This window comes from Peromyscus leucopus, chromosome 7, assembly GCF_004664715.2.
Source record: "Peromyscus leucopus breed LL Stock chromosome 7, UCI_PerLeu_2.1, whole genome shotgun sequence".
NCBI lineage: Eukaryota > Metazoa > Chordata > Mammalia > Rodentia > Cricetidae > Peromyscus > Peromyscus leucopus.
Window position 1 is genome coordinate 32,460,447 of NC_051069.1, and position 253,784 is coordinate 32,714,230.

Consider the following 253,784-nt stretch of genomic DNA (forward strand, 5'->3'; position numbering starts at 1 on the left):
TATTCACTTATTCGTAGCAACCTATTGCAAATGAAATAGTCTATCTCAATTAATGAGAGAAGTGAACTGAAATTGTTTATTTGTATATTTTAAATCTCTCACCAGAGCATATTTTTTCTTAAAAACAAAAAAAAAAATCAAGAAATTTTTGTCCCATGTCTGGTCATCTTAGAGAGGCATATAAGAGGTGGTTGAAAGTGGTGCTGGCAAAACCGGATGTGGACATATAAAAGAATGCTAATAGATCCATATCTATCACCCTGAATACAACCCAAGTCCAAATGAATAAAAGACTTCAACATAAATCCAGCTACACTGAACCTGATAGAAGAGAAAGTGGGAAATAGCCCTGAATGTGTTGGCACAGGAGACAACTTCCTGAACAGAACACCAATAGCACAGACACTAAGTTCAACAATTAATAAATGGGACCTCATGAAACTGAAAAGTTTCTGTAAGGCAAAGGACACCATCAATAGGACAAAACAGCAGCCTACAGAATGGGAAAAGATCTTCATCAACCATCACATCTGACAGAGGGCTGATTTCCAAAATATATAAAGAACTCAAGAAATTAGACATCAAAAACCCAAATAATCCTATTAAAAATGGGATACAGATCTAAACAGAGAATTCTCAACAGAAGAATCTCAAAGAGCTGAGAAACAAAGAATTGTTCAACATCCTTAGCCATCAGGGAAATGCAAATTAAAATGACTGAGATTCCATCTTTTACCTGTCAGCATGGTTAAGATCAGAAACACAAGTGACAATTCATGCTGGAGAGGATGTGGAGCAAGGGGAACACTCCTCCATTGCTGGTAGGAGTGCAAACTTGTACAGCCACTTTGGAAACCAATATGGAGGTTTCTCAGAAAATTGGGAATCAATGTACCTCAGGACCCAGCTATGCCACTCTCGGGCATAGACCCAAAGGATGCTCAATCATACCACAAGAACACTTGCTCAACTATGTTCATAGAAGCCTTATTCATAATAGCCAGAACCTGGAATCAACCTAGATGTCCCTCAACCAAAGAATGGATAATGAAAATGTCCGTTTACACAATGAAGTATTACTCAGCTGTTCAAATCAATGACATCAGGAAATTTGCAGGCAAATGAATAGAACTAGAAAAAAATCCTGAATAAGGTAATCCAGATCCAGAAAGACGGGCATGGTATGTACTCACTCATAAGTGGATATTAATTATAAAGTAAAGGATAATCATGCTACAATCCACAAACCCAGAGAAGCTAGGCAGCAGGGGGGACACTCGAATCTCCCTGGGAAGGAAAAATGAAGAGATTTTGTGGGTGGACTGAGGGCCAGGGGGGATGGAAATACGAGAGATCAGGTAGGGATAGGTATGGGGGACGGTACTGGAAGAGACAACTGGAAAGGGGGCGTTTTCATGTTAGGTAGAAACCTTGTAGAAGGGAAACTCTGACGCCTAACAATAGCAGACATCTAACCTGAACTGGCCATCTCCTGTGACCAGGCAAGACTACCAGTGGCGGGAGTGGGACCCCAACCCAGCCACAGAACCTTCGACCTACAGTCTGTCCGGCCTATGGGATGTGCCACGATAAGAGGTGGCACAGAGATTGTGGGAGTGGCCAACAGTGGCTGGTCCAACCTGAGACCCATGCCACAAGAGTGAGCCCACCCTTGACACTGCCTAGAGTGCCAAGACCCGGAAGCTGGATGGCCCAGAGACCTAGGATAGAACCAAACACAACTCGAGAAAAAAAGTCAATGTGACGATGCCTAATGATATTCTGCTATATTCATAGATTGGTGACGACCCCAGTTGTCATCAGAGAGGCTTCACCCAGAAACTAGTGGGAACAGATGCAGAGACCCACTGCCACACATTGGACCAAGCTCAGGGAATCCTACTGAAGAGAGGGAGGAAGGATTGTACGAGCCACAGGGGTCAAGGACATCACAAGGAAACCCACAGATAAACTAGGGGCTCATAGGGGCTCCCAGAGACTGAACGGACAACCAGGGAGCCTGCATGGGACTGACGTAGGCACTCAGAACATGTGTGACAGTTGTGTAGCTTGGTCTTCTTGTGGGACTCCTAACAGTGGGAACAGGGGCTGTCTCCGACTCTTTTACTAGCTTTTGGGACTCAGTTCCACATACTGGTTGCCTTAATATATGGGAGGTGCTTCGTCTTACTGCAACTTGATATGCCATGTTTTGTCACTATCCATGGGAGGCCTGCCCTTTTCTGAAGAGAAACCGGAGAAGTGGATGGGGGGGGGGGGAGAGGGGAGGGACTGAGAGGAGAGGAGGGAGAGGACACTGTGATATAAAATAAATAAACAAACAAATATTAAAAGAGTTGGTTGAATGTGGGGAGAGATGGAAGGAGGGGTGAATGGATGGGTAGATTAGTAAGTAGATGGAAGGACAGATAAACAGATGAATGTGCAGATTTCAAAAGCCAATGAATGAAGTGATATATCCCCCTAACAACCACTAGAAACTGTTGTCCAAGTTGTAAATACAAAATATCCAAGAAGGTCAGGCAAAAGTGACCTAGCTATAATTTGTCTAATAAACTAGAAAAGAAAAATAAAGATGACCTCACTAGACAGGGACATTTTCACCTTCGCTACCCTCTGTCTTCCCCCAAGCCTCAGTCAGCTGACTTACCATCACTACCCACTTGTGGCGGGGCAGGGTTTGCCATGAGGCCCTCACTTACACCTCTCCACAATGGAGCTGACACCTGTGGTCCCCGAGATGTTCCCCCAGGAGGTGTGTGAGGGGCAGCTAACTAAGAGGGCGCTCGGAGTGGGTGGAGGAATTGGCCCCATGTAAGGTCACAGAGCTACAGCCTCCTCCCTTCAAAAGCCTGCCTGTGCTTTAGAACCTACAGGAAACTGTCAAAGAAGGTTCGGCGCAGTCAACATGTGGTGGGGCGTTCTCAGCTTGCTGTCCTGGGTCCCGTTGCAAGGTAAGGACTTAGAGTGAAGGGGTGTTTTGGTTTGTGTTTTTCTTCTTTTGCTCGGCTGACTTAACATTTTCGCCAAACCTACCTGTCAGTCAACTGTGTTCATGGAGACTACTATGGAAGACAACCCAGGTCATTTTGCTAATACTGCTCTAGCTGAATCAATGTACACACCCAGTTACTGTGCCCATTCTGTCTCCTGTTAACTGTTCTTCAGGGTACAGGGATAGTATGGCATGCATCTGTGGATCTGTTATGGTGAAATGTAACCAGCTGCCTAGTCAAAACTTCCTTGTGTATAAGTCTTTGTCAAATATTTTAATTTCTCTAAAATTCAGTTTTTGCCTCTTTAGATGAAGATGTTAAGAAAAGTTTGAACTGTCAAACTCCGCATTATAAGAAAATTCTGAATGCAAAAACTTTTGGGAAGTGGCAAGGCTTAATTCTACTCAATTCTAATGTCCTTCAGAGATAATACTATCCTAGTGAAAACTGGTTCGTTTTCAACATATATTTGTTTTTAATTCTATGTGGATGAGAGCTGTGCCTGCCCGAGTCTGTGTAACATGTGCATGCAGTGTCCAGGGGCCCAGAAGGGCAAGGTGGATCTCCTGGAACTGGAGTTACAGATGGCCTTGAGCTGCCATGTGAGAGCTGACAGTGAACCCAAGTCCTCTGCCAGAGCAGCAGGTGCTCTGAACCGCTGAACCACCTCTCCAGCTCCGAAAGCCACTTACTTTATAGAGATCGGTTACATTTTTACTATCATTTGGTTTTTGAAGCCTAATTCTACCATAGCATTATGAACATTAGAGAAAGATGCCGTGACCTTTTTAGCTTAGGTCAAGCTAGTCCTACCCCAGAGTTGGGGAAAGGGTGAGGGATCATTTACTGGTATCACAGGTCTCTGATGGCCCTTGCGTCAGATGTATGGGGAGGGACCATGTACAGAGAGCCACTGCTCAACTTCATTGTTTTGGTTGCTTCCCAATAGTGACTCTCCTGCTCTGTTCCAGGAAACATGCCTATCCCTCTCATTTGCATTCATTTAGAACGGTAACTGAAGGATGCTATTTTGCAGGGGGCCGGAGCGGGGGCAGAGGGGGGGGCAACATTTTTTTTTTTACATAGTTTTTCAATTCCCTGATCTGTGTATTTCAATTAGTGCCTTCCTTTCCGTTCCCTGTACCCTGAGGCACTTAACAAGGATTCTGTTTTGGTAATGAACGACATTAGTTTCTTCGGTAAGTGGCTTAAAGAACAGCTAATGCATTCTGAAAGGGTACATTTAGACAGCCAAATTTAGTATGATTTCAATTATTCCAAGGTCTAAAGCCTTCAGCTGACCTTAACTTTTCCAGGCTTCAAACTTTTCCCACATTAAAAAAAAAAAATACACCATAGAAATATTTTTTTAAACAAACAGCAAAAACAGGAGTCATAACTTAAACCTAATCTGAACATGGCAGTAGATGCATATCTGTAATATCAGCATTTGAGGCAGGAGGATCACCATGAGTTTAAGATCAATCTAGGCTATGTAGTGGATATCAGTAATTGCAATGCAACATGGCAAGACCCTGTCTCAAAAAAATAAGAAAACAAAAAGATAAGCTTAAGATAAGTCTGCCAGGCCATGCAACCCGTATGTGCACATGTAGCCTACTGAGGCCAGAGGCATCGGATTTCCCAGGAGCTGGAGTTACAGATGTTTGCAAACCACCCAATGTGTGTGCTGGGAATCGAGCTAGGGTCCTCTGCAAGAGCAGTATTCTCTTAACTGCCCAGCCATCTCTCCAGCCCTGATGTGGATGAAGAACTCAGGGCTTATTCTGACTTAGACATTCTGAAAGATTCAATACTGAAAGAACCCAAACTCAAAATCCCCCCACCCAGACGACACAGACCCTCAGTGGGATTTGAACCACCACTGGTCACTCTAACCTAAACCTGCTCAGGCTCCTCAGAGCCCCATGTGAGCAGAAGCTGGCCATGCTGCTTCTTGTCAGCATCAGCTTTGACACAGCTGCAAATTGTCAGCTGATTTTAGCAAATTAGGCAGTAGGAAAATCACTGTGGTGGCTTCTAAGGCTGCCAGAGATTTGCAGACAAAAGAATTTCAAGATCTTGGAGCCTACCCCTCCTTTCAAGGCTCCTGGAATGAATAATCTCTAGGGTGGATAAAACTTAAAGGAGAATGAGTCTGTGTTTTGTTTGTTTGTTTGTTGTTTTTCCAAATTCTCCTCTCACTTATACTGTGGCCAAGGAAAAGGTCAAACCCAGCCAAGTTTCTACCCTTTTTTCTAGCTTCAGGAAGGGCTCCTGCAAACTGAAGAATTCCTTTGTTCCCTTGAGTCAAGCCAGCCTCTTTATGAGGGTCTGGAAGATGATTTGATTTTGACAAGTCTAATTGATTTTCACAGCTGCAGTTTCTCTGCCTTGTCTATCTAAAAATAATACAAATCTCTCTTTGTAATGATTTTCACTGAAGCACATTTCTGCCTAACTTGCCATAAGAGCCAGAGAAACAGGACTCCAATCTGAGAACTCACTCACTATGTTTTTAGCTTTCATTCAGTTCAAGTCTCTATCATTTGATGTCACAATTGTGGAGAGAAATTAGAGTTCTGTTAACATATTTGTCTCTGAAGATTTATATTTGTCCCTTTCGCCCATTAATTCAACTAATATCTAAAAACCTAACTTTGTTCTGGTCCCTGGGAGTGTATAGTGAATGGATGGCACACTGCCTCCACTTCTAGCCATTTGTAATCCATTATCAGAGATAGACCTGTGACCACACAGTGTAAAGGAATGCACTAAGTGTAAAACCGCTCAAAGCCTTTGAGTATGTTTAGAAGAGAGATCCAGTCAGTTGGAAGGAAAGAGGTAAAGGCCTGTTTTCAAGTTTGTTTTTCTTTTTATATGTATTGGGTGGTACGTATGTGTGTGAACATGTGTGTGCACATGTGTGGAAACCCAAGTTTGATATTGAAAGTCTTCCTTGATAACTCTCCACTTATTCATTTTGAGGCAAGGTCTCCCACTTTCTCATTTTGAGGCAGGGTCTCTCCATCAAACCTAGAGCTTGCCAATATGGCTGCTCTCACTAGCCAACTTGGTCCAGAGATCCTGTCTCTGTCTCCTGAGTGTGGGAATAGCGAAGGAGCCACCAGCCCCTCCAAGTATTCATGTTCTAGGGATCAAACTCCCATCTTCTTGCTTGCTCAGCACAAGCTTTTAGCACTGAGCAGTCACCAAAGCCTTCTACTTAGAAGTTTTGACAAAAGTTGGGACTTATGAGTTGAGTCTCCCTAAGGAGGGTCTTGGAGGAGATAAGCAAGGCTCTGCGTAGGCCATGAGAACAGCTGGGCAAAAGTGGCTTTTCAGCCTGGATCTTCCAGGACCCAACAAGTGTCCCTTCACCTGGAATATCTGGGAGGAGCATCATCAAGTGAGACATGAGGAGGAGAACGTGAGGAAAATCATCAGGAATTTTAGCCTGATGCCGACATACAAAGGCAGCCATAGGAAACACTTTTAAGTATTCCTTATTTCTCTTTAAAAATTATATGTATGTGGGATGTGGGGGTAGGTGGGTGGAGTATCAGTAAAGGACAGAAACGTCAGATTCTCCTGGAGCTGGAGTTATAGACAGCTGTGAACTGCTGGATGTGGGTACTAGGAACTGAACTCAAGTTCTCGGCAAGAGTAGTTCATGCTCTTTCTTACTTAATTATTTTATTTTAAGAATATGAGTGTTTTGTCTGCATATATGCCTGTGCCCCCATATGCATGCCTCATGCCCTCAGAAGCCAAAGAGGACATTGGATCCCTTGGAACTAGAGTTACAGACAGTTGTGAGCCACCGTGGGTGCTGGGAATTAAACTCTCCTCCGGAAGAACAGCAAATGCTCCTAACCGCTGAGCCATCTCTCCAGCCCCAGGAACTATTTTAAGTGAAGGAAAAGCATAATGTCTTCTAAACGTCAGTCTGAAAGCTAATGGGTGATGAATTAGAGGCAAGGACAGCTAGAAGACAATTGTCGGAATGGTCCAGCAAGAAGCAATGGGAGCCCCAGCCAAGGCCACAGCCGCAGTGGGAAAAGGAAGGCTGGGTTGATTCAATCAGTGCTTGGGGGAAATGAGAGTCTGGTGTGCTTGTCGAATGTCTGGGTGCCGTGGCTGGTGACCACATTAACTAAGTAAGGAGGCACTGGGGTGGAGCCTATGGCATGTCTGTATTAGTTATGAGAGCACCAGAGACGCAGGGAACGGGACGGGTCGCAGATTTCAATTGCGCATGCTGAGTTTGGGACCCCGCAACAGACTTGCTCTGCTTTGATTTTGAATTTATTACATACAACGATTGGGCATAAGTCAATGTTTTAAAAAGAATATTTTATTGTTTTTTTCAGTCCCTCTGATGACCTATAGAAAGACCCTCCACAGAAACTCTCCCCTGGACTTGGGAAGGGCCAAGGGTTCTTAGGAAGGCACTGGCTTCCCCTGTGTGTGCGCTTCTGGGCGTGACTACCACTCACCCTTTGCTTGAAAGTTAGTTACATGTGCTTTGATGAGATACCATCCACCGACAGTAACATTAGTTTATTTTTGTGGGTGGTGTGTGTGTGTGTGTGTGTGTGTGTGTGTGAGAGAGAGAGAGAGAGAGAGAGAGAGAGAGAGAGAGAGAGAGAGAGTGTGTATTCGAGCATGTGTGCATATGTGTGTGCATGTGTATGTGTGTGTACACTTGTGTATGCTGGTGCACACATACACATCAGCAGAGCACACCGGATACCCTCCTCTAATGTTCTCCCCCTCACTCCCTTGAGACAGTGTCTCCATTAAGCCTAAGCCCACTGTTTCTGCCAGCCTGGCCTTAGCTACCACCAGGGATCTGCCTGTCTCTGAGCCCCCAACACCTGGGTTACAAGCACACACAAACCACACAGGCATGCCTGGCTTTTCTTTTTATGTGGGTGCTAGGGACTTGAACTCAGGTCCGCATGCTTGCAGAGCATATGTTCTTACCCACTGAGGCATCGTCTTCCACGTCCAGGACCGTTAGTTTACCTGTGGGAGGGAAGAGAAGATGAAGAGTCAAATCCCATTTCTACACAGTCATGCGTGGTGGAGCACTGGCAAGTCTATCATGTCTCTACAGCAGACCGCATACACTGTGGCCCCACAAGATCACCACGCGGTTTGAGTGTGCAGCGAGCCACACTCTCCAAGTCTGTGTAAACACGAAGTACACTTGATGAAGGGGGGAAAGGAGGGCCTGTGAGGCGGCTCAGCGGGTTGTGGGACATGGTGCCAAGACGTCTGACCTGGTTGGCATCCAAGAGGTCCACATGGTGAAAGGAGAGCAGCAGTTCCTACAAGGTGTTTCCTGACCTCCGCATGTGCGCTATGATGCACTCACTCACGTCCTTACATAAACACACGCAGAGAGGGAAATGAACAAGTATGTATGTAGTTAGACAGACAGACAGACAGATGGATAGATAGGTGATAGATAGATAGGTGATAGATAGAGGATAGATAGATGATAGATGATAGATGGATGGATGGATAGATAAGATAGATAGATAGATAGATAGATAGATAGATAGATAGATAGATAGATAGATAGATGTAATAATTTGTTTAGAGGACAAGAAAAGAAGAAAAAAGTCAGTACCATGGGATCAACCATCAACACTGTAAAAATAAGTATACTTCACGGTATTTGCACAGTGATGAAATCTCCTAACCACACAGTCCATAAGGAAAGGCTCAAAGTGTGGCCTTGTAACACATGGCCATTAGTGGCTGCATGCATCCGGTCACTGAGATAACCAAGCCCAGAAGACAGTCCGCCCCTCAGTCAACACAGCCTGGGGCTGAAGGAGGTGGTAAGACATGACAGCCATCCATCGCTGAGCTCCCCCTAGGACTGATCTACAGATGAGAATGTTGCAGGCCGGACAGGGAGAAGTAGGAAGCTGGCACAGGACATGGAGGGCATGAGAAAAGTTAAGAGTGGGTGAGAATGCTGTCAGTGTGTCGTTAGCACTGACGGGGAGGAAGTGGTAAGCAAAAAACAAGAACCCACACCTCGTTGCTCTGACGACAGGTGAAAGTTGGACTGCAAACTTAGGTGAAAGAAAGTGAAAAGACGGCTGAAATTCCCATTCAGGATCCACCGGCAGGAAGAGGACCGTGGATGTCTTCTCCTCGGAAGGCCGCTCCCTCTGGACGGCATCCTCCTCTCGCGCCCTTTGACAGAGCTTAGGCACCCCGAGTCATCGTTCAAGTATTCTTTTAAGCAAAGCTGGGTGGGCCTGTGGCTTCACAGGGGACTAGTCTTCCTTTCTACACCAACTTCCTGCTGCAGGATCCAACGCGGGGCCAAAATAAGAGCAGTAAAAGCAAAGCAAGGACTGGTGTCTCGGCCGAGCTCGGCACCTCAATCGTAGACCTTCCGGTCTGCATCTCAGGTCTCAATAAACGTGACGGGTCTGACCCGGCAGCCCCACACGTTAAGATTTCAGCCGCAAGAGCTGCTGCTGCTGATCTCAGGGTGAATAATACCTTCGCCTGTGCTAAAAAGCCACGGTACAGTGTATCACAATCTGACGACATTGAAAGAGTCTACCGACTCTGTTCAATTCATGAGCAGGAGATTATGTCCCCTGAGGAAACCCAAGCAGCGTTCTGGCTACAGGCCTCATTGCTTAGTTCTGAAAACGCGGATGTCTCGATTGGTTACTTAGTTACTTAGTAACCGAAGCTGAGGCCTGTGGCATGCTACGCACATACTCTACCACTGGAGCTGTGTCCCCAGCTCCACAAATCTGTGTGTTTGTGTGTACATATTTAAATAGGTGTGTACACATATGTGTGGGCGTGTGTGTACATGGGTGTGGAAGCCAGAGGTAAACATTGAGTGTATTCAACATCATTCTCTACTTTTTTCTTTTCTTTTTCTTTTTCTTTCTTTCTTTTTTTTTTTTTAAGAGAGAGAGAGGGTGTCTCTTTGAACCTGGAGCTCATCTATCCCACTAGGCTAGCTGGCCAGCAAGTCCCAGGGGTCCACCTGTCCCCACCTCCACTGGGATATTGCAGATGAATACTCTGTGCTTGTTATATATATTTTAGTGGATGCTGGGGTCCAAGCTCAGCCCCAGGACTGCATGGCAAGCACTTTACATCTAAGCCATTCCTCAGCCTCACAATGACCCATCGTTCTTTCTCCACTAAAACCAACTATTTTCTCATGAAAATAAATGTGAACACAAGACAAAAGTGCTGGGTTATTATTGCTATAGCCTACATGGAAATTAAGGACTGGAGATGGAATGCACACAAAATAGCTGCACTCCTGAGTTCCCAGGACGATCCAAAGCATTTTTCCTGATCTTTAAAATTCTTTCGAGGATGCTGGGTATGGTGGCTCATGTCTGTAATCCCAACACTTGGGAGGCTGGGACAGGAGATCAGGAGCTCGGTGCCAGAGTGGGTTACAGAGTGAGTTCAGAGGCAGTCGGTGTCCCCTTGGGTTATTTAGTGAGTTCAAGGTCGGTCTGGGCTACATGAGACATTGTTTCAAAAAAGATTCTTTTTTACAATGTATCACTAGGAAATAAACTATCCCACCTTTTTTTTTTTTTTTTCACTTTTAGATTGCAGATAGGGCTGTAAAGCATTTGCTGTTGATAATTTATAAGCACGGTGTTCTTCCGGTTGGATAGTTTTGAAACCCTCCTGGGTAAGAATTATATTATACCAAGGAAAAAACAGTTTAGTTTAAAACTTGAAGCAATAATGCATCATGATGAATGTGCCGACTGAGTAAAAACCAGTTTACTCTTCCTTTATTTTCTTTCTGGAACAATACATTTGTCACTGCTTAGAGTCAGTTCATTATTCTCCGTGATTCAGGGAAATTAGACCCTTACATTTGCTAGAGAAAGTCCCTCTGTGGTGGAAGCTATCTGGGGTGGATCTATATATTCCCAGTGACCAACAGCCCTAACAAGTCACTAGAGCATCCCAGAGCGTGTGTGTGTGTGTGTGTGTGTGTGTGTGTGTGTGTGTGTGTGTGTGTACACACTCCAGGGCATGTGCGTGTGATGGGGATTCAACCCCGGGGCTTCTCCATTGCTAAGAAGCCCTTCCCACTGAGCAGCACCAGGGATCATAGACAGCTGATGTAATACTTAAACTTGCAGATGACCCATTTTATAAACTGAGGCTATCAATGCTGTTTTCTGGGGGTTCATCACTCTGACAGGCCTATGTAGTGACAGACGTCCGCACCCTGAGTACAGATTCCAGTCCTGGGACCTCTGTGGCCTTGAGCCTCATGGATTTACTCATCTGTAAAGTGAGCAACAGATCTTTCCTTTGGGGCTGGAGCAAGGGCTTTTGCGGCCAGGGCACTTGCTACCGGGTTTGACAACCTTAGTTCCATCGTGGGACTCGCTGGGCAGAGGCGCGAGCTGAGTGATTGGGTCTGTCCTCTGGCCACCACATGTCATGCACACATGCATGCTCCCTGACCTTCCCCATCTCCCCTTCCTCAGCAGCCTCGCTGACCGTGGAAACCATCACAGTGGAGGAAGGCCAGACACTCACCCTGAAATGTGCAACTTCTCTGACACAGGATGCCTCTCTCCAGTGGCTGGCCCCTTCCGGCTTTACCATTTTTTTTAATCAGCATCCTGGTAAGTGGGGTGAGGGGAGGGAAAAAAAATTGATAAACCTCAACCTAAGGGATTTCCAGCTGGGGCAGATCAGTGGCACAAAGGCCCACATGAGTCACCCAAAGGGTGGGCTCAGCCCACCCACTGCAACACGTGACTCACACCCCTGAAGCCTGTCCTTTGACACAGCGCGGCTTTTGGGGGGACAGGAAGTTTGAAGTGGAAACCCCATCAGAAAGGTTGTTAAAGGGGGCGCAAACTTACAAAGCACCTCTCCACGGCTGTATCTCTCACCCCCACATCACTTTTTGACTCTCAATGGCCGGGAAACACCCACAGCAAAGCCATAGGTAGGCAGCAGGCTGCCTTGGTGGACCTTCCTGTGAGGCTGACGCACGACCTCGTGTCTGGAGTCAGCAGCGAAGTCACATTACCAAGCACAAGTCTGCCCCTGTCGGACTTAACACCAAGATCTCCAGGCACTGGAAACTGATGGAATGCCCTTTAGTCAGAAGGACGGTCACGCCTTTCTCATGTCACACATGAGGTGTGTGCTGCCTGCTTGAGAGAGAAAGGGACAAACTTCACGAGTCGCTTGGACCTTAGACGGGAATGTACCAAAGACTCTTTATAAGGAGACCGTTTGATATCTCTAATACCCCTAGCTGTCAAGTACTCGAGAAAATCAGAGTCAGCAAAGTTCCATTTATGTTCATAAATAGAGCCACTGAAAAATAGATATGCTTTGTCAATACTGCTTAATTGATACATTAAATATAAAGTAGCCAAATAGATTGCTTTACCAGCTGTTAACAGTGGAGTCCAATAGACGACTCAGTAGATACAAGTTGAGAAAAGTGGTGGAGAAATGAACTGAGTAGGAATAGTTCTGTTAAACGAAGTTTTTTTTTGTTTTTTTCCTGTTTGTTTTTCTTTGGAAGAAGGGGCAGTGAGACATTCTGGAGTGCTCTGCAGTAAAACCCCTTAATCCAAACCAAGATCCTCCAGGCAGAGTCATCTTGCCCTCTGGTTGGCATTTGGCAGTGACTGAGAACTTGATGGGGTTGTTACAAGTACGAGTGGGGGTCCTGGGCTCTGGAATCTGGAAGGTAGAGGCCAGGCATGCACTAACCACCCACCCTTCACCGTGCAGCCCGCCACAACAAAGAACTCTTGACTCCAAGGTCAACAGAGATGAGACCGAAAACCCAGAGAGTTAGCTCAGGAGGCATCAGGTCCCAAGAGGCCCAGCCATCCTTCTGAAAGACGAATGTTCCCTTGGGCGGTGATCCAAGGTTAACTCTGTTTATACTGTGCACTTAGTTAAGCACTGTTAACAGATTAAAGAGCAAATCAACAAAATCGCTCTTTTCAGAGCCTCTGCTTTGCCCAGGGAGCTTTGGCCTTACATGAAATTCCCAGGTCGGTATGTAAAATCAAATCAAGAGGAACCCTCCATGTTATTAGAACTTTGCAAGCTTGCTCTTTTTGTACTATTGGCCAATCCTTGGAAGGACTAAGGATGGAAATCCACAGGAATCTTCAAATTGTAATGAACATTTTTAAAATAAAATTTGAAGGCACTTGGCTGGCGTATTTATCTTCCATGGCTGACATTTGTTGTGACGAGGCAAACCACACAAACATCGGGTTCAAGAAGCAAACTATGGCCGGGCACCGTTCATTAAAACCATGGAAGTCGGGTGCGGTGGCACAGCCCTTTAATCCCAGCCCCGGGGAGGCAGAGGCAGGCGCTCCTGTGAGTGAGCTTTCCTCCTAACAACGTCTTTTCCCTCTTTCACAGCTTTAAAAAGTTCCAAATACCAGCTTCTCCACCACTCGGCCACAGAGCTCTCCATCCGGGTGCCCAATGTAACGCTGCAGGATGAAGGCGTGTATAAGTGCTTACATTATGAAAGTTCCGTGAGGATGAAGAAGCAAGTGAGGGTGATTGTGTTAGGTATGTTCCCAGCAGGGAAACTCTCCCTGGGCGTGATATAGTGATGAGCAAAATGCACCATTTTATTTATTCATTTTTTTAATCTCAAAAATTCATCTGAGGCTGGGCAGTGGCAGTTCACATCTTTAATCCCAGCAATCAGGAAGCAGAGGCAGGAGGATCTCTGTGAGTTCGAGGCCAGCCTGGTCTATAGAGTGAATTCCAGGACAGCCAGGGCTACACCCGAGAAACCCTGTCTTGGAAAACAAACAAACAGATAAACAAAACTTATCTGAGGAGGGGCATGTGCCATGGGCTCATGCACAGAGGGCAGAGGACCTTCTGAAGGATCGGCCTTTCCTTCCAGCACACAGATCTTGGGGACGGAACTCAGGTTGTTGGGCTTGCTGGCGTGTACCTCCACCTGCTGAGTCACCTCCCCCAGGCCACTCTACAATGAATCTCTTATAAGATTTATTTTATTTTTAATTATGTGTCTGTGTGGGGATAAAGTGTGGTTGCCCAAACAGGCCAGAAGATAGTGTCAGGTTCCCCTGGAGCTGTCAGGTGATTGTGAGTCACCCAAACACAGGTCCTGGGCAAGAACAATACTCCTTCCTATGCACTGAGCCATCCCTCCAGCTCCACAACTTGATATTTTAGTTTTAAAATTTTTTTCCTGTAATAAGGAATTACCACTGTACTCACCTTCTGAAAGCAGAGGACTTGAGTCCGCAGCCAGACTGTTAGTTCCTTGAAGGGTCTCTCATTGCCCTTTTCGTGGTGCCAACAAGTAATACACCTCAACCCCCCAACCCCCCCCACCCCCGAGTCATTCCGTTCCTTCCCAAAGTCTGGATGAATTCAACATATATGTACAAGTGTGGTTCCCCATGAAAGAAAAAAGCAAAAGTAGAACTGGAAAAAGGAAGACGTCTGTAGCTAGAGTTTTCCTGCCTTGCCCACAGTCAGGACAAATCTTTGTCACCCGCCAGTCCCACAGCCGCTCAGACCCAACCAAGTAAACACAGAGACTTATTTTGCTTACAAACTGTATGGCCGTGGCAGGCTTCTTGCTAACTGTTCTTATATCTTAAATTAAGCCATTTCCATAAATCTATACCTTGCCACGTGGCTCATGGCTTACCGGCATCTTTACATGCTGTTTGTCCTGGCGGCGGCTGGCAGTGACTCCTTCTGCCTTCCTGTTCTTTCTTTTCTCCTCTCTGTTAGTCCTACCTATACTTCCTGCCTAGCCACTGGCCAATCAGTATTTTATTTATTGGCCAATCAGAGCAACACATTTGCCATACAGAACATCCCACAGCAGAAGTCAGTTCAGCTGAAAATGATTTCCAGGACAGAAGTACAAAGAGAAAAGACCAGTGGGTTCTTGATAATGGAAATGTTCTTTTGATGTGAGGAAGGGGCATGAGAAATTTACCTTGCCCCTGATTTGCATAAACTTACAAACATTTAGAGCTAAAAGGCCAACTCCTCTGCATCACAGCTGACATATCAAGAAGCTGTAGGGCTTGTCCGTTTCTACAGCCAGCTGGTGACACAAGTTGGATCTCTCCCTAGTGTGCTAGCAACCAAGCTTGTTGTAGCATCCCATCACATTCAGACTGCTGTTCGAATGATGTCTTTTTGAGAATCCTCAGGAACTAGTCACATGCTCAGAAACAAACATTCTGACCTCAGCCGGCTTGGTTCTTTGAAAGCATAACACGATAGGATTCTGGGAAAAGTTCAACAAGAAATGTGGCCAGTAATTAGATAACTATCCCTATAGCAGCCCCTAAGATTCATAGGTGATGTGCTTTGACAACATATGCAGACCAGGTGGATGGAAATCCTGTCATTCAGGAGAGTGCTTGTCATGTAAGCCTGACAAACTGGTTTAGGATGCCCACTACCCACATAAAAGCTGGGCACAGGCCACCTTTAACTCCAGCACGGATGAAGGGACGGGTACATCCCTGCAGCCCATTAGCCAGCCAGTCTAGCTGCATCCATGAGCTCCAGACCCAGTGGCAGACAGTGATTGAAGAATACTCCTGACATCTACCTCTGGCCTCTACAAACCTGTACATACTTCTACATACCTGTGCCCACATGCATGCCTACAACTAGTTCAGCACAGAAAAATTAATTTTCTTCCAGTGACTCCTTTCAAGCCGACTGTGGAAGCTTTGGTTCTCAGAAGGCAGAACGGTGAAAAACATGTTGTTCTGAAATGCTCCACAGAGAGGAGCAAGCCCCCTCCGCAAATCACCTGGCTGCTGGGGCGTGATATGGAGATCTATGGTAAGTAGGGGAGAGAAAGGTTTCTTTGTTTTCTTTCTTGCTTAAATTTCCAAAAGCTTTTTAAATGTTATGGCGCCCTCTGGTGGCCAGAGGTGCCCAAAGACACCAGTCAATACATCAGTTTGGCTCCAGAGAAATTAGCATTATAACAATCCATATTTTGTCTAGTGTTGGCTAACCTCAAATCACGAGCTTTTTTAAATCAGAGTAGAGAGATAAAGTGAGTTATCTATAATACTTCTTAAAAACTGACAAAATTCCCCAAATTAAGTGGCATAACATGGAGCATAAGCTTTTTTCACAGTCGTAAAATTGGAAACCTGTCGTTATGTGTACACATGATATTCAGCTTACCAAGTGGCTGTGTCCCAAGAAACCCCACTGCACGTTAAAAATCTCTTCATGAAAATCTTAATGCTTCAATTCACCAAACATCAAACAACCTCATCAACCTCAGACATACTTTGAGCACTCACATTATCCTACCACTCAGCAAAATCATGTATTACAAAGCACATTTCATAAAGAAATTTCCGAGCTGTGCGTGTATTTTATTCAATTCTGTGCTGAAGGCAATTAAAACACAGAACAATTGCCTGTATCTACGAGTGTGCCTGTGTGTGCTTTTGTACGTTTTAAGCTTGAGAAATCCTAAGCTGAGGCATCCTAAGTCAGGGAGTGTCTGTGATTAAACACACAAAGCCTTCCTTATATGTGGATACTGCATTGCACATACAGAGACCGATGAAAAGATAACAAGAGGCCGGTGTTATGGTTCATATAGGCAACCCCAGCACATGGAAGGGGGGGGCAAGAGTTGAGGCAAGCCTGAGCTACAGAGTGAGTCTTTAATACTGTAAGACTGTCTTTAATACTGTAAGAATGAAGAACCTACCTTTGTTTTAAGCAGGACAGCTATGATCTTGGGGGGAACACATAGTGATGGCCGACATTTTAGTAGATGCTGCCTTTGCTGACTGTCCAATCATCTGCCCCCAAGAGCTTCAAGGGACTGTGCATTCTCAAGAAAGCTGAGGGCTAAGCGGGGTTCTAGGTAGAAAAGGCTTGAGACTCAGCTCTGTCTTCCAGTCCAGCACAATCCACTTCATCATCAAACTCCTTCATCAATGTCACCTTCGTGCTCTTGGGTTTTGTGCTTTCTGACAGTGAGTTGCCTTTCTTGTGTAACCCCGTAAGCTTTGCTCTTTTCTCCCCGGTACAAAGGGGAGGAACTTCCCCACTCTCCTTTACCCATGGCAGGCTGTGTGTCTTGCTGCTTGTCTTCCTGCCCACGCCCAATCCACACAAGGCAGCTGTCTGAGGGTTAGACTGAGGTTCCGCTTGCCGTGCGAACCATCCAGTAGAGTTCCGCAGCAGCAACCTTTCCCGTCTCTTCACCTTGTTGCGTAGGCGGACTCCACCATGAGTTTGAAACTGATGGGAAAACCTGTAACACCACCAGCACGCTCATAGTCCACTCGTACGGCAAAAACTCAACAGTGCACTGCATTATCCGACACAGGGGCCTGCAAGGAAGGAAGCTGGTTGCCCCCTTCCGGTTTGAAGACCTGGGTAAGAAGAATGGTTCTGTTTAGATGTCTTTAATCTAGCTTAACATGGCTCTGGTGTCCTAGTGTGCTTCCATGTTGCTATGCTAAAACATTGACCCAAAACAATTTAAAGGAGGGAAGGATTTATTTCACCTTACAGCTCTCAGGTCACAGTCTATCATGGAGAGAACTCAGGGCAGGCATGCAAGGCAGGAACCAGGAGGCAGGAACTGAAGCAGAGGCCATGGAGGAATGCTGCTTTCTGATTTGCTCCTCATGGCTTAATCAGCCTGCTTTCTTATAGAACCCAGGACCACCTGCCAAGGAGTGGTGCTGCTCATCCTTTAGTAAACCTTCCCACATCAACTATCTATCAAGACAATGCCCCACAGACAGGCCTGCAGGCCAATCTGATAGAAGAAATTCTTCAATTAATGTTCCCTCTTCCCAAGTGTATCAAGTTGACAACCAATATTAGCCACCATAGCCACCTATTGATGATCTAGAACCATTCCAGATCTCCAGAAAATGTTCAAAGTGGGTCATTAGTGTCAGCAACTAGTGGCTTCTGTTTGCTTATTATCTTTTTCCTTTGATGAGCCGCAGAGATAGTACAAACATTTTGTTCACCCAATCGATTAAAAAAAAAAAAACTTACTAGCTGAGAATGCTTTAAAGAGCATTTACAAGTAAGCATTCTGAGACCTCTCATCTACACTATCTTCTGGGTGGGGTGCAGGGAACATAAGAATTGTCCTAGGAATGTGTCACATCGAGGAATACGCAATGTTTCTAGAGAACGGAGTAAGAAGAAGGATTAAATTCTCTGGAGACTGATTTGCTTCATCTGACAGCAAAGGAGGAACGTTTGGTTCCCATCAATAGTGTGGGAGTGGACTTTTACAGAATTGAGCCCCAGCTCCTAAACATCTTTAATGTAATCACCTTCCACACTTGTGTGTGTGTGTGTGTGTGTGTTCGCACGCCCGCGTGTGGGAGTGGGAGTGTGTGAATGGTCTGCTGGTTCAGGTGTGGATGAATGTCTGTGTAGCCAGAGGCTGACATGTCTTCCTCAGTCACTGTCTACCCTGACTTTTTGAGACAGTCGCTCACTGAACCTGGGGTCACTGGTGTGAGAATGGCTGTCCAGTGAGCCACATGGATCCACCTGTCTCTGTCTCAGTGGGCAGGGAGCACCGGCTGGTGCTCTTCTGGCTGGTACCTGGGTGCTGGGGATGCTAACTCAGGTCCCCACACTCTGCAGCAGGCAGGTGACCAGCCGAGTCATCTCCCAGTCCACCTTTCACACTCCTGAGAATCACAAAGAGCTTCTATATATTCAAATTGTCTCTGTTAATATTTACCTATTAGTAGTTAAAACTGAGAAATTTAAAATACATGGTTAAGTCATTTGAAAATAATAAGTCTACTATATGTTAACAAACATTTCCATAACAAGGCATAGTTTTGTGGAAAAAATAACCATGTTACAAACACATGTGAGAAAATGACTACTTCTTTATTTTTTTAAATATCCCCAATGTCTGGCTTAATAGAAAACAATATGGTCCTCAACAGTTTCTGCATTCAGTTATTTCTACCAAGTATTCTTGCTTGAAATAAGTATATAATAATTAAGCAAGAGAATCAACAGACATGTAAGGCCAGTCTTGTCTACATGGCAAATTCCAAGCCAACTAAAGCTGTTATATAGCAAGACTGTCTCAAAAAACAAACAAAACTGCATCACCATGGGTAAAGGGAACTTCTGGAATATAGTTTCTCTAATGATTTTTCTGTAATTTTTTTTGCCTTCCCCAAAGGTTCTACCCACAATTCATGTTTTTTACATCTGTTTAAAAATTACATATGCTTAATTATGAAAATAAAAATTTTAAACCACAGTAAATTCTTTGATTCAATGAACACTGAGAAGCAGCCATAAATTTCAGGAGACAATACCCATCTGTCACATATCTTAGTTGATAGGCACAGTTACATGATGATACACTTACATTCTTCCTGGATGCCAGCCTTTCTATTGACTGATGAAAATGATCTAAGCTGACTCTCTGGAAATATCCACCATCATTTATGTTATGCAACAGCATTTAGTGAGCATCTCACTTAGTAAACAGACATTGTACTGAACACCATATGTGAATGGAGTTATTACTGCACACACACATGCATGCACACACACACAAGAGGTAAAAGCTAGCAACTGTATTTCACACATATGGGAGAATATTCAGTGCTGGCTAAATTAAGCGTCTTGCCCATGTCACTGAAGAATATGCTGATAATAGCATTGAGATTCAGCTCAGTCTGCACCTGGAGAAATGGGTCAATGATGTGGAAGTATATTTCCTATGGAAACAGGAAAATATCCATATGCAAATAGACAGACAGAGGAACAGATAGACATGTGTGTGCAGAAGGACACAGCAAATGCCCTTTGCCTGCTACTGCCAAATGTCCTTACACACAGGGGTCCCAGCATGCTGGACTGTCAGCCAGGTCACCTAGCAGATGGGCAAGCAGCGTGGTGCGGATTCAAAACACAGAGTCGGGGCTCCGGGTTTCGGCACAAGCCCCAGAAGTGGGTAGCAGCCTGTCTCTGCTCTGCTCTCCTGGCTCTGTGACCCTGAGCAAAATGTGGCTAAAGCTCATCTCCATGGTTTCCGAATTTTGTTTTTCCCCCTTTTTAGTTGCAGATCAAGAAACAGCTTCAGATGCTCCGGAGCAGGGCTCTCACTCGTCTCAAGGCCCCCAGCAGCCCACGAGTACGGGTGAGTCTCAAAAACCACTGAAACCTTAGGAAAAAACGCCTGGTGGGAGATGCACGTTTTTAATTCCGCATTTAAAGGATGGTTTTAAATGTTGTGTATGTGTGTGGAGTGTATATGTGTGCACACGTGGGTGCACTCACTCACACATACGTGTGTGGAAACCAGAAGTGGATGTAAGAATTTCTTTCTTTGATGACTCCTCCTGCCTGTTTCTGAATGATTGGTTGATTTTTGAAACAATTTCAGTTAGACTGGCTGGTCGGTAAGCCCGTCGGAATCCTCCTGTCTCTACCTCCCGGGGCTGGGGTTACAGGCTTGTGCCGCTGTGCCTGTTTTCTGTGAGTTATGGGAAACAGAACTCGAGCTCCCATGCCTGCACGGTGAACACTTGACCGACTAAACCACCTTCCTAGCCCTTTATTTTGATTTTTCAGAAGACTGCATAGACCCCTTCCAACCGGCTGCAGTCTTGTGGTCCTGGGATAAAGTCAGGTCAAGAATTCCTATTTCATGAGCTTTTTGTCACAGGGCCTTATGAGCTCAGGGATATTGGGCCCAAGGCACCTAAGTATACACACCACACACACACACACACACACACACACACACACACACACAAACACACACTCACGCACATATGACTGTGACATGTGAATTTTCTCCTCGATAAAGACAGAGCTGAAGTCACTTAGGAGACTTGCTCTTGGTTTTCTATGTCCAGCATCACAAACATAATGATTTCCCACCCGCAGAGAGATAAGGAGTGGGAGGTGGGGACAGGAGAACTGTGACCAACAGTGAGCCCGCTCACCTCTGAAGCACATCTGTCCATTACTTGGTTATCGAGAACACAGGTCATTTTTGACAGGATGGAGCTATAAGAAGAATTTAGGAAGTCTTGTATTTTAGATAATGAATTAACTAGTTAACTTGGGGAAAAATATCATGCATTTCATTTAACTTTATGCAGCACTGTATCTGCCAATAGTGGGTACTCGGAAAATGCATAATAAGTGGACATGTGAATGAATGAATGAATGAATGAATGAATGAATGAACGAACTAGTGAGTGAGTTTATTGGTGTCTTGAGCAAGATGCTTGGCCTCTCTCAGGAAGGTGAGCATTCCTGCATGTTCTCTATAATAATTCCATCTGGTAAGGTAACTGTCTTGGATCATTACCATGTTCATAGTTTTCAGTATCGGATCACATTTTTTTTAAAAACGCTGTGTCCTGAATAATATTGAAAAGTAAATGTTTGGGGATTTTAAACACTGAAAAATACAATATGTACTGTACAGATTATTTTTTTGAAGAGTGGTGGAAATTGAAAACGTTATGAAGTGGGACAACCACATCCTTGCTTTAATAATCCAATATTTTTAAACGTGTTTAGAATCTGGTTGTTTTTAAATTGCCTGGCACCACTACTGAGCAACTCAATTTTCTGCTCTGCATTTTCATATACAACCTAGGATTTAAGAGACATGGTCTCTAAAATTCTTCTCAGCTTTCAATTTCTGCAGTTTTATTACCGTTAATAATACCTGTTTGGAGAGCAGGAGGCTCCATTCCCCTCGGGGCCACAGAGTGGCGCTGTGCAACGGGCTGATAAAAAGACTGCAGCCGGGGAAGGGGGAGTTGAAGCATTAACAACAAAACTCCAGAGAAGCTCTTACTGTTCCAGTTCTTCTATGAAAGCCTCACGCTTCAACCTGTTTCTAGAAGAGGGGCGTCTAGACTTCAGACTGACAGCTGAGACTCTAAGCGTACAAAAAGCTTTGGGCTGTGCATTTCTACCCACGTTTCTCTCCAGAAAGCCCGGAGGCTCTGCCAGGCCCTCTTTGTTCAATGGTTGTCTTGAAGCCTCCTAAGGGCCTCCTCCCTAATCGTTCTCTCTCAGGAAGGAAGCACGAAATAATGACCTTGGTTTAGGTTCCCCAGTCAGAAACCCAACTGGGAATTTCCTGGTTGACTCCCCTACTCAACGGCTTCAGGACTAGGCCCTTCACTAACGGCTAAAGCCTGTCCTCTGAGAGCTGAGGAGAGGTACCACACACCACACGCACTATAGCCTGGTACATATAAGTGTCCAATAAAGGGTCGCCTTTACAAGTAAGACAAAGGGAGGCTGGCATTTTGTGACTGTTTTTGCGAGAAACTGGTACTTTTAAAGCAAAATAAGACAGACACAGAAAGACAAAGGCTGTGTGTTCTTTTTCATGTGTGAGAGCTAAAAATGTTGACCTAAAAGTAAAAGCAAATGGAACTGTGATTATTATTAATTGGAACTCAGAAGGGGAGGGGTGGGGGAAGAAAAGAGGGGGAGGAGGTTGGATGAGTGCCAGCAGGTGGCTGGAGACAGGGAGTCAGTTCCGGTGTTCTGCTGCATGGTAGGGTGACCGTAGTTCAGAACAGCCTGTCACAGGGGCTAGCGGAATGGCCCTGTGGGTAAAGCGCTTTCTGCCCACGCATGAGGACCCGAGTTCAGATCCCTAGTAGCCATAGAAAGCCCTGCAGCCTACATTAATCTCAGCACTGGAGAGGCAGAGATGGGCATTTCCTCAGGGCTCACTGACCAGCTAGTCTAGTAGGTTCAGTGAGAGAGAACCTGTCTCAGAAAATTAAGACGGAGGCCAGGCATAGTGGCACAGGCCTTTAAATCCAGTACTCGGGAGGCAGAAGCAGAAAGGTCTCTGTGAGTTTAAGGCCAGCCTGGTCTCCCAGCCAGGGCTATGTAAAGAGACTCTGGGAAGAGGGGGGGAGGGGAGAGGGGGGAGGGAGAGGGAGAGAGAGGAAGATGACCCAAATCAAGGTCTGTTTATCAAGGAGCCACAGCAAGGACCTGCCTGGTATAGCAAAGAGAGAGCAAGAAGGGCCAGGCCACTTCCTTAAAATGAACTCTGTCTGCACTGGAGACATGACTCAGTGGTTAAAAGCACTGGCTGCTGTTCTGGAGGAACCAGGTTCGATTCCCAGAACTCACATAGTTACTCACAACCATATGTAAATCCAGGGGATCTGATGCCCTCTCCTGGCCTTCTTGGGTCCTTGGCATCACTGTGGTGCACAGACATACAGACAGACAAAATACCCATTCATATAAAATAAGTACATTTTTAAAAGAACTTGTTCTCCATAATAGTATCAGTCCTTTCCTGTGGGTAGAACCTTCTAGACCTAAACTCCTCTTACAGGCCCACATGCCCATACCATCACATGGCAAATAAATGTCCGCATGAGGTTTAGAGGGACAGTGGAGCCAGAGCAGTTATAGGGTGAGTCACATATATGTGATCTGTGTATATATCATGTCTTACTTCCACCTTAGTCTCAATGATGGGAAATTCCAGTATACAAGAGATTGACGAGGAAGAGGAAGAACATGTCACTCAAGACCCTGACTTGGCCACTGGTGAGTGTCACCCACTGCACTTAGAACTGATGTTTGGTCCTCTGCCCTCCTGGCTGTGTGTCCAGTGGTCTTCTCCATTCCTTATTTCCTGTGACATGTCTACCCTTATGACATGTCAATCACTCCCTTGCCCCGTCCTTAGTTGTCTCTTGACTTCCTCGTCCTCCTGGTGCTGGCATTTTTGCTAACCACTGCATCTCTACCTCAGCTAACTAACTCTACTTCTTCTGAGTTCTTTTTCTTTTTAAAGGATTTCTTTTGAATGGGCACGAGTGTCTGCCTGCATGGTTGTATGTGTATGACATGTGTGCCTGGTGCCCACAGAGGCTAGAGGAGGACACTGGAGCCCCCGAAACTGAAGTTACCCATAGTTGCAGGTCATCATGTGGGTACTGGGAGTCAAACCCAGGTCCTCCAGAAGAGCAGCCGGTGTTGTTAACGGCTAAGCCAGTCTCCGGTCCCTTTTCTTGAATTCCTAAATGTGGATGCTCTTGATTTCATTGCTCCACCTTGTCTCTGTTTAAATTTTGGTATTTGGGGGTTAAACCCAAGATTTCACACATGCTAGGCAAGCTTTGACCACTGGGCTAAAGTCCCTGGCCAGCTTTCCTTAGTCCATAGAAAGTTCACTCATTCCTGAGCTGTTTCCTGCTACCTAAACGTGGAAGGATTCCATATTTCTACTTACAGAATGTTCTTCATCAGTTTCAATTCCATTCCGTGTTCCCTTTTTCTTTAAAGTTTATTACATAGTTATTGTTTGTTTACTTAGGTGTTTACTTAGTCTGTTTATTAATTGTTTGTGGTGGGAGGGGGGAATGCCACCCATGTGGAGGTCAGAGGACAACTTTTTTTTTTTTTAAGATTTATTTATTTATTATGTATACAGTATTCTGTCTGCATGTGTCCCTGCAGGCCAGAAGAGGGCACCAGATCTCATTACAAGTGGTTGTGAGCCACCATGTGGTTGCTGGGAATTGAACTCAGGACCTCTGGAAGAGCAGTCGGTGCTCTTAACCACTGAGCCATCTCTCCAGCCTCAGCGGACAACTTTACGGAGTTGGTTCTTCCCTTCCGCTGTGTAGGTCCCAGGACTCAAACTCGGGTCATCAGGCTTGGCAGCAAGCGCCCTTACCTGCTGAGCCATCCCACCAGCTCGTTCGTTCTATGTTTTCCTCGTCTTTAGTCAAATGTCTTCTCTCCGAAGCTCAACATTGCTAACCGTCCAAGTAGCATCCTTCTTCACAAAACAGCTTGTGGTTCAAAGCATTGTGTATCCCAACCCTTTGTTTCTCTGTAGATACAGAAGTAGATGCATGCACACGTGGACACACATGTAGCCACCGATGACTCATGAGTTCTCTTCCAGGTGTTTTGTCTGTGATCATATTACTCCCTTGATATAGGCCCTCTTCATCTTGTGGCTTCAGCTCTTCCTCCTCTAGTCCAGGCTTGGCACCATAGAAACACATCCTTGTGCCCTGCACACCTGTGTATTGAACTTTTCTGGCTTCCCGTAGTCTACAACATACCAAACAAGCTCTTCATCTGCATAAGGTGCACTCTGCTACCTATTTCTGCAGCCCTGCTTCTAGAAAGCCCCTGAGAGATGCATGATGCTCTGAAGGCATCATCCTGCCTCAACACCCCTGCCCTGTCTATCCTTATTACCCCACAGCAGAAGAGGCTTCATCTTAGCGGTCTTACTTCTCTCCCAAGACTGATGTCTACAGAAAGTTTCCCTGAGGCAAGGAACCTCGGTGTCCCCACTCGTCTCTGAATTCCTAGACACATTATTCTATAAATACACATGGCTCTGGAAGTTAGCATATCTTACTTTTGTTTGCCTTTTTAATGTATTTATTTATATAAAAATGATCCCCTAAAGCATAAGGATTATGTCCTAGGCAGATTCAAGTACTGTAGTCTCCACATAGCCACCATTCCTTAATTCTGGGCTTGCTGGCTGAGGAGAAGGACATTTGGCAAACGTCCCACTAGTTAGAAGGACTTTTAAAAGCTCATCAAGTGTATCTCCTTATGCCTTCACAAGGGACACGTTTAGTCTAGCCCAGGAACATGGCATCTTGCTTTATTCAGATAGTTTTTTCCAAACCCCTTAGTTCTCCTGTGTTCCTGGGCTACAATGTGCAGAGCGAGCATTCCTCACAGCCACTTAAAATTCCCATACTAGAATTTAGTCAATATTCTTGTGTGCTTTCTCTAGAAACAAAAAAAGAATGAGATATCTATGTCATCTCACACACACACACACACACACACACACACACACACACACAACTTTTCAAGTGATCCATGAGATTGATGTGTCTCTATTGCTCTTATGCTTGTTTTCAGAGTATGACTTCTGGGGTAAATTTGGCCCATCTCCTGCGCTGAGCTGTCTTTTGGTCCAAACTGCACTGAAGAAGTGCAGTATATATTCCTTGTCCTGGATGCATTCCCCTTTGCTGTGAGAAAACATTCTCACAAAAGCAGCTTAAGGGAGAAGGGATTTATTCAGCTTACAGCTCCAGGTTGCAGTCTGTAATTGTGGGGAAGTCAAGGCAGGCACCTGAACCAGCTTGTCTCACTCATAATTAGGAGCACAGTGAGAATGAATGAGCACATTCCTATTCCTCAGCTTACTTTCTTTACTTTTATACAGTCCAGAACCCAGCCCAGGGAAAGGTGCCATCCATAATGTGCTGGGTCATCCTAGTCAATTGATGTAATCAAGACTATTTCCCGGGCTGGAGAGATGGCTCAGAGGTTAAGAGCACTGCTTGTTCTTCCAGAGGTCCTGAGTTCAATTCCCAGCAACCACATGGTGGCTCACAACCATCTGTAATGAGATCTGTTGCCCTCTTCTGGTCTGTGGGTATACATGCACACAGAACACTGTATACATAATAAAATAAATAAATCTTAAAAAAAAAAAAAAAAAAAAGACTATCTCCCACAGACCAACATACCAACATGATCTAGACACTCCCTCATTGAGATGGTCTGTTTGCAGATGATTCTATATTGTGCCAAGCTGAGAATTAAAATTAAGCACCACAGTGCCAGGTGGTAGTGGCACACACCTTTAATCTTAGCACTCAGGAGGCAGAGGCAGGTAGATCTCTGTGAATTCAAGGCCAGCCTGGTCTACAGAGCTAGTTCTAGGACAGCCAGAGCTACACAAAGAAACCTTGTCTCAAAAAAAAAAACCCATAAAATAAAATAATTAGGCATCACATCCAAGTGTTGTGCTACATACCTTTAAGCCCAGCACTAGGGAGGTAGAGACAGGTGGGTCCCTGTGGGTTTGAGGCCAGCCTGGATTACATAGCAAGTTCCAGGCTGGCCAGGGCTACATAATGAGACTTCATCTCAAAAAAAGAAAAAAGTAGAGAAAGAAAGACAGATGAAGACTAACCATCACATTCCACAATAACTGAAACCAGAAAGAAAGCCACAAAACCAAATTACCAAATTGCCTAATACCCTGCCATTGTCCTCACAGAAGCCAGCGCTCAGTACATAGGCCTGGAGAAGAGGAAGAGTGGTATCCTGCTGCTCATCCTGGTGTCCTTCCTCATTTTCATCCTCTTCATCATTGTTCAGCTCTTCATCATGAAGCTCCGTAAAGCACACATGATATGGAAGAAGGGTGAGTGGGCAGAGAACCCAGTGAGGTCCCTCAGAGCCCGACGGCTAGCTGGAGAAAAGGGAGAGCCTGTCAATCAACGCTCCTCTCTTAGCTGCTGTGCAAGCTGACCAGTAAGAGTGTCGCTCATTTGCTTTCTAGCAAACGTAGGCTATGGATCTCCAGGGAGCATGCTCAAAGAGAGAGAAGCTAAAGTAGCTATCGGAGTTGGGGCTGAACTGTAGATGCTCTTGTTGATAAAACACTGAGCCGATTCATCTGTTCACTCAGCGAGCCTTCACTGAGTGCCCACTGCAGGCCAGGGACCGTTCCCAGTGCTGGGGCCATGTGAGTCTACAGGACAGGAGATCCCTGGTCTCCTTATGTTCTAGTTATGGATAAAGGTCATGTTCTAGTTATGGATAAATGTCTGATGCCTTTTATATTTTACGAGAATGCGCTGAGTTCCACTCATCAATAAGACATCAGCCATTTTCCCCAAGTATCCTAATGAAAGAGTTACCATTACACCAAAACAATAACAATCATAATACTGTAGAAATAAATCAAAATAAAAGTATCTAGTATAGAAGAGCCCTATTAAAATGCATATACTCAACACATAACAGAGCTTGACAGGGCCTTAGAAGTTATTCAGAATAATTCCATAAATGTATGTAGGATTAAAGCCCCTCTTCATGAGGGTGTGAAGACTGTAAAAGCTGACGAATGGAGAGGAGCGCCATGAAATGCTGTCTTTCTGCATGTGCCATGGCTATTGGCATCATGAACACACAGCACTTGTATAGGAGCTGCAAACACACAAAAAGACATGATGATGGGGGACTAGCTGGGGGAAATATGGCGGTCAGCAGGACTAGGAAGAAGCATGAGAAAGGGTAAAGGGGTAAATACGATCACAATACATTATACACAAACCAAAACCTTAAAAACTAACTTCAAAGAAACTCTCTCTTCAGTGTCAACTCATTGTCTAGCCTGCGCCGTCCATTGCAGCAGCCACAAGATGACTGTCTAGCCCCTGACATGTCCTGAGTCTCTACCAAGATGGGCTATAAAGATAAACTACCCAATTTTGAAAAATCAATCCACACACTCACACTCGAACATAATATGGTATTTGAGGTATACCAGCTAACTAAAATGTATTGTGAAATCCTCCCCCTTTTTTGACTCTATCTGCTAGAGTATTTTAAGTAACTTGGATTATAGTGCTGCTGAACAAAGCTGATCTAGTCACATACGGCCCAAGGCCTCTGGTGACAGAAAATTCTTTATACCAACTCAAGATGCTGCATCTTTGAATATCTCTGCCTTAAAAGCAGCACTCTTGAAAGCTTAGTATGAGCTTATCTAGACAGATGATGTAACAACTCATTATGGATAGACCCAAAGGGGTGACTAAGAGAGGGTAATGAGGGGAAGATGAATAGCATGTGCTTTCTTCCATATGCAGAAAATACATCTGACATGAACGCAGAAGGAGGTGTAGAGAGAAACAGTGGAAGGGAAAGAGATCTGAGGGGTTATGGAGTGATGGTGGGAGGTAAACATGAGAAGACTACAACGATACATATATATCTTAGTTACTTTTCTATTGCTCTGAAGAGCTACCATGGCCAAGGCAACTTATAGAAGGAAGCATTTAACTGGGGACTTGCTTACAGGATCAAAGTGTGAGTCCATTATCATAGTGGGGCGTGTGGCATGCAGGCCAGCACAGTGCTGGAGAAGTAGCTGAGAGTTCTACATCCTGATTTGCAGGTAGAGACAGAGAGACTGGGCCTGGTGTGAGCTTTTGATGCCTCAAAGCCCACACCCAGTAACACCTCCCCCAACAAGGACATCCTAATGCTTCTCAAATAGGCCCATGCCCTGATGACTAAGCATTCAAGTATATGCACTTATGCAGGTCATTCTTATTCAAACACCACAATAATGCATGAAAATGTCATAATGAAAGCCCAACATTTTGTATGGTAACTAAATCAAGTAAAAGATAATTTGACTATAACATATATATATATATACATATATACATATATATATGCCCAGAGACAGGGTCTGACATTTCCTTTGTGCAGTAGGTAAATGACAGTCTCCCATTAAGGACTGGCCACCATCATTCTGTTAGGGCTGTTGCAGCTGTTCCTTTCTGAAGGACGATGCTTGCTTCTATTCTGCTGTCATTTGACCTCATCACCTGCGGTGCCCCTAGGAACCCTGAACACGCTCTAAGAGGGCATACTGAGCTAACGAATGCACGAGGCACGAGAAATCATGACAGTTCAACAGGTGGCCAGGCTGTCGCCTTCTTCGAGCATCCATTTCTTACGATGTCTGCAATGTCAGAAATTAGTAATGCAATTCTCTTTTCTTACAGAAAGTGAAATTTCAGAGCAAACTCTAGAAAGTTACAGGTCAAGATCCAACAATGAGGAAACATCTTCCCAAGAGAATAAGAGCCAGAGTAAGTCAAAGTGCGGCCTGACGCTAGAACAGCGAGGTTCATCCGGGAGTCGCCTAGGGAAAGTGGGGAGGGGATAGAATCGAAGTTTGATTTGACATGACAGATTTTCACTTGATTTATAGTACTTAAGGAAGTTCATCTTTCAAAATTAAATGGTAGTTAAACTCATGTAGTAGAAAGTCCTCAACTTTAGGAAGGCCGGCTCTGACTTCGTTGTCGCCCTCAGGGGCCCTGTGTGGCCTGAGCTGCTGCACAGCATCCTACACAAACCCTCGGTCAGTGTGAAGCCCTTTCCACCCCACCCTACGCTTATTCTGTTAGTCAGTACACAACCAAGTTCATTCTGCATCCTGGAAGTCTGTCACGGAGCCTGGCACACATGGAGTGTCTGGGAAATTTTCATTGACCAAATGAACTCAAGGCTTAATTAATCCAAAGAGAAATATTTGGGGTCTTTTGGATGACTTCATTGCAATACTTTAAGCAAAATAATGGTGGAAAAGACCCTTAAAGGGGAAGGAGAATGTCTGGGTGTGGGTGGGTGGATGGGAGTATGGGTCTGCACATGCACACATGTGTATTCTTGATTTTTTTAAAAAAAAAAAATCTAGTAGGCAGAAGCCAGACAGATCAATAGCACAGCAGGAATTTTATACCTGCTCCCTGCCGTATGTCCTCCATGCAAATTTATTTATTCTACCTGCCAAGTGTTTAGAGAAATGTACTGAGCTTTGCTGCTTGGTCCTGTCTGTTTGATCGAGAGTTTTTGTGAGAGCTGGTCTCTTAAAACACCTGTGCCTTTTTGTTTCGGTTTGACCCTCCAAGGTGTGACATTGAGAGAACAGGCTTTTGTAGGGCAAGAGACACAGTGGCCAGATGATGGGGAAGTGTGAGGAAACAACCCGCCGGCTAGTGGACTGTGAAACACGGGTGACTGGCATTGGAACTGGTGTGATTTGTGTGGATGCCTGTGGTGTTTTTCCTGGGCTAGAGGAAGGTAAAACAGCTGAGGAGAATTGTGAGCTTTAGCAGAGAAAGGAAAGCACTCACCCTAGGTGCTGAACGAGCAAGCGTCCTCACGGTTTGGTTTTAAAAAAATGGTCTTCTAGAGGTCCGTCAATCCAATCAGGTTGACATTCAAATCCGTAGCACTGTTCTCCATGCCTCCATGCCTCAAACCCAATGCTACAGCTCTATTGTTTTATGCTTTCCAAAAGATCAGTCTGGGGCCAGCTCCAGCCCTAGGCTTGGAGAGTTCTGCCCCAACCTAATTTTTCCCCACAAGCCTTGTTATTTTCTAGTGTGTGATTTTGCTGAAGGCAATGTATCACTTTCTGCAGTTGATAGGTAGCAAAATGTCTATGCATTTTATTTCAGGTTGATTAGCATATTGTTTATGTAGTGTAAGTTTTTTTTTAAATTAAGGCACAACTATTTATTTAGAACATTTACATATGCCAATACAATGATTGTAGGTTGGGTTTATAACTAAAACATGGCCTCCCAAGAGCTCCAAATGAGTGAGTGCAATGCTGTTCAAAATCATCTTTAATGTGTTTTTCTTTCAGCTTCACAGTCCAAGCGTTGTATGAACTACATCACTCGGTTATACTCAGGAGCCAAAACAATGAGGAAGGAGAATGCGCAGCATTGGAAACTAGGAGGCAAGAACAGTCGTGTCCCAGAGAGTATTGTTTAAGTGTTCCCTGCCACAGAAGACAGGATTTCAGGGCAGCTGGATAAGGCCCTGGAAAGGAGCATAAGCACTGTGGCATGAAAAAAATGTCCATTGAGTACAATTCAGGACAGTGTCCACTGAGCCAGGGCAGCCACATGACGACCAAGCCATGGACAAAAAGCTCCTCATTGAAAGAAAAACATCGAAAGAACCTATTATGACTGACACTACTTCAGAGCTGGAGAACTCTACTAAGTCTTTTGGATCGGGGTCAGTATGACCAGCGCACATCTGACCTCAAAGGGAGCAGTAGGCAGCAGTTTTTAGACATGGGGCTGGTATCAGAGCTGTTTAAATTGGTTTAAAATCTTTCCTTCCGGTCAAGAAGAACTTAAGGATGCGAAGCACCCAAAGAAGACCTGAGATACCAGAAGCCCGCATTCAAGACAGGCTCTCGGAAGGTGCCACATGGGCAACGGGGTGGGGGGATGGGATGTCACATCATGTGATGGACATGAAGACCCAGACATCTACACACAACTCTCAACACAAGGACTGAACTCAACTGCCAGTTTCTTAGGTTGACTTGCTATCCATGTGCACCAACCTGGCAGACAATTTTTTTTAACCTGATTACATCATAACAAAAGCATGTACAGAAAAAAACCATGGGTTTAATTGACAGATTGTTAAACTCATAGTGGTATTGGAACTTCTTTAATAAAGACCAGAGTGAGTCTTTCTGGAGGTTGTTGTGCTTCTCGATTCTCTGTAAAAATTATTAATAACTCTCCTTTTTAAAAAAATCAGTTTAGAGGACATAGCAAACTCTGGTGCTCTCTGAGGCATTTCTCTTTATTTGGATGTGAGAAAACCAATTTGAAAGTATCACATGCACACAAACATGCGTACACACACCTATATCACAAGTGCGTTATCACAAGGAGCAACTCCTCCTGGTTCTATGCCTCCTGTGATCATGTTTTCACTTAACATGTAGAATATTCTAGCAAAGTGTAAAGGCAGCACAGAGGACCTTCCTCACCTCTCTAAGAGTGAATGGACCTGATGCTCATCAACCCTTACACCCTCTGTGTACCCCAAAAAAGGCAATCACCTAAGTCAGGAAAGCAGCATGGCTGTCTTTCCACTCGTGGTCCTTGGATGCTGTCATTGTTTGGATGAAAATGGCCTCCATAGACTCACATGTTTGAATGCTAGGTCCCCAGTTAGTAGAAATGTTTGGGAAGGATTAGGAGATGTAGCCTTGTTGGATATTTGTCACTGGGAATGGCTTTGAGGTTTCAAAACCCCACATGAGGCCCAGTCTCACTCTGTCTACAGCCTGCAGATCAAGATGTAAAGCTCTTAACTACTGCTCCAGGACCATGCCTGTCTGCTTCCCGCCATGATGATAATGGACTAACCCTCTAAAACTGTAAGCCAGCCCTCGATTAAAGGCTTTCTTTTTCCAAGAGTGGCCTTGGCCATAATGTCTCTTCACAGCAAAGGAACAGTGACTAAGGCAGACACCATTCAAGCCTTCCCAATTGCCCTAACTGTCCTGAGGGCCCCAATTAGATTTTCACTCCATCTTCACTTCTGTTTATTTGAAATTATTTATCTGTCTGGTTTTTCTTTTCATGGCCTGGGTGTCTGCAGCACAGGTAGTTATTTTATAGAGCAGTCCTCAGCTGAGTGTTGTTCAATGTTTTTTTTATATCGGGTTCAAGTTACACTTTTATTGGACTCTCAAGGGAGCCATTGAGTTTTATTTTCTTGTGTATTATCTATCCCACTTGATTTCTACTGCTTGATTCCACTTGATTGATTCACATGGTACTTCTGGAGTTCTTCAATGCAAACCTACTCTCTTCTTTAAGTATTTTATGGGGAATTGCTTCAAAACTATGCTAATGTTGTCTTCCTCATTAGACTTTAAAGCTGTTCACTTATTTTCTTAGATCTCCCCTTTCTTAGACTCTGATCTCCCGTGTTATTCAGTGGGTTGTTATCTGTGACTACCAAACTGACCCACTGCTAATTTCACAGTCAAACTGTGGACAGCGGCTTCTGCATCCTCCCGGCAGACAGGCATCCATCTTCAGGCACACAGTTCGCTTTCTGATACTAGACATTCAAACTCTCCCTGTGCCATCCCTGAGATCAGCAATTCTCTAAGAATTCCTAGTCCTGTTAGTGGATAGGAAATAGCACAGGGAACAGGAAAAAAGGAAGCTGAGACCAGCTGCCCCTCAGAAATGAGCTTTCTTAGGAGAGAGAGCCTTGCAAACAATTGGGGCCAGGTTTGGGCCTTGGGGTAGGGGAACATTCAAAAGGATAGCTTAAAGAGAAGATGGCCTGGGAGGGGGGGGGGGCGCTGAAAGAAGGAGGGAGTGTGCCTTTGGATAAATCACTTGAACAAACAGGATACCTACTTTTTATGCTTCGAAGGGACTGGTGTCGTTATTTTATATATATGCATATATGAATATATATTTGGTCTGACACAGTCTACATGACAAGGAGTTAGGTACTGGTTACCACCACACATTTATCTTGCAGCTTTGAGGGGGATGGGCTGCAAGGCCACAGTGTAGAACCATCTTTTAACTCTGCCCCAGAGAGGCATGGCCTGATTTGGAGGAGCTAGAGAGAGCTTTCAAAGAGAGTCTACAATCTAACAATGGGGGTGGCATTTAGAAGCCAGGATTTGTGATAGCTGTCATCATTGCTTTTGAGGTAATCATCACTGTCAGGTCCTCTCAATGGACAGAACTTTGGACTATTTAAGCAGGTGTGTGTGTGTGTGTGTGTGTGTGTGTGTGTGTGTGTGTGTGTGTGTGTTGGTGTATATTTATGTTTGTCTATTGAAACCATGAATTTATTCTAGAATCTCTCTTTCTGTATTCATAATTCCCTCCTCTGAGAGATGAATTTTTTGTAACCCTAATGCATTTGCCAATTTGATCAATTTCCTGTGTGGCGGTCATCTCCCAGTTCTGCCACTGCCCACTGTCCTTAGGATGTCCTTCTCCTGCAAAGGCTCCAACTCTAATTTCTGCACTTCTGCCCTCACTTCCTCCATGTGGAGTCTCTGCTCACTATCTGTAGTAGGACAGACCCATAGGGTCGAGGAAATTGACTCAGACCAGTTGCCAAGGCATGCACATAACGTACTTCCTTATGAGCCAATCAGGAACCTGCCTGAGGGCCTAGCAACAGGCGCTATCAGAGTTCCTGATCCTGCCCAGCCAATGAGGGACAATATCGCAATGCCACCAGATTGTGACACAGACTGGGTGCTGGGAGGAGGGTATAGAAGGCCTTCCCCATTATTAAATAAATGAGTTTGTTGTTTGCCTTCAACTGACTCCTGGTGTCTGTGCCATTGATGCTGTACCTTCTTACCCCCTCCCCCAAGGGAGCCGTTAGGATCCAGCAACAACTAAGTTTGGGCTCTAACACCTCGCACCATGTGGCCCCTCTATGTGGAACTATTTGGCATGCACAGGTACACACATACACATTGCTATATGGCGTCCTTTTCACCCATTCAAGTTGACATTGTGGGCAAGAGAGTAGCTCTCTCTGGGGCACTGCCTCCTCCCTAGGATGGGCCTCCCAAACCCTCTCTGGACCTCCACATATTGCTACTCACACTCCCATGATGCCTGCTTTGTCTTCAGGATGGAACTGTTTGGGAAGAGCATGGGGATAGGAGGTTGATGGGAGTGAGTCAAGAATCCTGTTTTCCAAGGGAGTTTCAACGTGCAGAGGCTTCTAGATCCGGCATATCGTTCATAGTTTTGTAGCATCTCTGTGTCAGTCATTCATCAAGACACCAGTGGTTTGAAAACAATGCAGAAGGAAGCACTCTTACCCCAGAGGTGGTTCCTGTCATGGTCAATTAAAGGTATGTGGCCCTCTTTGAGTCCATGTTTGCAGCTAATCTTCCCCTGTGACCGCTTCACTTCTCCAGATCCATTATCAGGAACCAAGTGAATGTGCCAACGATTCAGCAACCTGCAGAGTGGAGGAAATCCCCTGAGTGGATATCCTAAGATGGGGACCCCCAGTTCATTCCCAGTGACCGGTGTCAGGAGACTTGGGGTAGGGTTTTGGAATCAGTATTTTGTGACGACTCCACTGCAACCTGGCAGGGGAACTGTGGAGGAGCACAAAGGAGACATTTTCAAAGCAGAGATGAACTGTCAGCACCATGGCTGAGGTGATCACAGCATCCTAATCATCACTTTAAAGCATTCATGCCAAGACTGCGTAAACTAAGGGTAGCACCTAGATGCCAGTCCAAGCCTATCTGGCCTCAGGACCATGCCCTCTTTATTGCTGTAGTAAGATGACTTTTGGGGGACATTTAAAATGGAATGAGATGTTGGGAGCTGTGTTCAGTATCTTTCATTTGCCCTAGGAGGCTGATGATTTGGGCTCCATCCTTGGTAACCCTTTCCATCTCTCTGGAGATAATGTGAAGTACCAACAGGTAAGCAGAGAGCACCAGGTGTCCAGGGTTGGTGGGACTGAGCACATTGTTCCACTAGAAGTTGCCTCTCTGCTCGGGTGTTTTGTTTCTCTGGAGCTGGAATCTACCTGCTTTTTCCTTCACATTAACGTGGGCACTGGAGGATCCTGTGCAACCTTTATTTCCCCTAAAGCTTTGAATTTAGTTCATTAAATCCTTATATAATCCAATTTGAGTGTATCACCCACGTGTTACAGAGAAACTTACCAATAAAATAGTTATATTTATAGATTTCTCACATCCCAGTAATTCCTGGTCTAGTTTTACAGATAGAGTATTCAAATTAGGAAGGAATTTATATCAAGCATTAAAATGTATGTTGAGGAAAACTAATGTCCTAGAAATATTAGCAGAAGTTTTGTGGGGGAAAGAAAATGTTCCTGGGGTGGTGAGATGGTTTGGCAGGTAAATGCTGCAAGTCCTGAAGATCTGATTTCAATGTCTGGGACCCACATGGTGGAAAGAGAGAACGGATCCTTGAAAGTTGTCTTCTGACCTCCACAAGTGTGCCATGGCACACTCATCCATGTGCATACACACGGAAAAAAATGAATAAATAAATGGAATTATTTTTTAAAAAGAAGTTTCCTGGGGTCATATAAGTTTGAGAACTATCGAACATTATAACTTCAACATACAGGATCCAAAAGTTGTCACAAAGGATTCTGTGTAGCTTGATTTGAATACAGTTTCGTTCAGATGGACCTTACCCACGAACAGTGACCCTTGGTGCCTATGGGGGACAGTTTCAGGACCTCCCTGCTACCATCTCCCCAAACACCAAAATCTGAATATTTTCAGGTCCCTTTGTATAAAACAGTGTGATATTCATTTATACACTACATACATCCTTCTGAAAATGAAAATCACTTCCAGATTGGGAATGATACTTAGTGCAATGTAAATGATACATGGATAGCAATTGCAGTCTATTGTTTTGGAAATAATGACAAGAACTGTACTTGCCCAGTGCAGAACAACCTGTTTTGATACCTAAGATTTGTTGCATCCATGGATGTAGATATTACAACATTATTGTTGCAATAATAAATATTACAATAAATGCAATAACTTAGAATAGCACTAGCCAATGAGACATGAGTGAGTTCTTGATAGGTTTCTAGAAAAGGTTTTTGTTTGTTTATTTACATATTTTGAGACAGGATCTTGCCATGTGGCCCAAGATGTCCTCAAATGTACAAACCTCCTATCTCATGCCTGGTACAGAAAAGACTTTAAAAAGATAAAAGGAGACCTTCATAATCAAAGCATCCTTCTCTGAAAATGTAACTACAAATGAAGTCTGGAGCCACCATTAATCCTTCATGGGACAGGCTCTTGTGCCAAGGAGAGGGAAAACGTGTGTCCTTGCTGGTCTTGAGTTGCTGTGTCAGAACTATTGTGGACTGGAAAGCCGACGGTTATTCAAGCCGGACAAGCTGGAGCTAAGGTTACCTTCACCTCCCAAAAGGGGCAGTTTGACATCCTAGAGCAGGCTGTTTTGTGCCCAGTCATTATCCTGGAAAACACGGATCCAGTGTTGTTTACTGACGGAAGTACAGTGACCCAGACACAGTCAAGCAGCTACCAAAGATGCCACTAGTGGGTAAAACAGCTGAGATCAGGGCCTTAGCCTCTGGGCTGCTGAAGGGCCCAAGGCAAGACCCTGCCTTTTCCCCACACAAAAAGCAGTTTCATGCTCTTGTCCTCTTGTTCATAGCGAGATGGAGCCAGAGAAGAATGGGCAGAGCCTGCTCCATGCTGCCTTCTAGGAAGTGAGTCAAAAGAATGCTTATCATGCCAGCCCCGCTACAGTAAATAAATAAATAAATAAATAAATAAATAAATAAATAAATACCCTGGCTCCAGGCATCACCCACACTACCTGTCATTAGGTGGAAATAGAGAAAATGACAACCACCCAACAGTCTGAGCACCCTGAACTCACAAGGCTCCCTGCAGATGAAGAAGGTGGTTTGAACTGCTGACCGTTAATGAGCCCACTAATTTAGCCCAACAACATAATCTGCCATCACTCCCTCCTGGCTGAAGTCATGGTAATTTGCTATATTCATAAGGGGGTTTGATCTAGATGAAACGCGGTTGTATTTTTTTTTTAAGCCATCCTGAACCTTCTGAGGGAGAAGTAGCCCTCTGCCTTCCTGTAATGCACTCATGAGCGGGTCTGTCATCACGGTTGAAATATGTTAATTCCCCCCCACACGCACACCTTGTCTCCTCTGCTCCTTGTTTTCAGATACAAGTAAACCTAGACCCAGGAAGCAAAAATGTCTTGTAGTCTCCCCAAATGTATCACACAATTTTTGGTTTTGGTTTTGGTTTTTAAAGCCATCCTACTTAATTTCAAAAAAAAAAAAAAAAAAAAAGCCTAAATTTGAGGAAGCAACTGTATTAATATTTAAAGAGAGAAAATACTTTTGCTGGGATGTTTTGGGCTCCATGAAACAATAGGTCTTTTTTTTTTTTTTTTTTTTTTTTTTTTCATTAACATAGGAAAGCTTAGGTCTGGAGAGATGGCTCAGCAGTTAGGGACACATGTTGCTCCCACAGAGGACTGGATTTCAGTTGCCAGCACCTACATCCAAGAACTCACAACCACCTGTAACTCCCATTCCAGGGGGATGTGCTGTCTCTTTCCTCCTCAGGTACCTGCAGTCACAATCACACACACACACACACACACACACACACACACACACACACACACACACGATGACCAGGTGATGTGAAGGAGAGAGGTGGCCAGGCCGAAGGAGGAAAAGGAACTGACATTCCTTCACTTTCTTCCTGGTTCCTCCAAGTCCCCTTGGCAGACTCTTTCATCCCCCAGAGCTCAGTGGGCTTCAGTAGCAGCATCTGAGTCCCCAGAGCCAGCTCTGTTAGTCTTTCCTCACGCCCGTCAGAGGCCTGGATCCTGGCCCCAAGTGGCCCTGCTCCGGATAATGAGTTCAGGTTCATCCCTGGGCTTCCCTAGCCATAAAGGTCAGAGCTACTTTCTGGGATCACAATACCCATGAGAAGTGTGTCCCCTTTCCAACTCTTTATAACATAATTTCATATCAAATTATCTCCATTAAAACAGCTGACGTGCTCTGTTGTGTGTGCCTGTTATTCCAACCTGTAATTACACCAGAGCAAACGCAGGACAGCTGCTGTAGAGGAGGGAGGAGGACCAGACTCCGGGAGTTCTATGCTGAGAAGGTGGCATGTCTCTGCCAGGAGCCGTTGGATCACAACACTTGTGAATCACACAAGGTCCCTGGATTGCAGAAAGCCAGAAGAAATGTTCTCCAGAGGGTGGAGAAAACAGTTGAAGGGCCTCAGCAATGATTCATACTGACTAGTGACTGAGAAACCAGAAGGCTGTGAGTGGTCCTCTCTTGATTCCTCAGAACACCACACCCAGGGAGCTGCTACAAAGAGGAATGCTTTTGTGTGGGTTTCCTCTGCACGTCTGAAGTTGCTGTCCTGATAATTCACGCAATAAACGGGATAGACTAACACAAATGTTTCAGGTAACTCATTTTTATTTGGTCAGTGAACACTGGGGTCTTACTGTGCATGTATAGGAAAGGTTCCTGCTGTCAAAAGAAAGTGAAAACATAATCATCTACAATAAGAATCAGATTGAAACGTGGTAAAACTAGTAGTAAGGTTATTTCCGAATCCCTGTTTCCTATTATTAGTCACACAACTGGTCTGTAAACATTCTTGCCTCTTGAAGGCACTTATTCAGACCCACTTGTGTCTTTAATGTGAATATAATTTCTAGCATTTCCTTTCTTCATCTTTGAAAAAATTTTGACAGTAAGCACTCTACACACCATAAATCTCTCTCTCTCTCTCTCTCTCTCTCTCTCTCTCTCTCTCTCTCTCTCTCTCTCTCTCTCTTTCTCCTCCTTCCCTCCCTCCCTCCTTCCCTCCCTCCCTCTCTCCTCAGAGACAGGGTTTCCCTGGGTAGCCCTGACTGTCCTGGGACTCACTCTGGTAAACCAGGTTGGCCTCCAACTCAGAGATCCACCTGCCTCTGCCTCCTGAGTGCTGGGATTAAAGGCGTGTGCTGCTGCCGCCGCCGCCGCCGCCGCCGCCGCCGCCGCTGCCGCCACCACCACCGCCACCACCCAGCATAAATGCAAGTCTTAAAGAAGTATTTGCAATGGACATCAATGCCAGCCACTAAAGTTAGGAAATATAATCTCAAGGGCACTCTGAGCTGATCAGGTTCCTAACTTCACGTAAATTCCTACTTGGGCCTTATTTATTTATTTGTTTGTTTATTATTTATTTGTTTGTTTAAAGTTGTTGCCGTTGCTGTGTGTGCACCTACAAACCCAGCAAAGTTTGATTTAGGTGGTCTTTGATGTTATGTCCCCATAACTCTCCAGTTTGGATGCTGTATGAGGTACTTTGATCATAGCTGTGACTAAATGGTCATTATTTTGGCTTATGGTTCCAGCACGTCAAGGTGGAGAAGGCATGGCCTATCTAAGGGGCGGACATGTCACACACACTTTACATCCTGGGGTAAATGGAAAGCAGAGAACTCAGCAATAGGCTGTAATCCTCAAAGGCCAGCCCCAGTGACCCACCTCCACCGATCAGACCCCCCAACCACAAGCACACCACCAGCAGCCAGGAACCAGGAGTTCAAACCCATGAACCCGAGTGGGACGTTTCGGATTTAAGCTGTCACAGATGCCTAAAAAACGCATGCTTCCTTCAGGTGAATGTCTAAAGGTGAGGTTGCTGGCAACTACGGTGTGCCTGCATATCTCAGATGATGCCAAACGTTTTCCCAAAGTGCTAGCTACCCAGTTCACACTCTTGAGAGTCCTTCATCCATAAGATTCCCTGGACCCTTGGAACTGGTGTGTTTATCTGGCTGTTCCTTTGGGTGTTCAGGCTTTTTGAGGCTCTCACACTCCTTATTCTCCAGCCACTCCCTCTGACTGTCGTTATTCCCAGGGGGCATCACCAACGCGTGGCCAACTTTTCACCTTAAGATGCCTGAGTGGTGAGTGTGCTGTCCTGGGTGGCTTTAATTTCCCCTCTTCTGAATATTAGTGAATGAAGTTCCTTTCCGATGAAGGTCAAATGCTTATTGGCCTCTCTCCTTCCCTCCCGCCTCTCTTCTCTTCTTACCTCCCCTCTCCAGTCACTAACTGGGTTCCTTTCTCCCTGGTGTGTGGGTCTTGCCTACCCCAGCAGCACCATTGAGGCAGGGCTCTTGCCCTCCCTGCTTTTCCTCCTAACCAGGGTCGGGGCGGCTGGACCTGAGCATCCGGAGCCGGGGGTTCCCCGCGCCGCGGGGCAGCAGGAGCGCCGGGCCCCGAGGCCCGGAGCGAGCGAGCGGCGCGATGTTGGCCCCGGTCTCCAGGCAGCGGCGGGCAGGCGGGCGGGGCGGGAGCCGCAGCGGGAGCCGGGGCTGCGGAGGTTGCGGGGCCCGGGGCGCGGCCGCCCAGCAGCGCCGGCAGGTGACGGGCGGTTCCCGGCGGGTGGGAAGGGGCCGCGCGGGGCGGGCTGTACCGAGAACTCCGGGGCGGGCGCGAGGGAGCCGCAGAGCCTGTGGTCCTGGAGGGAGGACCGCGCCCAGGCAGCACCGCGACCCCCCAGGCCGGGCAGCCCGATCCCCAGCCCCCTGTCCGGGCCTCCTACCCGCCACCTCCGAACCTTCAAACGCCCGCTGCAGCCGGTCCTGACCCTTAGAAAGAGGCAACGGCGCGGAAACCCCTGAGATTCCCCATGGGACAGCACCCAGCCTGTTCCAAACAGGGCGACTTTGATCCCCTGTTCATCTTAAGCGGGCCTCCTTGTCCCCCTGCCCTAGCGGATGTGTCCCCAAGTAGTGGCCGAGACAGAAGGCCTTCACGAGATCCCCGAGAGATGCTGGTTTCTTAGTCCCTAGACACTAGGGACTATGTCAAGCCGTTCTTGTTTACTAAGAAGTGGATTGTCGGTCAGGAATGGCAGAGGCCCAACCGTTTTTGTTTTGTTTTGTTTTCACCGTGTTTTGGTTTGGGTTTTTTGGTATGGGTTGTTACTACGCAGTTATTCTTGAAATGTAGCCACTCAGTACATTTATTCGAGGGGTCAGCTCTCTTTATGTAATATTTTCTCTCTCTCTCTCTCTCTCTCTCTCTCTCTCTCTCTCTCTCTCTCTCTCTCTCTCTCTCTCTCTCTCTCTCTCTTTCTCTCTCCCTCTCTCTCTCCCTCCCTCCCTCCCTCCCTCCCTCCCTCCCTCCCTCCCTCCCTCGCTCAGGCCTCCAGAGAAAACCCAATTTGGGGGATATTTCACTCTGCTCTTTCATGTTCTTCCCAAATCTTACCACTCTGTCAACAACTAAATTATTATCATATATGGCCATTACTTATTTATTACTACCAAGAAACCCTGGGTTCTCATTTAAGAAAAGACAGAATGAAGGGTCTGTATTATTGTATGAAAAACAATATGAAATGAACTGTGACTTTTTTTTTTCTTGATGGAGTTATAGATTAAACTCTGGGTGTCATTCATGTTCTATCAGTGAGCTATACCCCCTAGCCCTGACTTTTTAAGCTTGTTTTTCAAGATTTCAAATACAGTGACTTTTTAAACAATCAAAACTGGTGTTTATAGGGACTTAGATTTTAAATGTTTTCATGCTCACTGCTTTCTAAAAGATATCCTGAAAAGCAAATGGTATTAAAATATGGCAGAATGTAGCCGGGCGTGGTGGCGCACGCCTTTAATCCCAGCACTTGGGAGGCAGAGGCAGGCGGATCTCTGTGAGTTCGAGGCCAGCCTGGGCTACCAAGTGAGCTCCAGGAAAGGCGCAAAGCTACACAGGGAAACCCTGTCTCGAAAAAACAACAAAAAAAAAAAATATGGCAGAATGTGATCTTACATATTAAATAAGAGACTGCAGGCAAACTAATCTAAAATTGGGCAATGATGTATTAGTCTACCAAGAAGAACCGTGGCGTTAAACAGAGAATCATTGCATGTTTGTTTAAGTATGAACACTACCTTTTGTCTGTTGTGTTTGTCAAGGTGCTTTCATCCAAGGACCGGACTGAGTCCTTGGAAACCCTAGCAACAAGGTCAATATAATAGTAATTCAAGGAACAGAAATCAGGTCAAGGTAATTAATTAAAAATTGGGTTTGCCAAAAGAACATGAGCAAGCCAGTCAAAACAAATTTGAGCATAGCTCCAATGGTAAAGGTTTCTGACTCTTTCTCTCTCTCTCTCTCTCTCTCTCTCACACACACACACACACACACACACACACACACACAGCGTGAAGGCAGTGAGAGAAGATAAACCAAAAGAGAAACACTGGGTAGAGATGAAAGGAAATCCAACCCCAACCATCATCTCCCAAGCCTGTGTGAACTCAAAGCATTTTTCTGTAAACCGTCTCATGGGTCACTATTGTAGCCCTTGGAGACAGTGAGGGTTCACTTGGAATCACACTCTTAAGGAAGTTAGAAGGGACGGACAGACTGCACTATCTCCTAGCTGTAATGTTATGTAGGCCAGTCTCCTACCTACCCAGCTTTGCTCAAGGACAGCATCTATTCCAGGTAGGTGGATGTCCAGCCTGTGTTGTGAGTCACTCACTGACAGGATTCACAAACCTTTTGTTGAACAGTTTGGATTTGCTGTTGTTTGTTTGTTTGTTTGTTTTTAGATAGGGTCTCATGCAGCCCAAGCTGGCCTCCCTCCATCGCCTGACCTTCCTCCTCCCCTCTCCAAAGTGCTTAGCCTACCAGCATGCACCAACACACCTTGTTTATTGAACATTTTTAACCATTATTATTACATTGTTGTTGTTGTTTAATACTGAGCTGAGATTGATCTCCATGTAATGGCCACGAAATTATACACTCCTCTCTAGCAGCATCCTGGGTAGCAAAAGCCTTTTCTAAATGATGGAGCCAGCTGATAATGGTCTAGGAATGAAGCACTCTGTGTATTACAGTTCTGGTTGGGGAAATCATGCTTTTCTCTCCTTTAGTCTCTAAATGGTAAACCCTAAACCTGTTTGAGAGCATCTATGGCTGCTACTGAACAGGATGTACACACACACACACACACACACACACACACACACTTGCCCTGGGCATTTGAAATAAAGCCACCAAAAGCACTGCTCACAATTAACCATTTGGCTTTGTTCCGGCTTGTTTGTAAGAAGCCCTTGGAAGCTGGAAACAGAACCTGCTTTCAAGCAGCCATTTGATTTCCTCAATAAAACCTCATTCGATTACTCAGGCCGCTCATGGGCCCTAAATCAGATGTGTTTCTGCAGAGAGAAAAACAATCATTTTTCCAATAAGCCTTCCTTGCTCACACTCTCAAAAGGGTGCATTCAAAAGCCTGCAGATAATATAACAAGGTTCTCTTGCTCATTGACATTTTTGACAAACATTGCCATTATGATTTCAGTAGCTGCCGAGTAACATAAATATAATTTTTAAGCAATGCTTTTGACAGCCGCAATTATAAATGTTAGCTAACTGCTTCTGTTAACAAGTGCGTTCCCGTTCATGTTTCTGTTTTTCAGGATGAGTAAATATAAACCAGTTCCCAAGCTCTCCAGTCAGTCTCCTGTCCATCATACCAACCTGAGGACCCAGCCTTCAGGCAGAGCCTTTAAGAAAGAAGACTTAAGTCAGATTTCAAAAGACTCCTTAGAATCAGATTCGGAAAGCCTCCCCCAAGACATTAAGGCCCAGTCCAAAGTTGAGGACCAAATCCAGGACAAAAATATGGAACCTGACAGCTTAGAAGAGGACAGCCCTGACCAGGAAAGCCTGAGTGAGCCAGAAGAGGAAGTGAACAGAAAGGCAGCCCACAGGGCCAACAAGGAAGACCCGGGAGCCGGTGGTGTGAATCACAGGTGAGGAACTGACTGGCCTGTGAAAGGAGTCATGTTCATTAATCTCTGGTACCTTGCCAGGTGAGAAAGGATGGGCTGTCTTAGTGAGCAATGTGAAGAAGCAGGTCTCCAAGCAACCAAGGGCAGCATGGCTCATTGGTTTCACCACCTCCTCCCCCACCTCCTCTTCCTCCTCCTTCTCCTCTTCCTCTTCCTCCTCTTTTTTTTTTCCCCAAGACAGGGTTTCTCTGTGTAATAGTCCTGACTGTCCTGGAACTCTAATAATGTCCTGCTAGTAATGATTATTACAACAGTATCAATACTGTAGAAATTTTTAAAGAGCGTTTTCACGTGGCTCTGCACTGTCATTGTGTAGGGAAGGGACTGTGGTTCCTACATTAAAGTTGGGGGAAATGAGGCGAACAGAGAAGAAATAATTTGTCTAAGCTCATTGTGATTTGAAGGCACGTTTTTTTCTTTTGTTATTAATGCCATGTTTCACTGTTTTTGTTTGTTTTCTGGGTCTGTGGACCAGACTCAGAGCCTTGGGCAGAGTAGGCAAGCACTGTGCCACCCAGCCAGACCCACACCGGTCAGCTTTTTGACGGTGAAAAATATTTATCGTTAAAAAAAAAAAAAAAAAACACAGGGAAAAGATGACACATACGACCCTTAATGCTATATTTACACTAGATTATTTTAGAGTCATAATCATAAATATCATTCATTCATTTCCTTGCTGGGGCCAGAGAGAAGATTCAATGATAAAGAATCCAAACTGCCTTTAGAGTTCAGTTCCCACCACCCACAACAGCACCTCACTGCTGCCTAGAACTCTAGCTCCAGAGGCTCTGACACCTCTGGCCTCCGAAGATGCCTGCATTTAACTGCACATTCCTGTACGCAGATTCACAGAGACACAGGCGTCTAAAAAAGAAAAAAAAAAATAGTTGCCTTCTATCCTTTTCCTATCCTTTCTCTGTCTTCCTCCTCGGAAGTGATCAAAACTATGCTGATGTGGCTGCACATCCTTTTTATCACCTCTTTACTTGTTCATTGCCTTCATGGGCGCCTAAGTTGGTGAGGATAGACATATACATCTCTAGTCTCCTCGGTCAACGGTGTGTCTTTGGCATTTTCCTGCTGTGCTTTGGTTAATCTTATAAGTAAGGTGGGTTGTATGGAAGTACAGCTTACCCACTTCCTAAGTTACTTCTCTCACTGCTGAGATCAAACACTTGATAAGAAGCACCTTACGGAATGAAGAGTTGGTTTCGGCTTACATTTCCAGGGATGCAGTCCATCATGGCAGGAAGTCACTGTAGCAGGAGCTTGAGGCCGCTGGTCTCATAGCATCTACGGTCGGGAAGCTGGCAGGGGGGTGGGGGTGGGCTGCTGTTCAGCTCCTCCTCCTTTTTATTTGTCCATCGGTTAGGATGGGTCTCCTCATGTCAGTTAACTTAGGAAGCCCTCGCAACTGCACTTGATTCTGGCTCCCTACTTGATTCTACTTCCTGCCAAGCTGACAACCGACATTAACCATCACATCTACTAATGAATAGATTTAGGTTGCTCCAATTCTTATTTCACACGAGTGTCTTTGTGCATCCTTCTGTGGCTTGCTGGATACGTGAACTCCGTTAGGGTATATGTATGCAGAAATGCAATCATAGAATCTTAGGAGAAGGAATATGTGCCCACAGTGTCTGTGGTTGCCCAGACATCTTAAACCTCTGCACTCTGAGAGGGTATAACATTCTCCTTTTGGTAAATTTTAATTGCTTGTCCCTCCTCATGGCTTATATTAAAGAAGATCAATTTAGGTATAGTCTTCAATGACTGACTCATTTCATTGAACAAAATAACATATTTTTCTATACTTGTAATTATGAACTTGCCTTATGCTACACACCAGTCCAGTGTCTAGAGATTGCTACAGTATGATTATCTAAGACCATGGGTAGACACCAGAATTCTGGGTGATTTGTTTTTATAATCAATGTTTTAACTGTCATAGCTCAGAGACAGATTAGCTACAGAGGCTGAAGGAACAAAGGAAGGCACTGATTAAGTGTAATAACAGTTAACATGTATAGAACTTCTCTCATGGACCACATACTTTACATATGTTACCTCGTCTAATCCTGTGGAGTCCCAGAAGGTAAATACTGTAGTCAGCCCATCTTGAAGGTTGTCAGGAAGGCTTCTGAATGTTGCCTTGATGCCCACGCATTGTACCTAGTGAGTACTTGAGCAGAACACTCAGGCAGTCTGATTTGGTGCTCTATGTTTTTATCCTGGCTCTGATATGGGAGATCTGGCGTCTTCATGATAGGAAATGGTAATAGTTTTACTTATAGAAATAAGGACATCAGGGCGGGCGCATGGCCTTTAATTCCAGCACTCAGGAGGCAGAGCCAGGTTGATCTCTGTTAGTTCGAGGCCAGCCTGGTCTACAGATCAAGATCCAGGACAGGCACCAAAACTACACAGAGAAATACTGTCTCAAAAAACCAAAAAAAAAAAAATGAGGACATCAAAAAGGAATTCCTTGCTGTTGTTTCTCATGCTTTTTTAAAAAAATGTGTATGAGTGTTTTGCCTGCATGTGTGTATGTACACCAATGTGTGCAGTGTCTACAGAGTCCAGAAGAGGATGTCAGCTCCCCTGGACTGGAGTTGGAGATGGTTGTGAGCTGCCATGTGGGTGCTGGGACTCTTATCTGGGTCCTCTGGAAAATCAGCAAGTGCTCTTAACCACTGTGGCATCTCTCCAGCCCCAAGTGTTCTTCTTCTGCGGTGTACAGTTTCCTTGCCTGACTTCTAAGGTGAGGAAATCAAGACAAGAGTCCACCGAATGCCCTCACCTCCACTGGTTCTTCTTTTTGTACCATGCTTAGCAGGTGCCAGACTTTAATTTAACCTTGTTTAAACTTCCCAGGAATAATTTGATTACTACAGAAGCCATCTTAAAATAAAGGTTATACTTCCAAAAAGTCAAAAGTATGGTTAGATTCCTCTTCTGGTTCAGAGGTTCTTAGATAATTCTGTTTTCCTCTGTTTGCCCTGCCTTGGTAATGTTCAGTGATAGACTATAAACCGCAGGGCAGGGACAGAATGGACTCCATTTAGTACCTGTTAGAATGTAGTGCTCCATTGACTGGATGAAAAAGGACCAGTTCCACACTACAAAGGAAAACAGAACTGAAGGATTTGTCTAAATAATGTCTCAAAAATGTGATTCAAGTGTGGTTGGGTATCGATCCTCTCTCTGCTTCATATTAGTTATATGGTTCTTTCGTCGGTGGTCTGTCACTCAAATCTAAGTAGTTATGAGCCATGATACAAATAAATTGATCTTGGGTTTCAACATAAAATTGAAGCAGGCTTTCATTTCTGCAAGGTAGATGGCATTCTGGGGATTGTAGTTCAAAAAAAATTAGCCCAGGCCTGGCCTTAAACCAAGACAAACCTTTCTTCCTGCTTTTATAAGCAATAGTTTTAAAAGCTGCCTGACAAATCACTTAGCCCCACACTTAGGTTTTGATGTGACTAGAACATCCAGAAGTCAAAGCCACAGTTCAGGGTCTATGGATTAGAGAAAACCCTTTACTTAATGGAAATTGGAGCAGCATCGACAGGAGTGAATGAATCAAGAGTGGAGAGAGGATCATCGTGTGGTAATCCTTAAGCCCCACTCCAGAATGAGCCTCATGACACACAGCACTCACGAAGAAGAAGATCAATGTAATGCCCAGGGCGTCAGAAATACCCTCTTTAGTTGGAAGCCTTCTAAAGTCTGGTGCATTAAAAAAAAGAAAGGAAGGAAGGAAGAAAGAAAGAAAGTCAGAAAGCCACCATCCAGTCCCAAGCATATGTGCGTAATACCGTCTTGTTTGTAGGAGTATTTATATAATTCTTTCCATTGGAGAGCTACTTGTTTCCTATGTTACTTCCTTTATCTTAGTTGGAGCCTCTAGATAGGCTTAATTTAATTTTATAAACTTAGTCCTTAATATGGTGCTAGGGAGTGAACTCGGGACTGGACACATGGGAGCCCCTACCTTGGGTGTTACCATTACTTTTGCCGATAAGACACCGAAGCTCTTGGGCATGTGCGGAGCCCGTAAGCTTCTCGATGACTCAGCTCAAGGCTCTCACTGTGAACATGTAATCATGGGTCTAAGTGTCTTACCATCAAGTGTTTACGTAGCACCAAGCCTGGTGACCTGAGTTTGATCCCTGAGACCCATAGAGGAGAAGGAAAGAACCGACCCCACACGTTGTTCTCTGACCTCCACATGTGCAGTGGTGTGCACCCCAACACACATAAAACGAATAAGTCAATGTAGTAAATGAAATATGCAATCATGGATTCCACTTTACTAACTAACTAGTGAAACGTTGACCATAGGACTGTTGAGATGGGTCAGCAGGTAAAGACACCTGCTACCAAGCCTGAGGACCTAAGTTTGACTCCTCTGGACCCACATGGGGGAAGGAGAGGACCAACTCACACAAGTTGTCCTCTGACCTCCACACCTGCACTGATTGGCATGTGCTCATGCACACACAAAGATAATAGTAATAGAAGATAGAACCATGTCAGGATGGACTAAACTGAAGCCAGAGTAAATGTGCATGTGGAATTATACATTTTTATAAAGCAACAAAGTTGTCTAAAGGATATTGAGTCCTCTGAATAAGTTGGCATTTACTGTGTTTCTCCTTGAACAATGAGGTCAGTGATCACAGTAGCCTCTATTTTTTTCTGTCTGAATGTATGCCTGCATGCCAGAAGAGGCATCAGATCTCATTAAAGATGGTTGTAAGCCACCATGTGATTTCTGGGAATTGAACTCGGGACCCCTGGAAGAATAGCCTGTGTTCTTAACCTTCTGAGCCATCCCTCCAGCCCTTAGCTTCTACTCTTAAGCAATTGCCCTGGGACACAGCCATGTGTACATTAGAGTGCTCAGTGGTAGTTTCCTCTCATATCACCTGGAAACCACAGTAACTGTACACAAGGGGTTGTGTCCTGACTAAGAATGCACTGTAGGTAAGTATTAACGGGAGGCAGGTAGCACGGTGGGCCATTACCAGTTCAGTTAAGCATTCAAGAACTGTTGGAAAAGGGTGGGGGACTGACTTGGCAATAATCAAATTTTTTAAAACTGTGTTATAGGATACACCCCCATGTAGCAGGAATCTTAAAAGTACTTATTAATAAAATCAAGCCCGAGGCCAGTTATTGGGGTCCATGCTGGTAGATCAGAGAGACAGAACAAGCCACAGCTATCTCACCTCGCCGGATCCTCAGCTGGTTTTGTCTCCTCAGACTGGAGGCCTCTGAGTCCTCATCCGGAATGGGTCTCAGCTGAATTACTGCTCAAAAGCCTGAATGCTTAACCAGCCCAAATCCTCTAGTTTCTGGTCCTCATGTCTTATATATCTTTTTGCTACCACCACTCCCTGGGATTAAAGGCTGGCTTTCTGGGATTAAAGGCGTGTGTCACCAAGCTTGGCTGTTTCCAATGTGGCCTTGAACTCACAGAGATCCAGAAGGATTTCTATCTCTGGAATGCTAGGATTAAAGGTGTGAGTGCCACCATTTTCTAGCCTTTGTATTTAGTGGCTGTCTGTTCTCTGACCCCAGATAAATTTATTAGAGTACACAATATTTTGGGGAACACAATACCACCACACCCCCACACACACACACACTTGGGTGCTTTAAAGTATGTTGCTCCTAGTAATAATCCAAGAATCAGGAAAAGTTTTGGATGATGAACGTTAGGGCTTGAAGAGGAGTGTTGAAGAGTCAAAACAAACAGAGTGGATAAAGAAAGCCTTAGTGAGGATCAAATACCTCGAGTTTCCATTCCTCCCAAATTTCTCCAGCTCTTTTCCTTCCTTTTTTTCCTTCCAGCTGTTTTCTAGAATTTGGGAAATATTTAAGCTGAGACTAGACTCATGTCCCTTATAAGGGTTGTGGGGTTTCTGTTTGTTTGTTTCCTTCATCAGTTGGGAACACAAGAAAAACATTTAAGACTGGTTCTAATGTTCTAGGATTATGAAGACCATTCCAGAAAGTTATGGGAATTACCTTTCATTCCTGCTCCTTTCTAATGTCATTCATCTATGTTAACAGCTGTTTCTGTTGACAGGAAAACCTTCCATTTAAGGCCGTTGGTTGGCCAATCTCTTTAAATGTATTATCCTGTATACCATGTTCTAGGAGTCCTAAATAATTTGGAGTGGGGGGAACAGCAGCTGAAGCCTTAGTTATTTCAAACCATGTGGGGAATAGTTATATCAGAGTGGTGGTTTTTTTGTTGTAGGTATTAGCTGTTTCTGCTTTACATTCATTCACGGGCTCACTAACTTCTTGGTTAAACCCTCAGAGCAGGCGTGGGGCTATCATGACAGGCGGACTGTCATGGAGGAAGTAAGGAGTGTGGGGGAGCATGGATTATGTCTATTAAAGGCCAAGCTCCTGCCAGAAATGCTAAAGCTGCAGAGACTCATGGGGACTCTCCATTATTGTGCCCCAGAGATATCTGCTAGTTCCTTACTTGTTTATTTCAAAACTGGGGTATGTTTTTGTGCTCAAGTAAGTAAACAACCAGTTTAAAAAAAAAAAAAAAAAAAAAAAAACCTAGGCCGGGCGGTGGTGGCGGCGGCGGCGCATGCCTTTAATCCCAGCACTCGGGAGGCAGAGCCAGGCGGATCTCTGTGAGTTCGAGGCCAGCCTGGGCTACCAAGTGAGTTCCAGGAAAGGCGCAAAGCTACACAGAGAAACCCTGTCTCAAAAAAACAAAAAACAAAACAAAACAAAAAACCTAGAAAGTACAATTTATTACCCACAATCCTGTGAGTTTATGGAGAATATTATAGCAAGTTACTAAGGGGATAGATCAATTTATGATCTACTTCCATTTCCTCACAAGTTGAAAAATATAGAAAACTTTGATTGGTATAGTTTTCAACCTCCTTTCTTTAAAATAATAATAATAATAATAATAATTTATTTGTGTGGGGGAAAACACGTATCATGCTGCAGTTACAAAAATCAAAAGACAACTTTTGGGGTGGGTCACGTAAGTCAGGAGGATAGAATGCCTTTTTTGTGGATCCATCTGGTCATTTGAGGCAGAGTTTCACTGTGTAGCTTAGGCTGGGCTTGAACTCATGGAAGTCCTTCCTAAGTGCTGAGATTCCCACTGTGAGTCATCAAACCCAGTTTAATACATTTTTAGTTCTAGTTTTTATAATCTTGTTAGTATCATATTTAAATGCAATGATTTTCCCACTACTTACTAGCTTTGAGACATTTCACACAATAAGCCCACCTAACTCATACAGTGATAGATTCTTAGAACTTTTAGAGTCTGGAAGTTCAGCCAGGTTTCCTGTTATACAAAAGGAGGAGCCATGACTTAGAGAACTAAAGAGACTTGCTCAAGCTTACACCATTGGTCAGTCAGTGACAGACCCTGGTCACAGGGTGTCTTAGTTACGTTTCCATTGCTGAGAAGAGACATTGTGACTGAGGGAACTTATTGAAAAAAATCACTTAATTGGGGTTTTCCTTACAGTTTCTGAGGTTGAGTCCATGGTCATCCTGGTAGGAAGCGTGATGTCAGGCAGGCTTGGCATTGGAGCAGTAGCTGAGAGTTTACATCGGATCCACAACTTTGTAGCAGAAAGAGGCTAAACCTAGCATGAGCATTTGCAACCTCAAACCCCACCTCTTTCAGCAAGGCTACACTTCCTAATCTTTCCCAAAGCAGTTCCACCAATTAGGGACTAAGCATACAAATATATGAGCCTACAGTGGCCATGACCATCCAAACCACCACACAGGGGTAAGACCTATCCAGTGTTTCCCCCCTGTTGTCAAATGTAAATTTTAATACCATTAATCTGATATTTAAAATGTAAAATGTGTGCTGTCTAAAGGCGGTATGAATACCCCAAGGTCTTAAAAGTTAAAGCCTTGGGCTAGGGATGTGGTTCAGTTGCTAGAGTGCTTGCCTAGCATGCATAAAGCCCTGGGTTCAATCCCCAGCCCTGAAGAAACTGGCCATGGTGGTGTATATTGTAATCCCAGGACTAAGGAGTGTGAGTCAGAATGGTCCAAAGTTCATTCTGAGCTAATTAGAAATTCAAGGCTAGACACCTATCTCAAAAGAAAAATCTCTACTCTTAACCATTGTTTTGGTGAGTAAAAGGAACACTCAAACTTTCCATAGAAAATGTCCACAAGTCATGTCATAAACTCTCACTTGGAGAGAGAAAATGTAGCTCCAAATGCTGTGCCACAATTACCAGAAATTTTGAGGAGCCCCATCTTACTCGTGAAAAAGGAGGAAGAGGAAGAAGAGGAGGAGGAAGGGGAGGAGGAAAAGGAATAGGAAGAAGAAGGAAGAGGAAGAAGAATAAGATGAAGAAGAGAAAGAAGAGGAAGAGGAAGGAGGAGTAGGAGGAAGAAGAAGGAAGAAGAGAAAGAAGAGGAAGAGGAAGGAGAGTAGGAGGAGGAAGAATGAAGAAGAAGAAGAAGAAGAAGAAGAAGAAGAAGAAGAAGAAGAAGAAGAACAAGAACAAGAACAAGAACAAGAACAACAAGAACAACAAGAACAACAAGAACAAGAACAAGAAGAAGGAAGAAGGGGAAGGGGCTGGAGAGATAGCTCCACAATTAAGAACACTTACTGCTCTTGCGAGGACCTGGAGTTTGGTTTCCAGAACACACATGGTGCCTCACACGCCTCTGTAACTCCAGTTCCAAGGGATCTTACGCCCTCTTCTGGCCTCCTTAGGCATTGATGCAAGTGGTACATACACATACATACACCCATACACATGAAATAAAAAAATAAAAATTAATAAGAGGAAAAGGCTGCATCTTTTTGAGTTAGGCATAGAGGTTCAGGAAGCAACTACAGAGCAAAGGGAGAGAGCTTCAGAGAGAACGTTAAAAAAAAAAAAAAAAAAAAAAGCCCAAAGTACCCAAAGTACCAGAGAAAGAATATTTATGCTCTGGCCACCATGTAAAAGAAATAAATAGAAAAAAGGAAAGGGGGAAATATACCTTTCTGAGTCACAACCTCAACTTTTAAGACTTTTGGGTATTTAGGTTTTCTTTAGACAATATATATTTTACATTTTAAATATCAGATTAATGGTATTGGAATTTATATTTAACATCATGGGAAAATCAATAGGCCCACTTAACAGAGCCTCGTGGCAGGCCTGTAGTTACTGCATGAAAACCAAGTTTTCTGGGAAGGAAAGGTACATTATCTCATTAAAGGGATAATTATTCTTTTTAACATGGCATTAAGGGAATCCACCTTCCTGAGGGGTTGCTCCTTAGCCAGATGACTGATTGACTCAACTGCATTGACTCTTAAGTTTTGAGTAGCTTGGAATGTTAGGTTCATACCCAGACTAGAGGTAGACTCCATTGACCAGGAGAAACTTTTCCTTAACAGGATTCAGCAGAAGGCTGGTCAAGACCACTATAACAATACGGCGTTTCTTGGGACGGTGTAGCCTTCGTCCTGCTTCACTGTCGTCTCAGTAGAGTGAAGTGCTAGGATTGTACATTGAGATCACTAGCACGTGCTGCTTAGATCATTTATTTCCCCTTTATTCCCAGGTCCACCTTGAGTTGAAATTGGTCCTAGCAATAACTTGGGACAAATGTCTGGTTGTAACAATCACAAATGCGTTGTTGAAGCCCAGTGTGGTGGAGCCCACCTTTAATCTCAGCACTTGGGAGACAGAGGCAGGTGGATGGATCTCTGTGAGTTTGAGGCCAGCCTGGTCTACAGAGTGAGTTCTAGGATGACAGCCAAGGCTGTGTGGAGAAGCCCTGCCAAAAAATCAAATAAACAAACAAATAAACAAAAAACAGCAACAAAAGAACACAAGTCTGTTGTTGAAAAAGAAAGGGATTTGGGTCAAAATTATCTAAATAATGTAATTGCTGTAAGCAAAGTTCATTAAATAACAATTAGCCCCCTTCACTTGAGTGTGTTTTATAGGCAGGCTTTACTTTCAGTTCATTGAGCTATTATTTTTTTTCTATTAAAATGTTTAATTATTTAAGTAAAATAAATGCCTCCATTAAATGAAAATTTATGGGTTACAAATAATCTCCACAAAGCGTGTCTGTGGAAACACTTTATTTCATACCTGCAAAAGTGACTTTTTAATCTTTTAGATTTATTGCATTTTATTTCCTTAAATGCCATCGATGAGAAGAGCAAGATGAGGCAGAACTTAGGAATCTCAGAAACAATGGTGTTTTGTGGCTCCTTTAAAAAACACCACAAACTCTACACTTAAACAAAAATTGAATTTGCTGCTCGTGTGCATAAAAGATTTAATGGCATATAAATTGGGAATAATTATTCTGTTTCAAAGGATTAAATGAAACCTAAATCAGTAATAACATGTGCAGTTTCAATCTAACTGCCTGCTTAACATAGAGTGGTAAATAAGTAACAGCTAACTGACGTGGGCTTCGCTTTTATTCCGCTCCTCAACAGGCAAAATGGCCAGTTATTGAATATTTTATTGTGAGTGCAAAGGATGTTAATTGAACTAGAAACATGCTCTAATTTTAGTAATTTTTTGATTGAATACAAACTGAGTATGAGGCTCTTCATTAAATGGAGATTTGATTTTATTTTGTTTGAAGTTATCACAGCACGGACTCAAACAGGGTCCATTAAAGGCAGCAAAGACCCCACTGAACACACATGAGATGCCCCTCCCCACTCCCTCGCCTCTCTGCATCCGTTTCTAACCCAGGCCTCTGAAGAGGAGCCCCGACATCTGTTGTCTGAAGGGTAACAAAAGAGTTGTGTTCTCATTGTCTGTGTGACCTTCCTGTCGGATGAGGAGGGGAAGAGGTGCATGTTTTGTGTGCAGATGATTGCCCGTGAAAGAGCACTTCACACTCATTTTGTCCCTGTGTGTTGACCCAGACTGCAAAACACAATTGGGCTTCTTACCACACGAGCTCGGTACAATGGGCTCCTTTAGTATCATGTTCTGTTTCAACAATTCGATTTATTTCTGGGAAGCGTTACAGTTTTCCATGCACATGATTTTGAAAAAAAAAAAAAAAGCCTCCATTAGTTTCAACATGTCTTCCATTTGAAACGGTGAAGGGGGTGTTTGGAGACAGCCATTGCCGGTGTAGATGGCACTGAGTCATTAAAGCTTCCGTGGGAACCATGGTAGTTTTGGTTTTATTTCTGTATAATACATGCTTCCCTTCTGACAACTGGTTCAGAAACATGTTTCTCGGCAGCTCATCTCTTCTTGTTAACTCCCAGCCCCTTTCATGTCGTCTAGTTTCTGCTTAAAACATCGAGCTCTGTAGGCGTGATGCTCTTCCAAGCTGCCATTTCTTAAAGAAAGGCAATCTGTCAGGGCCTCGGAGTTACTGGTTCTCTGAAAGGTACAAAACAATTTAATTTTCTTACTTGTATCTCTCTTATCAAGTTTTAGTGGTTGTTAAAATAGTTCATCATGTGGATTCACGATATTTCTTAATCCCATTTCCTAAATTATGGTTCAGACATTTCCCACAGAACCTAAGTTGTGACTAAAAACTGGATTTTTTTTTTTTTTAATGAGTGTTATATCTTTCAGGCCACTAGGGCACCATTTAGAGCCTCTTAAAATATCTTAAGCCCTGGGGGGAAGAAGGATCCCTTGAGCTCCATCAGGAGGAAGCATAGTACACAACAACTGTGTTATGTCCTGGAGACCGAGTGCAGTTGGCAGTGAGCAAAACCCGGCAGCAGAGCTCATTGCGGTATTCTCCGGGCTACTGTTTCCTCCGTCCTTACTCTGTGCCAGGCACTGAGTTAAAGAGTCTTTCACAGAGTATTCAGTGGCATCAGAAGTTGAGGGCAGGCAGTTCTTTCTGTCCTAGAGCTGCGGTCCTTGTGCACTCCCCTGGAGCATCTCCCAGAGCCAGAAAACTCCACGTCGTTGTGCAGAGAAAGAAGGCAGCGTGCACGTGTAGGTGGCTGTCACTGATGCTGGTTCAGTGCTGTGAGCAGTCGGAGTGAGGCTCCGGTGTTTCCGATGTGATCGCCGGTGTAAAAAGAGGGGAATGCCTTCCCTCCAAACATCAGAGGCCCTTGTGTTATCTTTCCATGATTGTGATGAGATGCTAGAAACAGACCCCTTAAAAAGAGGCCCACTCTCTGGGCCCACTCTTCCATGGCATTCGACCCTGTTTCTTGAGGCCTGTGCCAATATCGAGGCAGGAGCTCCTGGGAGAGGAGGTCTGTTCACCCCGCTGGAGCCCAAGAAACAGAGAACCATTCTTAGTTCCAGCAGCCCAAAGGGTGTGGCTCCAGTAACTTAGTTTTCCCAGCAGGCCCGGTCTCCTAAAGGTTCAATCACTTCTTAGTGCTGTCACAAGCTGGAGAACAAACCTTCAACACATGGGCCTCTCTGGGGAATTTAAAATCCTAACTATAGCAACTACCTTAAAAAAAAAAAAAAAAAAAAAAAAAAAAAAAAAAAAACCACCAGCTCTACCAGTAAGTGATTTATCTAAGGCTCACAGGATGACAAGGTTAGAGTGGGTTTTGAGATATTATTGAACAATTGAATATGGATCTCCTGGAACTGGAGTTACTGGTGGTTATGAGCCATCCTGTGGGTCCTGGGAACCGAACACCAGGTCCTCTGTAAGAGCAACAAGTGCTCTTAGCCACTGGCTCATCCCTCCAGCCCAGTGATGCCTCATCTGATCACCAAGAAGACCGTTCTAAATGTCTTCAAAATAATGTGTGTGTAAGGCTGACCTGAAGCTCATCCCTTTGGCTGTCCTTAATTGATTACCAGTCTCTCTATAATTAAGCACTCAGATAATTTAGCTAAGCCCAAACTCTTCCAGACTTATGAGGTCCTTGCAGATCTGACCTCTGGTGAACCTTGTGCTCTGAGTCCCAACCTTCCTCCTCTCCACCTCCCCTTATCGGCAAAGCATCTGCTCTTGAGAAGCAAGGCTCCTCTCCCCTCCCCTCCTCTGTCCTGCTGTTCTCTCAGCCTGGTGCACATTTCCTCGGCCTTAGGTTGAGGCCATGACTTCCTACCCAAAGCTCTCCCCAACCTCCTGAGAAACAAGCAAGTTCCCTCCTGAATCCAGGTGGCCCTGTGGTCCCCCCAGAGCAGGCATCCCTCTGAAGTGTTAGTTGTTGGGTTTCTTTGTTTCCTCAAGACTGTGCTACCTAACCAGTGTATCTCCCCAGCTGAGAAAGTGCTCAGGAAACACTTGTCAAACCAGAGAGTGAACTAGTGAATAAAAAAATAGAGCTGAGTTTTTCCTTCCAGTAAACCAGGGATACGGGAATACAGCTTTTGTTTGTTTGTTTGAAGTTGGATTTGCTTGAAGATAATAATTGAGCTTTCTTCTCCATGTAAACAACTGCAGTTGAACCTTAGGTCACTTAGTAGAAGATAAACCCTAAAATCATCCACTAATTTGTCCCAGTGAAAGAAGCGTCTTCATGTTCAGATTTTAATTATGTTGCTACTTTTTAAAATAAATATCAACTGCTGTAATTGTGTTGGAATATTTATGGAGATCATCCAGTTATTCTAGAAGCATTTAACTTGTATGCCCTAGAGCACTACCCTGTACTAAGGCAGAGATTTGGGCAGGAAGGCACACCGAAGTCCCTGCTGCCCAGGACCTGAGTTAGGCGAGACTAGCATCAGAGTGAAAAGTGAATGAGCGCATGGGTGGAGCACAGAGCACTGTAAGATACACAGCTTCCGGCTGAACTTTAGTCAGCTGTGAGAAGTGGAAGAAATTCCACAGCCCCGTTTGAGACAAACTACCTTGAATATGAAAGGTGAAAGGCACGGTGTCCAATACGGAAGTTTGTAGGACAGACAACCCACAGGAGGAGGCACCTACCCATCACGGCCCTGAAGACCAGCCATCCTGTGGTGTCGTTGAGGGAGAAACAGTGAAGTCTCATTTCCTGACAGATGGATCGTTCTCCCTCTGGAGTTTGGCTGAGGAGGAGCCCATCTAGGGAAAGGAAAAGCTGCCTGCATCCCGAGGTTTTCCACCTTCTTAGGACAGCTGGAAAACTCGCAGTGACATTTTAGTAAAGCCGGCGAGTGTCGGCTTCTTGTCCAGTTTTTGCTTTACATTGAATCAAAGAAATCTAGGTCCACATGAAGATGGGTAAATTAGCATTTTAGAGACCATTAGTTTGTTTACCCAGCATAAAATTATGTCCTCTGTAAACGGGAATATCAAATAGCATAAAAAGCTGGGTGATTTACATTTTCTTTTTGATTAGAGGATTGCATCCACTGTCCTCAGCAAGGAAAAAAATCTCTCCCATTTAGCTTCTGAAGATCAAAGAGGCCATTAAATATGCCATATTACCAGCTTTCTTCATTTTTTTTTTCTTTTTCGGTTAAGACTAGAGGGCTACTTTACAAATTGAGACTGTCTCGGGCAGGAGGGAGGGCTTTATTTGGGGTCTAGTTAACTTCCCTCAGACAGGACCATGTGCTTAACCTTAATTGAGACTGTCCTAGAACTTGAGGCTCATGCTGACCTGTTCCCTGAGGCTCCTGAGCATGGCCCTGACAACCAAGACACCGTGAGCCACAGTCTGAGTCTAAGCCTTGTGGGGTTTTCTGTGGAACATTTGATAAAACTCTATGGGTAAGAGGAAGGGAAAATCAAAATTCTTGAAAAGAAAGATGAGCCTGTGTAGATATTCGATTGGGATTAAAAAACCTGGCTTTCATCCCAAGAGGAGACATTCAAGGCAACATTAGGTACTTCCTTTCCTAGAAAGAAATAACCAAATATGCCTACAACCAGCTAAGGCATGAATTGCTACATTTCCCCCTTCTTCCTTTTCCTCCCCCTGGCCCCTCTCTCTTCCTTCCTTTTTGAGACAGGGTTTCATGTAGCCAGGGTTGACCTTCAATGCGCCTTTTAGTCAAGGACGACCTTGAACTTCCGAGTCGCCCACCACCTCCCTAGTGCTGGGACCCAAGGGTGTGCCACCATGCCTACTGCTGGGGCTAGAACATTCGGCAGCACTCTGTCAACTGAGCTACGAGCCTCGCCGGCCTGTGTGAACTGTACTTTTATCTTCAGCAGGAGTCACACCAGATCCTCGTTGGTATGCGTTAAGTAATAGGACTCTTGGAACCATAGAGACATGCTGGTTTAACGCTGCGGACGTTTCAATTTCGTCGGTTTTCTGGCTTTTAGAATGTAGTCAGTGTCCATTTTTACTACAGATTTCCGTGAACTTGGGGAGTTAGACCTTCTCTGTGGTTCTAATCTGAGTCTTCGATGCACCTCCACCATCTAGATAGTGAAAAGGAAATCAGCGGACAGAATCGGAGATTGAGTTTGAATAAAATGATGAAGTGAATAGAATAGAGTTTATTTTACTATTATTTTTGTGTGTGTGAACTTTTTAGTGGGTCTGTCTCAGTTGGGGACTGTCCCTTTAGGGGGAACCCCTGGGGATTTACCTTAATTCAGGACTTCTCATTTCTTTTCTGCTTTGGACAGCCATCATCATGTAGAAGACAAATATTCAGACCTCCGATATGATCCCAACTGGAAGAATAAGAAGGAGGAGGAGCCGCCATTGCCTGGGTCTGCCAATAGCTCTTCAGAAAGCCTGCCTCTGGCTCCACTCTACCCTTCCAGAGAGCCGTCCATGGGACTCTCAGCAGGGAAAGGCCAAGAGAAGAGGAGTCCTCAGAGTGAAGCCTCCTTGCTCGGAAGTGAGTTCCTAAGCCCAAACTATGAGCGTGGCACCCGTCAAAACGAGTCCTTTTCAGAACTAAGCGACAGTGACCAGGGGGAGAAGTCCAGCGACCTCTCTCAGTACCTGAAGAGCTCAAGTTCACACAACGAAGTGTTCCTGCCAGGATCGCGGGGGCCCCGGAGAAGGAAGTCCAAACAGTATTTTGTGGAAAAAAACAAGCTGACTCTGGGATTGCCTACTCCTAAAACAGACTCTTACCTTCAACTTCACAATAAAAAAAGAGGAGAGACTCGCCTCGAACAGGTGCGTAGCCGCCACTTGAGCGTCCCTTCTGAGTTGCCCTGGGATTTGCCTTTGTCTGAAATGGCTTGGACGTCTCTTCCTTCTGGGTGATGATGCCATAGTAACCACTTGCCTGGGTAGAGCCAATGCTTCCGTACTAGTGCATACTGTCCTCTGCTGCTGCCTCCACTTCCCCCTGTGTGTGTGTGTGTGTGTGTGTGTGTGTGTGTGTGTGTGTGTGTGGTGTATGGGTGTGGGTGTACATATGTATGTATGTGGTTGTAAGTGAGGTCAGCTTGTGGGAATCACTTCTTTTCTCCTTGCGGATCCTGAGGATCCACCTCAGATCACCAGGCTTGGTGGTAAGTGCCTTTACCAGCTGCGCCACCTTGCTAGCCCAGAGGCTCCTTATAGAATGAACCTTAGGACCCTCTAAGTCCTTAAGGGCAAACTAAAACACGCCTGTGGTTTACAGGGCTGTAACTGCTACCATCAATTGCTCTCTCTAAAATGTCTCCATTCAAAGACCCATGAAAGTTTCTAAATGTTTATTTTATGTGTACTTGTGATTTGCCTGCATGTATGTCTGTACCCCACGTGTGTGCCTTGGAATGTATTCCTTCTGTGTGTTCCAATAGATGGAATGCAGGGCTGAGCTTTTAATTCCCTGCGTTGCCTGTCTTTGTTCTCACCTTAACATTGGTTGCAACCTTGCAAAGTGACCCAGCACATTGGAAGTAGTAACGAGGCGCATTCACCCCAAGAACCACAGCTCACATAAGAAATGATTCTGCACCCAGATTCCATGTAGGTGCTGGGTGCTGGGTGCTGGGTCCTGAGCAAGGGTTGCATTGGGGGTGGGGAGGTTGTGAAGCAGAGCACAGCATGGAAGATTTTTCTTTTTATTTATTTAAATGACTCTTTATCTTACCCGTTCCCATTGATAATCACTGCACTGCCCCCCCCCCCACTGTCCTGTACAAGCAGTATGAAATGACTGTGGCTTGGACTCTGCATATGTAAAATGAGAAAGACGATGAATGCCCTCTTTCCCTCATCTGGTCATTTTGAGGAGAAGTTATTTTCCGAATGATGGGCCTGTGGGTAGCCAGGCACACCTGTAGTCTCATCACTCAAAACCCTGAGGCTGGAGGATGACAAGTATGAGGCTAGCCTGGACTATGTAACAAGACCTTGTCTGAAACACACACTCACACAAACACCTTCACACACCACATATACATATGCACATACACATTCACATACACAAGAAGAAGAAAAATACCATTACAAAATAGCTTTATTTCCTGGACACAAATAAGAACCCCTTCAGCTCACCTCCTAGTGAATGTAGATCCTGTAGACTCAAGTAAAGAGCTTGGCTCATCAGCAATTCAATGCCCCTAATGGAGAACAGCTTGGAATTCATCACCTATGAAGGTGGAGTCCCTTTCAAGGATTAGGTATTGACATCTTTACCTTTGTAACGAGCAATAAAACACAGGAATGGGTACAGAACATTTAACTCAACATTTTTTGACTGTTTGAAATATAAACATACTTTTTGTTTCATGAAACTTAAGTGAAATTTCAAGTTTCACTTGACTGCTGACTTAAACATCCAAATGAATTCAAGAATGAAAATGTCTAGTGCTGGTCATCTCTCCCAGCCTCGGATAATACTTGTCATTGCCGGATTGTTTTCTGTTTTGAGTCGGGGTCTTGCTCTGTAGCTCAGGCTGCTCCTGGCTGGCCTCAAATTGGAGGCCATCTCCGCCTCACGGCACTCATCCTGCCTCAGCCTCTTGAGCACTAGGACTGCATCCAGCTCTTTCCGCTACGTTCTAAAGGGTTCCTAGACAAGCTCGTCCTGGAACAGGCAATGGCGAGGCCAAAAGAAAGAATTCTACTCCCAATACAAGAGGAAAACAGATTTACCATGAACTTTGTGGCTGACTCCTTAGCTGCTAATTTCGGTAGTGGTTACAAGTTATCGTGGCAATCAATCACAGGGTTTGGCGGTCGGCGTTCTCATAGCCTGGTCTTTCTTTTTGCTTTGTCACAGAGGAAACCTTGAATTCATAGATTTTCTGTCTCTGAGCTCTTGACTTGCTGTTTGAAGGAGATGTTGTTTGTCCATCCATGCTATGGGTTCAAATATCTTAATGCTAAAAAAATCCAAGATGGATGTTTTCCTTCTTATTCTTTTTAAAAGGGTAGAGAGGTGTTTAATATAGCAGTGTCATGATGATATCTGTCATTTGTTTTATTGAATATATTCAGTAATATAGAAATTTGTGTGTTCTTTCTAACTGTTACATATAAGCATGTGACAGTTTCTTCCACTGATACATGGTTGATTTTCTTTCTTTGTTCTTTTTTTTTTTTTTTTTTTTGTCTAGTTTTGGTTTTTGAGACACAGTGTAGTATAGCCCATGCTGTCCTGAACTCCAGGTAGCTGAAGATGGCCTTGAACTTCTGATCCTGCTTGTTTGGGTGGTTGTATTTTTAATAAAAGTTAAAAAGCTAATTACTGCCAGGCGACGGTGGCTCACGCCTTTAGTCCCAGCACTGGGAGGTAGAGTCAGGCGGATCTCTGTGAATTTGAGGTCAGCCTGGTCTACAGAGCGAGATCCAGGGTAGGCACCAAAGTTACACAGAGAAAACCTGTCTCAAAAAAAAAAAAAAACCTGATTACTAAGTTTATAATAAGTGATCATAATAAAGAAAGCTATGGAAAATAAGAGTTAATGCTGGGTCTGGAAAGAGGGAAATGGCTCAGTGGTAAGAGTATATGCCTTGCAAGCTTGAGGACCTGAGTTCAAATCCCCAAGACACCTATAAAAAGCCTGGCATGGCTATTTGCTCCTGTGACCCCAGCATGCGGAACAGTAAGAACAGACAGGTCCCAAGAGCTCACTGAAGGCCGACCAGCTTAGAGAAGACAGCAAGCTCTAGTTCAAGGAGAGACCCCGTCTCAAGGCAATCACAAGGAGAATAGCACAGAAAACCACTTTTCTTTTTTACTTTTTATTGATTCTTTGTGAATTTCATATCATGAACCCCAATCCCATTCATCTCCCCATCCCCTCGCTCCACCCTCTGCCCTTGCAACCTCTCCCACAAAAAACAAAATTTAAAAGTCAAACAAGCAAACAAAAGAAAATTCAACCAACCAACCAAATAAACAAACAAACAAAAAACAAATAAGAAAAATCTAGGCATGGAAGCTGTAGTGTGACCCAGGAGTCACACAGCATACCCTTTGGTCCATACATCTTTACTTGTAAGTGTTCATTGCAGTGAGTCGCTGGTCTGGTTCAAGGCCTCTGACACACTTCAGTTATGTTCTGGTACACACCCCCACCTGCACAACACACACATAAGCAATGAACGGTGAAGCCCTGCTGGATGTTATATTTCAAGGCTTCAAGTAATAGGACAATATTTAATACATATATAGACAGAAAAACTGAACACAATAGAATGAGAAGTCTAGAAATAGAACCTAATTGTATGTGATGTATTGTGTGGTACAATAAGAAATGCTGCACTGTTCAAAAGAGCAGCCTGGGCCAGCTCAAGGGAAACAGTAAACTGGATTAATAACACCCATCATACAAAATAAACTCTAAATAGGTCAAATGTTTAATTATTAAAATTAAAAATTAATAATTTTTCTAATTATTAAAATTAGAAAAAAAACATAGTCAGATCCTCTTAAGACTCCGAAATATTTAAAAATCTAGATTACCTAAGAGATTAGTAATTTGGCTGTGTATGTATTAAAAACATCTATCAGAGAAAACTATAAACAATGTGAAAATATGAGAAACGAACTAGGAGAAAGTATCCCTGATTCCTACCACAGGTAAAACTCTGTATCTAATAGGTAAAGACATCCTCCTCCTTGTCAATAAGAGGGAGGCTGAGATCACTGGAGGAAGGTATCAAAAAGCTTCAGGATGGGCAAGTCCCAGAGACGTTAACACACCGTGGCTCCTGAGCACTTGTGAACATGCTCAGATCTGTCTCTATAAGAGAAGAGCAAATTAATACTACATTGAGATTCATTTCCACCTATAATTAATACGTATTTTCACCTGTTGATGAAAATGTACAGTAATGCCAGCAAGAGAAGAAATCAGCATAACCAGAATAAAGGCCAATTTATGTCTCTGTAAAATACAATTACCCTGCCCGAGAAACCAGAACATAATGTCTAAACGCAGCCACGGTTGCTTGGCTCTGCCCTGTGCTAGCTGTGTGACCTTGTGCGAGCTATTAAACCTCTTTGTGCCACACAGCTTTCTGGTCTATGGAGGAGATAATAACAGCATTTTCCTCGTAGGGTTGTTAAGACTATCAAATGGTGTACGGAGCAGGCTTAGATGACAGCCTGAGTCACAGTAAGTGCTGCATATAATTTTGTAATTAGTATTTTTATTTGGCCCCACATGCTCCACTCCTGGGAATTTGTCCTAGATAGATGTGTGCTGTCTTGAAAAAGCAACTGCGTGCGCGATGATTCATTTCAGCCTTGTTTGTGACATCAAAAGATCAGAAGGCACCCGAACAGCCATCATTTTGGAGGGGAGAGTTAAGGAAGTTATGGTAGATCTGCACGGTAGAGCACACTGTGATGGTTTAAGAAACAAAGACTCACTCTGAACTGCTTTGGTCAGTTTAAGAGGAGTTATCAGTAAGAGAAATTCAAGGAGTGAAACATGCAGAGATAGTAAAAAAACAAAAAAAGAGGAATAAAAATACGTATCAAGTTGGTGTGTTGCACACACCTGTACTCTTTGCACATGGGAAAGTTGAGGCAGGAAGACTGCAAGTTTTAGGTCTAGACAAGGCTATATAGTGAGACACTGTGGAAGCCTGCATAAGTGGTTGCTAGAAAAGAGTGGGGCGTGGGCATAGATGTCTACCTTGTGCCCTCTTGTGCCTGTGGGCTTTTCTTTCTTTCTCTTTCTCATGCTGTCTGTTTTGAGACAAGGTCTCTCACCATAGCCCTAGCTGGCCTGGAACTCATATAGATCTGCCTGTCTTGGCCTCTGGAGGACTAGAGTTAAAGTCACTGGCCACCACACCTGGCTGTGTCTATTGTTTTTGAACCATACTTAATATAACGTAATTGTTCCAACTTTAAAAAAAAACTAAATGGGAAAAATATCAACAAATATGGATCAGGGTAGGCCAGGGCAGTGGATCGGTTGATAAAGTGCTTGCCTAGCATGCACAAAACCCTGGCACCATGTTGACCAGGCATGGTCGCACACGCTCATCATCCTAGCACATGGAAGGTGGAGGCGGGAGTATCAGAAGTTCAAGGTCATTGTTAGCTACATAGCAACTGGATGCCAACCCGGGATGTATATGATCCTATCCCAGAAAAGGGGTTGTGGGGTAAGGGTCATTTACAATATCAACTTCGTAATTACCCTGATTAAGTTCTCTCCTTGCAGCTGCATACAGTCACCTAAGTTGTTTTCTTTTCTTTCTTTTCTTTCTTTCTTTCTTTCTTTCTTTCTTTCTTTCTTTCTTTCTTTCTTTCTTTCTTTCTTTTTCTTCCTTCCTTCCTTCTTTCTTTCTTCCTTCCTTCCTTCCTTTCTTTCTTCCTTCCTTCCTTTTTTATAACTTCAGTTTTCCCGTAGAATTGTTGATTACACATTACCACACTCTTTCCTTCCTTCCTTTCTTTTTGGTTTTTTGAGACAGGGTTTCTCTATATTGCAGCCCTGGCTGTTCTGGAACTCCACCTATAGACCAGACTGGCCTCGAACTCGGAGATCCCCAGATGAGTGTTGGGATTAAAGGCATGTGCACACCCTTTCAACAAGGACTCAAGCACAAGATGTGTGATGCCAGGAACTGACAGGAAAAGCAGCACACACTAGAGGGCACCTGAGCATCACCATCTGGCCGTGCTCTGCTGGTGACCACTGGCTCTTATTCAGCTCATTAGCATCTGAGTCAAATTTATGACCTACCATTAAAGGAAATGGTGTTCTGAAATGAACTGCCCTTCTATCTTGATTTCAACAGACTTTGAAGATGAAGATGAGGTCTAGCCTGAGTTCAGAAGAGCTGTAAGTGCCTTATCAGTGTGATTTGGCCCTTTCCTATTAATATCTTGAAAAGAAATTACAGGTATTTTACAATTGTAAATACAGAAGGGTTATTCAATTGTCTGCAGTCATCAGAACCATGTAAAGCCATCAACAGAAGCCACTGCCCAGATCTGGGGACCAACCTCGGGCCAAGCAGTCAGCGAGTGTTTACTGAGCATCAGCTGTGCCCTAGGTTCTCTCTCTGTACGAGGGAAGCAGCAGAAAATAAGGCATGGAGAGCCCCCGCCTGTCCAGGGGCCTGCTTTCCATCCGTGTGGCAGACAAAACCCGGGTAACATCTCCCAGAAAACCAAACAAGCTGTATTTACTGTGGAGGCATCATTCGAGCTGAGCCCCGAAGGGATGAAAGACAAACAGAAGGGAAATCCGGAAAGAGTGTTGACTAGTCCTGCCTTGGTAGTAGGATCCTCACATGAGAAAAAAGATGATCTAGAGGAAGAAAGAGAAATTAAATACTGGTTAGAAAGTCAGAGAATCCTGAATCTAAGCACAGTGCTTGCCATGTGTTTGAACAAGTGGGTCCTGGAAACCTTATCTTGTTTACACATGGGGTCAAGTTCCGGGTTGGAATACTATTTGAACGCTTTATACAAAGCTCTTGATATACGACAGACCAGCAATAACGGGGAGCTATTAGAGCTGGGGAGATGGTTCAGACAGCAAGCACAAGGAGCCGAGTTTGATCCCCAGAACCCCTGTGTGTAGGGGGAGGAGGGGTGTACTGGTCATGATAGTGTGTGCTGGAAAGGGGGAGATAGGTCCTTTGGCTCATTGGTCAGCCAGCTTAGCTTAATTGGTGACCCCCAGGTCATTGAGAGACCCTGTCTTTAAAAAAAAAAAAAAAGTGGATAAAGCCTGAGAAAAGACACACCCAAGGTTATTCTCTCTACATTCAGACCTGCACTCACATGTGCACAAATGTGGATACGTGCATGCACGTGCACATTTCTTTCGCCATACAAAAAAAAAAGGAAACCACTTAGGGAATGGGCCCTTCTAAATGGTCTTCCCCCATCCCAAGCGACAGTGGCCAGAAGTAAGGAGATAGACTCGCATAAAGACACAGCAGGGCATGCCCGGTGTGCCTGAGTATGACATGACGTCGTCGTCTATGGTGTTGCTCCTTAAACGCCATCTACAAAGGGATCCGTCGGAGTCAGAAGTTTTGCTGTTGGTGGTGGCGTGACAAAATGCCTGAGAGAAACTCAGCTCGGGGAAGAAAGGTTCATAGGAAACCGAGGTTTCTGTCCATCGTGGTGGGCAGGGTGTGGCAGAAGCTCACTTTCTGCTGGCCAGGAAGGGGGTATGCCCCCCACTCATTCTACCCAGACAACCAGCCTGTGGGATCAAGACACCCATACTCAGGCTAAGTGTGTCACACTTAGTTGATTCTCTCCTGAATATCGCCAGCCAATCAGACTCCGCAGTGGATTACAGAACTCTTCCATTTCTATTGCATTTATTTGTTTGTTTACTAGACATGGTCATGTCACCGCATCACGTGGAGGTCAGAGAACAACCTGGGGGGCTTGATTCTCTCCTACCGTGTGGGTCTCAGGAAAAGAACCCAGGTTGTCGGGCTTGGCCACAAGCGCCTTTCCCCCTGAGCCATCTGGCTAGCCTGTGAACCTTGAGATCTTATACCCACCTAACTGGCACTTCCTTTAATAACTGCTTTGAATGCCTGAGCTTTGGGTTAAGATAAGGAACTTACAAATAACTTTGGGTCATGTACACCATATTTGGTGCTTTGATTTTAAATTATAATTTTGTGTTATAATCCTTTCAACATTTCCCCTCCTCAAAGCTGACCTCTCTAGAAGTCTGCTTGGCTACAGTTCGGATTATTTCCCTATTATCTTTTTGTTTGTTTGTTTTTGTTTGGGATTTCACTGTATAGACCAGGCTAGCCTCCAATTTAGAGATCCACCTGCCTCTGCCTCCCAAGTGCTGGGCTTTAAGGTGCGCATCACCGCTGCTGGCCACTATAATCTTGAAGATAAAATTCAGACTCTAGGGGTATGAAAAGCCCTGGCTGACCTGGCCCCTCCTGTCCCTTGGTCTCTTGGTCCCTGGCACACAGAAAGCAATAACTAAATATTTACTGAAGAAATGTAATTTTGTTTTGTTTTGTTTTGTTTTGTTTTGTTTTGTTTTGTTTGTTTGACAGGGTTTCTCTGTGTTAACAAAACTGGCTGTCCTGGAACTCACTTTGTAGACTAGGCAGGTCTCGAACTCACATATCTGCCTGCCTCTGCCTCCCAAGTGCTGGCATTAAAGGCGTGCACTGCCACCCTGTGAAGAAATGTAATTTTAAAATACTTTCTTTTTGTCCGAACTTGGGGAGAAAGGTGGGGAGGAAAGGAGAGAATTAGGTGCCTATCAAGTTAATGTAATTTGAAGCCAAAAGGTGTGACTTGGGGCCCTTTTATTTTTGCCATGTTTATTTTTTTTTCATTTTGTGTGGTTTTGTGTGTGTATATGTAGGTGCATGCATGCACGTGATGGAGCATACGGTGCGGAGGTCAAAGGGCAACTTTCGGGAGTCAATTCTCTCCTACCTGTGGGTTCTGGGAATAGAACTCAGATCACCGGTTTGGCGGCAAGCACCTGTAGCCCACTAGGCCACCCTGCTGGCCTAAGCCCATCTACTTCTACAGCCATTTGTTGCCTTTGGTGAATCACAAAAGCATGCTGAGCCTTGTTTTCCTGGTTTAGTGAGGTTACAAATGTGTGCTTTCTGGGACGGGGCTGTAGCTCCGTTAGCTGAGTGCTTACTAGAATATACAAAGCACAGGTTCTGATCCCCCCAGTGCTGGATAAACCCAGCGTGGGGTGCACACTTGTCACTCCAGCACGTGGGAGACAGAAGCAGTCAAGAGTTCAAGGCTGTCCTCAGCTACACTGAGATCTCATGTCCAGCCTGGGCTACATGAGACTCTGTCTCAAAAGTACCAAGGTTTGCTTTCTTCTGCAGATTCAGGATCATTGGCATGTTCAAGTGACATTCTCTATGTGGAAGTTCTGAGTGTCACATAGGCCTGTGTGATGTATTTATTATTGAATGCCTGGTTTGAATTTAGCTTACTTGTGATGAGACCACTACCCAGCCACGACTTGCTCTCCTTCTCCACGGCCTTGAATTAAAAGGAGCTTTGAGTTGTCTGTCAGATTTAGTTTTATCTTTAAGTCACAATCACCTTTTTATAACTGTATTTGGTTGGAAACATGGACTCCTCTCTTACAGAATGTTCCAGTCTAGTGCTGCTTCTGAGATCTGGCTCCATAGCACACTTGCAGAAATTATTCTTCTACCCAGCTGGGACTCCAGGGCTGTTCATGGATTGATTGATAGATTTTCTGATTTTGTCCTGTACCAACACAAGAGCACTTACTTACAACTACGGAATTCCAATTGAACTTTATAGTTTTTTCGATATGAGACATTTCCGAGGCAGCCTTCTGACGGGCACTGCTCAGCACGGCAGAGTGACACTTGATTAAATCCATGTGACTGAAGAGGGACCCATGCAGAAGAAAACGTCCCACGTAGCTCATACACGCCCTTTTGAAAACTGGAAATTTAACACAATTAATCATTTTTAAGGATCAGTCTCCTCTAAGCGTTTAAAGACGTACCCACCACTTTGGATAATTCTGTGCTGTCTTACACAGGGTATATTGCAGCAATATGAATCAAAGTCAGAAGCCAGGTGAATGACATTTTTGTCCTTTGTAGTAAATGACCCAGGCTGCCATGAATCTGTAGTCATGTCAGGCCACTGTCTGTGTGCCCCCTCCTGACATCTTACGGAATGGGGGTGGGGAGGGCAGGAGACAGGTAAACAGCTAGAACTTACTAGAAACTGGTCCACAGACTGAGAATCACAAATCCTGAGCCCCAAATCTGAAATGCCCCCAAGTCCAAAACTTCTGAGCCGCCATCGCAGGGCCATGGGTAGAAAATTCTACACCGTTCTCTTATGGTGAGAAAAGGATAAAAGAGGAAAGAAAGGGGGGAGGGAGGGAGGGAAGGAGGAGAAAGAGGTAGAGATTTATTGTGTGTATAGGAAGGTGGACAGCAAGCATATTACATAGGAATAAGGGAGAGATGGAGTAGAGCAGATATCAAGAGCTCTGTCCCGCTGCAGGGAAATCGCAGTTTAAACCAGGTCGTACAGCAGCGTCTCTCTGAGGATATGGAGGCCGTGAGAAAACACACCACACAAATATTTGGGGAAGATGATTCCTAGGAGAGGGGATAACAATGAGAAGCTGAGGGACTGAAGGACCAGTGGCCCTGGGCACAGTAAGCAAGAGCAGGATGGAAGATGAGGCCCCGGCTCCCACCGCCATTGTGTTGGCTGCTCAGGGCCTGGATTTGATAGAAACCACAAACATGCCTGGCTGATTAAGTAGATTTAACTGCCCATCGATCGATCTCCATGCTGGACCCTTCTCAGACACTGCAGTCTGATGAGTTCAAGAGCCTTTATTAAATGGTGCGATGTTTGTGTGAACCCCATGCATATCCTCAGGTGCACTCTCAGACGGCTTTAGCTTCTGCTGACATCTCACAGTTATGCCGATAGCCGTTGCACCATATTATTCTGGGAGTGATGGGGATGGGGTTGGTGCTCAGTACTGGTGCAGTACTGGTTTGGTTTGGTTTGGTTTGTTGTTTGGTTTTGGTTTTTTCTTCACAATACTGGGGACTGACTTGGGGCCTAATGCATGCCAGGGAGTACTCTACAACTGAGCCATGCCCCGGGCCCTGACGGAACCCATGGCTATGGAATCGTGTAAACAGAGAGATGATCATATCCATTCTGAGGGATGGGAGAGCTCAGGTACAGCATGGGTTGAATTCATCATCTAGCTGTATTTGTTGAACATCTGTATGCCAGGCACATTGAGAGCCACTAGGAGGTACAATCACACAGTGCTCTGTTCCGTACAGCACAGCAGCCCTGCACACAGCCCCTCCGTTCTGCCATCATGGAACTTCAGGAAAGAAGGCTGTGCTGACTAGTTTTATGTCAACTCGACACAAGCTAGAGTCATCTGAAAGAAGGGGACCTTGACTGAGAAAATGCCTCCTTAAGATCCAGCTGTAGGGCATTTTCTTAATGATTGAGGGGGAGGGCCCAGCCCATTGTGAGTGGGATGACCCCTGGACCAATGGTCCTGGGTTCTATAAGAAAGCAGGCTGAGCAAGCCATGGGGAGCAAACCAGTAAGCAGCAGCCCATCATGGCCTCTGTATCAGCTCCTGCCTCCGGGATCCTGCCCTGTTTGAGTTCCTGCTCTGACTTCCCTCAAGCGATGGAGTGTTACCTGGAAGTGTAAACAAAATGAACCCCTTCCTCCCCAGGATGCCTTTGGCCACGGTGTTCATCACAGCAATGGCAACCCTGACTAAGACAAAGCAGGAAGAAACACAAGCCACAGGGTGGTGCTTGTTAGGAACGGGAAAATACAAAGTGTGTCTACGGCTGCTTCCTTTGGGAATCAGGGAAGACTTCATGGAGAAAGTTACATTTGCACCAAGACTCTAAATAGGACGGACCAGGCCTGTAATCCCAGCTACTCCAGAAGCTGAGGCAAGAGGGTGGTGAGTCCAAAGCTAAACTGGTTAACTTCATGAGACTCTGTCTCAAAAACAAACAAACAAAAAAAAAAAAACAAAAACAAAAAAAAAAAACTTTAAGGATAAGGATCTAGCTTCCTAGCATGCAAAAGGCCATAGGTTCAATCCTCAATAAAATAAGTAAATATGGATAATGACGTGAAGTGTAGTTTCTAAGCAGAGAACAACCTTCACACAGGCCCAGAGGCAACTGTCCATGTAAACATCAGTGTTAGGAACACAGCAAGAATCCCAGGATGAAGAAGTGGCTGGGAGCCCCAGGTATAGGCCTTGCCTGCTCGTAAAAATTAAAGGCAACAGAAAAGTAAGGAAGTGTTTTTAAGTAGGAGGCAATGATCACTTGGGGAATCTTAACAGCTCCAGAATCTTCTACTGAAAAGGGACGTGTGTGTGTGTGTGTGTGTGTGTGTGTGTGTGTGTGTGTGTGTACATATGTGTCCACAGGACTCAGCATCAAGTCCGTATTGAGCATACATGTTCTCGGGTGTTCAATAGGAATGGAGACAGGCTGGAGTCCAAATGTTTCTCGTGTGTTGTCTCTAACAGCTGAAAGCACAAAACCCCTTGATAATTCAAGCAGCCAGGCTGAGTGTCAGCGAAGCCGCCTCCCAGTAGTAGAATCTGAATCAGTCTGTTTTCGAGGGCTGTGGGGACAGCCCAGGGCAAAATGTGCCAGGAATACAATAGGAATAAATGCTTCCTAGCACTCATTAGCCAAATCAAAGAAACCCTCGCCACACCCAGTGATTGTGCCAAAGTGGGAGTGTAAGTAGCTGATATATCTGAACCATGATGAGACATATAAAAAAAAAAATCTGACCCAGGGCTGGCAAGATGGCTCAGCAGGCAAAGCTGCCCACAGCCAAGCCTGTCAACATGATTTGATACCCAGGGCCTACATGTCGTCCTCAAGTTGTTCTCGGACCTCCACACATGCACCATGGCATGCACATCACACATGCGTGCATGCAGACATACATGCACACACACACATACATACATACATACATACATACATACATACATACATACATACAATACATATTTATTTAATCTGACACTTTGGCTTATTTAATTTGGCCGTGTGGCTAGTTGCCAGTGCATTACCACTAGGCGTGGGCATAACAAAGCCTTCTCAGCCAATGTGAAGCTCGCCGTGGAAGAGAACACCCAGACAGTCGAAAAGGCAGGATATAAGGGGAAACACGGGCACAGCCCGCAGTGATTACAGTCTAATGCGAGCGTGTTTACGAAGCGTGTGCGTTATGTAGATCTGCTGTGTCACACGGCTCTGGGTGAAGCCTGGGCTCTGCTTTTCTGCAGCACTGGCACCGCCTGATTCTCTAAGAACCGGGTGTGTTTCTTTGAGAGAGGAACAGCAGCGCGTAGTCTAGCTCAGCTGTACTCAATCTGAGTTGCTTTCCTCCCTACAAACCCTCACTTCAAAGCAAGGAACATAATGTACAATTTTTTAATGGCTCTAGACCCAGGCACTCAGACTCTCTGCTCTGCGTCTTACCTCAGTGTAAACACCTAATCAAGATTGCCTGCGCTCCAACAATAGCAGCCAAATGCAATTTGAGAACCACAAGCCTTTGAAGTCCTCCCTGCAAAGGCCGGTTTTCTAGTCTGGGATAATGACATGCCATGATTGCTGTCTTTGTTGTATCTTTTCAGTACAGAAGCAATTATAGGCCCCAATTTAACAGAATAGACATTACACAGCTTACGATGCTCAAAATGCAATTTCATTTGATCATTTTCTCGATTTGATTGGTATTAATAGAATGGCTCACAAAAAAAAGAAAGAAAGAAAAAGGAAAAATAGCTGGCAGAGGTTGTGTCCCACTCCACTTTCAAAGAGCTAATGTAGAAGTATGTTTTACCTGCCCAGCAAGCTCACTGGGGTGATGCAGCCAAGCTCCACCAAAACAGTGTGCACAAGAAACAGTGTGTGTCCTCCGCTCCCGGCAGAGGAAGCCACCAAGGCTCTATCAGTAATATGTAAAGTTTTTGACAGAACTATGTAAGCATGGCTGTCGATGGAAAATTAATGTCGCGGATGATAAACCCCATTATCTAATGCACACCCTATAGTTCTCCTTGCATTTGCAAAAGCTGGAGAATCTGCATCCTGCTGGCCATCTCTCCTATTCCCTCCAGGAGACATTTTCGGCCCCTTTGAGATTAAGAGAGCATCCTTGCCTGCTCGGTCAGCCTAATTAGAATTTTTCCCTCTCTTGAACTGTGTTTCTCATTCAGAACAGAGTTGGATTTTCCTTTAAACAAGTTGTGTTTCTGTTTAACATCATAGTAATAAGAGATATACAGTAGTCAGGCATGGACACACATGCCCAGAATCCCAGTGCTCAGGAGACTGAGGCAGCAGGATGAAAGCCAGCCTGGACTAGGACATAGCAAGACTCTGTCTCAATGAATGAATAAATGAATGAATGAACAACACAACTTTTGAAATGATGCCAGTGATGGTTGTGAAACCTCATATTTTGTAATTCAGGGTGCTTCTGGGAGCAGTTGTGAGAGGGGAGCCCTGATATAAATTCGGGAAGTGGCTCTTGGCCCTCATTGAGCATTCTAAACTTCAGACAACAGGTGTGCTTAGAAAGTACTTTCCCACTGTGCAGCGGTGGTGCACGCCTTTAATCCCAGCACTTGGGAGGCAGAGCCAGGCAGATCTCTGTAAGTTAGAGACCAGCCTGGTCTACAGATCGAGATCCAGGACGGGCATCAGAACTACACAGAGAAACCCTGTCTTGGAAAAAAAAATCCCTTCTAAGCCATCTTGCCAGTCCCTGATCAATTTTCAATTATTTGAGCTTCCATATTGCCTACATTCCTTTCCGAGAGAGAGAGAGAGAGAGAGAGAGAGAGAGAGAGAGAGAGAGAGAGAGAGAGTATATATATAATTTCATGGACTTACTAGGGACAGATGAGGTTATACTCGAGCTAAAAGAAACGCTGTTCCTTCTTGAGCTACAGATGACATACTGAGTGGAAAAGATTGAGATTGTCATCATTATCAAATATTTCCTTAGCACATAATAGTCAACAAATACATTTCCTTCTTAGTATTGAACACTAGACCCCACTGGTAAACATGAGCAGCAGAGGGAGAATTTGAACTCCAGCCTGTCAGACCGGTTCCCTGTGATCCTTTATTCTTGCATGTGACCACCCCGCACTCCACAACCCACCACAGGCAATTTAACAAGACAAGTGCAAAACCCTCAAGATACATTAAAAAACGGGTTGCATCCGCTCAGAAGGGGAGAGACTCGACGTTTTATAGGTGGGGGGGGGGGGGGAGATGGCAGCCACCGGAGCACAACCAGAGCCACGAGTCACAGTCAGAATGGTGAGGAACCCTGAGACAGAAACGTTAAAAAGAGCGTACAGGAGGGACTTCCGAGTCGGTTGGTACCAGTATGGATGTGCCGTCTAAAAAGAGGGGGGTCACTTAATCTGTATTACTCCAAACAGCAGACGGATAGACAGTGTGAGAAAACTGTTTCTGTTCCTGTAAGAGATTTCTGACATGGAGGCTACTGGGTGATGGACACTCTGCTCATCATGCATGAAACAGGTCCTTTTTTCCTCCTCTTTAACCCGTGGAAGATGTTTAGAGAGTGACTAGCAGAAATGGCCGGTCAGGAGTTGCAGGCAGACTGGATGAGTGTCTATTAGAGTCGGCATGGATGTCCTGGAGCTTGAAATGGCTTGTTTCCAGGTTCTCTCTCTACAATGAGATGGGAGATTTCTGCAGGACATCTAACAACTACCTTTCTGTATAGCCCAGAGACATGTTTCTCGATAGGAAACAAATAATCAGGGGAGGGTTGTTATTTTTGCATAGCTGTGATCCAAATACTTGAGAAAACAGATCAGAAAGGAAGATCTATTTGGGCACGGTTGCAGAGGTTCATTCTGTAGTTCATTGGTTTCCGCTGATCCTGGATTGATGGTGAGGCCGACTGTTACAGCCACCGCATATGGAGGAAAATGCTATCTACATTGGGTAATCAGGAAGCAGACCCAATGTGGCTTTCAAAAGGCACACCCCCAGTAGTTTGTGTTCTCCAACTAGGACTCACCTCCTAAAGTATCCGCCACCTCCCACCATCTCCTCATCCTCCTGCCTCAGCTTCCCAGGCAGGGAATGACCGGTGTGCACCACTGCACCTGCCTGTTAAAAGGGGCCTCGTCAGATAATTTTGCTCAACTGTGTGGGCACGTTTAAGGTAGGCTAGGCTAAGCTGTGGGGTTCAGATGGTTAGGTATATGTCCTGGTTAGGGTTTAGGTTGCTATGGTAAAGTACCATGACCAAAAGCAACGTGGGGAGGAAAGAGTTTAATTCATCTTTCAACTCTGAGGTCACACTCCATCACTGAGGAAAGTCAGGGCAGGAATTCAAAGCAGGAACCTGGAGGCAGGAACTGAAGCAGAGGCCACAATATAATCCTGCTTACTGGCTTGCTCAATTTGCTTTCTTATACAACCCAGGACCATCGGCCCAGTAGTGGCCCTCCCACATCAATCATCAATCAATCAATCAATCAAGAAAATGCCCCACAGGCCAATCTGGTGGGGACATTTTCTCAATTGAGGTTCCCTCTTTCCAAAAGAACCTAGCTTGTATAGAGTTGAAAAATAAAGCTAGTCAGCACAGTGAATTAAATGCATTTATTTTTAATTTATGATGGGTTTATCAGGACAAATTCCTCATTGTAAGTAAAGGGTATGGTATCATCACATTTCCGTTGATGGGATCAACTGGTACTTTCAGTATCCTGTTGGAATAACTATCCTAAAGGTGAGTCTCCTGACCAGGCATGGACCGCTAAACCAGGAGTACTGGGACCTCGAAGCACCCATTCCCTCTTCACCCCTGCATGAGAGAACACTTTCTTTCCATCTTCCTTGAGAGCAATCCAGGTCCCTCTAATGATTTTTACCTCGGATTTTCCCAAAAAATCTCGGTGTTGCAGGCTTGGTCCCCACCTGATGGTGCCGTCAGGAGATAGCAGAAATCTTAGGAGCCAGGGACTAGTTGGAGCGAGTGGATCATATGGCTGTGCCCTCGCAGAGTATACTAAGATACCAGCCCCTTCCTCCGTGTCTCCAGCTTCCGGGCTCCTGTAAGGTAAACCAGCTGTGGCATCCTATACCCCCCACCATGATATTCTATCTCACCCCAGACCCCAAAACAACAGGCTAAGTACCGTGGGCGGAACCTTCGGTAACCATGCATGGAAATAAATGCTTCCTCCTTGACATGGCTTGTCTTGTATTTTTTTTTTATCACACTGATGAAAGGCTGACTGACAGAAGTGCCTGAGAACCAAAACAATGGACCCTTGAAATAAACCAAACATGCATCCTGTCTTGGCAGGACCGCTCTCTAGAGTACGCAGACTCGAACCCCCACGGCTGTAGGACCGAAATGAACCCACTTAGGAGGCAGTATGTGTCACTTACTGTGCTCTGTGCTTTTATACCCTTAGATCTCCTACCCCATCAGAGACGCTGGCAAGATGGCTGTCCAGAACGACAAGGAGGTGGAAAACGCTTCCATGGATCCTGAGGACAAATGGCATCAGAGAGCGGAACAACTCAAGGTCGTCTGCTGGATTGTGTGTGGAGTGTGCTTCAAGTGATGCTGCTAGATATAAGTCATGTTTGTCCCTGGGTTCCTGTTACTTGGGTCTGTTTTCTGCCTAGAATACTTACCTACCAGGCTAAGATGAAGACCGCCTTCTGCCAAGGAGTGCCGTAGCTTGCATGCTTGCTCTGCCAGCAACCCTGCCTGCTTCTTAAAAGGTCCCCTGTCCCAGAACACCTTCATGTCACGCTCCAAGCATACAGAGACAAAAATCTCTCACCAAAGGAAGGGATGAGGGATGTGCAGGGGAGAAACGGTATGTTCCCTCTGGGAGCCAGTAGCTACCCAGTAGACTCAGGTGACGCCATCCCTAAAGCTGATGGAATCCCTCAGAGCCTCACCGAGCCTCGTTTCCAGAACGTTCAAGCTTGCCAACTGGTAACTTAGTATGATGGCATCCTTCTTGTCCGTGGACACTCGTAAGTGATTTGGAGGCAGGGGTAATTGTCGCACTATTTCTAGAAGAAATAGGAAAATAATTAGGATCCCATCTCTTCCTGAGTCTGTCCATGGAATTATATGGAGCCATTCTTGGATCAGGTTCCACCCCTGTTTGAAAGAGCATGGTGTCATGCCTTTAATTCCAGCGTTCTGGCACTCAGAGACAAAGGCAGGCAGATCTCTGTTAGTCCGAGGTCAACCTGGTGTACATGGCAAGTACCACAAAGTGAGACCTTGTTTCAAGGGTGGGGGGAGGGAGAGGCGAGCCTTTTGAAAATGCCAGTTAAAGTCACACATGAAGCAACTATAAAGTTTAAAACATAAAAGTCCATCCAAGCATCAGAGAAGTTAGGGAAGACAGCCATCCTAAACTCTCTCTTGTCCTCACCAGGTCTCTTGGCTGCTGATAGAATTTGAAATAAGTAAATTAATAAATAGTCACTCACCTAGAGCTTCCTGAAAGCCCATGTCAGGGAGGCCACATCAAAAAGCAGAAAAGGTGGGGACTGAAGTGTCTCCTGGCAGTGGGGTGTGGAGGACAGGATCCAGGACTCAACCTGAGAGTCTTGGTGTAATCATGAAGTTTGTGTCAGATTCTTGGGCCTACTTAAGATCTTTACTTCCTGCATAAACCTTCTCTGTGGACCTTTCCTCAGATTGTATTGTCCTGCAGCATTCTGTGCTCTCCCGTGGGTCTTCACGGGTGTCTTAAGTCCCATTTCTTTGGTGTGCCCAAACTGAGTGAGTGAGGAAGTCAGTCCCTGGCCACATGACCCCTCCAGGTGTCCTAGGGTGAAATGAGGTCTTCCCAGATCCAAAACAAAACCGCCAAAGGTGACAGCGTGAGAAGCCACGTGGCTTTACTAATCATGGTCAAGCCCCTGTGGTCAGCCCCTTTGCCCACCTTTCTAAGGAGCTACACATTTGGTCCGGTCAACACCAGCAGCAGATCTGTATTGCTTCTGTTTGTCTGACCTGACTTCTTCCTTGCTGACAACGAGGGACTTAGCTAATAATTCATGCCAGATGTTTCTTTTTTTTTGTTTTGTTTTGTTTTGTTTTTTGTTTTTGTTTTTGTTTTTGTTTTTCGAGACAGGGTTTCTCTGCGTAGCTTTGCGCCTTTCCTGGAGCTCACTTGGTAGCCCAGGCTGGCCTCGAACTCACAGAGATCCACCTGGCTCTGCCTCCCAAGTGCTGGGGATTAAAGGCATGCGCCACCACTGCCCGGCCAGATGTTTCTTAATAATATTAGAAAAAATGTGAAACCTAAGCTCACATTTTGTTTATTTTTTTTAATGAATTGATTTTTTTTAAAGTTTTCTTTTCACTTTACATACCAATCCCAGTTGCCCCCACTCCCCTTCTCCCACACCTCCCACCTCCCCCCATCCCACCCCCTCCACTCCTCAGGGAGGGTAAGGCCTCCCTTGGGGTGTCAACCAAGTCTGGCATACTAAGTTGAGGCCCGGGTCAGGCCCCTCCTCCCCGTGTCAAGGCTGAACAAGGTACCCACCCTAGGGAATGTGTTCCAAAAAGTCATTTCATGCTGAAATCCTAGACTTGAGTTGAAGAGAGGGAGGAGGCATCACGGGAGCAAGTGAGGTCAAGATCATGATGGGGAAAACCACAGAGACAGCTGACCTCAGCTGATGGGAGCTCACGGACTCTGGCCTGTCAGCTGGGGAACATGCATGGGACCAAACTAGGCCCTCTGAATGTGAGCGGACAGTTATGTGGCTAGATCTTTTCAGGGAGCCCCTGGCAGTGGGACCAGGACATATTCCGGGTGCATGAAATGGCTATTTGGAACACGTTTTATTTTTAACAAACACAGAAGATAAACAGAATAGTACAGTGGAAAGTTCTTTGGGCCAGTGGTGATCTTGGAACCTAGGTACAACTCCCAGGACCCCAGGGCCCAATCGGGACAGCTAAAAGCAACAGTGGCCTCTATGTTAGAAGAGATGAGCAGCTGGTTGGAGTAAGAGTGTGCATCCTGCTTTTTGCTTATGACACATGAGCCACAAGCCAGAAGCAGCCAGAGAGCGCCTCTCACAGAGCTCGAATGATTGGCACAGCATAGGTGGACACTGGTGACTAAGGATGGCTCTCACTATAACACTCCCATCTCACCTTCGGGCACTGAGATTTCCCAGCACTGACACTCCACATGTGACATGAAAACCTACTGCCATTAAGCCGTTAGTCTGAGTGCATGGAGGGTATTCCAATTGCCTGCGTGGGTAACAAAAGAATCCTAGTGAGAACAGAATGAAATCGCGGATTTCCGCTCTGATGGAGATTAAACAGCCTCTGATGGAGAGAATGGCTTTGTATATTAACTTCAGGGAACTTCAGGGTCTCACCACCTGAAGAGTGACACCTGATGCCTCAATTGTAGGGTAATAAATCTCCAGCCAGCAGCAGATCTCGAGTAGGCTACTTGGGCGGTGAGAAGAATCATATCAAGCCCATAAATGTCTTCCTTTCTGAGGACTGAGATGCCATCTCCGGGCACTTATGTCTATGTGAATGGAGGATTTAACTCTTGAGACAATTCAAGCTTGGTGAAATGATGAGTCTTTGGCCTTTGTTGACAAAGCACCCCATGATGAGGGCTGTTGTGATCTGAATCAGCAGCAGCAAAGGTAACAACATGGCTGGAATTAAGTGGTAACCGGAACTTCAGACGTAGGCCCCCAGAAAAGGAATTTCTCCTGGAGTTGTTCTTTTCCCTTTTGAAGGGAATAAAGAGAGGAAACTGGGGAAATATAAGTCAGGTGACAGCAGAAAGTCTCTAGTTAGTCCTTTATTCCCCCAGAGAGTGAAAAACTGAGCAAATGTTGAAAAGAAAGCTATGATTGGTCGGTGTAAGTTAGGGTTTATAGATCAGGGCAAAGAGAGGCTTGTTTGACCTTAACTAACACAATGACAGCATGAAAAGAGCCATTACATTTCAGAAACACACCTGTTAGTTTATAAAATAGCAACTGCTGGGCCAGCAAGATGGCTGGCTCAGCAAGCGAAGATGTTTGCCACCAAGCCTAACAATATGAGTTCTATCCCCAGGACCCACACAGTGGAAGGTGAGAGTTGACCCCTGCATGTTGTCCTTGGATGTCACAAATGCACTATGGCATGTGTGCGGCCACATGACCATGCGTGCACGTGCACACAAATTAATACATGTAATGAAAAGCTTGAACAAATTTGTGGAGGACCACTAGAGAGAAGAATGGACCTGGGGCCATGTATTGAGTCTTTTTGCTCATGCTTTGCCCATGCAACTCAGTAGACCACGTGGAAGGGAACATTTTTCTGACCTGGATGCATAAGGAAAGGTGTTTGCTTGTTTGTGATTTTTGTCAGGTTTTCAAGGTCGGAGAGAACTGCTGGTGAAGACTGAAAATTTATAAGAGCCAATGAGAGCCTGGTCCATCCTCAAAAGGCTCAAATTCCCAAGAAAGCATGCTACATTTCAAATAGAAGTCATTCTTTATTTAATCAATCTGCTATTACAAGTGAGGCTGTATATTACTGTTGAACACTTAATAACCCTGTAAATTTAACATCCTAGTGTGGTTTTATTCAAAACGGGGACCATGTTTATTATTTGGGAACATGCAGAGGCTCCTATTGTCAGCCTTCCAGGTTGTATCAGGGAAGTGAAATAAAACATAAAACCATATCATCATGATTCAATCTTCCTTCCCAACCAACTAAGACAAATCTGAACAAGAAAAGGCATGCTCTGTCCTCTTCGGCTGTTTTCACCGGCCTCCAGTGGGCTGCCTAATGGTTGCATTTTTCAATTAACATTGCATAGATATGGGTCATGAAGGGTTCTTTTTGACATGTGTGTCCTGAAAGGGACAAAGACGTTGCAGTTATATAACACATCGATGCACATGGTCATCTTACTGTTTCAATAAGCAGTTAATCATTCTTTCCAAAAGCCTCTTAACCCTGCTCATTTTCCACAAAGTAATGAGTGCTCCATTCCTCGGGAAATACTCTTAAATGGCTGCACAGCACAATATAGTTACACAGTGTATCTATTGTCCTGGGAGTACATTTTGTTGTTACTGGACTTAGAAAAGCATGGAGATGATTCTGAGATTGAAATCCCTGTCCCCAGATGTTTGATTGCCTAAGTGCAGGCTATATTAAGCAACAGAAAGCAAAACAACCCTTGTGGTTTCACGGACGCCCGATCACTGCTCGGGCTCGCTCATAATCCTCCGAATAAGATCTAATTTGTTTCATCTGGCAAGGAGGTCATTTCCAGCCGCTGACCTGTGCGAGTACGCTGAGCTGATGGTCTGAACTGTTCCTCACGTTGAATTTGGACTTGCTTGGCACAGGCAGACCTCTGGTGTCCTCTGCATGGGGTTTTCTAACTACTGAGTTAACATAGGCCTGCACCTGTTGACGTAGATGTATACTCTTCCTCTGCATCTCTTTGGAGGTAACGCTTTTCTTTCTCCCATTCCCAATTTTGTGACACCTTCCCACATGGCTTGCCAGTCAGAGACCTAACACAGAGGCTGTTTGAAGCTTTCAAGCTCTTTCTGGGCTCACAATCTAACATTTCCTCGACCGCTCGCCACCTAATCGCCTGCAATTAGGAAATCTGTACTCTCTCCTTTTCAGCCCATGCCCACTTTCCTAGAAGCTTCAACTCCCATTAAAACAAAAAAAGAATTAGTTGAAAATTTATGAAAAGTACTCATCTTTTAATTTTGCCTTAACTATAATATCTTTTTTAGAATTACCAAGAACATTTGTCTCAATATGAAGACAGAAAATCAGGCAATGTCCCAAGAGGTCACTCTTCCAATGCAGCCAATGGGCCACAACCTTCCAGAAGAACAGGCAAGGCCAGGGTTCAGAAACAGAAGAAACACCAGAATAGCCTGAAATCTCTTGGGACCAAAGAGCTCCTTTTCAGTCAAAAAAGCCAGAATTACCCTGTCCAACAAGCACAAAACCAAAGGCAGCCTATGGATGCCTCAGCAAAGCATGGGATGGCCACATATATGAACTCTTCTAACACTGACTTACAGGACTCCAGAACACTCACCCACAATCCCAAAGTCACCTCTGACATGTTCGTTCCACCCAAGCAGGCTTTCGACAGAGTACTGTATAAAAACTCTGTCTTGGGGCTGAATACTAATAAAAAAAGAGGGCATAAACATGAAGAAGAAAAAAGTTCTTTGTATAAGCAGCAGCCCATCTACATGCTTTCTGATATGGATCTGCAAGACGTCAATGAACTTTCTCACAGACACACGTCCCTGAGCCAGAAAGGCCCTCCGTCTGGTTATGACATGAACACACACAGGTCAACGAAGATCAAGAAGCCATCCAAACAACCGCAGGCAGAGACAAAATACAAGAACATAGAGATGCTATGGTGAGAACTCTCTCTTTTAATTTCAAAAAATATATTTTTCTTAATGTGAATGTACATGTGGTTTTGTGTGTGTGCATGTATAATGTTGGTGTGTGTGTGTGTGTGTGTGTGTGTGTATATATATATATATATATATATATATATATATATATATATATATATATATTAGCTTATAGACATGCATGTAAGCAAAACATCCAGACACATAAAAAGGGCTGGGTGTGGTGGCTCATGACTCAGGAGGCAGAGGTAGGCAGATTTCTATGAGTTCAAGTCCAGTTTGGTCTACATAGCAGGTTCCAGGCCAGTAAAAGCTGTATAGTAAGACCCATCGTAAAATAAATTTAAAAAAATAAATAAAACTTAAATTTAAAAGATAGAGTAACTATCTCTGGCAAGAGAAATCAAGGTTATTTTTCATTCTTTCTTTAGAGTTAGAATTGTTCAAGTTCCATACCATGTAGATGCATTACTTCTATAAGAAAGAAAAGGCTAGTTTTTAAAGTCACTTCAAGAGACCATCCCTGATGCTCCTTTACAAAACGTGCTTTCTGGACACCTGACATGTGATGACTTTGATGCTGAAGTGCACAGAAGGTATGTGCAGTGTGACACAGAGTGCCTTCCATGAGCTTGTTTTCCAGGCAGGATGGAGAGGCAACTTTACATATAAATCAGTAGGGAGACAGGTGCGCTGTCAGATGGCCCGGGATACACACTTAGTAAGGGTCTGAGTCGTCCACTTCCTGCAGTGACAGCGACAGCACCTTTGTTGTCTTTTCTCTGGCTCTAGGGGGCTGATTTCCACCCTTTTGTAATTGTAACTAATATTTAAGTTGGGTGTGGTTGTGTGTCCCCCTGTACTCTTACTACACAGCAAGCTAAGGAAGAAAGATACTGAATTCAAGGGCAGCCTAGGACTGCATAGCAACAACCTGACTCCAAACAGGCACACCATGCAAACCTAATGTCTAGAGTTCCATCTCCAAACATTATCCCCTGACCTCCACACATGCACTGTAACACATGTATATGTCATCCTTTACACAGGCATATACTCTCACAACATGCACACACATGTGCACTTGTGCACACACACAGCCACATGCACAAACACAATAATAAAAATAAATAATCTTTAGTTTTTAGTGGACAGATATAGAAAATTTCTTCCTGTTAGTATTTTCCCTTGCAAAGGACTTTTGTTATAAGTGAGTTTGTAATTTTATCAAATATGTCTCACCAATCCTATAATGTGATGAAATATACCCATAGGCTTTCTACTGTGATGCCATCCTTTCATCCCCAAAATTAACCCAACTTGTCATATTGGACTTTTGTTTTTGTGGTGCTGTTGAAGGAACCCAGAGACTTGCACATTTTAGGCAGGGACTCTACCACACGCCCTGCCCCCCAGACTGGATTTTTAAAAGATTGCTCCGTTGTCTTTGTTTAGGATTTAATGACATTCATATACATGAAGGAAGACAGGCAGTTGTGTTATCAATATGCTATCAAACTAGGTGTGGTGACACAGGTCCTAACTCTGGGAGACAGAGGCAGAAAAATCAGTTCAAGTTCTTGTCAAGGTCAGGAGTTCAGTTATGTTTTGCGTTCCTGGTCAGTCCGGGAAGGCGGGGGGGGGGGGGGGGGATATGAGGAGGGACGACCTGAGCACCCTGGAAGAGTGTCGGCTTTGTGAATAAGTTGAAGACTTGGCTCTCTTCGACTTTTTTTTATCCTCTGGTCCAGTTTACAGGCAATCAGAATTACATGTGACACAAAAGGTCAATGGAATTTTTCCGTGAAACTGTTTGGATCAAGGTTGTTTTGTCTGGCCTTGTTTTTGTTATTGTCTGTGAGCAGATTTGAAGCCCCTACTCATTGTTATAATGACTTTTAGTCTTCACAGTGTTCCTGTTTCACCTTTGGTCAGTCTGACAAATTGCATTTTCTAGAAAAAAAGTAGCACTTGTGTGAAGATGTACTACATTAAAGTTTTCATTTCATTTGTTCACATTATTTGAAATCTTTTCTATCTGTAGTCATGTCCTTATTTTCTTTTCTGTTATTACCTTTTCTCCTTTTGAGTGGCTAGGGGGACAGAATTTTACTGTGTCATCCTGGCTAGAGCCTAACAGTCAGCGTGTTACCCAGGCTGTCCCCAAAGTCACGGCAATCCTCCTAGCTCGACTTCCCAAGTGCTGGGATTTGCAGGCCTGCACCATCATACCAGGCTGACATTTCTCAACAATTTTTCTGATTGTTCCAGAGACCTGCTGCACAGTTGTTCTGAGGAAGGACACTCTTGGTCTTTCTCCTGACTGGATTTCTATCTTTCTTTCTTTCTTTCCAGAATCTCACTTTCCTTATTTTGCTGAACTCAGCCTCTAGTATTTTTGTTTGAACAAGAAATGTGATGGCAGAGGACAGGTGTCTCCCTGTGGGGTCTTGCATGTGCTCTCTTCATGACAGGACCTGTCCTACCAGGATGGAGCTAAGGATGCCCCTTGACTCCATCCTACCTAAGGATGCCCCTTGACTCCATCCCTCAGACAATTTCCCTTTGCCCTTCTCCATCCCTCCTGGTCTCCCATACTTCCCCCTCTCATTCTACTAGAGAGCTCCGTCTGCTGCCTAGAAGCTAAGCATTCTGGGACTCGCACCACTGACACTGTTTTTATTCTGCCCGTCTGAGTGACAGCTGACGGAGTCGTGCAGAATTCTAAGTCAGAAACCACTTACCCTCAGAGTCATCTTCTTGCTCCCAGCATGACTTCTGCACAATATGAAGCCACCTGATTCCAGCTCCCTCGCACATGGCTGTTCATGTTCTCTCCAGGAGCTGTAAGATCACTGTTTCTATAGATTGTGCCAGCTCCTTTGAACCTGGAGACTTGCCTCCTTCTGTTCTGGGAAAAACACAGAAGGGTCTCATGGGCCGTCTCTTCCCATCCTCTCCATCATCTGTCCACGCTTTCCAGTAGCATGCCTTACTTACTCCTTCCGGGGCTGCTCTGGATGGCGCCGTGTGGGTCCTGACTTCCACTCTTCCTGTTCTGGTGCGTCTCAGGGTATATCTTTGCTGCTGTGGCTATCTTCTGACACGCCTCTTTCCAGGAAAACAGCATCGTTCCTTCCTGACATCCTACATTCTCAACAAGGTACATGGCTGTGAGAGCATTTTGTTTTGTTTTTTGTTTTTCGAGACAGGGTTTCTCTGTGTAGCTTTGGCGCCTTTCCTGGAACTCACTCTGTAGCCCAGGCTGGCCTGGAACTCACAGAGATCTGCCTGCTTCTGCCTCCCGAATGCTGAGATTAAAGGCGTGCACCACCATAGCCCAGGACACTTTTCCTTTTTTTTTTTTTTTTTTTTTTTTCTTCTTCCATATTTTTGGGTATTTTGCCTGTATGCATATATGTGCACCAAATGTATGCAATGATCTCAGAGGCCAGAAGAGGGCATCAGATTCCCTGAAACTGGAAGTATATACAGTTGTGAGCTGCCAGGTGAGTGCTGGGAATTGAACCTGGGTCATCTGAAAGAGCAGCTAGTGCTCTTAACCTCAGAGCCACCTCTCCAGAGCCCTGCACTTTTTAAGTGAGAGCCTTTTTGACAGTTTTTAAGCTTTTAAATTTCCTTAGTTTCTCTTTCCTCTGGGTTTTGGTTGGTGCTGGTGGAATTCTCTCTCTCTCTCTCTCTCTCTCTCTCTCTCTCTCTCTCTCTCTCTCTCTCTCTTCCCCCTGCTCTGCATCTGCATCAGGGCTGCTCTTGCTTGTCTGACAATCTGAAAATCACATTGTATCGGGAGCTGAGTGACAGGCCCATTGACATCAGGTTGCTGGGGGGGTGATCAGTGGGGGCCACTTGACGGAAGGCTCCTCCTGCCAGGTCTCTGTCTTTTTCTTGGGGGAGGGGGGTCCGGTTAATTTCTGTCCCTGATACCTCACAGATACAAGAGTATTTTTATTTCTTCAGAAATGCACGTCTCCAAGGTGTGGAGCTTCAGAAAAGGCAGTTGCCTCCCTCCCGGCGTGGAGAAGAAAACCCCAAGACTTGCTTGCTGGCCCGTTTGAGCCGGGCATGCGCTCCACCACACATGTCACGTTCCCAGCCTACCAGCACTAACTCTTAAACCTCAAGTCCTTTGCCCCAAAGTCCCACGAAGAAAGCCACATCTTCAACTAATCCAGAACCTGCTTTGCCTTTCATTGCTTTTTGTTTCCATCCCCAGAGATTCCCAGATTCTCTGACACATTCATCTACGTATTTAAAGACCGCTTCCTTAATTTAATCCATCATTTCCAGCTGTTGGGAAATGGGAAGGTCGTTGGGTTTCAGAATGGTATTTGGGGTTTTATAGTTGTTAGCTTGCTTGCTTATTAGCCTGTGCTTCAAGCACTAACTGAGAGTTCTTAGCAAGCCTCATCTGTTGGGGGCTGGCAGGCTGGCTCAGCCGGTAAGAGTCGAATACTATTACAGAGGACCCAAGTTTGGTTCCCTGCACTCACATAAGATGTCTGTCACTCCGGGTGTCAGGATCTGACACCCCCTTTGGAACTCCAAGGACACCTGTGCACACATGTACACACAGAGAGAGAGACACATAAATAAATAAATATTTTTGAGAGGGGGTTAGAATGTCCCAAGGAAAAAGAGGAGGATTTGAAGATGAGAAATCGATACATTCGTGAACCGATAAATGGTTCCTAAAGACGTCTACACAGAAAGCGGTGTTAGGGAGTCAAGTTTTATTGAAAACACGTGTGTTTTCTCCAAAGGAAATTCCACTCTTCCTCAGACATGGAACGCATGAATGCCTCTCCAGACTCCCGGCTCGCCCAGATCATGGAACAGCACCAGCAAGCCTTGGTGCAGCTGGCGGAAGTGCAGCCCAGAGAGGGCTCCTTGTCCAGCACCACACTCCCGCCCATCCTGTCCAGGGTAGAGAGCGAATCCCGACTGGATGCAGAGAGAAGCCGCCGACACCAGATGAAGATGGCCCGCAGTAATTCGGAAGGCTACCTGCTTCAGCTGGAAAGAGGGAGAAGACACAGGAAGCACAGCAGGACGAAGGTGATAAGAGCGTGGCCGGTTAGCCTAGTCACTTTGTAATTTTGATGACAGAGATGGGCCTGGAGTGGGGCTGGTCATTATTTAGCCTCTCCCACAGCAAACTGGTCCAGGAACTAGGAACTCTCCCCTCCATCCCTCCCTATTCCCTGACTCCCTCTCCCTATCTTTCCAGAAGTTTCTGTTGTCGAGGATGCCTACTCCCGCTTTCTTTTCAGGTCATCTCAGGGAAGAGTATACACTGCAGAAGGCAATAATAATTCTGCTTTTACCCTCAATTCAATCCCCGCTTTCCTTCACCTCAGTCCCTCTCCTAAGCTGAGACTCACACCTTCATATCTGGAAAGAGAGAGTAGGGCTGTGTGAGGGAGAGCCATGTTGCCAGAGCTCCCTCGCCATCCATCACCGGTTCCCCGGCACCAGAAGATCCCTCTTGGTGTACATCTTACCTCAGCTTCTATAGGAAGTACCCGGGCCAACCAGTGGACTGAGCTGCTCTCCAGAATGGCAGCAGGTCTTTACTGAGTTCTTCATCTAGACATTGGGTCACCATGGCGAGTATTTTTTGTGCAATTCAGTCTCTCCATGTCTTGCTTTAAACGCAACTTTTTACATTCTCAGGAAGATCACTTGGTCCCAGCGTGAAATAATGTGCTTTTGTTTTTCATTACTATAATAAGATACCCAAGGCAAGTTATGTTATGAAGAAGTTTATTTAGCTCATGGTTCTGAGGCACGGAGAGTGTTGCTGTTAGCTTCCACTGTAAATAAGAAGGCCTGAGTTCCGGGAATCACAGGTCGCTTCTTCCCCCAGAGAAACATGATTACATGGCAGTTGGGTGCTAACGTAGTGCCTATATCACTTCCAAGTGTTTCTCAGATAAGTCAACACTTATAGACCAGACTGGGAAGCAAGCATCCTATGTATCGTTTCCATGGGGACATACCATCAGCCTTAGCAACCAACACTTCCTGTCAACATGGAAAATGTCCGCTTACTCCAGAGCTCATAGATTACCAGGGCCTAAGAATTGGACAAACACAGCTTCTCAGAAGAGAACTTTCCTGTAGTTGAAAAACAAAAGCTTTTGAACTGGGTTCTTAACTGCAGGGTTGAGAGGAAGCTGGTGGATTCAGTCATTCCAAAGTCCTTGGTCCAGTCCCATCTCCTTGTGTCTCTGGGACTCGAGGGGTGCTGCTCACTGGCTTGCTCCTCAAGGCTTGCTCAGCTTGCTTTCTCTTGGAACCCAGGACCACCAGCCCAGGACCGGCCCCACCCCTAGTGGGCTGGGCCCTCCCACATCCATCGCGAATTACGGAAACGCCCTACAGTCTTGCCTACAGATCCATCTTATGGAGGCGCCGTTCTCAACTGAGGAGTTACTGACTTACCCCAGTCCCTGATTCTGCATAGAAACAATCAGAATTATTCTTTCTTCCTATTTTTTAGGTGTGGTATGATATTAAATGAAATCATGTAATAACCTCAGCTTATTCCCTAGCAAAGATTATACATCAATTAAATGTCATTTCTCTTTCTTTCCTTTTCACAAATTGAATTCATGTTGTGCTGAGAAAGGATAGAGGCAAATGTCCCGGTGACAATACATAGCACCACAATCTGAGGTGGTGGGAAGGTGGGGACACCTTCCTGCCCCTGCCCGCCCCTTCCCAATTTCTCATCCATTTTCTCAGCCCAGTACCTTCCATCTACATCCGACAAGCACACCAGAGCACCCTTTGTCTTTAAGCCGTTCCAGAAGCTGAAGTCACTAGAACTGAGTGATTTGTATAGGACAGCAGGTAGTCCGGGCTCCAGACATAGGGAGTCATTATCCATGTCACGCCTATTTGCTGGCCAAGTCAAACCTCTTGGTTTCCAAGGGAATCACCCCGAATCATGGTAAAAATTTTGAGGATTTGTAAAGATAATAGGCCTGGGGGCCCCCTTCCTCTTCTGGCGGTGCCGTTGAGAGTGATTTCAGAATACAAGGCATTGTCCACGTCATTAAATCCAGGCTTAAGACTAAGAAATTAGCACAGCACAAGGACGCCAAACTATCAAGATATACTTCTGCTGTCTCCAGCCGCCACTTTCCTGAGTACAGGCTCAGTAAAGAGTTCTCTGGCAGATGAGGGTTGAGCTTGTATAATTAACTGGTGTTTGTTGTCACAGACAATCTGGGGCTTGCTGCTTGGCTGCCCCTAAAAAGAGGTTTATTTGGATTAAGTTTAGTGACCACAGAGCACATATCCTTTGCCCGCTGCTCCCCGGCATCCAAGGCATTGTTTTTCTCTTGTTTTTCAGTAACTTTCTCAGTCTTATACATCTGAGGAATTTTCTAGAGACTAGGTCTTCAGTGTAGTCTCCTTACCCCCAGCAGGGTATAACATTTCAGAATTGAAACAAGCCCTCAAAGATCAGCCAATATAATTTCAATTCAGGTGTACTCTTTATACAGTGACAGTCACACACCTTGCTAGAGAGAATGATGAATGATTAGTAGAAACCTTGCCCCCAGGAAACTCCAGTGTTTGAGGGGCCAAGGCCAGTAGGTGTCAGTGGGTATGTGAATTTTTTTGTTTGTTTGTTTTGTTTTTGGGTTTGGGGATTTTTTTTTTTAAAACAGGCTCTCACTCATTCTGCAGCCCAAGTTGACCTCTAACTCATGGTGGTCCTCCTGTCTCCTACCATATGCTAGGATTACAGGTATAAACCACAAAGCCTGGGTTCATGTGAGCCTTACACAAAGACAAGTAGTGCATGTGCTTAGGATTTGTCTAGACCATGCCTCTATATTCCAATGTTCGATCCCTGTGTTCAGAGACTTAATAAGATTGTCAGGTCTGATGTCTTATAGCTATCATTACCATCCATCATCGTCATCATCATCACCACCACCATCACTGTTTTGACATTGTGCTGCTTTTTCAGTCTTTAAAAAAACCAAGAAAGGGTAAATGAAAATAACATCTAAGGATTGTTTGACTGTAAAAGACTATTGAAGAAGCATTAAGTAGCTTAGCTGCCTAGGGCTAGAGGTGTGGGGACTGGACAAGGACAGTGAGGATTAACAGGTACTGGAGTTCTGTTTTGTTTTTTTGTTGTTTTTTTTTCAGAGTGATGAAAATGTTGTACAATTGGATTGGGCAATGCTTACACAATTCGGTGACTATCCTAAAAACCACTGAATTGGACAGCTTTACATGAGTGAATTTTGTGGTATGAGCATTGCATCTCAACAATGCTGTTAAGACTTTAGATGGAGAGAGATCAAACAGAATTACAGCGCTGAGCTCCTCCTCATTACTTGCGCCAAACTTAAGCAGATCCAGGATTCTCACCGCCAGTCACCCGGAACAAACTCCCCTAGGAGCCACCTCCATCCCCTGGGAAATGTCGTGGTGCTCATCCTGTAAAGGGATCAGCAGCCATGGGGTTGGCCCATTTGGACCACATGCTCTCTCTCTCTCCTTGTCTATATGGAATGCTAGACCCTTGGCTCTGATTTTTTTTTTTTTTTTACAATAACCTTGATGCTTGCTAAAGTTGCTAGCAAGGAGAGTGGCTGAAGATCAACACACAATTATCCATGCTTCCTGGCATGTCCTTTGTGAATTGGTGGCATGATTAAAAGTTAAGCTGCACCAGGGCTAAGGATGAGGCTTCTACCCACTGATCATTTCTTTCTCATCGTCTTCGGGCAAATTGGATTTATGGCTTGGATACGAGTGGTGGTTTATTTATTTGACTTCGTTTTTCTTTTAACCTTTTTTTGTCTTTTTTTTTTTTTTTTTTTTTTTGCTTTGGCAAATGGACCATAATTTAGTGATTGCAAAAACATGACACAGAGGGCACCTTTGAGAAGAATGGATAAGTTGTCTACGTTCACTCAACTATTAAAAATGACTCAAGTTGTGAGAGTGTGATAATACCCCACCTTGTAACCAAGGTTTGTGACGGGGGCCATCTTATTGTTCAGTGGGAGCAGAGATGCTAATTGGTGGCCTTAAATGTCCATTAGATCTCAATAGTCATACTTCCACCAATTTATCTCCAAAAATAATCAAACTAGCATACAGTGTTTACCTCTGTGAATCTTCAATGGACAACATTTAGAGTAATACAACATTTAATGACACTAAATGATAGAATATTTGTCTAAAATTCACATTTTTGAAATCCACTTGATGTCAGAAAAGTAAAGTGAAATACCAAAAAAAATTAAAATATTTGTAGTATATGAATACTTTTATAAACATATGAAGAAGGGCCAGCAAGGTGGCTCAGTAGATAAAGGTACTTGCTGCACAAGCCTAATGATGTGCACACACAAATAAATACTTTTAAATAAAAAATCTTTAGTATTAAAAAACAAACAGGAGTATGAACAAGCCAAACATCACCACACAAGTGGCATGTGCCTGTAATCCCAACACTGGGCTGAAGAATTGCAAGGACAGCCACGGTTACATAGCCAGACCCAGCCCTCCCCCCAACAAAAAAAAAAAAAATGTAAAAACATATGATGGACAGGAAGCAGACACGAGCAGATGTAATGCTGTTATCTTGGTAATGACTGTTTTCCTAAAGATATATTATTTTGGAATATCCTTCGATGAGCAATAATTGCCCTGTCCATTTTAATGTTATTTTTAATGATTTCAGACTAAAGACTTCCTTAAAAAGAATCTTAGCTTCTCTCTATTTTTCAACTTAGACCCACTGAGGGAGCTTTGACCATAAATGTTTAACATCATAATGGGGCCAGCTCTGTTTACAGAGCCTTTAATCCTTGAAGTGCAGAAGTGTTGCACCTGCGTGGCACTTTATTTTGCTCCTTCTGAACAGCGACACTGAAGCCCTGGAGTGTTAGGAATATTGCCTTCCACAGCGGTGACAGGCTGACCAGCAAGTTCAAAACCATGGGTTCATTCTTCTTTCATACAATTAACCCAGGGGTAGGCAGTTGCTACCACTGGGGTTTCCACGGCTCCGAACATCAGAACCAAGAATCGTCTGATTCTCCTGTTTCCCCCCTGCCTGAGGGAGCGCGGCTCCAGCTGCAGGAGCCCATCCACTCTGGGGGTGGGGATAGAACATAAAAAGCGAGAGGGCAGTTGCCACGCCAACCCGAATAAAAAGACGTAACTGCTACCCACCAAACTCAATTATAGCTTACCAGCCAGAGCTCTGTGGTGGGGAGGTTGGGGGGAAAGAATGGGTCCCCACATTCGTGGGTTCTAGAAACAGTGTACCTCTACTGAATGCAACAGACTTTTTTCCAAGTCGTTGTGACAGCAGAGTGACTGTCTGAGTAGTGCTTACATCACGCCAGGTATAAACAATCCAGAGATGACGACAGCATGTGGGCCATGTGCAGGTTATAGGCTGATACTGCTCCTTATATAAGGGCCTTGAGCATCTAGACTGGTATCCACAGGATGTCCTGGAACCAAATGCCCACAGATGATAAAGGACAACTAGCTGTAGTGGACAGGGGGCTTCTACAGTGGGAGGGGTCAAGGGAAAAGCCAGGGCAGCACCCTCCGGTAGCAACCGTGTTGGGATGGTTGGTACAGTGGGTGCACAGCTCATTCTTAGGGCCATGGACGTACACGAAGTGATTCTAACTAATCTGACAAAATGTTTTCATTCATCTGATGATCATTGCCAAGCTGTACCTCATAAAAGGCTCAGCAGATATATGGCCCATCAGGATGGCATGATGGCTCAGTGGTTAAGAGCACTTGCTGCTCTTACAGAGGACCCAGGTTTGGTTCCCAGCACCCACATGATGGCTCACAACCATCTGTATCTCCAGCTCTTGGAGCTCCAATACCCTTTTCTGACTACTTCAAACACTGCACACGTGTTGTATGCATACCTACATGTAAAACAACCATACACACACCAAAAAAATCTAAAAAATTAGTTTTAAAAGGTATATGGCCTATATTAGAACTTAACATAATTAATAGGAACTTTAAAATATATGCACACACATACACAAAATTATTCTGAAAACTCTTGGAAAGCCTACTTACACCTCTTAACAGTTTTGGTTGTATTCTTGTGAATTTTTGTCTAAATGGTGGCATCAGTTTATACCAGTGTAAGATTTCAAAGCCATTATGACTTGCCAATCTTGTTATCAGTGTGGCCTGTAATCATTTCGTTTTAATCTTTGATGATTTTACACATAAAAACTCTCTGTCATTGTTTAGAGTGTGTCCACACTTTCCAGACATCAGCACATGAGTGCTTCCAGTATGTATATGAGCTCTCTCTACACAGAGAACTGGAATTCATTGTTCCTCAAATAAGACAATGGATTATTTATTATCAAATTAGTAATGTTTTACTATATAGATTTGTTTGTTTGTTTTTAACCATTCAGTTTTGTGTTATATTTGGAGTCTGAGTCTCAGTGGTTATTCTGAAAAAGATTAATTTTACAATCCAGTAAGCTCTTTAAAAGCAAGCCACAATCATTTTATTTGTTTGTTTGTTTGTTTGTTTTTGGTTTTCGAGACAGCGTTTCTCTGTGTATCACTGGAACTCAAACTCACTCACTAGAGCAGGCTGGCCTCGGCTCACAGATGCATCTGCTCTGCTCCTCCACCCCATCCCCCAACCCCAGTGTTAGGATTAATTGAGAGTGATATACAGTTAGGTAGTATCACGCAGGTGACACCCCTCATTTTTTCCACTCTAAGCACAAACTTAACTTTGCCCTAACATAGTTACCGCTATTGTTCTGGTTAGTTTTTGACAATCTGACACAGCCCTACACATCTGGGAAGAGGAACATTGGTTGAGAAAGCTGCTTCTGTCAGACTGCCTGTAGGCAAGTCATGGGGCGTTTTCTTGATGGCTAGATGATGAGGGAGGAGCCAGCTTACTGTGGGTGGTGCTCCCCTGGGCGGATGGTCCTGGGGCATAGAAGAAAACAACTGAACAAGCCCTGAAGAGTGAATCGGTAAGTAGCTAAGTAGCGTTCCTCCATGGCTTTGCCTCAGTTCCTGCCTGACTTCCCTTAGTGATGCAGTGTGGAAATAAGATGAAACAACCCCTTTCCTCCCCAGGTTGCTTTTGGTCATGGTGTTTTATCATGACAGTAGAAACCCCTAAGACAAGTCACTGAAACCATTCCTTTGGTGGTGTCTCTCTTATCCTTTCTAGAAAGTGGAACTAAACTCGTTGAGGAGTTGAAAGAGGAAAGGATTTGGTTCCCCCACAAGGGCAAATGGCCAGTCCAAGCTCCGGTTTTTGTGTGGAAAGCAGCAGTTTCGGCTCTATCTGGGCTAGCCTCAGGTCACAGCCTCACTCTGAGGCCCTGTCTGCTCAGGTGTGTGATGCTAGAGTTACAATGTCAAATTCTAGGTGCCCTTCAATTTTTCCAAAATCACACTAACAGAACTCAATGAATGTCTCAGTGGGTCTTGCCGAGGCCCAAATGCTTTGAGTATTGTGAATGAACAAGAGTTGTTTTCCATCCCTAAAACTATCTACTATTCCAACAACGAGCTGTGAAATTTTCAAGTTGCAGTCACATGGCTTGTCTTGTGAATGTCTTGGAAGGCAGTACTCACCCCACTGGACAGGGACTTTCTGAAGCAGTGTGTTTTCACCGCCATTTGTGAGGAGTCATTTGGTTTTGGAAACCGCTCGACTGGACATCATGGTAACTGCTGCCTGGGGAGGAGAGGTGTATTACATATGCTTCAGTTAAAAATGTTTACCAAAGAGCAAACTACCACCTTGAAATTGCTTATCTTTTCGGAATTTCAATTCCTTTTATCACAGAAGTGAAAAGGTCAAAACACATACAACTACAAATACCAAATAGACAATGACAGGTAACTCCCATGAAGCCGGCACCCTTGCCGAGAAATGCGCTCCTTCCCCCACCTTCTGCCAGGGCTTCTGGCCTTCACTGTCCTTCTTCCCTATGCTCGTGACTTCTTGGAGGAGACACTGATCCCTAAAAGAAACGGTTTCTGTGGTTGTATTTCCAGAGTTCCAAGGTGAAAGGTTATCAGAAAAAGGAAGTGAAGCTTGGAGGCCTGGGACCTGACTTGGAGTCCGTCAGAGACAAAGTAAGTGGCGTGTGGCATTTTCAGACTTGGTGCCCTCTACCTGTCCTTAGCAATAGGGGGTAAAGATGCATCCCAGCACCAAACCCCTCAGAAGGAGCCGTGCTGACACAACAGAGACCCAGATGTTCCTGCTACAAAATAAAAAACCATTGTCAGCCTCTGTTATTTTATGCACTGCCCTTCAGTTAGATCTGAAAGCCTCCCCCCAGAAGAGTGGGCGCGTGAATGTGGAAAGGGATGCATGTGCTATGTGGCTCTTGGTCTCCCTGATAGAGTTGTCTTGATAACTTTGAAGTGGCCACAGAGAAGACACTTAGGATGCGAGTTCCCCAACCCCTAAGAAGTGCATCCACTTTATTCTCTTTCCTCTAGTGAAAGGAGATCTTCATGTAATGTGTTTGAACTGCAGTTGCACTCAGGCATAAAAAGAGTAGAGTTCAAAGTTGGAAGCAAAAATGAAAATAAATTGGGTAAATGCAACAAAGAAGAGGCTGAATAGGATTTAGCCTCTGTTAAGAGGACACTGGTAGCTCCGCTCCACTCACGGCGGATTCTCCAGGGAAACATTAACCAGTTCACTGCCGCCACCTTATGCAAGCCACCCCGCCCCCCAGCTGCCCACCTCGGTAAGACCAGTGTCACCGGGAGAATTAGCAGAGATTAGCTCACTATACTCCATTTCTCCGAGCAGATGCAAAAATTAATACAGCAAAAAGAATACGCGAAGCAAGTTCAGGAATACAACACGAAGACACTGTCCCTCCTGTCCAAACCACAGGCAGCAAAAACTGAGAGGAAATCAGTGCTCTCTCGGCAGAAGGTAAAAAGCTCGTGTGGGGCATTCACTGCTTCAGTCGGAATTAAAGGATACTTTGGTCACCACCTAACCTCAAAAGATGTGTTTGGAGTCAGGCATGGTGGCGCGCGCCTTTAATCCCAGCACTGGGGAGGCAGAGGCAGGTGGATTTCTGTGAGTTCAAGGCCAGCCTGGTCTAGAAAGCAAGTTCCAGGACAGCTAGGGCTGTTAACACAGAGAAACCCTATCTGGTGTGGGGGTGGGGGGTTGGAGTTTGGAACATAGGAGACGTATAGTAACCACCATTTCTGCACTTATATGTTATCCACAAATACACACACACACACACACACACACACACACACACACACACACTACTGTTAGGTCAGTATGTTGTCTTGGTTTTGTCACATGTCAAAATAGCAAAGTGATTTCTCATCAGGAGTTAGCCGTCTGGGTTAACTATTGATTTCATCCTTTATAATTAAACAACTTTCGAGGAAATTAGCATGCTCTTGTTGTTCATGCAAAATAAATAAATAAATAAATCCCTCATTGTTTCTTTTAAGTTCATTTCTCTGTGCTTTTCCAGAGAGAGTGTATGGGTTCCTCTGGTGGGGGGAAAAAAAGATTTAAAGCAATGCAGAATGTCTGCCCTCTCAGGCGTCATCATCTATCGAAGAGTCAGGATGGGAGTGAAATGTGTACTGTGGAGACACACTGCACCCTGCCTCAGCTCATCCGTTCGGTCCTACACAGCCATGGGGACTCCTTGCAGGAGGAACGTGCTCTCCTTTGGTGTCCTTAGGAACCTGTGCCGTGTGCTCTCTCTCACCAACCGTCACATTTATTCCTCCTCAGACCTTGACAACTCCATTTTCTTCCCTGAGTGTCCACGGCACCATTTCCTTCTCTCTCCAACCCATCACATTTTCATGCAGCTGTTCACGGTGACAGATTTGTTGAGAATTCCCATACCTTTCTCTTACATGTGTTCAGAACATGAACATTTCATGTTTTGGTGTTCCCCCACCCCCACCCCCACCCCCACCCCCACCCCCCTCTCTGATACTTGAAAATACTGTCCATTCCCATTTCGGCTGTCAATAAATTCTTATTAAAATACAAAGGTTGGGGCTGGAGAGGTGGCCCAGTGGTTAAGAGCACTCACTGTTTTTACAGAGGACCCAGGTTCAGTTCCTAACACCCATGTGGTGGCTCACAACTGTCTGCAACTCCAGTTCCAGAGGACCCTCTTCTGACCTCTGAGGGCTCCAGGCATGTACATGGTACATAGACATTTATGCAAGCAAAGTACTCATACACGTAAATCTAGCAACAGAAGCTTAAAAATGAAGAACCAGTGCAAGTCATGTTTAATTCTCTCTCTCTCTCTCTCTCTCTCTCTCTCTCTCTCTCTCTCTCTCTCTCCCTCATTCACTCACTCCCTTTGCTCCTCCCCATCTCTCCTTCCATCCTAACAGAACCAAGGGCCATGTACACGTAGGTAAAAGCTCTGTCACTGAACAGCATCCCAGCATCCCTAGCCCAACTGGCCTCATTTTTATCATAACTTAACCTTTAAAATTTGGCATCAATTTTAAAAAAAAGCCCTACATGTTCAACATCTATCTTCTATAGATACACTTAAAAATATCCACTTTTCTTTCCAAGAACAAGGGGATGTCATGAATAAAGGTGAGTTTTCGTCACCTACAGTGATGGGACTTCATTCTCCGAGTCCTTCAGTCCGCTCTGGGCAGAAAGGCTTGTTAGAAGTTTGGTTTTAGCAAGACTCTCAGAGAGCTGGCCAAATAAACACATGAGAAATCTGTTTGCAAACACTTAAAAGAATCTGTCACAGTAAAAGCATCTGAGTAACCTAACAGCTATCTACACCCAGCTCCTCTTCGCTCCACAGCATGCTGTCCAGTGGCTAACTTGTTTTGTTTAAACTACGCATTGCAATGTGTGATCTGCATCCTTCCATTCGATCGTCATTTCTGCCCACAGTAGAGTGATCTCCATCTCTCTCATAAAGCTCTCCTAAGACTAACTTCCCACTTTAAATGACATTTTTTTCTTTCTCTGCCCTCAGGCTTTGGAATACGCTAAGACCATCCCCAAACCCAAACCACCAAATCTGACTGACCAAGCAGCAAAGAAGAATAAGAAGTCGAGGAAGGGTGAGGGAGAAGGAAGCTTACCGGAAATCTCCCTGCTGGAGATCCTGCAGAGCAGGCACGAGAGGGAAAAGCAGGCCGTGGCCGCTTTCAAAGTCCTTCACATCGTCTAGACGGCATTTGGTGGGGGTCAAAGCTGCCATGAAAGGGACGTGGAGAACAGAAACCAAACAATTCCATCTATGCTGCGTGGTAACCTGGCACTGTCGCCTGCCCCCTCCCCTCATCTGCGCCGTGTAGAAGTTAGAGTGGGGCCCAGTCAGACACCGGACATCTTGAACCTTCTGGATATAAAAATACATATTTTTATTTATTTTCAAACCTGTTAGAATTGGGGCTAATAGAGAGCTAGACAATAAAGCCACTGCTTTATATTGGATCTTCTGGTTTGTTGAACTACCTCTGCCCTTCTTCCACAGAGTGTACAGACTTCAGGTTTTCCTAACTTGAGTTTGGCTGACCTGGCCACTGAGGTAACATGTCCAAAGTAATACTTCAGCTTTCAAATTTCAAAAAAGTCTGTTACATAAAGTGGAAAATTTAAAGCTATGTCTAGATGTGCATATTGAAATGAGGGGGGACGGGGAGTCCTAATTTCAACCTAACAGAACACTAAGACATTAGTCACAGATCCTGCACGTCCAGGGAAACCCACCTCAGATCACTTGATGGTCAAAGCCATCGACTCCACAGCTATGAATTTACTGGGCATCTTTTCATTATTGTGGCTCTCTTCAAATACTATCAATGCATGCACTTTGGAGTCTGCTCTGAGCCTGAATAGTCATACTCTTTTTTTATTTTTCTCTTTTGAAGCATTATCAAGAGCTCCAATCTTAAAATGACTAAAGAGCCAGCAGTGGCCACATGTGTCTGTAATCTCAGCACTTGGGAAGTTGAGGCAGGGAGGGTGGGGGTGTGTTTCAAGTTGGAGGCTAGCCTGATCTAAACAGTGAGAGTCTGTCTCAAAAGAGCAAGAACACACTTACCAAAGGACTAACATTTACCTCCTTCCAGGACATTGCGTCCTTCCTTGAGTATGTCCAGAAATGAGTCATTTTCACCATCTAAGGCGAATCTATGCGTGTGGTATAAGGATTCGCTTTAGATTCACGTTCGTGTGGTATGTGTGCTGCATATGTCATGATAGGAACAAAAGCTGCCCACAAGAAACCGCCTCTCAGAGCTGAAAGCAGAGTCGATGGTAGGGAAATTCATTTCCTGGTGGGCAGAGGATGTTGTTAGGAGTTTCAAATCCTCCCACCACCTCCACACTTCAGGAGCCAATGCTGAGCCGAAGCAGGCGAAATGAGTTGGCAGACCACAAACACTATTTCCTCCCAAGGCCAAGCTTTACCCAGCCAGCACGTAAGACCCTGGGGGGGGGGGGGTCTCAACCTGTGGGTCACAACTCTTTTCCATAGGGGTCGCATATCAGATATTTACATTACGATTCATAACAGTAGCAAAACTACAGTTACAAAGTAGCAACAAAACGAATATTATGGTTGGGGGTCGCCACAGCATGAGGAACCGTATTAAAGGGTCACAGAATTAGGAAGGCTGAGAACCGCTGCCTTGGATATCAAAATTCTTTATTCAGGGCCAAATGGCATCTAAAATACTTCAGTCAAATAAAATCGTTGCTGAAAGTTTGGGGTTGAAGTCAAAGAATGAATCCTATGGACCTTCCTGTGGCCTCAAGGTTAAGGTTCAGTGGAATGTCACTAGGCTACCACGGTCCAGGTACAGTGAAGGACAAACGCTTTGTACCCTCTTCTTTAAGTAGCACAATATTGATTTCATAAACCTAAGTGATTAATTTTATAGCATTTGCTTCAGAAACAAAAAAAAAAAATAGAAAAAAGAACCTGCCTATTGGGAGTCAGCCACATGGACCAACCCATATCAATATCAGCATGGCATCAAAGTCTTCTATTAGAACCATATGGAGGGCTGGCAAGAGGCTCCACAGGTAAAGGTGAGTGCCACACAAGCCAGGCAACCAGAGTTCAACCCCTGAAGCCCATGGTGGAAGCAGAAAACTGACCCCTGAATGTAATCCTCTGCCACATGAGCACTGTGACATTAACGCGTATGCACTCGAGTACATGCAGACACACACACAGACACACACACAGACACACACACACACACACACACACACACACACACTGAAAATATTACCACCTAGGGAATCCTTGAATTTTGACAAAACAAGGCAGTTGATTACCAGAATGAAAGAATAGAAGCAAGGAAGAAAGGAAGGAGATTTAGACTTGAGTGATATCATGAGGGAGACAGGAAGGAGCTGGGGAGGATGCATTTGACCAAATGCTATATGAGTCATTGAAAGGCATAGGATAATTCTGCCCGGTCTCTGTGAACTAGTACAGATAAAGGCCCCTTAAGCCATGCCTTCTCTTTAGTACAGCATCCTTTTGACAGTGCTGCTTCTAAAGTTTCAACAAGAGCATCCTCTTACATGGAGCCTTTTTTTTTTTTTTTTTACAAGTAGCTGAATTTAATGACAGCTGTCTTCTTGATATTGTTTTGTGTAGTAAGGAGTCTCTTGGGACTTATCCAGAAACTAAGTCAAGAAAAGACAATATTGAGGAACAAAATAAAAGGTAATCCCAGGAAAGGCAATGATGCCTAATGGGTCCAATTGGGGCTTATTATTGGTTAATGAATCATTGTCAAAACATCACAGCAAGCATGAGCGTGCACAGTCTCATTGACAGTGAGAAAATGACTCTTCATCCCAACAGTTATTAACTGGGAGTTGTTTGAAAACACGTCCAGTGATTATAACAACACCGGAGCTAATTGAGAACCCTGAGTCGACAGCAAACAGCCTACAATAGCAGGCTCGGTCAGCTCAGACGGGGTTTCTTTCCTAATTACTTCTTGAAAAATAGCAGGGAAGAAAATTGAATTTGGGTGACAGCCTGCAGATATCAAGCTTAACTAAATCTCCCTGTTATTGGTACATACGTGTATATCATACATATAATCATGACATGTATATCACGATATATATTATTGTGACACTAGAAGCAGCATTTGAAAACAGAAATTTCTCAAGGAAACATTATGGTTGCTGTCCCCAGCGTGGTCTTTATAAGAATGCTGATACCTAACATTCATTTCAGCCAAACTCTCAAGTATTCATAGGCCTAGAGCATCTCATCCCTAAGGCTCAGTACATTTTCATAGCTCCTATTCCCAATGGGCAGGAACAGACAGAAGTACACAAATGCCCCATCTGCCTCTTTGGTTATTTTCCCAGGAAGGAAAGGATTGAAGACTGTAGCAACCAAGTGAAGCCTCTGCTTTGGGGCAGATCTGATTGCTCTGCAATGCTCACTCACTACATCAGTGATTCTAAGAAATTGTCTAGAATGTCAAACAAAACAACACTATTTCTATACTATTAAGGGAAAATTAAGGTGAAACATGCTGTCTTTGTTGGGGTTTCTATTGCTGTGAAGAGACAACCATGACCACAGCAACTCTTTATAAAGGAAAACACTTCATTGGGGCTGGCTTACAGTTTCAGAGGTTTGGTCCATTATCTTCATGGCGGGAAGCATGGCGCCATGCAGACAGACAGGGTACTGGAGAGGAGCTGAGAATTCTACATCTTGATCCACAGGCAGCAGGAAGAGACTGTGTGCCACACTGGGCATAGCTTGAGCATATGAGACCTCAAAGCCCGCCTCCACAGTGACACACTTCCTGCAACAAGGCCACACCTACTCCAACAAGGCCACAACTCCTAATGGTGCCACTCCCTATGGGCCAAGCATTCAAACACACGAGTCTTTGGAGGCCATTCCTATTCAAACCACCACATACACACTCTTAGAAAAGTTACATTTAGGGCCAGGGGGGGATGGCTCAGTCCTAAAGTGAGGGTCTGGGTTTGGATCCCCAATACCACATACCTCTAACCCTAGCACTGTAGGGATGGGAGAGGTGGAAAATGGCAGAGCCAGGGAACTCAGTGGTCAGCTCTTGACCTTCACACACACACACACACACACACACACACACACACACACACACACACACAGAAGCACACTCAAAGTTTAGTTTATTCTGCTTTTCAAATATACTGAGAAGTCACTCGGCATGGCTGAAAGCCAGTGGTATTCAGAACTGTCCCCTCGCCCACAGCTTCCACACTGATATAGTGTCCATTTCTACCCAGTGGCTTCCTTTAGCAACAGCATACATCCTTCTCATAACGGGACTGGGAGAACATAAATACCAATTTCTCAAGCAAACAGCTTTTAATGGCAGACTTTCCATCTATTCATCTCACCCCCTAAATCATGCCACTGTCTGAAACATCCTCATAGTTCAACTGTGGATGACTTGATTTTGTTCAGTAGAACAACCGGACAGTCATAGCTTCCCAAAATATTATAAAAACAATACATTGCAAAAATCTACTAAGATGTAGGTATTTTTCAGCTCTATCCAGAGATGCAGTGCTCTTTAGAAAATATGAAGAGAGGAAAATTTGGAAGGCAGGTTTATGTCTCCTGTTGCCTCTCCATTACCTTCTTATTTCCCCTTTGCAAACCTGGGTCACATAAGTAATTAATTTTCAATAAGCTGGGTAAATGGTCTTGGCTATTATATCACTCTAATAGGTTGAGGGGACGAGAGCAATGTGAGATGTCTAGGCAAATTCATTTAGCAAGGCCTTGACATTTCTCCTAAGACTTCACACATACTTTTTTACTGGATTGTCAGTTCGCAGAGGCCGGCCGTGATCATGGGACTCGTAGCCTGCTTTACAGTCAGTTCCTTGTTGTTGTAGGTCCAAGCTTTGTGTAAATCTGTCTCCACATGCATGCTCACACGCAAGAGGCCAGAGTAAGACATTGGGTGTCTTTCTCTGTTGCTTTTCACTTTATTGAGACAGGGCCTCATTTTGGCTAAGTGGCCTAGCCAGTGAGCTCTCGGGAGCTGCTCTCAGGAGCCGCCTGTTTCCACTCCCAAATGTGGGTGCTGGAGACTTGAACTCAGGTCCTCATGCCTGCCGAGCAAGTGCTCTTAGCCACAGAGCCATCTCCCTGGCCGTGGATCCCAAGCTTGCATCCATACTGCCAATGTGACAGTACAAAAAAACAAAATCATCTCTTGAAAAACTACACAGAGAAAAGCAGAGACTATTCTGAATAAACTCAGCGAAGAGTTCTACAGTGAATAATTTGGGCTCCACTTTTTCCCTTTATGGCAAATTCTCTCCCCCTTGAATATTTCACTACCGTCTTTGACACCCAAGCAGAGATCCAAATGAGCGTCCTAAAGCTCGGCAGGCCCCACCTCCCGTCCCCATTCTTTCCGTCACCTGGCAGTGAGGTCCACCCCCGTTTTCCCTGCACCCACACAATGGCGACACTTTGAAGTGGAGCAGATGAGGTCCCTAAATTTGTTGTCCCTACTTAAAATTGATAATCTCCTATGTTACAAACCTCAAGCACCTATTTTTAATGAAAGCTTTAGATGAATATCAAAGAACTATTTAGCCGTGTCTAATATTTTAATTAGATTATAGTCTCAATTTAACCCATTAAATCTCCTTTGATGATCCCCATATTTAGTGTTTAGCCTCAGATGCACGAGGTAATGAATACTGGACCTTTTGATTTAATGAGAATTTCGGCTCTTCCAGCCTGCACCTCTTTTTTGTGTACCTTTTATTTTGCCGGCTATAGAATTCAGTTAATTGAAGGGGTCTCTCACCATCACACATTAAGGAGTATAAATTAGCATCCCCATTCTGGCTGAAAAATGCAGACGGACAGTTCTGCTTTGATCTGAGGATTGAGCTGAAGAAGGCAGCAGCCCCCTGAAAATGAGCTGATGGCCTTGTTATCAGAGCCAAATACAGATGCGTCCATGTGTCACAGAACACTTAATGTCTTAATTGGTCACCTTCCAATTCTGCCTGTCCTGTTCATCTCATTCTCCTGAGAGCCTGCATGTGCAAGTGTGTCTGTCTGTCTGCATCTCTGTCTGGCCTTCTCTTTTTTTCTCCCGTTTCGCCCCTCTCTTCACTCGGTTACATACCTAGATTTGAAATTAATCTCAGTTCAAGGAAAAGGCAACACAGCCACCCCTCAGAATCCGAGGGGAATCTGATCCAGGACTCCCTACAGATATGAAAACTCTGTGCCTGGTCAAGCCCTTGATTAAAATGGCTTGGTATTTGCATGCAACTTCTCTATATCCTCTCACGTCCTTTCAGTCAGCTCCAAGTTACTTAGGACACCTACAATGCAAATGCTATGGAAATGTCTGTTTGGGGAATGGAGACAGGGAAATAGAGACTTCACGTGTTCACACAGAAAAATAGATCTTTCCAAATACTCTCAGTTGGTGGCTGGAGCCACAGACTCCATCATCCAAATGCAGAGAACCAACTGTAGCAAAAATGCCTTCCCTTAAAATAATTTTTCAAGCATTTACTTATTTTGTGTGTGTGTGTATGTGTATGAGTCTGTTCTTTCCTTCCACCATGTGAAACCTGGGCTTGGAACTTAGTTCATCAGGCTTGGCCACGAGCGCCCTTACCCATTGAGCTATGTTGCTGGCCCATGCCTTGTCATCTCTACAAACATCTGGAGCTATTCAGAGCCTTCCACAGACACAATGCTTAGGTTCTGTGTTCTCATCCTCATCTATCCCATGTCATGGGGGTGCTGCTGGGAGATGTCTTTCTGTACGCTGTGAATATATGTTGTTCCCATTGGTTAATAAATAAGCTGCTTTGGCCTATGGCAAGGCATCTTAGAGGCAGGCAGGAAATCCAAAGAGAAAGACAGGAAAGAGAGGCAGAGTCTGGGTAGACACCAACCTACCACCCAATGAGCAATATGCCAACAGACTGGTAATGCCACAGCTATGTGGCAAAACATAGATTAATAGAAATGGGTTAATTTAAGATGACAGAGCTAGCTATCAAGAATCTTAAGCCATTGGCCATACAGTTTGTAATTAATATAAACCTCTGAGTGATTATTTTATAAGCTCTTTAGGACCATGGAGCTGGGCGGGACCAAAGAAAACTTTCGACTACAGTGTGCATCTCTTACTATAATCTCAGAAGGGCTATTCTGTGTTTTCTTCCTCCTACACAAAAGAGGGAATACACTGAATAAAACTATGTTTTTACTAAACATAATAAAGTTAAATACTTTGGGCCCTGTATATACTTATTCTTGATGACAAATTTATCTCCCATCTTAATTTTCTACTTTATCTTGGCCATCTAGAGGATTGTCAAAATCATCTTGATGAGCCTGGCTAGCCTATTCCCATCCTGATATTGGGCTGTGATGTCTTTCCCCACACACCCCCCAGCTTTAAATCTACTCTAGTGATAAAGTGATTCCCGCCCACCCACCCCCAAGGTCAACAAATTCTTTTCAACCTTGAGAAATAAAAATAAAGGATCAATTCAATTCCAACAGCAAGCCAAATAAAACTAAAAAAAAATGTCAAATTTCAGATGATGAAACTTTTGGGTTTTTTTTTTTTTTGTTTTTTTTTTTTTTTTTTTTTGTTTTTCGAGACAGGGTTTCTCTATGTAGCTTTGTGCCTTTCCTGGAACTCACTCGGTAGCCCAGGCTGGCCTCGAACTCACAGAGATGCAGCCTGCCTCTGCCTCCCGAGTGCTGGGATTAAAGGCGTGCAACACCACCGCCCTGTTTTTGTTCTTTTTGTTTTTGGTTTTTTTTGTTCAGATGATGAAACTTTTGGATAAATATGGTAGACTGAAAACACACACAAAAAAAATCTGGTTTCATTTTCAAGATGAATCATAGGGAATAATTGAGTGACACTCTTCCTAGGGAAATGTGAACAAATCTTCCACTTATCCCAAATGAGAAACCAACAACAAGCTGGGTGGTGGTGGTACACACCTTTAATCCCAGCACTCAGGAGGCAGAGGCAGGTGGATCTCTGTGAATTCAAGGCCAGCCTGGTCTACAGAGTGAGTTCAATGACAGTCAGGGCTGTTACACAGAGAAACCTTGTCTCTAAAAAGAAAAAAAAAAAAGCCAACAACAGATCAAAGTACAGATACTCCCAAAGTCAGATTTGGGTAAGCCAATAAATTTTATTAGATACAGAATACAGAAGCAGAAATTACTTAAAGACAGCTGCATCACCAAAGCCCACCCCCACATAGGTGACATCTCACAAAGCTGGGACCCTGGAGCATACTGTACAGCCTACAGTCAGCTCAACAGGTTTTAGGGTGTCCTTTCCTGGTAGCACAGTTGGTCTGAGCCTTTTCCAGGCAGCGCAGCTGGGCTTTGTTTCTTCTGGGCAGTTCACTGCTTATCTTGTCTTTGCTTCCTCCAGGGTGCTTAGTCTGAACTTCATCCAAATCGCACAGCTTGTCCAAGAGTGATTTTTCAGCTGTTTTGACAGCTTCTATACATGCTTGGAGAGGGAGGAGCCTAGTGAGGCTGCTCAGTTTCAGGGACTTTCTGAGGTTATCCTGAGATGTTTATGTCTTCAGGAGCTTCCCTGCAAGATGAAATGTTTCACCTCCTCATTAGACTCTGGAGTTGTTTCATCATCTTGATAATGAGCTTCCCTCCAAGATGGAAGGTTTTAATTTCAGAGGAAACTTACACAACAGTAGCTCGCAAAAGGCCCAAGGAGGAGTGACAGTAGTAATGAAACTTTGGAAGCTGGAAAAACAGATGAGTGCCACACTTCAGAAAAGCCGACAAACTCCAAAAGTAGTTGACTCTAAGCTAGCACGGAGAAAAGCCTTAAGTCACTCTGACTCACCTCAGTAAACAGCAAAGATGCTCAAGAGCTGACGGTGTCAGTCATGTCCAGGATAAGGGTTGAGGAGCTGGAGAGATGGCTCAGGGACTGAGAGTAGTCGCTGCTCTTGCAAGGACTTGGGTTTGGTTCTCAGCACCCACATAGCAGCTCATAGACATCCATGACTCCTGTTCCAGGGATCCCAATGCCCTCTCCCGGCCTTCAGGGGCACCGTGTGCATGTGGTGCACATGTATACATCAGGCAAAACACTCATACATATAAACTAAAAGACTAATGTTTTAAAAGAATAATAAGCTAGAAGGAGGAGGAGTAGAGATGAGGAGGTAAGTGAGGCATGGATAAAAATGTGTTCAAAAGCAGCTAGACCTGTGTCATTCTCCATTCTCCATGCAGCTGAGCAACGGCTTTCTCCAGCCCCAGGAATAGATGGTCACCTTCTGATGAGGGAGTGAGGAACAATTGGCTCTGGTGAGACGACACATGCTGTGTAAGCAGGAGGCATGGGCACGCAGCTCAGAGGCAGCTGGTCCCCTCTCACCTGGCGCTCAGAGTCATCTCACACGGAAGAGTTTAGAAAAGTCTTCTCTAGGGAATCTGACTAGCTGACAAGAAAAGCCCTGGGGCTGTAGCTGGATGGCAGAGCAATCCCCTAACATACTGAAGGCCATAGGTTGAATCCATAGCACTGAGTGGGGGAAAGGAAACTCTTAGCTCCGGGTTGCTTTGACCAAGCTTTCATGGGCCAGGAATGTATCTTAGTTGGTGGAATGACTGCCAACATGCACAAGGATCTTAATTCTCTCTCCAGAACCACACAGTCGGCATGTGGTACGTGCCTATAACAGCACCACAGAGGTAGAAGCAAGAGAATCAGAAGTTCAAGTTCATCCTCAGCAACCTGCCCTGCTTAGGCTACACAAGACTCTTTCATCAAGTAAATAAGTAAATTTAAAAGGGGAAAGACCTAAAAATCCTGGCCTCAGAGGTTCTTCAACTGCCCATGATAAAGCTCTCAGCTCCACAACCATGTACTCTAAAGTTCTCATCAAGTTGCTCATCCTTTATTTTAAATAGGGTGAGAATACTGGAAATCCCTAGCATCTGAGCATATTACAACAGGACACCTGGGGAACCAGGGACCATATGAGTTAGAGACAGGACAGCATGGCAGCAGAAATCAACTCACACATAAGGTTAGAAAATAACAGAAAGGGGTTTCCCCAGAAAGCAGAGTGAAAATGGAAAGGGATAGAAATAAAGCAAAGAGATAAAGAAATGTAGAGATTGAATCTAGCAGGTAAGAATCCAAAGCACGGATGTTCTATAACGTTCTATAAGGAACAAATAGAAAAAAGGAGAGGGGCGGGGCGGTGGTGGCGCACACCTTTAATCCCCAGTACTTGGGAGGCAGAGCCAGGTGGATCTCTGTGAGTTCGAGGCCAACCTGGTCTACAGAGCGAGATCTAGATAGGCACCAAAACTACACAGAGAAGCCTTGTCCCAGAAAGAAAAAGAAAGAGAGAGAGAGAGAGAGAGAGAGAGAGAGAGAGAGAGAGAGAGAGAGAGAGAGAGAGAGAAAGAAAAAGAAAAAGAAAAAGAAAAAATGAGAAGGCCACCAAAGGAACAACTGGAGAAAACTGCTTCTAACTGAAAGATCAAATAACTTTTCCAACTCACAGTGCCTTCTGGATGTGCAAAAGAGTGGATGAAAACAGAACCAAAACACGATGCAGAGCTGAATTCCGGTACTGGCTGCAAGGAGAAGACCTTGCTGGCTTCCAGAATGCGTGCAGCTGCAGTCGAGAAGGAACGTGGGTTTGGAGTAACAATGGCCATTGGCAGCTGAGCCAGTCAGTGGAGTCCAGCATTCAGAATTACTCAGAAATACTCATAAATTATTTCTACCTGGAAGTGCCAATAACCATGAGACTAGAATGATTTCAGTCCTTTTACCCATCAGGCACCAGTTCTCAGAAAACACAGTAGATTGGTTTCCCAGAGCAAGAGATGTTAGCTCCGTGGTGGAGCTCTTGACTGAAGTTGGAGCCTCAGTCCCGAGTGCAAAACAAAACCCAAACAAGAGAGGGCAAAGCAAGAAAGAAGATAGTGTGAGAAAGAAGAACAGAAGGGAATAGAAGGGATTTCCGGGGTGACAGAGAAGGGAGTTGCTTTGACACTGAACATGGAGTGGACTCCATCAGAAGAGGCTGTGAGAGAGATTTTTCAGGGAAATGAGATGTTAGAAATATGAGTACTTCAGGAGTGGGAGACAGACAGACAGAGCTTAAGAGCCAAGGAGTCACAAGTCCATTAAGAGTTTTAAAACAATGAGGTAATTCAATCAAAGGAAAAAATAAGCCCTCCAGAGAAGCTATTGGCTAGCCGTCATAACTGGCATATGTATATCACCATAATGATGTAACTGACGTTACATTATTATTATTATTATTATTATTATTATTATTATTATTGAGAAGAGAAATGGAGAGAGTATGCATGTGACAGAGGCAGGGAAGAAGGAACACTATTTCCATCTTTCCTGGTCTAAAGTTCTAGGAAATTCTTAAACCAAAAAATACCAAAAAGCAAGAATTCAGTGAAATCCCTTAGAAACACAGAGACGCCCTAAAATCAACAGTGCCAGATGGGAGATGTCTAGTTATCTCTGTAGTAAAGAAAATGGAAGGGGTTGGTCAGTGAGCTGACTCAGGCAGTAAAGGTGCTTACTGCCAAGCCTGATAACCTATGTTCAACCCCAAGAACCCACGTGGTGGAAAGAGAGTACCAACTCCCATAAATTACCTTTTGACCTCCACACTCATGCTATGGTGTGGATGGCATATACACACAAACATGCATGCATACACACAGTACACAAGTAAAATATAATTTTGAAAATTTTTAAAAAATGAGGAAGAAGATGGGGCAGCTCTTCTTCTTCTCTTTTAAATAAAATCCTTATAGAACTATTTGATTCTTTAAACAATGCACGTGTGCAAATAATAAAAGACAATTCTTTAAAATCTGAAATAAAGCACTTAGGAATTTAAAGTAAATGCAAAAATGTAAAAGCAGAGCTGGTATGACGTATTGGGTTTTCATTCCTTTGGTTTTGCTTTAAGCTTATAAATTCCCATTTGAAGTCTGAAGTCAAGCCCTGAGGTGGCCGAGAAAGGACTAGCTGAGCAGCCAGGTGTACAGCTCAACTGGTAGAGAGCGTGTCTGGTGCGCATGAAGCCTCTGGTTCAGTCTCCAGCACGGCATACACTGGGTGTGGGAGTGCACGCCAGCCACCCCAGCACTGAGGAGGTAGAGGCAGGAGGACCACCAGTTCAAAGCCATCTTCAACTATATAGCAAGTTCATGGTCAGCCTGGGCTGTATAAAATCTTGTCTCCTCAAAAATGCTATGGGGCTGGAGAGATGGCTCAGTGGTTAAGAGTTCATACGGACCTTACAGAGGACCCAAGTTTGGTTCCCAGCACCCATGTTAGATGGGTCACAATTGCTTGTAATTCTAGCTCCAGAAGATTTCACACCCTCTTCCGGACTCTGCAAGCACCTGCCGTTAGATGTGCATATAACCACATATATGTATATAATTTAAAAAATAATAAAATAAACCTTTAAAAAGATAAAATAGCCAGTGGGCTATTCTTTGGCTTGCATTGGCGTAAATTACTGGAAAGGACACTCCATTATCTTATTAACTATAATGTGGATTCTAGAGAGACAACGAATACTGGAAATTCAGTTGCTCCCCAAGGAGTATATTCATCAACATTTTAATTAATTTTTAAAACAAATCCTTCTAAAACTTTCACCATGTGTGTTCATGTTCTTTTACCTTAAAATGTATTATTTTATGTATTCGGGGTCAGGGGGTGGTAGCACAAACCATGGTGGACATGTGGATGTCAGAGGACAACTTTGGGGAATTGTTTCTCTCCTTCCTCCTTTATGTGAATTCCTGAGATGGAACACAGGTCTTCAGCCTTGTGTGGCACACACTTGACCTACAGAACAATCTTTCTGGCCCCCACAAATTGGTCTCATCACTTCCTCCATCCACATTTTTCTTTGATTTGATTTTTGAGATACAGTTTTGTGTCGCCCAGACTGGCCTCTTACTCACTATGTCAAGCCCAAGATGAACTTGAATTCCTTTCCAATCTTCTGGTTTCTACCCCCAAGTTCTAGGATCACAAATATGGGCCATTATGCCCAGTTTTGTTTCTCCTTTTAGAGAGGGTTGTTTTGTGTTTGTGCTCCAAGGAGATGGACACCTTAAAGATACAGCTGGAACGTAATGTCCGGCTTTCCCTTGGTAAGTTGAAGACTATATTCATTATCACTTTAAAAGGTCCTTATGAATTTGAACCACCCTCTCTCTGTTCCCTGTCAGTCACCAAATCAGGTAACTAAAACCTTAGAGCAGAATGGGGCAGGGCTAGAGAAAGGGGAAAAAGGCATGATGTCAGCAAGCCCTTTTCAATGGAGCCTTCCAGGCTATGTTTCTTTCGTGGAATACAAGTCTTCACCTAGCATAAAAAAAAAAAAGTAGGACAAAGTGTGATGGATCCACACACACAGCTCCTTTGAGACATTCTAACCCCTTTGTAATGAAATGGCGAAGCTCAAATGGCTGCTTAATGTGAATCATACGAATGGTTGAGATCCTATATAGTCTGATGTCAGGGACTTCCTAACTGATAGGTTCTGACCTATGTAGTCGTCTGTCATGTTCTTCCAGCTGAGACCTCATAGTAGGTCCTTGCAAAGTTCTCACCTCACTCTGTTCACCATTCTTAACTCATTTGTGGGGCACATCCAGCCAATGGCTATGATGCCTACTCAGCTCCATCTGTGACTCTCCAATACCACAGAGAGAGCACGAGAGAAAGAGATAACTGCAAACGAAATCACAGAGGCTAGGTTATCTGGTGCATCCTCTAGAAACGCTAAGGGGTAAGAGGGGAGGAGTAACAACCAAAAAATACAAGGGTCCTGGGGCATGGGATGCAAGCTTGTGATCCTAGCACTTGGGCGGGGCCGGCAAAGGAGGACCATGAGCTCAAGGCCAGCCTGATCTACAGAGTGAGACTTGACTTCAAATGAAAAACAAACACAAGACACTGGAGGGAACATAGAAGAGCCATTTTGAATGTTCAGCTCACGCGTCAACATTTACTAGAATTTTCTCTGACCAACTAGATATATTAACTCTGCAACTCCCCAAACTAACGAGCTTTGTGACACTGAGCTTGTCTCTCTGTGCCTGGGATGACTGACTCATCATAACTAGAAGATTAGGTGAAGGAGTTTGTTCGTTTGTTTGTTTTACAAGGGAAGGTGTAAGTACGAGAACCTACTCATCCTGTCAGATGCAGGAGTGTCTTCTGAAACAGCCCAGCAGGCAGTTGCCCCACCTTGTCTTAATGAACAGAGTGTGAAGGAACTTGGAACCTCCTAGGAAAATTCATTCCAGGTTCAGATTGCTCTTGGCCAGGAGAGTTGCCAAAAGTCGACCTAAGATGTTATTAGACAATTGGCAGCTACCACTTCTTATTCATTCTTACATCTGAAACTGCTACAAAAATCCTCTCCTCCCCGTGCTACGGTACCCACAGAGCTGCTGTCACCTACCATAGCAACCCGAATTGCTTGGGAGATGGCACCAGAAGCAGCTTCTACTCTTAATCCCGCCACTTTGTCTTTGTGATCATCTGGGACTTGATTTCTCCCATGTAGTCAGTGTCAAAGGAAGGGCTTGGGAGTTATTAGATGTGTCTTCTAACAGGGATCGTTTCTTCCTGAGAGACACTTTGTCCTTAACTTAGTAAAATGACCCCTTGTTTTCATTTACTTTCTAGAATGAAGTGTTAGAACTTGATGAATTAAAATCCATACTCTCCTTCTCTGCCCTGTTTTAAGTCTTCTAATTGCTGTGGGTCTATTTATTTAAATTAGGATGCGTGAACTGAAGTCTTCATGAAATGTCAGACCATCTAAACAATGGGAAACCTGCGGTTCCTTTCCTCTAGAAAGAAGACAGGATGTCAGAGCTTAATAATGAAGAACCACATAAGGGCTGGAGACGGAGTTCAGTGGTGGTACACTGCCTAAAATGCATGAGGCTCTGGGTTCTGTTCCCAGGAGGAGGGGCAGGAGGAGGTATCTAATGCAGCCTTGCGTAGGTAGAGAAGCCCACACTGGAAAGTGCCCTGGACTTGCCTTGCAACCTCTGTCTAAACCTTCCTAATGAGAAGGTGCTTAGTATAGAGACAGCCTCATCCTTACATGACAGAGTACATCGACCCTACAGTTGCAGCTACCACCAGCTAGCTCCTTCTCCACCCCTCCCCAAAGCTTCCCTCTGACTAGCCAAAGGGCTGACGGTCCTTTATTTGTGTTTTACACACCAGTAAGTATTTGGGCTCCTGCACACTATGGACATTTTAGCTTGTCAATATTCTCTTTGAAGTTTGATGGCAAAAACATGTAAAATAAGCATAGTGTTTAAGTATTTCAATTAATTCATTATTTTGTAGATTGAGCCAAATTCAGGAAGACCCAGGGATCTCCCTACTTCAACTGAATGTGTTTACTGCATAGTTCTCTGGGCTCCAGGAAGCCCTGTTTAGTGTGCCTCTCCACATTGTTGCCTCTCAGAGACCCAATCCACTCTCTCATGTCATGCATGCAGATTAAGTATTTCTTAGAATGACAGTCAGCAACACTAAGCTGAGAAATAGTACTGAAAATCTCTCTCAGAAGCTCTGAAATTAAGTCCTTCAGGAGCAGTCTTGGGGACAAACATGGGTTGGGGAGATCCCATTTGGGGATTAGATGGGAAATTATTTGCCTTCCTCGGCTACTCAAAGATGTTTCTGTCTCTTCAAAATTGGATCTATATGTCTTTCTATAATATAACGAACATAGTTTTGTGGGATCTTTACTAACAAGAGGGACTGAGTTGAGACAAAAACCTGAGCCATTCAGACAAAATACTTTGTCAGCCCATTGAGGCTTTGATCAGTTTCGAAGGTCAAAAGCAAAAATTGCTGCCATTCAATTGAGACTAAATTGTGTCTGTCTTTTAATATCACTGATCTGAAGAAAAGAAGGACTGGGGGAAGGGGGAGAGGAGAGGAGAGGAGAGGAGAGGAGAGGAGAGGAGAGGAGAGGAGAGGAGAGGAGAGGAGAGGAGAGGAGAGGAGAAAAGCTGTGAGGACTTTGCTATCACTTTATTTACCACAATTCCAGGGCTGGGGTGGGGTCGGTGAGAAAACTGTGCCTTGCTCTGGTTGCATTCAGAGCTCTTCCCCTCCCAGCATTCCAGTAGTAAAAATCAGGGTGACTGGAAGTGGCATCTCTCTAAACAGGCAATGCTCCTGAATCAGACTCCAGTTCCTGGGGCTCCAGACTCACTGTGCCCCAATCTGGAAGAGCTATTTTTAAGCTGGAAGCTTTTCTGTTTACCTGCTTCTTCAAGACAGAAGCTCGAGAAGTGCCCTCACTCTGATCCCCATGGAGTAAGTCCTGGCATTTGCTGAAGGCAGAAAAGATAAATGCCTAGTGCTTTTGAGTTTGTGTTCACCATCTAATTTAATCTCTCTCTCTCTCTCTCTCTCTCTCTCTCTCTCTCTCTCTCAACACACAGTATTTTTTACTTACTTTAAGCAGCTGTTGTCCACAGGACTAGAAAAACTTGAGTTTTTTTCCCCTTGGCTTTTGGCTCCATGCTCTTATGTGAGATATCTTTCTTTTATTATCAAATCACACTCCTCTAGCTCAAGGGTTTGTTTGTTGGTTTGGTTGGTTTGGTTGGTTGGTTTTTGTTTGGGGATGTGTGTGTGTGTGTGTGTGTGTGTGTGTGTGTGTGTGTGTGTGACTGTAAAGCATTTTCTGTAAACTACTTCTTTTAAATGGTTCTGTGAGGCTGGAGATACGGTGTGGAAGTAGAGGGTTTGCCTGGAGACACTCCGGCTTTGAAAAAATATGGTCATTATCTGAACAGAGGAGGAGAAATCTGAGCCTGAATTTGCATCATTAGCCACAACTACACAAACTAAAGAAATGAGGAGGATGTTCTTATAAAGCCACAGGGGCAAATTGCAAGCCAAGGCATTGTTACCAGAAAGTAAAGAAACAATGGGGAAGAGCGTACAAAAAGAAGGGAACCGAGTCAAATGATCTGCGTCCATCCAGCTGTTAGCTCGCCCAGTTCCTGGATACATTCAACTTTGTGGAGCCTCAGTTTGCTGACCTATGGTTCACAGCCCCCTTGACTGACCACAGAGCAGGCTTCACAATGCCGGTGTTTTAAGTGGTGGCTTTGCGTCCTCGGTGATGCAGACTGGGTAAAGCTCCCTTTCTGCCAGTTGTTTTTGAAGCATCGCTACATTTGTTACACCGCGTAAACTCAGAACTTTCACCTGGAGGAGTCTTGAAAATTCATCCCCTCGTTGGGGAAAAAAAAAAAGAAGAAGAAGATTAAATACACCCAAAACTCACACCACTGCAGTCTCTGTAATTATTTATCTCTGCTCCCGAGGGTGAGGAATGCACCTGCCACGTTCACGCCTCTCCAGTTTTCCTAGGCTCGCTGATCTAAAGACAACCAATAAGCCCAGGGAGGCCCGAAACCGAAGTCTCCTCCCTCACCGCTGCTATGTCCGTTAAGTGTCTTCACATAGTTCATTAGCATAGTTTCACATTCCAAATACCAAAAGGCGCCCGTCCCCTCAGCGTTTTGCAGAGACAAGATACCATTTGCGGTGACCTTTTTCACCTGGATGAGATTCATTAATCTCCATTAGTCAGGTGATTGAAAACAGAAAAGTCGGGGTCGAGGAGACGGAAAGTGTTCAGTAAAGGTCATTAGCCAAGTTCATTGCTACCGGGGATAAGAAACTGGGAAAAGAGAGGTGACTGCTAGCAGCGGAACGGGACAACGAACGATTCCCGGAACCTAAGCTCCTTCCCAATTTGCCCCGCAAGCCCTTTATTATCTAGAGAGACCGCAGACCTAGTAAGAGAAAAGAAGACCTTCCAGGGGCAATGGAGAGGAGTGGCAGCGGCGAGCGATAGCTTCAATGCCCCACCCCAAACAAGTGCGCATCCACAACACCTTTTGCCTTAATTCCGAAGGCTGTACTGTAGCCTTGCCAAAACACTGCACGAAGTGAGCGCGTCCACAAACAACCCGAAGACAACACTTTTAAAATCTCAGTAGCCTTTGGGACATGAAAGGGTTGCGGGACAAGAGTGCAACAAGTTCCGGAAGCAGAAATTGCGCTGTGGATTTTCTCTGTCCATGGGTCTGTGGAGAGGGACGTTGTGGGGGCCACGAGCGCCGCAAGCGCCCGGGATACCGAGCGCACCGATGACCACTGGGACCCCAGAGGATGGAAGCGCAGTCCGTAGAAGGGGGTCGCCTAGGGATTTGAGTTAGAAATGTGGGATCCGGGTAGGGGTGTGAGCAGAAATAGTGAAAAGCCACCGACAACCCTGCCAGGACACAGAAGGTTTAGAGGGTCCAGCGTGGCTCTCCCTGGATCCCCGCATGGCCCCAGCCACCTGGTCCCTTCATCTGCAGTCAACTGTACTGCTTAAGGGAAAGCTACGGTCCGGGTGGAGAGGCGGCGGGTACAGGGCGACAGAACTAGGGGACGAGTGGCTGAGAAAGGAGGATGGAGGGGCTCTGCATTGGCAGCGGGGAAGAAAGCTCCGTCGAATTGTAGAACCGCGAGCCCAGGTGCCAGTTTGGGCTGCGACACTGGGCAGGTCCCGGGCGCTGACGACGCCGAGCGAGCGCGGGAACCAGCGATCACACTGGTGATCCCGGACGGGGACAGGATGCGGACAGGGAGAAGGCTGGGGGCGAGTCGCGGGCGCCTGCGGATTGATGAATGGACTGCGTCTGTCTTTCTTCCAGCCCGGGCGACTGGAGCAGAGTCTAGAGTCTCAGCGAGTCTTTCTGCCCGGGAAGGACCACGGCTGGCCCCGCGAGCTCCTCGCCCGGGTCTCCCTCCCCAGCCCGACCACTCAGAGCACGTGCGGCCCTGAGCTGAGCTCGCCTTCGTCCCCAATGTCCACCTCATCCTCCGGCTCCGTAAGCACGAAGGCGCCGGCGGGCAGACTCAGCCGAGCGTCGGCCACCGCGGCCTCGGGGGCCCGGGGGCTGCCCTCCGGGCTCTCAGGCCCGTCTGCGGCTTTGGGTTCGTCTTGAGTTTTCCTCAGCTGCTTTTTATGCTTCATCCGCCGGTTCTGGAACCACGTTTTCACCTGGTTGAGGGGAGACAAACAAAATCACGTCACTCCTCAGACAAATGGAGCTAAGAACTGAGCGAGTGGCGGGGGTTTAAGGGAAAAGGCTCTCTGTCTACCGAGTTGAATTCGGTCCTGACGCTATGGTCGCTTTTGGGAAAGCCACGCATTATCGTTTTAGGCTGAATGAAAACTTAAGGCTTCCAAGAGAGAGTGCACCAGAATAGTGATGAGGATCAATGGTATGGACAGTAATTTGCTGGATGGATAGGGTCTCCTTTACACTCCATTTATGACCCTGTGACGGAATCAACTAAATCCGGGGCCCAACAGGACTCGTGGGCCTGGAAGACAAGAATGAATTCAAGTGACTGGTTTTTCTCGGAGAGAATATTAGTCTCAGCTCCGAATGGCTGGTGATTTCACAGCAAGATCCTGAGAAGGAATAAAGGAAGGTTTTGGGGCGGGTGGTGGTGGTGAAGGAATAGGACCAAAGATGAAAAGTAGAGGGGAAGCTTGTACTACAGTGTGAGCAAGCCCTGGGATACCCATGAAGATTTGCTGCTGGGAACGGTACTCACTGAAATAAGTACACGGGGGCACTGAAGAGGGGTCAACGGAGCATGGAGGGGTGGTGTAAACCCGTAATCCACACACGGAGGCTGAAGCGGGAAGACGAGGTTTGGGGGCCAGCCTGGACTACGCGATAAAACCCTCTCCAAAACAAAAAAACCGTTTAAGCTTCTCCAGAAACAAAAGCCCCCTAAATCAGCTTGTCACCCGCTTGGTCGGAAGAAAAATAGAAATAACCACTAACTTGGAGGTGACAACCGAATCACTCGCCCCCCCCCCCCCCGTAGAGGCGGGTAGATAAATCTAATGTGAAAATTGGGTATAAATTCTGCCGGGTCTTGGGGGTAACCTCGAAGGAGAGGGGAGAGGTTCATTTTTACTCGACGTTTCTGGCACTGTTCAGAGCTGAGGGGAGAAAAGCAGGGCGCAGGATCCGGGGTCTCCTGCCCACCTGAGTCTCGGAGAGGCTGAGGGCTGTGGCCAGCTCCACGCGCTCTGGTGTCGACAGGTAGCGCTGGATTTCGAACCTCTTCTCCAGGCCGGAGAGCTGCGAGTCAGAAAACACCGTGCGAGCTTTGCGGCGGCGGCAGTGCTTTCCGGGCAGCTCGGCGTGCTGCGGGTGCGGGAACAGCGCCGGGACCGGCACCCCTACAGAGACGAGAGCAGTCTGACTGACGGAACCCGCCTCCCCAGGAAGCGCCCTTCAGCCTCCCAGCTCCACTCCACTCCGTTGCCCAGCCTTCCCGAACACCTGTCCCGTACTTGCTCCAAAGCTCCTGGATCCCATCTCCCAAGAACCCTAAGACAGTGGAGAGGGGGATCGCAAAAATAGCGCTTGGAGATCCCTCCCAAAAGGCCATCACAAAATACAAATACTAAGCAGTAAGTAAAACAGAAAAGAAAAATAGAGCAAAGATCCAGAGGACTTTAAAAAAAAAAAATCATCTTCCTGGAGACTTCCTCAGAGCGCACTTCCTGTGCGGTTGTGCGGCTTGGCGAAGTTTTCTTGCAAAAGTCGGAGGGTACTGGAGCTGTCCACCCACATCCATCCAGACCTTCACAACCCCCAGGGCTAGATAGGACTTTGCCTTCTTGACTCTGAAAAGCACCTTTCCTGGATCGTCCTCACCCTTCCAGCAACCAAACAAAACAGCGCAAAAGGATGCTTATCCAAAGAAACTGTGGTGCTCTCCTCGGACATTTCCTTGTCAGTGGCAGGGGCGCCCTGGAGACCCTGTTCTGTAGTCTGATCCTAAGCTTTTCCCTCCGACTCCAAGCCCCGCGGATCAGGAGAGCTGAAGCGCCTTTTTCTGGTGATCCGGGGAGGATGCTTCCATTTTGCCACTCTCTCAGCTTTACTCAGTGTTTGGAGTTAGACGCTCCAAACCTACAGGCCTCGGACACCAGTGCCTACCAATCCCCGGGGAAGAAAAACAAAAATCAAGCTGTTTTAGCACCACGGATTTGGGGCAATACCAGCCCTGGGAGAAGTGTTCATCCTCAGCCGCGTGGTGAAACCAGAAGCAAAGCGGGCCTCCACGGGAACCTCAGAATCTTCTCTCTAAGCTAGCGCTTGAGAATGGGTTTTAACTATCATACACTTTCAACCTTTTTTTTTTTTCTAGATTCCAGCGTCCATATTTCATACGTTGCCTGCTACCTTTCCTCGGCTCCTGCTGGAACCAATTTACTATGGTGCTCAGCATGGAGATTAGAAGACTTTTTCTATTCTGGCTGGAACGAAAATGCTAGAGGAGAAAGTGCGCGTGTAGCCTGAGCGAAACAAGCAAACAAAACCCAAACCGACATATTTCCCAGCATCTCCAGGCCCAGTCTTACTTTGTCAGTCCCCACTCCCTGCCAAATGATCCATCTGAAATACTTTAGCAACTGATTCCAGCAACTGGGCCGGAAGAAAGAAGAAGCCGAGCAGGCTGACCATGAATTAAACGTCGAACATTGGAAGTGAAGAAGGTTCGAGAACAGTAGCTCTCTTCTGTTCTGAACCCTTCCTGCCAACCTGAATCTCCTTTTCTCCCTCACTTCCATGTCCTCTGCAGAATCGGCAAATGTTCCTGACCCGACCTAGCTGAAGAGAGCTGGCCAAATGAAGCCTTTTCAGTTTCTGCACTGCAAAGTTCAGGGCAATTCTGTGGTACAAGAATGACTGAGGACCTCCTTCTGAGATGGAAGAAGCTAAGGGGGCGAGGGGGGGCATTGAGATATGAACAAAGTGGCCTGGAAGCGTAGAGTAAGACTGAGCACTGGCCCACCAGGAATATGATCACATCCATCCACTCCAGCTGCCTCTGGCCAGACACAATCCCCATCCCGTTATAAAAACTGTGAAGTAACCACGAATTGTTCCACTCAGTTGGCATGCCACAGGGAAGCTCTCCTCTCAGCCATGTCCCCAACCTTCTACTGTTACCGAAGGAGGGAGGCCACCCAGCCAAATTTAGTCTCCCTCCACATCTGGTCTCTGGCAGGGGGTGGGGGCTGTGCTAAAACAAAACAAAACAAATAAACAAAACCCAGCCCACCCTCTCTCTCCCCACTCCTAGAGGCTTTTGCTACTTACCCGAGGTGGTCAGGAAATAAGGATGATGGTGGTCCCCCTTATGCAGAGGGTGATGGGCATGAGGGGTGAGGAGGGTGGGTGTGGGCATAAGGGGGTAGCCATAGTCTAGCAAAGGCACCCTAGAGGCCAGAGAGCTTGCAAAATGGTCAGGGGCCACCTCCCTCAGCGGCTTGGGCTTGTGTAGCAGAATGTCCTCTATGAAGAACGACGTGGGCCTCTGAGAAGATGCCGGGTGGAGAGGGGAGGTGAAGTTGAGATTCATCTTGCAGAGCGTCTGTCACAGGGTTTGGGCCAGGACAAAGTGTCGACGGACGGCAGACAGCCTCGCAGCTGGCCTAGCCGAAAGAAAGCCCGCACCTGCTCCTGATCGCCTAGGCTCAGATTTCGGCTGCTCTAGCGACCCGGGCTATCCCGGCGCTTGTCTTCTTGCCTCTCCAGCGCCAGGGTAGGTTGGTTCTCTGTGTTGGAGAATTGGCAGCTTGGAGAGGGGAGCCGGGAGAACCAATAGCGAGGCTGCGGAGGCAGAGAGGAGGGTGGGGTGGGCTCGGGGCGGGGCGGGGCGGGGATCTGTCCGCGGTGCTGAATGAGCCTGGCCAAGCAGGGAGCGCTGAGCCCAATGGGTTCGGTTCCTAGCAGGCTTCTCCACCCCAATTTCTGCCCCTCCCGGAGCTGCAAGAGGTGTTGTGTTCTGTCTCTTAAAAAGACTGAAAATGAATTTTTTTTTAGCCGTTGTTTAGCAAACCAGAATGCCAAAAGAGTCCCGATAGCGTAGGAATAAAGCACTTACTCAAGCCCGTTTTGGTTTTTAAAGAGTTTCAGTCATCGGTAACAAAGAGGAGGAAAGTGAAGAAATAAAGATGCAGACCATCTGCTACATCAAGTGGCTAGAGTTAGATTAAATTGACAGGAAGGATGACTGAATTATTGAGGGAGTAAAGATGACGGTGGAAGATGCTTTACCTGGAATTTAGGGAGTGGACAGAGGGGGTCTATGTCTATCACCCAAATGACTTGGTCATTTTAAATCTGTCCACAGACACCGTTGCTGTGACCCTCCATCCTGCCGCTCCTCACTTCAGTCATATGGTGGTTTGTTTTTGTTTTTGTTGGTGACGGTGGTTCTTTTTTTTTTTTTCTACACCACCAGCTCCAGCCACAGTCTTCACCCATCACTGCATTAGATTTTATCCCATCTCTTTCCCCTGCCTCTTTCCTTACTCTTCTTTCCAGTCTTTCCCCCCACCCTGTTTGTCTTTTTCTAATCTGTCACATTTATTTCCCTGGAGTCAATTTGCTAAAATTAAGGTGATCATCGACAGCACAGCAGGAGTAATTTGGGCTCGCATCTCTGAAAATTGCTCTAATTATTGATGTTAAACTCGGGGAAATTAAAAGAAGCCACTTCTCTTCCATCTCCCAATTTTTAAGCTCTAATTTGTTGATATCTAGTCGTCATCACAATTCCAATCACTACTGCTAATAGCAAAAGTGTCTTAACAGAGACTGAGTCCTTGCAACCCATGCTATGAGATAATTAGAGGAGGTGCTGGGAAGTCAAGTGTTAATCCTTGGGCACTGCAGCAGGATTTCCATCTGATCTAGCAGGTAGAACAAATTAATTACCAGAATCAATTAGGCCCCAAACTTCAGTGCTCTAGGAAGTGGAAGTGTCCTATTCCACATGGACACACGGGTAAGCAGATAGGAGAGGAAGCAGAGGGAGAGAGTATGGGGGGGAGACAGCGAAATGAGATCTTGGTAAATCAATCAGGCATGTAAATGAAGTCAGAACTGTCTCTCTTTGTCTGAGAGGTGACTTGTGTTTTGAAGTTTGTAATAGTAGGAAGAGAAGGCGGGAGAGGAGGTGACCACCGAAAGAAGACAGTAGACTTCAGAGAAGTTCTCTAACCTTTTGTCCTGGCCAAGTCATCATTTATGGCACTGAGGGAGATAAAGGTGATGGTCCACACAATGGAAGTCCACCCATCTCTACTCTCGGTGTGAATGTATCAAATGGGTATCAGTCATCCAAACATAGCAAATGGATATCAATCTAGTCTATCTCCAAACACAAGGCTGGCAGGCTATTGTGGGGAGGGAGCCTTACAACCAGACTTCCCTGGATGTCAGTCAGCCTAGGTTCAGATCCTCACCAGACTTCCGGGGGACGGACTTTCCAGCTTCCTTGAGTCAGGGACTAACTTGTGCCACAGAAACAGAAAAGACTGAATGTCACTTGGGGGACAGGGTTAGTAGGAAAGTCCTTGAGTGCCAGTCATTGAGCGGTGACACAGAGAACTCTTCCTTAAACAAACACATCTCCGAGTGATGGAGGAATCCGGGGTCGGGGAAGGGGGGAGAAGGAGTGGTAGATTGCCTTCCCGGTCCTTTGGTATCAGACAGCCTTTATACCCTGACATCGATGCTGTATTCTCCGCTCAGGCTCAGGCTTCTCTCCCGAGGCAGAAACTGGTGATGGGGGTGGGGGGTGGCGGAGGCTCACGCCCAGGCTAGCCGAAAGCATAGCTGCCCATGGAGAGAGACTGAAAGGCGGTTTCCTCGGTAATCCGGGCCGTCCAGTCTCTGCCTCTTTAGGTCGCTATAGGACCTAAGAAGTTAGAGCCGAAGGAGGAAACACGGACGCTGGGAAAGGTGCAAAACCTGGAGCACTGGCGTCTTTCCCTTCCCGATCGGCGCTGCTAGCGAACAATACTAGGAGGCTGGATGATTTCCAGCCGCCAAGACCAAAGCAGACCCTTGGATACTCTTAGGTATCCTCGGTGCCGCCACCATCCTTATCCACGACAGAGACCCCTTCTCTTCTGGTCCCAGACACATCGCAGCCAGGGACCTTGTGGGGCCTGAGACCAGTGCACCAACGGGAGGGAAGCGCGAGTGCGGACTGTATGCGGATGCTTGGTCCTCAAAGGGTTTCTGATCTCGTCCTGGCCTCAGGTTCCAGGCCGGGCTATGTCCCAGATCCTAGAGGAAATTCTGAGGCAAGGAATGCCATAAAGTTTCTCCCATTGGCCGGGACTCCTTGAGCAGAACCCCTGCGAAAACGCTTGAGTGACCAAAACCAGTTCTGGCCCAGTCCTACAAGGGCTCTGGGGTGAATGCCAGGCACACGGTGTCCAGCCCCTCCAGGTCTCAGTCCTAGTTTGTTCTAAGGGAGTGGGTATTGCAATCGGCAGCCCGATTACACACGCATCGCTCTCTACCTTCCAACTCCACCTCTCCCAGGCTTGGGACAACCTAAGTAACCAAGTCAGTGTTAGATTTTAGATAGGGGTAAAGATTATGAGCTGCAGGGAAACAATTTCCTTTTAAAACAACAACAAAACCCAAAAAGACAGATGTGTCATTGTCTAGCTTAACCCCGAAGCCTAGAACAGTGCCCGTCAATAATATAGTGTGACCCACATAGACCATTTTCAATTCCACCCGTCAAATTTTAAAACCAGGCCAGGTGGCGCCTGCCTTTAAGACTTTAATCCGAGCACTAGGGAAGCAAAGGCAGGCAGTGAGTTTGAGACTAGCCTGGTCTACATAGCAGAGTTCCAGGACAGCCAGGGCTACACAGAGAAATCCCGTACCAAAAGAATTTTTTTAAATAAAAATTAAAACAAATATTTGTATACTATATTTAATCCCAATATACCCCAGATATTATTAGTCAACATATGATCAATATAAATATTATTTGCATCCTTTTTCATACTATGTTTCTTGTTTGTTTTCTAGGCAGGGTTTCATGTAGTCTAGATAGGTTCTGAAGTCAACATGCAGGCAAGAATAACCTTGAACTCTTGATCCTCACCTGCTCTGGGATTACAGGTCCCAGGCAAGGCTTCCCACTAAACTGAAGTGTCTATTTTGCATTTACTGCACATCTCAATCCACACTAGCTCTTTCAAGCGCTCTGTAGCCACGCTAGGTTTGAGGTTACCGTACTGTACAGCAGCCCTGTAGTTCACCACCGCCCTCTCTTTTACTTCCTCCAAATGTAGGCAGACAGACACACAAGAAAAATAAAAAGCAGTTGCTGCAACCAACCTAGCAGATTCTCAAGGCTTGCCCTTTCATTCACCGCTATGCTTAATTATTAAGAATTCACAGAACATCTATTCTACAAGGCTCCTTTCTCCAAGCCTTGGTAAGTTTCATAAATGCATCCATGTTACATTTTATTTTATCTTATTCTCACTCACTTGGTCAAAAAAAAAAAAATCTGTCCCTCAGAACCAGAAAGCTGTAGCTGTAAGGCTGACACAAATCCAGATCCTATATGCTGCCCAGAATAAAAGAATACAGCAACAGTAATAATAAAGATCAAATGATCCTCTCTCTCCCCATCTAGGATTCAATGACATTCTTGCTTGGGTTTTAGCTGGAGAATCATTCATTTAAAGAGAGAAAAGACATGCTTTGCAGGGGATAGATAATTAAACAGGCCCTCTCTCTTTCATGTCAGCCTCAGCTAAAACTGCCATCTGAGGTGGGACTTAGTTTCCCAAAAAGATGGCCCTATTGATGATCAAAGGAAGGACTGGTTCCATTAGCCAAGTTGCCTTCAAAATAAAGGAGACATGTATTTTAGCAGGATCTGAGTAACACACTTTACTCATAACAGTTTGTATTATATTGCTGGTTGTCCGCTTCAGCCTACCTTCTATCTGGGTACTTTATTTTAAGCACTACCAAAGTGGATGACATGTCTACAAAAAGAACAGGACTCGCTGGATGCTTCTAGCAAATGCATCTTCAAAACAAATGCTTTTGTACAGGAAATTAGGATGTGAACCCTCATGAGAAACACATTCAAAGATGTGAGATTGAAAACCCGGCATTTCTAATGTGTCAAGGACAGAATCCATCCAGTTTGCTCATTTGGATCTTCCATTTCTAAGATCTTCCATTTCTCTCCTGAAGTTCCCAATGCTGTCTTTGGCTATCTCAAATTAAAACGTATTTCATGTTCTTTTAGGAAGGGGAACTTGGAAGAGAGAATTCAGTTTCAAATGTGAAAGAGTCGATGCCATTTCTCAAATCCCTGAAAAATACACAGTAGAATAAAAATGGCCTTTAATCTACCTCTTACCAGTAGCTCTACATTCCTCCACCAGATTTTGAAAGAGTGCCCAAATATACTACCATGGGGGGAGGGGCATGGTGGATAAGGTAAAAAAGCCAGGCGATGGTGGAGCATGCCTTTAATTCCAGTACTTGGGAGGCAGAGGCAGGAAGATCTCTGAGTTCAAGGACAGCCTTGTCTACAGAACGAGTTCCAGGACTGTCAGGACTACACAGGACTACCCTGTCTCGAAAGACAAAAGAAACACAAACTAACAAAAAGCCTTTTCTCTATACCCTTTTATGCAGGCATGATCGTGCAGGTCTTAGGAGGTGGTGACAGAAGATTGGTACTTCTGAGATAGCCAGATGAGCTGGAGACCAGCCTGGGTTTAATGAGACCCTGTCTCAAAAATACAACCGAGTTCGGCAAACGGCTTTCACAACACAAACTGCTAATCATATTACTAAGTTACATAGGTCTTATTTTTTTTTAAAGGAGTTAGTTATCTTTAATTATGCATGTGTTCGTGTGTAGGTACTGTCTACCAGTACCTGTGGCTGCCAGAGGTGTCAGATCCTCCTGGGCTAGTTACACGCAGTTGTGAACCATGCTATGTGGGTGTTGGGAACAAAACTGGCCCTCCGCAAGAATACTTTGTGCTCTTAATGCTAAGCCATCTCTCTAGCCCAAAGATACTCACTTCTTATTTATTTGGGTTTGTATAAAAATATATTTATATGTGTGTTTATTTTCATAGTTGGTAAGCTTCTGGCATTATGAGTTGTCAGACCCTTTCAAATTCTGTTATTAGGAACAGAGATGAGCTTGTGAACATTTCCCAAAAGAAATTCATGCCTAGAGGTAGATATTCGGTACATTTTTTTTTATTAAATTGCTTAGTTGTTATACACTGTTCATAAAGCCAAGTTGATTTAAATCCTTTAACTCTTGCTGATACTAGATAAAGAAAGGAAATACAGGTCTTATCACTCTAGAGGGATAATATTGAATTTGTTTTCCAATGACCACAAAGATATATAGTCCTAAACAGAAGGGGAAATATTGGAAAAGCGTTGTTCAATAAAATTAAAGTACAGCCAGGAATGGTGGCACACGCCTTTAATCCCAGGACTCTGGAGGTAGAAGCAAGTGAATCTCCATGAGTTCAAGGCCAGCCTGGTCTACATAGTGAATTCCAAGACAGCCAGAGCTACTTAGAGAGACCCTGTCTCAAAATTAACCCATCAATCAATAGATAGATAAATACAGTTAAAACAAGGAAGGGCATTCTGTGTGAGACATAAAAAAATTAGAAGCCATTAAAAAAACAGTAAGACAAGCTGTGCTGATTTTTTTAGATTCTACATAGCAAAAATAATCTTAAGCAACATAAAAAAAAAAAAGGTAAACCACAAACAGGAAGAAAGTACTTGTGATTCATTTGTAATCAGAGTGCTTTACTATGTGTAAATTCCTGTAAGTTGTAGGAAGATACAGGCTGTGTTGTTTTTGAAACAGGGGTCCCTCTATGTATCCCATGCAGGCTTTGAACTTACTCTGATGCCAAGACTGGCCTCAAACTCTCAGTTCCCATGCTGAGATTACTAGTATGTGCCACCACACCTGGCTCAAGAGTATAATTTTTTATTATTGATTATGTGTGTATATGTATGTACGTGTGAGTAGAGGTATTTAAAAGACTGGAATATGACATCAGATTCCCTGGAGTTATAGTGACTGTGAACCTCCAGACATGGGAACTGAACTCAGGTCCTCTGGAAGAGGAGTATGTACTCTTAAACTCTAAGCCATATCTACAGCCAACGAGTATAATTTTAAAATGGAAAAAGGAGTTGGGCAGTGGTGGCACATGCCTTTAATCCTAGCACTCGGGAAGCAGAGACAGGTGGATCTCTGTGAGTTCGAGGCCAACCTGGTCTACAGAGTGAGGTGCAGGACAGCCAGGACTGTGTCACAGAGAACCCCTGTCTCGAAAAACCAAAAATAAAAATAAATAAATAAATAAAATGGAAAAAACGATAAAAAGAAACAGGATATATGCACACACACATACACACACACATACACTAAACATTTGAAAAGATGCAAACAGAAATATTAGCCAATCATGCTGGCACACTCTTATAATCCCAGCATTCAAGAGGCTGAGACAGCTAAATTATGAATTTGATGCTACCCTGAGATACTTAGTAAGACTCTACCTCAAAAAGAAAGGAAAATTTTAAAATGAAATTAAAAATAAAATAATAAAGTCAGTTTGATGACAATAAGAAAAATCTTCCGCCTACCTTTTTTTTTTTTTTTTTTGGTTTTGTTTTTTCGAGACAGAGTTTCTCTGTGTAGCTTTGCGTCTTTCCTGGAATTCACTTGGTAGCCCAGGCTGGCCTTGAACTCACAGAGATCCGCCTGGCTCTGCCTCCCGAGTGCTGGGATTAAAGGCGTGCGCTACCACCGCCCGACTCCGCCTACCTTTTAAAAAAAACATACACTTATTTTGTGGGGAGGAGACAAGCAACATGGCTCTCTTGTGGCAGTGAAATGACATCTTTCAAGAGCCAGGTTCCTTCTTTCACCATATAGATTCCAGGGGTGGAACTCTGGGGGTCGGGTGTGAAGGCAAGTGCCTCTATGCTGGCCCACAACTAACAAATCCCCAAAATCAAAATCAACTAAAGAATTCTGTGGATGGATCGTGGGAAATGCTTGTTCTCCCACATTCATGCAAGGATTATAAACTCTTCGATGAAGAACAACTTGATCAAAATTATCAGTTCCCTGCGGGCTACAAACCATGGCTAAATACAGGAACTCAAATGAAGGGAACCTTGAGATACATGGCTAAGTGAAAAAAGCTGACGACCAGATATGAACTTCTGTTTTCAAGGAGAGGAGGAAGAGAAAACAAACTTAATTACCTATGCTTGTATCACTTGGAGAGATGCATAAGACACTCCCATTAGTGGCCTCTAGGGACCAACCTAGGCTCTGGGAACTTAGTGAGGATTGAGTGTTTCCCCTCTGCCCCTTTTGGATGTTTTAAGTATAAAGCATAAAAAACATTAAAATTTCAAAAGTAAAAACACAGGGAAAAAAAGGATCATTTTACTTTAATGTAAATAACCAAATCATCTTATATTACGATTTTCATTTTATCTATGCAAATTATTGGTCCCAAATTAGGACATAATGATGTTTAACTAAACATATTCCTTAGTAAGGAATATGTAAGCAGCTCTTGCTTTCATATACATTAGCCATGATTTCAGAGAGCTAACACATCCCTGCCCTCAAACACATATAAATAAAGATAATATCATCTGAAGGAATGTGTTAACAAGAGTTTTTCAACAGGCATGGTGGTAAAATCCCAGCCCTTGAGAGATAGAGGTAAGAAGATCAGAAGTTCAAAGTCATCTTCAGTTGCATAGTGAGTTCCAGGCCAGCCTGGGATATATGAAACACTATGTCAAAAAAAAACAAAAAAAAATCTTTTTACTATCCCAATAATAGCTCTTTGGGTAACTTTAGGATGAGTTTCTTCCATTTATATTATTCAACATATATCTGTTCTGCATAACTTTTATTATTTTATGGATAATGAAACATGGGAATCTCTTAGGAACAGTTGTAAGGTCAAGATCACATGGCTAGTGTATCTAGTCAGTTTCAGGGACTTCCTTTTCCTTACTTTCTGAGCTTTCCCGATTGGTGGAATATCTCAGAGGAAACTGCTACACCACAACCTGTTGTAGGAAGTATTTTGTGATGTGAATGTGTAAAGCTTTAAAAGACTGTCTGGAAATAGGAAACCTAGTGAATGCCAAGGACAATTGCTTCCTCCAGGCATCTGGTGCTTTCATGCTCCCTCACTAATCCAGGCTACAATGTAACACAATTAATTTAGTTTCACATTTCAAGGAATGGAAGATCAGTGAGGGGCCTTCCAAGGCCTCCAGCTAGTTGGTGGCAGAAGAGGATTCAAACACAGGCTTATACAAGTCCAAAGATCGAGCTCTTTCCATCAAATCACGTTTTTGTTTATATTAAGAAATAAATTTCTGTTCTTGCTTTATGCTTTGTTTTGAAATTTTGTTTAAATTATATGTCAAGCACAATGCATGTGGAGAATGGAGCTGAGCCTATAAGGACTGGGAGGCTCTGGAATATTTCAGTGGGGTTGGTTCCAGCTCACAGGAGTCATATAAACAGATGCTCACAGGTGGGGTGGAACACGGTTTGCTAGCAGGATACGGAGAACAGCAAAATCACAGCAAATACTTCCGGAAGTATCTGAAGTATGTCTGGGTATCTGAAGATCACCAGAGGCAGATCTTGAGGAAAAATACATACCTCTGGGGACAAAGAAGGCGATTCGAGTGGATCTGCACCCTCACACAGTGACACTCTGAGGAGCTGCATCTCAAGCTAGAGAGATGACTCAGCAGTTAAGGGTGCTACGGCTCTATCAGAGAAAGGGGCTTTGGATCCTAGCACACACACACATAGACACAGACACGAACACACACACACACGCACGCGCGCGTGCACACACACACACGCACACCAGAGAGAGAGAGAAAGAGAAATAAAGATATATATATATATATATATATATATATATATATATATATATATATTTGGTTTTGCGAGACAGGGTTTCTCTGTGTAGCTTTGCGCCTTTCCTGGAACTCACTTGGTAGCCCAGACTGGCCTCGAACTCACAGAGATCCGCCTGCCTCTGCCTCCCGAGTGCTGGGACTAAAGGCGTGCGCCACCACCGCCCGGCATAAAGCAATATTTTTAAAAGGTTTAATTGTATCTCATTTCTATGTACAGAAAGAATTAGAAGAAAGAAATTGGTAAATCCACACATTTAAATTTTGGTGTTTCCAAATGTAAGTCCCTTCAGTTAGTAGCCAACTAACCACTCATTTGTAAAAAAAAAAAAAAAAAAAGTCCCCTTTGCTTTGGAATCATTTTTTGGTCTGTCTCTCCAATCCCTTCTTCACTGGCCTGAAGGTTGATTCAAAATGTAAATCTTATTATATCAGTTAATGCTGAAAATCCTGTTAGCATGTTGTGTATATTTGTCAACAAAACAATAACATTTGATAATTTCTCAATGCTAAACTCTAAGATACCTCATTATCTCTCATCTTTAATTTTTTTAAATTTATTTATTATGTATACAGTATTCTGTTTGCAGGCCAGAATAGGGTACCAGATCTCATTACAGATGGTTGTGAGCCAACATGTGGTTGCTGGGAATTGAACTTAGGACCTTTGGAAGAATAGCCAGTGCTCTTAACCGCTGAGCTATCTCTCCAGCCCTTCGTCTTTAATTTTTTAAAGATTTATTTTTATTGATGTTCAGTACATGCTTTTGTGAGTTTATATGCATCATGTGTGTGAAAGTACCCACAAAAGCCAGAGAGTGTCAGATCTCCTGACACTGGAGTTACGGGCATTTGTGGGCTGCCTGATGTAGATGCTGGGAACTGAACCCAGGTCCTCTGGAAAAGCAGTAAGCACTCTTAACTGCTGAGTCATTTCTCCAGCCCCATTCTCTCTCTTTAAGTGTTAATGCATACTATACTTCTACCAGGAACATTTATTTATTTTTCTACCAACTCTCACTCGGTCCATACAGTTCTCAGATAACACATCAATCCCCCCCCCCCCGAAAAGTTATTTAATGTTAGAGTCTTTTCTTGATGCTCCCGAGAGTTAGGTACCCTTTCTGGGCTACCACACACGTCTGACATATGTTTTTTATGTATTGTAACTGCCTCTTTGTCTCCCTCTCTAGTCTGGAAACTCCAAATAAGGAAGGCCAATTATTGGGATACAACACATCCCAAGCATCAGGTGTGTGGTGTTACACACAGTCGGGGCTCAGTGAATGCAGAGTAATTACTGAATTAGTAAGTGAATAAGTAAATGCATCAATGAAACATCACCCTGGGAGATATTACTGTGCTTGAGGGGGAAATGGACATGCTAATCCTAGGTAGTAATGGAGTTTGATGATGGTGGAATGGCTTGCTATCAGGTAAGAACATGTGGGGAGGGTGGTTGCTATGACAACCTTATTAAATATCATTGGTCTATAGTGCCCAGGGAAGGTCCAGATGCAAGTGGGTTTACATCTACATGCTTGGAGCTAGAGAGATGGCTCAGAAATTAGGAGCACCGGCTGCTCTTCCAAGAGGACCTGGGTTTGATTCCTAGCACCCACATGGCAGCTCACACTCTAACTCTAGTTCCAGGAGATTTAGTGCCCTCTTCTGGCCTCCTCAGGCATTTCCAGCCACATATGTAAATACACACATACAGATAAATAAATAATAAAGTACATCTTAAAAACAGTGTATCTGCAGGTTCCAACTATTTGGTGTGTGTATCTTAGAATGCCAAGATTAGTAAACTCTTGGAGCCTTGGAAATGTCTCTCTTTGGTAGTCTTTGTAGTACAAATAGATTCCACAGGAAGTCACACTGAAAAACAGTAAGAAAGCAGAACCTTGAAACCAGAGTCTCTACATCTAGTGGAGAGTTAGCTTTCCCTGACTCCCAGAGGTAGGGGACCCTGTCAGAGACACATCAGTCACGGCCAGATAGCAGTACTTCTCATCGTGCTGATTGTGAAAATCCAGCCACTTAAATCCTATGTATTCACTTACCTCCACCAATACTTAGAGTGTCACTGTGTACCTTGCACCACCAGGTACTACAGAAAGCTCTAACCCAAGCTCCTGGAACATTTTATGATTGGGACTGTAAAACGGGAAAGCTGAAGTTTACATCAACAGATCACTTACAATTAAATAGAAAGTCTAACCTTCTGCTAGCCATTCAAGCCAAAGATCAAGCTTGGCATCACTAAGACTGAGAAAATCAGGCTCTGTGTACTCAGTTAGGGTGTTAACTGATGTGCCTATAAAGTATTTGCACCAAAGCTAGGTGTGGTGGTACCCATCTATCATCCCAGTACTCCCGGTACTAAAGAGAAAAGTGACTTCAAGGCCATCCTGGACTACATACTCCTCAGAAACCAGAAGATCCCCATCTTAGAACAAAATAAAAAGGTATTTGGATTGAAATGTTTACTCTTAATTAAACTAGGGCTATACCTAAGTTCAAGTTATTATAGAACACACAAAGGACAGAAAACAAGGTAAACTATACTGCATGGAAGCAGCCTGACAGATTCAGGAGATGCAATACCACACTGGGGAATTCCTGCAATCCTTCAGTCAGGAATGAGGAAAACAGAAATATAGTGAGGACCAGCGACTTAAGAGCTGAGATCAAGGGTGACAAGATGGCTCAGTGGGTAAAGGTGCTTGCCACCAAGGCTGAAGACCTGAGTTTGATCTTAGGGTGGGGGAGAACCAACTCCTGTAAGCTGTCCCATTGACACAGACACAGACACAGACACAGACACAGACACACACACACACACACACACACACACACACACACACACACACCAAAAAAAAGTAATAATAACAAGATTAAAAGTCATTTTAAAAAAAGAGCGAGAGAAAGTCACACACTAGTGGTCCTTAAATTGGACCCTGCTTTGAACCAACTAACCAACAACAAAGGATGCTTTTAAGAATAGGAAACTTTTGTTTATTTGTTTGTTTGTTTTATGTTTTGTTTTTTGAGACAGGGTTTCACTGTGTAGCCCTGGTTATCCTGGAACTCACTCTTGGAACGAACCCACTGGCCTCGAACTCAGAGATCCTCCTTCCTAGGATTAAAGGCATGTTCTACCACCACCCAGCTGAGCTTGAGACTCTTAATTTCAGGGGCATAGGTTCAAGGCCCACACTGGCCACTGGAGAGAATCTGAGCCCATATTTGCATGACTTTAATCCCTGCCCTCAGGAGTCAGAGGCAGGCAGATCTCTGTGAGTTGGAGGCCAGCTTGGTCTGCATAGAGAGTTCCAGGCCAGCTAAGGCTACAATAAACAAAGAAAGAACACAGAAGGGGCAGGCTAGAGGTCTAGCACAGTAGTGGGTGTAGTACAGATTGTGCCTGGTTTGAATGAGACCCTGGGCTCAACCCACAGCAGTATGGGGAGAAAGGAGGGAAGGAGAGGAGAAGGGAGAGGAAGGAGAGAGGCCGGCAGACAGACAGACATGCACACACAGACAGAGACAAACAGGGAGAGCTTCTTAAATAGGGGTGGAACTTCACCATGTCTGAATGTAAATAAGCCTCTGGACAGAAGATTGATAACTATAACATTCTGATTTGAAAATAATATTCAATCACAAAAGTTAAACAATGGTGGACGTTAGTACATATTCAGCATGCAGTACTCAGAAAATGCCACAGACCAAAACCTTTCTAGGAGTCTTGAGTTTAAAAAAAAAAAAAAAAAAAAAAAAAGATTTCTTGACAGGACGTAGGCAAGGAGTACTTCTTGGAGGAGGTGGGCGGTGGATGAATGTGCACTAGCCAAGCCTGGGGGCGGGGGTCACTGAGGAAGGGTCAGGGTGTTGTCGTCCTAAAAGCACAGGCCTCCCCACTCCCCAGCCCCACCCGTGAGCTGTCCAAGAGGCCCCAGCGAATCTAGCCCTCAGAGATTCTGGACCCCATCGCCTAAGATGTCTTTGGAAGTCCTCTTGCTGTTGGTGTAGTGAGGGAAGCCCAGCGCCTGACCTCCTCGCTGTTCAGGGCTGTAAGCTCCTAGACGAATAATCAAAGCTAATTACAAACACAAAGAGATGCTCATTTACAAAGAAATGACCTTGGTTACTTGTTGCACCAGCCGGAGGTCAACTGAGTCCAACCCAATTAGTACTTTTCCCGGGAGGTTGCGGAGACCTCCTCTAGGACCCCAGGCGCCTAGCTAAGCGACTAGGCTTCCAGCCGGTCTAAACCACCCAGAAAGAAGCCTCTGACAGCACACGGCCTGGTTTGATCTCAAGCTTAGTGATGACCGGCTTCTCCCACAAATTCAGCGAGTCCACATCAAAATACGTAAATAAATAAATAAAGAAAAGAAAAAAAAAAAGCCGAATGGCTGATGTGGCCATTTATACGCTCTGACTAATGCGGCCCCTGATTTCCCTTCCAAATTAAATGCGTTTCGCTTAGTACATTTTCAACAGACGTTGCTCATCTGCTGGATTAATGAGTTTGCTGTGAAAGCTACTTCGGTAGCAATTCGAAACAAAAGCGCCTTAACGCGAGTGCGGCTCTGCGTCCCCGGCCCTCTCCATCCCTCCCTCTCCCTCCCCAGGGCAAATGCACCGTTGTTGCCAGGATGGGGAAGCTGCAGTCGGCCGAGGGTTCTCTTCTGTGTCACTACACTACATTAGGAATAAAACCTTCCACTTAAACACTTAAATGAAAACATCGAGAAACTAATTTACTATTTGCAATCACATGATTTAAGCCGGAGCTGCCTTAATTTCCTTCCATTTTGCTTCATATTCAATGTGCGCGTTCGCTAGATTGGTCTATGAAAAGGCTGTCTCCGAATCGCAACACTTAAGACCTCTTTCATTTTCTTTTTGATTAAATAATTGAAATTCCTGTCAGGGCCTGCACTTTACTGCCGCACAGATTTGGTGTGTGAGGATAAAGACCCCCCCCCCCTTATTTATGTGTTTATTTATTTATTTACTGTCCGTATCTTAAAAGCTAGTGGGCTTTAGTTCAGTGAGGGCTGGGGAAAATGGACGGAAGCTATTCACCCATTTCACGGGAATCTCCTGTGCCCATTAAGTGATTGTTTGAGACAAATTAAGAAAAGCACGGCCTCTCATTTAGCCACCCCCATTCATCTGGAAGCTTCTACCTGCTGGAAGGAGTCCAGCTACTCCACTGCCAATACCAGCCATTAGGAAAACAAAACGGAGATCTCCACAGGCGCACGTGCGTGCACAGACACAAAACACACACACACCTATCAAGTAAGCCGAAGAAAGCTTCGGGTACCGAAGCGGCTAGCCGTGGAAGGTTGTTTATCCTGTTTGATGAATCTCGGGCCAGAAACGCCCGCCCGGGTGAACCTCCAGCCCATTGCTGCCATATGCTCTAAGTCCCTTGGAGTTGAGGCCAGAGGATCCTTAAGGAGGATGGAGGAGGGGCCCTGGCTCAGGGGAGGAGCTAAGCTTCCGATTCTGCAGCCCCACCCAACATCTAGGGAGAGAGGGGGGGAGGGAGAGCGAGCGAGCGAGAGAGAGAGAGAGAGAGAGAGAGAGAGAGAGAGAGAGAGAGAGAGAGAGAGAGAGAGAGAACAAGTGTGGTGTGTGTGTGGAGGTCAGAGGAAAACTTCAGGTATTGGTCCCACTTTCTACTTTGCTCCATACACCGGGCTAGTGAATTGTCCTTTGAGCTCCTCAGGGTTCTGCATCTCGGCTCCCTGTAAGGAGCACTGGGATGCCAGACACCTGTGCTACAGATTCGGCTTTTATGCAAGTTCTGAGAGTTTGAACTCAAGTTCTCAAGCCTGTACAGCAAGACTTCTTAGATAGATAGAGGAGCCATCTATCTCCTCAGCCCAGATGGACATTTCTTTTAAAGCAGCAGCAGCAGCAGCAGCAGCAGCAGCAGCAGCAGCAGCAGCAGGTATTTATGTGGCTCTGCCTTTTGACACGGGCTTCTGTGATGCCCGTGCAGTCTCAGAGTGAGTCTCTGTATTTAAACACAAGGGGCACATCCTAATTTAAGAGGCTGGCCATCCAACACCCTAGGATATACACCCTAGCTCTCCCTAGCTGTGTGGTTCGGGGTATGTTATCCCCTCGGAACCTCCTCTGTGAAATGGAGACATAAATAAATGGCTCCTCCTTCCCCAAAGGACGGCTGAGAGCTTTACATGAGACAATACACAGAAATAGTCGGTGTAGCATCTGATACGGGGAAATTGTTGAATGGAAATCACAACACTACTATGTGTACACACATCTTTACATGTTCTCAGTCTCTCAAATAGTGTATCCACAGAAGATGGTCTCTTCCACAATCTTCCCACTTTAAAAAAAAATACAGAGAGGGAAGGAGGGAGGAAGAGAGAGAGAACCCAATCTCACACAAATAATTCAACTGCAGAACACAGCCTTGAAGGACCTCTAGCCCAATCTCCACCCATCTGAAACACCTAACTCACTTGAATGTCTTTCCTATAGGAGGTCTCAGTTTACTTCCACACAGCCTCAACTGGTGATTCCCGTTCTGACACTGGTGTCTTCTAGAATGCCACACTTATCAGAGAGAAGCTTTGTCAATATTAAAACCAATGCCAACCACTCAAGGCCAGGCATGGCACTGCATACCTGTAATCTCAGCACTGGGAAGCTGGGATAGTTTAGTGAATTTGGAACCAGCCTAGGCTACATGGCAAGACCTTGTCTGAGAAACAAAGGCAAAAGCAAAAACAGGAAACGGAAACATTCTGCCACCTTCTCTAAGTGTTCTTTTGCTTCAAATGCATATTCTCAAATCTTGCACCATTATTCCTAACATTATTTTTAGTCCCTTGTGAATCTATATAGTTTAAAATCATGTTTCCCTTGAATTGAGCCTAATAGTCCAAGTATGGTGTGAACAATGCCAGATAGAAACACATATTGTATTTTCTCACTGATTATTCACTCCAACATTTACAGACTGATAGACCCCAGACCCAGGGTACTACCTTCTCGAGGGGGCGCCCCAAGAACCCAGACTCTGATCCAGTTGATGCAACAGCAAGAGGCGTTTATTAATGCGGCTGTACAGTTAGGCAGGCTCAGCTCCAGAGAGCAAGAGTCGCATCTTACTGTAGACACATGGGTGCTTTTAAAGGAAAAAAAAAAAACCACAAAAGCCATAAGGTTACAATTCCCATACAATTTCGTTTCACAAGATCATGGTCTGATCACAGAGTGGGTACAGTCACATCCGTATGTACATTTTCCTGAAACCTCAAGGCGGGGTATCAAGGCGGGAGTGGAGTTTACACACAGGTCACAGTAGTCCTTCCTGGAACACTTGCAACTATCCCAGTCACAGTTGAGCACATCTCTTAACAGAAATCTTTTTACCTTGTTACAGGGGTGATTGAGTAATGATTGAGTCAGGTGGCCCTTGGAACTAGTTTTCTTTTTAGTTCCTTATTTCCTGGAGCTTGGGGGTGTAAGCCTGAAGGGTTAGGGTCTTTCAAGACAAGAGAAACTGCCAAACATATACACCATACACACTGAAAAGCATGATAATTCTATGCAAAAGATTAACTCTCAACTATGCATGTTGGAGGTGACCCGTGACAAGCCTGAGTTCCCCTTCCAGCCATGCTTCCCAGAATTCCTGTTTCATATGCAGTCACTATCGGTGGGAATTGGGAACACCATTTCATTTTTTAACCCTAACCTAAAGAATAAAAGGAGGGCCAGTGAGATGGTCCAGCAACAAAAAGTGTTTGCAGAGAAAGCCTGATGGGCCCCCGTTTGATCCTCAGAACACACACAAGGTTGAAACTGTGGAGCTCCATCTAGTGCTCCTGCTTCTCCAGCCTGGCTCTCCCTCTCCTTCCCTCTCACAATAGAATCTTGCCATGTTTGAGACATTCTCTTTCCTTTCCCAAGTCTGGTGGGCAATTCTGAACATACGAGACAGTCACCATGCACACCTGTTACATGATTTGTGCTGAGGATTTGGGAAAAGGTGACCAAGACCCCCAATAGCTAGGGGAAAGGTGAATGAGGTCACTCCTGTCGGGGCTTTGGAGACTCTGTGCTTCTGGCCTCTTGTGTTCTGAACCGCAATGACTCGAGCTTGGCCAATGAATACATCCATGCATGAACAGTCGAGGAGATGGGGTTTGGCTCTATAGCTGTTTCTGCCTTTCTAGGTGACCTCTTAGACCACTCTTTAAACTCACCCGTGAGGTATGGGGAAAGTCGTCAATGCAAAGTCATGTGGAACCAAGAGACGAAGAGCTGTCCCCATCAGTCTGCTCAGGCTGCCCCATGGTGCACAGTGAATCCTAATTTATTTCTTACCTGAGCCTTGAACCCTGCTCTGAGGAGACTCCAGCACCCCCTCACATTTCGTTCTAGCTTCCTTCCATCTGCCACAGTTTCAATGCTTTATCCCTAGAAGCAGACAAGTGAGCTGGAGCTCCTGTTCCCAGACAATGGGTTCTGTACCAGTGTTGACACATGGCAAAGTGGAAAACCTAAATGAATACAATGTGGTCAACAGGAACATTCCTTCAAACTTTGTCTTCTGTACCAGACAAGGTTACATCATGTAGCCCTGGCTGGCCTGGAACTCAGTATGTAGGCCAGGCTAGCCTTGAACTCACAGAGAGAGGTCAGACTGCCTCTGCCTCTTGAGTGCTGCGACTAAAGCCATGTGCCCCCATACCAAACTAGACTTTTATTCTAATGGCAGGACACTGTGAGCTCTAAGAAGGCAAGGACTTGGACATCCTTGTTCTCTGTTTTATCACAACCCCCAGAAGACACATGTACGTATAGGCAATTCATAAATACATGTGGAATGAATAAGGAAATAAACTGTACCCTTTCTGGTTTCTACTATTAAAATAGCCTTTTTCAATAAACTGATAATAATAATAATAATATTTTTGAGAATATTTTTATTGGAAAACATCTAAGTAAATAATCATTTTTGAAGATTTGTTGATCTGTAATGCCTGCATTTAGAAACCTCTAGACTAGATTTTTTTTTTAAGTCTTTTGAGACAGAATTTCTCTGTGTAGCTTTGGAACCTGTCCTGGAACTTACTCTGTAGATTAGGCAGGCCTCAAACTCACAGAGATCCACCTGCCTCATGCGCCACCACCGCCCAGCCCTAGACTAGATAATTTATCGATGGCCACTTAGTCTGTAATCCCTCAGACACTGAGGATAAAATACTTGAAAGATCTTTAGAAACCATGACAGGTGTCTCCCGCTGAGGTTTGCATGACTTTGATTGAGATTATGGAAAACAGCTAAGTCTAATGGCACAGCCTGACATCCTAGCACTCAAGAGCTGAGGCAGGAGCATTGTGAATTCCAGACCATTGTGTCTCACACCTTCTGACCAGTCCCATTACTAAATTCTCTTGACAGACAGTTGTACCCTCCCATCTCCAGCTGAGATAGGGACAGGCTCCTTATCTCTCCATCTACAGCTTCGTCACCAAATAAATACTACGAGGAAAGAGACATTAACCCAGCCACACACAAACCTCAACAATTCTGTAAAACCCTTAGATAGCCAGTTTTGTGGCTTATGAAGATGAAGCTCTCTGTGTACCGGTTCCAGTTCTCAGGGCTGCTGACATTTCAGGGTGGGCTATTCTTTTTCTTTTCCATTTTATGTAGATGAGTGTTTTGCCTGCAAGTATATCTGTGCACCTTTACTTTCTGGTGCCTGGTGTCTTCAAAGACCAGGAAAAGAGCATCAGAACCCTGGGAACTGGAGTTACAGATGTTTGTGAGCTGCTATGTGGGTGCTGGGAATTGAACTCTGGTCCTCTGGAAGAGCAGCCAGTAAGTACTCTTAACCACTAAGTCATCTCTCAGGTCCCTGGGCCATTCTTTGTTGCAGAGGCTGCCTTCAGTATTGCAAGAAGTTTGGGCAGCATCTATGACTTCTACCCACCAGATGCTAGTAGCGCCCTCACACATGTGGGCAGTTTCTGGAAGGGTGATGAGGGTGTGCACAGATCTCTGCAGTTGACAACTATTCCTATGAGCACTTTGCAAGCCATGTTCACTCCCCTGGGTTCGGATAACATCTCAACAGAACCAGACAGCCACATCTCTGTAAGCCTCTTCAAACAGGACCAGGAAAAATTTATACTAAGGGCACTGGTGTAGAAGGTTTAGGCTGCTGGACATGCTCAAAGTTTCCTCTTCATTCATGAAAGTGCCTTGTCAATATGTCTGTTCAATATACCATGAACAACATTCTATTGGCCAGAAAAAAAAAAAAAAAAAAAAAAACTTCTAACATTAATTGTGAATTGCTGTGGATATTGCTCTATATAAATAAAACACTGGGGCTGGAGAGATGGCTTAGAGGTTAAGAGCACCGACTGCTCTTCCAGAGGTCCTGAGTTCAATTCCCAGCACCCACATGGTGGCTCACAACCATCTGTAATGAGATCTGGCACCCTCTTCTGTATACATAATAAATAAATAAATCTTTAAAAAAAATAAATAAATAAATAAATAAATAAATAAATAAAACACTGATGGCCAGTGACCAGGCAGGAAGTAGGTTGCCAGGCAGGAAGTAGGTGGGACAAGGAGAGAGGAGAATTCTGGGAAGTGAAAGGCTGAGGCAGAGTCACTGCCAGCTGCCGCCATGACAAGCACTATGTGAAGACTCCAGTAAGCCACCAGCCACATGGCAAGGTATAGATTTATGGAAGTGGATTAATTTAAGATATAAGAACAGTTAGCAAGAAGCCTGCCACGGCCATACAGTTTGTAAGCAATATAAGTCTCTGTGTTTACTTGGTTGGGTCTGAGCGGCTGTGGGACTGGCGGGTGACAAAGACTTGTCCTGACTGTGGGCCAGGCAGGAAAACTCTAGCTACAGTGAATATTAATAAAAACTCTGTGATAAAAGAAAATAAAGATCGCTGGGTGGTGGTGGCGCACGCCTATTAACCCCAGCACTCGGGAGGCAGAGCCAGGTGGATCTCTGTGAGTTCGAGGCCAGCCTGGGCTACCAAGTGAGTTCCAGGAAAGGTGCAAAGCTACACAGAGAAACCCTGTCTCGAAAAACCCAAAATAAATAAAGAAAGAAAGAAAGAAAAGAAAAGAAAAGAAAAAGAAAAAATAAATAAAAAGAAAACAAAGATCAACAAAGACTGCGCTAAGTGCAGTCATCAGCCACTTCAAGGATAATGCACTTTTGACCAGAGATATTCAAATGTTAACTGACCAGCCCTGAGGTGTGAAATGTATAGCACACTCTTCATACAGAGACAACTGTAAATTGAGACAACACAAACCAGACAAGGTAGTATATGATTTTAATCTCAGGACTCATGAGTTTGAGCAGGTTGAACAGGAGGTTGGCCAATCTGAAATCAGTCTGAACCATACAGTATGTTCCAAGTCAGCTTAGGCTGAATAGTTAGACACTGTTTTAGAAATAAATAACTACTTGGGTGTGGTGGTGCACAGCTATAATCCCAGCACTTGAGAAATAAAAGCAGGAGGATCATCAGCTAGGAGATCAAAGTCATCTTCAGCTAGTTTGAGGCTAGCTTGAGCTACATAAGACCTTGACTCAAAATAAATAGATTAAAGTTGAAGAAAGAAAGAAGGAAGGGAGGGAGAAAGGGAGACAGAGACACAGAGAGAGAGACAGAGAGAAAGAAAGAAAGAAAGACAGAAAGAGAGAGAAAGAGAGAAAGAAAGAAAGAAAGAAAGAAAGAAAGAAAGAAAGAAAGAAAGAAAGAAAGAAAGAAAGAAAGAAAGAAAGAAAGAAAGAAGGAAAGAAAGAAAGAAAGAGGGAAAGAAAGAGGGAAAGAAAAAGGGAAAGAAAGAAAGAGAAAGGCAACCCAATAGCTTGAAGGACAGCAACTTAGGCATTCCAGATGTTGGTGCTGCTGTTATTATTTTAGCAGTATTATTGATTCATTAAATCCCCAAGGCTGAAATCCACGGCCCCACATCCAACAGTTTGTTTATGAGCGGCTGGGAGAAGAAGGCAAGTCCCTCCATGGGGACCCTTGCACTCAGACTGTTCTTGCATGCGATTTGCTGCCCGATTTTAATGAAAACCAATGTCCCCAGCCACTTTTCCCAACTGGCAGTGAGGCTGGCGTGCAGCAGGAGTCAGCTCAAGAGTCCATGTTGGGGGTGAGTTACATGACTGCCAACCAGAGTTTGTTCCCCAGCAAGTTTGTGTGTATAAGAATGCACAAGTTGCAATTAATTCCCAGCGAAGGCGCTGCTCGAGTTAATTAGAAATGCAAAGTGTGAGTCTAAATGTTATGAGATTATAAAATGGCTTAATAATGGGAACAATGAGATTGAAGCATATGCATTCTGGCCATGTAAATATTTCCTAACAGTGCCAATCTGATTTCATTTGCCTAATCACGCCATTGATATGCAGCCGCAAGCCTGCAAATAGAAAGGCTGAATTGCAACAGATCACCCTTCTAATGTCATAATTATTAATCTTGGAGGGAAATGGAGCTGATATAGTCTGATGTAGGCTGCTGGGCCCCTTGAATTGAAATGGGGATAGCGGTGCTGAGGAAGGAGGAGGAAGGTGATACACCGGCCCCAACATCCCTACTCAGCTTGCTGACCAGTACTTAGGTAATTAGGAAACTCAACAAATCAAAGTGATGAGAATTCTGGGGAGAAGCTGGGCATCAATTCCCCAGTCCTCAGCAACACACACACACACACACACACACACACACACACACACACGCACGCACGCACGCGCGCGTGCACACACATGTGGAGTAAAAGAAAGAGAGAAAGAACTTTCTGTGGCACTAAGGACATCCAAGACAAATGAATGGGGATGGAGCTGAGCAGGGCAGATATGACTTCTCTTTGCTTCCTCTACTTTGTCGGTGTGCTCCATAGTTTGAGCACACAAAACCTCACTCCCAACTGAACCAGTGGACCAAATTCCCTCCATTGTGAACTCACTAGCCTGTGAATGTCTCGTCTCTTCATTTGTAATATAAAGGATACCTAATCAGGATATTATCTGTACTTCCCATGGCAGCATGCATGGTGAGTGTGTGTGTGTGTGTGTGTGTGTGTGTGTGTGTGTGTGTGTGTGTGTTACAGCACATGTATGTAGGTCAAAGGACAACCTCAGCTCTCAGCTTTTTCTCCTTCCACTTTGTCTGACGCAGCGTTCTTTGCTATCTGACACTGAGTACGCCGCCCACCGGGGCCAACCCCCCCTCCCCTCACCCCTGCCCTGAGCTCCTGAGGAGTGGCTTGTCTCCACCTCCATCCCACCACAGGTGTGCAGTACTGTATCTTGTTTTGCACAGCTTCTGAGGAATGGAGTCCTCATGCTTACAGTACCTGGGGAGTCATCACCCCAGTCCCCTCCCCCACGGCATTTAGCAAGGGGCTCTAAGTGTGGCTTGCAGATCCTACTGCTACAGGCCAGATCTCTAGGTGCTGCAGTGAGGATCCAGCTGCCAGACAGGGTATGATGAAGGCATGGGTTTAAGTCCTGAACTTGCATTTAGCTGTGTGACTGTGGGTCAGTCACCTGACCAACTGTGGGCAAGTCACCTGACCCCGGTGAGCCTCCACCTTCCCATTTACAGTCCAGTCTGGGATTTGTGATCCCTGCCTTAGAGTTTTGTTGTAGAGGGTTATTTAAGACAAAAAAAAAAAAAAAAGTGAAGTCACTTGTTTCAAAGGATCTCGAGCCATCAGAAAGCCCTTCATAAAATATCAAATGCTATGTGATCATTTAAAATGCGAAATCTCAGCCCCAAGTTGCTCTGCTCCAAGCAGTCTCTCTCTAGCCAAAGAAGTTGTTACCTGTCAACAAATGCTGCAAGAATTTCTAAGGCCCAGCAGGCTGGCTGAATACACCCACAGGCCTGCCCAGTGTCTGCTGGCTCAGCCTAGGTAGGTGGAAGACACCCATAGGGCTGCCCAGTGTTTCCACACATCAGGCAGGCAGGCGCCATTAGGATGAGTGGGGAAATGGGTGAGAAAGAGAAGAGAAGCAGTTCATGTGCTATGGAGAGAGGCAGAAATGAGGGATCAAAGGTGGTGAGAAACAAGCTGATGTGGGTGGCCTGAGCTCCCACCTGGGGCCATGGTGACGTCGGGGCCTAGGCTGGTGCCTAGGGCTAAGTCTGGGTCCATGACCCTACCACAGCCAGGGTCTATGTGGATGTCCATGGCTCCTGTTACCACTGAAGGCCATGCAGATGCCCAGGAACTGGGCTCCACCTGAGGCCATGGTGACGTCTAAAAGCCATGCTGCCACTGTGCCATGCTGATCTGAGTGTCCTGCAATGCCACCAAGGGCCACGGTGCCATCTGGGCCTGGGCTGCTGCCCGGGGCCATGTCTGGGTCCGGGGTCCTATAGTAGGGGTTTGTGCTGATGTCCGTGGCCCCTGTTGCCACCAAAAGCCACACGGATGCCCAGGGTCTGGACCGCCACCCATGGCCATGCTGGTGTCTGGGAGTGTGGGATGTCAATCCAGTCACACCCTTCCCTGAGGTGGGCAGTCCCAGTGGAGGCCCAGGCTAACCAACTCAGCTCCCACCCAGGCCCACATCCAGGGCTTTGACGGAGATGACTAGGAGAAAGACAGAGACACAGAATCGCTTTGGGAGGGCCCTGAATCAATACCCAGTTGCCCAGAACTTTATTTAAAAGGGCTTTTTATAATATGCCAAGAGAAGAGGCATAAGACCTCCCCGTTGCAAGATCAAAGCACATCATACAACCAAGTGTAGACCCTTCCAAACACGCCCCTGGCCAAATCATTCTATTATGCTGCTCTGCTAGGTAAAGCAAACTCAGATTCTCTGACCCTGAGTAAGGTCTCACTAGGAAGCCTCTGTGGGTCTCCACACTCTCAGACCTCATTCAGGGAAAAATCCTTGAAGCTGGGGAGGCTAGAAAGTCTCTGGGGTGAGAGGTCTCGTGTGCTTTACTTGGCCTTCTGGGCTTGGGACTCAGGCCTTTTCTCTAACAGCCTTCGGCGTTTCAGTCATGTACTCATCCTGAGTCTTTGAGGCAGAGCTCCCAAAGGGCAGCTTCTTGTCACTCGGCACCTCACCACTGCAGCTAGGTCCCAGTCTGTATTATCAGGACCCTCCTCCAGGACACATATCCCAGCAGATAACTGGTAGACCACAGAGAAGGCAGCTCTGGGAATTGTCAGTTTTTCTACAGCATCAGCAGCTGGATTGAATGAGGCAGTTGACTTAGCTCTCTAAGTACAGCCAAGGGGCCGCAGAAGTGAGTTGCAATCCACTGATGCTTGGTATCCATGAGAAATTGGTTCCTGGATGCCCTGCACACACAACATCCAAGATGGTTTACATGTGTGCTGTTTGCCTGCTTGTTTTGAAGCAGGCTCTCATTTTTATAGACAAAGCTGGCCTGACATTCACTATCTAGCCTAGGCTGGCCCTCTAACTTATAGTCCTTCTGAGTGCTGGGATGGCATGAAATTATCTCTAGATGGCTTACAATGCCTAACACAATGTAAATGCTAAGCAAGTGGGTCTGTTGTATTGTATTGCTGAAAGTACAATGACAAGACTTGAAACCAGAAAGGAGACCATGAGGTAGGGGGAAAGAGTTGAGGAAGGAAGGAAGAAATAGAGTATGCAACATGAAAGAAGGCAAAAGGCCACTGGAAGTGGAGAGGTACAGGGAATGGGGTAGAGAGAAGAGGAGGGTGAGAATCAAGAAAACCAAATTATGCTTGAAAATGCCATAATGATCCCTAACATCTTGCATGCTAATTAGAATTTTTGTTTATATGTTTTTGTTTTTCGAAACAGGGTTTCTCTGTGTTAACAGCCCTGGCTGTCCTGGAACTGACTCTGTAGCCCAGGCTGGCTTCTTACTCACAGAGATCCTCCTGCCTCTGCCTCCCGAGTGCTGGGATTAAAGGCGTGCACCACCGCCACTCGGCTAGAACTGTTTTTGTTTTTGTTTTTTTAATTTTTAAATAAACCAAGGTTGGAAAGGTGGCTGAACCAGTAAAGGCCCTTGCCACCAAGCCTGACCGCCTGAGTTGGACACCTGAGACCTGCAAAGACAGAGGCAGCTCCCACAAGCTGTCCTCAGACCTCCGCGTGTATACTAACCATGTCATGTGCACTCCCACGGTGGAGTAGTATACACAGGCACACACACAAACATGGGGGGCCGGGGGGCGGGGAGAGAAATTAAAAAATTAAATAGTGATGTGGGGAAAAAACAAAACATTCAAACACATTTAGTATTTATACAAGTGCGATTTTTTTTTCAAGTATTTTTCAATATGATCATTTTGGATATAACTCAGTGGTAACATGCTTACCTAGCATGCATCAGATTTTGGGGTTCTGGGCTAGCAAAATGGCACTTGCTGTGTCAGCCCAATGACCCAAGTTCAATTCCTGAATCCCCATGATAGAAGCATTGACTCCTAAAAGTTGTCCTCTGACCTCCACATGCCCCGGTACCACCCATCACACACACACACACACACACACACACACACACACACACACACACACACACACACGAGAAGAAACAAGACCCCAGGTTTCATCCTAAGCACTGCTGAGAAAAATTAAATATTTTCTGTCTGACTGGGCTGGATCTGTGGACAGGACCTGCCTGTTCAGCACAGTGGTTATGAGTGCAGAGGCTGAAGCGGGAAGGTCAGGGCCTCAGTCTTGGCTTTCTTTCTGTTCGTTATCTTGGGCAAGTCCTTAGCCTTTTAGGGCCACTGTTCCTTGTTTTCAAATAGAACTAAATGGAACTAATGCTAGCCCCTAGCTTGGACCACTGTGGTGATTAGGTTAGCCCACATAAATCATAGCATACTCAATCAAGTAAAAACTATTTTTTTACATGCAAATCAGTGTCTCAGATGTATGGATGTGGCTCCTACATCTCTCTGTCTCTCTCTGTCTCTGTCTCTGTCTCTGTCTCTGTCTCTCTCTCTCTCTCTCTCACACACACACACACACACACACACACACACACACACACACACACACCCCGGTTCCTTTGGCATCCCCTATAGCCTTGCTCTGGGCTGGAGACAAAGGAAGGAGCCTGTGGGGCTCTGGTGAGCAAATGGTAACAGGTTGGACCCAATTAGGACGAGATCCCTGGAACAGATGTTGCTTGTATGCAGAGGAGGGGATGAAAGAATTGGTTCCAGAGGCTTGGGACCTGCTTGTAGAAGATGCTAATTGATTTCTTGCTGACAATTTTTTACCCTTAAATGAACAAGAAAGAGGGTATCACTGAGGCTCATGTGTTTCACGCGCTAATGCGTATCTGTGTCCAGAGAGAGGAGAAAATTGTCTTTGTTTTTCTCTCCATAAGAAACATAGTCTCATTTGTCCCGGGCAAAGATTTAATTCCTGGCAGATCTTCAGAGCTTGAAGTGGATAAAGGTTACCTTCAGAACTGCATGGGAGTGCTTGCTGCCTCTTGTACACCCTGGGGACCTCCAAAGGCCTGGGAAATCCAGGTGGGGTTGACATTTTCTCATTGGGGAGTTTGGGGAGTGAGGGGCAAGGATGAAGCACCAGCCTTAGAAACTGACGAGACCCTGAGTTGGTGGGAAGAATCAGACCCAACAACAGAAGAGGTCTCTGTAAGAATCGCTCCACCTTCAAACTCTCTCTGTCCATTGTATCTTTGTCTCGTTGCTACGCCGTGATGGACTGTATCAATCCGGTGACACGCCTGTCCTTGAGAAGAATTTTGTCTCCGGGATAACATCAGACATACACTGCATGCCAGGCACTGTTCCCTTTGCATTTTCCCATTAACGCATTTAAGCTTCGCAGAAATTTTATACGACAGGTGCACTTACTATCCCTGTGCTACAAAAAAACAGAAAGGCAGAGGTCACGTGTAGACTGGGCTCGGAAGCCTGACAGAGTTCCTCACCTCTGTTCTTCTTGTGCCTCCAAACCCTAACACAATATGAGCTTAATGTTCTGTGCTGAATTAAGAGCGCACACAGTGGTGGTGCTGATGCTGTGAGCATAATGCTGAGCGCTCTATAAATATTAGCTAAGGAACTGCCTGCCAAGGAGATGATTTTAAAGCTGCAACCTGAGGCGAGCCAGATGGCTCAGCAGGTCAAGGCGCCTGCTGCCAAGCCTGACAACCTGAGTTCGATCCCCAGGAACCACGAGGTGGGAGGAGAGACCTGACTCCGGTCTGTGTGTTCTCTGACCTCCACAGGCACACCGTGGCAGACATGCACACACATACACAGGCAGCAAATAAAATAAAAAGCAAGTGAAGCTGTGATTCCATCACAGCCGCTGTCACCCACCCGGAGGTCACGCCAGGAAGAGGGAGGACACCGTCGGGGAGCTACCTCACCTACTTGACCGTGCAAATCGATTGTCATTTGGGCAACTTAGGAATGCAGGCTCTTGTATGTGCAGCACAACTGTTCTACACGGAACTACATCCCCAGACTCCTCCTTTCCATTCCTGTTGTCACCTTCTGTCACCCCCTCTATTCAAAAACTGATTACCGCCTTTTCTTTCTTTTCTTTTGTATAGTTTCCAGTGTGTGCACGTGGTATATGAGTGTGTGCACCCGTATGTACGAATGTGTTCCCCCGGCGCCTGTGGAAGCCCGAGGTTAATGACTTCCTCGGTTGCTTCACGAGTCACCATTTTGACTGGGCTGGCTGGCCACCGAGTTCTGGGAATCTGCCCATCTCTGCTCCCTTCCTCTGAGAATACAGGTGCTTACCTCTGCATCTGGCTTTTATGTGGGTACCGAGGATCCAAACTTGGGTCCTCATGCTTGTGTGGCAAACTCACTGGGCCATCTCCCAATATCCCACACCTCCTTCTTTAAAAAAAAAAAAAAAAAAAAAAAAAACTGCCGGGCGGTGGTGGCGCACACCTTTAATCCCAACACTCGGAGGCAGAGCCAGGTGGATCTCTGTGAGTTTGAGGCCAGCCTGGGCTACAGGCCAGCCTGGGCTACAGGCCAGCCTGGGCTACAGAGTGAGGTCCAGGAAAGGTGCCAAAGCTACATAGAGAACCCCTGTCTTGAAAAAACAAATATATATATATATATACATATATATATATGTATGTATGTATTTATGTACATGAGTGCTCTATTTGTATGACTGCATGCTGAAAGAGGGTGTCAGATCCCTTTACAGATGATTGTGAGCCTCCACGTGGGTGCTGGGAATTGAACTCAGGACCTCTGGAAAAGCAGCCAGTGCTCTTAACCTTTGAGCCATCTCTCTAGCAGCACCTCCCCCCAACACACACTCACCTCCTTCTTAATTAGGAATTAATACTACTGGAGTAATCCCTCTGAACTCCAGACTCCTCTACCTGTTATGGGTAGATTAATGTTCCCAGGAACCAATTTTAACTGAGCAAAGCCTGGCACTCCAGGTGCCTTCCTAAGTCCTTAGCTGCTTTGCGAATCCTCCCAAACCTGCTGCTCCATCTCAGACACAATTCTGCATATTCACATTTCATCTCAGAGTTTGTTACCATGTAGTCCCAGGCTCCGGGCCTCTGTAGTAGAAGAGAATAGCAGAAGACTCCCTGGTTTTGATGATTAAATTTTTAGTTTTGACAATCTCATGTACATATAAACGCATTGTAATCATATCCACCCCCATCACCCTGTCCTGTCCCCTCCCAGATCCACTTCTTCCCATAGTCTTCCTCCTATTTTCATGCCTTTTTGTTTGTTTTTCATTTAGGTCGTGTGCAGGTAGCCACAGTGTTCATGATTGCAGTGGCCAAGTCATATCTAGCTCCACGGCACTTCTCTTACTGTCTTTCCCGGCCCCTCTTCCTCAAGGCTCCTTAAGCCCTAAAGAAGTAATGTAGATGTCCTGTTTAGGGCTGAGCAGGCAACAGTCATTCTCGGTGCTTTGTCAATTGTGAGACTCTGAACTCATTGTCTCCCTCAGACCCAGGCTGATAGCAACACTGGTCCATGAAGAGAAACACAAGCATTTAGAAGGCAGTTTGGCCATGCATCACACCAACAATACCAAGTTCCCTCCTAGGGCATGTGACCTTCTTAGTCATAAACTTTAGATTTACTGTAATGGCATGCGTTCCCTCCTATGGGGCGGGTCTCAGATTCTAGCAGAAGGTGGCTTGTAACCCCACCCCCACCCAGTCTTATCGTTATTGCACCAATGGCCACATCTCATTGCCAGGTCAATACTGTAGCACATAGGACTCACTTTTTTTTTTTTTTTTTTTTTGAGACAGGGTTTCTCTGCTATGTAGCCCTGGTTGTCCTGAAACTTGCTATGTAAACCAGTGTGGTCTCAGACTCATAGAAATCCACCTGACTCTGCCTCCAGAGTGCTGGAATTAAAGGCGCAGGCCACCATGCCTGCCTCAGAGTCACAATTTTTTTTTTCTTTTTTAAATCAAGACAGGGTTTCTCCATGTAACTTTGGAACCTGTCCTGGAACTCGCTCTGTAGACCAGGAAGCTGGCCTCGATCTCACAGAGATCCATCTGCCTCTGCCTTCCCGAGTGCTGGTATAAAAGGCGTGTGCCACCATCGCCCAGCACCAGAGTCACAACTGTTAAAGTCAGACAAAGCCAGGGTTTGACCCTCTGCCTTGTCACTTGAGTAGCAAGAACTTGGTCGAGTTATTTCATCTCGGATTCTTGGATTCCATGTCAAAGGAAAATAATAACACCAACTTTGCAGAATTGCCGCAAAGTTAGATGGACACGGTGTCTGCTGAGCATCTTCTAAGTGGCTGGCATCACTGGAAGACGGTGAACAAACCATGGGGCTGCCATCCAGCCAAGATGGAAGTGGCGTGAGTATTTACTCTGTGTAGTAGTAACTGTGTAACGAGTCTTTTCTGTCCCCCAGCCAACTCCCAAATGAGGACACAGAGACTTCTTACTAATTATGAATGCTCAGCCTTTAGCTTAGGCTTGTCTCAACTAGCTCTTATAACTTAAATTAACCCATTTATTTGTTAATCTACATTCTGCCACATGGCATTACCTCTCTTCCATCTGGCACCTCCTGTTTCCTCTCAGGCTGGCTGGCAACTCCGCCTTTCTTCTTCCCAGAGCTCTCTCTGCCCAGAAGTCCCGCCTGTACCTTCTGCCTAGCTATTGGCTATTCAGCTTTTTAATTACACCAATCACAGCAATACATTTTCACACAGTGAATAAATATCCCACAATACACCTGTTTGTATCTGCCACAAAGTTGCCTCAATAAATGCTAATTGCTTTTTCTTTTAAACATCTCAAAATGCCTAATAATAGACGTTACTCTATTTTCTACCCAAGACACCATTAAGCAGAGATGCTGAGTTTCTTCAATTTCAAATGAAAACAAGGAAATTCCTTAAGTGAGGGGCAGTGTCTTTTTGTTTGGTTGGTTTGGGTTTTTGTTGTTGTTGTTATTGTTGTTGTTTTTGCTTTGTTTTCCTTTGTTTTGAGAGGGGCAGGATCCTGTTGGTTGATGTGCACTCTGAATATGATACCATACTCACAGCAGTCCCTAAATACTTGGTGGATAAATCAAGCATACCTCCTTGGCAACTTTGTGTGTGCACAAATTTCAGGCTTGATACTTAGCATTACAAGAAAGAAAGATGACTGCTGTTGTGGGATATTATTTTAAGGTGTATTACATTTGTGTATCCTGTGGAACATTTGTTTTAATGATGCAAAGATGTGTTGCATTCTTTTATGTTGCATTTGTTTAACTCTGTGAAGCTGTGTTACTGTGCCTGTCTAAAACACCTGATGGCCTAACAAAGAGCTAAGCAGCCAATATTGAGGTAGGAGAGAGAAATAGGCAGGGCTGGCAGGCAGAGAGAATAAATAGAAAGAGAAAAAGAGGGACAGGGAAGCAAGAGGATCAAGGAGCAAGGGAACAAGGACAGGAGGATGCTAGAGGCCAGCCACACAGCCACACAGCCACACAGCCACACAGCCACACAGCCACACAGCCAGCCAGGGAGGAAGAGTAAAAGTAAGATATACAGAAGTAAGAAAAGGAAAAAGTCCAGAGACAAAAGGTAGATGGGATAATTTAAGGAAAGCTGACTAGAAGTCACCTAAGCTAAAGCCAGGCATTTATAAGCAATAATAAGCCTCTGTGTGTGACTTATTGGGGAGCTGGGTGCTGGGCTCCCCCAAAAAAGAGTCAAAGGGTAAAGAGAAAAATAAAACAACCAACTACACACTACTCTTTACACATATATATCCAATGTATGTATCTTGGGTTTTTTGTTGTTTGGGCTGACTTGGCTTTGATAGGCAAAATCTTTCAAATGTGATGCTACTGCAAAAGAAGAATCATAGATGTTTCCATGCCATAAACACATTACCTTACAGGCAGTGGGGAGTTTCCCCACACCCAATTCAACCATGCCAGATATCAGAGAGAGAGCAGCAATGGCAAGCATGCAATGGCAGAGCAGAAGCAAAGGACATTCTGGGGTCTGGGGTCTCGGGGGCCTTGCCAACCTGAGAATTATTTACTAGGTGGGCCGACAGCCTGAACCTCAATCGTCACCTGCTGCCCCCATGACATGACTACCAACAAGACTTCTCTCATTTCACTCCAGAACTAGTCTGCATGGGCTTCATAGGACCAGCCTCTAAATTCTGACAAGAAAGGCAATAGCTTATGCTAAATAAAACAAAATATTATGTGGGTCATGATGTACGCTTCAAGACAAACCAAGTTAAATCTCATTTTTAAACTCCCGGCTCCCCAGTTAGGGTGATGTTTTGTTTTGTTTGTGAGACAGGGTCATGAAGCCCTGCCTGGTTTTGAACTTGATGTGTAGCTGAGGCTGGTTTTGAACTTTTGACCCTCCTACCTCCACCTCCCAAGTGTTGGGATAGCAGGTGTGCACTGTCATACCTAGCCATTCTTTGATTTTTTTTTTAATTTTTAATTGACAAATCAAAATTACATGTAATTATAGGGTACCATGTGATGTTTTGCTGTATTTACATATGGTTATATTTATCTCCTACTGTGGTTTGGGTGATTTATTTTACCTCTCTGGACCCCAATTTCCTCCTCTGTAAAGTGGAGAAATAGAACAATAGTACCAACATCATAGTATCGGGGAAGCAATCAAGGATGATTTGTGTAAAAATATCATAAAAGGTCTAAGGTGCTATAAACATTCAAGAAACGCTGGCTATTCATCTCCAGAACTGCAAGAAGTGAGGAGTGTGAGGGAAAGCAAGGCCAGAAAGCCAGATGTGATGGCACATGCCTGTAATCCAGTATCAATGGTACTGAGGCAGGAAGATCTAGAATCTGAAGCCAGCCTGAGCTAGAGTGAGTTAGAGGCCAGCTGAGGCTTAGAAATGAGACACTAAAAATAAAGTAGGAAAGGGAGGGAGGGAGGGAGGGAGGGAGGGAGGAGGGAAAAAGGAAGACAGAGAGAGAGAGAGGAGAGAGAGAGAGAGAGAGAGAGAGAGAGAGAGAGAGAGAAGAGAGAGAGAGCCACACAATCAAAGGTTTCCAAAGACCCAGATGTTGGCTGGGAAGACAGCTCCGTGGAGCTTGCTGCACAATCGTGAGGGCCTGAGTTTGAATCCCCACCACATATTTAAAAATCTGGGTGTGGACACATTCACCCAGAACCCCAACACTAGAGCAAGCGCTCAGAGAGAGGAGGATTACTGGGGCTTGCTCTCTGCCAGCCTAGCTGCCTCTGTGAGTATTCATACACATGTAGGAGGCATGCTTTTGCATGCAAATGCACACACAACCATAAACAAATAAGAAAATTTAAAAAGCAAATGCCATTTATCATTCATTACCTAGACTCCACAGCTGGGCGTGTGGCTGTATCTCAGGTACTTCCAGCCTGCTCCCAGCAAGCTGTTGAGTTAGTTCTTAACCTGAGACTTGATACAAATAATATACTCCATACTGTGGGCATTGCAGGGACTGCAAATATATAAACACAATATATGCTTATGCTGGTGTCTGTAAATGGACAATAAATATTAAAGTTATTGGCATGGCCACCATAGCTCCATCCCATTGCTAGGGCTTTTATCCATTTGTGAGCCAGTGTAGACAGAATCTATGTGCCCCAAGATGAGAATAACTCCACCAGATAACTAAAGAGTGGCAGCAATCTGACTAGAGATGAGTCCTGTCCTCGGGAACATGTGACCTGGTTCACAGAAGCCAAGCATTGGACAGCCTGTGTGTTCAAAGCTCTAGGGGACAGATGTCACCAGCCCTGTTTGTGCTCTGCCTAGCACGAGTGACTCCCAGAGGTCATCCTACTTTCTAGTGGGCAGCTGAGTCAGGACAGGAAGAGGCGCCCTGTCCCTGGGGTGAGGCTTATGGTCCCCAGAGAACGAGTTTTGATTAGGAGGAAGAAGCACAGAAGCACCTCAGAGCTGGAAGGGAGCAGAGTGACAGGCACAAATCCCTCCCACTGCACCTGCTTCCTCACATACAACCTACAGAGAGCCTGGAAGAGCCTGGATGTGGGGGTTCCCCAGAAAGGAATCTTGTTTGTTTGTCTGTGGTACTGGGAGTTGAACCCAGGGCCTTTCCTTTAGCACATGCCGGGGAAGTGCTAAAGCTACATTCTGAGCACTCCTTTTATTATGAGACAGGAGTTCACTGAGTTCTTCAGACTGGCCTTGAACTTATGATTCTCCTCTCAGTCCCCAGGGCTGCTGGGAACACAGGCCTTGCCACTAGGCCCAGCCAGGAAAGCTGTCTTCATAGGACTCCACTAGCCCCAGCCAGGGAGGCCAGTCTTCACAGGACTCCCCTTCCTTGGTTACTGGCTTCCTCCCCTTCCTGTCTTGCCAACCCTTGTTTAACTGGAAGAAATTAGTCCCTTTCTTTTCTTTTTGCGTGTGTGTGCGTGTGTGTGTGTGTGTGTGTGTGTGTGTGTGTGTGTGTGTAGTGTGTGTGTGTGTGTGTCTGGTCTCATGGAGACCAGAAGGTGACTTCAGATGTCTTCCTCAGTCATTGCCCACTTTGTTTACTAAGGCAGAGTCTCTGCTGAACATGGAGCCCGCTGGCTGCACAAGCCAGTTTGTCCCTGGCCTCGTCTCTGCCTGTCTCTGCCTGTCTCTGCTTCCCGAGCGCTGGGATTGCAGACAGGCTTTCCCACGGGGGCCACACACAGAGAGCATTTTCTTCCCTGAGCCACTTCCCCAGCCCCTAAGTTCCTTTCTCTCCAGGGCCTGAGTGCATTTGTCACTGGGCTCCCTTAATTTCAGGTCTACAGTCTCCTCTTCTTTTTAATAGCTAATGAGTCCTTGGCTGATTAGAGTTTTACAGTCACCTATAATTAGGCCTATTTAGTGCTTTTGAATAGGATACTTTTAACCCATTTCCGCCTCTTCCCATCATTAGGGGCTTCTGCCCAGGTGCAGACACACAGGAAGCTGGCACTGCTGAGGATGGAGGGGAAGGGAGGGTCAAAGGCACTAATGTATGTCCATATACATACATACATACATATATATATATATGTATGTATGTATACATACATACCTATTCACACATGGGACTGCCTGCAGGTGCACACGCAGGAAGCAGGCAAAGGCGTGGGGAAGGGCAAGTACGCACACAGGTGCATACACACGTATGTGTATGCACACATTCACACGTGACACTACCCACTTTTGGGGTCCAGCCCCAGGGTCCCTATGAGGCCAATAAGAGCACCATGCCTCTGTATGTACGTTACATGGCTGTAAGGAAATCATTGGACTGTGTGTATAGTCAAGAGCACAAGAGTCCATCCTTATCCATGGGTTCAGTTTTCTGTAGTTATCCTGGACCCCAAAAAATGCTAAATTGAAAGTTTCCAGAAATAAGCAATTCAGAAGTTTCAAGTTGCCAGATGAGGACGTTTCCGGCCCGGCTGCTGCAGCCCGCACAGGGCGTGGCCTTCCTGTAGCTGGTGGAGTCACGCTGCTGTGTCGCCTGTCTATCAGTGACTTGACAGCCACGCTGGTCGTCAGATCAGCCCCACAGCGCTTGTATTCAAGTGCCCCTTATTTGATTTGATAAGAGTCCCCCAGTGGGGATGCTGACAGTTTTATCACAGTGTATCGTTTTATCTTACTTTAGCTACAGATTTTAGCCTCTTACTGTGCCTAATTTATAAGTGAAACTGTGCTACAGGCATGAGTATTTGGGGAAAGCACAGTATATGTGAATTTCAGAACTATGGAGACTCGAGCATCCACTAGGGTTCAAGGCCAGCCTCCCAGCATTTGGGAGGCAGAAGCAGGGGGATCAGGAATTCAGGACTGCCTTGCTAGTTAGGTTTATTTGTTTGTAAACCTGACAGGAGCTAGAGTCATCTGGGAAGAGAGGCAGTCAACTGGGAAAATGCCTCCATCAGATTGGCCTGCGGGCAAGTTTGTGGGGACATTATCTTATTGATGATCCATGAGGGAGGGCTCAGCCCACTGTGGGCAGTAGGTACGTGGCCCTAGTTTGTGTAAGAAAGCAAACTGAAGTGCCAGGGGTGGTGGTGCTCGCTTTTAAAAATCCCAGCACTTGGGAGGCAGAGGCAGGTGGATCTCTGTGAGTTCAAGGCCAGCCTGGTCTCCAAAGTGAATTCCAGGACAGCCAGGACTGTTACACAGAGAAACCTTGCCTGTCTCAAAAAACCAAAAAAGGCCGGGCGGTGGCGGCGCACGCCTTTAATCCCAGCACTCGGGAGGCAGAGCCAGGCGGATCTCTGTGAGTTCGAGGCCAGCCTGGTCTCCAAAGCGAGTTCCAGGAAAGGCGCAAAGCTACACAGAGAAACCCTGTCTCGAAAAAACCAAAAAAAGAAAAAAGAAAAGAAAGGAAGGAAGGAAGAAAGAAAGAAAGAAAGGAAGGAAGGCAGAGAGAGAGAGAGAAGAAAAGAGAGAAGGAAAAGAAAAGAGAAGAGAAGAGAAGAAAAGAAAGCAAACTGAGCACGCCCCCAAGCGGCGATCCGTGGCTCCTGCTTCTGTCCCTGCCTCCTTTCATGTCAGAGCTCCTGATCTGACTACCCTTCTTGGTGGGCTGTAAGCCGTGAGGTGAGTACACCCTTCTCTCCCCAAGTTGCTTTTGATCCTAGTGTTTATCACGGCCACAGGAAGCTAACTCGGGCAGTTGTCTTAGCTACTTTTTCCGTGGCTGTGATAAAATACTCTAAAAGCAATTCATGAGTTCGTTCCGGTTCACGGTTCCCCAAGGAAGGGGTGCAGTTTCCGCTCAGCCCCAGCCTCCTGCTGTCCAGTGGAAGCTTCCTTTGCAGTTGCGATAACAGGACAAGAAGCCTGGGCACACAGAGAGTGAGGCCTGGCAACCCATTGAAAAACAGAAGCTTCCTAAGGTCTCTAAACAGGTCAGAGGCTAAGTGCTTCCGTTATGATTTTGCTACCTGATGACCTAAACCGTAGGAAACTCTTAACGAAAGTAAAAAACAGAAAGAAAAAAGAAAGAAACTAGAACACTCTCTTGTCTTCTCAGGACACAATGGCTTCTTAAAGTCAGCCTAACTCAAAGCCGCTGAATTTTGAAATGCGGCTCCAGTAGACTCTGGAGCGCCACCTGGTGGTCTCCTCCAGCAAGTGGAAATGAAAAGGGATAAATGTGTTTTGATAGAAGTGTGGTTCACGGGAGGTGTAGGGTAGGGACCCCCATTCCTCTACCACCCTACCCCAGTCCCCAAGGCAGAAGAAGATGTCATTTGGCCTGGGGCCAAAGAAGAGGAGCCTTCAGTGCTGGTGGGCTAGACTGAAGTTCAGGACTTTCAAGAATGTGTGCAAATTTCGTTGCAGATCACTGAAGAAATCGGTGATGGAGAAACAGAACTTATGTTAAGAGGAAGGGCAGCGAGAGATGAGGGCTCCACCCTCCCTACAGGCTCCAGGGCACTTGGTCGGGGTTATTTCATCAGAGCTGAGTGTTGGACAAATAGAAACAGTTACATGTGCATGGAGATTTTCTGTCTTTAGTTTTTATTGATTCTTTGAGAATTTCATACACATATACAATGGATTTTGATCATATGTACCCCTCTTCCCCCCTCCAACTCCTTCCAACTGTCCCTACAACCACATCTCCCTCCCAGCTTCATGTCCTATTTTTTTTTTTTAAGATTTATTTTCATGTGCGTTGGTGTTCGACCTGCATGCATGTCTGTGTGAGGGTGCTAAGATTCCCTGGAACTGGAGCTACAGACAGTTGTGAGCTGCCATGTGGGTGCTGGGAATTGAACCCGGGTCCTCTGGAAAAGCAGCCGGTGCTCTTAACCACTGAGCCATCCTCCAGCCCTTCAGATCCTATTTTTAACCTACTACACCCAACGAATGCTGCCTGTCTGGGCACAGGTGTAAGGTTATGTATGGCAGCTTGTGCAGCCGGACAGGAGCCACCTCCCTGAAGAAACCCGGCCCTCCCTTCTCACAGTCACCTTCTACAAACAGCTCTTCATCTCAGGGTGGGGCCTTGTGAGCCTCTTCTACTTTACGGTTTTCAATACCACAAAGTCAGGTCTCCTATGCTGCCCTTCCCTGCCTGAGAGGACTCGCTAGGTGGACTCATGGCCATCCTCTTGCCTCTGCCTCCAAAGCACTCGACTTACAGGTGTGAACCGCCATGCCCACCCTCAATACACTTTTTAAAAAGTCTATTTCCAGGGCCTGCAAGATGGCCCAGTGGATAAAAGTGCTTGCTGCCAAGTCTGACGATCTGAGTTCAATCCCCGGGACTCACCTGATAGAGTAAGAGAAACAACTCCTGTAAACTGTCTTCTGATACACCTACCCACCTAAATACACACATACATACATACATACATACATACATACATACATACACACATACACACATACATGCATACTGTTCATGGGGGCTTTAGAGATGCTCAGCTGGCAAAGCACTTGCCACAGTAGCATAAGGATCAGAGTTCAAATCCCCAACACCCACATCCACGCCATGTAATCCCAGCCCATGGAAAGCAGATACAGAATCCCTGGAGCAAGCTGACTGGCCAGACCAGCCAAATTGAGGAGCTCTAGGTTCAAGTGAGAGTCCCTGCCTCAATACATAACGTAGAGAATAACCAAGAAAGACACCCAAAGTCAACATCTGACCTCCACAAATACATCCACTCACTTGCACACACACGTTCCCACACATATGAGAACATGCACACACATCACACACACGCACACACAGACCTTTAAAACATGTATTGATTTTATTATAAACTAATAACAAAACCACAATAAAATAAGTTGAGGGAAGGAGAATTAATGTAAGTAACAGAAGAGTGATTCAACAAGGTACTCTAAGGTAAAGCGCACACAACAATGTATCTATTTGGAAAAGCTGGTTGTTACAGAATATAAATTAGAAACTGTGAAACTACACTGTGTAATGTCAAACAAAAAATCAAGATATTATGAATAAAAGTCAGCAAGACTTTTACTATTGGAGAAAGAAATTAGAAGGTTTTTGTTTATTTGTTTGTTGTTGTTGTTTTAAGGGTGAACGAACCATTTTTTTTAAGAGAACGAACCATTCGCCTTGGGCTGGAATTGGAGCCCTCTGTATAAAGTCATAAAGTCATGGTTTTCATCAGACAGATGATAAATCCTATGGCCACAGAGACACAAGCAGGAACCGATGTGTTTGAACATACATGGATAACCGAAGCCATCCAAAGAATAAAGAAACAGTCAGACCCCTTAACATTAAGCACCTTTCATCCAGATTCTTCTCCCTTTCCCCCACGCCCTTTTTTGTTGCCCAGGCTGACTTAAAGCTTGCAAAAGTCCTCCTGCCTCAGCTGGAATTATGGACATGAATCACTAGTGCTGGGATTAAAGGTGTGAGCCACCATGCCTGGCTGGCGAGGAAAATTTTTTAAATATAAAAAATAAACAAAGAAGGGGAAATAACTTTTTCTTTCTATAGCATTCCAGTTAATAAAGGTAAGTAGAATAATAGAAAGCCAAGCCATCCTTGGCTACATAGCCAGTTGAAGACCATCCTGGGTTATATAAGACCCTGTTCAATATTCCCTTCCTCCCAAAACATGAATAATCACATAGTCTTTGTATTAGAGAAAGAACTCTTAGCATATCGTCAGGAGTCAGCATAACAGTCCTCCTCAGACATCTCTGTACCTTAATTAATTGGTTCATTTGTGGGTGTTCTGAATTAAAGGACTAGGAACTAGGCTTCCTACTAGAAACATAACAGTGAATAAGCCAGACATAATCCTTACCTTCAATAAGCTGCAGGCCCGGCAGAGATAATTAAAGAATCCATTACAGCCGGGCATGGTGGCGCACGCCTTCAATCCCAGCACTCAGAGGCAGAGGCAGGCGGATCTCTGAGTTTGAGGCCAGCCTGGTCTACATAGTGAGTTCCAGTAGTAAGCACCCTTCAGAATACACATATCTGTGCACCCCTCACTCTGCTAATTTTAGAATATTCTGTCACCCCAGAATAAAATGCCACAGTCATTGCGATTATCCCACACCTAAGGAACCACCAATCTACTGTCTGTCAGGTTGGCTGTGCCTATTACGGACATTAGCTATAAAAGGAGTCAGACCATGTAATCCGACTGGCTTCTTTCAGTTAGCAAATGTTCCCTGGGTCATCTGCATTGCAGCATGTCAGTATGGACTCTGGTACTTGACTAATATTTTATTGTGGGAGGTATCACAATTCTAATTTATTCCTTTACTGAGTGATATGTAAGTGGTTGGGTGTTATGACTAACACTTTGTGTGGATGTATGCTCTCAGTTCTCTTGAGAATATGCCTACATGTGCAACTGCTAGGTCATATGGGATTTTTTCCATCTTATTTATTTCATGTGCATGCATGCCTCTGTGTGTGTGTGTGTGTGTGTGTGTGTGTACAAACGTGAGGATGGAAGGGACACACCCTCGCCACAGCATGAATGTGGAGGTCAGAGGACAACTTTCAGAAGTCATCCATGTGGGGACCCAGGGAATCAAACTCGGTTACTTGGGTGGCAAGCACCTTTACCTATATTGAGCCGTCTCACCAGCCAAGGAAGATTGTGTCTAATTGTTTTTAAAGATTTTTATTTTATGTGTATGAGTGTTTTGTCTGCACGTATGTGTATGGATATTGTTCATGCCTACAGATGGCCCTGAGCCATCATGTGGGTGCTGGGAACCGAACCTGGGTCCTCTGTAAGGACAAGTGCTCTTAACTGCTGAGCCATCTCTCCTTACAAAATGTTTGTGGCACTGCAAGACTGCTTTTCAATGTGACCATACTATTTTATGCTTTTACCACACAAAGGATAAAAGTTTCAGTTTCTTGAACATCCTTGCTGATAATCATTATGTGTTGTTTAATACTGTAGCCATCTCAATTGCTGGGAAGTGCCACCTCACTGTGCTTTCCAGTTGCAATTCTCTGGTGTCTAGCAAAACTGAACATCTTCTTATATGCCCATTGGGCATTTTTATAACTTCTTTGGAGAAAAATCCATTCAAATGGATTGTCTTCTATTATTGAGTTGTAAGATTTATTTATATCCATTATCAGATATATGATTTCCAAAAGTCACCTTTTTTTCTTCTTTGTTTGAAACAAGGTCTCTTGTAGCCTAGGCTAGACTCAAACTTTCTAAGTGAAGCTGGTCTTGAACTCCTGATCTTCCTGCTCTCACCTCCCAAGTGCTGGGATTGCAAGCAGGTACACCATGCCAGCATGAAATGTGCTCTCTCTTCACCATTCTGTGTTTACAGCAATGGTTACTTCTGCATGGCTGTGACCGAACGCCTGATGGAAATAACTCAAGAGGGGAGAACACGTTTTATCTTAGCCCAGCCGTTTCAGTTCAATACAAAGGCACTTGACCCATGTGCTTGGACAGAACGTCTTGGTGGAAGCATGTGGGGGAGGGGCGCGAAGGATTGAGAAAGAGGCGAGAGATACAAAATGGCCGCAGAGGCCCACCCCTGCCTGGCGATCCACTTCCTCTACTTAGGTCCCATATTCTAAAGTTCCCAGAGCCTCCCGAAAGAGTGCCACAAACTGGGGACCAAGCCCTCAACACTCGCAGGAAGGGTTTGTTTGTTTGTTTTTTGTTTACCAGAAACACTTCTTAATCAAACTACAGTGGTCGAAAAGCAAACCACAGCTTGTTCTTAGCGGACTCCAGGTATCTCGAGGGCTCACAAAGCATTTCATAATCTGGGAGCTGTTCATGGCCAGCTTCGACATTACAGGTATATACTTTACAGAATTACCCTCCCACACATCCTGTATGTTGTGTTCTGACACCAGTTTGGCTCCTAATTCTTTGGTCAAGTCTCACACTGCGTCCTCCTACAGCCAAGAGCGTGGCTCTAACAAGGACTAGCAGCTGATTCAAACATCGATGTCAGAAATACACATGACTAGAATAAATGCCTCGCGTCCTCCTCCTGTCTTCCAGTTCTCCCATCAGCAAAAAGCACACCAATGTCACTTCTGGGACAGCCCTTACGAGACTCCCCCAACTTCGAACCCGTGACACCAACACCGAGAGAAAACTGTATACATTGTTTACTCGGTTTTATCCAGGCACCCAAACTGCCACTTCCTGAAGCCCACTCTCCGGTTGTTAAGGGGCCAACTCTGATTACTTTCAGGCATCTGGGTCCAGGGCTGATTTTCTTAGCTTGTTCTCTGAACAATAAAGTGTTCTTAATTCAAACAACAACCACCAAAAAGAAAAGGGGGGGGGACCTTTCTTCACCTGCTCAAAGACGCAGCCCCACCGTCCCCATCTCCCTAAAAGCTTTCTGCAGCCCACTAAGAATACCCAATGTTGACAGATGCAGGCTATCAATACAGAGACTCAAGATCCCAGGGTGAGAAGTGGCCAGAGGCGAAGTCTTGATAAACAGCTCAAATTGGCTCTTACTCCACAGGTGACGCCTAGTTTATCTGGGTAATTGTAAAGGGCATTTTACAGCAAATCAATTAAATGAAAATCTTTTAAACCCTTTTTAAATGGGGGAGGAGGGGGCGGGAGGAGAGGGCCAACCTTTGTGAGCTAACAGGTGATTTTAATTGGATCCAGCAGCGTTATACCATGTTTTTGACCCATTCGGTAAAGGCAGGAAAAGAAATCAATACATTTCCATCAGCATCCGCCCTCCTGGAGTCTCATAAATAGAATGGAGACACGAACCCCACTTAATGGCTTCATCAAGCACCTCACTGATTCTCTAACAGAATTAAATAGGTTGCAGCTCTCTCACCCACCAATGTCCTGACACTGAGATTCAAAACGCCCCACGGGCTGGGTGCTGCTAGGTGACATATTTGGTCTTGTACTCTTCTTTGCAAACACAGCCTTGCCTTTAGTCTAGCCCCAATCACGACTGCATCTTCTGAAGCAATCTGAACTCAGAGATGTGAACCTGTGCCCCAACCGTCCCCTAAGTTCAAAACACAGAAGGTCCAAGTTGCATTCCTGACAATAGAGCCCTGGAGAATTCACAGGGCCCAACAGCCAGGGAGCTTGACTTCAGCCATATATTAGTTGTGTGATGTTGGGCAAATTATTTCACCTCTCTAATCTGCTATATTCTCGTCTTTGATGGGCACTAGTGAAACCGATCCCTACCTCATGAGTGAGTGTGAAATTAGGTATTTTTATGTATCAATCTATTTAAAGGTCCATGCAAAGGCTGGAGCAACATGAAGAGACAGACTGTGTGTGTCACTAATAATAAGAGCAATGCGAAGCTAAGTGTGATGACGCACACTGTAATCCCAGCTACTCAGAGGTAGAGAGAAGGAAAGCATGTCCTCTCTCCTGTTTCAAAATAAAATATAAAAGCGTGATGGACGTAATTGTCAGTAAAGCACTTGCTTAGCATGCCCAAGAGCCTTTGTGCAAAATGCCCAGGATTGCAAAAACATGGAAAATAAGAGAAATCAAAATAAAGCTATATTCATCTACTGGATTGGCCAAAAAATAGATATAACATTAATATAAATTTTTAAAGAAAAAAAGACAAAGTATCAATTTGATGTGTGGTCTGCTGAGAAAACAATTATTTCCAGTGACTTCCCATGACAATACACGCTTCTTCCCGTTACTGTTTTTCTACACCGGGGTTTGCCCTGCAGCAGACTGACCTCCCGCTGGAGAGTCTCCGGTCTCAGCTTCCTGCGTGCAGGACATCCAGCTAGAGCAATGTACCCTAAAGACAAAGCTTTGGGGGGAAAAAGAACCAGTTTAAGTCTCATCTGGGAGACAAATTGTTAGTCAAACTATTGTGGGATATTTAAAGGGATTTTATGGGTTTTGGAGTAAGTCTACAAAATAGTCATACTGCTGTCAGACACTAGTACTTTCCATGTAAAACAAAAACAAAAGCAAAAAAATGTTAAGTAGCCCTTGAAAAACATCAATCCCAGCAGTCAGAGAGCTGAGGAGAGAAGGTGGGATATTCATTCCATCTGGGCTCCGCAGTGAACTGTAGTCTCGAACAAACAAATCATCATCGTCATCATCATCATCATCATCATCATCATCATCATCATCAAGGTTCAGATCTTGAGACCTTACCCCTAACTTCCTTTTTCTTTTTGGAAAGACACCCTGCACCCAGGGCAGGGCTGGGTTGTGAGAGGACCTGGATCATGGATGGGGCTAGACCCTGGGAGGAGCTGGCCATGAGATCCAAAGCACTCCGAGCTTCCCTTAAGGGTTTGGAGCCCTCTTAATCCTACATACCAGCTGCAGGTAGCCGAAAGACCCCATCTCCTAAAAAATTAAGACTAGCCCTGCCTAATGGCACAGTTCTTTAATCCCAGTTACTCAGGAGGCTGAGGCAGGAGGATCACAAGTTACAAGGCAGCCCAGGATACATAAGAAGTTCATTGCCAGTTTTGGCGTCTTAGTGAGGCTGCATCTCAGAATAAAACGTAGCAAAGGAGCTTGGGAAGATCGCTGGGTAGTGACACACTGGCACAGCATGTGCGGTCCCTGGTACTGCACAAATAAGAGGAATTAACAGTTTGAGAGTAAGCGGCAGTGGTGGCCCATGCCTTTAGTCCCAGCACCCGGGAGGCAGAGGCGGGCGGATCTCTGTGAGTTCGAGGCCAGTGTGGTCTATAAATCGAGTTCCAGAACAGCCAGCACAAAGAAACCCTATCTTGAAAAAAAAAAAAAAAAAACCAGAAAGAAAAACAATTTGAGAGTAAACAGAGAGTAGAATAGAGAACAGGGGGAGGGGTACTGGACAAAGTCACCAAGACACTGGTAAACAGGAAGAAAAAATCCTAAGTGTTTAAAGGTACTAAAGGTGACATTAATTCAATGTCACCATTTCACTGAAAGATGTGCCATTGAGTATGTCTTAATTATGTGTTTACAATTTATCACAAATTAGCTAATTAATGAAGTCATGTTTAAAAACAAACTGAAAAATAGTTCTCCTTCTTTGCTTCCCTTTACTGCAACTGAAAATGCTAAAGCCTACGGGACAGAAGTTGTCCAGATTCACAAAAGTGAAGGGCCCTCGTTAAAACAAAAGTGGGGGAAGACAAGTCGGTTCAACAAGAAGCGTGACGTTCAGAGTTCAGATCTTCAGAACTAGCATCCGGCCCACCAGTGATCCCAGAGGGCTGTAGCACAGATACAATCACCTAGAGCAAGCTGGCTAGCCAGACGAGCCATAAAGGTGAGCTCCAGATTCAACAAGAGACCCTGCTTCCATACATCAGGTGAAGAGCAATTGAGGAAAATATTCAACATCAATTTGTGATGGCTATCTTGGTTGTTGACTTGACTGTATCTGAAATTAGCTAAAACCCAAAAATGGCTGGGCACACCTGTAAGGGATTTTTGCTTAATTGAATCATTTGAAGAGGGAAGATCCACTTCTAATCTTGATCCTTAAGGTGGGAAAACACACCTCTAATCTGGGCCACATCTCCTGCTGGCAGCCTACATAAGGACATGGAAGAAGGATCTTTGCCTTTGATCTTTGCCTGCTTGCCTGCACTCTTACTAGCAATCCATTCCTTCACTGGCATTAGAACCTGCTTCTTCAGGTGTCCAGCGTATATTGAAGACCCGCTGAGTCTCATGAACCGAATATCTACTGGATTTTTGGACTTTGTGTTAGAGGCAGCCGTTGTTGGATTAGCTGGACCACAACCTGTAAGTCACTCTAATAAATCCCATACATATGGAATATATTTACATATACATATATATAGAGAGAGACACACTCTAGAAAACCCTGACTAATACAAACATCCACTCACACTTGCACGCCTGTGTACATGCACCTGCAAACACACTCACAAACACCACCAGGGCCAGAGGGATGCCCTGCAGATAAAGATGCCTGCCACACAAGCCAGACAATCTGAGTTCAATGCCAGGTCCCACATAAGAAGTAGCAGAGAACCAACTCCACAAAGTTCTCCCTTGACCTCCAGACACATGCTGTGACACAGACACCCCCTACAACCACACACGCACACACAGAGAGAGAGACAGACAGACAAAAAGACAAGGTGATAGAAATAATTCAGCAAAAGCAGATAGTAACGTTAAGAAGGAATGAGTATTTTTGGTTGTGAGCCTAGCCTTTAACGGCTGAGCTATCCCTCCAGCCCAAGAAGGAATGAGTAAAAATGATTTCATTAACAAGATCTCCATCTGTGTGGTAGCTAGGCAGTGGTGGCAAGTGTCTTGAGTTCTGTCCGTCCTTCCCTCTCATCCCTGAGGGAGTTTTGTCATTGATACAGTCCATTCAGGGCTCATCCACACGTCTACAGGATGGGATCCATCTTAGGATTTTCTCATTTGCAAGTTCCAGTGGTAACAGTACCACGCAGTGTGTACTAATATGAACTGGAGTCGGACAAGCCAGGCAGGTTGGCATGCAGCTGCACTCCCAGCACTCAGGAGGTGGAGGCAGGAGGATTACAAGGCTAAAGTCAGCCTGGGCTATCTGGTAAGATGGAGGAGCTGGGAGAAGGCCAGGAAAAGGAGAGACTACTCTCCTCATTTGTGGAATGAGATTAACATGTGGACTGGCTTGGTGTTGTGTAACGATACAATGAAAAAAAAAACCCACCATGTGTAGTGTTCAGCATACCTGGCACACAGGGAGGGCTGAAATGTTTGCTGTTACTAATGGGCTGAGAACAGCTTCAGGAATGGCGGCCTGGCTCCCTCATCCTTGCCCCGTCAGAATCCATCACGCTGCCTAGCGTCTGTCAAGAGTTCAGTGAACATTCCCTGAATGAGTCACTGTGTGGGAAGGGGGGGTGTCAGGGAACATGGGAACACCATCAATAAAGCCGTGGCCCCAGGTCACCAGGACGCTTGACCACTTCAAAGCAGAGCGTATCAATCTTTGCAGAGAGGGTGCCCTTTAAGTCTCTTGCTTCCTAAGTGTTTACATTGTACCTGACTGAGCATAAGTCTTGGAGAGAAAGATTCAATCAAACGCCCTAGCCTCATTCTATTCCAGCCAGAGCAGAGCAGTGTCTGTCTCTCCCTTTCTCTGGGCCTGTCACAATCTCAACAGATAGGCTTTTAAATTAAGTAGTGATTTGGAATGTAAGTGAGTGCATTTAAGATGATAAGAGACAGAGAGATCCTAATGGCTGAAATATTTGTCATATCACAAGTAAACGGAGTGTTTCGGGGAGTCACTAATATAACTAATTTTTCCCAGATCCTCCTCTGCTCTGTGTGAGAAGATGAGGTCAGCGCGGGTTGAGGCAGCCCAGAGTGAGCAGCTGTCGGGGGACTGAAGAGAATACTGATGGATGGCTGCGACGCCGGGACTGTTTTCCACGGGAACCCAGAGCTCGATTGGATAAATTAAGCTGTGGGTGCCCAACAACCAGAGGCGGCCCGCTGCAAATGAAAGGTGGGCATGAACGTGTAGCCCAGGCTGCTGCCCCCAGAGATCGGAGATAGGCCTGTGTGGGCTTGGCCCTGTGCCGGGGGTGGGAGGGACCTGGAGGGTAGATGGAAATAATAGTATGCAATCCTCTTCTCATTCTGCATCCATTCTCCTGAGCAGCAATTCTGAATCCTGTTGTCAAATCTTTTCTCGAAAACTCAACTCTCAGAGCTGGTAATTTCACCACTTCCGGGGTTGCCCATCTCCTCCGAGGCTGCCTATCTTGATCAACATGCTTAGGAGATACCCAGGCAGCTTCCATTGTAGCCATAATGCCATACTGCTTATGTGAGAAGTGCAATGAAAGCTGAAAATATGTGCTAAGACTTGGGGTGAGGATGGGGTTGGGTGTGGAAAAGACAGCCCTGCTCAGTGGCAATTAGTACAGTTGTTATTTAGGCTTGTAGTTTAAAAAACAACAACAAAACAAAAAACTAAATTTAAATTTTGTATGGCCTGTTTGTTTGAGCCAGGGTCTGACGCTATAGTCTACAATGGCCTGGAATTCACTGTGTAGACCCGGCTGCCCACAAACTCAGCCATCTTCTTGCATCTGCTTCCTGAATGCTAGGATCCCAGGTATGACCCACCACACCCAGCTTGCAATTTCTTTTGTTTGTTTTGTTTTGTTTGTCGAGACAGGGTTTCTCTGTGTAACATTCCTGGCTGTCCTGGAACTCTTTGTAGACCAGGCTAGCCTACAAAGATCTCAAACTGAGATCCCCCTGACTCTGCTTCCCAGGTGCTGGGATTAAAGGCATGCACCACCACCACCACCACCACCACCACCACCACCACCACCACCACCACCACCACCACCTGGCTCCAGCTTGCACTTTAAAAAGCATACATTCACTAAATGTAAATTTTTGTTGTTGTTTTGGTTTTTTTTGTTGATTTTTTGAGACAAGGTTTCTCTGTGTAATGGACCTGGCTGTTCTGGAACTCACTTTGAAGACCAGGCTGGCCTCGAACTCACAGAGATCTGCCTGCCACTACCTCCCAAGTGCTGGGATTAAAGACATTCACCACCACTGCCCAGGAAGTGTAAATGTTTTTAAAGTCACAATTTTGTAATCTTGATTTGGCATTTTTTAGTATTTTGGGAACCTAAAATGAAAATAAATGGCCCAGGCTTCTCCCTTGAGGCTCTGTCCTTCCTTCCAACATTTAAAATTATTACTGTATTCAAATAAGATTAAGAATGTAAAATTAAACTGGACCCAGTGATGCAGGCCTGTAATCCCAGCTACTCAGGAGGCTGAGGCATGAGGATGACAGCTCAAGGCCAGCCTGAGGACCTTAGTGAGAACCTGTCTCAAAATAAAATGTAAGACAGCAAGATGGTTCAATGGTTAGAGCCACTGATGCACAAACGTGATGCCCTGAGTTTGATCCCTGGAACCCCACGTAAACATGGAAAGAGAACCAGCCCCACCATACAGTTATCCTTCAACCTCCACGAGTGCATCATAACACTCTTACACACATAATATACATACACACCCAAATAAATAAATAAATAAATAAATAAATAAATAAATAAATAAATAAATAAATAAGGCTGGGAGCCGTAGTTCAGTGGTACCTGCTTACTCTAGTACCACAGAAAAAATCTGAAGTTAGTTTGTTATAAAAGTATACTTTATGCCAGGCAGAGGTGGCACACGCCTTTAATCCCAGCACTTGGGAGGCAGAGGCAGGTGGATCTCTGTGAGTTCGAGGCTAGCCTGAGCTACCGAGCGAGTTCCAGGACAGCCACCAAGAGTACACAGAGAAACCCTGTCTCAAAAAACAAAAGGTATACTTTATATAATATGTGAGCTATCTAGAGTAGGAAAACTCAGAAATGGCAGGGGACTAGTAATTGCCCACGACTGGGAAGGAAAAGGGAAGTGTGTTTGTTTAAGGGCAGCATTTCAGCTTCGCCAACGAGAAACAATCCAGAGACGAGCTGCGGAAGGGCGTGAAGTATTTAACCGGAACGACAGGCACTTGAACATTATTAAGATGGAGGCTGGTTATGCTAGCTCACACCTGCAGCCCGCACCCCTGGGAGGCTGGTTTAAGAGGATCAAGAGTTCAAGACCAGGGCTGAGGCGATAACTCAGTTGGTGCCTGCCTTGCAAGCATAAAGATCTAATTTCAATCCATAAAGTCGATGTGAAGAAAGCCAGGTGTGGTGGCATGCACTTGTAACCCCAGCACGCTGGGGAGGTAGAAAAAGGCAGATCCCTGAGGTTCACTGGCCAGCCACCCTAGCCTACTGACAAGATCCGGGCCAATGAGAGACCATGTCTCAGAAAAAGGCAGACAGTGCCTGGGGCACAACACTTAAGGTTGTTCCCTGGCCTCTGCGTGCTCACACACGTGCACATTTACACACGACTCCAGGTGAGAGACGGTAAATAGGGGCTTGTTAACCTTTAATCCCTGCACTTGGAAGGTAGAGGTAGGCGGATCCTGTGAGACCAGTCTGGTCGACAAATCAAGTTCCAGGACAGCCAGGGCTACACAGAGAAACCCTGTCTCAAAACAAAAAAGGAGACACACACACACACACACACACACACACACACAGAGAGAGAGAGAGAGGGAGAGAGAGAGAGAGAGAGAGAGAGGTAACTTAGAGCCCAGAGCAGCCTTATGCCGTCCACTCCCCGGCCCGCCCCCATGGATGTCAATTCTAACTGCAGCTGGAGTGAATATAGTCACACTCTTCACCTGTTTGAAAATAGCTATCCAGCCTCCCCACGCTCCCTCTCCTTTTTCCAGCCTTTCAAAACCTTTTATTGATTTCCCTGCCGCAGGCTCCTAGGACAAGGAGTCTTATGGGACTTATTCCTGCGTCCTGGAGGCAGCACAATACCATGATGTTTTTTGTGATGCCAGGTGCTTGGTCAGGCTGACTGTGAATGTTCCAGTTGCTGCAAACTGTAGTCTTTGTATTGAACCCCAAACAGCTTTCTTTCAAAGCTGGTCAATTCAGCTACGTGAACTTGAACCAAGCACCTCACCCATTCCAAGCCTCAGTTTCTTTGCTATGATAACGAGATAGGCATTCCTGTGCTGACAGTTTCTGATTCCCATACTCCAGGGACCTGGTTGAGAGGGGAACACAGGAGGATTTTGGGTCATCTTGACCCAGAAGAGATGCCAAGCAAATGTGTTTGCTGTGTTTTTTAACTTTTAGAACTAGAAGCTAAATAACCTTCTATTGAAAGGTGCTAGAGGCTAAGAGCACTGGCTGCTCTTCCAGAGGTCCTGAGTTCAGTTCCGGACAACCACATGGTGGCTCACGAGCATCTATAATGGGATCTGGTGCCCTCTTCAGGCATGGAGGCAGAACACTGTATATATAATAAATAAATTTTTTTAAAAAGACGAGGGGGCAGAGTTTCAGGGGGAGAGAGCAGGAAAGGAGGAAGGAAGAAAGAGGAGGAGGGAAAGAGGAAAAGGTTGGACTTGGGAGTATAATTCGGGTTTGCTCAGCAAACATGAAGCCTTGCGTTATGTCTCCATCAGGGATGAGGAGAAATGTTGATTTTATTTATTTTTTGAGACAAAATCTCATGTCTGATCCTCCTGCCTCGACTCCCCAAATTCTGGGATTACGAATGTACACTTCCATGCCCAACTTCCACAGTGCTGGAGACTGAACCCAAGGCTTTGTGGGGGGGGGGAGGGGGGTTGGTGGCTAATTTGTGTGTACTTGATAAAAGCTGTAGGCATTTGGAAAAGGGATCCTGAATTGAGACAATGTCCCCAGGGGATTGGCCTGGGGGCAAGCCTATGGTGCATTTTCTTGATTCATGATTAATGTGAAAGGAAGGGCCAGCTCCTGTAGGTGGGGCCATGTTAGTCTGGTGGTCCAGGGTCCAAGGAAGCAGGATGAGCAAGCCAGTAAGCAGTGATTCTTTGGGGCCTCTGCTTAAGTTCCTGCTTCCAGATTCCTACCCTGCCTTCTTTCGGTGATGGACTGTGATATGGAGGTGTAACTGAAATAAACCCTTTTCTTCTCAAGTTGGTGTTGGTCATGGTGTTTGTATTCCAGCAACAGAAACCCTAAAACAGTGCGCAAACATTCCAACTGAACCCAGAAAAGATTGATTTGGGCTCAGAATTGGAGGTTCTTGTGCATGATTAGTTGGTTCCGTTGCTTTTGAAGAAGCAGCATGTCGTGTGGCAGCACGTGGTAAAACCACTGACCTTGTGGCCAGGCGTAAAGAGAGAAAGGGGAATGGGTAGGGCCTCACCGTCCCCTTCAAGGGCATGCACACAGTGGTCACAAAACTTAAAGTTCCTGTCCCCTGACAGTAATGCCACGCTGGGAACTAAGCCTTTAGCACGGGGCCTTTGGGGACATTTTGTGTCCAAACAGTATTGAATGGGTCTGTGTCCTTGTGTGACAAAGCTTCTCCTGGGGCAACACAACACACACACACACACACACACACACACACACACACACACACACACACACACATCTACTGACCCCAGATAAGGAACCCATGACAGATCAAACTATGGCTACCACCAAAGCCCAAACTTGGTGAACCAGTGGATTTTATTGGAGTTACTTACAGGAAGGTGGGTGAGGGGTCATGTACAGGAGCAGAAATGACTCAAAGACGGATGTATCACCAAGGCCCACCCCAGCATGAGTGACAGCTCACAAAAACCGGGAACCTGGAGCACAGTGCACAGCCTGCAGGCAGCTCAAGAGTTTGGAGAATGTCCTTTTCAAGTGACTCCGATGGTCTAAAGCTCTTCTAGGCAGCTCAGCTGGTTTTGGCTTCTTTTAAGTAGCTGGTCTGGTTTCACGGTCTTCTTTGCTGCTCAGCTTCATTTGTCCTTAGGAAACGCTCACTTTTACTGCTTTCTCTGGCAAGGAGAGGATCTAGTGAATCTGGTCAGTTTCAGGGACTTCCTAAGCTGTTTGGAGTTGTTTATCTTCCTGATCAAGGAGCTTCCCTGCTGGACCCAACGTTTCAATCTCAGAGGAAACTGTTACACAACAGCCCTACCCCGCTGTCTCTCACTTTGCCCCGGATGTCCTCTCTCTCTCTATCTCTATCTCTCTCTCTCTCTCTCTCTCTCTCTCTCTCTCTCTCTCTCTCTCTCTCTCTCTCTCTCTCTCTCTCTCTCTTGTATTATTAACATTCTGAAGAGTGGGCAGCTGGTGGAGATCCTTGGTAGTAGTGGGGAGCTTTGGGGAGGGGACAGGTCTTGACGTAGTGCAGAGAGAGAGTTTTGCCTGATACTCTTTGTATCAGGTATGTATCCTAGTGGTCAGGATAGTACCAGTTTACCAGTTTACTAAACAAGCATTGGGATCAGCCTGCCTAAGTTCAAGTCCCTACCATGTCACTTCCTTCGTGACCTTTCTCTGGGTAAGTCATTTTGTCCTGAGTCTATATAACAGAATATATGAGTTCTTAATGGCATTGAAGTCAGAGGCTTGTTACTGCTCATAACAACAACAACAATAACAACAACAATGTTTGAAACCTATTCGATAGTTCTGGGTCCCATGTGCTTGAAACTGTGGTAACTACCACACGGTCATCTAGCCTTTTCCCCAGCTTGTGACCTCATTATGTCCATCCCCCTCCATCTTCACTTTATAATGAAGAAGCCCAGTGCTAACTCCAGAATGAGGGTGCAAATGTGGTCCTACCCTAGAGGACATTTATGGAAGCTGCTATGATTGGAGGACACCCCTGGACTAAGTAGGAGAGAGGGATGTTTGGCATCTTGCAACATGCAAAAGTCCTTCACGTCAAAGAAAAAGCCTCAGCTCAGGAGATTTCTGAAGCTGGGTTGGGTTGTTGCCTGTGCTTGTAATCCCAACACTTGGGAGGTTAGGAAGTAGGAGCAGGAGGATCAGGAGTTCAAGGTCATCTTCCACTAACTACATAGCCCAAGGCCAGCCTAGGCTATGTGAAACCCGGTCTCAAAGGAACGAAACCTGAACAAACTCACATGACTTCTAACTCTTCCAGACATTTGACAAAAACTAGTTTCACCTGTAAGATTTATTTCCCAATATCTCCCATTTCAGGAATTTTCTTTAAATATACTTACTTGTTTTTTTAACATACTTCAAATTTGTCTTTAAATATATTTACCTATATTTATGTGCATTGGTATTTTGCCTGTGCACCACACGCATGGTTGGTGCCACTCGGAGGCCAGAAGAGAGTGTCAGATCCTCCTGAAGCTAGAGTCATAGATGGTTGTGAGCCACCATGTAGGTACCGGGAATTGAACCCGGGTCCTCTGGGAAAGCAGCCAGTGCTCTTAACTACGGAGCCATCTCTCCAGCCCCAGGAATTTCCTTTAATGGTGACCTCTTACATTTACTCGAATTAGTGTCCCTTTCCTTGATGTTTCCTGTGCTGCAGTTTTGTCTTGGGTGGGTTGCCATGCACAACCAATTTACTTTTAATGGAGGACATACCAATTCTCCGTCCATGCAGCAGCACTCACGGAAAACCTGAAGGTCACAGTATATAGCAGATAAAAAAGTCCCTTAAGCAATTATTATGATTGAAAATTGAATTTAGCAAGTTCATACAATATATAGTCAATATTTAACTTTGATGCTATTCCTGTATAAAAGGAATAAATAACTAGAAAATGAAATTTGAAAACCATTCCATTTACAATAGCACCAATATAATCAGCCAGATGTGGTGGCTCACACCTGTAATCCTAGCTCTCAGGAGGCTGAGATGGGGGATACTAGTTCAAACTCAACGTTTGAGTTATTTATCAAAAACAAAACTATCAATATAATTAGGACTAAATTTAAGAAATGAAACACAAGAGTTCTTCATTTTAAACTACCTATTGGCAGATTATTGAAGCCCTAAGTAATGGAGAGCTGTACCATATTCTTCAGACCATCGTTATTAAACTGTCAGTTTTACTCAGTTTGAGCTACAGAGTCAATAACATCCCCATCATAAGTCAGCTTGCCATTTCACCAGAAATTGAGCTGACTACTGGACATGGCAGCACAGACCTGTACTCTCAGCACTTGAGAGGTGGAGTCAGGGGAATCAGGATTCCAGGCCAGCTTTAATTAAATAGTGAATTCGAGGCCATCCTGGGTTTCATGAGGCCCTCTGTGAAACAACAACAAAAATAAACTATACACCAATAAAGAAACAGAATGAGGGGCCGATGAGATAGCTCAGTGTTCATCAGCTCTTGGTACTCTTTAAGAGGGTCTGAATTCAGCCGGGCGGTGGTGGCGCACGCCTTTAATCCCAGCACTCGGGAGGCAGAGCCAGGCGGATCTCTGTGAGTTCAAGGCCAGCCTGGGCTACCAAGTGAGTTCCAGGAAAGGCGCAAAGTTACACAGAGAAACCCTGTCTCGAAAAACCAAAAAAAAAAAAAGAGGATCTGAATTCAATTCTCAGCACCCACATGGGGCTAATAGCCACCTGTAACTCCAGTTCCCGGGGAGCTGACACCCTCTTCTGGTCTCCATTGGTAGAGCATGTACATGGTGCACAGACACGTGCAGGCCAAACACCAATACACATTAAATCAAAATAAACAAACTTTGAAAGAAACATAATGGATATCAGAGACTATGGGGGTCCAGCCCCTCGATAGTCCCCTCCCAGGGTCCGGGAAGAATCTACAACCAGCTGATAATTAATCTTTGATGAAAAGAAAAGTCCATACACTTTAGTATTCTGTGATAGTTCTCTCTGCACAGCTTCTATTCTGCTCTCATGTCTAGCTCCTTTCTTGCCTGAATTCTCTCTATACTTACCTATTGCTCCCTCTAAATTCTATCTTAATTCTCTCACCTTAATTCTGCCACATCTAGGTTCTTTTTTTTGGTTTTTCGAGACAGGGTTTCTTTGTGTAGCTTTGCGCCTTTCCTGGAACTCACTTGGTAGACCAGGCTGGCCTCGAACTCACAGAGATCCGCCTGCCTCTGCCTCCCGAGTGCTGGGATTAAAGGCGTGCGCCACCACCGCCCGGCCTCATCTAGGTTCTTTTCAGCTTGTTCTTACCCAGCTACCAGCTACTACTTCCCCATCTGGCTCTTCCTCATCTTCCATCTCGTTCCTCTAGTACTCTCTTCTATCCCTTCAATCTAGTTCTTCCCCATCTCAGTTTGTTCCTCTCAAGTTCTTACCCATCTAGTTCTTCCACTCTCTTTTCTCTTCTCTCCTTTGTGCCCTAGAAGTCCCGGTATATAAAGGGAGGGTCCAAGCTAAATTGTATAAAGCTATTACTTAATGTCCACCTAACCTAGGTGGTGTCCCCTTGTGGAATTTACCTTAAGTCAGGAGACTTGTATGTGGGCTGTTATCACTGTTAGTCCTTGGAAATTGGGCGACCACCTGGGTGGTGTCTCCTTGTGGAATTTACCTTAAGTCAGGAGACTCACCTGTGGGTTATCACTGTTAGTCCTTGGAAATTGGGCGACCACCTGGGCGGTGTCTCCTTGTGGAATTTACCTTAAGTCAGGAGACTCACCTGTGGGTTGTTATCACTGTTAGTCCTCGGAAATTGGGCGACCACCTGGGCGGTGTCTCCTTTAGTCCTTGAAGGTGGCTAGGGGAGATATCTGATTCCAGAGAAAGCCTTTCCTGAGGCTATTCTCCAAATGCCTGGAATGTATATGTCTAGAGAGTGATCAGTCCACATTGTTAGCCCTTCTTAGGGAAAAATCAATTGGGAAAACTATGAAGGCACACATGATTTTCATAACAGAATACAGCTGATATATAACAAGCCAAGTAACACCAAAAACTCCTTGGGATTTGGCTTCCTCTGGAGGAATTCCCTGATTCCTCCAGGTAGTGACTTTGCCATAACCAGCTGATTTCTTATGATATATTTCTGCGGCCCGCAGCAAATGGGGGCTGGAGAGACGGCTCAGAGGTTAAGAGCACTGGCTGCTCTTCCAGAGGACCCAGGTTCAATTCCCCACACCCACGTGGCTGCTCACAAGTGTCTGTAACTCCAGTTCCAGGGGATCTGACGCCCTCACACAGACATACAACAGGTTAAACACCAATGCACATAAAATAAAAATAAATTTAAAAAAGAAACAATGACTTTAAAAGTTAATTTTTAATATTTATATGAAAAAGCAGATTGAAATCATTTTTTTTTTAAACTTGAAAAGCAATTAGGGAAGGGAGGCTCATATTAACTTTAAGGCTTTCTATAAACAGCTTGGTGATCCAGCTTAACCACAAACAATGTGAAGAACCAAATTTAGTTAACCAAACTAACAGTCCCAGTTCAGTTACTGTATGACAACCAGCAGCAAGACTACCCTCAAACAGTGCTGAGGACCTGGATCTCCAGTGACATTTACTTTGCTTCTGGGCCTAGGGGGGGCTATGCTCATCTGTGGAGCCTCTCATGAGAGACGGGGTGGCTGGGGCAGAGTCCTGTTTACTTACCACTCCTCCAGCCTCTGACTAGTGCCCAGAGGCTACTTCTGTACCTCTCTGTCGGGGTGGTCTGTCCAAATGAGGGTTCATGAAAAGCAGACTTCCTGCAGGGCAGTTGAAGACTCCTATAGTGAATATATCCAGAGAAGCAGGTGGGAGCCGCAGGGCTTTGATAATCTAGATTTGGAAGGTTCCCAGAATGTCAACATTCTGTCTGTGGTAAGGCAGTCCCCAAAACCAGTCCATATTCCAAGGGAGACAATTAGATTGTACCTTTACTAAAGAAAGGTAAAAAAGAGGTTATAGATGTGTTTTAAAAATAGTACTCAAGCTAGGCAATGGTGGCACATGCCTTCTATCCTAGCACTTGGGAGGCAGAGGCAGGCAGATCTCTGTGAGTTCAAGGCCAGCCTGGGCTACAGAGTGAGTTCCAGGACAGCCAGGACTGTTACACAAAGAAACCCTGTCTCGGTAAAAACAGAACAAAACAAACAAACAAAAAAATAGTACCAAAAAAAAAAAAAAAAACAAAGAAGGGTAGGGTTCTGGAATGAAATTCACCTAAGAGAAAGTATGGTAACAATGAAAAAGTATCTAAAGAAAGACTAGAAACGCCACCAAGGATTTTTTTCCCAAGACTTGTGATAACACTCATCAGCAGAGAGAGGTGAGTTAGAAGATGAAGTTGGGTGGAGGACTGGGTGGGGCTCAGTGTTGGACATTTGCCCTAGGTTCAACCCAGTACTGCTGAAAACGGGGTGGGGTGGGCAGAAAAGCCAAGGTCACTCAAGGTCCCCAAATCTCACGAGCCTGCACATCTTCACTTCCCACTAAGATGCCCTTCTTTCTTCCGGCTTTTCCTACTCATTCCTTAGGGTTGGCTTAGACACTGGCCTCCTTCATCCAAGTGTGGGTCTAGTGTTCTTCCTATTGGACTCCATGACTCACTAACACTTACCAGTGTCTACTATTTGTCCTCATCTCTATCCCTCTCCCCCTTCCTGGAGTCTACGCTGCTTGCGGGCACAAGGCATTGCTTTGAACCTACAGACCCCTAGCAAGCAAGGGATGAATGACTTAAACAAGGGCATGGAGTATTCCTAAGTCACCACACAGGACACATACACACACACACACACACACACACACACACACACACACACACACACACACACACACACACACACACACGGGGCTACCAGCCCTCTTGTTTGGCCCCGAGATCTCCTGTTACCTCCCTGCACAAGCCAACTAGAGCTGTGCAGAGCTGGTCTGAGGTAGGCTAAGCTACCTTAGTGTGACTAGCCAGCTCTTCAGTCTGCTCAGCTGTGGCCTCCCCTCAAGTCTCCCCAGTTCCTCTTCCCAGTTCCTCTCTGGGAGTAGATCGACCTGCTTCCAGCTAAAACCTCAGACGCGATAATAGGAGGAAAAAAATAAATAAATAAGGGTCGAGAGTTGGACAGTTGGTGGCAACGAGATGAACATAGATTAATGATGTGGACCTCGCCCTGGCCTCCTCAGCCTGGGCTGGGGAAGGTTCATGGTTGATACCCATTAAAGGGCTTAATGAAATAATTATAATTCACACCCCAGAGCATCAGAGAATCAATACTGGGGAACTTTGAGCCACTCTGGGGGTGGCACCCCACTGGCTTCACAGTTCAGCTCAGCAGGTGGAGCTGGTAGAAGGAAATGCAGTTGACAGGAAAGTTACATTAAAAGAGGGTAATAATAGATTAAAAGCTGCCGGGATCCTGGTGACTGGATGTCAATAACCTTTATTCCCTGCCTTGGCCCAATTCTGCCCCCTCCGTGCACTATTAGCCCAAATCGATGGGCTGTCAATTGACATCCCCAGCTACAGCATTAATGCGAGCTCACAAAGGAAGCCTGGCCTTATATTATCACTCCTCTCGCTTCCAAATTACCACATAATGCAGGCCGCGGGCAGCTTGTGACATGTTAACACTATACACGATTTGTTGGGATTGGACTAAACATTTCATGGCTATAGATTTCATCAGAGACTTGATGACAGAAATAAACTGCCATCCACGGGGAAATCACTGGAAATAATAGAATTAGGCATTGTTTGGGAATCCGGAGGGACAATGGAGGGATGATGAAGGAGGAAGAGAAAAAAAGAGCCGATGGCCTGCTGTGGGGGCAGCGCCCGAGAAAGACTACAATCGAAAGGCCTTGCTTTCATTTGGTCTCAGTAAAGAACAGGTACTTGGATTTTGTCCTTGGCTTCATTTTCAATTTTTACTCAAGAACTGGGGAGAAGATTCTTTCCCCGTGACAACCAGGAATGTGATGGTCGTGGGCTGACCTGTCACTGAATCCTAATCCCAGAACCTCAAATTTGAAAGTAGGGTCCTTACAGAGTTGCCCGGACAGCAAATGTTTAGGGTCGTGCTTCTTTACACATTGACAAGCACAATATGGCAGGCAGGTGACGGTAGTCAGGAGATTCCCCTCCCAGGCAACTATGACTCCTGCCCAGATGTTGACTTCAGACTACCAGTCTCTAGACTGGAGACAATAAATCTGCTGTTTTAAGCTGTCTATGTGTGTTTGGTGCTTTTATGGCCCCCTTAGGAAATAGTGTTTACTCATGGCTAATGATAGCCCCATTTACTGAGCTCTCTCCCAAGTCAGCTCCAGGGATAAATGTTTTACACATACCAGCTCACTTCATTCTCCTGATGATCCTAAGGTCGAGTATTGTAACCTCCACTTCTCAGGTAGTTTCAGAAAAGTAATTTGCTCAGCATCGCACACCTTTAGAGGGCACAGCAGGTCTCTGGACAGAAACAGGAGAAATACTAAACCAACAAAAAAGCTTCTGTTGAACTTCCCGAGGTTCAGTTGGTTTCTTGCTTGTAGCTGGCCTTCTTTTCAGGTCTATCTATTATTTCCTACCCTACCTATTTGGTTTGAATTGAGCCCCACTGCAAATATACATCAAACCACATGGTATACCACCACGGCCTCGAACTTGCATTCCTCCTGCCCACCTCCTAAGTGCTGGCGTACAGGCATGAGGCAGCCCCCCCCCCCCCGCCCGCCCGCCCCCCCCCTCTTAGATACTTGTGAGAAGGAAAAAACTGTCCCTATTCCTTCTCCTTCATCCCAATATTGTAACAGTTCTCTCCCATTTGATCTCTCTCTGTTCTTTCCCCTACAGCCACTTGGTGGAAATGATAAAGGAGTCACAAAAGACCATGTATTATATGCTTCTGTGTCTGCAAAATGTTCAAAATGGATGCATGGCTAAGGGGGTTTGGGACTAAGAAATAGTGGTAACGGTATCGAGTTTTGTTGACTAAATTGTTTTACATCATTCTGTAAATATGTAAATATACACAAAATACTGACCAAAAAAATAATAAAAGATGGTATATGAACTGTTAAAACTGTTGTCTTTTCTTAAAGACATGAGTTATAGCCAAGGCTATACCTTGAACTCACCATACAACTGCAGATGAGGCTGAAGTGCTACACTACAGTCATGGGTCACACCGAGTTTTCTGTGTCGCCAGGACTGAATCCTGCTGGGCAAGCATTACCACCTGAGCCGCATTGTCTTTGCAAAGGTCAGCTCAGAAGTGAGTTTAAGGTCAAAGGGTAAGTTAGGACAGGAACATACGCTTAGCCACTGGGCCTTTGCTCCCCTGCTCGCCCCTCTCCTCTACCCCCATTCACACACTAAACTACCTCTCTACCTCAAGCCATGCCCCACTCCATCCCCAGCAGGGAGGGGCACTTGCTCACGTGCTTGGACATGAATGTGGACATTTGGGGCTGGCTTGGTCTATCATTAACCTGTGCTTCGTCATGCTGCCAATAAGGCAACGTGTGAAAACAAGCAAAAAGCACTCCCAACAAACCTGTTCCAGCTGAGCATGGTGGCCTTTAATCCCAACACTCAAGAGGCAGAGGTAGGCAGACCTGAGCTTAGGGGCAACATGGTCTACAGAGTTCCAGGACAAACAGGGCTCTGCAGAGAAATCCTGCCTTGAAAAATCAAGAGAAAAATATTCCCTAGCAGTTGCTTTATAGTTAGTGCCATCTGCTGGACAAAGATGTCTTAAAATCATTACACAGGATCAGGTGAACCAGGTCTCGTTACAGCCCCACCCACTGCTCCATTCCATCAGGACTAAGACACTACTTTCTTGTACACTTAGAGTCTTGAACTCAGTATTCATTTGAACTGTTGAGAATTTTATTGCTATGGCTCACAACAAAAATATTTCCCTTTGTAAATTAAAAGTCTAAGTTACTTGAGGAACACTTTAATAGCAAAAAAAAAAAAAAAAAAAAAAAAATGCATCACAGCTAAATTTTAACTAAAGCCTGGCATGGTAGTCAATGCCAGAGACCTCAGTACTTTACAGGCAAAATTGAGACCACCTTGAAAAGTTAACATGCTAAACTGCAGAAACAGCAATTACCTTCCCTGTAAATTAGACTTAGGAATAAAAATGAATGGCAGTGGAATACTGATGTCCCTGGAGAACATCTAGTTTTTTTGCTTAGTGACTTTTTCCATAAAAACAATACTAATTTTCACTCTGTAATGGGGCAGGACAGAGTTGTGTGCTAATAAGCCTACTGCCTTCAGTTCTCAGGACCCAGACTTCCAGTCCTGTCTTCTGACCTCCATGTGTGCCCATATATACAGAAGTTTAAAAAAATCTGCGCCAGGCAATGGTGGCACACCTTTAATCCCAGCACTCGGGAGGCAGAGCCAGGCGGATGAGTTGAGGCCAGCCTGGGCTAGCAAGTGAGTTCCACAAAAGGCACAAAGCTACACAGAGAAACCCTGTCTCGAGGAAAAAAAAAAAAAAAAATCTGCAAAGAATTATATTCTGTGCTCTAAATGTACTGTGGCCTCAAAACAATTATATGGCAGTACATTATGTACTGGTCAGGGAGTCAGAAAGTTAAGGAGCCCAAGTAATATTTTGAAAAATGCAGCACCATAAACTGTAAATGTTCCTCAGCTCATACAGTGCCTTCGTATCATGTTGGAAATTGCCTGGTTCAACCCAAGTGGCAATATGTGCACTACACACCTATAATCTCAGCCTATAAACTCTGTGTGCACTACACACCTATAATCTCACCTATAAACTCTTAGCTGAAGTAAATCTGCCTTTCATGTCATTTGTGGCACTACCCTAAGAGAAACTCCAACTATTAGCTCTACAGCAAAAGCTATTAGGCTAGTCCGCCACTAGGTGACAGCCTAACACTTACGCACAGCTATTTTTCAGATGTGGAAGCCCCAAAAAGATTTACCATTTCCTGGGATTCAGATTACCATTACCTACCAATAACCCAATTTTGTCTTTGCCAAGAGATTACACCAAACAAAACCCCACACCCTCATGGGGCTGAGACTCTTTTGCTCCTTCAGCTTTGTCAAATTGGTGCCATTTTTAAGAACCAAATCCAGTTATGTTAAGCTGCAGGTTGAAACTAAAACCCGAATTTACTGCTTGTAATGGATCAATCTCATTCTCCCACAGTAAATGTCCACCATCCCAAGCCCAAACTGATGAGTAAACCCACTGAGGTGTTATTTCCACCCTCACAGTGCCAGGTGTGGTGGCACAGGCTTCTCAAACCAGCATTTAGGAAGCAATCAGTTCCAAGTCAGCTAGAGACCTAGCTGAGTCATTTCAAAAATCACCTCTGGTTCATTAAGTTACACACTCAGGACAACTGTATGGTGCCAATTTAAATAATTTTATTAGACATTCCATTTTCCACCTGTTTTATTAGACATTGCATTTTCCGTTTAGGATACAGTGCTTATAAAGTGCAATGTTTTATTTACTTCCTCTCCCTGTGCACATGTTCCGTGTTCAAGTATTGAGAATGCCCAGTAATTTATTGTAGCAGCTTAAATTTAAAACTGCTATGAAACTTGCTAAATTTGGGTCCTTCAATTGTTTCCCTGTGGAACAATGCTACACCTCTACTTGGATTGACTTAATCCACCTCCTCAATGGTGGGCCCTGAAGAAGCACCACCAGATGGAGGAGCTCCTCCACCAGGGAAGCCCCCAGGCATTCCTCCTGGCATGCCACCAGCACTCTGGTACAGCTTGGTAATGATGGGGTTGCAGACTTTCTCCAGTTCTTTCTGCTGGTGTTCAAACTCTTCCTTCTCTGCAGTCTATGAAGAGAAAAGTATCAAATTACTAAAGAGGTCTTCAAACAGTTCATTCTGAGGGGCTGCCAACTAAAGCCTACATTACAGGAACCCATTCCTTAGCCTTAAGAGTCACTCAGACATCCAAGGAAGGTAACTGCCAACACTGCTTTGCATTCTGGTGGAAACCGCGAATGTTTTGGACCATTCATCACAGTGACCCCTACTCAGCATCCTTTTTTCTACATATACTACTCCCTCTTATTGGCAACAGAACACCTACCTGATTCTTATCCAGCCAGCTGATGATTTCATTACACTTGTCTAGAATCTTCTGTTTGTCCTCATCATTGATCTTGCCTTGAAGTTTCTCATCTTCAACTGTTGCTTTCATGTTGAAAGCATAGGACTCCAATGAATTCTTGGAGGAAACCTTGTCTCTCTGCTTCTCATCTTCTGCTTTGTATTTCTCAGCCTCCTGGACCATGCGCTCAATATCCTCCTTGCTCAAGCGGCCTGGTTAAGACAAAATCATGAGCAGTCTTAGAATTAAAGTTAGATAGACCACTAGGCTGAATCCTATTGGAAGGTAGTTGCTATGGCCACACTTACCCTTGTCATTGGTGATGGTGATCTTGTTCTCCTTGCCTGTGCTCTTATCTACAGCAGAAACATTGAGGATGCCATTGGCATCAATGTCAAAAGTGACTTCAATCTGAGGAACACCACGGGGTGCTGGAGGTATGCCTGTAAGTTCAAACTTTCCAAGCAGGTTGTTATCCTTGGTCATGGCTCTTTCACCTTCATACACCTTGAGGAAAAGTAAAAACACAGTAATTAAGACATTGGATTTAGAATGCAAGATCCAAAAAAACCCTCAATTAGGGGAAGATCAGTCGCTCAGACATCCAAGGAAGGAACTAGCCAACACAGCATTTCTGGTGGAAACTACGAATGGTTTTGGAATCCATCATCACAGCGAAGACTTCCCTGGGTTTTCTATACAAACCAAAGCAAAACTCCATTAACATACCTGAATGAGCACACCAGGCTGGTTGTCCGAGTAGGTGGTGAAAGTCTGTGTCTGCTTGGTAGGGATGGTGGTATTGCGCTTGATGAGGACAGTCATGACTCCACCAGCAGTTTCAATACCAAGGGAGAGAGGAGTGACATCCAAGAGCAGCAAATCCTGAACATTCTCAGACTTGTCTCCAGACAGAATGGCAGCCTGGACAGCTACAAAAGGGAAAATAAAGGTTAGAAACAAGCCCCTACTAAGTTCAATCACTTCAACACATTTCATTCGCTCAGACATCCAAGGAAGGAACTAGCCAACACAAAACTTCTGGTGGAAACTACGAATGGTTTTGGAATCCATCATCACAGCGAATTTATCTTAAGGGCCTCTTTAAAGAGGGACTTATTGGACTGTAAAGACAAGTATGTAGGGCCTTATTTACCTGCACCATAAGCAACAGCTTCATCGGGGTTAATGCTCTTATTCAGTTCTTTTCCATTGAAGAAGTCTTGCAGAAGCTTCTGAATCTTGGGGATTCTGGTAGAACCACCCACCAGGACAATGTCATGGATCTGTGACTTGTCTAGTTTGGCATCTCGAAGGGCCTTTTCTACAGGGTCCAGAGTGCCTCGGAACAGGTCAGCATTTAATTCTTCAAATCGAGCACGGGTAATGGAGGTATAGAAGTCGATTCCCTCATAGAGAGAATCAATCTCAATACTGGCCTGGGTGCTGGAGGAGAGGGTACGCTTAGCCCGTTCACAGGCAGTACGCAGACGCCTGACAGCTCTCTTGTTCTCACTGATGTCTTTCTTGTGCTTCCGCTTAAACTCAGCAATGAAATGGTTGACCATTCGGTTATCAAAGTCTTCTCCACCCAAGTGGGTGTCTCCAGCTGTTGATTTGACTTCAAAAATTCCATCCTCAATAGTGAGGATTGACACATCAAAAGTACCACCTCCCAAGTCAAAAATCAGCACATTCCTTTCAGCTCCAACCTGTCATTGAAAAAAAATATTCTTAGCTCATATACTTCTGGTGTGCAAATTAACCTAAGCCAAATTTGTGCTTTAACACATACCTTCTTATCTAACCCATAAGCAATAGCAGCAGCAGTTGGTTCATTGATAATTCGAAGCACATTGAGGCCGGCAATAGTTCCAGCATCTTTTGTTGCCTGTCGCTGAGAGTCATTGAAGTAGGCTGGCACAGTGACCACAGCATTGGTGACAGTCTAGAAAATACAATGAGTAATTTGCACAATTGTTAGCTTAGCAAATTCCAGCACTTAACAGAATGCTTCTTTTCAGAATCAAGAGGCACCCCAAATTGACACCTGCTAAAACCCACCTTCCCTAGATAGGCTTCTGCAATTTCCTTCATCTTCGTCAGAACCATAGAGGACACCTCCTCTGGGTAGAAACTTTTTGTCTCTCCTTTGTATTCTACTTGGACCTTGGGCCTGCCTGCATCATTCACCACCATGAAAGGCCAGTGCTTCATATCAGACTGAACAACAGCATCATCAAACCTACGTCCGATCAAACGTTTGGCATCTGTAAAATAAATGTATTTCATTTTACTACACCACTAAATCACAAATTAAGGGAGCCCAGAAGTATGTTGTACTTTAGCACACTAAAAGGAGTGGTCCCTTATCACCGAAGGGGGGGTGGGGAAAGCTGACATCCGGGGCACAATGGCCCATATTCAATACCTTGCGACACACTACCACTGCCCATTTTATCAGTTGCAACGTTAATTTCTCAGGCTGCGGCAGCCTAGAAAAAAAAGCTTCCCAGCCCTCATAAAAAATTGGCTACTTACCAAAAACTGTGTTGGTGGGGTTCATTGCAACCTGATTCTTCGCGGCATCCCCAATTAGCCGTTCTGTGTCAGTGAAAGCAACGTAGCTTGGTGTGGTTCGGTTTCCCTGGTCATTGGCAATTATCTCCACCTTCCCATGCTGGAAGACACCCACACAGGAGTAGGTGGTGCCAAGATCGATGCCGACTGCAGGTCCCTTAGACATGGTTGCTGCAAGAGAACGGCATAAAGCAGAAAATGGTTACTAAGCGGCTTCCTCCCCTCCCCGGAGTCCGGACCGCAATGGCTGTGGGTTCCTGCCAGCCCTAACCGATCACCTGAGGCGGCGCACAAGGCTCAGGACGGCACTGCTGCAGTCCCGGTGGCCGTGCCAGCGCTGGCAGCGCCCGCCCCTGGCTGGAGCAGCCATCTGTCCTGAAGGTCTGCGACAATGGCTGAGCACGTGGCCCCGGCCCCGAGCGCACAGCCCCCCCTCCCCGCGCCGTCAGGACCGCGCACTGCGGCCGCCGGGCTCGCCCTCCTCGACTATTCCAAGCAGCTCGCTCCCGGGCGCCCGTCGAAAGCCTCCCTCTTCCAATCCGCGGACCGGAGTCGTGGATGCGGCCCGGGGCCGCCGCGGCACCCCTCCCCCGCCGCCGCCGCGCGGAGCCTCCGGGCCATGGCGGCGCCGCCCTGCCTAAGCCCATCCTCCCCTTCTCCAGCTGCAGCCGCGGTCTCCGGGGACGGCGGCCTTAAGCCGCGCCGCGCCCGCCGCCCGAGCGCCTCGCCGCCCACTGCAACCCAGCCCGGCCGCGGCCCCCCAGCCACCCGAGTCCCAGGCCTCACCTGGCGTGTAGGCCTGTGCTGCGCTAGCGACGAGACCGCACGAATTCCCCCCGAAAGCTGCCTCCGCGTTCAATGAGACCGGTTTCCGCCCGCCTCACTGTCTCTTATACCCTGTCTTAGAACCTTCCAGAAGGATCCCGCCCCGTCCCGCTGCCCATCAGAGCCCCTCAGCCAATGGGAGACGGGTCGCGTCGGAACGCACCAATGAGGAACCAGGACTTTCCCTCAGGGCCCGCCTCCGCCCCGCCCCACCTGGCGATGACGCACGCCCGCAGCGTTCTGGAACTTTCATGCTCGCCCCCGCGCTCCGCACGGCCCCGGGGGTGGGGGGGAAGGGGAGGGCGGGGCGCAGGGAGCCCGCGCGCGGGAGTCCTCTGTCACTCAGGGCTGGCGGGGGAGTGGGGGGAGGGGGAGGGACGCGGCCGAGTGTACGCATGCGCGCCCTTGTCCGCGGGCGCGGGCGGGGAGCGGAAGGAAGCGGACGCAGGAAGGCGGGTCGACTCGCCACGGACCAATGACGGCCGTGTTCTCCGCGACCTGGGCCTCTCGGGAGCCTGGGCCGAGGGGGGGGAGAGTAGCCCGAGGGGAGGGGGAGTCCGGGAAGAGAAGACGGAAGTGGGCCGAGGACAAAATGGCGGCGAAGGTTGTCGCGCCCCTCCCCCGCCCGCCCGCCCGCTCCTCCGGCCCGGCCCGCTCGCTCCGCCAGCCCCGCGGGCCACCGGCTTCCGCCAGGCGTGGCGCGGTCCGCCGCCCTGAGACGGACGGGGCGGCCGCGCTGGCGTGGCCGGGTCGCCGTGCCGCCTCGGAGGTGGCCCGGCCGCCGCGCGGGCCCCGGAGGAATGGAACGTGCCGGCCTGCAGCCCCCAGGGCGGAGGCCCAGCCGTGCCTGACCGGGGTCCCCAGGACCCTCGGTCGTACCCCTCAGTGAGAGGAAGCGTCCAGTCCTGGCTGATGGCCGCAGCCGAGCGCCCCTCCCCACCTCGGGACTGGGGCCGCGTGGCCTCTGTCCCCTCCCGGTCCCTCCAGACCGCTCCCTCCGTGGGGGAAGGAAAAATGTGCAAAAGGGTGTTTTTTTGTTTTCCCCCCTCCCGAGGGTGAGCCGGGCCTTGGCAGTCCTCGTTTCCGGCAGCCCTGTGTCCTTGATGGAGCCGTCTCGACCTTTTATTTTCAGTAACATGAGGTAATGTCTCCCCCGACTTGACTTGCCCCAAACCGAAGGGCGCGAGCGCGCAGCGTCCCTGCAAACGTGACAGTGGCCGCCGGCGCGGGCGCCCGACCCCGGAACCGCAGTGCGCGGAGGCAGGCAGGGCGTCCAGGGTCCGCTCCCACCGAGCCCGGCTCGCCTGCCCGGCCACGTGTCCTCTCCGATGGGCAGGGCGGCTGCTTATCAGCTGCACCACATCGGTTTATTTTTTAAAGAAGAGTACTGTAGCAACTCGGAGTTAGGCTGTTTGAATTGGAAGGTCTCCAGACCACGTGAGGAAGGCTATCCGAAGACTCTTTGTCCTTATCAAAGCCAGTAATTACCGAACCAAAGTCATAAAGGAATAACTCCCCCCCCCCCCCCCGTATTTGAATCTTGGCATGGAGTTCCTGGAGGGATGTATGTACTTTTTGTGACTGTCCAAGAAGGTCGTTTTAATACGGTGCTTTTCGTGTAAATGTAAACACACGTGCTTATTTCTTACGGCATTTCTAAAGTATGTATCGCTCACCCCCATATCAGAAACGAGAGGCACAAAGACATCACAACTCCTTTGTCTTAGGCTCACCCCTGGCCGATTTTCTAAGGTTCAGTGTCACGGGGTGTGGTGGCTTACACTTAGAGTCAGCACTCCGGAGGTGGAGGATCAGGAGTTCTGCTAGACCCAGCTTGGAATATATGAGACGGTCAGTCAGTCTGTAAAATGAAATTTGAAAAATGAGGAGCTTGAGTCTGTTTGACAAGTGTTCTTTCTGGGAGGTCCGGTGGTGAGGGCCTATGACCCTTGCTACTACAGAGGTTGAAACAAGGAAGGGAGCTCAAGGCCTGCCTGGACTAGAGCGTGAGTTAAAGGCAAACCGGAGCAACTTAGTGAAACCCTGTCTCAAAATAAGAAGTAAAAGCGAGGCCCGATTAGAAGACAGGACATCCTGAGGATGGGAGAGGAGGGAAGAAGCCCCCCCCCAGGAATCCAGTTGAAGCCTCCTGCCTGTGGAAAAACAAGCATTCCAGCAAAATTAACAACTGCTCAATGCCCTCCCTTTCCAGGAATCTCACTGGAAACCCCATTCACAGGGAAAAAACTTTAACTAACCCCCTGGTGAAATCCTAATGGCTCCAGACTTCATCTTATCGGATGACAGTTCCAGCCAAGGCATCTCTGGAGCCAACCTATAATCCCACTATCAAGAGAGAGAAAGGGGGCAGGGAAATGTCAGGACCTGCAGTCCAGGGAGTTCTGAGCTGCCTCAGCCTTGATCTCTAACAGGCTTCCCTCTGGAGCAAATGGTGGTTAATGCAGAGACTCAAGGCTGGTCAGACTGCTGAGAACAAGCGACTGTCGAGTGTTCAACCTTAAAGGGACATCATAACACCTCCTCCAAGACTCAGGAAGCATTCGGGAAGAGGGGGTAGAGAGAAGTAAGAGCCGGATGATGGGACAGAGGATCATGAAATGTTTCTGGGCATGGCATAGCAGTGGCACTCATGAAGTCGGTGGCTGGCATTGCCAGCATAGGATCTGCGCAAGCCTGATCCTCCGAACATTCAGTCTAGCTGGGGGAGGGGCTCAAGGAGCCCTGCCTCACCCAGGGAGCAGATGGTTTGATTGCTGATGGAGAGAAAGTCTTTAGTGGGTAACCACTGGTGAATAAGCCATGCTCTAGTGGATATAACTCCATACTCGGCCCACAAAGGCAGCCTTGATTAAGCCCAGTGGATCCCAAAGTAAAAACAAAAGACGTGAAAGGGAGTTGGGGACCTTTTAAAAAAGCCTCTTCTGGCTTCCTCGGGCACCCCCACACAGGGACATATATTCACACACAGAAGAACTTATTTTTTTTGGTTTTTCGAGACAGAGTTTCTCTGTGTAGCTTTGCGCCTTTTCTGGAACTTGCTTTGGACACCATGCTGGCCTCAAACTCACAGAGATCCGCCTGGCTCTGCCTCCCGAGTGCTGGGATTAAAGGTGTGTGCCACCACCGCCCGGCGCAGCAAACACTCTTAACCACTGAACCATCTAGCCAACCCAGAATGGGGATTTGTTGAATGAGAGACCAATGGGGGGGGAGGGGGCTGCCAAGGGGATAAGAGTGGGTGAGGGGGCTTCTCCTTCACCATCATGTCATGCCCACTCAGCTGAGGAGTTGTCATGAGCAAGGTCCGCCCTCCCAAACTGAAGAGATTTATGGACAAGAATTACCATTGAAGTTAAATGGTGGCCGACATGTACAAGGAATACTAGAGGGACTTTGATCCCTTTATGAGTCTCCTGATTCATGAGTGTGTGGGGATGGTAACTAGTGGGCAACAGATGAATATCAGAATGGTGGTCACACGAGGAAACAGCATCATCATGTAGGAAGCCTTGGAAAGAGTCTAAGCAATGGCTGTTCAGCACAGGGGTCACATCTCTTCCCCAGAGGGACTGTTTGACTGTGGTGTAGAATTGGGTCGTGTTTTCATATAAAATGTTTTGCTAAGTAAACTTTTGTGATTCTCAATGGGGCAGGGGGCATGAGGGAACCAGTGTGACCAGAATGCATTAAATGTATCTGGGACTTCTGGCCTAATTACTGCTAAGTTCCAGTCTCAAGGGGATAAGGTTATGATACCCGACACCTTCCTCTGAGCTCTGCAAGCTTACAGGCACACACAACTGCACATATACCACACTATACATACACACATGAACAGAAAAAGGTTTTTTTGGGTTTTCTTTTAGTTTTTTTTTTTTTTTTTTTTTTTTGGTTTTTCAAGACAGGGTTTCTCTGTGTAGCTTTGCGCCTTTCCTGGAACTCACAAAGATCCGCCTGCCTCTGCCTCCCGAGTGCTGGGATTAAAGGCGTGCACCACCACCGCCCGGCTTTCTTTTAGTTTTTTGCAACAGGGTTTCTCTGTGTAGCTTTGCGCCTTTCCTGGGACTCACTCTGTAGACCAGGTTGGCCTTGAACTCACAGAGATCCGCCTGCCTCTGCCTCCCAAGTGCTGGGATTAAAGGCGTGCGCCACCACCGCCCGACTCCAGAAATAGTTTTTAGACAGCAGAACAATTAGCATCAGCTTCTGGTCGCTCAAAGTGTGTTCCAGGATTTGAATCATGTTCTTACTATCTATTAAAAGCACAAAGGGCCGGGCAGTGGTGGCGCACGCCTTTAATCCCAGCACTTGGAGGCAGAGCCAGGTGGATCTCTGTGAGTTCGAGGCCAGCCTGGTCTACAGAGCGAGATCCAGAAAAGGCGCAAAGCTACACAGAGAAACCCTGTCTGGAAAAACCAAAAAAAAAAACAAAAACAAAAACAAAAAATCACAAAGGGCCAGCAAGATAGCCCAGAAGGTAAACTGTCTGCCATGCAGACATGAAGACATGAGTTTGAGTCTTGGAAGTCATGTAAAGGAAGAAAGAGCAAACTGGTCCTACAAGGTGGCACTCTGACCTCCACATGCACGCCGTGGCATGAATGCCCCTTCCCCTATAAAAAATAAAACTAAGACAAAATAAAAGCAGAAAATAAAGTGAATGTTGTGTCTGCTTCTAGCGGCTCAGGGTTTCAAACAGCAAATTTACTTATTACAGAGCTGAGATTAACCAAGCAGAGTGATGCAGACCCCAACACTCAGGAGGTGCAGACAGGAAAGGCACTAGTTCTAGGCCAACGAGGGCTACCCAGGGAGACTGTTAAAAAAAAAGACCAGGGTGCTTGTACACACCTGTAATCCCAGCACTCGGGAGGCAGAGGCCTAAGGCTCATTTCAAGTCTGAGGCCAACCACATCCACAAAGTGAGACCCTCTGTGCTGGTTCGCTTTCTATTCCTGTGATAAACACCATGACCAAAGGCAGCACGGGAGGAGAGAGTTGATTTCCTCATATAGTTTATAGTCCATTGGAGGGGAAATCAGGGCAGAAACTCAAGGCAGGAACCTGGAGGCAGGACTGAAGCGGAGACCAGAGGAACACTGCTTACTGGCTTGCTCTCTGGGGCTTGCTCAGTTTGTTCTTTGTTTGTTTGTTTGTTGTTTTTTTTGAGGCAGGGTTTCTCTGTGTGGTTTTGGAGCCTGTCCTGGAACTCACTCTGTAGACCAGGCTGGCCTCAAACTCACAGAGATCTGTATGCCTCTGCCTCCCAAGTGTGGGGATTGGAGGCGTGTGCCACCACCGCCCAGCTCAGTTTGTTTTTTAATAGAAACCAGGATCACCTGCCCAGGGGTGGTACCACCCTCAGTGGTCTGGGGCATCTCACATCAACTATTTAATTAATTATTTAATCCCAGCACTCAGAGAGCAGAGGCAGGTGGATCTTCCTGAGTTCCAGGTTGCCTGGTCAACAGAGTGAGTTCTAGGACAGCCAGGGCTACACAGAGAAACCCTGTCTGGAAAAAAAAGAAAGAAAGAAAACGTCCCACAGATTTGCCTACCAGCTAATCTGATAGAAGTGATTTCTCAACTGTCATTCCCACTTCTCAGATAACTCTAATTTGTGTTAAGCTGACAACAAAAACAAACGAATAAAAACCCCAAAATGAACCAGCATACCTTTTCTAAAGAATAAAAAAAAAAAAAAATCAAAGTTTGGGTGCTTGGGGTGCTGCCTGGAAATAGGGTAACGATGTACATTGTTGTGTGCCTGCCACATGCTAAGCACTGTTTTAAGTAGGTGGCACACACTACTCATTTACTTTTAATTACAAGGTCAGGCATGAGGCACTTGTCTGCACTCAAAATGTGAGAGGCAAGAGGATCATGACTTTGAGCCTGAGCTAATAGTGAGACTCAGTCTCAAGAAGAACAACAGAAAATGTATCCCAGATCTCCAGAAGTAAGAGTTCTGTGATTACAAAACAGAACCCTCTGTTTCTCTTCCTATAGTACAAGGCCTTCAGAGCTTTAGAGGGTAAATTAAATGTGTAGGACTTTATTTTTCTGTCCTTTGTCTATCATTTCGTTTCCTATTTTTCCCCTTAGGGTTCTTAGGTCTGGAAGTGTCAGAACATTTAGGTCTTTTTATCTCAGAGACCCAAGATCCATAAAATCTAAATTTGTCATGCTCTTGCTGTTTAATGAGAGTCTAATGAGGCAGGTAGTATAGGAAGGCCAGGGTGATGGATGGAGAGATGGCTCGGAGGTTAAGAGCACTGGCTGCTCTTCCAGAGGTCCTGAGTTCAATTCCCAGCAACCACATGATGGTTTATAACCATCTGTAATGAAATCTGGTGCCCTCTTCTGGCCTGCAGGGATGCAGGCAGAACACTGCATGCATAATAAATAAATAAATATTAAAAAATAAAAAAGAAAGAAAGAAAGGCCAGGGTGCCCAAATTTATATTGTGTGTAGAGTGCAAATGGGATTCATAGGTGTATGCACTCTCTGGTAGCAGTATCTTATTTGTGGGGTTGGGGATTTAGCTTAGTGGTAGAGCGCTTGCCTAGCAAGCGCAAGGTCCTGGGTTCTGCGTCCTCAGCTGGGGGTGGGAGGGTGGGGGGTGGGGAAAGTTATTATTCAGGATCAAAGAATGATAAACATACATGGAAATTCCATCAGAAACAGCCCCTCTTAGAATCAATGACATGACTAAAAACTGCAGTATGTGGCCTGATTGTCCAAGACTTGAATGTGTTTACTGCATTCCTTCAGGAAAATTGAAACCAGAATGATCCAAACTGATATTAGTATTTTGCCTTTCTAACTGTAGCAAAGTATAAATTATTTCACTTAAACATGAAGACATACATGTAAGTCATCCTAATATCATTTTTTTAAATTATACTACACAAAGGAAATTAAGGAAAATATTTAGCCACATTGAACATTAAAAGCAGCCTGCTGTCTAACTATTGAGTTCTTTTTCTACAGCCTCTGTGTGTGGAGCAAGGACCCAGGAAACACTTGTGTTTCCTTATGTGACTCGAATGTCAACTGTTTTACACAGATCTTTGTTGTTTTGTTTTTGCTTTGAAACAGGATCTCACTGTGTAGCTTTGGCTGGCCTGGAACTTACTCTGTAGACTGGGCTGATTTCAGCTCACAGAGATCCGCCCCTCAGCCTCCTGAGTGCTGGGATTAAAGCTGCAGGGTACTGCAGTGCTCAGCTTGTGGTAGGCAGATTGTATCCTGTCTTCAGATACAGACAGAAAGGCTCCTGAAAGAATAAACAATCTGCTCTACCTCAACCTAGTTTCAAAGTCAGATCAGCCTTATTCCACAGCATATGCTTTGCTTTGTGTGCTTCGATTCTTAGCCAAGATTGTCAGCAGTTTATGAAGTTTCAAAATACTTAATTTGTTATCTGGAGAGTGCATGGCATGTATGTGGACATCAGGACAGCTTTGTGGATGGAGTAGGATCTACATACACACACACACACACACACACACACACACACACACACACACACACACTCTTAAAAAGTATTTTTGAGACAGAGTCTTCTGTTGTCCAGGCTGATCTCACTCTACAGCAAAGGATGAACTTGAACTCTTAAGTGTTGCAATTAAAGGTAGGTGCTACTATGGCTGGCTTCAAATTCCACCATGTAAATCATCTTGTTTAATCCTGTAGTATGGAAAAGAGATGCTGTTGTAGGAACCATCTTCTCCATAAATTGTTGTTATTGTTACGATTATTGGGTGTTAGAGGTATCACCATGAAGCCCTGGCTGGTCTGGAATTTACTATGTAGAGCAGACTGGACTTGAACTCAGAGACCTGCTTTCCATGTCTCCCGTGTGCTGGGTTTTTTGTTTTGTTTTGTTTTTTGTTTTTGTTTTGTTTTGTTTTTAATATAAATTGAAATCGTTGTCAAAGGTGCTTAGTGGATAAACTGATTTAAAAAATGTTTCTGAGCCGGACATGGTGGCGTACGCCTTTAATCCCAGTACTCGGGAGGCAGAGGCAGGTGGATCTCTGTGAGTTCGAGGCCAGCCTGGTCTACCAAGAGAGTTCCAGGACAGGCACCAAAACTACACAGAGAAACCCTGTCCCCCAAAACAAAAAATAAATAAATAAATAAATAAAATAAAGCAAAACAAAAAGCAAAAACATGTTTCTGACTTCTCCGTCTGGGAATGGTGACAAAGATGAGATAAAAACCCAGAGAGAGCTGGAGATGTCACACAGTGGTAGAGCCTTTGCCTAGTTTTGTTAGGTCGTGGGTTTCAGTCCTAGCAGGCAGGCAGGCAGGCAGAGAAAAGAGGGACAAGAAAGTTAGCCTTAAATAATTATAAACACAGTTCTTGGACTGGGGTTTTGTTTCATTATGGTTTTTTTTATTATTTATTTATTTATTTATTTATTTATTTATTTATTTATTTATTTATTTATTTATTTATTTATTTGAGACAGGGTTTCTCTGTGTAGCTTTGGAGCCTGTCCTGGATCTCACTCTGTAGACCAGGTCGGGCTTGAACTCACAAAGATCTGCCTGGCTCTGCCTCCCGAGTGCTGGGATTAAAGGCGTGCGCCACCACCGCCCGGCTTTGTTTCATTATGTTTTTGAGACAGGGTCTCATTGGGTAGCCCATGCTGGCGGAACTCAACTTGTTTTTCTTTTTTAGATTTACTCATTTATTTGTTTATTTCCTTATTTTTGAGACAGTGTCTGTTTAGCTTTGTAGCTACGTGTAGCTTTACTATAAAGCTTTGGTTGGCCTGGAGTTTGCTCTATAGACTAGGCTGGCCTTGAACTTGTAGGGATCTGCCTGCCTCAGCCTTCTGAGTACTGGGATTAAAGATGTGTGCTACCATGCCCAGCTCCATTTTTTTTTTTTTTTTTAATTTGTATGGGTGTTCTGCCTGTATGTATGTTAGTGTAGCACATGAACACAGTGGAGACCAGAAGAGGGTGTCAGATCTCCTAGAACTGGAGTTACAGATATCTGTGAGCCACCATGTGGGGGCCAGGAATCAAACCTGGGTCCTCTGGAAGAACAGCTAGTATTCCTAACTGCTGAACCATCTCTCCGGAACCAGACCTGACTTTGTAGTCCAGGCTGGCCTCGAACTCTCAGTGGCCCTCTTGCCATCCATCAGCTTTCCAAGTGATGAGATTAGAGGCAGGCGCCACCACACCCACCTGTGACCATAATGACTTCTAAATCTGGGGCCCCTCGAATGTTTGAGCTCTATAAACATTTTTAATAAAATTAATGTACCTTAATTATTATTATCAACTTAACCTCAGTGTGTTCAAGATACTCTGTGCTCAACATTCTCTCAGAATTGTACGTATTATTTCATCTATATCCATGATTACATTTATTTATTTATTTATCTATCTATCTATCTATTTATTTATTTATTTTTCGAGACAGGGTTTCTCTGTGTAGCTTTGGAGCCTGACCTGAACTCACTCTGTAGACCAGACTGGCCTCAAACTCACAGAGATCCACCTGTCTGCCTCCCGAGTGCTGGGATTAAAGGCATGTGCCACCGCTGCCCGGCATGATATATATATTTATATGTTTACAAAATAATTTGTACTGTTTGAATGATCTTTGTTGTGTGAGTGAAGAGGGTAGAGAAGAGAAAGCAAGCAGAAGGAAGGTAAGTCCATGGGTTTTCATAAAAGCTATAAGAATTTTAGGGATAAGAAGAGCAGCTAGTCAAGATCTATCAGTTCTGATGGAACACAATGGTGTACGTCTGGGTGCATGTATTATTATTTCTGAGATGACGTCTTGCTAATGTTGCTCAGGCTGTTACTTGCCTCAGCCTCCCAAGTGCTGGGATTCCATGTCATGTTACTACACCGACATAGCTGTGTATAAATTGGAGCTCTGCTACTGACTTAAACTCGCTGTGTTTTAGTTTTCTCATTTGTTTTCTGTTTGTTTTTAATTTTGTCTTTCCAGACGGGGTTTCTCTGTGTAGCCCTGGCTGTCCTGGAACTCATTCTGCAGACCAGGCTGGGCTTTAACTCAGAGAGATCCACCTGCCTCTGCCTCCTGAGAGCTGGGATGAAAGGCGTGTGCCACCATCTCCCAGCCTTATTTGTTTTTCAATTGTATTTACTTTTATGTGTATATGTGTGTATTTGCATGAGTGTATATGTACCGTATAGATGCAGAAGCCTGAGGAGGTCAGAGAAGAGCATCGGAGCCCCTAACCTGGAGTTTACGGACAATTGTGAGCCACCATGTGAGTGCTGGGAACCAAACTCCAGTCCTCTGCAAAACCAGCAATGCTTTTAACTGCCAAACCATCTTTCCAACACCGAGATTTCTTATTTTTAAAATGAGGATGCACCGCGTGGTAGCAGTGCATGTCTTTCATCCCAGCACTCGGGAGGCAGAGACAGGTGGACTCTCGGTGAATTTAAGGCCAGCCTGGTCTAGAGTGAGTTCCAGGACAGCCAATGTGGTTACACAGAGAAACCCTGTCTCAAAAAACAAAAGCAAACAATAAATTAAAATAAAATGAGAATGCAAACATCTTTTCATAGAGCTAATATGAGTATGAAGCTGAGATAAAATGTATAATATAGTTAGAGTTTTGGGGTTAGGGAAGGAAAAAGCTAAGTATAGTGAAATTTGCTTGTAATGTCAGCACTCTAGGAGGTAGGGGCAGGACCTCAGGGTAATCCTTAGCTGTAAGTATGTGGCCAGCCTGGGCTACATGAGACCCTGTCTTCAAAGAAATAGTGCTAGTCACACGATATTTCAATAAGTGATAGCTACCGTTACTGTTCTCTGTCTTTCTGAAACAGGTTTCATGTATGCCAGTCTGGGTGAACGTGAACTCCTGACTCCAGTTGAGTGATCAGATTACGGGGATGTACCACCAGCCTGTTACTTTTTGCTCTTAGATTTCCGTGGACGTCTATGAAGTTGTTTTCGGATTTCTGAGACTCTCAGGGGTTACTTCTCTTGCCAGATCCCTCAGTTGGTACTTAGCCTTGGCACAAAATACTCGCTTCGCAATGAGTATTGGTTGATTGTGACAAAATCTTTAAGGGCAGCTGTCTCTGTGCCGTTTACACCTAACATCTGGCTTTGAGAGGAAGAAATACTTCATATACTGATGAGCCGGCCTGCTTTCACGAATTGCCTGCTTTAATTCATTTGGATGATGGTTTGGGTCAGTGGTCTTTCTCCTGGAATCTTGGGGATTAACAATAACTTGTGAATGAACTCACTCACTGATAGATCGCACTTGGCCTCCATTCTGTTATTTTGGCAGCAAGGTGTAGCTACATCTCCAGGGCAGGTTCCAGGAGCCCAGCCTCTCCTGCAGTGGTGTCTTCCTTTGTTTATTTTGTCATTGCTGATACAGATGGAGTTACAATCAATAATCAATAACTGCCTTTGTGACACTTTCTGTCCCATTTACAAGGCGACAAAGCAGACTGACAGATACACAGCTTAACACCGGAAATGAGGCAAACTATAAGAACCTTTCGGAACAGAATTCTGAAACGCTTTGCATACAACACAACAACAAAAACATCAGTTTTACTAATTTACAGATTTCAGTTTGGCTTACGTATTTTATTGAAACGGTTACTCTTTAAATGTCCACATTCTTCCATCTGCATTTTCTTCCTACAAACTTTTATTTGGGCTTCTGTCCATCAGTAATTTTTTCCTCTGTTTCACAGTAAAGACTCAGTCAGCTTGGTTGGCAAAATCAATGGAATAAGGTTTGGAGCCGGTCATGGCCCTCACTCTGTCCCCAGCCCACACTCCGTCTTACTGAAACCTGGAAGCCTGATTCTAAGGGAAGGGGCTCAGGGCCGCATCTCCCAGAATTCCTCAGCTCCTAGTACAATCTGTTTTGTATATTTATTGTAGTTTTCCACTAGGAATGAATTTCCAAAGTCACTTGGGTATTCAATGGGATTAGTCTCCGATAACACATTCAAATAACCGGGATTTCCTTTTCAGACAAAGGGGACTGATCCCTGCTCTGGAAGCACTGACAGGAAACCTGATTCTCAAAGGCAGGAAACAGTGAGAAGATTGCCAGTGAGGCCCAGCTGCAGCCTTCATTGTGAGCTCCTTTGGCTCAGGGACTCCAGGAAGGCGAATTCTCAGAATTACATAGCAGAAGAGACATGTTGCCTGGATACCATCCTCCAGGAGGAATAAAAATGTAGTCAGAGTAAAGGGCTTTTTAAAAAAAAATCTTACAATGAGATAAGAGTTAGTATAAGGAGCATTTCAAATATGCCTATTCTCTCAAATGAACAGGCATCCCTGTTATTCCCCCAGTGTCTCTTATCTGTACCTCTTTCAAAGGAAGACAAAACTCAGGTGAGGACCGTCATTTTAGCATGCAGGAAGTCCACCCAAATGAACCTAGACACCTTAACACAAGCATCATTTCCCAGGCACTTTAGAAGGAAATGTATGTATATTCGGTGAGGACACTCTTCTGCACATTAAACGTAGGGATAAAAAGCCAGAGGAATGGGGCAATATTGAGCATCAACCTTTTCCCTGTCCCCGGCTGAGGACCACTTCAGAGAACGCTTCATCACAGCAGCTGCGGCCACTTCCTCTTTCCTCCAGCCTTTGCCCTGGTTAAGAAAAGGAAATGCTGTGCTCCACCCACCAGGACCTGCTGACTTTGCCTAGTTCCTTGAACGGCTAATTCAGGCTTAGCAGCTAGACCATGGGAACCCTATTTGTCACAGCTGTCTAAAAGGCGAGTTACTTATCCTTATCGAGGAAGGACTGCTTTGTTTTTCCTTTTCCTCTTTAAATTTCTTTCTTTTCCCTTGTATGAGTTGTTTTGATAGTTTTGCTGGTGAATCCTTTTTGCTAATTCTTTCCCAAATGCCAACCACACACACACACACACACACACACACACACACACACACACACACACACATTAACAGACATTAGCTGAACCCTCTCTTGCCACCCACTTGTTTTTCTCACCACCTGCTCCCTAATGGTAGTTTGTGTGCCTTCCAGCCCACAGCTACACTTTTCTTGGAGGCGAAGGCTGAGAAGAGAGACGCTGAGGTTCTCTCTGGTTCAGCCTCTTCGTGGGGGAGTGACGGGGCATGTATTTTCAATGCCTTTAGGAAATGATCTTTGAAAATTTAAGGCCTAGAATCATCAAAGGTCCCACATCCACATCCTTCTAAAAGGAAAGAAACAGGAATCTCCAAGTTTGGGCCAGTATTAAATGTCCTTTGACCTATTAAGGGAAAGGTCTAATTTCCCTCTCTATTCCAATCAGTCTTGAAATTCTGGTTTCACGGCTTCTCAGCAAGAGGAGCAGGAAATGGTATGCAAAGGGGACCTTCCAATTTCCCTAAGAGACTTTCTCTAGAGGATTCTTTCCCTAAGGACATTCATTAAGTGACCTGTAGCGAATACTTGTTTCTTCTAGAAAAATCTAGTAGAGAAGTCTTTAGGGGGCGTCAGATTTGAGTCATGACCAGCAACTGCCCCAGGATTTATTTTTGATATCTGTTGGTAATCCTCTGAACATCAAAATGGAAAGTTCTTCACAGACCCATGTCCCATCTTGGTTGGACTCTTTTCTTAGTTATTATTCTAGGGTTCCATGGAAATCGGGAGGTTGGTTGTAGATAAGGAAAGAGAAAATCACGTTTCTCTGTCTCCTGCTAATCCTCCCACAAATTAATGTTCAGACCTTAGGATACATGAAGTCAAGTCAAAGTAGAAAAAAAAAAAAAGTGTTTCCTTCTTTTTTTAATGTGAGTTTCTTAGAAGCATTTGTCCCAGTACATGTTGCAGAGAGGTGTTAATATAAGGCTGTGGGTTTCTGTTTTGACTATCTGAATAATCACGATAATCCAATCAATTTGCAGAAATGAATAGAAAATTGATCTATGAGATTCCCATTTCTTCTTGACTGTGGTGACTCGCAACATTCCTAGGTAAGATGGCTCAGGTGTACACAACCTCACCTCTCCTTGATTTTCACCACAAGTCCTGGTCAGCAAAATTAGTTTGGGCCCCCCCTGCCTCCACCTCTACTCTGAAGGCACAGTGAGGTGCCTTTCTAGAGGTGACCAGCCTATCCATGCCCTTTGTTTGGTGTCTGGTAAGGAAGGTGCTCGTCAGAACTGGCCGGTGCCATGATGGCAGCTACGAAAGTGAGTTCTCATCTGGCTGAGGGGCTTGTGTGGCTGGTGAACGGAGCTCCGGTGGCTAGGCTAGGATCCTGACTTCTGGAAGAGCGCAAGTCAAGTCCGCTGTGATTCAGACAGTTTGGAAGGCTTTGCTCTGGCTAGGGATTGTGCTGAGTGTGGTTTCTGCTTTGGTCAGGGTCGTGTGGTGCACTTTCTTTGGTTCAGAACCTCTTGCTTCTGGTCCAATCAGGCTGTAGGCCTGAGTGGCAACCCCCGGCTGGGGAGCCGCTTCACTGGACAGTGTCCTCTGGCTTCTCGAGGCACTGTTCCCTGTGGAGCGGGTGGAGGAAGAGCCAGAGCGGGAGCTCCTGGAGCCTGAGGAAGAGGAGCTGGGCTTCACGAGGCGGGCTCTGGGGGCTTCCGCGTCTTCTCTGAAAGGGAAAAAAATGAGCAGACAGAAAAGATAAACTTTAGTACTGCCAGGGATGTGGTGGTGACTCTTAAAAGTTGCTTCCTAAAAAAAAAAAAAAAATTTTTTTTTTTTTAAATAAATCCCTCAAGCCAAAAAACCTCCAAAGGCAGCCAGGTAAGGAACTAAACACTTCCTGTTTTGTAAGACTGGAGCTCAGTTTAGGAAAATGTTTGGTATGTGAGAGCTGGAGGTGAGCCAGGTGTACCAGAAGGATACGGATCAACATGAGATGGTCTGCATAGAATAGCCTTGATTTTGGGGTCTGTGTACTCAAAGCCTTCCATGTCCTGTAGGTCATACCGTCCTTTATCATATACCCTTTTTAAGTGGGAATGAATCAGAAGTAAAGTTGAAAATTATGCCGGTTGATTGTTAGCTTGACTCAAGGCAGAGTCATGTGGAAAGGGAGCCTTAACTGAGAAGACGTCTCCGTCAGACTGGCCTTGGGGCTAGTCTGTAGGGCATTTTCTGGATTAATGAGTGATGTCAGAGAGGACAGCTCACCGTGGGTGGGGACGCCCTGGGTGGGGTGGGGGAGATGATGTTGGTTATATAAGAAAGCGGCTGAGCAAGCTGTGAGGAGCATGCCAGTAAGGTGCACCCCTCCATCGTGGCCTCTGCTTCAGTTACACCCCACCCCACCCCCACCCCGGGTTCCCGCTTGAGTTCCCGCCCTGACTCCCCTTTGTACTGGACTGTAAGCTGGAAGGGGAAATAAGTCCTTTCCTCCCCCATACTGCTGCTTTTGGTCATGATGTTTATCACAGCAGCAGAAACACAAGCCAGAACAAGGACAGTTTCACAGTCAAGTGAGTCACATCTTCCGTCCCTAGACTGCAATTTCCTACCTGCCAGAATAATCCTTTGAAGGGATCCCCAGTGCGGAGGGAATGAGGGATGTTTGTACTGACTAGTTACTATGGGCCTGGCCTGTAAAGGGAGTTCCTAGGCGTAGGGAAGCTTACCGAATCTCGTTGGGTCTCTCCTCTTCCTCGTATCTCTCTTTGCTTTTCCTTCGGATCAGCAGCCATATCAGGAGGAAAATGAGCAGGGCCCCAGCCACTATGCCCGTCACTGCTCCTGCCACCATGCCGATGCTTTGCACATCTGTTTTCTCAGAAGCACAGACAGAAGTCAAGTCAAGCCTAAGCTAGGGGACGCACGAGCTCTAAAGACAGAAGCCCTGGACAGGACGGCTTATAGCACCGCACCCCGGGACCCTCACTTGTGCGACTGTGCCTTTGCATATTCTCGCCAGCTGTAGTCACGGAACCACCGACTTTACACCCAGTTGGCTCAGATTTTAAGTCTGCCTTGGTTTACATGATAAAATGGGTGGGGAAAGTTATTGTGTCATGTTAAAAAACCGTTTTAATCCTAATAAGATACCTTTGGGCAATCTTCTAGCTCTGCCCATGCCCCTTTCTCTAACTTCCCTCCTCTACTGGTAAAATAAAATAGAATATAACCTACAGCGTACAGTTCTGTGTGTGATTACTTGTGGCTTTCAAACTCAGAACTCTAGGTAAATTTGGCTTGCACATTAGTAACACAAATGTTCTCATTTGAATATGAATTAGGCCAAGAATTTATTAAGTGCCCGCCTTAAGCCAGGCAGTTCTAGGTCTGATAAAGAGTGATAAGAGTTTTTCTCTTCGTGAGTTTGAAACAAATAAAGAAGTCAATACAAATAATTGTAGGCAGTGGATGTGAGAGCCAAAGTGGATGACTGGCCATGTGGAGGGAGGACAGAGAACAGTTTCAGTCTGGGCACACAGGACTCCGATGAAGTATGGTGTTTAAGTCGAAATATAATGACAGGACTGTCTTGTGGTGAACTAGACGTAGAGCGCCCCAGGCAGAAGGCACAGTGGGTGTGATGGACGTGAGTCAGTGTGAAGGAAAAGTGCAGGGACATGAAGTCACAGGAAGGGACTGTCTCCCATGGGGCCTAATGGGCCAGACAACCATTGTATTATAGAGGCAATAGAAGAGTTGTGTGCTTCAGGCCACATTTAAGAAAGCACACTACATCAGTTCTAGGGGACATGGAGGGTCTCAAGGGAAGGAGAGGAGGCAAGGATACGAGTTAGGATGCTTCTAACTGTGCAAGCTGGAGACGATGGCGAGTGGGCGAGGCTGGACGTAACGTGCGTAGAAGCAGGTAGAAGGGTACCACTTCTATTTGGAAAGTGTTGTCGACAGAAAGTGCTGTTTACTCTTGTCCTGCTTATCTTTGAAAACTAAATGGCCTCTTACTATAAGGATTTACCCTTCATCCAGTTTTCCCCTGAGACAGGGGCTGGGGTGACCTGGAATTCACTATATAGACCAGGCTGTCCTCACACAGAAATCCTCCTACCTCTGCCTCCCAAGTGCTGGGATTTATGGTGTGCACCACCATGCCTGTCTGGCAAAAAAAATTAATTTTTTTTAAAAAAATTGGACTTTAGATAGCTCTAGGTTCTTGAAAGGTTGGGTTTTACCTTATTTTATCATTGCATTTTATTTATTTATTTTATATGCATGTGTGCCTTTGTGAGCGTATGCTGAGGTCAGAGGACAGCTTGCACGAACCGGTTCTCTCCTTCCACCTTGTGGATTCCTGCAATCAAATTAAGCTCATCAGGCTGGGCAGGAAGCACCTACTGCCGAGCCATCTCGCTGGCTTTGGGTGTACTCTCTGCGGACAGCTTCAGTTCAGGAATGTTCTTTTCCTTGTGGCCACACCACTGATCCACCATCCGAATGGATTGTCTACTAACTGAAATTGAAGTTGTTTCTTACTTTAATTTTCACAATTAAAATAACATTTCATTAATTTCCCTGTATGTTTGCATACTTTTGGAATATCTCTAAAGGATAAATTCACGAAAATGTTGCTGGATACAATGGAATGTGTTTTTCTGTCTAAATTTGAATGGGATAAATAACAGGCATGGTGGCACATGCCTGTAATCCCAGAATTTGGGAGGCAAAGGCAGGAGAACTTCCATGGGTGTGAAGCTATCCTTGGCTATATAAAAAGTCTGTTGAAGCCCTGGGCTGCACAGTGAGCCCTGTCTCAATAAGTAATATATATATATATATATATATATATATATATATATATATATATGTATGTATATATATGTATATATAAAATATATGAGTAGAATGGATTAATAATTGTGGCATACTTGTACAACAAAACACTACAGAACAATGAGAATGCCCAGTTGGTGGGAATCACTATAATTGCAGCATTTGGGAAGTCGAGGCAGGAGGAACGTCTTGAGTTTCAGGTCAGTATGGTTTTCTAGCAAGTTCAAGGCCAGCATCAGGTACACTGCAAGACTCTTTCTTAGAAAGACAAAAGCCAAAGTCTAAGGATGTAACTCAGTAGTAGGCTGCTTGCTTAGAATGTGCCAGACTTGCTGGGTGGTGGTGGTGCATATCATTAATCCCAGCACTTGGGAGGCAGAGGTAGGCAGATTTCTATGAGTTCAAGGCCAGCCTGGTCTACAGAATGAGTTCCAGGACAGTCAAGGCTATGCAGAGAAACCTCGTCTCCAAAAAACAAAAACAAACAAACAAAAAAAAAAAAAAAAAAAAAAAGAAAGAAAGAAAGAAAAGAAAAGAAAAAAAGGATGTGCCAGGCTCTGAGCTCCATCTCCCCATACCTTCCTTTCCCCTAAACCCAGAGAACCTCAACACCAGCCAACATATTACAGCTACGAGCACCAATGAAACAATGAAGAATTTCAGAAACAAAATGTGACCTAGAAGAAGTCAAGATAAACAGAATGATTCTCTTTACTCGGGATCTAACACAGGAAAGGTAATCTGTCGAGTTCAAATCTTAGAGGCTGAAGGCGGCAATGATTGGTCTTCGTCTGTGATAGCATTGATAAGGACACATCCATATTCTATCGCAATGTGCAATCAGGGTTTTGCAGTCTTCTCGGAAAGTTCACTACACTATATTTCCTCTTTCCAAATCTAAGGTTATAATAAAAGGCACTGAAATTATTCTCTGGCCAAGAATATAAAGTACTTGAGTTCCCCCCTCCCCATTTGTTACTTTATTTAAACAATTTTGTTGTTGTTGTTTTATGAAAGGGTTTCTCTGTGTAGCCCTGGCTGTCCTGGAACTCACTCTGTAGACCAGGATGGCTTCAAACTCACAGAGATCCGCCTGTCTCTGCCTCCCGAGTGCTGGGATTGAAGGCGTGCGCTACCAAGACAGGTTAAAGAGCGACTTTTGAGACATGGCTTCATGAAGCTTAAACTGGCCTCATATTCTTTATGTAAGAGAATGACATTGAACTCCTGATCTTTTTGCCTCCACTTCCCAAGTATTGAGATTACAGGTATGGACTACCAGAGCTGGCTAAAGAACCATTTTATTGTTGTTGTTTCAATACATGACCTTTCTAAGAATTGGTATTATTATTTGTGTATGTGTGCACATGCACGGCTTGGTTTATAGCCCAGACTGACTTTGAGTCCATGGTTCTCCTTATTGCTGAGATTATATGTATGAGTTGGTACTATTTTATTTTAGTTTAGTTTAGTTTCACTGGCTTGATAGCTTCAAATAAAAAGGGTGGACTTTTGACATGACAGGCAGCTCAGAGTTTCTCTGTGAAGACCTTGTTAAATTCGTAGGACAACTGATGCTTGACAGGACAGAAGTCCACTTCCTGACCCTTTGTAACTCAGACACAGCTGACAGACCTCTGCACAGCAGGAAGACACAGGCTTCCCATTCCGGTTAAACAGGTGACCCCAGAGATCACACCTGCCATTGTGTAGAACATTAACTATTTTGCTGCCTACCCTAGCGATCTTCACAATCTCCAAGTTAAAGTGTCTCTGTCCCTAACCTAAGGTTTCAAGTGCTCTTTGGACTGGTTTTAACATCCTAACAGCTTCTTCATTAACTAGTGAGGTAGTTTGTGTGTATGTGTGTGTATGGGGGGGCATGCACGTGCCACTGTACCCTTGGTTGGCGGTCACAGGACAGACAGCTAGAGGGAGCTGGTTCTTTCCACCATGTTGGTCCTGGGCATGGAACTCAGGCCATTAGGCTTGCTGCCAAGAGCCTTTACCTGCTGACCACTCTTGGTTGCCCATGACTCACTTCTAGTAAATAAAACACACCTCTGAGGCTTTGCTTTTACAGAATCACTGCAAGTCTTGGTTCTCAAGTCTCTAGATCTCCAATGACTGTTTCAGGCTGGTCAGCAGCCACAGGGAGCCATTTTAGAGGGCTAGCCTCCAGCATCCAGGTCTGATAATGTATGCAGCCCAGATGACTCACTGTGCAACCTCTCCTGAGGAGAGAGTGAGCCCGACTTCCTAGCTAGACCACTCTTGAATTTCCGACTTACAGGAAGTAAGTCAAGAAGAGAGTCAAGAAGTTTTAAGTGGCTAAATTTGGGGCAATTTGTTACACAGAAATAGAGACAAGTATTCAGGCTGGTTTTATTTTGTGGCTTGGTTTATGATGTCATGTTTTTTTTTTTTTTTTCCCACAGTGGTTGGTAATCCCCATGATAAAAGTGCTGCTACTGCACCATTGAAGATGTTTTGGCCGGCTGACATTTCTGTGGTCTATGAGCTTTAGAGCTGGTTAAGACCGTTAATTGCTTTTCTCTCTTGTCATATTTGTTTATTTGTTTGTTTTGAGACAGGGTCTCACTGTGTAGTCCTGGCTGTCCTGGAACTCACTCTGTAAACCAGGCTGGCCTCAGACCCACAGAGATTCACCTGCCTCTGCCTCCTGAGTGCTGGGATTAAAGGAGTGTACTAGTACACCTGACTCTTTCCTTTCCTTAAAAAAAAAAAGTTATCATCAAGTGGTCCAAGCTGGCTTCAAATTCACTATCCTCCTGTCATAGTATCCCTAGTGCTACGATTGCAGGATGCATCAAAACACCTGACTCTACTTTTCTGTTTTGTTGTTGGTTTTTTGAGACAGGGTCTTATGTAGCCCTGATTGGCTCTAAACTTCTTGTGTATAGTGGGGGATGACCTTGAATTCCAGATTATCCTGCCTTCACCTTCTAAACTTGAGGACTGTGTATGTATCTCTGACCTCACCCAAGTCTGTGTGTGTGTGTGTGTGTCTGTCTGTCTGTCTGTCTGTGTGTCTGTGTGTCTGTGTGTGTGTGTATATGTGTGTGTGTCTGTATGCATCTGTGTGTGTGTGTGTGTGTGTGTGTGTAGGTGTGTGTGTGTGTGTGTGTGTGTGTGTGTGTGTGTGTGTGTGTACAGAAGCATGGTGCTGGCACCCAACTGAGGGTGCTACCCACGCTATGCCAGTGCTAGCCCACTGAGCCAATCCCCAGCTCCACAGTTCGGAGGACTGGCTAAGTCACATTGGTAACCATACAACCAGTCAGAGTCATGTTCTTCTGGAAAGGAAGACTTTGACCTTGACCTTATTTTTACTCATGATTTAAACATTTTATGTCAAACTGTAATGCAACAATAAAAAATGTAAATGAAACAAACAAAAAAATCCTTTATGGAAAGTTGGGGGTTTAGCTCAGTGGTAGAATGCTGGCTAGCATGCCCAAGGCGCTGAGTTTTATCTCCATTCTAAAGACACTCACACTGTACAGGGCAACCCCAGGATAGTCACACTGTACAAGGCAACCCCAAGACACTCGCTCACACTGATCAGGGTAACCCCAAGATACTCACACTGTACCGTCACTCGAACCACACAGCTCTCCTTTCCAGCCTCGTTGCCCGCTGTGCACTGGTAGAGCCCAGAGGAGTCCATGGTGAGATTCTGCAGCAGCACCCGGCCAGGGTTGTTGTAATCTATACAAGCGGAAAGCAGAATGGTAAGTCTCCTCCAGGACAGTGTCTATATTGTTTACGGTGGCACATCACTGACCTGTGAGGTCAAATGGTTCCATGGGATGAAATGACAGAAAAGATCTTGTTTTGAAACATGGGAAATGGGTAAATACTATTTTAAATTGTCGTGCAACTTCAAGAGTTACAAAAGATTGGGAACGACGGGCCTGGTGGCTGTTTGAGAGGCTGAAGCAGGAGAATCACCTGTTCATGGTCTAACTGGGCTACAGAGTGAGTTCAAGGATATTCTGGGCAACTTCCGGAGACTATGTGAGGGGACAGGGAGCAGATACAAAGTCCTAGTTCTAATCCCCACTGCAGAGCCAAAAGAAAAAAAAATGGAGAGCATTCAGTGAATACTAAAACAGTTCACTTAGTTAGAGTAGTTTATATAATACATTTCCTCAACCCTCTCATTTTAATTTTTATGACATTTGAAGAAAGAAGTAGGGTTTTTTTGTTATTCAAGTTTACAGATGAAAAAATGAAGTTTAAGAGATTTAACAGTGACCTAGACATGTAGGTAAGTCCCTATAATCCCAGCAATTGGGAGACAGAGGCAGGATAATCCAGAGTTCAAGACTAGTCTTGAACTCTGGGTAGCAAGTTCCATGCCAACCTTGGCTCTATGACATCCTGTCTCAAAAAATAAACAATAACAGCAGGAACGGTTCACACTGGACTTGGTGGTAACATAATCTGTAATCCCAGTACCTGAGAGGTGGAGGCTGAAGGATCAGGTGTTTGAGGCTAGCCTGGGCTATGTAAGACCTTACATCTGATCTTGGCCAAAGGTTGAGAGTAGACCTCTGCTGGTTGCTTTTTTTTTTTTTTTTTGGGGGGGGGGGGCGGGTTTCAAGGTAGGGTCTCTCTGTGTAGTTTTGGAGTCTGTCCTGGAACTTGCTCTATAGACTAGTCTGGCCTCAAATTCACAGAGATCTGCTTATAGCGAATCTTAAAAGGCCTTATTAATAAAAACAAACTCGGAACCAGGCATTGGGGTGAACGCTGAAAGATCAGAGAAGCAGAACAAGCCACAGCTTCCTCACCTCACCAATTCCTCAGCTGTTCCTGTTTCCTCAGACTGGAAGCTTCTAAATCCCCATCCAAATGAATCTCAGCTGAACTGCTGCTCAAAAGCCTAAAAGCTTAACCAGCTCTAGTTCCTCATCCTCACGCCTTAAATACCTCTCTGCTTCCTGTCATCACTTCCTGGGATTAAAGGCTCTTGTTACCATGCCTGGCTGTTCCCAGTGTGGCTTTGGATTTACAGAAATCCAGACAGATCTCTGCCTCTGGAATACTAGGATTAAAGGTGTGTGTGCCACCATTTTCTGGCCTCTATGTCTAGTTGTTGTTCTGTTCTCTGACCCCAGATATGTTTATTAGGGTGTACAATATTTTTGGGAACACAATATCACCCCATCTGCCTGCCTCTGTCTCCCTACCTGCCTCTGGGACTGAAGGCATGCACTACCACTGTATGGCTATTTTTTTTGCTGCTTAGTTTTTGATGGTCACTTTGACACACTTGGGAAGAGGGAACCTCCCAACTACATTGATCTCTGGGTGTGTCTGTGAAAGGTTGTCTTGATTGATGGTTGATATGGAAGGAAGGCCCAGGTCACTGCAGGTGGCAACATCCCTAGGTAGGAGGGCCCAGGCTGTGTAAGAAAGCTAGCTGAGGGAGCTGTTCTTCCAGAAATCCTGAGTTCAATTCCCGGCAGCTACATAGTGACTCACAACCATCTATCATGGGATCTGATGCCCTCTTCCGGCAGACACACACGCAGATAGCATACTCATACACATAAAATAAATACATGAAAGCTAAAAAAAAGAAAGAAAGAAAGAGAGAGAGAGACAGAAAGAAAGAAAGAAAGAAAGAAAGAAAGAAAGAAAGAAAGAAAGAAAGAAAGAAAGAAAGAAAGAAAGAAAGAAAGAAAGAAAGAAAGAGAAAGAAAGGAAGCTAGTTGAGCATATCTAGAGAGAGAGAGCAAGTTGGTTCATTAATGGTTCCTGCCTGCAGGTTCTTATCTTGCCTTCCTGCCTGACTTCTCAAAGATGGACTGTGACCGGGGAGTGTAAGATAACACTCTCCTAGCTGCTTTGGGTCATAGTGTTCTACCACAAGAGCAGAAAAGCAATCTAGGACAGGATGCTAGATGAGACCCTAAATCAAACCAAACAGAGCAAAACAAACTAATGACAGCAGCACAAGCCCATGACAATGCATCGAAAGGAGACTCCTCAGCCTGGTCAAGGGCGTCTGGCACGCTGCTGGCCCGGCAGATTTGGAAGCCGTGGCCACTGTATTATATTTTTGGCCCCGGAGACTGACAGGAAGATGACTTACCAATTCTGGATCTGGGCGGCAGGTGTTCATCCTCTCCCTCCTTCTCCCGGATGCGCTGCCAATAATACACAATGGGCTTGGTTCCAGAGGCAGACTCACACTGCAACATCAGGTCGCTGCCCTCCGTCAGCTCTCCTTCCAGCTCACACTTGGGCTTGGAGGGTTTCACTGGCGAAAAAAAAATTTTGAAAAAGTGTGATCATGCAGAAATTTTCCTAATGCCAGGTTCAGAGGAAGAACTGCACCCTGCTTGGGTGTTTATTTAGTCATCCATCTTGCCGACTTTCGTTCAGTTTTGAGTTGAAACTCACCCAGCCATGCTTCACCTCCTGAAGCCCGATCATCTTCTCCCCAGTCCCTCTCCCCAGCATCCCTCAGCAGCTACCCGCAGTGGTGGAACCTGCCGCGCCTCAGAAACCCCCATGCCACTTCTCAAAAAGCAGATGCTGTTATTTACTGGGAATTTCTCTTTTTTTGGGGGGGAGGGAGAGGGTTCAAGACAGGGTTTTTCTGTATAGTTTTGGTGCCTGTCGTGGAGCTCGCTCTGTAGACCAGGCTGGCCTCGAACTCACAGAGATCGGCCTCGCTCTGCCTCCTGAGTGCTGAGATTAAAGGCATGCGCCACTGCTACCTGGCTTTACTGGGAATTTTAAGAAAATTAATTTTTACTGATATTGAAACAAGGACAGAAGATCAGTAGTTTGGAAGTACTTATTCAAGTATTCAAAGACAATTATCCAAATATTAGAGGATGTTTAAATTTTATAAATAAGTTGCCATGGGAAAATCATAATTATGGGTCATCAAGATGGCTCAGTGGGTAAAAGTGCTTGCTCTGTGAGCCTGGAGTCCTGAGTTCAGACCCTGGAACCAACAATGGAAAGAGAAGAGCGAGTCCTAAAAGTTGTCCTCTGTCCTCTGCACAAAGGCAGTAGTACACACATGTACGTACACACACACACACACACACACACACACACACACACACTAAAATAAAGTTAAAAAGGAAAATTATAGTTATGTTTTCTCCTCTCATTATGGTTAAAATCTAGAACATAAACGTTTCTTTGTGGGAACTGGACCTGGTGATGTCTACGTGCATACTACAAGAATTAAATAGGTGATTTTTCTGCCGTCTGCAGCTTGCTAGGCCCCCCTTGACACCTCATAAGATGCAGGTGTTTTTTTTTGAGACAGGGTTTCTCTGTGTAGCCCTGGCTGTCCTGGAACTCACTCTGTAGATCAGGCTGACCTCAAACTCAGAGAGAGATCTGTCTGGCAGGCATTTACCTTACCTAGGACTTTGAGGATGACATGGCTCCAAACATAGCGTCCTGAGTTCTTCACCTTGCAGGTGTATCGGCCTTCGTCGCTAGGCTTCAGAGGCTCAATTTGCAGGGAGGCATCTCCTGCCAGGAAGTTGGAAGCAAAGGCCACTCGGCCCTTCTGTTCCTCAGTCAAGTTATTGTAGACATGGCGACTGGAGTAAGTAATAACCTGGGGAGACAGACAGAGGCAGCGTCAGGGGGTGGGACCCTTCCCCATTCCCTTCTGCTGTCAGGATGAGGAAAGGGCCAGGTGTGGTAGTGCACATCCAGTGTCCCAGCACCAGGGAGCCTGAGGAAATAGGATCACAGGTTCCAGGCCAGCCTGGGCCAACAAAATCCTGTCCAGAGAGAGAGAGGGAGGGGAGAGAGAGAGAGAGAGAGAGAGAGAGAGAGAGAGAGAGAGAGAGAGAGAGAGAGAGGCAGAGACAGAGAGAGGTAGAGAGAGAGAGACAGACACACAGAGAGAGAGGCAGAGAGACAGACAGACAGAGAGACAGAGACAGAGACAGAGAGAGAGAGAAGTGGAGGAGGAGAGGAAGAAAGAGATTATTCTCAGTGACACAAAGCAATTAAGTTTGGGTTGATTCTAAAAGCTCAAGAGATTGTTATTAGAATCCGAGTATAATGTATTTGCTTAGGCTTTGCTGTTTCTTCCAAAAATAATACTTTATATCTATCTGCGTAGTATTTACTTACTGATTGTTTATTTTAGGGAGAGTCTCACTGTGGTAGACCTGGCCAGCCTGGAACTCACTATGTAGACTTGTCTAATCTCAAACTCATAGAGATCCACTTGCCTCTGCCTCAGGAGTGTGGGAGCAAAAGGTGCACGCCACTCTACCTGGCCTGTGCAGCCTTTGTTCAGCCCCCCCCCTTCCCCACAGATAAGAATAAGTTACACGGAGGGCTGGAGAGGTGGTCCAGCAGTTAAGAGCACTGGCTGCTCTTCCAAAGGATGTGGGGTCAATTCCTGGCACCCACATGGTGGCTCCCAAATGTCTGTAACTCTAGTTTCAGGGGATCTGGCACCCTCATCTAGGATACACATGCAAGCAAAACACCAATGTGCATAAAATAAAAATAAATAAATCATTAAACATTTTAAAAAGTTACTTAGAAAAAAACCCATTTCTTCCACTTTGTTTCCCCAGTTAGGGAAAACACACTTTAGATTTCCCTAAGAACAGAAAACACTTCCCTCCTAGTCAGTGCATTCTGCCTGCCCATCAGCCTCAGGTCTTTGCTCTTTCTCTGGATCATCTCAGTTGTCATTCTTGTTGGTGACAAGAGCCACGCTGATGGAGTCCACCAACACCTGGGCCCTTTAACTGCCGCTCTGCCATCCTGTCTGGTTTCGGTCACCAGCAAACATGACTGCTTCCCACCAGACCCTTTTCTTGATCCCAAACACAAGGGAGTGAGATTAGCAAGGAGAGGAACGTAAACACATTTCCTTGCTTTACTCAGGACACCGCAGGAAGGATGTGCCAGAAAAGTTGGTGGCGGTTGAATCTGAAAGATAATCAGGCTACATAAGGGATGGGGGGGGGGGAAGCATTCCGGACCCACAGGACAGCCCCGCAGTAAGCATGGAAGCATATGGGGATCTCCCAGGCACATTTCTGGACACAGCTGTTCCGAGTTGTCTCACCCAAGAGCCTTCAACCGGCCCCAGCCACATGCTGCGGCTCTGCCACTCAGCAGAGGCTTTCCTGAGAAGTCAAAGCTACCAGTAAAACATCCATTCTATCTGGACTCCTCAGTGCTGTCTTCTAAACACAGAAGCTTAGTAATATTTGCTGAGTTAAAAACAAAATGCAGAGAGAGAAGAAAACATCTTTCTCAAGGCTTCTATGTCAGATGCTGCCCAACACAGAGAAATCAAAGAGAGGCAAGGCACAGCTCCTACTCTTAAGGAGCTAGCTCAAGATCTTGGGGGAAGAGAGAAAAGAATGAGAGAATACTAAACACTATGTCTTATTATATTTGTGTTTATTCAGTACTGTCCTTTTACCTTCAAATACAAGTACTGTCGGGGCAGGTGTGGGCATGGGCCTGGAATCCCAGCGTTTGAGAGGCAGAGACAAGGTCTAGCAATCTTCCTGCCTCAGCATCCAGATAATTGGGACTACATATAGGTGTACACCACTCTATCTGGAGTGAGCTCATCCCTAAGTCTGGCTTCTTCCTGGTTATGGTGTATTTCTGACCTATCTAATCTATGCTACAAAAAGCTGTCAAGTTAATCTTACTGATGTGAAATGTGCATTCTCTCCTTTGGTTCAAAACTCTAATGGAGTTTCCTTACCACATTTGAGAGATGGCCAGACTCAGCCTAGGGGTTTCAAAGTCACCGCCACACTACTGTCCCAATGCCCTCCCCAACTGGCTCAGTCACACAGCGGAGGACCAGCAGCTTGCTTCATTTCCCTGGTGTAGCACTGTAGCAGGAATCTTAGAAGTTCTTATTAATAAGATCAAACCTGAGAGTCAGGTATTGGGGTGAAGCTGGAAGATCAGAGAGACAGAACAAGCCACAGCTAACCTCACCTGGCCAACTTCTCAGCTTGGTCTTCTTTCCTCAGACTGGAAGCTTCTGTGCCCTCATCCCAATGGCTCTCAGCTGAACTGCTGCTGGAAAGTCTGAAGCTTAACCAGCTAAAAGCTCAACCAGCCAAATGCTTCTAGTTTCTGGTCCTCATGCCTTATATACCTTTCTGCTTTCTACCACCACTCCCTGGGATTAAAGGTGTGTGTCACCATGCCTGGCTGTTTCCAATGTGGCCTTGAACTCACAGAGATCCAGAGGGATTTCTGTCTCTGGAATGCTGGGATTAAAGGTGTGTGTGCCACCATTTTCTAGCCTTTGTATCTAGTGGCTGTTCTGTCTCCGACTTCAGGTAAGTTTATTAGGGTGCACAATATTTTGGGGAACACAATACCACCACATAGCACGAATCTTAAAAGGTCTTATTAATAAAAACAAACCCAGAGCCAGGTATTGGGGTGAACATTGAAAGATCAGAGAAACAGAACAAGCCACAGCCACCTCACCTCGCCACTTCCTCAGCTGATCCTGTTTCCTCAGACTGGAATCCTCTGAGTCCTTATCTGAATGGATCTCAGCTGAACTGCTGCTAAAAGCCTAAAAGCTTAACAAGACCTCTAGTTTGTGATCCTTATGCCTTATATACCTTTCTGCTTCTTGACATCACTTCCTTGGATTAAAGGTGTGTGTCACCATGCCTGGCTATTTCCAGTGGGGCCTTGAACTCACAGAGATCCGGATGGATCTCTGCCTCCCAAATGATAGGATTTAAGGTGTGTGTGCCACCATTTTCTGGCCTCTATGTCTATCTAGTGGCTGTCCTGTTTTCTGACCCCAGATAAGTTACTTAGGGTGCACAATATATTGGGGGACACAATATATCACCACACCCTGGCATCAATATGGGTTGTGCTATCTGTGTGGCCCACCCTGGCCTTTGCCGACAGTGTCGCCGCCCCACTTAGGTAATTTTCCCTTCTCTCTGTCTCCACATAAAGAAGCTCTGTTCGTTCCTTGAAGGTTGAAGTCAATGTCAACGTCTCAGGAAACTTTTCCTGATATGACAGGCCGGGAAGGGCTTCTTCACTGTGCTTCTATCTCTAGCATTTCCTCGTACCGTTGTTTTAAATTCCTTTTGGGGACTGACAGTTGAACCCAGGGCCTTGTGCGTGTTGAGCACAAGCTGCCATCGAGTTACACTTCAGTCCCTTAACCATTTGCCTGGGAAGAACAGTTGTGAAAAGACTTTGGCAATGGGCAGACAGGTTGCTTTCTATCATGTTGGGCACTTCCGGGGACCCCTGTGCAGCGGTCTGATTTTATGTAGAGTTGTGATCTTTAGCCGGGCTACTTACCAGCTCTGCACTCAACATGCCTTTATTAAAATCACACTCTGAGCCAGGTGCAGTGATTCATGCCCATAAACCCAGCACTTGGGAAGCTGAGGTACGTGAGTTTGAGGCCAGCCTGGACTACTGCATTACCTGTCTTAAAGCAAAACAAGACAACCCCCCACACCGTCTGCTTGGTACTGTGCTGGAAATTATCCACCACAAAGGAAATAAGTGTCGAGAAACGTTAAAAGATAACTTTTGAAAAAGAGGTAAAACTGTGACTCATTACATGAAAAAAGAGGACGGTGTCAGGAATGTTGATCTTTACTCAGTAAATGACTGAAAACCAGCAAGGAGAGAAACATGTGCTAACAAACACTTATAATCTCAGCACCCAGGATGCCACGGCAGAACGGTCACTAGTTTGAAGCCAGCCTGGGCTACAAAGCAAGTGCCAGGCTATGAAAACCTGTCTTAGAATAAAAACACAAACCGACAAACCAAAGCAGGAAGATGTTACAACCAGGTCACATGAGAATTAGGACTAAAAGTGTATGTTTTCCTTTGGACAGCACTGATTGGTTTCTCTGGAAATGACAGTGACTTTCATTGCTGTAGCTCACAAATGTTACCATCAGCCTCTAACTCATGATCCTCCTGCCTCAGCCTCACAAGCCCTGGGATTCTGAGAGCTGCCACTTGTGGTGATATTGTGTTCCCCAATATATTATGAACACTAATGAACTTATCTGGGGTCAGAGAACAGAACAGCCATTAGATATAGAGGCCAGAAAATGGTGGCACACACACCTTTAACCCTAACATTCCAAAGGAAGAGATCCGTCTGGATCTCTGTGAGTTCAATGTCACTCTGGAAATAGCCTGGCATGGTGACAGACACCTTTAATCCCAGGAAGTGATGGCAAGAAGTAGAAAGGTATATAGGGTGTGAGGACCAGGAACTAGAGCTGGTTAAGCTTTTAGGCTTTGAACAGCAGTTCAGCTGAGATCCATTCAGATGAAGACACAGAGGCTGCCAGTCTGAGGAAACAGGATCAGCTGAGGAATTGGCGAGGTGAGGTGGCTGTGGCTTGTTCTGTTTCTCTGACCTTTCAGCGTTCACCCCAATACCTGGCTCTGGGTTTGTTTTTATTAATAAGACCTGTTAAGATTCGTGCTATAGCCACTATACCTAGTTCTGGTGTTGCTTGTCTCCGGTGTCTTTGGCCATGATCATGGAGTCTTCTCCTTCAAAGTGCCTCTTCTCTTATTTTTGCTCAAAAACATTCACATAGGCTGCCTTTTGTATATAGCTGTTCTTGTCGCCCAGTTAGTATGGTACCCTGTTGTTCGATTCTTATATGGTCTTAAAATAAAAAAAAAACCCAGAGCCAGATATCAGAGTGAAAGATGAAAGGTCAGAGAAGCAGAGCAGCCAGCCACTAGTTCTTACCTGTACACAATCCTCAGCCTAAAGAGAGTGAGTTCCTGTTTCCTCATGCCTTATATACCTTTCTCTGCCCAGACATCACTTGCTGGAATTTAAGGCGTGTGTGCTTCCCAGTACTGAGATTAAAGGCATGTGCCACTACTGCCTGGCCCTGTTTCCAGTGTGACCTTGAACCCACAGAGATCCAGACAGATCTCTGCCTCCCGAGTGATAGGATTAAGGATGTGTGCCACCACTGCCTGACCTCTGTGTCTAATCCAGTGGCTGGCTTTGTCCTTTGATCCCCAGGCAAGTTTATTAGGGTACACAATATATCACTAGAGTACCCTCAATCTTAAAAAAATTTTTTTGACAGGGTTTCACTATGCAGCCCTGACTGTCCTGGAACAGGTCCACCTGTTTCAACCTCCTGAGTGCTGGGATGAAAAGTGTGCACTACCATACCTGCCTGGCTGTTTGTATTTAGTGTGCGTGTGTGTTTCTGTCTGTGTATAGGTATGCATGCACACATGATTTGTAGGCACACAAATAACAGTGTATGCCAGAGAACAATCTGTAGGCGCAGATTCTCTCTTTCCACCAAGTTGGTCCCTGGGATCAAACTCAGGTCGTCGGGCTTGGCTGCGAGTGCCTTTACCCACTGAGTCAGCTGGCTGGCCTGATTATTTTACGCGTAGAAAAAGGTAGTGACGAGAGTAGACTGTATGTTGTCGTCCGACAGAACGATGAAAGTCAATCTAACCATTTTGTAAAGAAAAGAAGTAACTATATGAATTACAGCCGTCGTGAGGCTGTGTTTATGAAGTTCCGGGAGGACCTGGGTCAACTTGTTCCGACTTGTACGGAACAGATGAATCTGCTCAGCAGCCTGGCAGCTCCTCTCTCTGCTGTGCTGTGGCCTGGGAAGCAATTGCAAAATTGCTTGTCTCTTTCATTTTTACTTGTTTATTTGTGTGTTTGTGCGTGCCCCGGCATGTGAGTGGAGGTCAGAAGACAACCTGTGGGAATCAGTTCTCTCCTTTCCCCGTGTGGGTCCCGTGGATGGAACTGCAAGCACCATCACCCTCTGAGCCATTGTAGCCGCCTGGGTTCTGTTTCCCATCAGGGGTCTTCTTGCTCAAAGCCGAAGGGGAGAGGAAAGAGTGACGTGTAAGATGTTACTATGGCAACTGGACAATTGCTGTTTTAATTCCTTTTTTCTTTTCTTTTTTAAATTTTTACGTTCATTGGTGTCCCCTGGAACTGGAGTTACAGACAATTGTGAGCTGCCACGTGGGTGCTAGGGATCGAACCTGGGTCCTCTGGAAGAGCAGCCAAGGCTCTTAACCACTGAGCAATATTTCTCCAGCTTCCTGTTTTGATTTCTTAATTTGAGAACATAGAGAACAATTCTATCGCAGGTTGCCAGCTGACTTGTGGGAGGGGGTGGTCCGTCTCCCCTTTGAAATTTATCCAGCCTTAGGACAAAGGAAAAAAGTACTTGAATTCTTTGGCTATCCTACCAAGACTGAAATACACGAGTCCCCAGGACTGCCTACTCACCCCCAGATGTTCCCTGCCTGTTCTGAGCATCCGAGACAAACAGATGAAAACATTTCTCACATTGAAATGCAAAGCTAAACTTGCGATTTACGTCATTGCTCAGCCCACGCTACACACCGCGTCTATTTCAGCCCTTCCCGTCCCTTGCAGCCACCCTCGGCCCCGCTCCGTTCTCCACACCCTGGAAGTTGTTGTAAAGTCCTGGCAGCTTTACCCACTATTTATTTCTTATCTCTGTCTTGAGATTCCCAAGTACGAATGACTGTGGTTTGAATTATTGTGAACTGGGTGTGGTGGTGAATGCCTGCAGAACCAGCGTTCGGGAGCTTGATGGGAGAGGAATGGGAATGTGAGGCCAGTTTGGGATATACAAGTGAGATTAAAAAAGTATTTCAAAAATTTCTCTGTCTCTGTGTGTGTGTGTGTGTGTGTGTGTGTGTGTGTGTGTGTGTGTGTGTCTGTGCATAGTTGTGCACTTGCTAAGGCGTGAAATGAGTGGAAGAGGAGGTGGGGGAGGGAGGGAAGAGAAATCTTTATTGTATAGTATGAAATTATGCCTGCTTTTAGTTGAGGTTCTCTCTCTTTTTTTGTTTTTTGTTTTGTTTTGTTTTGTTTTTTGAGACAGGGTTTCTCTGTGTAGTTTTGGTGCCTTTCCTGGAACTCGCTTTGGAGACCAGGCTGGCCTCGAGCTCACAGAGATCCGCCTGGCTCTGCCTCCCGAGTGCTGGGATTAAAGGTGTGTGCCACCACCGCCCGGCAGTTGTTAACTCCCAGTACCTGTGTCAGAGGGGTTTGCCTTAAAACGCAGCCTGTCCCTAGCGCTCCTCCAGTCTTTCTAAAACGCCATGATATTATTATAGGACCGTTTTTCACCTCCCTAGTACGGCCGGCTGGGAGATCTTCCTCGCAGCCCCTACAGGCTTACGGCTTTAACTCCACCACTCCAGCTGCTTAGGGTTTCCCATCCTTTGAGTCTGTGCTGCTGTGTTTCCTTCGGGAATGTTTCAGAGACTTAGCCCAAAGCTGCATGTTGTGGTCTAACCCTGTAATTCCAGCCCTGGAAAGGCTGAGGTCAGCCTGAGCTATGGAGACCCTTATCTCAAAAATAAAAACACTGGGTGTGGCAGTAAATCCCTGTGATTTCAGCATTCTGTGATGATGATGATGATGATGATGATGATGATGATGATGATGATGATGTAATGTAGTGTTCCATCTGCATGCATGCCTGCAGACAGGCCAGAAGAGGGCATCAGATCTCATAGATGGTCGTGAGCTGGGAATTGAACTCAAGACCTCTGGAAGAGCAGCCAGTACTCTTAACCTCTGAGCCATCTCTCCAGCCCTGATCTCAGCATTCTTAGAGGCAGAACAGGAGGACTGCCAGGGATTTGAGGGCACCCTGGGCTATAGCAAGACTCTGTCTCAAAAAAGCAAACAAAAGTTTTACATCAGCTTTTTTTTTTTCCTTCTACAGGAAGCTGTCCTTGACCTCTTCCTCCATCAAGTCTTGGGGGGTGGTTCTGGCTTTATGTAACAATCCCCTTATCTCTAGTTTCACTTTCTGGGGTTTCATTACCTGCAGCCTATCACACTGTCCAAAAGCATTTAATCCTGGCACTTTGGAGGTAGAGGCAGGTAGATCTCTGAGTTGGAGGCCAGCCTGGTCTACTCAGGACAGCCAGGGCTACACAGAAAAACCTTGTCTTGACCTGCCCCCACCCCCCAAATCCAGGAACAAACAGTATGTATGGTTTAAATTGTGCTCGGTTCTGAGTAGTGTGAGGAAGTTTTTGCAATCCTATCCCATCCTGCCTGAGCCATACATCGTACCTTTATCCAGCCTCTCTATGCTGTCCATGAGGTGACCACTCATCAGTCACCCAGCAGGAGGCTGTTCTTGGATGGCTGTCCAGGTGTTGTAGTACTTATACTCAAGGAACCTGACTCACAGATTAATTCAGAGAAATGGTAAAAACTTGGATATGCTGAAGAGAAGACATAAAGTCTTCCTTCAGTGAAAAGGTGAAAAATTTTGCCTTCATAAGGGAAACAAACAAACAAACAAAAGTACCATGTGTGAATTCGCTGTAGTTTCTGGAAGACTAAATCTTTGCTTGTTCATTGAGACGGGGTCTTGTGTAGCGATGACTGTACTCCTCCTCCTCCTCTTTATGTAGCTCAGGAGGACCCTGGACTTCTGATCTCCCCATTTCCACCTCATGAGTGCTAGCTAGGATTGCATGTGTGCACTACCACATCCAGCTGGTGGATGCTGTGGGTTGAACCCAGGGCTCTGTGCATTCTGGGTAAGCACTTCATCAAGTGCATTACCTCCCCAGCTCCTTTCCCCTCCTTTCCTTTCGAGTTATCAAGTGTCTTTCGCTGTAAGCTCCCAGGAGGCAGTGATCTGACAGCCTCCTCACAGTCGCCCTGGCAGGTAGACTGGCATAGAGTGAGCGCTACATAAATCTGTGGGGTCCGAATGACAGAATAGACGGCCATCCTTCGAACGTCAGCCGAAGGTAAGTTAGGAACTCACGACTGCATAAAGCCAGGTGAGCGGAGCTTTTAACCCTACCTTAAAACAACCCCACTCTCCCGGTTGTTCGGCCATATAACTCAGCAGCTCTTTCCCCCCCTTTACTTGAAATGAAAACTTTCAGGCAGAAGTTACATGAGTGGTGATTAAAGAGAAGACCGGGAGGTGTTCTGAGTGAGTGGTGATAAGCCACCAACACGCACCAAAGAGAAAATATCCAGCAATATGTGTTAAAGACGGTGGGGACATCTATTCCATTGGGGTAGTTGTGACCGCTGTAGGGACTTGCTGCCAGGTTGTGAGTTGGGGGCAGAGATTGGCTCAACTCTGACTCAAAGGCTAAGTGGGGCCTGGAATTATTAAGAAACACGAGAGGTAAGAGTGTCTGTCCCTGTCGACTTGGGATTTTGGGGGAAAGTTGGCCAGTTGATACGATATTGGAGATGCCCAGCGTGAGAAGTTCGATGAACGGCCTGGGCGGGACTCTCACTCCAAACAGATCCCACCGGGACAGAAGAGGTGGCCCGAGGTCGCAAAGAGCTCAGGAGCTGGGCTCCAGTCGGGTCAGAGGAGAGTCCTTTTCAGTGTTGTTCTTTGGCTGTTGTTCCAGAAGCTCCCGTTTCCTCTGTTCAGAGCTGAGAATAGCACGTCTGTGACTGACCAAGACCTTCCCAGAGCACACACATTCCGGTTAAGGTGACCTTGCTCTGCAGAGAACAGGTCGTCTTTGGAGGATGTGCTATGAGAACAGGATGACAAGCAGCATCACACAACAAGGTGATACAGGCTGCCGTGTAAGCAGCTGAAACCCCCAGTGTGATCCTGAGATGGGTTTTTAGTGCATACCTCAGCTTCTCCCAGCACAAACCATCCTAGGAAGTTAGTAACGGGGCATTTAGAAAAAAGGACTAACTTTCTTTTTTTAAAAAAATTAAATCAGAGAAAGAAGCAAAGCTCCATGAAAAAAAGGAAGGCAAATTTAAAAGACTTCCCAAGTTATAGATTAAAAAAAAAAAAAAGATCACAGGGCTGGAGAGATGGCTCAGTGGTTACAAGGATTGGCTGCTCTTCCAAAGGACCTGGGTTCGGTTCCCAGTACCCATATGACGGCTCACAACTGTCTGTAACTCCAGTTCCTTCTGGCGTACATAAAGACAGGTGACTCATATACATAAACTAAATGTTTTTAAAAAAGAAAAAGATAAGTCTTTGAATAAAAACAACAGTAAGTCGTCAATGTGTAAATGAGAATAACTAAACTGTAGAGTACCTGAAGGAGGAAGACCCAGCTGCAGGCAGCCAAGGCAGAGAGGATGGTAACTGTACGTTACTCACTCATAGTGTCTAAGACAGGCAGCCCAGGGCATCGTCAGGAACCTGAGCACCCCAGCTTTCGTCCCCACTGCCAGAAGCACGGGACCTCCAAACCCATCGTGGCTCTGCCTACACGGAGCGTGGAAGTCCCAAGCCTGTTTCTTTATTTTTTTGACTTCAGAGGCAGCAGTTGTCATGTGGACTAGCCACATTTGTGAACAGCATTGTCCTGTTCTTGCCCCTCTCCATCACAAGGTGTTTGTCGTATTCTATGGTCTTTAGAACCCGGACGTCATGACTGTGCACGTCCAAAACCTGGCCAGGTGATGAGAGTTCCAGGGAAGCAGGAGAAGGAGAGTTCTGGGCGTGGAGCTCCCACTAGACTGGGGACCAGCTGCTGCACCTTAGCTCCCGTCTTAGGTGAAGATGCTGACGGCGACACAGACTCCTTTCCCGAGTGCCAGGGGCTTTGGACTAGTCGGCCCAGCCCCAAAGACTCTCTTACTCTCGTAACCATAGAGACGCTTCTAGTCTCTCTTTTCTATGTAGCCCAAGCTAGCTTCTTGCCTGTTCTTCTTGCCCTTGCCTCCTGAGTGCTGAGATTATAGGTGTGAAGCGCCTTGGTTCTTTTCTGTACTTTTGTATGTGAAGTCGTTCAGGTTAATGTTAGACGAGAAAGCTTTGAAGAAAGCAGATGTGAGGGTAGAGAGGAGAGCCACTCTAGCCAGGAGGGTACTTACCACTTTCTGGTTCCCTTCATTATCCGTGAGCAGCCATTCAATGTCCAGGGTGTCTTTCTCTGGAAGCCCCAGTTGATGGTGACAGGGCAAGGTAACCTTTTCCTCCGCCACTCTCTTGATCTCAGTGTGAGTCCCCAACGTTCCAACATAATAGGATACTGGAAAGAGGAGAAACCTCTAATGAGCAATGCAGATGCTGGAGGACAGCGTGCACAGGGCAGAGAGCCCAAGAAATAAACCACAGGAGCTCCCGTGGGCAGGGAAGGGGCAGGTCAAGGCTTTGGACATCCCGGGCTGGAAGGAGGAGAAGCCCTTTGCCTGCCACTGGCTCCTCCCAGGAGCGGAGCCAAAGCCACTTCAGACTCCCTGGATTTCACCCTATGGGTGCCTGTCTTCTTTCCTCGTTAATGTGTTGGTTGGCCGTGATTTGTTTGTTTGTTTGTTTTTAATAATTATTTTTATTTCATGTGCGTTCATGTTTTGCCTGCATGTATGTCTGTGTGAAGGTGTCGGATCCCCTGAAACTGGAGTTACAGGCAGTTAGTTGTGAGCTGCCATGTGGGTGCTGGGTATTGAACCCCGGTCCTCTAGAAGAGCAGCCAGTGCTCATGGCTCCTGAGCCATCTCTTTAGCCCCCAGGTTTCTTGTTGTTTTTGTTTTTCTTTCTCCCTCTCTTTCTTTTTCTTTTCTTTTTTTCTTCTTCCTCCCCCCCTCCCCCAGACAAGGTTTCACACCATAGCTTGGGCTGACCATGAATGTACTATCTACGCCAGGTTAACCTCAAACTATTAGCAACCCTCCTGCCCCAGTAGCCACCATGGTCAATTCCTCTTATAGTTTTATTGTTGTTTGCTTTTTAAAACCAATTATGAGATCCTTGCTGGGCCTAGTGGTATAGGCTTATAATCCCAGAAATCTGGGTGGTTAAAGCAGGGGGATGAAAGGTTCAAGGCCAGCCTCGGCTACAGAGGGAGTTGAAGGCCAACCTGGGCAACTTCGTGAGACCCTGTCTCTGAATAAGAAGTGAAGAGCGAGCCAGGTGTGGTGGCCCAGGCCTTTGATCCATCCCAGCACTTGGGAAACAGAATTAGGCAGACCTCTGGGAGTTCAAGGCCAGCCTGATCTACAGACCGAGTTCATGAACAGCCAAGGGTACATGGAGACCCTGTCTTGAAAAGACCAAGTACAAAAAAAGTGAAGAGAGGCTTGTGGCTATCGCTCAGTGGTAGGTATTTGCTCAGCACATGAGAGGACCTAGGTTCGGTTCCCAGTACCTCGGTAAACAATGGAAAACAAAACTGAATGGCGTAAGTCAAGTATGTCTTGTCTTCACTAGAGGCTTCTGGAAGGATGGCAGTCACACAAGCCCTGCGTCGAGCTACAGGCAGCTCTGGTTCCTGAAGTTACAGAGTCACTGAAGCTGGAGAGAACCCCCTAGCTTTTCTGTTTCAGTGAGAACCTTCTTATTTTTCAAATGAGAACCTTCTTATTTTTCAATGGGAACGTTCTTATTCTTCAAATGAGCTGCTGCTCTAACCCCAGAATGACTCTTGTTTTTCAGTGGCATACATTTAGGAGGATGAAAAGATGACAGATGCCATTGTAATAAAAAGGGAAATCATTCACAATAGAAGGATTATATGAATGTAGAGAAAAGAAATCGTGGGCAACTGACTACAGCAAGGGCTTTGTAAATATTAGAAATACTGTATGCAAATCATCTGTCTAGTATAGTGTTTAGCACTTTGTGAATGAAATGTTGTTATTGTTAAGTGTTTCACTGGCCATGCTGACGCACATCTGTAATCCCAGGTGCTCAGGGTGCTGAGGCTAGAAGATGACTTGAACTTGGGCATGACAGGGAGACCCTGCCTTTAGAGTAAAGAAAACAGGGGCTGAGTACAGCGCCCTGTGCTTGCCACCCCAGCACTTGGAGGCTAAGGCAGAAGAACCAAAAGTTTGGGGCTGCCTGGGCTAAAACCCTTTAAGAAGCTGGGGCTAGAGAGGAGGTTCGGCAGTGAAGAGCACTGGCTGTTCTTCCAGAGGACCTGAGTGTGTTTCCCAACTCCCGTGTCAGGCAGCTCACACCCAACATCTGTTTCTTGCCACTTTCTATCACGTGTACAGCAAGTTCTCTTGGAACAAATGTCAGTGCAAAACACAAGACTGTGAGATGAAACCCACATGTCACACTTGTACTTGAACCAATGTACGTGTTGCCCAGCTTATGTGGCACAGTCGGTTTAGAGATAATACTTTCAGTTTCCTTTTACCGTGTGTGGGAGAAAGATTTCCTGTAAACTAACATGTTTTTGCCTTGTGGGTTTGAATACATGGCAGATATCCAGTCAGCATTTAGACCTATTTTACTGACGAGCAAACTAAGGCATGGGGGAGAAGAATGCTGCTACCAGGTCGTGATAACTCCTTTAGAGCAGAAGCACTCTATAACATAATCCATTTCCCTCTGGTCCCCCACTGCAGCCCCCAGGAAAGCTGAGAAAGTGGCCTGTCTGCATCGTGCTGAGGTGAGCATGGAGGAGGAATCACTGGCTTCCATCTCAACAGAAACCGGAAACCAGCAGAGCCTCCCTAGCCTCACACAAAGCTAGAGAACGGCTACCCCCCCCCCCCAAGTGCATCCAGGAGGCCCTTGCTGCATGCAGAATAAATCAGTGTGGAGGCTTTGCTGTGAGACTTGCCGAAAGAGGCCACTAGAGGGAAACAAAGGCTCAGATTTGGCTGATGTCCCCAGAGGACCGGAACACGGCGGTGGGTGGCGGTGTGCTCTGACAGAACTGTAGCTTCTATTTATAACGCACCCAGAATTAAACAGAGCAGCACCAGGAGGGTGCCTTCGTGAATACAGATGACTTAAGCCAGGCAGGGAGCATCAACCAGAGCCCACGGATCTGCTGTGGTCCTTGGACCTCGAGTCCCCAGACTCCAAGATGCCACCAGGGTTTCTGCAAATTTCTGGGATCTTAAAATAATAGCCATGACCATATGTTGATTCTACAGTCTGAGCTGGCAGGGGCCTTGGTAGTATTGGTGGGAGCTGCTTGGCATGTGTCTGCCATCTGGTGGGTGAGAGAGAATGGGCAGTCCAACCACCCTATGGCTAGTATAGGGTTCCCTGGGCAACAAGGCTCATTTTGGAGGGACAAAAAATCCTTACAGATGGCTAAACTTAAGAAGAAATTGCAGCCTAACTAAACTAGTGAGAGGCAAGGGTGCGGGGAAGAGGGAGGTTTCTGGAATTTTGCTGTAGCATTTGTCTGTGGGAAGAGGTATTGGAAGGGGATGTTTCAAAGAGAGGCTTCTTGTGTATATGCAAAATACTTTCCTGGGAGGGGCGGGCTTTCCCCTGCGGGGCTTTTACAGGCAGTCCCCACAATTACCCAGGTGTTAGGGGGAATTAACCTCTCAGTCTTGATGTTATCAGCAAGCCCCTAGCCCGGCCATAGGAGCTGCCCTGGAAACAGCCCCTTCCCTGCTCCTCTGTAGTGAGGAAGGGGCTAGTTCTTAGAGAACTGCATTCAGTCAAGGTTAGCTTACAGCTTTGCTCTCCAAAACCTCGAGTTTCATTAGATTCTCTTGACCATTCCCGACTGCCTTGAAAAAGATCAGGCAAGAGGAAATTTTTAACAAAACCCATACTCTCCTCCCCCTTTCTCTCCCCCCCCCATAGTTTGGTGAGTATACTACACAAGGGATAGTGGTCTGGCCAGGGACAACAACAGTCTCCAACCTCTTTTTCCTTAATAGGACTCGCCCACTTTTCCAATGCCTGGTGAGTACAGGCTCCCAGCTACTTGTCCCCAGGCTCTGGGGAATGAACAGTAGAAATGGTCCCTGAAGGTACAGTCACAGTAGGCTCTAGGAAAGTCAGAGCTTGGTGTAGGGGCTATGCTCTGAGTTATTTATCAGCCTGTGTAGGTCAGAGTTTACAAAGTTAGAGTACCACAGTAGGTAATTTCTCCCATGGCAGGGATCTAAGTCTGTCCAGCCCGCTTATAGTGAACAGTAGAGTGCCCTCTAGTGGTGACAGTCATGTAGGCGTCCTTTCTTCAACTGAGTGATAATTCTTTTCTCAATGGTTCCGGGACATTTAGCATTCACTAATCCTGAGTAGGAGGAGTTTCCCCATATTTTTCTTTACCCAGAATGCATGAGTAAGCCTCAGGAGAACGAAAGCACCACGTTTAGTTAGAAAAGCATAAGGAAGGGCCATTCCAGTACTTGCAAGACTGAGACGAGAGAAACACTGAGTATCGCAACTTCAAAGTTAGCCTGGGCTGCAGTGACCTATCCCATCAAAAGACAAAACAATGAAAATAAAAAGGACTTCGGGAACCTTCCCATCAACCTCTCATTGCATAGACCAAGACTCTGAGTGACTCAAGCCAAGTTTGTGGAGTTCTGTAGGGAGAAGGGGATGTGCATGCTCTTGCACGAGTGAGACACCCGCACTTTCTGCAACACCGTATCTAGGCACTCTGATGCTACAGCAAGAGAGAGCTTTGGGATCAGACCTGGATTTAGAGTCCCTGATCTCTCCCAGCCTTTTCTTCTCTGCAAAGTGAAAAGGAAAACACTATCATCCAAAGGGTGCTGGAAGGATTGAACGCGGCTGGTGCCAAGGATCTAACAGAGCATGCACTCAACATTCCGTGGTTGTTATTGTTGACTGTCACACTACATTTGTAAAAGACAAGGGGAAACAGGACAGGCACGAGGAAGCACCGCAGGGGTGTGAGGGGTTTGGAAGGAGACAGTTCTGGGGACACAGGCATGCGGAGGGAGCACCCAGAGCAGGGTGGGGTGCGTGTGGCGCGGCTCTCCTGCCCTCTCTTACCGGTCTCCCACTAGCAGTCTCCATGCCAGCTAGTGAGGTTCCTCTTCTACAAAGCAAAGCATGTGCTGCCCAGCCCAGCCCAGCCCAGCATCGTTGTTTTATGAAGATCTTCAGAAGAGAGAGAGAAAAAACGTGTGTGTACCAGAGAGATGGCTCAGCGGTTAAGAGCACTGGCTTTTTGAACCCAGAGGACCCAGGTTCAATTTCCAGCACCCACATGGCAGCTCACAACTCTCTGTAACTCCAAGATCTGACACCCCTCACCCAGACATACATGCAGGCAAAAACACCAGTGCACATAAAATACAAGCAAATAAATTATTTAAGAGAGAGAGAGAGAAGAAGGCTGCCGCGGCTATGAATTGCTAACCACCAGATACACTGCTGAAATGCATGCATATTTGGTATGTAGACAAAGCCTAAAGCTAAAGGAATGGAGCTTGAAGCTTGCCAGTGGAATTTCAAACATCTGGAACGGGGATGATGTCTGGTTAGGATACCCCCACCCCTAGTCCGCCAGGACTCTCTAAAATAGTGGGTTGAGCACAAGGACAAGCCATAGGCTTTGGTCAGGAGACTGGACACAGACACGCCTCTTCATACCCTAGTCCGTGGTCTGGTTTTAAAGAAACAATAGGGAGAAGGAAGGAAGGGAGGGAAGCGGGGGTGTGTGTGTGGGGAGATAAGTAAAAGGTGACGAGAAGATGTTGAGGGAGATAAAAAAGGGGGGCAGCAAGAGGGGAAGAGAAGAGCAGGGAGGAGAGCCCAGCGTTGATTGAAAGAGTAACAGGATAGTTTTCATTCTGTTTTCTTACTGCAGAGTGAGGATCAAAGTCCTGGGCCTTCTACAGGGTGCGCACATGCTTTACCACAAAGCCACACCCCAGCCCTAAGTTTTCAGATGCAACAAAGGCTGCTTAAAGATGAAGACTCACGCCAGGTGTGGTCGTGCGCACCTTTAACCCCAGCACCTGGAGGCAGAGGCAGGTGGATCGCTGAGTTTGAAGGCAGCCTGGCCTACAGAGTGAATTCCAGGCCAGCCAAGGCTGTATAGTGAGACCATGTCTCATAAAGGGGAAAAAAGAAAGAAAGAAGAGGACAGACCATCCTCTGTAACAGACAATATGTGGTTTATTGTGTCCACCCGCAGTAAAAACATCCACTGTTCTCTTCATAAGTGAAGATGGTACTGGGAATACAAAGATGGGGGTCTCTTGTTCCCTAAAGCCCTTGGAAAGCTGATGGTTAATGATCCCTTCCACTAATTTAATAGTTAACTCAGCTCATTCAAATGCCTCATCCCATGTGAGGCCCGTGACCACACCGTGAGCTAATGCTATCAGTTTTGTTTAGAGAAGAGAAAACTGAAGCCACCATAGCTGAGGCCATGCAGCTTATAGGAAGCACCATGGAGATAGCTCACTTCTGATCATCCCCTCCCCCTAAGAGCATTGCCTTTACCTTGCAAGATCAGTGGGAAACAGGTCGTTTCTATTAAATATATATACACCAAGCTAGGTAGCCAAGTTAATCCGATTGGGTACTCTGCAGGTACATTAATTGTCTTGCTAGCTGGGATTCGGAGCCAAACACAGGGAGAAATTTAATAGAGACATGTTGAAAGTTACAACCAGACACAAGTACAGGGTTGGAACCCGCAATCAGGTAAGAACTCCATTGGCTGCTAGTTGATATGAATTAAGTCCGGGGCTGCACTCATGGCGGGATGATGTTTCAAACACAGGAGTGGCAGCCCCCACTGCACCTCACACGAGCCACGCTAGCACGTTCATCACATCTGTGAGCAGGGCGAGGTGTTAAAAGCTGGAAGAAACTGATTAAAAAAACAGAAACAAAAGCATTGCCGTCAGAGGAATGTGGCCAGGCAATGATAACGCTGGAGAACCATGTATAAAGAACAGTTGGTACAGTTATAGGTGAAGGTCAGCAGGACGGAGTCCTACAGGGCAGTGCGACAGTTGCCTTCCAACATTAAAAAGGTTGCAAAAGAGCCAGGCGTGGAGACCCAGACCTGTAATCCCAGCGACTGGGGAGCTGAAGCACCGAGGCTCACAAGTTCAAGGTCTGCTTGGACTAGAAGAGTGAGCTCAAGGGCCAGCAAGTGACTGCGCCATTCAGTGAGAGTCTGTGTCACAGTAAAGAGTAAGAAGAGGGCTGAGAACGAGCTCAGTGGGAGGTCTCTTGTCTAAGGGGCTTAAGGCCCTAGGTCTAACCCCCACAACCGGAAGCAGAGAGTCTACAAAAACTGGTAACAGGATTTCCTGTGCAGGGAGGCAGCGGGCAGATGATGTGTCAGGAGGGCTCCTCAGGTTTTTTTTGTGTGTGTGTCAGTCAGTGTGTGACTTGCTGATCTGTCTGTAGCTCATCTTACCTCCTGGCTCCAGATCAGAGAGAGAGCAGTGACCAAGGTGACTAGCCTGTGACCTCTGCCAAGTGCACCCAGCTTAGGGTGCTGCCAGACAATCTGCCGGAGTTACAGGGGACTCCATTGAGCTCTTAGCCTCTAAACTTATCATGGCATCATGGCTCATGAATGTCCATGGACTGTTTTCATTGGAAGTTCAATTGCACATCATCTGTGGCTGGATTTCACTGGGACCTCCTTATGAACCAATACCTACCGGTATCATTTTTACCATACTCAACCTGATTTTCCTTCTTTCTTTTATTTATTTAAAATATTTTTTTTATTCATTTCACATACCAACCACAGATTTCCCTCTCGTTCCTTCTCCCGCTCCCACTGCGCCCCCACTTCCCCCATCCCCTCCTCCAAAAGGGTAAGGCCTCCCATGGGGAGTCAGCAAAGCCTGGTGTGTTCATCTGAGGCAGGACCAAGCCCCTCCCTCCTGCATCAAGGCTGAGCAAGGCATCCCACCATAAGTAATGGGCTCCAGAAAGCCAGCTCACGCACCAGGGGTAGATCCTGATCCCACTGCCAGGGGCCCCTCAGACAGACCAAGCTACACAACTGTCTCCTGTATGCAGAGGGCCTGGTCCGGTCCCAGGCAGGTTCCCCAGCTGTCGGTCTAAAGTTCATGAGTTCCTATGAGCTTTCAACCTGGTTTTTTATGTCTGTGTGTTCACAAGTTTAAATGTGCACGGATGTCAGAAATCAACCCTTTTTCTCCCCCCAACCCCCAACAGGGTCTCCCAATGGCCCAGAACTCACCAAGTAGGTTAGACTGGCTGGTTAAGAAACCCCAGGAACCTGCTTGTTTGCACCCCTCCAGCCCTGGCATCACAAGTGTGCCCCCCTGCACTCAGCTTTTTCTGTAGTTTGCCCGGGATTGAACTCATGCTTGAGTGGCACACACTTCATCCACTGAGCCGTCTCTTCAGTCCCAGTGTAATCTTTTAAAATAAAAGCTTAGTATGCCGTTCATATGCATGAATTTTTCATGTGAGGAAAAAGGGCTTCTTTAGATTAAAAAAAAAAAAAATCAAGTACATCATAAGCCTGTTGCGTATTGTTCCTTGGGGCAGAATTATATCCTTACGGCATAACTGATTCAACCAGAAAACCATGGATTGGGAGCTCAATCTTCAGTTCTGTGATCACAGATGACCTATACAGTCACACGATTCCGCCTGTGGTTGGAATATGTTGTGGTTGCTGGCCTTTTGTTTTGCAGGGCTGGAGAACGAACCCAAGGCCCTGCCACATGCTAAGAAGGTACTCTAGCATCACGGAGCCGCACCCAGACATGGAGTTAATATGTTCACTTGTTGTTCACTATAATGTCTGACACAGCAGAATGAGCCGCAGAATCGCACATTTTTTTCATTCACATAGGGTTATGCAAAGGGGATGTTAAACTGAATATTCAAAACGTTTCTCATTGTGTAGGGCTTACTGACTTGATGTACTTACGCCGTGTGGAATATGAAATACAAAATGGAGCTGGGCGGTGGTGGCGCATGCCTTTAGTCGCAGCACTCAGGAGGCAGAGGCAGAGCCAGGCGGATCTCTGTGATTTCAAGGCCAGCCTGGACTACAGAGTGAGTTCCAGGAAAGGCGCAAAGCTACACAGAGAAACCCTGGGGGCTAGAAGGATGGCTCAGCAGTTAAGAGCACTGACTGCTCTTCTAGAGGACCCAGCTTCAATTCCCAGCACCCATATGGCAGTTAGCAACTGTCTGTAACCAAGATCTGACACCCTCACGTGGACATACACCAATGCACATAAAATAAAAATAAATAAATTATTTAAAAAAAGAAACCCTGTCTCGGAAAAAAAAAAAAAGAAAGAAAGAAAGAAAAAGAAATACAAAATGTGTACTGTTGTATGTGGGTGTGTTTCTTCACCCCGCTAACCTCTCACAGTTTACACAAAGGGTCTGGTTTTGTTTCCTTGACTTCCTCAGCACGTTCAGGGCTACAGTGTTCTTTTCTGCTCTGTAGAGGTTTTCATCCACACGGGGGCAGAATTCACCCAGGAAGAATTAACAAACACCCCCCATTGGTTTCCCCTAACAAAGCTCCTAACTGACCAAGAGTGTTAGACTATCCTGGACTTAAGCTGGGTCAGCACTTTGCAGCATTTGGTGTTATGTGATAAAACGACATGCACTTAATACTCAAGGGCTCGTGCAGCAAGTGGAAACCTTAGACAATAGCATGACGTTCAGAGAACTTTATCCAGGAAACAGAAATTAATAGTGCTTTAATAACTTAAAATTGAAAAAAGTTTTATTTTGTGTTTTTGAGTGTTTTGCCTGCAAGTATGTTGACATATTACATGCATGCTTGGTGTCCAAGGAGGCCTTAGAAGTGAGTGTTGGATCCTTTTGAACTAGAGTGACAGCCATTTGTAAGCCAGCATGTGGGCACTGGAAATTGAAGCCAGGTTCTCTATAAGAGCAGCCAGTGTTTCCACACTGAGCCGTATCTCCAACCCCTGGTTATTTATTTTTTTTAAATAAATTTTATCAATTTAAGGTCAACATTTTACTCTTGCAAATTAAACAGATGTTTGCTTTGTTTGTCTAAGTCCAAAAATACTTATTTTATTTGCAGAATACATTACAAGAAAAAACCAAAACAATTACTCAGGTGATGTAAAGTACTATCTCAGTGCAGTAAATAAAATGGATAAGGAGGGAAAGTTGTCCCACCAAGCTGGGCAGTGGTGGCACATCCTTTTTTGTTTTGTTTTGTTTTTTTTCGAGACAGGGTTTCTCTGTGTAGTTTTGGTGCCTGTCCTGGATCTCACTCTGTAGACCAGGCTGGCCTCGAACTCACAGAGATCTGCCTGGCTCTGCCTCCCAGCCTGGCACATGCCTTTAATCCAGCACTTGGGAAGCAGATCTGAGTTGAAGGCCGGCCTGATGGACAGAGTGGGTTCTAGGACAACCAGAACTACACTGAGAAACGCTGTGTTAAAACACCGAATAGCAGCAACAACAAAACCTGAACAACAACAATAACAACAAAACTCACACGCTGTGCCAGAGCCGCATGCCTGTAATACCTGCATTTGGGAGGTGGGGGTAAGAAGATTGCTTACAGCAAAGGCCGACCAGGCTGCAGAGTGGGTAAGATCCTATCTCAAAACAGAATGAAACCACATCAAAGAATTGGCTGCAGAAATAGCTCAGCAGTTCAGAGCACTGACTGCTCAGTTACGATGACCACAGCATTTGGGTCCCAGCACTCACACAATGTGCTCACCAATGCCTGTCACTCCAGCTCCAAGGGAACTCTTCTGGCCTCTCCAGGCACAGGCACACACACACACACACACACACACACACACACACACACACACACACCCAGACACACACACACAAAATCACATAAATTAAAAACCAAAGAACAAAGCCCAACAAAAATCTGCCTCAGATGGTTAAAGATGCCAAGATTGTCAGTGTTTCCAGGCACTTTCAACCTTAAAGTTTAGGCTCTGTTCTAGGCCAATAACCTATCCTACCTACGAAATCCTGGAATATGCCGGTTATTTGGAATCTAGAACCTCAAACTAGAGCAGGCATGTAGAAAGTCATCTAAATCACTTGTGGCTTTAGGCCAGTGAATCAAGCTAGTCTGTGTCAAACTGTTCACATACAATAATTATTTCTGAGAATGTGAACCACAGTGAGACTGTCCTGAAATCGCGGCAGAGCTGAGTATCCAGCATTTTATTTTTCGTATATCATCACACTCAGGTATACTGATTCCACATTTCCTTAAACGAACACCTAATCCCCTGTTTACCTGGGTGATACAAACCCACAAGGACTTTGACAATGTCGTTGGCACCCAAAGGGGAGTGGCCAGGAGCACACTGTTGCTCACAAATACAAGTGGCGCTCTCGTTACTGCGTCAGGGGTGGAGAATCATCTTTTGTCTACAAGAAGAGCACAGTCTAACAGAAAAACACACAGGCACCAAATTCTGTTCAACAGTGTGTGATGAGCATGGTGTGTGGGTCAGGAGGTCGCTAAGAATCCAGAGGAGGAAGAACGCAGAAAAGGCTGGATCGACTCTGGACCTTGACTTGGCTGGAGTTTTAGAGCTGTAAATGACAGGTGGTGGCATGCCATAAGCTGTGAGTAGGACGGACTGATAGACCTAAGTCACCAAGCTGACCTGAACATAGACATATTAGACCCTTCATCCTGACAAGTTCTCAGAATGTGATGGGGGAAGGTCAACAACGTACATGCTTCACCACTGCAGACTGGAGGTTGACCGTCTGTCTGGGAATTAGCTTTTCTGTTTTTGTTTGTTTGGCCTCAGACTCAGGCATTCTTTCTGCCTTAGCCCTTCAATTGCCGGGCTTTCTAGTGTGCGCCACCACACCCAGCTTGAGAAGGTTTTATCCTCATTTCTCAGGTAATGATGGTCAAAGGAAGGATGTCACCTGGCCCACAAAGACCAGGTCACTCAGAAACACAGCAGTCCTTGAGATGCTTCCTTCAGCCGCATCCTCATCCTCTGTGCACATAATCTGGCTCGCAGATGTAGGAACTCATACATACCCATCCCGGTCCAGAGTCCTCTGCATTCATGCCTGTGCCAATCCGCAGATCAGGGAGAGCGTGTGTCTTCGATTATGAATGACACTTTCAGAGCTCTAGATCTCATCCTGGCTTATTTCATCAGCATATCTATTTACAGCCTCTGTCTCATTCCAAATGCTAAGGCACTTTCTAAATCTAAATCTTTTATTACTGATGGAGGAGATCTGAACAGGAGAGGGAACTTAAAAATAGTCACCTACTCCGAGGGTGAGAGTGGATCGTTAGGGATCCATGACAATAGAGAATGGAGAGGATGATATGTCTGATATCCATGGATGTATGAGAGCCTCAGTCCAGTCTCTATCTTACCAAAGCTGGTAACAAATAGAAGGTGACTGGTTTGAGCTTCACCCCTTCCCCTTCCTCAGTCACTCTCTAAGAAGGGACAGTAAAGGCAGGGGATGAACAAAATGAACCAGGACAGCTGTGTTTGCTGCTCACCGGTAAATCCCATCCAGAATGATTAAAAAGGACAATACAAATTTGCTATTCGATATTTTTAACTCTCCTGTGTAGAAATGTTGCTTAATAACAGCTGATAATCTAAAAAGTTTTCTGACTTTCTTTATGTGTGTATGTGTGTAGCCACATGCGAACGCGCCATGCTACACATGTGGAGCTCACAGGACAATGGGTGGAGATGTTCTCTGCTTCCACCACGTGGGTCTCAGGGGTGGAACTCAGATAGCCATGCTTAGCATTGAGTGCCTTTACCCACTGAACCAACCTGCCACCCTTACCAATGTTTCTTCCTTTTATTGAGGCTGGCTTCTAACTCAAGATTCACTCTCTTTGTTAGCTCCGTGAGTGACAGGATTACAGATCTGTGCCATCACACTTAGCTAGCTAATGATTTTTTGGCATGTATATGCACAACATTGTTACTTGATTAACATTCGTTTGCATTTTCCATCTTTTCAGTAACGCTCATTGACACAGATAGACATGAACTAGGAAGACTGGCTTGCCTACAGCCACACAATAAGGAATAGATACATAATTCTAATCCATCAATTTCGAGAGAGACAGACATCCTTGGCAACATATTAGCCCCTCCACCTCCCCCCAGTATATCTGGTTAATAAAAATCATATTTCTCTAGAGCAGTGGTTCTCAACCTTCCTAATGCCACAGCCCTTTGATACAGTTCCTCATGTTGTGGTGACCCCCTAACCATAAAATTGTTTCATTACTACTTCATAACTATAATTTTGCTATTGTTAGGAATCATAAAGTAAACATCTCATACAAAGTCATGACCCACATATTGAGAACCACTGTTCTAGAGTCTTCTTAAAGCTTTTTTGTACTCTCCTCTACTCTTGGCTATATTCAGAGATGCTTCTCAGTCCTTCTCTGTTTAGGCTCCCTTTTTTTTTGTTTTGTTTTGTTTTTCAAGACAGGGTTTCTCTGTGCAGTTTTAGTGCCTGTCCTGGATCTTACTCTATAGACCAGGCTGGCCTCGAACTCACAGAGATCCCCCTGGCTCTGCCTCTCCAGTGCTGGGATTAAAGTCGTGCACCACTGTTGCCTGGCTAGGCTCCCTTTGTTGTGTACGTATAAATGAACTCATACATCATCACTAGTATTTGGAATAGATTAAATGTTGTGATTAAACGACGACATTTTATAGCAGACTTTCCAAAATAACACAAGGCAAATTTCATGCCAATTGAGAGAAGGTGGGTACAACAGAAATATTTAGTACATGGTTCTGTTTATATGAGTTATAGAAGTAAGAAAGAACTAATCTGGCCCAGGCATGGTGATGCACACCTTTAATCCCAGCACTAGAGAGGCAGAGGCAGGTGGATCTCTGAGTTCAAGGCCAGCCTGGTCTACAGAGTTCCAGGGTTATACAAAGCAGTATTGTCTCAAAAACAAAACAAAAAGAAAGAACTAATCTGTGTATTAAAGTCTAGGCAGCTAAGGTACACACACAGGTAGACACACACACACACACACACACACACACACACACACACACACACACACTGTCACCTTATCAGAAGCCTATAAAACAGGGTTTGATCATTTTACAGAGCAAAATCTAAGACTCGGGAAGGCTAATTTGCTTAAAGATCTCAGAGCTAATAACTGTTAGAACCAATTTTTCCTTTTATTCATTCTATATACCAACCATAGATCCTCCTCTCATTCCCCCTCCCGCTCCACCCCGCATCCCCTTCCCGCTCCCAGTACCCTTAGAACCAAAATTTTACCTCCAGCAGTGTGACACGGAACCTGTGTTCTGTAAGTGACATCAGCTACCACACTGTTCCTGTCACTCTGGCTGTATGTCTTTCTGGCCCATGTCGTCAGGAACATCTTACAAGGTGCTGCCATCCTGTTGTTGGAGCACAAAACTCAAAACCATCTTCAGAGACTATGGCAAATGGGATGTAACAGTCACTTCCTGTGCACCATTTGTAGGCACCATTTAAAATCTGTTAGGAAGATTTAGATTTAAATCTAAAAGGCTAAAGTTGCTAGTCCCTGAGTATTTGGGAGGAACAGTTAGAACATACTCTTATTAATGAGTTCTTGAGAAGCTACCAGATGCAACAGTCCCTTATCTAACAGAGACCTTTTCAATTACTTAAAAATTAGTCACATAAGGTGCTAAAGAGATAGTTCAGTGGTTAAGAACACTGGCTGCTTTCTCCCCCCCCACCCCCAGAGGACTCTAGTTAGATTCCCAGCAACCACATGGAGGCTCACAACTGTCTTAGTCTAACTCCAATTCCAGGGGATCTGACACTCTCCTCTGGTCTCCTCTGGTACCAAGCATGAAAAAGGTATACAGACATATATGCCTAAAAACACCCACACACAAAAAAAAACAATAAAAGAGAAAACATTAAGTTCTATATTTGATAAATTCTTAAAGATTACAATGAATTTTGTTTCATTTTTATTTGCGTGCGCACGCGCGCGCACGCGCACACACACACACACGTTGTATATTCTGGTGTCTGTGGAGGCCAGAAGATGGAGTCAGATCTCCCTGGGATCTGGAGTTACAGGTAGTTGTGAAACACCTCACATGGGTGTTCGGAACAAAACTTCTGTTCTCTGCCAGAGCACCAAGTGCTCTTAATCAGTGAGCAATCTCTTGCAACCTTTAGTAAACTTTAATACACTTCTTACAGTAAGTGTGTAAGACAGCGGTTCTCAACTTTCCTAATGCGGTGACCTTTTAATGCAGTTCCTCATATTGTGGTGACCCCAACCATAAAAATATCTTCGTTGCTACTTCATGGCTGTAATTTTGCTGCTGCTATGAATCATAATGTAAATATCTAATATGCGACTCCTATAAAGAGGGTCTTGACCCACAGATTAAGAACTTCTGATGTAAGCATAGTCATAGTCAGATCTGGCTTTTTTTAAAATTTATTTTGTTTTTGCATCCCAACCACAGTTTCCCCTCTCCCCTCTCCTCCCAGTCTCCCCTCTCCATCCCCTCTTCCACTCCTCCTCCTCTGTTTCTCTTCAGAAAAGGGCAGGCCTCCTAAGGATGTCAGCCAGCCATGGTATATCAAGTTGCAGTAAGACTAGGCACCTCCTCTCCTATTAAGGCTGGATGAGGCAATCTGGTAGGAGGAAAGGTTCCCAAAATCAGGTCACAGGGTCAGAGGCAGCCCCTGCTCCCTCTGTTAGGAATCCTACAAGAAGACCAAGTTACACAACTGTAACATATATGCAGAGTGTAGGCCTAGGTCAGTCCCATGCAGGCTCCCTGGTTGTCGGCTCAGTCTCTGTGAAGTCCTATGAGCCCAGGTTAGTTGAGTCTGTGGGTTTTCTTGTGTTGTCCTTGACCGCTCTGGCTCCTACAATCCTTCCTCCCCCTCTTCCACAGGATTCCCTGAGCTCCACTCAATGTTTGGCTGTGAGTCTCTGCATCTGTTTCCATCAGTGGCTGGATGAAGCCTCTCTGATGACAGTTGGGCTAGGTACCAATCTACGAGGGTAGTAGCAGAGTATCATTAGGAAGGGCTTTAAAAAAAAAAAAAGGAAAATTCTTAGAATGTCTTTACTTTCAGAGACTGAATAATAATAATGCCTATCAGAATCTGGGTCTTGGTCAGTGTGCTACTTAGTGACAGTGTCGTGGTAAATAGCCTAAACTGGACACCAGCTTCTCTATCAGTGTTGTGGTAGAACAACCCGAGCCCTGCAGTTCGATCCCCGACACTCGGGGCACTTTGCTGTAGAAAGCAGCACACCCCGGCAGGGGAGGATTTGTAAAGGCCAGTGGTTCCGGAACTTTCCTTTCCTCCTGTCACTCACCCACACCCAAATGACTCAAAGGGCAACTTCACGCTCATCTGTTCCTTCTCCACTCGGGTTTCCTCTTCACATGATCTAACCATGAGTCTTGAGTCTGTCTTGCCAGGAGGATGTCTTTGCAATGCCATCAGAGCTGAAAACCAGTTGGGGCTGACCTCCCTCCCTACAGACCTGGCATCCTTCATGCTAGAGCAGTAAGGACAGCGAGGAATGAGAAATCACCCACATGGGGATCACACACGTGTTTTCTCTTGATGATGAGCACCCCTTATCTAGCTAATTAGTAGCATCCCTTAAAAGAGTTTGTTTTTGAATGTAAGCCTATATGGTAAGTAAACTTTCCAGCAGAACAAAAGGAACACAGTAAAAAGCAAAACTCCTTTTCACAGCTGTCCATTTTCCCTTCTACAGGTAACTCACTGCAAGTTCATGTGCACTCTACGGGTCACGCTGGGTTTATGGTTTGGCTAGATACAGACTGCTAGATTGGATATTGATTTTGCTCAAATTTCAGACAGCATTGCTCCATTAGTGTGGTTGATCCTTAGTGCTGATTGCCAGCTTGGTTGGGTGGAGAAATGCCCAGGAGATGAGTAAAACACAACTCTCGATACATCTGTGAATGCACTTGTAGAGAGGAACTCCTGAATGTGGGTATGGGAGTGGTGCCATCCGTACAGGCTGGAAACAGGACTCCCCACCTCCTTCCACCTTGTCCACTGTGAGGCAAGCAGCCTGTGCCACAGGCTTCTACTGATGTTCTGTCTCTCCACAGGTACAGAACCACGGGTTCAGAACCACGGGCACAGAGCCACGGGTGCAGAACCATGGGCACAGAGCCACGGGTGCAGAACCACGGGCGCAGAGCCATGGATGCAGAACCACGGGCACAGAACCACGGGTGCAGAACCACAGGCGCAGAACCACGGGCACAGAACCACAGGCACAGAACCACGGGCGCAGAACTACGGGTGCAGAACCATGGGCGCAGAACCACGGGTGCAGAACCACGGATGCAGAACCATGGGTGCAGAACCACGGGCACAGAGCCACGGGTGCAGAACCATGGGCACAGAGCCATGGGTGCAGAACCATGGGCGCAGAGCCATGGATGCAGAACCATGGGTGCAGAACCATGGGCACAGAGCCATGGGTGCAGAGCCATGGGTGCAGAATCATGGGTGCAGAACCACGTGCACAGAATCACGGGCACAGAACCACGGGCGCAGAACTACGGGCGCAGAACCACAGGCACAGAGCCACGGGCACAGAGCCACGGGTGCAGAACCATGGGCACAGAGCCACGGGTGCAGAGCCATGGGCGTAGAACCACGGGCGCAGAACCACGGGTACAGAACCACGGGCGCAGAACCACGGGTACAGAACCACGGGCGCAGAGCCACGGGCATAGAACCACGCGTGCAGAACCATGGGTGCAGAACCACAGGTGCAGAACCATGGGCGCAGAACCACGGGTGCAGAACCACGGATGCAGAACCATGGGTGCAGAACCACGGGTGCAGAACCACAGGCGCAGAACCACGGGTGCAGAACCACCGGCGCAGAAAGTTTTAGGCTCTTATCGTCATCTCTAGAGTTGTAACCTTTTACTATGCCTTTCTTCCTCCCTCTGTTCCTTCCTTCCTTCCTTCCTTCCTTTTTTTTTTTTTTTAAAGATTTATTTATTTATTATGTATACAATGTTCTGTCTGCACATATCCCTGCAGGCCAGAAGAGGGCACCAGATCTCATTACAGATGGTTGTGAGCCACCATGTGGTTGCTGGGAATTGAACTCAGGACCTTTGGAAGAGCAAGCAGTGCTTTTAACCTCTGAGCCATCTCTCTAGCCCCCTCCTTTCTTTTCTTACTCATTTATTGCCAAGCCATTTAACATGAAGACTTGTTTTATGTGTCAGGAAATGTTATTGCGCCATTCAAAAACAATTCTGCACAACTTCTCTTTTAGATGCCAGGCCTCCTGGACTGGCCCCCCAACTTTTGTGTCTTTTCTCTCATGTTGTTCCGTTGAGCTGTTCCGAGAATCTTCCTGCGGGCTCTCTTGGGGAGCATTATAAGAAATCTGTTAAAACTGGCCATTCAAATAACAGACCCATTCTTTTTCTGGTTGCATAACATTCAGTGCATTCCTCTTCATCTTCGAATCTTAGTTTCCTCAGCCACAATATGGGGAAAGTAAGTGTACAGAACTATGGGTATTAAATAAAAACTAGGGCTGTGTGTGGTGGCATACACCTGTAATCCCACACGTGGATCTTTGCAAGTCTGAGGCCAGTCAGTGCTATAAAGAGAAGCTATCTAAAGAAAGAAAGTATATTGTGAGAATTCACTTAGTTTAAATACACGTCTGATACAAAATAAATGTTCAGTAAATATTGCTATTGTTGTTATTACCTGTTCCTCTTAAATAACATTCTATTCTTCAAGGATTCATCCCATTTATGTCTCTGGGATATCAACCAGCATTCCTTGCATGTCTCTCTCTGTTTTCCTCTTTACTCAGATGTCTTGGGAAGAGAGAGAGCAAAAACCTGTTTGATGATGCTATGAATGCATGGGGCTTGGTCCATGCTGGGCTTCTCTGTAGATCTTTTCATTGTAGAATTTCTAAACGGCAGTGTCTGTCCCCCCCCCCTCCACGCAGGGAGGGGTTGTCTTCCTCTGATGCTGCACATTTGTTAACAGAGTTTTTTCTTCTCTTTTGTTTAGCCAGGCTCTTGTGAAGCACAGGTTAGACTTGACTCTGTTAGATGGCCGAGGATGGCTTTGAACCCCCCATCTTCCTACCTCTGCCTCTCAAGTGCTCAGATTACTGGCATGTGACACTGCACCCAGCAGAATTCTTAAGTCAGCTGCTTGTCAGCAAGAGGTGGGTGAGGACTGTCAATGATGTCTGAACCGTGGATGCACAGAGCAGCCTCAGAGGAAAGGCGGCCTACGGACCCTGCCTTTGCTTCTAGGTTGGCTTGCTTTGCACTGTGCCTGATCCTTCCGCGTCTGACTTCCCACACTTCCCTTCTATGTGGAAGGTGCAGAGACAGAAACTGAGATGTCTAAGTATCCCATCCCTTTTCGAGACAAGGTCTCCTGTGGCCCAGGCTGGCTTTAAACTCCTGACCTTCCCACCTCTATCACCTAAGCCCTGGGAGTATAGAAATGGACCACCACACTCTGCTTAACCACCCCCTTTAAAAGCCGGTCTCCCACCCCCAATCATGAGTCCCGGGCCCCAGCTCATCTCTCTGCAGTAACCTGGTAGATTCCAGTCCTGTGATGGACCGGCTTGTTCCCCGTAAGGACTGTGTCTTCATCTGCTGAACTCCAGCATCATCAGCTGCTTCTCTCTCCCACGCTCTCATCTCCTCTACTTTTACTCCCTTCCCCATTCTCTTGTCCGTGTGGACTCATGTCCATCTTGTGCCTTTATTTTTACTTTAATGGGATTTGAGAAGAGAAACAGCAAAGCACTTATGCCCAGTCCTCTGGTACCTGTAGTGAGTGATCTGGAGGTGTGGGAACATCGGCATCTCCTCTCTTTCGTTTTTGAGAACATCTAAACCTTGAGTCTGCCTGTGGCTTTTTATCCTCCCATTTCCTGTATGGCAGTCGTCTTTGCTGAGTTCAGTGTCTCGGCTGCCAGATTGCCCGTGGTAGTGCTGCCCAACTCCGCACCACCGAGGACAGTCCTCAGGGAAAAGGACAGCTGGTCCTTGTGCTCAGCAGCTCCTGTTGGATCCTGGGTGGCCACACTCAGGCTGGGAACCATTTCGGTTGCAACACCCTCTGCTCAGCGTGAGACCAGAGGAGAAAAAGAAAGAGCCCCTGTTTCCCATTAGGCTCTGCTTCTCCCCAGAACCTGCCTGAGAGAAGATACTGGAAGAATTGAAAGCAAGTCTCAACCAGAATGAGAAAACTGCCAATTACATTCCTAGTCAGTCCATTTTTAAAAAATATTTTTGTTGTTTTTGACTTTTTTAAAAAAGATTTATTTATTATGTATACAGTGTTCTGCCTACATGTATGCTTGCACACCACAAGAGGGCACCAGATCTCACTATGGATGGTTGTGAGCCACCATGTAGTTGCTGGGAATTGAACTCAGGACCCCTGGAAGAACAGCCAGTGCTCTTAAACTCTGAGCCATCTCTCCAGGCCCCATTTTGTTTTTTTTTTTCAAGAGAGGGTCTTGCTATATAGCTCATGCTGGCCTCAAACTGATCATCCTCCTGCCTCACCCTCCCACATTTACTTAATTATAAGACAAGGTCTCACTGTGATGCCCAGGCTAGCCTTGAACTCCCGGGTTCAAATGATCTTTCTGCCTCAATCTCTTAGACACACAGAACAACTTTGCCTAGCTTTGCTAGTTCCTCAACCCATGCCGGGATCTGACCCATACTCTCCCCAAATGTACCGTCATTTTTACCTAAGAAACCACGGAAGGAAAACTAGTGTGGGTTTCTAAACTTTCCCTTGTCTCTTTCTTCTTTTCCCCTGCCGCTCTCACTTCCTCTTTCCTTCTTTTCTTTCAATTTAGCAGGCTCTCTGGGCTGAAGGTATTTTTGGTTCAGACTGAGAGAAATGAATGACGGTTTTCAGATGTGAAGAAAGTAAAGAAATCCTCTGGATGCGCCATCACTGCGGTGTAAGCAAAGTCCTTTTCTGCCCAGCACAGCGCTTTCTCAGTTCTCAGCTCTTTTGCTGTGTCTGCAGCTTAGAAACCCTTCTAGAGACGGAGGTCTGCTTAGGAAAAATATTTATTTAAATCTTTCATTTTTTCCCCCCTCTGTGGTCTTTAAAAACCACTATGTTTTTTAGTCTTGTAATCAGCTTTTCTGGGCATATCACATTCATCTCCAGCTGTGACCTTTCTGGGGCATGAACTCTGCAAAATTCTAGGAGATATCTGATATTTCTGTGCATGAGAGGTTGGTGGTGAGGCTTATGAGGGGATACAGGGATACCCAGGCAAATGTCGAAGTGCGTAGCTTAGTTCCCGTGTGAGCCAGTGAGTCAGCAACTGGGCCATACATTGCACTTTGAGGGACACAGGAGCCTGCAGCAGATGGTAACGAGTGAACGGGGGAATCGGCAGAGGGAGCAAGGCTTCCCTGCAAAGGACCACGGCATTTCAGAGTGATAGGTGAAGGGTGGCTGTGACTCACAGAGGCAGGAGTGGGTGCTGGCTGCTTGGCTGGAGTGAACCATCAGTCAAGGTTGGATTGCAAGGGAAAGAAGGAGCTAGGAGGAAAGGGTGAGCCATTTGAGGGGGACTTGGGAAGAGAACGTTTAGAAAAAGAAGAGGGAGCTGGCCTTGAGGACAGGGCACGCGTTTTGAGACAAGGACTAATCAGATAGCCCAGGCTGGCCTTGAACTCATGATTCTCCTGCTTCTACAACCCAAGTGCTTGGAATACAGGTGTGTGCGCACCACCACACCTAGGTACTGTCTATCACTTTTTAGATCCTGGTCTTGTCCTTTTATGTCCATCATTTATTCATTTGATGGATGTTTATCAGGCAAATGTCAGGTTACCAGCAAAAGTTTTTAAATGTGTAAGAATACTAGTAATAATAATAATAAAAGGATGGTCTTTTCGTTATGTCCTTCTCAAAAGGGATGCTCAAATCTGGCATAATGAATGGTAGGTGCAGAAAGATCATGACTTCTGGGCCAGCCTGGGCTACATAGGGAGGCCCTGTCTCAAGCAACAACAAACAAAGGCAAGTAATGAGCAGTATGATAGGACCACTTGGGTGTTACAGGGTGATTATGTAATCTGTGTATGGTGGTTTAAATAAGAACGACCCCCATGGGCTCATCTATTTGAATGCTTAGTCACCAGGGAGTGGAACTGTTTGAAAGGATTAGAAGGATTAGGAGGTGTGGCTGTGTTAGAATAGGTGTGCTATTGGGGGTGGAACTTGAGGTTTTAAAACCCATGCCAGGCCCAGTCTCTCTCCCTCTGCCTGTGGATCAGGCTGTAGCTCTCAGCTGCTGCTCTAGCACCGCCATGCCCCCTCCAAGATAATAAGGGAGTAACCCTTTGAAACTGCAAGCAATCCCACAATTAAATTCTTTCTTTTGTAAGAATTGCCTTGGTCATATTCTCCTGGAGTGTCGTTTTCCGAATGGTCAGTAAATAAAAAGTTTCCTCTCTCTCTCTCTCTCTCTCTCTCTCTCTCTCTCTCTCTCTCTCTCTCTCTCTCCCCCTCTCTCTCTCTCCCTCTCTCTCCTCTCTCTCCCTCTTTCTCTCCTAGCCAGTCTTTTTGTTGCGTGTGTGTGTGTGTGTGTGTGTGTGTGTGTGTGTGTGTGTGTGTGTGTATCCCTGGCTATCCTGGACCTTTACTCAGTAAACCAGGCTAGTCTTGAACTTAAGAGATCCACCTACTCTGCTGAGACTAAAGGCATGTGTCAACCACACCCAGCTCAATTACTTGTTTTAAAAAATACAAAGCAGAGAGATGGGTCAGCAAAATGGCTCAGTGGGTGAAGGCATTTGCTGCTAAGTCCCTGAGGGCCTAAGTATAACCCACATGGTAAAAGAACCAACTCCCACAAGTTGTCCTCTGATTGACACATGTGCACTTAGGCATGCATGTGCTTAGGCCACATATATGTATATAATATATATACATATTATAATACATATGTGTATATATGTATGTATAATATATATACATATATGTGTATATATGTATGTATGTATGTATGTACAAATACAAAATCCATGGGTTTTGTTTTTTGGGTTTTTTTGTTTTTTTGTTTGTTTGTTTTTTTTAAGACAGAGTTTCTTTGTGTAGCCTTGGCTATTCTAGAACCAGGCTTGCTTAGAACTCGCAGAGATCCACCTGTCTCTGCTTCCCAAGTGCTGGCATTAAAGGCATGTGCAACCACTGCCCGGCTTCATGTGTATTTTTAAAGAAATGCATCCTTGGAGCAGGAGAAATGAATGGCTCAGTGGTTAAGAGTGCTTACTATTCTTGCAGAGGGCCGAAGCCCAATTCTCAGCATCCATGTCAGGCGGCTAAGGTGGCCCAAATGGCTCATAACCTCCTGTAACTCTAGTTCCAAGGGGACCAGACACCTCTGACCTCCAAGGGTACCTGCACACATATGCAAATGTCCATAAACAGAGATACACATATACCAAAAATGAATGAATGAATGAATAAGAAAGAAAGAGAGAAAAAAGAAGGAAATTTGTGCTTATGTCATATTATTCTAATCCTCTCAGGCAAGGACACTTCTCACACGCACTTTTGTATTCATACAATGCTTGTCATCAATAAGCATTCAATAAATATAAGCTGACCTGATTAATTTTCAGAGGGACATGCAAACTGCCTGAAAAGCTCATCCCAAACCATTAATTATTTTATTCATTCATCTCTTCATGAATTAATTATCAGCTTTCTATTCTTGAGGTGGGCTATGAAGGTAATAGCAAAGAAAACAGATCTAGTCTCTTCTCCTATAAAGCTTATAATTGAAAAGGACACCTAGGAATAAAAGAAAAATACTTAATTATAAGTATTTAATTATATTGAATAGAATAGATTAAATAAAATCAAATATTAGCTGTGTAAATGTGAGAAATACTATATAAGAAAAGTATATGAAATTATGAATATATAATAATAATAATAATAATAATAATAATTATTATTATTATTATTTTTGGTTTTTCAAGACAGGGTTTCTTTGTGTAACAGCCCTGACTGTCCTGGAACTTGCTCTGCAGACCAGGCTGGCCTCGAACTCAGAGAGATCTGACTGCCTCTGCCTTCTGAGTGCTGGGATTAAAGGTGTGCACCACCACTGTCTGGCTGAGAAACCAATTCTACGTGAAGTCTTTCAGAAACAAAAGAGTGGGAACCTTTCTCATCACATTTCAATCATTGTAACTCTAAGCCTAAAGCCAAAGACACCAGAAATAGGAAAAAGAAAGTTTCAGGCCATTGTCCCTCATGAACACAGAAACAATCAAAAATTAATATGTTCTGCTCAAGCAGCCGACACTGAGTGACGCTCAGGATCACATGAGTTTCACCCTCAGAGTCCCAACTTGCTCTATCCAACCCCCAAAACCCAAACCAATAACAAAACAATAAAACCTGATTTTTGGAATTCCCCACATTTGTGGACTAAAGAAGAAAAGCCACAATTTCTCAGAAGACGAAAATGCACTTAACAGCCGGGGGTGGTGGTGCACATCTTTAATCTCAGTACTCAGGAGGCAGAAGTCGGCTGATCTCTGTGAGCTTGAGACCAGCCTGGGCTACATAACAAGTTCCAGGCAGTCCTGTCTCAAAACTAAAATGAAAGGAAGGAAGGAAGGAAGGAAGGAAGGAAGGAAGGAAGGAAGGAAGGAAGGGGAAGGGGAAGGGGAAGGGGAAGGGGAAGGGGAAGGGGAAGGGAAGGGGAGGGGAAGGGAAGGGGAAGGGGAAGGGGAAGAAGGGAAGGGAAGAAGGGAAGGGGAAGAAGGGGAAGGGGAAGAAGGGGAAGGGGAAGAAGGGGAAGGGGAAGAAGGGGAAGGGAAAGGGAAGGGGAAGGGGAAGGGGAAGGGGAAGAAGGGGAAGGGGAAAGGGAAAGGGAAGAAAGAAAGAAAGAAAGAAAGAAAGAAAGAAAGAAAGAAAGAAAGAAAGAAAAGAAAAGAGCATTTAACAAATACAAGATATGTTCATTATCTTTAAAAGCTTTTCAGGGGCTGGAGACAAGGCTTATAGGTTAATAGACCACCTGTTCCTCCCAAGGACCCAAGTTTGGTTCCCAGCACCTACACTGAGTGATTCAAAACCACCTATAACTCTAATGCCATGTGATCCAATACCCTCTTCTGGAATCCAAGGGCCCCTCACTCATGTACACATACTCACACAGACATAAATATATAACAAAATAAAATAAAATAAATCTTTAAAAAAAACCCTGTAAACCAAGAAAGGAATTTCTTAAAAGCAAACAATAAAATGGGCAGAAAAATGCAAAAAAAATTAAGTTTAATAATTATCAATATGATATTGAATCATAAAAATTTGATCTTTTGAAAACACCAAATCTTCAGGTGTACAGGAATGGCGAGACTCCTCATGGACTGTCTACGCTGATGACTAGCTTTATGGAGCTCTTGTTAAAATCTCCAGGAATATTACTTAATCCTTACAACAACCCTATGAGATAGGTAAGCCTTTATTCCCACTTTACAGACAATAATACTAAGGTGTAGAGAAGAAAACCTGGCTAAGCAGATATAGCTGGATGGCATAGCTTATATTTTAATACAAGACCTGTGTCACTTGGAGTCTGGGTCCCTAGCTGTGCATACCCTGTGCTAGCCAACCATATTACCTTTCATCTAGACAGCTGAGTGGCAGGCAAGCATGCAAGTTAGTAGTAAAGCAGGGACTAGAACCCAGGTCTCTTCCTCCAAAGGTACTGTCTTTGCTTTTAGAAGCTGTTACTTTCCCATCGAATCCTCCTACCCCTTCCTTTTAACCAAACACTCATTTTTCTTTCTTGGAAGTTCCAGCCCAGAAATACTAGAGAAATAAATATAACTCATAGAGCCAAGGAGACTGGATTTCATCTCCTGCCATGTTTAGCATTCAAAACCACTAAGCCACAGAGAAGCTTACCCACTCTAAGAAAAGAGCCTCCTAAAGCAGGAATGGGTGTGATTCTCTCTTCCTAGGAATGTAGATGGTGTGAAGGACTAAATAAAGGGAAGAGAAGGCGAAAGCAGGCGGAGACTGGAAGGTCTTCACAGCATGGTTCTTCGATCTGGAAATGTGAAACTCTGGGGTCTGTGCCAGAGCGTTCAAAGGATGTAATCTGTTTTCTTGTGGACAAGGATCAGTTCCCATAGTCTTCGCTCACAGTCACCAGAGAGACCCTTCTAACTTCCTGAGAAGTGGACCCTTAGGAACCAAGACTCCAGAGTTCTTACCCTGCTTTCTGGGCGGGGTTTGGCAAAATTAAAAGGGGAGCAAAATATTTTATCATCCCAGCCTGTGAATTAAGAAGAAAACCGGGGGCTGGAGAAGATGGCTCAGCTGGTAACGTGTGCTTGCCTTGTTAAGCTCGAGGACCTGAGTCTGATCCTCCTAAACAGCAGGGGGTGGTGCCTATCTGTAAACTGATAAGGGGCTGGGAGAAAACAGGCGAGTCCCTAGTGCAACCTACTTGGTGAGTTCTAGTCCAGCAGGAGACTCTATCTCAAACAAAAAACTATGCAGGCACTAGAGGAACAACACCCCAAATGGACCTCTGACCTCTACAGACATGTGCACATGCATGAACATGGAGGGACAGTAGGGGAGCAGAGACAAAGACGGAGAGAGGAAAAATGGTATTGACTAGACAAGTCAAGAGAGAGAAGAAAGGTCTCCTCCGCCTTTTTCCTTTTTAACACTGGCCGATGAGTCTGAAGTGTTGGAGAGAATGGCACCTTGGCAACCCCAGAGCCAGTCAGTCTCCTGCATTAGGCAGCGCGTGCAGAATGAGCATCCTGGAATGAGCATCAAGCTGTTGAAAAGGACAGGTAATAGTTTACCAGTCTAAAACCTCATAGGAAGCTGCTTCTAAACATAGTCAGGGGCCTGGATGTGTATACATTCACACACAGTGTAAACGGTGGGGGAACATCTTTGTTTTCCTTCCCCGGGATGAATTTCAAAAATATTGTGCATCACTCCAAAGTAGATCATTTGAGGCTACCCTGTTCCTTCCCTGGAATAACGTCACCTCTTCGATCTTTGTTCTTTTCCCTCCAAGGTAAAGGGTATAGAAAGTTCACTTTCCCCATGAGTTCCAGCGAGAGAAATATTTCCCAGAAGCCACAGGGGTTGAGGAAAAAAAATAAAGGAAAGAATATTTTGAGTCTTGTAGGTGATTTTGAAATCTTTCTTAGTTTAATTGTATGCATTTAAAATTAGGAACAGCTGGGCACGGTGGTCTACGCTTCACTCAGGAGACTTACAGTTGAGAGGATCAGGAAGGCAAGGTCAGCTTTCCCTATGCAGGGAGTTCAAGGTTAGACTGGGCTACATGACAGCCTGTTCCAA

General features: G+C 45.4%; 5 protein-coding genes, 2 non-coding genes and 1 pseudogene across 9 annotated transcripts; 3 read left to right on the forward strand and 5 right to left on the reverse strand.

Moving 5' to 3' along the window:
- Nucleotides 1-2,872: 2,872 nt before the first annotated feature.
- On the forward strand, nt 2,873-32,222 carry Crtam (cytotoxic and regulatory T cell molecule). The gene is made up of 10 exons (XM_028866300.2): nt 2,873-2,975; nt 11,546-11,686; nt 13,470-13,625; nt 15,771-15,914; nt 17,325-17,486; nt 20,176-20,256; nt 23,589-23,672; nt 27,184-27,330; nt 29,711-29,797; nt 31,366-32,222. The coding sequence occupies exons 1-10, from the start codon at nt 2,930-2,932 to the stop codon at nt 31,494-31,496; spliced, it is 1,179 nt and encodes a 392-aa protein (XP_028722133.1). The 5' UTR covers nt 2,873-2,929; the 3' UTR covers nt 31,497-32,222.
- Nucleotides 32,223-41,446: 9,224 nt separating this feature from the next.
- Jhy (junctional cadherin complex regulator) lies at nt 41,447-100,851 on the forward strand. Of its 3 annotated transcripts, none has more exons than XM_028866298.2 (9): nt 41,447-41,513; nt 44,591-44,926; nt 60,506-61,010; nt 78,299-78,412; nt 83,667-84,316; nt 89,099-89,393; nt 97,413-97,493; nt 98,185-98,313; nt 100,388-100,851. In XM_028866298.2, the coding sequence occupies exons 2-9, from the start codon at nt 44,592-44,594 to the stop codon at nt 100,583-100,585; spliced, it is 2,307 nt and encodes a 768-aa protein (XP_028722131.1). In that variant the 5' UTR covers nt 41,447-41,513; nt 44,591; the 3' UTR covers nt 100,586-100,851. The 3 variants fall into 3 exon arrangements, with proteins under 3 accessions (XP_028722131.1, XP_037063484.1, XP_037063483.1); XM_037207588.1 differs by lacking the exon at nt 41,447-41,513 and adding an exon at nt 42,889-43,607 and having other exon boundaries at nt 100,388-100,585; XM_037207589.1 differs by lacking the exon at nt 98,185-98,313.
- An 18,376-nt stretch (nt 100,852-119,227) lies between these two features.
- On the reverse strand, nt 119,228-123,139 carry Bsx (brain specific homeobox). The gene is made up of 3 exons (XM_028866546.2): nt 122,729-123,139; nt 120,599-120,795; nt 119,228-119,592 (listed from the first exon to the last, which is right to left on the reverse strand). Exons 1-3 carry the CDS (start codon nt 122,988-122,990, stop codon nt 119,353-119,355), a joined length of 699 nt encoding a protein of 232 aa, XP_028722379.1. The 5' UTR covers nt 122,991-123,139; the 3' UTR covers nt 119,228-119,352.
- A 62,530-nt stretch (nt 123,140-185,669) lies between these two features.
- Hspa8 (heat shock protein family A (Hsp70) member 8) lies at nt 185,670-189,873 on the reverse strand. Its single transcript, XM_028866296.2, has 9 exons — nt 189,767-189,873; nt 188,942-189,151; nt 188,465-188,670; nt 188,196-188,348; nt 187,557-188,112; nt 187,130-187,332; nt 186,709-186,907; nt 186,380-186,612; nt 185,670-186,120 (listed from the first exon to the last, which is right to left on the reverse strand). The coding sequence occupies exons 2-9, from the start codon at nt 189,144-189,146 to the stop codon at nt 185,935-185,937; spliced, it is 1,941 nt and encodes a 646-aa protein (XP_028722129.1). The 5' UTR covers nt 189,147-189,151; nt 189,767-189,873; the 3' UTR covers nt 185,670-185,934.
- Nucleotides 186,993-187,078, reverse strand: LOC114691306. Its single transcript, XR_003734192.1, has one exon. It is a non-coding gene; the product is annotated as a small nucleolar RNA SNORD14 (small nucleolar RNA).
- Nucleotides 187,400-187,485, reverse strand: LOC114691305. Its single transcript, XR_003734191.1, has one exon. It is a non-coding gene; the product is annotated as a small nucleolar RNA SNORD14 (small nucleolar RNA).
- Nucleotides 189,874-193,119: 3,246 nt separating the features above from the next.
- Nucleotides 193,120-193,350, forward strand: LOC114691283 (annotated as a pseudogene).
- Nucleotides 193,351-201,196: 7,846 nt separating this feature from the next.
- On the reverse strand, nt 201,197-234,141 carry LOC114691132 (CXADR like membrane protein). The gene is made up of 7 exons (XM_037208211.1): nt 234,082-234,141; nt 226,499-226,675; nt 214,996-215,197; nt 213,701-213,868; nt 211,183-211,305; nt 205,455-205,596; nt 201,197-204,448 (listed from the first exon to the last, which is right to left on the reverse strand). Exons 1-7 carry the CDS (start codon nt 234,139-234,141, stop codon nt 204,148-204,150), a joined length of 1,173 nt encoding a protein of 390 aa, XP_037064106.1. The 3' UTR covers nt 201,197-204,147.
- Between the last annotated feature and the right edge of the window lie 19,643 nt (nt 234,142-253,784).

Coding starts and splice junctions, on each gene's coding strand:
- Crtam (XM_028866300.2), top strand. CDS start 2,930: ATGTGGTGGGGCGTTCTCAGCTTGCTGTCCTGGGTCCCGTTGCAAG. Junction 13,626..15,770: donor AGTGAGGGTGATTGTGTTAG/GTATGTTCCCAG, acceptor ATTTTCTTCCAG/TGACTCCTTTCAAGCCGACT. Junction 29,798..31,365: donor CCAAGAGAATAAGAGCCAGA/GTAAGTCAAAGT, acceptor TTTTTCTTTCAG/CTTCACAGTCCAAGCGTTGT.
- Jhy (XM_028866298.2), top strand. CDS start 44,592: ATGAGTAAATATAAACCAGTTCCCAAGCTCTCCAGTCAGTCTCCTGTC. Junction 44,927..60,505: donor GCCGGTGGTGTGAATCACAG/GTGAGGAACTGA, acceptor TGCTTTGGACAG/CCATCATCATGTAGAAGACA. Junction 89,394..97,412: donor GGAAGCACAGCAGGACGAAG/GTGATAAGAGCG, acceptor TTGTATTTCCAG/AGTTCCAAGGTGAAAGGTTA.
- Bsx (XM_028866546.2), bottom strand. CDS start 122,990: ATGAATCTCAACTTCACCTCCCCTCTCCACCCGGCATCTTCTCAGAGG. Junction 120,796..122,728: donor TTATTTCCTGACCACCTCGG/GTAAGTAGCAAA, acceptor TCGTCTCTGTAG/GGGTGCCGGTCCCGGCGCTG. Junction 119,593..120,598: donor TCAGCCTCTCCGAGACTCAG/GTGGGCAGGAGA, acceptor CCCCTCAACCAG/GTGAAAACGTGGTTCCAGAA.
- Hspa8 (XM_028866296.2), bottom strand. CDS start 189,146: ATGTCTAAGGGACCTGCAGTCGGCATCGATCTTGGCACCACCTACTCC. Junction 186,908..187,129: donor AGCCTGGTGTGCTCATTCAG/GTATGTTAATGG, acceptor CTTTTCCTCAAG/GTGTATGAAGGTGAAAGAGC. Junction 186,613..186,708: donor CACCATCACCAATGACAAGG/GTAAGTGTGGCC, acceptor TGTCTTAACCAG/GCCGCTTGAGCAAGGAGGAT.
- LOC114691132 (XM_037208211.1), bottom strand. CDS start 234,141: ATGGGGGAAGTGGGGGCGCAGTGGGAGCGGGAGAAGGAACGAGAGGGA. Junction 226,676..234,081: donor GAGAGGGAAATCTGTGGTTG/GTATGTGAAATG, acceptor ATTGCTCATTAG/AGGTTTCTCCTCTTTCCAGT. Junction 205,597..211,182: donor GGTTCGAGTGACGGTACAGT/GTGAGTATCTTG, acceptor CTGAGAAAACAG/ATGTGCAAAGCATCGGCATG.